We start from the raw sequence: 288,358 nt of genomic DNA, 5'->3' as shown, positions 1-288,358 counted from the left end.
TGTTGTTTGTTTGTTTGTTTGTTTTGCTAGAACAACTTATAAAATTACCTAATGCAGGGGAAATCTCTTTCTTTCTTACAATGCTATGGACCTATTCATGAAACACTGCATCTGTTAAGGAAAGCAAGTTTCTGTACAGACATTTACTTCTAGGTTCTGAAGAAATGTCTGCAGGCTGGTCAAAATGAGAGACAGATTTATGTTCTTGGGAGGATTGTGAGCTCTTCTGTAGATTATAAATTTCTGGAGGTATGGTGTATACATTATTATCTTTGTATTATCAGGTCAAATAAAAATTTGGCACACTAAATACACGTTGGTTAAATTAGCAGATTAAGATTTGTTTCATTTCAACTGTCCTTTTTAGGGACCCTTCTAAGATATTTGAATATCCTTTGCACCCACCCCAAAAAAGACTTTTCCCTACACAAAATTGATGAAGAACCTCTGATAATACAAATTTATTTCAATTCCAAGTTGCAGATTAAGCTCAAGGTGCAAATTTGATTAAACAGAGTTAATATGTAGACATGATATTGATTTAAGCATATTTACATTACGTTTCATAGAAATCTAAAAACAGAAATGAGGATAGGGTTTCAAACCCTCCCTGAGATAAATTGAAAGTTTGCCCTTTTTGTTTAAAAAATTCAGAATAGAGGTAAGTTGTTTTCTTGAAATAAAAAATGTTGAAATTTGGCTGTAGCAAACAAAAACAATCAAATATATCCTTTATGATGACTTCTACTGTCCATTAAACTCTCGTTTTACAGTAGCTGTGTATACACATATATTTATTCATAGTTATGTTATTTACATTCATTTTAAAATGTGAATTTATTTTCTAAATATGTAATGATCACTTTGAATATACAAACATTATTAATAGTTTATGTGTGTATCATTATGCTTGACATTATTTGAAGAAACATAAACAGATATTAATCATCTGTGTTTTTTTTTTTTAAATAATACCATATTAGCCATTTGAGGTTCCAGAAAGATAACGTAAGAATAATTCATCAATGCCAGAATTAACTAAAATTTGACCTATTTCAAGATCTCGTGGGCAGCATTATCTGTTGTATGCTTTGTTTAATTCAATGAATTAACCTATGTTTTTAAGGGAAGTCAATCATGTGTAAATAGAAATTGACTGCTTTGGAAATCAATACATGCTACAGAGCCTCTGACTATAATTCTCAAATGGGATTTGGATATGTTCTTAAGTAGAGGGTGTAGGTATTTAACTTTTATGATGGAACAACTAAACTAACTCTCCATGTTTGCTAGTTCATGTGCATTAGGCTAAGATGGCACTAACTGATGTTAGCATTCTGGAGTCTAGTCTTTCAAATTTAATTTATTTACTAGTTTCACTAAATACCAACTAAGCACCATTTGGTCTGACAACCAAGTGGGAAAAATCTTTTTTTTTTTTTTTTGAAATAATGGAAAAGACTATCTTGGAAAAAAAAGCTGTATAATATCTGTATTTCTAACAGGTGTTGCTCTAAAATATGTTATTTGTAGTGAAATATAATTGGGTCACTTCCAATGATGAAAATTTAGTTTCCTTATCATCCTGGATGCTATGGATCATCTCTTATTCCAAGTGTTGGCTGGATTTGCATGGTGATATCTTCATAATGATTAAAACCAATGGTTCAGTTAATGGGGTTATCAGTATGATTGCACATGCTGCCAAAAATATTTTGGCTCAAAATCAACTGCTACAAGCCATGTCCAATTTATTTTCAAATATATAATATAAAGGAAGAGAATAACTCCTTCACAATGTAGAATTATAAGAACTACATAGTATAGTTATAATGGTACATTCAAACCATTAATGTATAATTGTTATCTAATAAGTATATTATTTTTCAATTTACACATAGCCACCTATGTCTTTTCAAATTAATCAAGGATTAAAGAAAACTATGTGGACATATTTGCTCTTAAATATTATCAGATAAAATAGCATTTACTGCCCAGCCAGTGAGACCCAGTGATTGAGCATTGACCCATGAACCAAGAGGTCACACTTTGATTCCCAGTCAGGGCACTTGCAAGGTTACAGGTTCTATTCTCAGTTGAGAGCATGCAGGAGGAAGCTAATCAATGATGGCATAGCCAGGTGATGTTTCTATTGATGTTTCTATTTCTATTGATGTTTCTATTTCTCTCTCCCTCTCCATCCTCTATCTGAAATAAATAAAAACATATTTAATATACTATATTCATGGGTTGGTAAATTAACATCATTAAAATGTCCATACTACTCAAGGCATTCTACAGATTCAATGCAATCAATATTAAAATACCAACGGTATATCTCACAGTTCTAGAACAAATATTCCAAAAATTTACATGGAATCAAAAAAGACACTGAATAGCTGCAGCAATCTTAAAAAAGAACAAAGTTGGGGGAATTGCAATATCAGATATCAATTTATACTACAAAGCCACCATAGCCAAAACAGCCTGGTACAGGCACAAGAACAGGTATATAGATCAGTGGTACAGAACAGAGACACCAGAAATCGACCCAAGCAATTATACTCAATTAATATTTGATAAGGAGGCAAGAGCATACAGTGGAGTCAAGACAGTCTCTTCAATAGCCCAGGGGCTCTCTATTCTGGAGCCAAGCACCTGGCTGTGCCAGTTGGGATGACCCTCCCTAAGGACAATGCCAAGTGGGGAGTTTGAAAACAAAACAAAAACAAACAAACAAACAAAGAACAGTCTCTTCAATAAATGGTGTTGGGAATATTGGACAGATACATGCAAAAAAAAAAAAAAAAGAAAGAAACTAGACCACCAATTTACACCATGCTCAAGAATAAACTCAAACTGGATAAAAGACTTGAGTGCAAGTCGAGAAACCATAAAAATTCTAGGAGAAGCCATAGACAACAAATTTGCAGACATTTCTCATAGCAATATGTTTACCGATACATCTCCTAGGGCAAAGCAAACTAAGGAGAAAATAAACAAATAGGGTTACATCAAAATTAAAAGCTCTGCACAGGAAAAGAAACCATCAACAAAATAAAAAGGGAGCACACTGTATGGGAGAGCATATTTGGCAATTATACATCTGATAAAGGGTTAACATCCAAAATATATTAGGAACTCATACAACCTAACAAAAGGAAGAGAAACAATCCAATGAAAAAATGGGCAAAGGGCCTAAATAGACACTTCTCCAAAGTGGACATACAGATGGCCAAGAAACATATGAATAAATGATCAAGGTCACTGATCATCAGAGAGATGCAAATTAAAACCACAATGAGGTTTCACCTCACAACTGTCAGAATGGCTACCATCAACAAATGACAAGTGCTGGTGAGGATGTGGAGAAAAGGGAACCCTAGTACACTGCTGGTGGGAATGCAAACTGGTGCAGCCATTATGGAAAACAGTATGGAGTTTCCTCAAAAAATTAAATATGGAACTGCCATTTGACCTGGTGATTCCACTTCTAAGAATATATCCTAAAAAAAACCAAAAACACCAATCAGAAAGAATGCATGCATCCCCATGTTCATAGCAGCACAGTTTACAATACTAATATCTGGAAACAGCCCAAGGGCCCATCAGTAGATACATGGATAAAAAAGCCATGGTAGGCCTAGCTGGCTTGGCTCAGTGGATAGAGCACTGGCCTGAGGACTGAAGGGTCCCAGGTTTGATTCCCGTCAAGGGCACATGCCCATGTTGCGAGCTCTATCCCCAGCAAGGGGCATGCAGGAGGCAGCCAATCAATGATTTTTTCCCATCATTGATATTTATATCTATCCCCTATCCCTTCCTCTCTGAAATTAATAAAAAAATACATTTTTTAAAAAGCTGTGGTACATGTATACCATGGAATACTGTGCAGCAGTATAAAATAGGAATATTTTACCCTTTGTGACAGCATGGAGAAACCTGGAGAGTACCATGCCAAGTGAAATAAGTCAGTCAGTGAAAGACAAGTATCATATGATCTCACATGTGGAATCTAATGAACAAAATAAAGTGATGTACAGACGGATCCAAAGACATGGAAGCATGTAACAGTGTGGAATCTCAGAGGGAAGGCTGGGGAGGTTGGGTGGGTGGGGGATAATCAACCAAAGAGCTTGTATGCATATATGCATAACCCATGGACACAGACAACAGGGTGGTGAAGGTCTTTGGTGAGGGGGTGAGTGCAGGCTGGAGGAGGTCAATGGGAGAAAAAAGGGGGCATATGTAATACTTTCAACAATAAAGATTAAAAAAACATTTTAAAAAATAACATTTACTTAATTTTATTAAAACATTAAGCAGAGAGAAATATTTTCTCATTTAAAAAACTCCTCAAAAGTTAGCATATTCACGGATTTTTTTATTTGTTAGATGTTTTTTAGGAAAATGAGAAAAAGTTTAGCTCTCTTAGGTTTTATCAAGCCTGGAGGAATTGCAAACAGAGTTACAAAGGATTTCCACCAAAAGCATAGGAGGGTACCATTCCTGTTTATGTGATTAATACTAGGGACCAATCAAGAATAAAGATTCTTAAATCTAAGAATAATTGAGACAGAACCTTTTCAGAAAATGTAACATATTTGTTCACTCTGAGCAAATAGATAAGCAAAGTCTCAGGAGATATTGATAATACATTAGTTATCTTAATTTTATCTTAGATCATTAGGTTTAATCAAGCTGGTTGCAAGAAAGGATGCTTTCTTTTTGTGCTTCCTGCTGATCTGCTGAATCCTTGTAATCTTTTTTTATGCCACAACTCAGTTGGAATCCTTGTCTGAAGTCATATTACTCCATGCAGGAAAGGGCTTTTGAGAAAATAGGATAATGTTATTCACATTGAATCTTTGCAACTTTTTCTTTTTTTTTTTTTAAGAGGGAATTATTGATTGTGTCAGCATTTTTCACACTGCATTGCAAAGATTCAGTGTGGAACAACGATTAATTCTATAAAGGAATACAGGCCATAATCTCCTTGCCCCTCATGCTATTAATACTTTAACATTGGGCTGTTTTACCCAGATGTTTTGACATACAAATCACCCCAATTGGTATCTAACAATATAAACTATATTTGTATGCTGCTATCATTTTATTTTATCATTTTTCATTTACAAATCTTATTTGTGAATGGAAAATAGTATTGAAGCTTGTTATCTGATCTCTGGATATAAAGTTAATTGGGAAAATAAAATAAACAGCACCTAAACATGATCTTGTCAAAAGTAGAACTTATTATAGCTTACATGACAGATCATTTTTGTGACTATAAAGCCAGATATAGTAAAAAAGAAAATGAGGTCACATAAAATCTGCATGCCATAGACATTATTGAAGGTTGTAATTTTCAAGATTTTTAAAGTATAGGTCATACTTTGAGTAAATGATCAAGGGAAAACTATTTTTCACATTGAACCTTTTATTTGTAATAGCCTTCATGCAATATAAAATTAATTAATATCTACTTCTATATCTAAAATATACTGCTCAGTGGTGCTAATAATAATCCAAAATTATGTTTTTCAATTAGATGTATGTCTCTACTGTTTTAAAATTTAAAACTCTTTATATTCCAGAATTTGAATCACTGCTTCTTAAAAACTTTACATATTTTCTATTTATGTAGGACATAAATTAATTAGTTTTCACAAATGTTTTTCCTTTTTTATAGTAATGCATAATAATATAACATATCATCAATCTTAGTAATGTTTTATAAATATCCATTTTTACTTAATATCCCAGGTGACATAATAACAAAGCTTAACAGAAATTCCCATTTCTTCTCATGAGATAAGTGAAGTCAAAAATCAACAGAATTTGTAAACATTTCCTAACAGTTTACTTAAAAAGTTTAAGATTTAATGGCTAGTTTGAAAAAGAAGAGTAAATGTGGAGGTGTTAGCATGTGAGCCTTCTTTTAACCAGATAACCATGTGCTTGGTCTTGCAAAATAGAGTAAGAAATTCCAAGGAACACTTTCACTGTTCTATTTCGAATGTGTATGTGCTTGTTAGTACATATGTGAGAAAAATGTTAAGGATTTCAAAAACAGTGAGTGAATCATGAAAAAATAAAAACAAACAAACAAAGTGAGTGAAATCAAGAATATGCTCTTCTTATTAGTGAACTAGAGGCTCAATGCACAAAATTCGTGCAAGAGTAGCCCTTCTTTCCCCCAGCTCTGGCACCAGCTTCCCTCTGGCACCTGGGACCCTGGGCTTCCCTTGCAGCTGGCTTCATCTGGGAGGATGGCTAGTCTAATTAGCATATTACGCTTTTATTATTATAGGTAGAACAGACATGCTTGAGACAGCCAACTAAGTTGGGGTTTTTTTGTTTTTGTTTTTGTTTTAGGAAGTGCAAAGGCTTTATTGGGAAATCACCATTTACTTAATTTTTTTAAATTAATTATTTATTTTAATATGTTTTTATTTTAATTTTAGTACAGATAGTAATGTTTAATTTTACTGAATTAAGTAGCATTTAATTTAATGTGTCTGGTGCTCCAAAGTGAATGAGCTATAGTCAAAATGATAGTGAAAGTGCTGCCATGGACATGCCATTCTGACTGAGAATTCTGCCTATGATGAAACACAGTGTAGCTCATTTAATAACATGCTCAGTACAGAATTGATTATAATTTTTAGCCAGTTCATGGGCAAATTTATTTATTTTTATAATAGGAAAAATCTCTGCTATAACAGCTCAAAAGGAAGAAACTATTTCACAAAACTGTCAGATCTTTTTCAAATATGCTAACAATTATTTCTCCCCAATTTGTTATTGTGAGTCACATAAAATCTTATTATTAGTGATGATATTTCTCACTGCATTCTTACAAGCACCTTAAAAACCTCAAAGTGGACTGTTTTCTTCATACATAATATCATTCTTATCTCCTCCACAACTTCTTTCCATGCATTTTTCTATTTATTATTATTATTATTATTATTATTATTATTTTAATCTATGAATTGACATATGTCTAAAATATGATTCAGAAAACAACAAGTCAAAGAAGACTCTATCAATCCCCCTCGCCCCCCCTCTTCCCACACACACATGAACTGATTACAGGTGCACTGAGCAATTACTCTCCTTGGCATCTAAAATCTAAATGGAAGCTGATGTGGCTAGAGTTTCTATGCTGATCCAGCTAAAGTTCTTGTCTCTCTATCTTAATGCACCATAAACATCATCATTTTGTGTGTGTGCTGTGTAAAAAATAATTGCTATAAATTATTATAATTGCTATAAATACTTAGTCATATAATTTTCATTGGCTTGCATTCATTTCTCTGAAGGTTAAAAAACATTTTTAAAAATTTACTAATCTATATATTTTATCTCCCTAAATAAAATGTAAAGACCACAAAGGAGAGACTGACATTTTACACTTTTGTATATAGGGGAAGACCATAATAAATTCTATACTCATAGTAGTGAAATAAATTTCTATGCCTAATTAATAAAGAAATTAAAGAAAGAAGATTGGGGTCATGGAGGTTAAAACAAGTTTCATATGTTCTTTTTTTATTGTTTAAAGTATTACATAAGTCTCCTTTTTCCCTGATTGACCCCTTCCTCATCACTCCCATCCCCCAGGACAAACCCCCACTGCCCCAGTGTGTCTGTCCACTGATTATGCTAATATGCATGCATACAAGTCCTTTGGTTGATCTCTAAACCCCCTACCCAACACAACACTCCTGCTTTCTCTCTGAGGTTGGACAGTCCGTTCAGTGTTACCTTGTCTCTGGATCTATTTTTGTTCATCAGTTTATTTTGTTCATTAGATTCCACATATGAGTAAGATCATGTGATACTTGTTGTTCTTTGACTGGTTAATTTACCTAAGCATAATACTCTCCAGATCCCTCCATGCTGTCTCAAGGGTAAGAAATCCTTCTTTTTATAGCTGCACTAGAGTCCCGGTGCGCGAAATCATGCACCAGTGGTGTTTCTCGGCCTGGCCTGTGGGATCGGGCAGAAACCTTCTCTCTGACATCCCCGGAGGGGTCCCAGATTGGAAGAGGGCTCAGGCCAGGCCGAGGAACCCCACTGGTCCAGGATTGGGGCCAGGGAGGGACATGGGAGGTTGGCCAACCAGTGCGGGACTGCGGGAGGGCTCCAGGGAGTGTCCAGACCATCTTGTTCAGTCCCGATCTGCCGGAACCCAGCAATAAGCTAACCTATCGGTTGGAGTGTCTTCTCTCTGGTGGTTAGTGCACGTCGGTCTACTGGTCGACTGTCTGCCACCTGGTGGTCAGTGCACGTCGGTCTACTGGTTGACTGTTTGCCACCTGGTGGTCAGTGCACATCATAGTGACTGGTCAACGGGTCGACTATCTGCCCCTCATGGCCAGTGCATGTCATGGCAAGCAGTTGAGCAGCCTTAGCATATCATTAGCATATTACGCTTTGATTGAACGGCTGACCAGATGACTGGACACTTAGCATATTAGGCTTTTATTATATAGGATAGTATTCCATGCTGTAAATATACAACAGTTTTTTGGTTTTTTTTTTAATCTATTCATCTACTGAAGAGCACTTAGGCAATTTCCCAATCTTAGCTATTGTAAATTGTGCTGCTATGAGCATAAGGGTGCATATACTAGTATCTTTTGTGATTGGTGTTTCTGGTTCCTTGGGATATATTCCTAAAAGTGGGATTACTGGGAGAAATGAGAGTTCCATTTTTAACTTTTTGAGGAAACTCCAAACTGCTCTCCACAGTGGCTGTGCCAGTCTGCATTGTCATCAGCAGTGCATGAGGGTTCCTTTTTTCCACATTCTCACCAGCACTTGTCATTTGTTGATTTGTTGATGATAGCCATTCTGACAGGTGTGAGGCGGTACCTCATTGTTGTTTTGATTTGAATTTCTCCAATGATTGCTGACTTTCGGCATGTTTTCATATGTCTCTTGGCCTTCTGTATGTACTCTTTCAAAAAGTGTCTATTTAGGTCCTTTTCCCATTTTTTGATTGGATTGTTTATCTTCCTTCTATTAAGTTGTATGAGTTCCATGTACCTTTTGGAGATTAAACCCTTATCAGTGATGATAACATTGGCAAATATGTTCGCTCATGCAGTGGGCTTTCTTGTTGTCTTGTTGATGGTTTCTTTTGCTATGCAGAAGCTTTTTATTTTGATGTAGTACCATTTGTTTATTTTCTCCTTAGTCTCCATTGCCCTAGGAGCTGTGTCAGTAAAGATATTGCTATGACATATGTCTGCTATTTTGTTGCCTATGGAGTCTTCTAAGATTTTTATGGTTTCCTGTCTTACATTTAAGTCCTTTAGCCATTTTGAGTTTATTTTTGTGTATGGTGTAAGTTGGTGATCTAGTTTTATTTTTTACATGTATCTGACCAATTTTCTCCACACCATTTATTGAAGACTCTCTTGACTCCACTGTATGCTCGTCTCCTTTGTCAAATATTAATTGAGCATAATGGCTTGAGTCTATTTCTGGGTTCTCTGTTCTGTTCCATTGGTCTATACGTCTGTTCTTGTGCCAGTACCAGGCAGTTTTGAGAACCATGGCTTGGAAATATAGCTTGATATCTAGTAATGTGATCTTTCCAACTTTGTTCTTTTTCCTCAGGATCACAGTGGATATTTGAGGTCTTTTTTTATTCCAGATGAATTTTTGGAGAGTTTGTTCTAGATTTTTGAAATATAACATTGGTATTTTAATGGACAGTGCATTGAATTTATAGATTGCTTTGGGTAGTATGGACATTTCAATGTTGTTGATCCTACCAATCCATGAACACAGTATGTTCTTGCATTTGTTTATGTCTTCCTCTATCTCTTTTTTCTATGTCCTGTAGTTTTCTGAGTACAGGTCTTTTACCTCCTTAATTAAGTTTATTCCTAGGTATCTTAATTTTTTTGGTGCAATGGTAAATAGGAATTTCTTTCTTTCCTTCTTTCTTTTTTTTTTTTTTTTTTTAGTTTCCCTTTCTGTGAGTTCATTATTGGTGTATAAAAAAAGCCATAGATTTCTGGGTGTTAATTTTGTATCCTGATAAATTGCCAAATTCATTTATTAAGACAAGTAGTTTTTTTTTTATGGAGTCTTTAGGTTTTTCTATGTACAATATCATGTCATCTGCGAACAAAGAGAGTTTTACTTCTTCTTTTCCAATTTGGATGCCTTTTGTTTCTTCTAGTCTGATCTCTAAGGCTAGCATTTCTAGTACTATGTCAAACAGGAGTGTCTTGTTCCTATTCTTAGGAGAAAAGGTTTTAGGTTTTCCCATTGAGTATGGTATTAGCTGAAGGTTTGTCATATAAGGCTTTTAATATGTTGAAGTATGATCTTTCTTTTCCCATTTTGCTGAGTGTTTTAATCAAGAAAGAGTGTTGGTATTTTTTAAATGTTTTTCCTGCATCGATTGATATGAATATATGATTTTTTGTCTCTCAATTTGTTTATGTGGTGTATCACATTTATTGATGTGCAGATATTGTACCATCCTTGCATTGACAGAATAAATCCCACTTGGTCGTGGTGTATGATCTTCCTAATGTAATGCTGGGTCTGATTTACTATAATTTTGTTGAGGATTTTAGCATCTATGTTTATTAAGGATATTGGCCTGTAGTTCTCTTTTTTTGTGGTGTCTTTATTTGTTTTTGGGATTAGGGTAATGCTGGATTCATAGAAAGAGCTTGGAACTGTCCCTTCGTCTTGAATTTTTTGGAATAGTCTGAGGAGGATAGGTTTTGTTCTTCTTTGAATGCTTGGTAGAATTTCCCTGTAAAGCTGTCTGGATGATGGCTTTTGTTTGCTGAAAGTTTTCTTTTTTTATTACTGCTTCAATTTCTTCCATAGTTATCGGCCAATCAGATTTTTTGATTCTTCTTGATTTAGTTTTGGAAGCTTGCATTTTTCTTCTTTAAGAATATGTCCATTTTGTCTAGGTTGTCCAGTTTGTTGGAATAGAGTTATTCATTGTATTTTTTCATAAACCTTTGTATTTCTGTGGGGTCAGTTGTTACTTCACCTCTCTCATTTCTGATTTTGTTTATTTTGGTCCTCTATCTGTGCTTCTTGGTGAGCCTGGCTAGAGATTCATCAATCTTGTTTATTCTTTCAAAGAACCAGGTATTGATTTTATTGATCTTTTGTATTTTTTTGTCTCTATGTCATTTATTTCTGCTCTGATATTTATTATTTCCTTCCTTCTGCTTATGTTGGGCTTTTCTTGTTTCTCTCGTTCTAATTCTTTAAGTTGTATGGTAAGATAATTCATTATCATTTTTTCTTATTTTTTGAGTTAGTCTTCTAGAGCTATGAACTTCTCTCTCAATACTGCTTTCACTGTGTCCCATAAATTTTGAATTGTGTTTTCATTGTCTTTTGTTGCCAGGATGCTTTTTATTTCTTCTTTGATCTCTTTGGTAACCCAATCTTTGTTTAATAGCATGCTATTTAGCCTCCAAGTGTTTGATTTTTTTCCATTGGTTTTATTGTAGTTCATTTCTTATTTTATGACATTGTGATCTGAGAAGATACTTGATATGATTTTTATCTTCTTGAACTTGAAGAGTCTTTTCTGTGAATCAATATGTAGTCTATCTCTGAAAATGTCCCATATGCACTTGGAAAGAATGTATATTCTATAGCTTTGAGGTGAAATTTTCTGAAGGTGTCAATTCCATCTGATCTAGTGAGTCATTTAGGATTGATGTTTCATTGCTGATTTTTTGTTTAGAGGATTTATCCAGTGGTGTTAGTGGGGTATTAATGTCCTCTACTATGACTGTATTGCTGTCAATCTCTCCCTTGATATCTTCCAGTAGTTTTTTGATGTATTTTGGTGCTCTTGTATTGGATGCATATATGTTTACCAGAGTTATTTCCTCTTGTTGAATTGCTTCCTTTAGTATTATGAAGTGCCTTCTTTATGTCTTGTTATGACCTTCAGTTTGGGGTCTAATTTTTCAGATATAGTATTGCTACCTCTGTTTTTTTTTTTTTTTTTTTCATTTTCATTTGCCAGAAAAAAAATTTCCCATCCCTTCACTATAAGTCTGTGTGAGTCCTTTGTTCTGAGGTAGGTCTCTTGTAGACAGTAGATATATGGATCATGTCTTCTTACCCATTCAGGTATCCTATGTCTTTTGATTGTGGTATTTAATCCATTTATGTTTAAGGTTATTATTTCCCTTCCTATTCCTTATTTTTCCAACAGTCTCTTTTGCATTTCTCGTGTTGCTGACTTGGTGGTAATAAACTCCCATAGGCCTTTTTTGTCTGTAAAGCTCCTGATTTCACTTTCAATTTTGAATGATAGCCTTGCTGCCTATAGTATTCTTGGATTCATACCCTTGCTTTGCATGAATTTGTATATTTCATTCCCTTCCCTTCTTGCCTGATGTGCTTCTGTTCAGAAATCCATTGATAATCTAATGGGAGATCCGTTATAGGTAACTTGTTGCCTCTCCCTGGTAGCCTTTAAGATTCTTACTTTGTCGTTGGTGTTTTCCAATTTAATTATGATGTGTCTTTGTGTCAGTCTTTTCGGGTTCATCTTGTTTGGGACTCTGTGAGCTTCTTGGACTTGTGTGAGTTTTTTGTTTCCAATATCAGGGAAGTTTTCTGTCATTATTTCTTCAAAAAGGTTTCTATTCCTTGCTTAGCTTCCTCTCCTTTTGGCACCCCTATTTTGTGGATGTTGTTTCATTTCATGTTGTCCCAAAGCTTCATTAGGCTCTCCTCCTGCTTTTTAAGTTTTTTTCCAGTTGCTGCTCTGCTTGGGTGTTTATTCCTACCTTGTCTTATAGCTCACTTATATGGTCCTCAGCTTCTTCTAGTCTACTGTTGATGATTTCAATTGTGTTCTTTCTTGCAGCTATGTCATTCTTCATTTCTTCGTTCTTCTTCTTTATTTCCTCTTGATTCTTACACATGTTGTTGAATTTGTCCTCCTTCCTTTTCAGTGCCCTTATAACAATTACTCTGAATTCTTTCTCTGACAAATTACTTGCCTCCATTTCATTCACTTCATTTTCTGGTGATTCTTCCATTTCTTTCATATGGGTGCTCTTTCTTTTCTCCTCCTTTTTGCTCCTCAAAGGATGTCTGGTTATGTGGCTCACTCTCTGCCATGTTGATCAAAAGGCACAAAATACAACTTGAGAAGACATGACATGGGGGAACAAAACACGAATGTATTCATAACACTGATAACCCCAAATAAAGATGACCACCAGAGAAAAGAGAATTAGGGGAGAGAAAAGAGCACAAAATGATATTGAGAAAAGGAAAAAAGGTAAGAGAAAAAAGAAAAAGAAGAATAAATAAGAGTAAACAATATATTTATATGGGGGGAAAATCCACAAAACCAACAAATAAACCAAAAATTTCAAATAACAAATACCCAGAAAAAAAAGGGGGTGGGGCTGAATCTGAAGAGACAGAGCTTATTTCGAGAAGGTAAGGTAAAGGAATTGAATGAATAGGGGAATGGCCATAATTCAGTATAGAAGAGGTAGAAAGAGAATGAGTGTATAAGAAGAAAAGTAAAAAACAAAATACTCAATTTTAATACATATATTTAATTATATATATGTATATATTCCCCTATATATCTATATATTCATCTATTTTTGAAAAAGAAGAATATAATAGAAAGCAAATAAGCTTGAGTTTGATTTTTGTGAATGAAACTAATTAAACTGTTAGTAGAAGAAGAGAGCAAGCAAGGAGAGGAAAAACAAAAGCATAAAATAAAAACAAAACAAACAAACCACAACTACAACAAAACTGGCTAGCGAAGAAAGAAAAAAGAGAAGGGTGCATGGACTTGGAGCAGGGGAGAGGAAATTAGATATATGATTAAGCCAACAGAGACTACTATAATAGTAATGCATCAATAAAGCAGATAAAGAAGATCAATTTTTAACAAGGAGTATAAAGAAATTAGAGAGAAAAATTAAAGCAGGAACAGGAAATTAGAAACAGGATGAAAAAGGGAGAAGTGAGGAAGAAAAGTTTGGCAAAAAGGAAAAAATGAGATAAAATAAAATAATGATAAAAAATAAAAATAGAATGTACAACACTAATCCAAAAAAATAAAATGTTAAAAAATAGTAATTATAAGGAAATAAAATAATGAAAACATAATTTCTTAATTAAAAGTTTAAAAATAAAAAAGTGAGGTAGTGAAGTGTCATGCGCTTCAGTTGAGTTTTAATGTCCCATGGGGGCTGGTTATAGACCCCTCTCTACTGTTCTGTCTGCCATGTCTCAGTTTCCTGTTAGGTAATCAGCACCTAACTATAGTTGAATAAAGGAATCCCAGCGATCCACCACTCCTTAGTGTCAGACTCCGCTGTCTTGGTTTCAGGCAGGTTGGATCAATCTGCCACCTTTGTCTGCCTCCTTTCAGTCATATTTATACAAGCATCTATTTCAGACATGGCCTATAGGTGGCGGTGTTGCTTTATTAGTGTCCAGGACCAAATGGTCCCTCAAATGAGTTCCCGAGAGCTCCCTGTGGGTATTCAGAATCCTTTGTTTCCCTGCCAAGCTCAAGGTTGGGTGTTGCTGTGCTGCTAGGAGGCGCTGGTCTTCAGGAGAAAAATGACTGTTCAGGGTTGGAGGAATCAGACTGTCCCAGAGCTCGATTCCTGGTCACCTCTCCCTGTTTTGCTCCCCAGCTTCCACAAAACCACCTTCCCCTGCACTCCTGCCTCGGTAAGTGTTTGTAATTGAAAGATCCTATGTACTGGGTTTAGGGAGTGAAAGCAAGGAAATTGTAAAGACAGAGCACCGGGCCACTATGTGTCTCTCTCCCCCAGCACTGCTCAGCCAGTAGAGATCTTCAGGCTGCCTTCTGGGTGCAGCCTCCCACAGCTGCGGGCTTAGATCTAGAGTCCCCGGCTGCCAGCAGCCCTGTGGACTCCCTTCCACAGTCTAGTGTTACATGTATCCATGCAGGACGCAGACTTGGTGCAGTGCAGTTTCCTTCACAGGGGTGGGCAAACTTTTTGACTCGAGGGCCACAATGGGTTCTTAAACTGGACCGGAGGGCCGGAACAAAAGCATGGATGGAGTGTTTGTGTGAACTAATACATGTTAACACTGCTGCTGGTGAAGGAGCAGAGGGGAGAGCAAGAGAACTCTCCGCTCTTCCGGCTCCGCGGGCTGGATAGAACAGCCAAACGGGCCCGATCCGGCCAGTTTGCCCACGGCTGCACCATTTGCGTGCATGTCTCTCTCCTGCCCAGGTTCCCGGTCCTACCTTTCTCCAGGCATCCTCTGTCCTTTCCTGTCTCAGATTGTCTTACCAGCTGTGTTTAATTCACCGATTCTGGGTGGATATTATTCGATTCAGTGTTCCTTCTATCTGCTCCGGAGAAAGCGTAGGACACATCTGCCTATTCGGCCGCCATTTGTCTCCCCCTGGACAAACTCCTTAGGAGCCCGCAGCTGGGGAGACTGGAGTCTCAGCTTTCGTGGGTTCGCAGTGGAGGCAGCAGGTCCCTGACTGGTGTGGCTGTAGGGTCCCGGGTAGTGTCCGCGGTCTCCCTGGGTGGAGGTGAGGCTGCGCTCCCAGTCACAGCCGCTCTCCCTTCAAGATGGTGCGGTCTCTGCGGTGGAGCCAGCCACCCCGGGAGAGATTGAAGTGGTAGCAGAGGCTCCCTGGCTAGGGGAACCTGGTCTGCCAACCCCCAACAGTCCCGCAGAATATAACTGTCCCTCACTCACACACACATACACACACACACACACACACACACACACACACACACACGCACAATCCACATGTCCATGCATTGCCCTTCAGGTCCCTCGTTCACTCACACTCTCTTCCTCACTTCTGTCCTGTATGCTGCCATCTTGGATTCTCTCATACGTTCTTTATATTCACAGAAAACATTGAAAAAATTTTAGTTATTTGTATATTTTCTGAACTGGTGTCACCTTGTCACCTGAGGTTAACAGTATGACTTGAAAAATTCTTCAACCCCTGGTGAGGTAGCTCAGTTGGTCGTAGTGTTGGCCCATACACCAGAACATTTCAGGTTTGACTACTGGTCAGGGCAGATACCTAGGTTGTGGGTTTGATCTCCATTTGGTGTCATACAGAAGGCAGCCAACCAATGTTTCTCTTTCACATCGATGTTTCTCTCTCTTCCTCTCTGTCTAAAATTCAATTTAAAATATCCTCTTGTGAGAATTAAAAAATATTAATAACTGAGGGAGAAAAAATATTCTTAAGGTGAAATTTCTATGTGTTTGTGGTTCTTTATTAAGTTGAAATATATAGAGTAATTCTGTTTAAGGTTTTGCAATTGGGTAATTTCCTTATTTGGTATCCTAAAATAGTCATACGTTTGTTTATTCTTCCTCTGATAAATTAAAGAATCAAGCTTTCCAATGTTTCCTTCCTATGCATAACACAAACCAATTTAAATTCTCAATACTGGATTTATTTTCCAATTTACTATTTTTCAATTTGAACATTTCTCTTTTTAAAAAAATGGTGAGCAGTTTAATCATGTAAAAGTCTAACTTCCCAACAACTCTCTTTGATTTGCATTATTTTCATATACTTAATATATTTTCAAAGATGAAAAAGGAGATCAGCAGCAGGAATTGAATTATATCAAGTCTTTTGAAATGTATTTAGCACCTTTGTTGGAAGTCTCAGCAGAGAGGCATATCATTTGATAGGTATATAAACTGGCATTCTTCCCTTCTCAGCCAGAACTGCAAAACAGTTTTTGTCCTGCTGGTGTGGCTGCTTCCTTTATTCAACAAAAGAAAACTATTAACTATATTGGAAAGAATAGTTCGTGTGTGGCCACGAAGGAGTATAAAGAACTTGGAGTTCCATGACTTCAGGAGATTTTGTTTGTGCTATGCAGAATTATAAATATGATGTGAATAGCAATATGCACCTTATACATGTTCTCACAAGCCTGGGAGAAGAATTGGAAATGGGCTGTTAATCCTTGGCAGGGAGTTACGTTTACCAAAGGTGAAACATGACATTGAGAGAGAAAAAAAATTAGAAATTATGCAAAGACCATTAGATCTACATATCTCAACTCTTCTTAGCTATTGGCTACCAAATTAATTGCCTCTTAGTCTGTTAGAATAATAATAAAAAATAAATAAAAAATATATTAAAGAGTTATCCTGTGATGGTAGAAAGAAGCTTGTCTTCTGAATTAATGCTTGGTATTTTATTGATACTTCTGATTTGTTTATGTCTATTTTTATTTTGAAAGAATTTTTTGTATTAACAGTATCTGTATAATAAGCAAATCCAAACATGGCTTTGTATTGCATAGGCGTGTATATTTTAGTCCTTGAAATATTTACTCATTATCAGAGGGTTTTTGGAAACATGGTAAAAGAAGAAATTGCAATAATTGTTTATTTATAAATCAGATTTCTCTTCCTCAGCATTCTCCCACTTCTTCTCCTTCCTTATACACCCCCAATCCTCCATCTTGCTGCATTATTATGTTCTCTCTACACAGCTAGCCATAACTGGGGGAAGTAGAAAATAGAGAACTGAAAGGAAAATAAATGATATTTCACAAAATATAGGTGGGTCAAATTGCATGTTTTAAATGGTGGTAGGATCGTAAATGTGTTGAGTAAGGTTGATAAAATGGGCAAGAAGCTCAAGTAAAGTTAAAAACCATGAGAATTGAATATAGTTTTTCATGAAGTTTACAAAATGGATTTTTAAAATTATGGTATTTAATTGTATATACATTCATAAATTCAATAAATTACTTATTCAGTAAATATTTATTAAGTTCAATTTGTATGCCAGATATTTTCAAGTTACTTGAGATAGAATGATAAAGCAACGATCCTACAGGAAACTAACATTTTAGTGACAGCAACTGCAACTAAACAAATAATAAAATATATATAACTAATGATGATTGCTGCATGTGCTACTTATTTTAAAATTATTATTTTGACCTATCTGAAAATTGAAGTTACAAAAGCACATATTTTAATAAGATATTCTTTGTAATATCACCAATACTGTTAAACTTGGAATGATCTAGGAAACTACACAACACTATCAAGAGAAAGAATACTAATTAAATGAAGAGATAGGCCTTGTTCATACAACAGATTACCATTATTTAAAGATGTAAATTTTCCCTTTATTAATTTATGAGTAAAATATATCACAATTAAAATTTCAAAAAAGATTAAATAAAACTAAACAGGCTGATAGCAACATTTATATGGAAGTATAAATGATCATAAATAGCTAAGACTCTCTTCAAGAAGGAAAAAGGTAAGGAAGACTTATTTGTTATCCAAATTTATAAAAATGTTATAGCAACTAAGATATACTGCTTGAGGATAAGAAAATAAACAAAAGTAACAACAGAGCTCCCATAAACAAACTCAATCACATTGTCCCTTGATTTATGACCAGTTTGGTTCTGCATGATAGTGGGAAATGGAACACCATTTCAATACCTCATTCTATAAAGGAAAAATTAAATGATTTATATTTCACACTGTACATAAAAAATATTATAGGTGGAGTGTAGATCATCCATATAGATTGCATATCTGCCCATTTATTTGATTATTCCTAAAAATCATTTAGAAAATTTTCTATATTTTTATTTAATGCAATCATATTCTAATTTATTTATTTATTTATTTATTTATTTATTTATTTACTTTCTTAATACTAGTTTTACTCATGTTCCTCATGTTCTTTTGGTTTTTGTTTTCAATCTTATCAAGAACTTTTTTTCTCTACCCTATCAGCTCCTTTGTTTATTATTTTGTTAGTTTTATTTTGTTTTGTCTTACCTTGTTTTTTCTCTATAGCTTTTCCCTAGCCTCTGATGACATTAGTCAAGAATGATCTCACTCATTTGTGGAATATAATGAATAACATAAACTGATGAACAAAAACAGTTCCAGAGACAGAGAAACATCAATCAGACCTTCAAACCTCAGAAGGAAGACAGGGGAGGGTGTGGAGGGAGGGGGAGAGATCAACCAAAGGTCTTGTATGCAACCAATGGAGGCAGACACTAGGGGGGTTGAGGGCAGGAGCGGTGGGGATGGGGGGGCAATGGGAGGATAAGGACACATATGTAATACCTTAATCGATAAAAAAAAAAGAATTAAAAAAAAGAATGACCTCATTTTCAGACTGCTTGATGCTTACTACAATGATAAGGCTACCATAATAAAGATACTGAAGTCAAGTGAACATGGCTGCCTCTAACCTTAAAATAGGCAAAAGTTCCAGAGACAAGTTGATTGAAGATTTTGGGGGACCCTTTTATAGACAGAGAAGATCAACAGCAGTCTCTGGTTTAAAAGTAGTAAACCTGTGCCAATACTCTGAATATCTAAAGACAGTGTTATTCCAAAGGGACTAAAATTCTGAGCTACTTATATGTGAAACTAGGTTCTGGCCACAGTCCCAGTTACTGCTGTCATTTTAATTCTGAATCTTGGAAGCAATCTTTCTCTCTCTCTCTCTCTCTCTCTCTCTCTCTCTCTCTCTCTCTCTCTCTCTTTCTTCATGATAGTATCCACATGCCTACACAGTTTATTTATCAACTGTCGTCTATCTTCATAGACTTAAGTTAGGCAATGACCCCAATAGAGAAACAATGTTACTTACTAATCATTTCATGTAAAATTATAGGCTCTGAACTGCTCATAGTGTTCATATGAAAAATCTTAGTATATCAAGTGTACTAAAACTCAGTAGTTTTAGTTGTTCATTAAAAATGCCAAAACTAGTTTCTCCTTTAGTTTAAAATGTCAAATGTTTTCACCCAGGCCAGAAGGTTGGCTAGAGTATTGTCCTGTCCAGTACACCCAAAAGTTATGGATTAGATTCCTGGTCAGGGCATGTGTGAGCAGGGGAGGCAACAAATTGACATCTCTCTTTCTCTCTCCCTCTTGAAATCAATTTAAAAACAAATAAACAAGAACAAAAACTTGAACAGCCTGGGCCAGAGTGGCTCCATTCGTTGAGCGTTCTCCTGTCCACTACAAGGTTGCAAGTTTGATTCTGGGTTAGGGCACATGCCTGAATTTTGGGTTCAATCTCTCTCTTTCTGTTCCCCTTCCTGTTGTATGAACAAGGCCTATCTCTTCATTTAATTAGTATTCTTTCTCTTGATAGTGTTGTGTAGTTTCCTAGATCATTCCAAGTTTAACAGTATTGGTGATATTACAAAGAATATCTTATTAAAATATGTGCTTTTGTAACTTCAATTTTCAGATAGGTCAAAATAATAATTTTAAAATAAGTAGCACATGCAGCAATCATCATTAGTTATATATATTTTATTATTTGTTTAGTTGCAGTTGCTGTCACTAAAATGTTAGTTTCCTGTAGGATCGTTGCTTTATCATTCTATCTCAAGTAACTTGAAAATATCTGGCATACAAATTGAACTTAATAAATATTTACTGAATAAGGTACGTATTTTCTATTGTTGATACTACCTTTGGGTATCTTGAATTTAAATACTAGTATATCAATTATTTCTACAATAAAATTGTGTGTGTGTGTGTGTGTATATATATATTTAAGTATATGGATTCAATGCAAATACTTATTTTGAAAGAGTATTGTCATATAAATTCCTGGTCCCAGTCTCTGAGTTCTTTGGTGGTTTCAGAATTTAGGAGCCAAAGGGAAATGATTTGCTCTTTTTTAAAAAATTTAAATCTTTATTGTTGAAAATATTACATATGACCCCTCCTTCCCCCTCCCTCCACACCCCCCCATCATTGACCCCTTCTAGCCCAGGTGTCTGCCCCACTGCCGGACTTCACCACCCTATTGTCTGTGCTCATGGGTTATGCATACTAGTATATCCATGCAAGTTCTTTAGTGGGTCTCTCTTCCCACCCACCCACCCACCTCTGCCTTCTCTCTGAGATTCCACAGTCTGATCCATGTTTCTATGTCTCTGGATCTATTTTGGTCATCAGTTTACTTTGTTCATTAATTCTACATATAAGTGAGATCATGTGATACTTGTCTTTCTCTGACTGGCTTATTTTCCATAGCATAATACTCTCCAGGTCCCTCCATGCTGTCTCAAAAGTTAAGAGATCCTTCTTTTTTACTACTGCATAGTATTCTATGGTGTAAATGTACCACTGCTTTTTTATCCACTCCTCTATTGATGGACACCTGGGCTGATTCCAGATCGTAGCTATTGTAAATTGTGCTGCTATGAACATAGGGGTGCATATATTCTTTCTGATTGGTGTTTCAGGTTTCTTAGGATATATTTTTAGAAGTGAGATAATTGGTTCCATATTTAATTTTTAAGGAATCTCCATACTCTTTTCCACAGTTACTGCACCAGTCTGCATTCCCACCAGCAGTGTACTAGCCAGCATTTTTCATTTGTTGATTTGTTGATGGTAGCCATTCTGATAGGTGTAAGGTGATATCTCATTGTCTTTTTTAATTTGCATCTCTCTGATGATTAGTGATTTTGATAATTTTTTTTTTTCAAATGCCTCTTGCCAATCTGTATGTCTGCTTTGGAGAAGTGTCTATTTAGCTCCTTTGCCCATTTTTTAAATTAGATTGTTTGTCCTCCTTTTGTTAAGTTGTATGGGTTTCTTATATATTTCAGATATTAGCCCTTTATCAGATAAATCATTGCCAAATATGTTTTCTCATACAGTGGGCTTTGTTCTCATATTGTTGATGGTTTCTTTTACTGTGCAGAAGCCTTTTATTTTGATGTAATCCAGTGGTTTATTTTAGCCTTAGTTTTCTTTGCCTAGACAGTGGTCGGCAAACTCATTAGTCAACAGAGCCAAATATCAACAGTACAACGATTGAAATTTCTTTTGAGAGCCAAATTTTTTAAACTTAAACTATATAGGTAGGTACATTGTTATTATTAACTTAATTAGGGTACTCCTAAGGCTTAGGAAGAGCCACACTCAAGAGGCCAAAAAGCCGTATGTGGCTCGCGAGCCACAGTTTGCTGACCATGGCCTAGGAGATGTATCAGTAAACATACTGATTTGAGAGATATATGTGATTTTTCTGCCTCTGGTTTCTTCTAGAATTTTTATGGTTTCCAGACTTACATTTAAATCTTTTATCCATTTTGAATGTTTCTTGTATATGGTGTAAGTTGGTGTTCTAGTTTCATTTTTTTTTTTTTTTTTGCATATGTCTGTCCAATTTTCCCAATACTATTGAAGAGACTGGCTTGAGTCCATTGTATGTTCCTGCCTCCTTTTTCAAATATTAATTGAGTGTAATGGCTTAGGTCATTTATGGTGTCTCTGTTCTATTTCATTAATCTATATACCTGTTCTTGCACCAATAACAAGCTGTTTTTTTAAAATTAATTAATTAATTAATTAATTAAGGTATTACAGATAGTAGTATATTTGTCTCCTTTTTTTTCCCCATTGACCTCCCCCTGGCCTCCCCTACCCCCTGGCACTTTCCCTCAGGCCCCACTCAGTGTTTTGCATCTGTTGATTGTGCTTATATGCATGCATACAAATCCTTTGGTTGATCTCTTACCCCCAACCCCTCCCCTACATTCCCCCTGTAGTTTTACAGTCTGTTAGATGCTTCTTTGCCTCTATCTATTTTTGTTCAATAGTTTATAATGTTCTTCATATTCCATAAATGAGTGAGATCATGTGGTATTTAGCTTTCACTGCCTGGCTTATTTCACAACAGACTGTTTTGATTATGGTGGCTTTGTAGTATAACTTGATATCTGGTATTGTGATTCCTCCAACTTGGTTCTTCTTTCTCAAGAAGATGTATTCATTTTTTTGAGTTGCGAATATTGTACCAGCTCGCATCCCTGGTATAAATCCTACTTGGTCATGATGTATGATCTTTTTAATGTTTTGATGGATCAAATTTGCTAATATTTTGTTGAGGATTTTAGCATCTATGTTCACCAGGACTATTGGCCTGTAATTCTCTTTCATTGTAGTGTCTTATCTGGTTTTGGAATTAGGATAATACTTGCCTCATAAAAAAAGCTTGGAAGTGCTCCTTTCTCTTGGATTTTTTGGAATAGTTTGAGGAGGATAGTTTTTAATTGTTCTTTGAATATTTGGTAAAACACTCTTGTGAAGCTGTTTGCTGGGAGTTTTTGATTGCTGCTTCTATTCATCAGCTGTTATTGGCCTATTTAGATTGTCTGATTCTTCCTGATTCAGTATTAGGAGCCTGTATTTTTTTTTTTTAAGAATATGTCCATTTCACCCACAATTGTCAAGCTTGTTGTCATGTAATTGTTCATAGTATTTCCTTACAATCCTTTGTATTTCTTTGGTGTCAGTTGTTCCTTCACAGTTTTCATTTCTGTTTTTATTTATTTGGGTTCTCTTTCTTTGTTTCTTCATGAATCTAGCTGATGGTTCATCAATCTTGTTTATCTTTTCAAAGAACCAGCTCTTGGTTTCAATGATTTTTCTCTCTCTCTTTTTTTTTTTTTTTTGGTATCTATGACATTAATTTCTGCTGTCATCTTTATTATTTAATTTCTTTTAATTACTCTGGACATTTTTTATTTTTACTGTTCTAGTTGTTGTTTTTTAAAGTTGTGGGGTTAAATACTTTATTATTGATTTTTCTTGGTTGTTTTTTTTTGAGGTAGGTCTGTAGTGCTATGAAATTCCCTCTCAAGACTGCTTTTGCTGTGTCCCAGAGATTTGGGGTTGCTGTGTGCTCATTTTTATTTACTTCCAGAAAGTTATTTATTTGCTTATTGATCTCATTGGTAACCAATTCATTGTTTAATAACATGCTATTTATTCACTGTGAGTTTTAAAGTTTTGGAGTGTTTTTACTGTAGTTGATTTCTTCTTCCATCCCATTGTGATCTGAGAAGATGCTTGATATGATTTCAATCTTCTTGAACATGTAGAGGCTTGTTTTATGCCCTAACATGTGGTCTGTCTTTGAGAATGATTCCTGTGCACTTGAGAAGAATGTATATTATGCACCTTTAAGGTGAAATGTTCTGTAAATATCACTTAAATCCACCTGATCCAGTGTGTCATTTAAAGTCACTATTACCTTGTTGAGATTTTGTCTGGAATATCTATCTGGTGAAGTTAGTGGGGTATTAAAATCCCATACTATGCCTGTATTGTTGTTGAGCTCTCCCTTAAAGTCCTCTAGAAGTTTTTGTTTGTTTGTTTGTTTGTTTGTTTGTTTGTTTTTTATGTTTAGGTGTTCCTATGTTGGGTACATATATGTTGACCAGTATTATTTTCTCTTGTTGGATCAATCCACTTAGTATTATGCTCTCTTATGATGGCCTTCATTTTGATATCTATTTTGTCAGATATGAGTATTGCTACCCCAGCTTATTTTTTGTACATTTACATGGAAAAATTTTTTCCATCCCTTCACTCTCATCCTGTGTGTCTTTTGTTTTGAGGTGGTTTCTCTTGTAGACAGCATATATTTGGATCATGTTTTTTTGTATCCATTTAGCTACCCTATGACTTTTGATTAGAGCATTTAATCCATTTACATTTAATTTATTACTGATAGGTACTTATTTATTGCTATTTAATTCTTTATGTCTGTATTGTTTCTCTCTATTCTCATTACAGCAGTCCCTTTAGCATTTCTGCAGTGCTGGTTTGGTGGTGACAATATCTTTTAGCCATTTTTTGTTTTGGAAATCCTTATTTTACATCTGTTTTTAATTATTGCCTTACTGGATATAGTAATCTTGATTTCAGATCCTTGCTTTTCATTACCTTGAATACTTCATGCCATTCCTTTCTGGCCTATAGAGTTTCTGATGAGAAATCAGTTGACAGCCTTATGGAAGCTCCTTTGTAGGTATCACATTCCTTTCTCTTGCTGCTTTTTATATTTTGTCTTTAATTTTCAGCATTTTAATTATGATATGTGTGGATATGGGCTTGTTTAGGGTATTCTTGCTTGAGAGTCTCTGTACCTCTTGAACTTGTGTGACTTTTTCCCTTACCAGGTTAAGGAAGTTTTCTTCCATCCTTTCTTCAAACAGGTTCTCTATCCCTTGCTCACTTTCTTCTCTTTCTGGTACACTTCTTATGCAAATATTTTTATGTTTTGTGTTGTCCCAGAGCTCCCTTAAACTGTCCTCCTGTTTTTTTATTTTTATTATTTTTATTATTTTTACTTTTTGGTTCTCTGATTGAGTGATTTTTTTCTACCCTGTCTTCTAATTTACTGATCCTATTATTGGCTTCCCCTAATCTGTTATGTATCACTTCCACTGTTTTCTTTATTAGGGCTATGTCATTTTCATAGTTAGAATATAATTTCTCATGCTGTTGAGCATCTTTGTCATCATTATTCTGAACACTGTCTGATACATTTCTTATCTCCATTTAATCTAGTTCTTCTTCTGGAGAATTCAATTATTCATTCATTTGGGGCTTTTTTTATGTCTCCCCATTTTGGCTGCTTATTTGTGTTTGTGTCTGTGCACTAGAGTGCTTGCTAGACACCTCTCAATCTCTAGTGCAGGACAATGTCAGATACTGTTTGTGACTGGTGTCCTAAGTACTCTGAAGCTATCAGCAATCCACAGCTTGTGGCTCTGTCTGCTGGGGCTGTGTGCCTTTGGAAAGGACCAAGATGTGCACCAGGATCTGTTTTTCCTAGCCCAGGCTCAGGATTGTATCAGGCAAAGACTCAAAACCTCCAGAGATCCAGTTCTGCCTGTGGTCCCATTGACATTCAGAGTGGATTAGCCTCAGACTATCAACCCAGGTTGGTGTGAGAGGTCTTCAACAAGGTGGGGCATCTGCCTTCACCCCAGCAAAAAAACACCTGAATATCAAAGGTCTGCAGCTGGAGAAAGATTTTCTTTGCAACATGATACAATGACTCAGCACAGGAAACCAGGGTGGCTGCCCTTTGGGCTCCAACTCCAGGGTTCCCAATCCTGGCTTCGGTTTATACAACCATAGTCCACTCTGCCCCCCTCCCCCCCGCCCCACCAGAGCCCAAGATGAGTGTCTACACATGACATTTATGCATTGGCCCTTTAAGAGGTGCCTGCATTTCCAGCAGTCTCCCACTTGCCAACAGCAACCCTGCTGCTTTTCACAGCCAGATGTCCCATGGGCACCTTTCTCAGTTCTGGTGCTCTTGGCTGGGGATCCCAGCTTGGGGTTAAGACCCTCAAGTTCTCAGAGGGAATCCCCCACAGCTGAGATATTCCTCTGGAACTTCAGCTGCTGTCTGTGGGACCCCAACCAGCCATTTCATACCTCCACACTTCCAGTCTCTCTGCAGTCTCTACTTTTCGTCCTTGGTTATCAGGTTTCTCTCCACCTAGTCTTCAGTTGATTTTTCAGAGTGTTCTTCTATATTTTACTTGTATTTCCAGTTTGGTTCTAAGAGTGTGTCAGTGTAGCTTCCATTTACTCTGTTGGCATTTTGGAATCTCCTCTCTACAATAGAATTTTTTAGTATTAATTGGCAGGTTACTCCAAGAAATAATAAATAATGATTACAACGCAGCTTCCCAAAATATTATCTGTAGATCTAATTAATACTTTAAAGTGGACTGGGTTATAATATTATTTGAGCAGAAAAATGTGTAATAACAAGCAATATAAAAGTTGAACTATGAATATTATATTTTACTTTCTTTTTAAAAATCAAAATTAAAAGAATAGCCTACTGTTTTTTTAATGATGTTGGTGATAATTTTCAATATTTGAACTCATTAAGTTGTTATAGCTGAGAATCTGATCTGTGCTGATACAGTCATTATCTATTTAGAAATTCTATGTATAGTATGTGCACACTTTCCTTCCTGGAAACATTTGCCAGTTTAAGTAGAGCCTTATTTCATTCTTTATTTTCTAGGACTTCATTACCTATGCCAAGCCTGACATTTTCCAGATTGAAGATACTAAATTTGTCTTTTTGACCATCTGTGTTAATTCTTGTGCTAAAAGCCTCACTTATCACTTTGCCCTTATTAAATCCAACTGTAGATATCATTCAATGCCCTAATAACTCCTTCTCTGCAATCTTTCTTTGACAAAACCAAGTTGTATCAATGCCAAAAGGGACTCTGGCTCAAAGTTTCTAAGATAGATGAGCACATTTTCTAAAGGGGGGACTACTTCAAAAAGGGACTTTTTACTTATCACTTTCAGATTTTCCATTTTTATCTACCATAAGAATTTTTTATTTTGAATTTCCTCTTTTGCATTTCTAATTAAAGTATATAATTATGATCACTTTCAACTTTGCCTCTTTTCCAGTTTATTAGTATTTTCCTCAGAGATATTTTTTAAACATTTTACTTTTTTTTTTTTTTTTTGTATTTCATCTACTTGACTCACACATCCAAAATGCAGGTTGCCTGATTTTTTTTAAAACTATATAAAATTGTTTATATTATTAATTTTTATGAGAAGTGTATTTCACTTGCGCAGTGATTGTATCTTCTTCATGGTAAAATGTCTAGATAATTAACTCTCTGTAAATAATAGTCAATATTATTTTTGCTTTACTACCTCTGATTCTCAGTCCTTAATGCTTCTTGCTGAGCACATTGTTTTATACTGCCTGCTCTGATATGCAAAAGGATAATTTCTATATTACCTTGTACTCCAATAACCAACTCCACAGACTTTATTTCAGGTCAAAATTGCCTTCCTTTTGGTTAAGCACTTTAAAAAACAAAACAAAAAACTGCTTTATTCACCCTAGCTGGTTTGGCTCAGTTGATAGAGAGCGTTGACCTGCAGACTGAAGGGTCCCGGGTTAGATTCCGGTCAGGGGCACATGCCCGGTTGTGGACTCGATCTCCAGTGTGGGGCATGCAGGAGGCAGCTGATCAATTATTCTCTGTCAACATTGATGTTTCTATCTTTCTCTTCCTCTCCCTTCCTCTCTGAAATAATGAAAAAATATATTTTAAAAATACTGTTTTATTCTTGTTTATATATTATGACTTTTATTTTTACTTCTAAGCAAAATTATATATATTTTTAATGTGACTCTTTGGTCAGCACCCCCCCCCCCATCCTTTTATTTAATTAACTAGAGGCCCGATGCATGAAATTCATGCAAAGGGCTCAGCCCTTGCAGCCCTGGCTTTGTCCGTAAGGTTGTTGGGAAGGCTGTCTAGAAGGATGTCTGGAAGGTCATTCCGCTGTCTGGTCTATTTAGCATATTACACTTTTATTATTATAAAGTTTATTTTTGATCAGTTTTAGGTTTACAGATATATTAAATGGAGGGATAGAGAATTTCCATATATCCTCTTACCCTGTCTTGCTTCCCTCTTTTATTAATATCATATATTAGTGTACTACATTTATATTACATTTAAGGAACTGATAGTAATACTTCATATAATAAATGCATATGTTACTCTTGGTGTTGTAAATTCTATTGGTTTTGGCAAATATGGAATGTAATTTATCCACTATTACATTTTTATATAAAATAGTTTCATTGCTTTAAACAGCTTATATTTTACCCATCCACCCCTTCTTCCCTCCCAGGATCCTTGAAAACTACTGATCTTCTGTTTCCATAATTTTGCCTTCTCTAAAGTGGTATATAGTCAGAATCATGTCATTCCATGGCTTTATAACTCATTAAAAAAACAACTGAATGATGAACTACAGTTTATTTAATCCATTTACTAACTGAAGGACATCTTGGTTGCTTCCAGGTTTGGGCAATTATGAATAAAGCTGCTTTAAACATTTATGTGCATATTTTTGTGTGGACATATATTTTCAACATTTTGGGTCAATATCAAGTATGATTGCTGGATCATATGGTAAGAGTGTGTTTAGTTTGTTATTTATTTATTTATTTATTTATTTATTTATTTTTATTGATTTCAGAGAGGAAGGGAGCTGGAGAGAGAAACGTCAATGATGAGAGAAAATCATTGATCAGCTGCTTCCTGCACGCCCCCTACTGGGGATGGAGCTCGCTACCTGGGCATGTACCCTGACCAGAAATTGAACCTGTGATCTCCTGGCTCACAGGTGGATGCTTAACCACTGAGCCATGCCGGCTGGGAAACTGTGTTTAGTTGTATAAGAAACTAACAAACACTTTTCCAAAGTGACTGTATCAAAATTTATTCCCACCAGCATGGAGAGTTCCTGTTGTTCCTCATTCTTGCCAGCGTTTGGTGGTGTCCATGTTGCTGATATTGACCTTTCTAATAGGTGTGAAGGGGTACCCATTCTTGTCATAATTTACATTTCCCTGATGATATATGTTTCCAGGATCTTTTCATATGCATAGTTTCTATCTGTTTATTTTCTTTGATGAGGCATCAGTTAAGGTCTTTGGCCCATTTTTCACCAGGTTGTTTATTTTCTTACTGTTGAGTTTTAAGAGTTCTTTGAATTTTTTAGGATAACAGTTCTTTACAAGCAATGTCTTTTGCATATATTTTCTCCTAGTCTGTAGCTTGTCTTCTCATTCTCTTGACATTGTCTCTTATAAAGCAGAAGTTTTAATTTTAATGAAGTCTATCTTACCAATTGCTTCTCTTGTACATTGTACTCCCATCATATCTAAAAAGTAATTGCCAGAACCAAGGTCATCTAAGTTTTCTCCTTCGTTACTCCTAGGAGTTTTATTTATAGTTTTACATTTTATATTTAGGGATGTGATCAATTTTGAGTTAATTTTTGTGAAGGGTGTACAGTCTGTCTCCAGATTGTCATTTGTGAATAAATCCCTGAGTTTGTCCTAAATATCTTCTGAAATTTTTGTATATATATTTTTATTTTGTACTTAGGTTACATTTTGAGGTATAATTTGTAAGATATGTATGTTATGTATCTAGATAAATATTTTTAATATGGGTGTCCAAACTTCCAAGTTCCATGTATTGAAATAACTATTTGTTCTCCATTGAACCGTGGTTGCTGGAAGCCGGTCCATCCTTGCTGCTTGACACAGTCGCTGCAGGATAGAAACATCTGCACAGCATATGTTTCAAGGGACCTGGCGTATATAGCATACTGTTCTTAATATGTTTGCTCCCCTTAGCGCTGTGTGTTTTAACCAAGGTCACCTCTCCGAGAAAGGTTGTTTCCCCAGGTAGGGATTTTTCCCTGAAGTTAGGGAGGGGATGAAACTCCTTAACTAAGTGCCAGGCGGGTAGATAATCACTTTAACTACAAACAATCATGCGTAAGCTACATAATCTTTACTCCCTGGAATGGAGATAAGAAACGCCCTAACCTTTGTAATAGAAATTGACAGGATTAAAATCAACTGGTATAAATACGGATGTAACAAGACAATAAAAAGCAGAACCTCTCTGGAGATCCAGACCAGAACTTGGCTGGAGATCCTGGCTAGGCTGCTGATCAACTGAACACTGTCTCCGTGTCCTTCCTTCTTCGCCGACTCCGTCTACGCCTTTGGGAACCCCTGGACCTGCTGGGGTTGGACCCCGGCACGTGGTATCTTTATCACTGTAACTTTATAATAAATCTTGAAGTCAAGTAGCATCAGTCCTCCAACTTTGTTAGTTCCCTTCAATATTGTGTTGACAATTTTGGGCATTTTGCCTTTAATATAAACTTTATAACCAATTTGTTGATATTCACAGAATAACTTGCTAAATTCTTGTTTGGGATTGTGTAGAATCTATAGATCAAATTTTAAAAAGTAGAGATTTTTACCAATATTGAGTATTTTAATCCATAAACATGATATATAATCATTTGTTTAATTCCTTTAATCAGAGTTTTATAGATTTTGTATATAGATTCTGACCACATTTCATTAGATATTTACCAAAGTATTTCCTTTTTTAGGAACTATTATAAATTTTATTATTTTAATTTTAAAATCTACTCTTCATTTCTAGTATGTAATAAATTAATTGATCTTTTTTATTTACCTTGTATCCTGCAACTTTGTATAGTTATTTATTATTTAAAAGATTTTTTTCATTTCTTTGCAATTTTCTAGATGCATCTGAAGATAGTTTTATAACTTTATTCCCCTATCTATATACTTTGTTTTTCTTTGTCTTATTGCTCTAGATAGGACTTCCAGTACTATGTTGATTAAAAGTGGTGAGATGTGACATGATTTCCTTTGTCCTGACCCTAGGGGAGAAAGCAACCAGTTTTTAATCATAAAATAGGATGTTAGCTGTAGATTTTATTCTGTACTAAGTTAAAGAAGGTTCTCTTTATTTCTAATTCTCTTTATTTTATTTTATTGTTTAAAGTATCATAAATAGTAGTACATATGTCTCCTTTTTTCCCCCCATTATCCTCCCCCTGTCTCCCCTACTCCCATGCACATGCCCTCCCTACCCCCCGTGTCTTGCATCCATTGGTTATACTTATATGCATACTAGTCCTTTGGTTGATCTCTTACCGCGCCCTTCAGAACTTCCCTACCTTCCCATTTGTAGTTTGACAGTCTGCCCGATGCTTCTTTGCCTCTGTATCTATTTTTGTTCATCAGTTTATATTCCACAAATGACTGAGATCATGTGGTATTTATCTTTCACTGACTGGCTTATTTCACTTAGCATAATGCTCTCCAGTTCTGTCCATTCTGTTGCAAATGGTGAGAATTCCTTCTTTTTTTACAGCAGCATTGTGTAGATGTACCACAGTTTTCTAATCCACTCATCTGCTGGGCATTTAGACTGTTTCCAAATCTTCTGATAATTTTTATCAAGTATTTATGTTACATTTTATCAATTTTTTTTCCTGTACTAATTGGCATGACCAAATGAGTTTTCTAAAGAGGTATGTGGGTTAATTAAAATGATTTTTTAATGTTGAACCAGTCTTGCATATCTGGAATAATCTCACTTGATTATTGTATAAATTTTGTATACATTGTTGGATTTCATTTCATAATAATTTGGTGAGGATTTAGCAAGTATGTTCATGAGTTGTGTTGATCGATATTTTTCTTCCTAGTACTGTCTTTATCTGATTTGAGTATTAGGTTATTTCTAGCCTAATAAGAATATGTGAGGAAGTGTTCCTTCTATGACTATATACTTGCAGGTATTCTAGAAATTTGGTATCACTCAGTCCTTAAGTGTTTGATATAATTTATTAGTAAAACTATCTAGGTCTAGTGCTTTCTCTTTTGAAATTTTATTAATTAGCAATTTAATAATACATATATTTATTAAGATTATTTATTTCTGTGATATATTTTAGAAGTTTTTATCTTTCAAGATATTGGTTATTTTATCTAAATTGTCAAATTTATTAGTATATGGTTGTTTATAGTATTCTTAAATGTCATTTTAAATTCTATTGGATCAGTACTGGTGGTCCCTATTTCATTTTTAATATTAGGAATTTGTGTTTTCTCTCTGCTGTTCTATTACTGTGGCTTGAAGGTTATCAACTTTATTGATCTTTTATAAAAAACAACTGTTGGTTTTATTGATTTTTGCTGTTATTTTTCTATTTTCAATTTTATTGAGTTTTTGCTCTTATTTTTATTATTTCTTTTTCCTCTTCTTTTTTTGGTGATTAAATTACTTTTATTTCTAGTTTCATACGATATTGATTTCAGAGCTCTTCTAACATATGCATTTAATGCTATAAATTTTACTCTAAAAAATGCTTTCACCGTATCCAACATTTTTTATAAATTCCACTTTTATTTTAGCTTAGTCCAAAATGCATTGAACTTCTATTGAGACTTTTTTCTGACCCATTTCTTATTTAGGATATATGGTTTAACCTCCAAATATCTGGGAATTTTCCAGCTATCTTATATCATTATTGATTTTTTATTTTAATTCCATTGTAATCTAAAGAGCATTAGAGTGAGAAACTCCTGGGAACTGTAGTATTAGGGGGAACCTTACACTTTCACAGGTTTCACTTCCAGTGATACTACAAGGCTCTCACGGTGAAAAATCAAGAGATATCTTGTGTTTCTAGGAGGGAAATTTAAAAAAAAAAAAAATGGAATCCATTGATCATGTTGTCTTCCTACAGGCAGCATTTCTTTTGTTTCTTGTGGGAAGTTAGTGCAGGGGCTTGTCGACTTAGTCTGAGCAATTTTGGAACCTATTTGTTTCTCTGCCTAGTTTTTGTTAGGACTGGACTATTTCAAGTTCACTCTTAAGCCTACAGCATACCCCTGTGAGGTTCCACCTGAGAAACTTGGGCAAATCCCAGGTTGCTTCTCTTCCATTAACAATAAACTGGCAAAGTTTTCTTTCACCCTTGAGTCTAAGGAAAGCTTTACTCAGATTTTCAGTTTTATAATAACCTCTAGCTTGGCAAACTTTCAAAGAAAAGAGTGTTTCCAAATTGCTTATTTACTCTCGGAGCTTTCACTCTACAGGACCTTGAGGCCTCAAGTACTTGCTGTTTTTTTAAGCCCTTCTGTATCTTCTAATATATATATATATATATATATATATATATATATATATATATTTGTTTTTATAAAAGATCTAATATATGTTTATATATATATATATATATATATATATATATATATATATATATATATATATAGTGCTTTGTACAACTTTTCTTCTTCATAAAAAGATTGGTTGGAAAAAAATTATTATACCATTCTCAGAAGGGAAAGTTTGAGATGATTCTTAAAAGTTTCCTATAAAATCTTCCCATATAATTTTAACATGCCAAATATCTGAATCACTTGCCTCATCAAGGGATTAGTATAGATCACATATTATTTTTACTCTAAAAATGTTTTAATATTTTCTTAGTCTGCTAAGTCTTCTATAAAAAAATACTATAGACTGGGCAACTTAAACAATAAAGATATATATATATTGTTTTATAGTTCTGAAGGCTGGAAGTCCAAAATCAAGGTGCCAACAAATTTGGTTTTGGGTGAGAAGCTTTTTCCTGGTTTTCTATGGCCACCTTTCCTGTGTGCTCACATGGCCTTTCCTCGGTATTTGGACTTGGAGTCAGAGAGGGAGAACTCTCCTATCTCATTTATTTTTATAAAACACTAAATCAATCATGAGGGTCCTGCACTCATTACCTCATTGAAACTAATTACCTCCTGGGGTCTTCACCTTCAAATCTCATTACTTTGGCCACAGCAATCTTGAGAAAGCAGAACCAAGTGGAGGAATCACAATACCAGGTATCAAGTTATACTACAAAGCAACCATAATCAAAATAGCCTGGTACTGGCACTAGAATAGGCACATAGACCACTGGAACAGAACAGAGAACCCAGAAATTGACCATTATGCTCAATTAATATTTGACAAAGGAGGCAAGAACATACAGTGGAGTCAAGGCAGTCTCTTCAATAAATGGTGTTGGAAAAATTGGACAGGAACATGCAAAAAATGAAACTAGAACACCAACTTATACAAATAACAAACTCAAAATAGGTAAAAAGACTTAAATGTAAGTTGTGAAACCATAAAAATCTTAGAAGAATCCATAGGCAGCAAAATTGCAGACATCTCTCATAGCAATATGTTTACCGATACATCTCCTAGGGCAAAGCAAACTAAGGAGAACATAAACAAGTGGGACTAAATAAAAATAAAAGGCTTCTGCACAGCAAAGGAAACCATCAAAAAAGTGAAAAGAGAGCCCCCAGCTTGGCAGAACATATTTGGCAATGATACATTTGATAAAGGGTTAATATCCAAAATATATAAAAAACACATACAACTTAACAAAAGGAAGACAAGCAATCCAATTGAAAAATGGGATAGGACCTAAATGGACACTTCTCCAAAGTGGACATTCAGAAGGCCAAGAGACATGAAAAAAATTCTTAAAGTCACCAATCATCAAAGAGATGCAAACTAAAATGACTATGAAGTAACATTTCATACCTGTCAGAAGGGCTATCATCAACAAATCAACAAACAAGTGTTAGCAAGGATGTGGAAAAAAAGGGAATCTTAGTACACTGCTGGTGGGAATGCAGACTGGGGTAGCCACTGTGAAAAACAGTATGGAGTTTCCTCAAAAAATTAAAAATGGAATTCCTATTTGACCCAGTAATCCTACTTCTAGGAATATATCCTAAGAAACCCAAAACACCAACCAGAAAGGATATATGCACTACTATGTTCATAGCAGTGCAATTTACAATAGTTAAGATTTGGAAACAGCCCAAGTGCCCATCAGTAGATGAGTGCATAAAAAAGAGTGGTACATTTACACAATGGAATACTATGCAGCTATAAAAAAGAAGGAACTCTTAGCATTTGCCACAGCATGGATGAATCTGGAGAGTATTATGTTAAGCAAAATAAGTGAGCCAGAGAAAGACAAGTATCACATTAACTCACTCATATATGGAATCTAATGAATAAACTAAATTTGTGAACACAATAGATACAGAGACATAGAACCATGAACTGATTAATTTTAGAGGGAAGGTGGGAGTAGGGGAGTGGAGAGGAGAGATTATTCAGGGAATTTATATGCATATATGCATAGCCCATGGACAGAGACAATAGTGTGGTGAAGAGTTGGGAGGGGCAGTTGCAGGGAGAAGGGGGTCATTGGGGAAAAAACACAACAAAAAATAAAATGGACATCTGTAATACTTTCAACATTAAAGATAAATTTTTAAATATACCATTATTTTGGGGGTTAATGTTTTAATATATGAATTTTGGAGGAATCACAAACATTTAGTACATAGCAATGTTTGTTTACTTAATAATTTCTTTACATATTTAACTGAGTGGCCTGGTATAATTTATGTTACAAAATATTCAATGGTTAGCCAGATACAAAGTGTCTTTCATTTCAGATTTAACAATATCATGTGGAAGGTAGACAATTAAAGAAGCACAAACATAATATGGAACATTTACTGTAATAAATGTAAAAGCATGAAAGTATCTAGCAGAAACATTTAATCTTAGTTGAGAAAAAAACAACAAAAAGTCATGATTATAGTTTTCTGAAAAATGAATAAAATTTAGGAGATAAAATGTTGGAATTCCGGTGGAGGAAATTATATTTTAACCTGAGGAAAGATCATATGTAGATAATTTCAGAGGGAAATTTTGTGAAACAAATACAGTCCATCATGGCTAATATATATGATCAGGTTGGAGATGAAAAATTATAAAATAGCATTTTATATATATTTATAAATGTAAATAAATAAATATGTATATAAACATCATATACACACACACACACATATACATTCTATCAGCTACCAGTGACTGGGAGCAAGGACCCATTGAAATCAGATCTTTTTTCTTGATACCATTCTAAATAAATGAATCATCAGGCTCCATGGTTAAATGTTTTAGAACTGCAGCATGAAATACACAATATGATTGTGAAGCATCTTGTAATTCCTGAAAATAATAAAGTACTCCTAAATATAACTGTTTGTATATGTAACTGTTTCAGATGAGAAGACTAGGCCTCAGTTCTTGTTTTCCTTTTTTTTATTTTTATTGATTTTTTACAGAGAGGAAGAGAGAGGGATAGAGAGTTAGAAACATCAGTGAGAGAGAAACATGGATCAGCTGCCTCCTGCACACCCCTCACTGGGGATGTGCCCACAGCTAAGGTACATGCCCTTGACCAGAATCAAACCTGGGACCCTTCAGTCCGCAGGCTGACGCTCTATCACTGAGCCAAACTGGCCAGGGCAGTTCTTGTTTTCTTGAAGGAAACATTTCAATCAAGGGACAAAGTGTAGCAAATCTAGGAAGAATTTATTAACCACAGCAAAAACATACTTAGGACAGTGACGCTAGGAAGGGCACAGAAGCAACAGGAGCCTAGGCTGGGCTGCTTTGGCTCACTGGGAAGTCAGAGAAAAGGGGGCCTTGGAGACAGTTCAGGGGTTAGCTCAGGAGGAGCTGCCGCTGCAGGTTGCTCTCCTGGTTGAAAGTCTCTTGGGGTCCCTTAGAGGTTGCAGGGGTGGGCAAACTTTTTGACTCAAGGGCCACAATGGGTTCTTAAACTGGACCGGAGGGCCGGAACAAAAGCATGGATGGAGTGTTTGTGTGAACTAATATAAATTCAAAGTAAACATCATTACATAAAAGGGTACGGTTTTTATTTTTTTTTTTTAGTTTTATTCATTTCAACGGGCCACATCTGGCCCGCGGGCCGTAGTTTGCCCACGGCTGGTAGGGGATGTGCCTGTGGGGGAAGGAGAGGGGAAGAGAATGGCACAGGAATGCTCCCTGGAGAGAGAGAGCACCCTGGGACTTTCATTTTCAGGGGTTTTAAAGGCTAGGCATTTAGGGGAGGTCTTAGGGGAGAATCAATAGAATATTCATCAGCTTTATGCTAATGTACTAATAGAAGATTTATTCTCTTAATTTGTCTGTCCTTGGAGGTGGTTGGCAAATGGCACTAATTGAATTTCTGTTATCTGTCTCCCTGAGTGGGGTGATTTAAGCTATTTACCCTCTGGTTGGGGAAGAGGAGTTCAAACTATTAAGTGTCCTTGGCTTGGAGAAAATAGGCTTTACTAGGTGGCTGCAAACTGGTGTTTAACTATCTGTCTTGTTTCCCTATTTCTCTTGTCCTGAAATTTTCTGTGCTTCTTACTACGCTATAAGAGAACCACAATAAGGATATGTCAAGGAGACCCAGGAGCCAATTTAAATAGCTCCCAGGGTCAAAAGTAAAAAATAAATAAATTAATTAATTAAATAAATTAAAATAATATTGGATTATAGTCCCAAGTAGAATTTCAATATTCTTGAGTCCATACTTATGTAAATGAATAAACAGAAAATTAAATACAGGAGTACACAAATAATTTACACAGATATTCTGTCCACTAGGAAATTAGGAAGTGGGTCATTCCTCTCCACTTTATAAGTATGGGATACATACAGTGATATCCTTACAAAGAATGGGAAGTGGGAGAAAAAGAATACCTTTATAGTGGAGAAACTTGACAAACACTACCTCTGTATCAGTGATGAGTCATATTAATAGTATCTGGTTTTCTTTCTGAAACCCATAATCCCAATAAAATCTGAAGACTTTAGTTACTAATAATGTATCATTATTGGTCTATTAATTATAAAAACAAAACAAAACAAAACAAAAAAAAAAACGAGAGGCCCAGTACAAATGAGATTCGTGCACTCTGAGGGGTGGGAGGGTCCGACTGATGGCCAACAGTCAGACATCCTTAGCCCTGCCGTGGAAGCTGCTCCCCGCCACCACCGCTGTGCTTTTTTGACCACCAGGGGGCAGCTCCTGCATTGAACGTCTGCCCCCTGGTGGTCAGTGCACGTCATAGCGACAGGTCATTCCCCATTTGGTCAATTTGCATATTAGCTTTTTATTATATAGGATGTAGCATACTATTGTAAGATGTTAGGCATGATAGGTGAATGGATAACCTCTGTACTTTATTACTTTTTTATAAACATAAAACTATTCTAAATTTTGAAGTTTATTAAAAAGTTGTTTGTATTTGACCCTAAGAGAAGTACATTAGTGATTAGAAATTCAGAATTTTAAAATACTTGTTACCAAAACTATATGAGAGATTGTATAAGGAAAACAAAGTAGAAATAAAAATTGTAAATGTTACTTTTATAGTGATGCTATTCATGTTTACTTATTTTCTTGCTCTCCACATCCCCCAGTGAAAATATACCTGTCCTTTTTATCACTAAATTCCTTGGACCAGAATGCTGGCTAAAATATAATATACTAGTATTTGGTGGTGGAGAACTATGACATGAAGGTTTATTCATTCATTTATTTATTCATATTGTAATCAAATATGTTTATTGAATGTCTTATATAGATCAGGCATTATGAACTATTGATTGTTATCAAATTTAGTAATAAGTTTTACTAGAATGAGAGCTACACAGGCAGTAATATGTTGTTTGCTTTTTTTTTTCTGCAAAAAGCTCTATAAATATTTGCTGAATTAATAAATACTTCAAGAGAAAATAATGTTTTTAAAATTATAACATTAATGATATTTTAAAAACACTTTTTTCCCAACTTCTACCAGAGGAAGTAATCAAAGAAAAGAAGAAAGGGATTGCATGCATAATTAATAGAGCCAGCATAAAATGTCTCATAATTTTCTATTTAGAAATTAAAATATTTCTATTGAAAATAAAACATTTGTGAACACTGATTTCTCAAATAGAGAAACAGATGTCTCTATATATTAAGGAGTACCACTTATATTCCACATTTTCTGATGGAAATAGCAGTTTCTTAAAACAGAGAAATTCCTGAAACAAAAACAACAAACCCAGATGCCAATTATACATAAACACACATCCCACAGATACATTAAAAATTAATTTTTTAAAGCCAAATGAATGGGACTGAAAAATATTTATAAAGATAGTAACAACAAAGCTTATTTATGTTCTACTTTAATATATATTAACTAGTGGCCTGGTGAATGAAATTCATGCACATCAAAAGGGGATTCATTAGAGGAAAAATTTTAGTATTACTATTTGCCCTTTCTCTATAATAGAAGTGTCAGGGATGAAAGAAAACTAGTAAAATGTATATGAAAAATCTTTCTCTTGTTAGAGTCTGGGGCACTCTGTGGGACCCAGAGTCAAGTCCCCATACACCCGCGGCACCTCAAAATTGTGGGAGACCCAGACCCACCTGGCCCCACCCCCACTGGGCAAGATCCAGACCCGGCCGGCCCCACCCTTGTCAAGGCCCGCCAAGAGGGGGCCACAACCTCAGGTTCCCTGGTCCAGCGCTGGGTGGGGGGCACAGCCTCAGGGCCCCTGACAAGCCCCAAGGGCGGGGGCTAGCCTGAGGTCCCCTGTCAAGCTCCACCTGGTGGGGGGCGTGGCCTCAGGTCCCATGGCCTGGCGCCAGGGCAGGGGCATGGCCTAAGGCTCTCCGGCCTGGCACTGGGGCAGGCGGTGCAGCCTGAGGTCCCCCAGCCTGATGCCAAGGGGGGTGGGGGGCGCAGTCTGAGGTCCCCTGTCAAGCCCCACCCAGCAGCGGGCGCAGCCTCAGGTCTCTACTGATTGCTCGTTAAGGCTCATTATGGGAACTCAGCCTCCACTGTGGGCACAGCTACCTTGTGTTACGGAATCCCTGCCTCTGTTGTGGGTGCAGCCATATTGACTATTATGGTTTGATGATCAATTTGCATATGTCCCTTTATTAGATAAGATTATAGCACTTTGAAATACAAAGGATTGTTAAAAAATACTATGGACAACTCTACTCCAACAAACTAGACAACCTGGAAGAAATGGACATATTCCTAGAAAAATACAACATTCCAAAACTTAATCAGGAAGAATCTAAAAATCTCAACAGGTCAATAACTATGGAAGAAATTGAAGCAGTCATCAAAAAGCTTCCATCAAACAAAAGCCCAGGACCAGACGGCTTCACAGGGGAGTTTTACCAAACATTCAAGGAAGAACTAAAACCTATCCTCCTCAGACTACTACAGAAAATCCAAGAGGAAGGAACACTTCCAAGCTCATTCTATGAAGCCAGCATCACCCTAATACCAAAACCAGGTAAAGACAACACAATGAAAGAGAATTACAGGCCAATATCCCTCATGAACATAGATGCCAAAATCCTCAACAAAATCTTAGCAAATCGGATCCAGCAGTACATCAGAAAGATCATACACCATGACCAAGTAGGATTTATCCCAGGGATGCAAGGATGGTACAATATCCGCAAATTAATAAACGTGATACATCACATAAACACATTGAAAGAAAAAAACCACATGGTCATATCAATTGATGCAGAAAAGGCGTTTGACAAAATTCAACACCCATTTTTGATAAAAACTCTCAGCAAGGTGGGAATTGAAGGATCATACCTCAACATAATAAAAGCCATATATGACAAACCCACAGCCAACATCATACTCAATGGACAAAAACTAACACCATTTCCCCTAAGAACAGGAACAAGACAGGGATGCCCACTCTCACCACTCCTGTTCGACATAGTACTGGAAGTATTAGTCATTGCAATTAGACAAGAAGAAGAAATAAAAGGCATCCAAATTGGAAAAGAAGAAGTAAAACTGTCCTTATTTGCAGATGACATGATATTATACTTAAAAAACCCTAAAGACTCCATCAAAAAACTATTAGACTTAATAAAAGAATTCGACAATGTAGCGGGATACAAAATTAACGCCAAGAAATCTATGGCATTTCAATACACCAATAGTGAACTCGCAGAAAGAGAGACTAAAAAAGCAATCCCATTTACCATTGCACCAAAAAAAATTAAGCTACCTAGGAATAAACTTAACTAAAGAGGTAAAAGACCTCTACTCAGAAAACTACAGGATGTTGAAAAAAGATATGGAAGAACATACCATGTTCTTGGATTGGTAGAATCAACATCCTTAAAATGTCCATACTGCCCAAAGCAATCTATAAATTCAATGCACTTCCCAGTCAATGAAGGAAAAATACCACATGATCTCACTCATTTCTGGATAATAAAGACCATTATAAACTTATGAACAAAAATAGATACAGAGGCAGAGCTGCCTCAAACAGATTGTCAAACTACAGCAGGAAGGCCGGGGGGGGGGAGGGGGTAAGAGATCAACCGAAGGACTTGTATGCATGCTTATAAGCATAACCAATGGACATAAGACACTGGGGGGTAGGGGAGGCCAGGGGCTTGTCAAGGGCAGGGGAAAAAAAAAAGGAGACATGTAATACTCTTTTTAATATTTAAAGCAATAAAAAAAAAGATTATAGCACTTTAATATTTATGTGATATAATCTTATCTAATAAAAGAGAAACATGCAAATTGACCATACCTCCCCTACACTCACAAGCCATGCTCACAGGCCACTCCCACAAGCTATCAGAGTGACTATATGCAAATTAACCCAACCAAGATGGTGGCCGGCAGCCACAGAGCTGGAGCAAGCAGGAGGCTTCCTTGCCCTGGCGATGGAGGAAGCCAAGCTTCCCACCTGCCCTGGCCAGCTGTGGCCTCCACTCAAGGCAGCAAAGTTGCAATTATAGAAGATAAATAAATCCCAGATACCTACTTCCAGCCAGACTCCACTGGGAGCTTGGGAAGCTGGGGCCTATGGCCAGACTGCAAATAGCCATCAACCCCTCACCCAGGATGGCCACACCCTCATGGGGTGAGGGTCCCTGCTGGGGGGCTTGGCAAGGCTGCAAACAGCCATTAGCCACTCACCCAGGCTGGCCAGGCACCCCAGCAGGGACCCCCACCCTGAAGGGGCTGTGGCCAGCCTGCAAACAGCACTCAGCCCCTCACAGAGGCTGGCCAGGCACCCCAGAAGGACCACCATCCTGATCTGGGACACCCTTCAAGGCAAACCAGCTGGCCCCACCCATGAACCACTCCTCTATCCTATATAATAAAAGGGTAATATGCAAATTGACCCCAACAGCAGAATGACTGGGAATGACTGGTCACTATGACACACATTGACCACCAGGGGGCAGATGCTCAATGCAGGAGCAGCCCCCTGGTGGTCAGTGTGCTCCCACAGGGGGAGCTCTGCTCAGGCACAAGCCAGGCTGACAGCTGCCAATACAGCGGTGGTGGTGGGAGCCTCTCCCGCCTCCTCAGTAGCATTAAGGATGTCCGACTGCAGCTTAGGCCTGCTCTCCGCTGGCAAGTGGACATCCCCTGAAGGCTCCCGGGCTGCCAAAGGGATGTCTGACTGCCAGTTTAGGCCCAATCTGGGGAGCAGGTCTAAGCCAGAAGGTGGACATCCCCTAAGGGGTCCCAGACTGTGAGAGGGCACAGGCTGGGCTGAGGGACACCCCCCCACCCCCGAGTGCACTCACTTTGTGCACTGGGCCTCTAGTTAAAGCTATAATCAGAGAAAAAACTTATAAGGTGATGTATTTTCATTTGATAAACAACACTTAAGAAAAATAAGCTTACTTTATTTAACTTAATAGGGTAGAAAATCAAAATGTATGGAATGACAATGATAATAAAAACTTAGGGGACAGAGAAAAAAAATGACAACAGAATAAAGAACTTTTGACAGATATTGCCTTATAAAATGTAAGGAATAACACTTTAAACACATGAGAATTTTACTACGTTCCCTATTTTAAAAGTATGAAAATTATGTCAGCATTAAAATATACCAATATATTAAAATAATATAAATCATAACATAGAATTATAATGTGAAAATTGGTATAGCTTGACATTTACATATTTCAGATATAAGTGATTATTATGATGTTTAATATCCTCCAAAGAGGGGCCCAGGGACTATCCAAAAAGGACCTAAGCTGTAGTCTGTCCTGCCTCTGAGGGAGGTGACTGGGCTGCAGAACAGGGGAAGGCATGGCTCCTATCCTCCACCATTGCCGCTCAGCCCCCATCATCCTGCCGCCTTGCCGATCAGGGGATGGTGCCACCCCATCACCTTGCCATTGCCACCCGGCCTCCCTCTGTGGGAGGCGACCAGACAGGCTGATCAGGGGATGGTGCTGACCCACACCCCACACTGTCACCCCTCTGCCACCTCTGGTTGCTGTCCCCCCATCACCATTCCCTCCCTTTACCTGCTGGCACATGCCTTGGCTGGCCTGGCACTGCCTGCTCGCTGGCTCCACCCCCTGCTGACTGGTCATTCTGCTATTCAGTCTATTTGCATATTATGCTTTTATTATATAGGATTGCCAGTGTGCATTGTATACACCAGCTGGTCGGTCAGTTGGACAGTCGGACAGACGTTAGCCTTATATGTATATAAGATGATGAAATCACTAAACAATAAATAGCAAAATTAAAATGTAAGATCAATGGTATCAAAAGCAGAAGATAAGATGAAGTCTAAATAATATATGGGTAAGAAAAACAGAAATAATTTATGAACTTGAAGAATGTAGTCACTTGGGAGGTAAAGCTGGTATTATCAAAAACAGCAATGACTGTGTGAAAATTCTAGTTTGGTGTTGAAAACTAATTATGAATACTTTTTATAAAGGAACTCCCACATATAAAGACATCTGTTTGGTTCAGAACTAATGAAGGGATAATATAACTTTAATTGGATGAAATTGTGTAATGTCTAAAGTGATATAAATATTCTGAGAGGCTTATTAGGTATTTAATTCCCGAATCAAGTTAAGCTGCATTATGACTTCTAAGACATGTTAGAGTTGCATTAGTTTACCCTCCTGATAATCCCTGGGCCCCTATCTGGAGGATATTAAACATCACAATAATCACTTATATCTGAAATATGTAATTGTCAAACTATACCAATTTTCACATTATAATTCTAGGTTATGATTTATATTATTTTAATATATTGGGACATTTTAATGCTGATATTTTATTGAAGAATGCACATTTATATTACAAGGTGCTAATGTTATGTAATTCTGTTTGTACATATTTTTTGTTGGTGGCGGGGAGCAGGCCTAAGCTCTCAGTAGGACATCCCTTTAGGACTCCTGGACTGTGAAAGGTTGCAGGCCGGGCTGAGAGACCCCTCCAGTGCACAAATTTTCATGCACCGGGTCTCTAGTTTAAAAATAGATGTTGTCTTGAGCATGTGTGATACATATCAAGCTCTTGCTGGCACCAATCCAATCGGGGCCAGGGAAGGACATGAGAGGTTGGCCAGCCAGGAAGGGACTGAGGGAGGGCTCCAGGGCATGTCTGGCCCATCTCACTCAGTCTCAATTGGCTAGACTCCAGCAGCAAGTTAACCTACCAGTCAGAGCATCTGCCGCCTGGTGGTCGGTGCACATCATAGTGACTGGTTGACCAGTCGACTGTCTGCACCCTGGTGGTCAGTGCACATCATAGCAAGCAGTTGAGTGGCCTTAGCATATCATTAGCATATTACGCTTTGATTGATTGAACAGCTGACCAGATGACCAGGCACTTAGCATATTAGGCTTTTATTCTATAAGATAATGTAAATATATTTTTAAATGTAAAAGAAAAAATTTTTTACTTTATATTTTACTTTATATTTTACTTTTATTTTAATCTACTGTGTTGAGTCTGTGTGTCTACTCTAGGCTACTGAGACCACAGAAAAGCCACATCCTAATTGAAAGGGCTATGTCTAGAAGTAAAGTTCTCACACTAGGAGAAAAGTCAGAATTAAACAGCCCAGACAAAACAAAGCATGCAAGCAAATCTTGATATATAATCAAATTATTTCACAGTTAAAGAAGAATAAAATATATTGACTCCCATGTATTATATTTATTAGATTTATCGGAGAGAGACTTTATCTAATGGGTATATATGTGGATATCTATAATCTATAATATATCTATAATCTATGATCTATAGTTTTACCCAAGCAAATAAAATTATGTGGTTCTAAATATGTCTGTGAAGTTACACAAATTATTTTTTCATTTTGAAAATTAAACATTTCAATTTATATTATAAATAATAAGTGTCAATTATGAACTTGTCTTCTTAACTTAATGCCACTTGTGTATATAACTTTAACGGTAAAAATAAATAGAACAAACATAATATAAATGACTAAATTGGAAACAAATATTTATTTAATGTGACACTAACTGGATAAATTTTAAGGTTTTAAAAATCTTATTGTTAAAAGTGAGAATATTTAATAATCTGGTCATAAAATCTGATTATTATTAATTTGTTTAACAAAATAATTTGATCAAACTTATAGATAATGCAAGTTATTTTATAGGGTTAAGGGTATCTTCTAAGTTATCTTATAAAACAATTTTCATAAGCTAATTAATAATATAATTACACATTTGATTACTAGGGAATTTTTTAAGCCTCAATTAATTTCACTTAGCATGTTCCAGATGGGTAAAATATTTATTTATAAAGAGCACTTTTCCATTTATATTAACCAAGTATATATTATAGAAAAATCTTATATTGCAAAGTAGTTTTTCTTGGTTGCAGACTGAGTCAGTAATTCTTGAAAACAGTATTATAAAAATAAATGGGAATGGTGTGTTGTCTGCTTTCTTTTTCCAGTTTTTGGACAAAGTATAAAAGGGGTTGGGTCATATTTTTACATTTAAGGAGTAATCATTGAATTTATGGTTAAGTATGAGAGTTTCTATCATGGGGAGATACATTAATTCCAGTAAAAGTATTTTGTTATGTTTTTCAGTGCAAAGATAGCAGATGAAATTAACTTGCCATATAGTGGCTGGTTGTTATCCTTGAATAACAGCACCATATGAAGCTTCATTGTGTGCTCTGATGTAGAAATATTGAACATGAGCAGTGGCATCAGTTAAATCAGCCTTTGCGGGAAAAGGCCCATGGTGTTGGGCTAGTGCATAGCCTCCAGTCTTGCAACATGGCTGACGTTTTGATCGTGGGGACCTTGGACAAGCATGGCCATCCTGGTGACCTCTGGAGTGAGCCATGAGAATATGGATGGGGCACAGTCCTGAAGTCAGTCACAATAGACCTATGTGCATGCTTCTTATTAAGATAAATTCCACATTATTGTAAAAAAAAAAAAATGAACCTGTATTGCTGGCAGTATCCCTTCGACAAGCAAGTGTTCAGAACTTTTGACAGATATTGCCTTATAAAATGTAAGGAATAACACTTTTATCTCGAGGCCCTTTGACCATATGAGAATTTTACTACATTCCCTATTTTAAAAGTATGAAAATTATGTCTAAGCCAAAAACAAAACAAAACAAAAAAACTCACAAAGGCACCATGTACACAGGTTCAGTAAGATATCAAAAGGGGAATAGCAGAATGGCTTTATGATTCTTGTCTGGATAAATATGACAGGGTCTTGAAAACTTATTGAAATGTTATAACTAACATTTCTCATGTGTTTCAGGGATTCCTTCTTGGTTTATATTTGCTAGATTAGCTTTTGCTTCCTCCTTGCCTCTGATTACATTAACTCAGATGGTTCCCTCTCATTGTGGTTCAAATGTCCAATATTTAGTTTTTATAATCCCCATGCAGATTAATTTGCAAAATTCCAAAATGACAGACCTCCTCAGTTCCCCAAGCAGAGAAAATCAGGAAGCTGCCACAAGCTTCTAAATGCTGCATGTGAATCCCAATCTTAATTTTCACTGCTATCCACACATTCCAGGATACCAACGCAGTCTACATGGCTCTATGTACTTATATCATCTTTAGAGTAAGATATGGAAAAAATTGTACATAACTAGGAGTAGCTTTTTCTGCTTATGATTCTTTTTGTTTTTTATCTATCTTTGCTTTGTTATTCATTTGAATATTTACTTTATGTTATAATGTCAAACTTTGCAAATTCTTATTAGATTGATTAATTTTTACTTGATTTAATCCAGTTGTTTTCAGTTATATATAATTTATAAATGACATATAATATTGTATTAGTTTAGGGTACACAACATGATGATTTGGTATTTGTATATATTTTGAAATGATATAATCAGGTTTCATAGGTCAACATTTATATAATCTTAACTAGAGGCCCAGTGCATGAGATTCGTGCACTGGGTGGGGGTGTCCCTCAGTCTGTCCTGCTCCCTCTCACAGTCCAGGACCCCTAAGGTGATGTCTGGGGATCAGGCCTAAGCCAGCAGTCAGACATCCCTCTCGCAGTCTGGGACTCTCCCAGTATGGGACCCCTCACTCCTTACCACCTGCGTGCAGTGGAGGCTGGAAAGGCTCCCGCCACCGCTCACCAGCCATGTATCCTGCTTCTGGCTGAGCGGCACTCCGTCTGTGTGAGCGCACTGAACACTGGGGGCAGCTCCTGCATTGAGTGTCTGCCCCCTGGTGGTCAGTGTGCATCATAGCGACTGCTCATTCCACCGTTTGGTTGATTTGCATATTACACTTTTATTATATAAGATGGTAACCTTTCTGTCTTCCAAAATTTATACTGTTTTCCTTACTGCAGTAGAAAAAACTTAAACAACAAAATATTTTTTTAAATAAGGACAATAATCACTGTTAAGACCCTATTTGCAACTGAAGTACATCCAATTCAAGCTATTTTATGTCTTTAAGAAAACAAATAAAATTAACCATCTCTTGACTAAAATTCCAGGGGAAGGACTAACTTTAGCCATGACTAAAACTATAACCTCAGAAGCTGTCCTGAGGAATATATTTTTCTTTCCACATCTCTAAACTTTGTTTTTATTTGCATGCTGCCCTCATTCTTTCCTACAACAAATGAATTGCTTCATGAGGCCCAGAAGGATAGATGTCAGCCACTTCAATTTATAACATCCATTCAACTTCTAATCCCAAAGCCGGGAAAAGTCTGTACTGATAACTCTGGCATAAATGCCCCAGAGAATGTGCTGATTGGCCCCGTTTGGGTTAAGTGTCATTCTTGAATTACTCACTGTGTCCAGGATACTGATGGACTTTTACTGATCAAATCTGGGTCATGCATCCAACACAAAAGACAAGGAAAATAGCACCACATAAACCACATGAAATATGAGAACGCTGGTTCACAAATAGGACTATATTAGGTAGGCTATAAAATATTTCAGTAAAAGGATAAACTATATGTTTTAGTGAATAAACAAAATAACATTGCATTGCTTCCTTACATTATTACCACATAGGATTTGTGGTGGTGGTCATTTTTGGTCATGGGGACTCTTCTTCCAGCAGTGACTCAGAGACCTAGAATCCTTACAATTTTTTAAAAAATATTTTTATTGATTTCAGAGAGGAAAGGAGGAGAGAGAAATAGAAACATCAATGATAAGAGAGAGAATAATTGATTAGCTGTCCCCTGCATGATCCCCACTGTGGATTGAGCCTGCAACCTGGGCATGTACCCTAATCAGGAATTGAACTGTGACCTCTTGATTCATATGTCAACCACTGAGCCACACTAGTCAGGTAATCCTTCCAAATTTTGAATCTGGTATCTTCCACAATGGCTAAACACTTACAGATATTCCAGCTGGAAACCAGTGGAAAAGAGAGAAAGTGAAGAAAAGATAAATTTGGCTTTGGCATGAAAGTGATATATGACTTATGCTTATTTTCACTAGTAATTACTAATTATATGGACATATTATGTATTATATCTTGGAAATGCATTTTAGCTGTGAACCTAAGAAGAGGAGTATAGTGCTGATGACATAACCAGTCTCCTCCATGGAAATTAACCATCAAACTTTATCTGTTCATTACATTACTAAACCATTTATGTTTTTACTTTACTGAAGATTTGCTGTACTTAACTATTAAGCACTATGTTCTACGGTGATTTGAAACAATTATATATAATGGAAAGGAAGTAATCTTTTTGTAACAGTAATTTATTATTATGCAAAGCTCTAAAAATGGTGTAAACATCAAACAAATGTTATACTTGATGTTGTTCAGTTTGGGTATTTTCTGCTACCTTGTCTTCAAAGTCATTCTTTAGATCCTCTGCTTCATTTAATCTGTGTTGATTCAATCTAATATATTTTGCATTTCACTTATTGTATTCTGACTGATTCTTTTTTATGGCTTCTCTATCTTTGTCTAAGTTCTCATCGAGTTCACCTATTTTTGTCCTAAATTTATTGAACATCTTTGTAACCAGTGATTTGAACTCTGTATCTGGTTGATTGATTACCTTGATTTCATTTAGTCCTTTTTCTGCAGTTTTTGTCCTGTTCTTTCATTTGAAACATGTTTCTTTGTCTTCTAATTTTGGCTGCCTCCCTGTGTTTATTTCTCTGTATTAGGTTTGCTATGCTTCCCCATCTTGGCAGAGTAGTCTTATCTAGTAGTTATCTTGTGGGTCAATTGGTACAGTCTCCCTGGTCACCAGAGCCCTGCACTCCAGGATTGTCACTTGTGTGGATTTTGTGTGCTGTCCTATTGCAATTGAGCGCTGATTGCTGTTTGCACATCAATGAGTGGGATTGACCCTCAGTCTGACTGGGTGTAAGGACGGACTATGACTACAGTAGACAAACTGTTGTGTAGGGGCTGACTCCACTAGTGTGATTTACTGTAGTGAGGCTCTCGTGCCTGTTGAATCCACCCTTTGGGTATATCACTAGTGAATCTAATTGGTTGATGCTTTAGTGTGGTCTGAAGCCAGTCACTGGGTGTGTTAGTTCTGGGATGTCTTGGGAGGGGCTCTGGTGCAGGTCAATCACCACCTAACCTCATCGACCTGCGGTTGGTAGCTGCTTGTGCTGGGGCTTGGAGGTACCTAGGAGTGGCTATGCTGCAAACTGAGGCTGGCTACCACTAGTGCTGGTCTGGGGGTCACTTATCAAGAGGAACGGCGCACAATAGACCAGCAGCTGATGATTTGAAATGTGTAGACCTTTGAGAATCTTCAGGGCAGTCTGCAATGGGAATTGAGGATGGCTTCTTGTGAGTAACAGGTGCTGAAAGAGGTTCTGGCCTGTGTATGAGTTGGATGGGGCACATTCTCAGGAAATACCAGAGTAGGGTGAGTTTGATGGAGATTCAGATTTTGTGCCCACTTTCCCCTGCAGTCTGGGCAGAGTAACATCTCAGCAAAGGGACTATGGTTCCTGCTAGCAATTCCGCCTCAGCCAGAGCTATCCCTCTAGCCCTCACCCTGAAGCCAGATAATTCAGTTTCTCCCTCTATGTCTTTGGCCTTTTTTATTTTTATTTTTTATTTATTTCAGAGGGAGTAAGGGAGAGGGAGAGAGATATAGAAACATCAATGAGAGAGAGAATCAGCTGCCTCTTGCATGCCTCCTACTGGGAATCTAGCCCACAACCTGGGCATGTGCCCTGACCAGGAATCAAACTTTGCCCTCCTGGTTCATGAGTTGATGCTCAACCATTGAGCAACACCAGCCTGGTGTCCTTGGCCTTTTTTGATCTGCTATCCCAGCACTGGAGCACAGAATAAGTAAGTCCATCAGTGAGTAATTCTATCTATGGGCCCTTTAAGAGGACCCCCAGAGACTCTAGCTGCCCTCACTCTCACTTGGACTGAATTCCTGCGGATTTTCACAGCCAGATGTGTGGAATCCGTTTCCTGGCACAGGTGCTCTGGGCTCAGAAGCCTTTTGTGGGGCTGGGACCCTTTACTCCCAAGGATCCTTGACAGTGAAGATATCTCTCTCAATTCTTTTTTTTTTTTCAATCTTTGCCCGAGGGTATGTTCTTATTGATTTCAGAAACAGAAGAAGAAAGAGATAGAAACTTTGATGTGAGAGAGAAATATCAATCAGTTGTCTCATGAACGCACTCCAACCTGAGACAGAACCCACAACCTAGGTATGTGCTCTGGCTGGGAATCAAACCCATAACCTTTTGGTGTACATGATGATGCTACAACCAACTTAGCCACCCAGCCAGGGTTCTCTCCCAATTCTTAACCACTACATGTGGGTGTGAGGGTAGGAGCAGACCATTTTGTGTCTCTTCCCCTCCTACTAGTCTTAAAATTGCTTCTTATATCCTTAGGTATAGGAGTTCTGTTTAGTTAGTCTTCAGGTGGTTCTCAAGTGTGGTTGTTCTATAATATAGTTGTTATTTTGATGTGGTCATGGGAGGAGGAGAACAAAATATTTACCAACTCCATCATTTTAATCAGAAATTCTTATTTAAAACCTTTGAAAGAAATTTACACTGACAATAATTTGGTTTTCTTTAAGAACCCTCAGTTACATAGCTCCAGAAAATCAATACATTCTTTGATAAAGGGGTTCAGTTAGACAGACTTGAGACCCTCAGAGCTGGTATATTAATGAATAATACCCTTGTAATGTTTGGGGACTTTGGCTCCAGGCTCCAAGTCTTCCTTTCTACCATAATATTTGCCATGTCAACAACCTATAGATTTCTGTGGGCACAAAATTCCTTGGTCCCCTGTCATATAAAGAAGACAAATGTGCAAGCATATGTAGGGTTTTATTGGTTTGGGGGGAAACTTACAAGCAGAACAATAGCAGAGTGTACTCAGTCCCCAAGCTTTCAGGGAAGGGGATTATGCCAGACTGACTTGGACCATGTATCCTGTGGCTAGAGCTCCTGTAGAGAAGGAGCCTGCCTGGAATACATTGGGGTTTATGGGGATGGTGAGGCAGGGGACAGCTATACCACTAACCGGGAAGCTGCTTGATAAAAGAAATGATCTCAGTAGAAAAAGGGACTCTATTTTTTCCATTGCTTGCTGGTACCTGCTGAGCTAGCTATGTGTTGAGCTACTTAAATGGGACTTAAATGGGACAAGAAATAAGTCTCCAGGATTTCCAATACTTCACTGATCCCCATTCTGAAAATCTGCTTTAAACACAGTAAATATTTACTGCTCATTGGTCAACACAGAGAAAAACACCTGTTTTCCAGCCTCAGTAAGAAACGTTGGGAGGAAACTTGGGCAGGCACCAAGAGAGCAGTGTTAGTAAACTAATAGATGAGATAGGAACTGGAGTCCCATTCCCTCTGCCTAGAACTCTAACCAACCATTTTAGATAAGAATTCTAAATTGTCCCCAATCATTTACCCTAAATCCTTATTGAAAATCTCATCCTCATCAGACAAATCCTTATCAGGTAGCTTCGGTGCCATGCTTTGCTTTCATGTGGCATTGAGAGGTCTATACATATCCCTTAGACACAGTGGCCGCCTTCTCCAGAAAAAGCCCACCTAGAAAACAAGAGAGGGAAATATGCATTCTGGTTTTCCCTGATTTCTCTTGCCACGAAACATGCTGGGCTGTTTTCCAGTCCCACTGTGTACTGGGGGACTCTACTATTGTTCTATGCTTGGTTGGCACCATTCTTCATCTAATATTGCTAAACCACCAGCATTTATTTGCGGTCATTTAGGTCGATTATTAGCTCTTGTTCATTCAGAATTTCTTTTGCTCACTCAGGTGTTTAAGCATCACTGACTTGCTGAATGTGATTAGTAATGACTCTTTGCAGAAGGAGTGGAGAAATCTGTGTATTATCACTTGGAATCAGGCAGCCATGAATCTGTGCTGGACATGGAAGAAAGTGGGTAGGTTTGGTGCTGGGCTGAGCTGGAGGGAACCTAGCAGCACACACATGACCATCAGTGGGGTCCGGAGAGGCTGAGGCAGGACAGGTGAATGGAGAAGTGGTGCTACCAATATGTTTTCTGAAATAAAGGCCTGAGGAGAGAAGTCTTGGACAATTACTGCTCTCACACAACATTCTTCTTTACCCCATCTCTCCAGCGCCTCCTAGCTAGCTATCCAACAGATTGGAGTTTTTTAGTTAAAAAAGAAAGCCAGAAACCTACTGTGAATCTCCCACTAGCTTGTAAGGGTGGAGACCTGCTGCACCAAGACAGGGCACACATTTGCGCATGAGTTTAAGTGCTTGGTGGAAAGGACAGACCCCATGTTGAAGGCAGGCTCAGGGATCCACATATTCTGACAATCCCAAAGACCTGATAAGAAGGGCCAGAAGTGGATGATCCTCTATGCACAGGAAGTCAAGTGTATTGTAATAAAGTGCTTCTTAGTGAGTCAGGGGACAGAGCATCAGAATAAGTTATTTAACTAAATAACCACACCCCTCGATGATGTGTTTTCAAGTTCTCAGGGACTGACTGTATTGGGAAAACAAGGGCCAGAAGCACCTCTGCACCCTTGTTTGACTACACTGCTGCTTGAAGAAGTACTGGCTACCCAGGGATTCCAGCTTCAGCCCTGCTAGTCTTGCCTATGGCTCATGTTATTTGCAAAAAAATACTTAACAGTTTATACCTTAACTAGAGTCCCAGTGCATGAAATTTATGCATGGGTGGGGTCCCTAGGCCTGGCAGGCAATCAGAGGGCCCCCCCTCTGGCACCCACCTTGGCTGGCCTGGGGCCTGCGGGCTGGGGGCAGCTCCTGTGTTGAGCGTCTGTTCCCTGGTGGTCAGTGTGTGTCATAGCGACTGGTCATTCCACCTCGTTGATCTGCTGTTCAGTTGATTTGCATATTAGGCTTTTATTATATAGGACTCCTTACCTCATGGCTAGGGGTGGATATGAATTTATACATTTCAATAGGAGGAACACATGTAATTAATCAACAATGCTGGGCCAACATTTCCAAATACAATTTGTAGGTAGCCTGAGGATGGGGTTCACTTGGAGGTGTTGTCCTTTTTCACTTTCTTCCCCTGTTTCTTCAGTGGAGAAACCTTCCAGTGGAGTCTGATGCATCAACCCTCACTACTGAGCATGAGGCTTCAACCTGCTCCATTTTGTCATCCTCATCAGTGGACTGTTTTTGCTTGGCTTCTGCTCCATGTTTTTCTTGCATATGATGGCACTGAGAGGTCCATATATATCCCTTAGCCAAAGTGGCCACCTTCTCTGGAAACTGCCCACCTCCAGCTCATATCCCGATGAGTATCTATAATGCCAGAGAACTGGAAAAAAAGCTCCTTGAGCTTCCTTCTTTACCTCCCTTTGATGGCATTCTTTGATAAATCACAAAGAGATGGATAATTACAATGAAAACCGTTGCTACTACAATCACAGGTATTGCTATGAGGAGTTTGTTGTGATATCTTGGCATGTCTTTTGTGAGCTCATTTGACTCCTCCTCCTGTTCACCCTGGGCTTCTGTCCTCTCATTTTCCCATTGGTCCCTATCCCACTCTGGCTTGGCAATCTTTACTTCTTGCTGTGCTTGAGAAGCTACATCAGGAGGCTACAACGTGTGCTTGTCAGACATTCAGTGTCGCAATGGCGTGTGACTGTCTTGCCAACATTCTCAATGTTATTGTTAAATTGGCAGAGGCAGCAGGACAAATGACTAAGTAAGATCAGTTTTTTCCAATTCAAGAATCATCGTGAGGATGCTCTCAACTGTTGTAAGTGACACTTGTGTTGTTCCCATGTCTAAATATTTTAATGCTAGAAATTTAAAAAGACATGAATCTTTAACAGTTGACAGAAGATTACAATTGAGAATTAACTTGTGTAAAAACTGCATTCCATGCCAGGCCTGAAGTGTTCCAAAACTCAGTTTTGTGATTAAATTGAAACCAAGATTTAAATACTGGAGGGACGACAGGCCTCCAAATGAATCCTTACATAATTCTCTCAAATAATTTCCATTTAGAATTCATTTCTAAATCAAATGGCATGACTTCCATGTATCTTTACCAGTGTAAGAAACGAAGTTTCCTTGCAAGTTTAAGATAGTGAAGGTGCCACTGTAGGTTTTGGGCTTTGGCACAGGCACTCTGTGGAGCCTCTGCTTTGGGCTCAGACCAATAGACAACAGCATCCAACTATTGCAGGTACAGAGCTCATATATGTTCACTCATTGGAAGAAGTGCCTCAAATGACTTTGATTGCTGGGTTTTGTTAACTCCCAAGTCCAAAGAATGAGATGTGATTTCAGACAAGGTTGGCTACTGAGCCCAAACAGGCTCTGGAAGTGGAAGCGTCACCTGAGGGTAATTTGGAGGAGCTGTAGTCTGCTGCAGGGCTGTAGCATGAGCCTCCTAAGTACATTCAGGAGTGACGGTTAGCTTCAGGTCCAAAGATTGTAATGTGGCTTCAGACAAGTTTGGCTTCTGAGCCTGAACAGGCTCTGGAAGTGAAGTGTCACCTCAGGGTGCTTTGCAGGAGCGGTGGTCTGATGCAGGGCTGTGGCATTAGCCTCTGAAGTGGGAGGAGTTGGAATCTCCTGCTGGGATGAAGGTTTGACCTCTTCAGTGGACTTTGGTGCATGAACCAAGACGTCTTTCTCAGTCTCCTTAGGGGCCTCTGAAGTTACCAAAACCCCCAGACACACAACTTTAACATTGATATTAGGCAACTCTGCATGCGGAGGTTCACCAGAAGTTGGAGGTTAGACTGTCACCTCATGATATATCGCAGGGTGAGCTAAGACATCTGAAGAGGAGTTTGGACCCCTCTGCTAGACTGGAAAATACTGTACACTGACAAGAGGCACATGAGGCAGAACTGAGCTCTTCTGCGGCATTGAAGATGAAATATATTCAGGGTAGGACGGATACTGATCTGGAAATCCTTGATGGGCTAACAAAAGTGTCCATGTCTAAGAGGACACTGTAGACTGAACTTAGGCCCCTTGTTGGGGTAGAAAATGAGCTAAAGCCTCTTGAGTGTTTGGAGAAGGTTCCATTTTATAAGGAGCCTCTGTAGGCAGAGCTGAGGCTTCCTGTTGGAATGATGGAAGTTCAACCTCTTCAGAGATGAAGGGTTTTGCTGATACCAAGGGTAGAGCTCGTTGGGCCCAGGGTTGGATTTCAACAGGTCAGGGTCCAGGGCCAACTCAGGAGGCTGTGCTGCCTGGACCAGCAGTCACAACAACTACCATATGAGCAGGAGACATGCCCGGATGTGCAACCTGGATATGACAGGCTCAGAGAAGTTTGGGTCACAGTGAGCAATTGGGGCAAGCTAGTGGCCCAGGCAAGTTGGGTACCTGCATTACCTGATGAGCAGGAGCAACAAAATTGGCAGCAGTATCACTATTGGCAGCAGTGTCCCAATTGGCAGCAATATTATGCTCAGGCCTCTTAGCAAACAAGTATACCTCCCCACCTCAGGTTCCAACCTTCACTTATGCAACTTTTATTAGTCTTGGGCTGATAATGATGAAAGAAGAGTAAGCCTTCTTCCCAGAATCACAAGGGACAAAGTGGTCCTTTTCCCCTGAATAGAGGACCACTAACCCCCAATTGGGGCTCTCCTCCCTCCTTATAGTGAGGCAGGATTTGTGCTACATATCTGGGTAGGCCTGGACTCCAGCAGCCCAGCAATGGTGGGATGGGGGTATTAAAGGAGGTGGAGCACTGTGGGTGCCCCAGAGCTTCCCAAGGACTACACAGTGCCTAGCATCCCAGGAAATTCAGAAGTGCTAGTCTAGTTCTGGCAATCAGAACTCCTCCTCAAAGCTGAAATATGAAAGACATTGTTCCTCCCCTTGGCCATGCAGCTTACAAGAAAAGTAGTTGATTTCGAGTACTGCTATAGGTGCTGTGGCTCCTGAAGCTGCTTTCCATATCATAACTGGCATCACTATCATCTTACAGATCTTCAGGATATATCAACATCCTCTTCCATCTCTTCTTCCTTGTCATTCTCGCCTCCTTGTCTGTCTTATTCCAACTCCTTGCTCTCCAGCTACTGCTGCCCTGCCATGTCTTAGACACTTTAGCCTGGGCAGCAACTCACCTCAAGGATGGATATATATATATATATAGTTGATCCTTATACAACACATAACACATGGGTTAAGGTCACTAGCCCTTTGCACAGGTGAAAATCCACTTTTGCTTCCCCATGAATACCAAAATCCATGGCTGCTTAAGTTCCTTATATAATATGGCATCCAACAGTGCATACAGTAAGCCTTCCTTATTCAGGGATTCCAAACTGAACTGCAGGTTAAAAACAGTACTGGTATTTATCGAACAAAATTCATGTATAAGTGGACCCATGCAGTTCAAACTCCTATTGTTCAAGAGTCAATTGTATATATAAATTATATATATATATATATATATATATATATATATATATATGGTATATATATATATGTATATGTATATAACATATATCATCTAAATACACATGCATGAGATAATATATATTACATATATAAATATTTTATTATATTTTATGGTGATACAATATAGAAAGTACAGTGGGGCCTTGACTTACGAGTGTCCTGACTAATGGGTTTTTGGAGATGCCAGCTGTCTCTCGCCGATTTTTTGCATTGAGTTGATAGAGTAATTTGAGTTAACGAGCTCCTTAACGAGCTCCTTAATGAGCTCGGTCTCTGAATGAATTAAACTCGTAAGTCAAAGCTTCACTGTATATCAAATCATTACAAAGTGCAAAATGTATTCATCACAGAAAATTTATTTCATGAAGTAAAAAATTTTTAAAAAGGAGTTAAAAATATGAAGATAATGGCAAGTGTTACAATAGAGCCATGTTTCCCCAATCAATTTCCACTTATTATAGGTAAATGCTAATGTTATAAAAATGCTACTAGAGAGTAAGGTTTGAAATAGGGGGGAAAACTTAATATAATAAACTATATACCCTGGCTTAATTTATTTATTGCATTGTCTGTGTATTCTGTTTCTCATATTTTAATCTGGATATAACCAGTGAGATCCTGCTTTCTATTGCCCATCTTCATCTGCAGGTTTTTAAGAGACAATAAAGGATAAAGATAAATAGCATTTATTGTTTAAATTAAATTCTTTATATGTTTCAGTCCCTTTCTTATCCCTATAGACTACCAATGTAATATTTTATCTTAACCAATATAAGCTTTATGGAATTGGAACTTTAATTCAAATTTTCTTCTACATTTTACATATTTTTAGTAAGTTCACTTCAATAGTCGTGATTATTAGTCTATGGTGTTTGACAGTGGGTTGCATGCTCTCTGTAATTTAATGTGATTTGCATGTGTTCTAGGAACAGTAAAACCATTTCAGTATTCAATGGGAAAAGATGTGGCCCTCGGGAGTAATCTTATTAGCATGCATAAAAACTGCACTGAACAAAAGCATGTGTTAATAATAATGGTGTTCCCTGAGATGCATTGGAAATCCTTTCACCAATATATATGCACATTTTTTGGAGAAAAGTCTGAATTTGAAATGCTCTGTGGCACCTCAAGAACTTAGAGAATGACACTCAAGGAGTAGATTAATGCTAACATAAATCTATCTCAAAGATTATTTGTCTTAGTTTAGCATCTCCTCAAAAATGTATACTAATTTGTATGAATATCGAATAGAAAAAAATTACTAGTATTTTTGATCTCTAATATATTTTAGAAAAAGCCAGAAACCAATGCTTTCAATTATTCTTTTATGTTTTAATTTAGTTAATTATGGACACCAAAATTCATGCAGAAAATTCCACAAGTTTATACTTAATTATAGAGCTTAGTGATGTAGACATCACTAAGATGGTGGACACACATTTATTATACTGTTCAGTTTCCTTTGTGAGAAATCCAGAAACTACCTAAGAGTTTCCGATACCCTTAGTGAGTATAAAACCTGAAACAAAACTGGTAGAAGTGAGGAAACACCATTTCACAAAAATCCGCACTCGGCACAGAACCAGGAACAGAATCTCCAGTTACCATCTTCTTTCTTGGGAGTGAAGAAGTTGGATGCATAGCTGGGATCCCAGCTTCTCTGAGTCTTACCCAAGGGAATAGCTTCTATCTTATCTGTATCAGAGAGCTGACAAGACCTAATATATGCTGCTCCCTTGGGAACTACAGAGAACGTGTGGGCAACTAACTTGTGGGCAAATCATCACAGCGCCTTTCCCAGGCTCAGTGCAGAACAAGTGTGGAAAATTATCCCAAACTCCCACCTTTCCTCTGAGGACCAATGGCTAGTTTCCCAGCTTCTTTGGATGCTACCTGAATAGCTGGTAGCTCAGTTGGTTAGAGTACCATCATTATATTCCAAGGTGCAGGTTAGACCCCTGGTCAGGGCCCTTAAAAGAAGCAACCAATAAATGCATAAATAGGTGGAACAACAAATCTCTCTCTCTCTCTCTCTCTCTCTCTCTCTCTCTCTCTCTCTCTCTCTCTCTCTCTCTCTCCCCCTCTCTCTCATCAATCAATAAATTTAAAAAAGAGTGACAAAGGCCTAAGGGAATTATTGGACACTATCAAGTAGATCAATATTCACATTATGAAAGTTCCAAAAGGAGCAGAAGTCCCAGGAAGTTCTCAACAATGAAATAATGTGACAAAAATATCCCTAATTTGGGAATTGAAATGCACAACAAATTCCAGGAAGATCAAAGGACCCAAAGGAAGATAAAATCAAACAAACTTACACTGAGACACATTATAACCAAATTTTCAAGAGTCAAAGATGGAAAATCAATTTGGAAACAGCAGTATAAATGTAATATGAATTGTCACATGCAAGGAAATTCCTAAAAGAATATTGCTGGATTTTTCAGCAGAAACCTTTACAGACCAGGATGGAGTGAGATAGTATACTCATAGTGCTGAAAAAAAAAATTAAACAAACAAATAAAATACATTCCTACCAAGAACATTAGATCCAGGAAAAAATAAATAAAAAATGAAGGAAATATTAAGATTTTTCAGGTCAAACATGAACTGAAGGATTTTTTTTTTTTTTTTTTTTTTTTTTTTTTTTTTTTTTTTTTTTTTTTTTTTTTTTACCATGACCTGCCTTAAAAAAATGCTAAAGGGAATTTTTCAACTTAAAGGAATGGAAGTTCACCAGAAAGATGATAACATAAGAAAAAATAAACTTATTGGTAAAGTTACTGTACTGACAAGTACAGAATATTGTATTATCTTAATGGAGGTAGGTAAATCAATTTTAATTCAAGTAGAAAATGTAAAGGACAAAATATTATGTAAAGCTATAACTAAAATATATTAATGTAACACAATAGAAATAGATGTAAATTGATACAGCAATAATAAAAGAGTTGGAGAGGCTAAATGAGTTGATTTGTGATTGAAGATAAGTTATCAGTTGAAATAGGCCATCATAACTATAACACATTTTATGTAAGCACCATGAAAACTACAAAAAATAATGCCCATAAAAGTTACATAAGGTAGAGAGAGAGAGACAATCTGAAAGAGAAATACAAAGGAAGAAAGCAAGAGTGGAATAAGGGAGAAAAAGGTGAAAGGATTTAGCAGTATAAACTGAAAGTTTTTAAAATAGTCACAAGAATGTAAAGTACAACATAAGGAATATAGTCAATAATATTGTAATAGCTATGAATGGTTTCAGGGAGATACTAAAGTTATCGAGAGGATCACTTTGTAAGTTATATAAATGTCTAACCACTATGCTGTACACCTGAAAGTAATATAATGAATGTCAACTTTAACTGAAAAAAATAAAAAAGAAGCATGAGAAGGAAATTAAATTGCAAAACAGAAAACAATGAGAAAAAAGCTCATAGTAATTATTTCCCATCAATAATTACTTTAAATTTAAATGGATTGAACTTCCCAGCTTAAAGAAAAAGTGGCTGAATGACTAAGACAAAACCAAAGCAAACAAGATCTATGTATACACTATTTTCAGGAGATTTAAAGAATTACCTAGACCAAAATTAAAATGATATAAAAAGATATTTCATGAAAATGTTACCCAACATAAGGCTGGCATAGCTATACTATACCTAGAAATAAATTTAAGCAAGGTGTTAAAGAATTCATATAATGAAAACCACAAAATCTGATGTAAGAAATTAAAGAAAACACAAATAAATGGAAAGATATCCCTGTTCATGGATTAGGAGATATAATATTGTTTAAATGCCTATTTTACTCAAAGCAATCTATAGATTTGATGTATCTCTATAAAATCCTGAATGGTTATTTTACATAAATAGAAGAAAAAAAACTCCCCCGATTGTTAGGTAACCACAAGGGAACTCAAAAGCCAAAATAATATTGGGGGGACATAATAGAAATAAAGCTGGGGTATTACGCTTCCTGATTTTAAACTACGTTACAACACTACATTATTTGAAACAGTGTGGTAGTGGCATAAAGACAGACATATACGACAACTAGAGGCCCGATGCCTGACATTCTCTGATTCACTCATATTCAGAGAATTTCTAGGAAATTCTCCTAGCCCCTCGCAGCCCCTTGCAGCCTCGGCCAGGCCTCGCAGTCCCGGCTTTGTACGGAAGGTCATGTGGATGGTTGTCTGGAAGGATGTCCAGACAGTCATTCTGCTGTTTGGTCTAATTAGCATATTAGCTCTTAATTATATAGAATGGGACAGAATAGAGTCAATAAGTCAACCCATGTATGTACGTGGTCAACTGGCCTTCAATAGGAGTGCTAAAAACATAACAATGGGGAAAAGACATTCTTTGGCACAAATGTTGGTACAATGGATATCCACATGTAAAAGAATGGAATTGGGTCTATTTTATTCCATACACACATGTTTACTCAAAATATCTTAAAATCTTAACTGTAAGACCTGAAACTATAACTGCTAGAAGGAAAATAGGGGAAACATTCAGGACATTGTTCTTGGCAATGATTGTTTCGATATAACATCAAAGCACAGGCAACAAAATCAAAACTAGATAAGGGGGACTACATCAAACTAAAAAGTTTCTGCACAGCAAAGAAAACAATTCATAGAGTTAAAGAGCAACTTACAGAATGTGATAAAATATTTGTAAATCATATATATGATAAGGAATTAATTTCTAAACTATTTAATGAACTGCTACCATTTAGCAGCAACAAACTAACAAAAACAAAACAAACACAAACAAACAAACAAACAAAAAACACCTACAAATAAACCTGATTTAAAAAGAGGCTAAAAATTTGAATAGACATTTCTCAAAAAAAAAAGAAATATATATATATGACTAATAGTTATATGGAAAGATATTCAATGTCACTAATCAGGGTCACACAAATTATAATCACAATGAGATATCACACTACAACTTGGAGGACGACAATTATTTAAACACACACACACACACACACACACACACACACAACAAAGACGTGTTTTGGCAAGGTTGTGGTAAAATTGCAAATTTTATTGCACTGTTGATAAGAATGGAAAATGGGCCAAAGCTGGTTTGGCTAAGTGGATAGAGCATCAGCCTGCAGACTGAAGGGTCCCAGGTTCAATTCCAGTCAAGGGCACATGTCCTGTCTGGGTTACAGGCTCGAACCCCAGTAGAAGGCATGCAGGAGGCAGCCGATCAATGGTTCTCTCTCATCATTGATATTTCTATCTCTCTCTCCCTCTTCCTCTCTAAAATCAATAAAAATATATTTAAAAAGAATGAAAAATGGTGCAGCTATTATAGGAAATGGTATAGAGGTTCCAGAAAAAAAATTAAAAATTGAACTACCATATGATCTAGCAATCTCACTTTTGGGTACTTATCTAAAATAATTGAAATCAATTATTTCAGAGGTGGTGTTATTCCCATGTTCATGCAGCATTATTCACATTAGCCAATGGTGGAAACAACCTAATGTCCATTGTCAAAGGAATTAATAAAAAATGTGTTACATATAATGGAATATTATTCAGCCTTAAAAAGAAGTAAATCCTGCAATGTGTGACAACATGGATAATCCTGGGAAATATTGCTTTATTGAATTAAGCCTGATACAGAAAAACAAATACTTCATGATTCCACTTATATGAGGCATGTGGGATCCCTCTCACAATCCAGGACTGCTGGCTCCCAACCGCTTGCCTGCCTGCCAATCTGATCACCCCCTAACCACTCCCCTGCCAGCCTGATCAATGCCTGTTTCCCTGCCGGCCCGATTGCTCCTAACTGTCCTCCCCTGCCGGCCTGGTCACCACCAACTGCCCTTCCCTGCTGGCCATCTTGTGGTGGACATCTTTTGACCACGTGGGGGCAGCCATCTTGTGCGAGGGTGTGATGGTCAATTTTCATATTATGTCTTTATTATTTACTAGAGGCCCGGTGCACAAAATTTGTGAACTCAGGGGTAGGGGGGGGTGGGAAGGGTGCGTCCCTCAGCCCGGCCTGCGCCCATTTGCAGTCCAGGACCCCTTGGGGGATATCCACCTGTTTACTTAGGCCCACTCCCTGGGGGATCAGGCTTAAGCTTGCAGTCAGACATCCTTCTGGCAGCCAGGGAGCCCTCGGGGGATGTCCGACTAAGGGCTTAGGCCCCCAAGGGTCGGGCCTAAACTGTTAGTTGGACATTCTTAGTGCTGCCACGGAGGTGGGAGAAGCTCCTGCCACCATCACTGCACTGGCCAGCCATGAGCCAGCTTCTGGCTGAGTGGCACTACTCCTCAGTCTGACCTAAACCCTAGAGATTAGTACTTCATTTTACAACTTTTTCTTGGTTTATAGGCAGCAGCAAACTCAGACCACACAGTCGGGTGTGCAAGAAATGTTGCTTTCTTTATTGTTTAGTAACCAAACCTAACTTCAACTTCAGCCCCCATTCTGCCAAGTGAAAACAGAAAAACAAAATATTATTTAACTTAGGTTCCCCACCCCCTTCTCTGGAGTTGTACTTCCATGTCAGACAGTTTATATCTCAGGCAGAGGTGCCAAAGAACCGAGCAGGGTCAAGAACATCTGGACCTCAGTCTTCTGTCTGGGCTGGCCCCCACCCAGCTGCCCTTGACCCTCACCTCAGAGCTCAAGTCCATGCTGATGCCTGGTATATTCTCCTCATTTGGGCCTTGAGGCTTCTTGAGTCCAATTTGCTCTCTCCCTCCCTCCCTGCCAACAAACACTCAGTGTTCCTTCCCTCTAGTTCTCCTTCTCCTCCTCACCCAAGTCCAGGCACGTCTATGTGCAGGGCAGGGGAGGGTGGGAGGCAGGCGTGTCTCTGACCCAGCACACAGGCTTCCAGATCCACTGCTCCCCCAGGAGGTCTTCCACGCTCTGGACCTCGACACCCAGAACCTGCCCCCTCTCAGCTGCAGGTCTTTGCCCGCAGTGGTCAAGTCTGTTTAGAGCAGTGGTTCTCAACCTTGGCTGCACATTAGAATCACCTGGGAATCTTTTCAAAATCCTGATTTCTGGGCCTCATCCTCCGGAAATTCTGTTTCTTTGTTCCTAATGTTGTGGCTCTACCCCATAACAAAGAAACAGAATTTCCAGAGGATGAGGCCCAGAAATCAGGATTTTAAAAAGATTCCCAGGTGATTCTAATGTGCAGCCAAGGTTGAGAACCACTGGTTTAGAGGCTTGAAGTCAAGAAGTGTCTCTTTGTTCTCTGCTTTCTGGAGGCGGTCAGCGTGGAACATTCCTGCCTGGACTGGGGAGGGGTCTCTGTGTGTTAAGAATACCAGGAGGGGGAGCACAGACTCCTCCTAGAGCTCTGAGATGGGAAAGGCAGCACCCCCTCACCTCTAACCCCAGGACGTTTCTTTAGAAGCAGAAGCCTCATCCTGTGCAGGGGCCTGTGCTGGCTGCCTCAGTTTCTCACCGACAACGAATTTGATGAATGTCTTTTCCCCACTGTAGTAGCTGCTTCATTTGTTGGTTCTCTCATTTTTCATTAGCTGCTAAATCGCCCCTGTGGCTGCAAACCTGTTGTGCCTGACTCAGCCAGCGGGGAGCTATGGGAGCTGTGCAGGGACAGGGGAAGTGGGAGGGTGGCCCGGCCTGCAGAGAGGGTCAGTGATGCCTGCCTGGCTGTCTCCGAGGATGTGGCTTAGGTTAGGTCCTGTCCTTTGGCGACTTTAGGAGGGGAGGCCGTGTCCTCCGCTCCCCACTTTGACTCAGGGGTGGAATTTCTCCTTGCTCTCTGGCCTCATAACTCAGTGGATCATAGTGGGATGCGGCAGGCAGGCGGCTTCTGCGGCTGCACATGCTGTGGGCAGGTGGCTTCAGAGGCTGCACACGGGCTCGGGCTGTCGGCTTCTGCTGCCACACACGGGCTTGGGCAGGCAGTTTCTGCGGCTGCACAGGGGCGTGGGCAGGCGGCTTCTGGGGGATCCGGGGTTGCCGCCTGGCCTGCTCCTGGGCCCTCTGCCCTCCAATCACCATGGTGATCTCTTGGCGCAGGCCAGCCGCCAGCCCCTGGAGTTTGGGGTTGCCCCCTGGCCTGCACCCCTGCCCTCCTGCCCTCCATAGTGGGGTGCAGGCCCTCCCGCCCTCCGATCACCATGGCGATCGCTGGGTGCAGGCCAGCTGGCAACCCTGGCCCCCGGGGTGTCCGGGCTTGCAGCCTGGCCTGCACCCCGGCCCTCCTGCCCTCCCGCCCTCCGAACGCCATGGTGATTGCTGGGCACAGGCCAGCCGGCAACCCCAACCGGTTTTGTGATGGTGATCACCAGCTGGAGGCAGCCTTTGCCCACCCCCCAGCTCTTGCCTGCCACCTGGGTTGCCGATCACCATTCTTCAGTCCTTCCCCTTTCGCCTCCTTGCATTGCGGCTACGTATGCAAATTAACTGCCATCTTTGTTGGTGCTTAACCGCCATCTTGGCTGGCAGTTAATTTGCATATCACCCTGATTAGCCAATGGGAAGGGTAGCGGTCGTACACTAATGTACACTAATTACCATGTTTCTCTTTTATTAGATAGGATGATTATAGATAATCTTATTATCCAAGTGGTAAAATAAAGATATCATTTTTAAAACTATACAATGATTATTTAACGTTTGTGTCTCTTTAGTAGAGTTGCAAGGTTTTACTTATATTTTGCTATAGTAATAATGCCTTACATTGACATTAAATTTTGTGGGTTTTGGGTTTAGAGGGAATTTCTATGTAAAGTGCTTCTTTTAATTCTCATAGTAACCCAGTTCATTTTTTTTAAGTTTATAATTGCAGAGCAGGAAACTGATGTTATAAGTGGTTACATGACTTATGCAAGACCACCCAGCTGGTAATTGGCAGATAAAGAATTCGAAGTAAGACCTTTGACTTTCAGTCACATGGTCATTGTATATTTAATATGTCACATTTCATCACAAGGCAAAGACAAATATAAGAGTTCATAAATTTTCAAGACCTTTGTACTATATCTTTTATTTGAATTTGTATAAAACACTGTAATGTTTAATTATTATAACTATGCTTATTGAAACTACAGTGTGTTCCTTCAGAGTGTAGGTACTTTCTATCTACCTTGCTGAATTTATGGAGATAACACTGAATTCTTTCTTTTCCTTTTGCACCCTCATTTAGGTTACCATAAATTCAATATTTGTAATTTTTTAAAGAAATGTCAATTTAAAATAATTGATAGGTCAGCTTATAAACTAGGCAGATCATACATAGATAATTGATTCTTTATTCCTTATCAACTGGAATTAAGACATGGGATAGTAAAGTGATCAAACGCTTATAAAGAAACCAGTTAAAAGCAACACCTAAATGTTAATATTCTAAAAGTAACAATAAATTGTTTTTTAATGAGAATTAGAGAACATTTTGGAATAGCCACATTTTATATGGTCAAGTTGTCTTTGTAAACCAAGTTAAGAGTAAATGTAAAAGAAAAGCATAATCTGAACAATTATTTGGAGCCTCTTTGAAGACAATACATTAACAGATTACTGATTTTCATTAAATTCAGTAATAGTAATCCAAAGAACCACGGTTTTCTTGTATTCATCTAGCCTGGTAAAGGAGGCATCTCATACATTCAACTTTGTATTACTGCAAAAGTTTACTCAGACATGTTATGAAATGATTCAGTAGATGCTTTTTAGGACTTGTTTGCAATACTTTTCAATTATCCTTCTTCCTCTATGTACCTTGAAATATTCAGTTTGTTAATTAGATTCTAGGTGACCAAATCCATAAAAATACTTTCACAGACAGATAATAATAATTGTGGACACTGGGAATGTACACATCTACACTAATAAAAGACAAACATGCAATTGACCATACCTTCGCTACACCTTAAGCCAAGCCCACCAGCCAATCAGAGCGACTACATGCAAATTAACCCAATCAAGATGGCAGCTGGCAGCCACGGAGCTGGAGCAATCAGGAGGCTTGATTGCCCCAATGATGGAGGAAGCCAAGCTTCCCACTTGCCACGGTGGGCTCTGAGCTCCACTTAAAGCAACAAAGTTTCAATTATAGAAGATAAATAAATCCCAGATACCTGCTTTCAGCTGGCTGTGGCCACGGAGCTGGAGAGAGCAGGAGGCTTACCTCCAGCCTGCCCTGGCCAACTCTGAGCTCCTCTCAAGGCTACAAAGTTTCAATTATAGAAGGTAAATAAATCCCGGAATAAAAAAAGAAAAAAAAGAAAAAAAGGAGAGGCTGGAAGCTTCCATCGCCGCGGGGGCTTGGCCAGCCTGAAAATGGCCCTCAGCCCATCACCCAGACTGGCCAGGCCCCCCAGTGGGGATGCCCCACTCAAAAGGGGGTGTGGCCAGCCTAAAAACAGCCATCAGCCCCTCACCCAGGCTGGCCAAATCTCCATGGGGTGAGGGTCCCCACTGGGGCGGGGGCTTGACCAGCCTGCAAACAGCCATCAGCCCCTTACCCAGGCTGATGAGGCATCCCAGTGGGGACCCCCACACTGAAGGGGGTGTGACCAGCTGCAAACCCTCATCAGCCCCTCACCCAGGCTGGCCAGGCACCCCAGCAGGACCCCCACCCTGATCCGGGACACCCTTCAGGGCAAACCAGCTGGCCCCCATCCATACACCAGGCCTCTAGCCTATGTAATGAAAGGGTAATATGAAAATTGACCCTAACAGCAGAATGACTGGGAATGACTGGTCATTATGACACGCACTGACCACCAGGGGGCAGACGCTCAATGCAGGAGCTGCCCCCTGGTTGTCAGTGCACTCCCACAGGGGGAGCTCTGCTCAACCACAAACCAGGCTGATGGCTGCCAGCACAGCGGTGGTGGTGAGAGCCTCTCCCGCCTCCTCAACAGCGGTAAAGATGTCCGACTGCAGCTTAGGCCTGCTCCCCGCTGGCAAGTGGACATCCCCTGAGGGCTGCCGGGCTGCCAGTGGGATGTCTCACTGCCAGATTGGGCCCGATCCCCCAGGGAGTGGGCCTAAGCCAGCAGGTGGACATCCTCTGAGCGGTCCCAGACTGCAAGAGGGCATAGGTCGGGCTGAGGGACCCCCCTGAGTGCACAAATTTTTGTGCACTAGGCCTCTAGTTTTATTATAAGCTAAAATATGCATTTTGTTTTAATGAAATGAATAACTATCTTTTAATGATAGTTAATCATGAGCCAAATGTATACTATGTTTAAACATCATCTTATTAGATCATCAAAACAAATCTATGAGGCCTAATTGTTGAAGTAAAATATTAGCCACAAGAAGGTTTAAAGATGCTTATATCAGTAGACACACAACTATTAATATCTGAAAGACAGAGGATATTTCATTTTTATTATGCTAGGTTATTATTAAAAACTAGAGGCCTGGTGCACAAAAATGCATGCACTTGGGGCGGGGAGTGGGGAGGGGAAGTCTCTCATCCCAGCCTGTGCCTTCTCACAGTCCGGGAGCTCTGCTGGGAGGGATACTTGTGACCCCATACATGCCACAGGCACTTCTCATGTCTTTCTTGTCCTCGTTCTATGTCACACTTTCTACTGTTTAAATAAATTACAGTAAATACTTCCAAATCCCTGATACACTCTATGACCACCTCTGAATAAGTACACTTCTGAATTAGGAGTAAATGGGTTGACTTATATCCCCCCAAATCATGTCCACCTGGGATCTCAGAATGCAACCTGATTTGGAAATAGGGTATTTTCAGGTGTGCTTAGGTTAAAATGAGGTCATACTAGTTTAGGGTGAGCCCTGAATCCAATGACTTATAAAAAAAAGTAGAAATGTAAATATCTTAAAACTATTCTTTTCACATTCTACTAATAGGGTGATCTAATATGGAAGGGAAATTATAAGCAGAAGGTGATTAATGAACATGAGCTGAGTGCATAGGTGCTACAGAGATCAATTGCATATTTGATTGAATGAAGCTATGATAGGCAGCCACATCCATCCCACAAAAGGAAGAGTTTTGAGATTGACAAAAGAACATTGTAAGACTTTGGAAGTTCCCCTTCTATGAAGTAGAACAGGTAATATCAACTTTGGAACTTTTGACTCAGTGGTTTTTTGTTCTGTGCTTGTATATCCGACCAAACCTAGCTTCTAAATGATACATTCTTTTTTTTTTGGAAAGTTAATACATTTAGCAAGTGCAGTTTCATTCTTAGAGGCCCAGAAATATTTTAAGTTACCTTGTAGATCTTCATGCTGATCCATTATGCTGGTGCTAACATTTAGTATAATAGGAAAAACAAAATTCTCCTAATTTCTCATTTTTTGAGGATGCTTCATTACATTCTAAAAGAATGACACTATACCATTTTACAGAAATGTATATTAAAATTAAAATTATATAGAATCAAGATTTAAGTAACCTTAGCTTTTGCATATAACTAGCTCTAGGATCACTATGATTTTAAAATAAAAGTAACAATAATGATAATAGTATTGCTTCTATTTTGTTCAAAGTTCCTGTTTACATTTTCTTTCTACCTAAAGTTTAATGGGCAGTTCAGGCACTGTGCTTACTGATGTATGAAATCCTTAAAGCGGGTCACTTTTTACTTTGGGAAATTTGCTATAATAATAGCCACACTGAGATAGTGTAATTCATTCACTCATATTCAGAGCAACGGAAAAGACTTTCGAGTCAGGAGAATGACAACCTATGACTAACAAACACCGCAATGCGCAGCTTTTCATTTCTGCCCTCAGAGAAGCCTGCACCTTCCTGCCAAATGGCTTTGTGTTCAATACACATTTGCTAGGGTGAGCTGTGTGATAATTAGAGCTATCACTATGGCATTACCACATTAGACTGCTTCTAGTGCCCTTTCCAGTACCCGTAGGGAAAGCCCATCTCCCACTCCTGGTGGAGAGCCGCCATCATTCCCTGCAAGTCAGCACTGCTCATCCTCCTACAGGAAACAATCTGGAAAGTGCTGTCTGAGAGGGGGAAAATTGGATACTTGAATGTAGGGATGCATCCTTCCAGATCAGGAAAGAAAAATAAAACAAAACAAAACAAACCAAAACAGAAAACACGGTCAAAGGAACTTGAAGCAGCTTGGAGCAATTTCTTTTACTCAATTTGGAGGGCATTTGTGAGGAGAAAAGGGAGAAGGGGAGGTTGATTTTAAGTAATTGATGGGAGAAAGTGTAAGAATTGAGGGTTTGAGTGTTTCAGAGTGAGAAAGGTTCAGTACCTGATGATTGAACACCTAAAAATAAATTAGAAAGAATTAGCTCTGAGGGCAGAGAGGAAAGTAAAGGATAACACCACATGACCTGAGTTTAGTTTTGCAGAATTCCCTCATTTGCTACATATTTCCATGGTTAGAGTGTTCTCTCATTTCATTTTGTAATCTGACATATTCCACCTTTACCACCAAACTCCTATCTACACTAATAAAAGAGAAAAATGGTAATTGGTGTACGGCGATACCGTTTTCATTGGCTAATCAGGGCTATATGCAAATTAACTGCCAACTAAGATTGGCAGTTAACTGCCAACAAGATGGCGGCTAATTTGCATATGTAGGCACAATGCAGGGAGGCGAAAGGGAAAGCAGGAAGAAGCCCCCTGCCACTGACAGTGATCGGAAACCCAGGGGGGAGCTAAGAGCTGGGGGGCAGGACAAAGGTGGCCCTGGGGCCGCCTTTGCCCTGCCCCCCAGCCATGATCGGAGAATCAGGTGCCTTTTCCACCCTGGTCAGTGATAGCAGGAAGTAGGGGTGGAGCCAGCGATGGGAGCTGGGCACGGTCGAAGCTGGCAGTCCCAGGAGCTAGGGGTCCCTTGCCTGGGCCTAAAGCGAAGCCCACGATCGCGGCGCCCCCCGCTGCCACTGCGGGTCCCCGCTGCCCGGGCCGGAAGCCTAGGCCAGAGGCGTTAGGCCTGGGCAGGGGTGGAGCCTGCAACCGCGGGGAGCTGGGGGTCCCCTGCCCAGGCCTGACACCTCTGCCGGAGGCCTCAGGCCTGGTCAAGGGGCCGATCTGGTGATTGGTGATCGGAGGGTGATGAGGGTCAACTCCTCTGGCAGAGGCCTCAGGCCTGGACGGGGGCCAGAGCCAGTGATCAGGGGGAGATGGGGGTCCCCTGTTCAAGCCTGACACCTCTGGCGGAGGCGTCAGGCCTGGGCAAGGGGCCGATCAGGTGATCGGAGGGTGATGGGGGTCAACGCCTGAGGGCTCCCAGTATGTGAGAGCGGGCAGGCTGGGCTGAGGGACACTCTCCCCCCACACACACACCCAGTGCACGAATTTCGTGCACCGGGCCCCTAGTCCTATAAATAAAAGGCTAATATGCAAATTGTCCCCTCAGGAGTTCAACAGGGAGACTGGGAGTTCAATCGCTCTCTATGACGTGTGCTGACCACCAGGGGGTAGAACAGAACATTTCGGGCAACGAGCGGAGGCAGTGGCACGCTGAGGGAGTGAGGGAAGGAGGAGGTGGGGAGGCCAGGAGGTTGGGACCCTGATCAGCCCTGATCATGGGCCAGTCCTAGGGACTCTACCCGTGCAAGAATTTTGTGCACTGGGCCTCTAGTCTTAACCCTTTGCAGTCCAACTTTATTTTTGGAATTCAAACAGTCTGGTCCAAATTAATTGATGGGATTGAATGTTGAACTGGTTTGCGGTGTTGACCTCAGCCATGACGTTGTACCTGCTCCTAGCGCCTGTTCTGTCGAGTCAGCCTCCACGTTGGACCTGCTCCTAGTGCTTGGTCTGTCGAGTCAGCCTCCACGTTGGACCTGCTCCTAGCGCCTGGTCTGTCGAGTCAGCCTCCACGTTGGACCTGCTCCTAGCGCCTGGTCTGTCGAGTCAGCCTCGACGTTGGACCAAAAAGGGTTAAAATAAACTCCTCTAGTCCAGCTGGCATGGCTCAGTGGTTGAACATTGACCTATGAACCAGGAGGTCACAGTTTGATTCCCAGTCAGGGCACATGCCAGGGTTTCAGACTTGATCCCCAGTAGGGGGCATGCAGGATGCAGCTGATCAATGATTCTCTCATCATTACATTAATGTTTCTATCTCTCTCTCTCTCCCTCTCCCTTCTTCTCTGAATTCAATAAAACAATATTTTTAAAATAAATAAACTCCCCTCTTCAAAGCAGCAAAATCAGAATGCAGTTGTCAGAGTAACTAAAGTAAGGTGCTCAGGCCTTGATAAATATAAATGTAGTATTAAAGGTGTCATAATATTGTGGAAATAAAATTGTATGGGAATGAGAAGACATCTTGAAATTCAGTATCACCAACTAATAGCTATTCTGAGTCTCAATTTTTATATGCATAAATTAAAGATACTAATACTGGCCCTTCCTGCTTCATAGACGTGCTATAAGATTCAGAAGATCAAGGTAAAAACCTTTTATAGTTCAAAATTAGTATGTAAAGATGAGGTACTATCCTGGTGAGGAAGAGTAAAATGCTATCTGCAACTAAGACAAACCTTTAACAAAGTATATAAAACATACAGATATTGAGTTAACATGGAATGTGTTTTATGTACAACAGACTCAGTTAAACATTTTTGGCTTATTTTCACCTTCATAGTGTAGAGCTCACCTCTGTGTTAAGTCCTGCTGACATTTTCAGTATTTCCCCTAAGAAACAGCAGCATCCTTGCTGAATGGTCGCTGTTCTTTAGGTACAGATGTTGACTCATCTGGAGTGAATGCACTGTGAAAAGGAGAATTGGGATTTTAATTTACTAAGCAGGGAAGCAAATTATGTAATTAGCTGATAAGCAGTTAAGCAGAAATGTAACAGAAGTAATTTTGTAGGGAACACATTGGAATCACACAAGACATACATATTTCTGTGACACAATTTCTGAGGTTAAGAAATCTATACTCTATGTAGACTTACTGAATTATATTTCACAAAAAGTGAAGAATATTGGAACCTGAAGTTTTCTATTGTTTCCTTGAGATTTCATCTTTACTTTTTTATAATCCATTTTTTCCCTTTTAACAAAATAGTTTATCATAAAACTATTAAGATTTGATTAGCCAGGATTTACAGAGAGATGGAAGATCCTTTTATGAGATTTTTACAATACATTCTGTGAGATCTAGTGTAAGTTATAAGAACATCATCTTTTTTTTTTAATCCTCATCAAAGGATATTTTTCCATTGATTTTTAGAGAGAGTGGAACAGAGAGGGAAAGACAGAGGGAATTATCTATGTGAGAGAAGCACATCGATTGGTTGCCTCTTGCATGAGCCCTGACCAGGGCCTTGGCTGGGGAGGAGCCTGCAACCAAGGTACGTGCCCTAGACCAGAATCAAACCTGGACCCTTTGGTCCACAGGCCAAAGCTCTATCCACTAAGCCAAACCAGGTTGGGTGGGATATCATCTTTTGAAGAATGTAGCCCCAGTCCTGGTTATAGGTAACAGGGACCATGTTTGGAAATGCACTTGATAAACCCTAGTGCTTTGAATCATTATATTTAGTACTTTCATAGGCCAGAAGTTTCATGTTAATGTCCAGGGAGATGTAGAGAATTATTATGCCAATGAGATTACATACAATGAAATACTATTGCAAATTAATTCCATGCCATCATTAAAAAAATTAATGTGCCTACTTTTAGAAATGTGAAGCATTTTAATATTCTATTTTGATTATATTTGAAAAACCCAGGGTGAGTTTTCATGTTTCCTTTTAAATGAAGCTAGGACGTTTGCTTTGTTGTTTTTTATATCACTGGCCTGAAATGCTCCATCATTAAGGACTACTTACAGTGTGATAGAGAGTAGTTAGACATTGAAAAGGGGCATCCACTGTAACTCAGAACTCACGGAGGTGATTCCTGGAGAATCACCGAGGGCTCGGAAATACTTCAAGGGACACTCCTGAGCTCATTCTGAGGTTATTTTTATTTAGCCCTACCTTACTCCCAGAGATCAGAAATGATGAGAAATGCAATTGCTTTGGAGCTCAGTGTCACAGAATTCTGACCTCTTAAACTAAGCGCTTGAGTTCTAATGAATGTGTGTGTGTCTCTCTGTGTGCTATTAGCATCATTTAGGACAGGAGATATTTTCTAAATGGATTGCAATAAGTTAGTGCAGGAAGCTCATAATGGCGATTAATTTTGAATTTATACAGCAGATGTTTGCTCAGTGCCAAATAAACCTGTTCAATTTACCCCATGTCTTAATGTACCCTATCTATTATTTACATGTGAGCACATGCACCATGGAGAAAAGAAATAGCAAGGGCATGGCAGGGGTATATCAAGACATCTGGTAAGGTGATTGCTTATAAAATCAAAATCCTTGGCTGCAACTCAAGACTGAAAATAATTTAGAAATAAGACCTCTGTGTTTTCCTTTGTCTTCACTACCTTGCCTCTAAGACTTCATACTGTCAGCTCTCAGGTCATCAGTGCAAGTATAGTATATTTTACAAACAAATACATTAAAAGAATGTGGGGCAATACAATTAATTTTATTTTCTTAGTCCAAATATTTTCATTGTCATTGGCACAAACCAAATACTTGGTAGCATTTGTACTAAAATAAATTCTTCATAAATTTAGAACACAGTACATTTTAAAGAATTTGATGCAAATCTGTGTTCTCTTCTACTTGGATGATAATTATAATTATAGGTGTTAGTTCAGTCAAGCAATAAAATCTAGTGCTACATGTCAGAAACTACAGATGAGTAGTTGGAAATATCACAAATTAATTAATTTTTTATTTTATTATTTCAAATATATTTTTATTGATTTCAGAGGAGAAGGGAGAGGGAGAGAGATAGAAACATCAGTGATGAAAGAAAATCATTGATCAGCTGCCTCCTGCACACCCCCCACTGGGGATCGAGCCCGCAACCCAGGCATGTGTCCTTGACCAGAATTGAACCTTGGACCCTTCAGTCCGCAGGCCGATGGTCTATCCACTGAGCCAAACAGGCTAGGTCATCATAGAGATTAATTTTTTAAACAAATAAACCTTGAGGGAAGAGTAAAGGGTAATAAAAAAATAGTATTTCTTCCACCTAATATAATTGTCCCATAATTCCTTCAAAGACCAAATATCCTTTTTTCATACCAGATTACAACATTTAAACTGGAGTGGAGAATGGGACCATTAAGGCTTGAATATAAAATACTGGGTGAAAAAGGCATTTCTGTTTTAATGCGTATAGAGCTGCCATTACACTTACCCTGCATGTATCCTAGACCTTGGGTATACAGAAAATGGAAAGTTGTATCAACTAAAGATAACCAAAACAGAAAGGAAGAAAAATATAAACCACAAGGCCCTAATTGTTAAAAAAAAATTGACTCAGATTAATGCTGCATTCAAATTGAAGCCTCATCAACCTTCCTTTTAGAATATTGCTGCTTTGAAATATGAATTATCAAAGTAGTTGACCTTAATAGCCAAATTAAAGGGGAAATTGTATATTTTTCATTAAGTTTAGTGTCACTAAATTCTTTAAGTGCATATTTTTCTCACAAAGCATTAGATCCTACAATAGGTTTTTAGGAGACCTTTTATCAGCATGCCTTAACTCCTTAATGTAAAAAGAAGGGTAGACATACATTTTTAATTCATGGACTTGAGCATGCTTTGTTGTTAAAAGAATTAAGATTCTTCCTTACTTTCCCATTTGTTTTGAGCCAACCAGAAAAATGTAATTCAATCAGAAGACGGAATATTACATCATCTTTGAGCAAACTTTTATTAGTTTATCGAGAACAGGAATGGAATGCAATATATCTTAATTTAGTCTAGCCTTTCTAACAGCATGATGATTCCTTAATATATGGTATTTTGAATATTCTAAGTAATAAAATTATATTTCATTGGTGGGGGATTGTGATTAGTTATTTTACTGAAAATTCATTATGCAAACACTTTTGAACTTTTATAGCCAATCCAACAAAGGCCGATTTTGACTGTGACATGAAAATTTGTAAAACATGTTTTAATATAATGTAGGTTATGAAAAGTCTTTTTTTATTTCACCAAAGTGCCTAGCTAAAGGCAGATGTGAAACTAGTAAAAAAGTTAATCAGTTTAGCACTGCTGAGGCATTTCATGTTCTGCACTGGGGTTTTTTATCTCCCGAAATGGAAGGAGCTCAGTGCTTACTTAGTATGGCAGGAGTGACTACAGAAAGGCTTTCCAGGTGCAGTTGATGGAGACCTGTACTGTCAGTGGTATTTCCATAGAAATTTAGAAAATAGGAAGCACCGATATACATATCTTTCTTTATAAAGCAATTGCCATTCTGTTACTTTTCAAAATTTGATTTTGATAATTCTACCTTAACTCTTCATGAGATGAAAGGTTCAAAATAGTTTTTTGCTCTGTTGCTTAATTAGAAAAAGAAAAAAAACTTAGATTTATATAATGAAACATTTAAATATTTTATTTAAAAAATGCCTATATTGATGACTATTGTATTCTGGTTCCATGTCTCAGGACTTTGGAAGTTGTCACTCGATTCCAACAAAATTAAAATGCTGAATAGACTGAAAATCAGCAATTCTTCTGGGATCTGTAGAGTGATGAGGACACACAATAAACCATGGCCCTCAACACTGGGGAGAAATTCAGGCAAATTCAGGGATCCCTGTACTACCAGAGAAAAGACTCATTAGCAGAAAGGGCCTTGGGGCCTAGTGCTGGAGGAGTAGGAAAACAAAATATAATTGATAAATTCCCAGAAGCTCAATGTGAATAACTCTGAAAGTTAAAAACTCCAAGGGGGACTCATCATGGAGAAGAGGGAGGGAGTGCCACTTGCTGAGATTTGCCTCTGAGAGCTCCACTAGGTTCTTGCAGTAAATATATGAGAAAAATCCCGTCAAGCTTCAGGCAGGGGGAAGGGAAAGGGACTATTTTGAAAGACATCAGAGTACTTTGTTTTTCTTAATAAGGCTTGTCTTCATGGGAACCTAGTTATCTGGAGGCTGGAGGCTAATCTGATAGGATATTATCGGAGAACTAGAGGCCCACGGGTAGGGTCTCTAGGCCTGGCCGGAGATCAGGGCCAATCGGGGCATTCCGGCTGCTGGCCAGGGCCTTCCTTCTGGCTGCCAGCTGGGGCCTTCCTTCATTTTGTGCTATCTCCTGGTGGTCAGTGCACATCATAGTGAGCAATCAAACTCCCAATCGAACTCCAGAGGGGACACTTTGCATATTAGCCTTTTATATATATAGATAACATAGGGGAGGGAAATACCCACTCCAACCCAATCTAGCCCTCCTATCCCACCTAAGGGGGAAATATAAAGTGAGAAATGTTTGTGAAGTTCACAGTTCTGAGGCACAGTCCCTATAAGACAGAGATCTAATGATAGGACTACAGAATTCCCTTTTCTCCACACCTTTCCACCACACTTCTAAAGGACAATTCCCAATGATTCCTTTTACCTAGTATATCATGTACCACTAGCAATAAAAAATTACAGGCTTACCAAAATTAAAAAATAAAAATGGGATACAAAGCAAGCAATAGAAGCAAATATGGCAGATATATTAGAATTATCAGACCAGGAACTTAAAAGATCTATGATTACTATAATAGGCTAGGGGCTCTAATAGAGAAAGTAGACAGAATACAAAAAAGGATGGATAGTGTAAAACACACCTTCACAAATTAAAAAAAAAAAAAAAAGAAAAGAAATCCTACAATAGCTCCTTTTAGGCCACAATGGAATTAAATAAAAATTAGTAACAGAAAAATAACTAAAAATTCCTAAAATATGTGAATATTAAATAATATACTTTTAAATAACACATGGGTCAAAGAATAAACCTCAAGAGAAATGGAAAAAGAGTTTGAACTAATTGAAAATGAAAAGATTATTATCAAATTTTGTGCGGCACTGCAAAAGGGCAATTTATGGTATTGAATGCATATATTAGAAAAGAAGAAATATATTAATCAATAATCTGAGTTTTTACCATAGGAAATAAGAAAAAGAGGGGAAAATTAAATAAAAAATAATCAGAAAAAAATAACCAGGATTAGATCAGTAATTACTGTCATTGAAAACAAAAACTCAATAAGTAATTCAATAAAATTAAATTTTGTTGAAAAGTGCTACTAGGTTGATAAGTGTCTAGCTGGACTAATTAAGAATAAAGAGACAAGACACAAATTGTTAATATTAAAAATAAAAAGGGATATATATATATATATCCTATATACATAACAAGGATAATAAAGGAATATTCTGAACAACTCTATGTCTACAAATTTAATGACCTGGATAAAATGGACAAGATATAAGCTTCCAAAACTCACAGAAGAAGAAATGGGGAATTTGAATAGGCCTATGTCTATTAAATAAATTTAAATGTTAATTAATAACTTTCCTTAAAAAGAAAGACCAGGTCCAGATGGGTTCACTAGTGAATTATTTCGAACATTTAAGGAAGAAATGATTCCAGTTGTTTGTAAAATCTCTTCCAGAGGATAGAAACAAAGAGAGCGCTTTCTTATTTGTTCTATAAGGCCAGAATTATTCAAATACCAAAATCATAAAAGGTATTATAAGAAAAGAAAACTGCAGACAATTTCTCTCATAATCATAGTTACAGAAATCCTTAACAAAATATTGGCAAATTGAATCCAACAGTAAAGAGAATTATACACCATGAAATAGTGTGATTCATTCCAGATATACAAGGCAGATTCAACATTTGTAAATGAATTAAGGTAATATGGCATGTTAAAAGGACTATACTAGAAAAATCACATGATCATATCAGTAACTGTAGAAAAAGCATTTGATAAATTCAACACCCATTCACAGCAAAAACTCTTAATCAAGTAGGAATCAAAGGAAACTTTCTCTGAATGATAAAGACTAAAAAACCTATAGGTGATGTCATACTCAATGGTAAGAAACTTGAATCTTTCCCACTAAATCCAGGTAGAAGGCAAAGGTTATCCCTTCTCACCAATACTGTCAACAGTTTTTTCTTTTATTCTATCAAGTAATATTTTATATTAAAATTGGTTAATTTTATTAAATTCATTTTTTACAATAAATTGTTCCCCTTGTATTTTGGAAATGTTAATATTTACACTATTAAGAAAAGGCTTATGTCACAATAGACATGCATACTTAGTGTGGCTTCTGTCATCCTTTGTGCCTATTAAACTGCACAGCCACAGTTAGGAGGGCCGATGGTCTTCCTCAGCGTTCCTATGGAATCTGAATCCCTATTATGAACTCTGAGGAAGACAAGTAGTTGGCCTCCAGTCATTTGTGATGTAAGCAATGGAATTTTAGCATACAATTTACATATTTTGAGGCCCTTTTCCCCATACCTTTCTTGAATGTAGATCAATTCACTTGTTCTTATTTTTTTATCATACTTTATACTGAAGAGTTCATTTTAATCTTACATTCAACTTTTTTATACTTAAACTAGAGGCCCAGTGCCCAAATTCATGTATGGGTGGGGTCAGCCAATTGGGCCGGGCAAGCTGGGGGGAGGGGCTGCAGGTGGTTGGTGGGTTGGCCCCAGCCCCTGGTCAAACTCCCGGTTGAGGGGACAATTTTCATATTAACCTCTTATAATATAGGATACGTTTCTTAAACTGTAAGACAGAATAATGGAGCAAACATTTTGACTTTACTTCTATTTTGTTAAATTATTAAACATTTGTTTATTGTGCACAGATTTTATTTTTAAATAAATTGTGCTCTTAATCTAAAAAAATGAAAATATCTTCACTTCATATTGAGGAGATAGAAGAGGGACAGTTAAATAGGGAAGGGATCACGGGAGAGAATGAAGGCAGGGAAGTCCAAGAATAACAAGATATAGCTTGCTGACTAGTTGCTAAGGCAACCCAGCTGGGCAAAATCCCAGCTGGGCAGGAGTTGCTGGGGCAACCCAACTGGGCAGGGAAGAACCAACACCTCTTCACAGAGAGCTTCCTTTACCCTAGACAGAGAGCTTCCTCTATGTGTAGAGGAAGAGTTTCCATGGAAGAACCAATCAGAAGCCAGCAGGGAACATATATACCCCTAAACAGGGTGCTTAGGTGGAAACCTACTTGGCTCCCCTCCCTACTAGAGGAAGTCTGTGTATCTCTCAAACTTTGCTTTAGCTTTCGCTTTCCCGTGAACTCATTTTTCAATATTGGTAGACAATGAACTCAGACCCTAAAACCACATCCTGATATCAATATCACTAATTTAATAAGCAATTTATGTATATAAAGTAAAACATGAAACATTCCAACAATACTAGTATTCAATATAGACACTTATGTGTGATGAATTCATCTACTGTCATATAAATGAATTAGGGGTATTATCAACTTAACCTTATTTTAAAAGTGCTGCTCTGGCTGGGTGGCTCCGTTGGTTGGAGTGTCATCCCATACACCAAAAGGTTGCAGGTTTGATTTGCCGATCAGGAAACATACCTAGGTTGTTCCCAGTCGGGGCACATGAAGAAGGCATCAATGTTTCTCTGTCTCTTAAAAAAATAATTAAAAACATACTCAGGTAAGGATTAAAAACAACAACAACACAAAAAACAATGCTAAGTAAACATCCTTTCTATATATACAGGGTGTCTCTCTAAAATGTATACACACTTTAATAGCTGAGAGCTCAGTTTTGAAAATTAAATGTATTTTAATAAACACTGCCTTTATAATTATTCAAAGTGAGTGTATACATTTTTGGGACACTCTATATTGTGAACTTCTCTGATTACTTCCTTAGGATAAATTTTTGCAATAAAAATGTTTTTAAAGACTCATAAAGGGATGGATACTACTTAAATATTGAATATATTATATTCAATATATTATATTCAATATATTATTCATTGCCACTTGGAAGGTTGTACCCAATAACCTTATATCAATTATATGTTAGAGTGTTTGTGTTCAGAAGAGCATACCAGTATTACATATTTAAAATAATGTGTACAAAAATGGTTTTATTTTGTATTTATTTGATTGTTAGAAAGAGTCATATTTTTAAATTGCCAGTTACCAGCAAGAATAGTTAAAATGCTAAGAATATTCTTATAATTATGTTTTATCTATGTTGCCAAATATTAGTTTTTATTTTATGATTTATTTTTTCTAGCTTTATTGAGATATCATTGACATTATATAAGTGTAAGATATACAATGTGATGATTTCATACACATGTATATTGTGAAATGCTCACCACAATAACGTTACTTAACATATTCTTTACCCTACATAATTTCCATTTTATTATTGTTGTTATAGAGAATATTAAAACTCTGCTCTCATAGCAACTTTTCAATATACAATGTAGCCATAATGTACATTAGATTGCCTGAACTTATACATACTACAACTGAACGTTTGTATCCTTTGACCAGCATCTATGCATTTTTTTTTCTGTCCTTAAGTCTGTGGTAACCACCAGTCTTCTTTCTGTTTATGATTTCAATGTTTTTAGATACCACATATAAATGAGATTATACAGTATTTGTCTTTCTGTGTCTAGTTTATTTCACTGATTATAATGTCCTCAAGTCCATTCTGTTGTCACAAATAGTAGGAGTTCCATCTTTTTTTCTGGCTGAATAATATTAAAGTTATATATATATATATATATATATATACACATATATACATATATATATATTTGTGTGAGAGAGTGTAGTCATATTTTCTTTATGCATTTCTATCAATGGATATTATTTTCATGTCTTGAGTATTGTGAATTATTCTGCAATTATCTATTCATGTACTTGTTGGGCAATTGTATATCTTCTTTTGAAAAAAAAGGGCTATTCATATCCTCTAAAAAATTTGCTATAAGTGGTATGAGTTTCTTATATATTTTGGACATTAACTCTTTAATATATAATATATACTATATATTATTTATTCTCTATGAATATTTTCTCGCATTCCAGAGGTTCATTTTTCATTTTGTTGATTTCTTTCTTTTTACTGAGGGGGAGCTTTTTAGTTTAAGGTAGTCCTACTTGTTTTTCTTATTGTTGTTTGTGCTTGTGGTGTCATATCCAAAAATAGCATTGCCATAACCAATGTTAAGCTTTTTCTCTATGTTTTTATTTATTTTTTCTATGGGTATTACTGTTTCAGGTCTTACATTTAATTCTCTAATCCATAGCAACTTAAATTTTCTAAGTGGTGCAATATAAAGGAGCAGTTATGTGCTTTTACATACAGTTTGTGCAAAATGATTTATTGACTAGACTATCCTTTCCCCACAGTGTGTTCCTAACACCCTTGTCAATTAGGATTTTTTTTCTATTTCTGTTAAAAATGCCATTGGACATTTTCAGAGATTGCATTGAGTCTGTAAATTGCATGGGGACTATAGACATTTTAATAATATTAATCCTCTCTGGGTAATTTGGCTCAGTGGATAGAGAGTTGGCCCCCAGACTGAAGGGTTGCAGTTGCAGGTTCAATTCTGGTCAAGGGCATGCACCTTGGTTGCAGGATCAATCCCAGGCCCCAGCTGGGGATGCATGCAGGAGGCAATCAATCAATGTGTCCCTCTCACACTGATGTTTCACTCTCTCTGTCTCTCCCCTTCCCTTACAGTCTCTCTAAAAATCAATGAAAAATATCTTCAGGTGCGGATTAACAAAAAGCAAACAAACAAGAATAATAACAATAATTCTTACAATCTATGAACTTGGTGTATTATTCTTATTTGCTTCTTCTTCAATTTCTTTGATCAGTGTCTTATAGTTTTCAGTATACAGATATTTCACCTCCTCAGTTCAATTTATTCCTTATTATTTTACTAAAGGCCCGGTGCACAAAATTGTGCATGGGTAGGCTCCCTTGGCCCAGCTGATTGAGGCCTTCTGGCTGCCCACCAGGGCCTTTATTCTTCCACACCACCCCCTGGTGATCAGCACACGTCATAGCGAGCAATTGGACGCCTGGTCTCCTGGTCAAACTCCTGGTCTTTGGGTCAAATTCCCGAGGAGACACTTTGCATATTAGCCTTTTATATAGAGAGACTAGAGGCCCAGTGCACAAATTTTTGTGCACTCGGGTGGGGAGGATTCCTCAGCCCAACCTATGCCCTCTTGCAGTCTGGGACCCCTCAAAGGATGTCCACCTGCTGGTTTAGGCCCGCTCCCTGGGGGATCAGGCCCAAGCTGTCAGTCAGACATCCCTCTGGCAGCCCGGCAGCCCTTGTGGGATGTCTACTTGCCAGCAGGGAGCAGACCTAAGCTGTAGTCATACATCCTTAGTGTTGCTGAGGAGGCAGGAGAGGCTCCCACCATCACCGCTGTGCTGGCAGCCATCCGCCTGGCTTGTGGCTGATCAGAGCTCCCCCTATGGGAGTGCACTGACCACTAGGGGGAAGCTCCTGCATTGAGCGTCTTCCCCCTGGTGGTCAGTGTGTGTCATAGTGACCAGTCATTCCCAGTCATTCTGCTGTTAGGGTCAATTTGCATATTACCCTTTCATTATATAGAATAGAGGCCTGGTGCACGGGTGGGGGCTGACTGGATTGCCCTGAAGGGTGTCCTGGATCAGGGTGGGGGTCCTGCTGGGCTGCCTGGCCAGCCTGGGTGAGGGGCTGATGGCTGTTTTCAGACTTACCAAGCCCCCTGGTGACCGAAGCTCCCACCCTTTCCTTTTTTTTTTTTATTCGCTCCAGTTCTGTGGCCATGGTGACTGGAAGCAGGTTTTTGGGGTTTATTTACCTTCTGTAATTGAAACTTAGTTGCCTTGAGAGGAGGCAGCAGCCGCTGGGAAGCTTGGCTTCTTCCATCGCTGGGGCAACAAACCTCCTACTTGCTCCAGCTCCGTGGCTGCTGGCCACCATCTTGGTTGGGTTAATTTGCATATAGTCACTCTGATTGGCTGGTGGGCATGGATTGGGGGCATAGCGAAGGTACAGTCAATTTGCATGTTTGTCTATTATTAGGTAAGGCTCTTTTTGATACTATTGGAAATGATTTTCTTTAAGTATTTTTAAAAATATATTTTTATTGATATCAGAGAAGAAGGGAGGGAGAGAGAGAGCTAGAAACATCAATGATGAGAGAGAATCATTTATCAGCTACCTCTTGCACATCCCACACTGGGGATCAAGCCCGCAACCTGGGCATGTGCCTTGATGGGGAATGGAACTGTGACCTCCTGGTTCATAGGTCAAAGCTCAACCACTGAGCCCTGCAGGCCAGGCTGTTTGAATATTTGTTTTATACAGTTCATCACTAGCATATAAAAACAAAACTGATTTTTGCATATTGATTTTATATTCTTCAACTTTACTGATTTTGCTGATCACTTCTAACAGTTGTTTTGGTGGAGTTTTTAGGACTTTTTATGTATAAAATCATGTTATCTGTAATCAGATTATTTAGTTTCTGCCTTTATGATTTGAATGCATTTTATTTCTTTTTCTTGCCTAAGGACTCTATTTAGGACTCCCAATACTATGTTGAATATAAATGGTATGAATAAGAACCTTTGTCTTGTTCCTGATCTTGGAGAAAAAAATTTCAACTTTTCACCATGGAATATGATGCTTACTGTGGGGTTATCATATATTGCCTTTAATATGTTAAGGTAAATCCCTTCCCAACCTAATCTGTTCAGCATTTTTATCAGAAAAGGATGTTGGATGTTGTCAAATTATTTTTCTGCATCTATTTAGGTGGTCACATGGTTCTTATCCTTTGGTCTGTAACCATGATGTATTACATTTATTAATTTGCATATGTTGAGCCATCCTTGCATCTCAGGTTTTATTTCCATTTGATCATAGTAGGTGATCCTTTCAATGTGCTTTTAAATTTGGTTTGCTAGTACTCTGTTGAGGATTTTTGTATCTATTTATCAGGAATATTGACCTTTAGTTTTCTTTTCTTGCAATGTCTTTAACTGGCTTTTGTATGAGGGTAATGCTGGCCTCATAAAATGAGTTCAGGAGTTTTTTTCCTCTTCAATATTTTTGAAGTATTTGAAAAGGATGGGCATTAATTTTTTTTCTACAAGTGTTGGAAAATTCACATGTGAAGCTATCTTGTCTTGAGTTTTCTTTGTTGGGATATAATTTCCATTACTGCTTTAATCTCCTTCCTTGTAATTGGCCTGTCCTTATTTTTATTACTTCATGATTCAGTTTTGTATGTTTGTAGGGATTTTTCCATTTCTTCTACATTGTCCCATTCTTTGGTGTATATTTTTAATAGTAGTTCCTTCGAATCCTTTGTATTTTGGTGATATCAGTTGTAATGTATTTATTTCTTCTCTTTCATTTACAGTTTTATGTATTTGAGTCCTTATTTCTCTTGGTTAATCTAAAGATTTGTCAATTTTGTGTATATTTCCAAAAAACAACTCTTAGTTTTGTTGACCATTTCTAGTTTCTATTTTATTTATCTCATCTCTAATATTTATTATGTTCTTCCTTTTGATAACTTTGGGCTTAGTTTATTCTTTGTCTAATTTATTGAAGTATTGAGTTGTTTATTTGCGGTCTTTACCATTTCATAATTTAGGCATTTATTACTATAACATTTTCTCTTAGAACTGTTTTTGCTGCATCCTATAAATTTTGGCATGTTGTGTTTCCATTTTTATTTGTTTTAAGGTATTTTTTCTTTCCCTTTTGATTTCTTTGACCCATTACTTTCTCAGGAATGTATTGTATAATGATCACATTATGTGCATTTTTCCGTTTTTCTCCTGGTATTGATTTCTAGTTTCAGATCATTATTGTCAGAAAGGGTACGTGATATAATTGCAGTCTTAACTTTTTAAGATTTGTGTTTGGGCCCAACATATGATCTATCCTGGAGAATGTTTTGTGTGCACTTTCGAAGAATGTGCTGCTGCTGGATGGAATGTCCGTTAGGTCTATTTGGTCTATGGTGTTATGTTAAATCTGCTGTTTATTGTTTTCCTGTCTGAATATTATCCAGAAAGTAGAAATCTAAAGTGTCTTACTTTTGTTGCTATATTTTTCTTCCTTCCATTCTGTTCTTACTTGCTTAATATATTTAGGTGCACTGATGGTGAGTGCATATATATTGACAATTTGTATAGCCTCTTGATGATTGACCCCTTTATTATTACTTCTTTATCACTGTGATTTTCACTGAAAATCTATTTTGTCTGATACAAGTATAGTAATTCCTGCTCTCTTTTAGTTACCATTTAAGCGGAATATCTTTTTCCATGCCTTTACTTACAGCTGATGTGTATCTTTAACATCCAAGTGAGTTTCTGGTAGGTAGCATATTGTTGGATCCTGCTTTTAAAAAAAGGTTTTTCAGCAACTCTGTGCTTTGATTGTACATTTTAACCTATTTATTATTATAGCACATTGATAGGTAAAGATATATCATTGCCCTGTTTAAGTTGTTTTTGATTTTTTTTAATTCATTTCTTTGTTTCATCTTCTTTTGCTATCTTATTTTGTGATTCATTGATTTTTTTGTAGTGGAATACTTTTATTATTTTCTCTTGCTCTTTGGATATCTACTGTAGGTTTCTTCTTTGTGGTTGCCATGTGTTTTATATAAAATATCTTATAGTTACAACAGTCTGATTTCTGCTAATTTCAACTTAATTTCAATTGCACATAAAATCTTTACACTTTTTTCCCCCTATATTTTATGTCACGCTTTACATATTTTTCTGCCATGTGTACATAAATAAATTATTTCACCTTTAGTTATTTCTAATATGTTTTATATTTTAACCCTTATACTAGAATAACGATGATTTATGCAGCACTATTACAGTATTAGAATATTCTGAATTTATTATATATTTACCTTTACCAGCGAGTTTTATACTTACATTTGTTTTTTAAATAAATCTTTATTGTTGAAAGTATTACATATGTCCCTTTTCCCGCCCCCCATTGCCCTCTCCCACCCACCTCCCCTCAAGCCTTCACCACCCTATTGTCTGTGTCTATGAGTTATGCATATATGCATATGAGTTTATTGGTTGATCTCTTTCCCCTTCCATCCTCCCCTGTCTTCCCTCTGAGGTTTGACAGTCTGTTCAATGTTTCTATGTCTCGGGTCTTGATCTCACTCATATGTGGAATCTAATAAACAACATAAATTGATGTACATTTGTTTTTATATTGTTACTTAGCACCCCTTCCTTTCAACCTGAAGAAGTCTCTCTAGCATTTCTTGTAAGGCAAGTCTAGTAATAATAAACTCCTTCAACTTTTAGATTTTTTTCTGGAATATTTTTAATTCTTAATAATTTCTTTGTATTTATTAATTTTAATGAATTTATTGAGGTGACACTGGTTAAGAAAATTATACAGGTTTCAAGTGAACAGTTCTACAGCACATCATCTGTACACTGTATTGTGTGTTCACCACACCAAGACAAGTCTACATCCATCACCATTTATCCTCCCTACATCTTCCTCCATATCCTCCCCTCCCCAGTCCCACAGCTTTGATATATACACTGAGTGGCCAGATTATTATGACCACCTGACATTTGTAGGCAAATTAGCTATAATTTCGTGCTGAAGTTGCTAGAGGGCCAGACCATTATAAATAGGGAAGCAGGTTATTTACCACAACAATAGAAGTGATTTTTTTTCTGAACATATGGGTAAACAACGCATTTAACAGCCTTTGAATATGGGAGATATATATATACTAGAGGCCCGGTGCACAAAAATTTGTGCACTCAGGGGGAAAGGGGGGTCCCTCAGCCCTGCCTGTGCCCTCTCGCAGTCGGAGACCCCTCCGGAGATAACGACCTGCTGGCTTAGGCCTGCTCCCGGGTGGCAGAGGGCAGGCCCAATCCCTAGGTGCAGCCCCTGGTCGAGCTCAGAGCAGGGCCCATTGGGGAGTTGGGGCGCCGCCCCTGTCATGCACAGAGCAGGGCGGATTGGGAGGTTGCGATGCCACCCTCAGTCACGCTCAGGGTAGGGCTGATTGAGGGATTGGGGCACTGCCCCCTGTCACACTCAAGGCAGGGTCGATGGGGAGGTTGCGGTGCCACCCCCTGTCATGCACAGAGCAGGGCCAATCAGGGGGTTGAGGCGCTGCCCCCTGTCACGCACAGAGCAAGGCCCATCAGGGGGTTGGGGAGCTCCCCCCTGTCACTCACAGACTAGGGCCGATAGGGGAGTTGGGGCACCGCCCCCGGTCACACACAGAGCAGGGCGGATCAGGGGGTTGGGGTGCCGCACCCTGTCACACTCAGGGCAGGGCCGATCGGGGGAGGTTATGGCTCTACCCCGTCACACACAGAGCAGGGCCCGTAGGGGGGTGGGGGGGTGGGACACCGCCCCCTGTCACAAACAGAGCAGGGCCGATCAGGGGGTTGGGGCACCGCACCCTGTCACACACAGAGCCGCAGGGCGATCAAGGGGTTGGTGAGCTCCCCCCTATCAAGCACAGAGCAGGGCTGATCAGGGGGTTGGGACACCTTCCCCTGTCAGGAACAGAGGAGGGCCGATAGGGAGGTTGTGGCCCCGCCCCCAGTCACACACAGAGCTGCAAGGCGATCAGGGGGTTTGGGCGCTGCCCCCTGTCACGCTGATCCTGGTTCCGGGAGGCCTCGCGGCTCCGCTTATCCCGGTGCTGGGAGGCATATTACCCTTTTACTATATAGGATAGAGGCCTGGTGCACGTGTGGGGGCCGGCTGGTTTGCCCTGAAGGGTGTCTTGGATCAGGGTGGGGGTCCCCACTGCGGTGACTGGGCGAGTGGATGGTGGCTTTTTGCAGCTGGTCACACACCCTTCAGGGTGGGGGTCCCCACTGGAGTACCTGGACAGTCTGGGTGAGGGGCTGCTGGCTGTTTTCAGGCTGGTGGGTCATGGAAGCCCCCAACTGCTCCTTTTTTCTTTTTTTGTTATTCTGGGCCAGCTTTAGTTCTGAGGCTCCAGCTCTTAGGCCTCCACAGCTGAAAGCAGGTATCTGGTTTGTTTCAGTTCTATAATCGAAACAATATATAACTCCAGCTCTGAGATCCCTGCTCACTGAAAGCAGGTTTCTGGGGTTTTGTTTAGCTTCATATTTGTTACAATGTTTCAAACTGCAGGCTCAGAGGCCAGCAAGGCAGGCGGGGAAGTTGGTTTCTTCCGTCACTGAAGCAAGCAAGCCTCATGTTAGTTTCAAGCTTCCTGGCTGCCGGCCGCCATCTTGGCTGGCAGTTAATTTGCATATCACCCTGATTAGCCAGTGGGAAGGGTAGCGGTTGTACGATAATTACCATGTTTCTCTTTTATTAGATAGGATACTGAATGGCCAGATTATTATGACCACCCCATCAGTACTTTGTTGGGCCACCTTTTGCCTTCAATACTGTGGCAATTCTTCTGGAATTGACTCCACATGATGTTGAAAGGTGATGCGAGGAATCTGACACCATGCCTGATGAATAGCACTGTCCAGTTCTGTGTGATTTGATGGTTGCGGAACCAACTGCCTGATGGCTCTTTTAACTTCATCCCACCAATGCTCAATTGGATTGAGATCTGGTGATTGTGGGGGCCACCTAAGCAAGGTAAAGTCTCCCTCATGTTCTTGAAACCACTCCTGCACAATATGAACACCGTGTCATGGCACATTGTCTTGTTGGAAGAAGCTATCTCCATTGGGATACACCATCTACATGATAGGATGAATCTGATCAGCAACGATACTTAGGTATGTTGTGCTATTCAGATGTTGTTCCACACGAATTAAAGGGCCCAAATCATGCCAGGAAAACATGCCCCAAACCATAACTGCCCCCGCCAGCTTGAAGGGTTGTACTCATGCATGTGCAGTGAATGCTTTCATGCTGTTTCTGCCAAATTCTCACTCTGCCATCTGCATGATGCAACTGGAAATGTGATTCATCGGACCACATGACTTTTTTCCAATGCTCAACTGTCCAATCCTTGTGTTCCTGTGCGAATTAGAGACGTTTTATCTTGGTAACTGCAGACAGCAAAGGTGTTCAAACAGGCCTTTGGCTTCCATATCCCATACGATGCAGAGTACGGCTAATTTGCCTACAAATGTCAGGTGGTCATAATAATCTGGCCACACATGTTCAAATATATCCCATGTTCAAAAGCTGTTAAATTGCATTGTTTACCCATATCTTCAGAAAAAAAAATCACTTCTACTGTTGTGGTAAACAACCTGCTTCCCTATTTATAATGGTCTGGCCCTCTAGCAACTTCAGCATGAAATTATAGCTAATTTGCCTACAAATGTCAGGTGGTCATAATAATCTGGCCACTCAAAATGTATATATATATATATATATATATATATATATATATATATATATCCTCACTTGAGGACATGGTTAGAGAAAGGAAGGGAGGGAGGGATGGAGGGAGAGAGAGAGAGAGAGAGAGAGAGAGAGAGAGAGAGAGAGAGAGAGAGAGAGAGACATGAGAGGGAAACATCAATCATTTGCCTTCTTTATGTGCCCCGACTGTGAATCAAACCCGCAACCCAGGAATGTGCACTGACTGGGGATTGATCAGGCAGCCTTGCTGTGCACTGGAAGCCACTCTAACAACTGAGTCACTTCAGCAGAGCTGGCTACGATATTCTTGTTGGACAGTTTATTTCTTTGAGCACTAAATATAACATCCCTCTCTCTCCCGGAATGTAAGGTTTTCGCTGAGACATTTCCCGGTAAGAATATGGAAGCTCCTAAGTGTTTACAAGTTTCTTTTCTTCACTTTAAAAGCTTTGTCTTTGACCTTTGACAATTTGATTTTAATGTATCTCAGGAATATCTTCATTAGGCTAATTTGTTTTCAGTCCTTTGAACATCACATATCTGTGTGTTCATAACCTCTCACTATTGGGAATTTTTAGCTATTATTTTTGTTATATAAACCTTGTGACCCTCTTTATTTTACTGGGGCTTTCATTATGTGTATTATAGTTCACTTGATAGCGTCCTATAGGTTCTGTGTGCTTCACTTTTGAATTCTTTTTATTCCTCTAAATGGCTAATTGCAAATTACTTGAATTTAGGTTCACTGATTTCTTCTTCCACATAATCATGCCAGATGTTGAACTCTCTGCTGAATTCTTCAGTTCTGTCATTGTGTCTTTCAGTTTCAGAACTTCTCTTTGGCTATTTTTGTATGACTATATTTTTTTAGGGTTTGTTGCTAGAATTTATTAGTTTCCTTTCGTGGTATCATGTTTGCCTGATTCTTTGTGTTCTGTGAACCCTGGGTTGATGTCTGAACAGACACTCCTTCTAGTCTTTATAGACTGGTTTCAGCAGTTAAAAACCTCTACCAGGTCCCTGGACTGTTAGTATTATTTCCAGGATCATAGTTGAGCAGGTTAGAGCTGGATCATATAGTTGGTGGCCCACAGTGGATTCTGTAGTTGGGGCCCTGATACCAGGGGCTTGGGTAAGTCTGGATGATTTTTGAGGGGATAGGGCTACTTCCAGAACCATGGCCAGTAGGGCTGGCATTGAGACCAGGATCTGCTTTAGGGTATGCAGATGGTGGGTCTCTTACTAGCTGTGCAGGTGGGTGTGTCTCTTTCCTGGTCTCAGGGAGGGCATGTTAAAGGTCACTAACAGGTCCCTGGATGGATAGGATTTCTTGCTTGACTAACAACTGAAACACTCCAGAAATCATTTTGATTATATCTCCTTTTAAATTTTTTTGACGAATTTCTCCTCTTTTGAAATGTTTTGTTTTACCTTTTATAAGATTCCAGTTTGTTGCTTTTCTGTGATTTGGGAATATGATGAAGAGTGCCTCTCTTCCTTTTGCCTTGAACGAATTAATTTTTTAAATTTTTATTTTATTTCAACTATACTATTATTATTATGCCAATTTTTAAATATTTTAGTTTTTCTAGAGTTCACAATACTCAAATTTGATTAATCACATTTTATTTTTAAATAATTTTATACTATTTTACATGTAGTGGGATAGCCTTAATATAGTATATTCTCAATTCATCCCTCACATATTTTGCAATATTTTCCCTATATTTGAAGTGATTTACTACTATATTTTTAGTGTGTTAATAATCATATGACCTTTAAATCTATAAAAGTATGCCTTTTATATTTACCGTCTTTTTAACTACTTTGGAAAGCTTGATTTCATTGAGTGGATACCAGTTTCTACTTGGTGTCATATTTCTTCTGTTTGGAGAACTTCCTCTAACATTTCTTGTATTTTTCAAAACTGTGCTATATTTTCTTTTTTGTTCATGCATATTGTCTACTTTTTAAAATTAGTTCTTTTAACATATTCATTATAGTTATTTTAAACTCCTCATCTAGGAGTTCAAATATCTAGGGCCCATTTTAAGTCAGCTCTGTTGCTTACTTGATCCTTTCAAATGGGTTTTAGGTAGTGGGTTTTGTGCATGTGCGTGTGTGTGCGTGTGCGTGTGTGTGTGTGTGTGTGTGTGTGTGTGTGTGTGTGTGTGTGTGTGAACACCTTAGTTGAGAGACTGTCTGCATATGTAGGGCAGTAGAGACTGAGGTACCCAGTATTTATGCCTAGAAATTGTTATGTCCCTTCTTCTAGATCTTTATTTTGAAGAGCTTCCTAGTCAGTGGGGGGAGTTTTCATTTGTCCTGTATCCTGGTCTAGACTCAGTCTTAGGCATGTTAGTATCTCTGAGTATCATGGGTCTTTCGCAATGATCTGCCCCTTGTGCAATGTTGGAATGTCACTAATCATCTGGACTCAGGGCAACTGACTGCCTCTGCTTTCTGATATCACTCCACTCCATGTTACCCTTCTCTCAGCAACAAGTGTTTTAATCTGTGTCCAAAAAGAGAAAGGGCTTACAGTTCATTCCCCTCTAGGGGATTAAGAGGGTTTTTTGTTGTTGTTGTTTGTTTGTTTTTGTTTGTTTGTTTTGTTTTCAGGATGAAAGGTGTGAGCCCAGCTCCTGTAATTTCTACACAAGCTGCACTTTCCTCTCCCAGATCTGTGCCACTGAGCGATATTGCCCTCTGTATTTCTTATGAGTATCTAATGGAAGTTCATGAAGTAGAATCTAAGAGTGGTGCAAATTCCCCTTGTGTCTGTGGCTCACTGGGGTCCTAAGCTCTCATGAAAGATAACATTTAGCCTTTAGCAATTAATGAAAATTTAATCTTAATATTTATTTAGTTACATTGCATCACAGTTGTGCTGGTTTTCTCATCTGAGCAAAGACAGGTCTATCTAAGTCTAGTTGAGTATCTCAGAACCTTAACTGTATGATTATTTCAAGGAAAGTTTTTATTTTGATATTATCTGGCTCTTTCTGGTTGTTAAATTTGAAGGAACACTCTTTTTTTTTCTGCTTTCTACATCTTAAGTGTAAGTGAGAAGTAACCTTTTAGATAAATTTTAATGTCCTTAATTGCAGTTTGCAGATGGCATACATTTGTCATTTGAACTTTGGAGTAACATTTGGAAGCGTAAGTGTCTTTTCAGGACACAAGAAATAACTGGCATTTACTTAAGGAAGCAGACATCATAAAATCACTCCCAAGGATAATTTTGGTTTGCCTTTATACAGAACCCCCAAAATGGCCTTCACAGTCTACACAGCTTGCACCTCAGGTAAGCTTAATATCTTCAGAGCCAATGTTCATTTGAACGTTCACCAGTGCCAACATCCAAGAAAAGTTTCAATTGGAAATCATAGCATGTTATAGTAGGAAGCAAAACCAGCATTTCTATTTGAGTCCCACTTCTACCAGTTATTAAGAGGCAGGCCTTCTAACTTTTCTCATGCCCAGAAAATATAGACAATAATGTGTATTTCCAGAGGTATTGAAAATACAACAATTTAACATATGCCCCAGTACCACATAATGTAAAGCCCTATAAAATGTAAAATGGTATTGTTTTTTTCTTTTTAATATATTGTTATTGTTGATAGAATTACATATATCTCCCATTTCTCCCCCTCAAGCACCCTGCTTCCCCTACCACCCCAGGTCTTTACTACCCTATTGCCTGTGTCCATGGGTTATGCATATAAGTATATAGGTTCTTTGGTTTCTCTCTTTTCGTCCCTCCAACCCCATATTGAGGTATGTCAGTCTGTTCCATTGCCTCTATGTTTTGGGTTAAAATGGTATTTTTCTGACATAAGATATTCAGAAAATTTTATTCACAAACCTATTTCACAGGAACAAAAATGTAAAACATGTAAGATAAGAATGTTAGCTGAATCTTTTATTATTAAACAGTTCAAATTATAGCACTAGTTAAGGCCTTGATGTTGAATATTTCATCCACAAAAATATACACAATGGTATTTCTAATCTAATCGTATTTTTAGACATAGAGAAAAATTGACCTATAGAACTGTGGCATCAAAGAGAAACTTTCTAACCTATACCAATATTTCAAAGAGAAGAATTATTTAAAATATACAAAGCTAATTTATCTTGTTTATGCTGGGAATTATTATGTGTATTACAGGTATTTGCAAGCAACATTGGATACCTGGGAGATTCAGTGTTGCAATGTACACAAAGGTGAGACTATGGTTAAAGGAACCACCAAGTGATGATGAACTACCAGAGACCATTAAATAGGGTACTCTTTAACATACCCTGTGTCTGAAGAGGCAAAAATAGGAAGCAATAATCTGTATCTGCTAAGATTGTAAAAGAGCTCCTCATGTCTCACTTGTTTTGAAAATGGTAGTTAATAATGAGAACCCTGTTTATTAAAACTTATAAACTGAATCTTATAAAATCTGTGCTTAATAAGCAATGTGTTTTTAAAAATAATTATGTGGAGTATTGACTGGATTATTCATCTGGGTTTCTAATTTATTCCACTAAAGAGAAAAAATTCCAGGACTGTAGGGTGGGAATAATGATGACTGTATTCACCAGCAGTGGTTGGACTATACTTGATATGGTGGATGCCCCTTAAAAAATCTGGCTGTAAGTGTATAAAGCTAAAAATATAATTTTAGAGTAGAGCTTTCTACAAGCAAGATACAGAATATTATTTTATGAATTACAGAATAGAATGGGTTGACAGGATCATCATTTGAAGTGACTACTTCTTACAGGTAGCAAAAAATATGTCAGCAGTTTGAAGAAATCATAAATTACCAGTTTCTAATACAATTTGAAGTGAATATAAAAAATACTGTAAGGCTTTCATGAAGTATGTACTTTATTTTTTCAATTTTTATTTATTTCAGAGAGGAAGAAAGAGGGAGAGAGATATAGGAACATCAATGATGAGAGAGAATCATTGATTGGCTGCCTCCTGCACACCCCCCACTGGGGATTGAGCCCGCAACCTGGGCATATGTCATGATTGGAAATTGAACTGTGACCCCTTAGTTTATATGTCAACACTCAACCACTTAGCCACACTAGCCAGGCATGAAGTGTATAACTTTAAACAGGAAGGAAAAGAGATAAATACCTTCAATCACAACATTAACTCATTTTAATGCAATAAAGAAGTTTAAGAAATTTTGTTTCACCATTACTCTATTATAACTCAGAATTTCTATTTATATCTTTAAACAAAGGTGACAAAAAGTGAAACTTTTTAAAAAGTAAACTATAAGTGTATCTAATTTTAATGAACTATGTGAATAGGGTTTAATGCCGAGATTACTTGATTATGTCTCTTTATTTATGATAAAGCCTCACAGTGGAGAAACTAAGCCCTCTGATGTTCTATAAGGGACATACTTAAGGTAACTTAGCCTCTGTAATTGTGTTTGAGGTTTTAGGACACCTTTGGTGATCTGTTTCCAAGAATATTTGATGAAATAAATATGATTTAATGTCTCTAAGAATATTCCTGAAATATATCATTTATTTATATCTTCAGAAACACTTAGTTTAAAGTCTACCCATTAGGGAAATATCTATCCTATCTAATAATAGATAAACATGGTACTTGACCGTACCTTCGCCACACCACCCATAGGCTAACCAGTGCGATATGCAAATTAACTGCCAAGAAAGATGGTGGCTAATTTGCATACTCCAGGCAGAGCGGGACAGCGCCAGCCACCAGCCGCCAGGGTAAGCTGGCCCCAGAAGCCCCAGAAACCACCCGATATGGTAGTAACTCTATCAGTAAGCACTCTGAAAGTCAGTGGCATAAATGCACCAATTAAAAGACAGATTATGAGGGTGAATCAAAAACAAAACCCACTTTAAATATAAAGACACATATAGATTAAAAGTAAATGAATTAAGCTGTAGCCTTTTTTCGCTTAGTGGATAGAGCATTAGCCCCTGGACTGAAGGGTCCCAGGTTCGATTCCAGTCAAGGGCATGTACCTCAGTTGCTGGCTTGATCCCCAGTCCCTATCAAAGCATGTGCAGGAGGCAACCAATCAATGTGTCTCTCCCTTTCCCTTCACTCTCTCTAAAATTCAATGGAAAAATATCCTTGGGTGAAGATTAACAAAAACAAAGTAAATGGATTAAGTAACATTAAAGAGATTATAAGAAAAATATATTCAAATTTTGTTAGTTGTATAATGGTTATGTTTAAATTATTAACACCTAAGAAATTGGGTGAAGGGTACATATAATATGCTGTAGTATTTTATAGTTTTTTACAGGTATGAGATTATTTCAAATTAAAATATTTTTTTTTATTTATTAATTTTTTAAATTAAATCTTTATTGTTCAGATTATTACATTTGTTCCTCTTTTTTCCCCCCCATAACTCCCCTCCTCCCAGTTCCCGCCTCACCCTCCGCCCTCACTCCCCACCCACTGTCCTCATCCATAGATGCACGATTTTTGTCCAGTCTCTTCCCACATCTCCCACACCCCTTTCCCCCCCAAGAATAGTCAGTCCATTCCCTTTCTATGTCCCTGATTCTATTATAATCAACAGTTCATTCTGTTCATCAGATTATTTATTCACTTGATTCTTAGATTCACTTGTTGATAGATGCATATTTGTTGTTCATAATTTGTATCTTTACCTTTTTCTTCCTCATCCTCTTCTTAAAGGATACCTTTCAGCATTTCATATAATCCTGGTTTGGTGGTGATGAACTCCTTTAGCTTTTCCTTATCTGTGAAGCTCTTTATCTGACCTTCAATTCTGAATGATAGCTTTGCTGGATAAAGTAATCTTGGTTGTAGGTTCTTGGTATTCATCACTTTGAATATTTCTTGCCACTCCCTTCTGGCCTGCAAAGTTTCTGTTGAGAAATCAGCTGACAGTCGTGTGGGTATTCCCTTGTAGGTAACTGAGTTTCTTTCTCTAGCTGTTTTTAAGATTCTCTCTTTATCTTTTGCTCTTGGCATTTTAATGATGATGTGTCTTGGTGTGGTCCTCTTTGGATTCCTTTTGTTTGGGGTTCTCTGCGCTTATGGACCTGTAAGTCCATGTCTTTCACCAGGTGGGGGAAGTTTTCTGTCATTATTTTTTCAAATAGGTTTTCAATATCTTGCTCTCTCTCATCTTCTGGCACCCCTATAATTCTGATGTTGGTACACTTGAAGCTGTCCCAGAGGCTCCTTACACTATCCTCGCATTTTTGGATTCTTTTTTCATTTTGCTTTTCCGGTTGGGTGTTTTTTGCTTCCTCGCATTTCAAATCATTGACTTGATTCTTGCGCTCCTCTGGTCTGCTGTTGGGAGTCTGTATAATATTCGTTATTTCAGACCGTGTATGCTTAATTTCTAGTTGGTTCCCCAATATAACATCGAGGGTCTCATTAGTTTTCTTGTAGATCTCATTAAGTTTATCGGCAGCTTCTAAACAGTTCTTAAGAGACCTTAAAAGTGTGGTTCTGAACTCTATATCTTCCATTGACAATTTTGTCCTGTTTCTTTGTCTCCGCATTTTGTTATGCTTCCTTGGTGCACCCCCTAGTGGTCTTTGTTCGCAGTCTTATAGTTAAACCTTGATTGTTGTAGTTAATACCAGGGAGGGTTTGACCTCCAGGCCAAGTGTCTATGAGAATCAGCTGTGTCTGCAGTGAGAGAACTTCTGTCCTCTAGGGAGGTGTTAATCTAGCCTTTGCCTGAGGCTATCCGGCAAATGCCTCTGTGCAGGGCTTGGGCAGGGCGGGTTGCACAGGATCAACAGGGTGGGCCGGAGAGAGCAGTTATGGCGGCTCTCAGTCCTGTCCCCAGGGGCTCTGCCTCTCTGAGTCCCAGCACCCGCTGCAAAGCTCGGAGAGAAAGCTGCACTCGCTCTGACCGAAGCCAGACAGTCCCGCTTCTCCCGTTTGAGTCTGGGTCCCTAAAGACTCGGCTGTATCTGGAGCTCAGAGTCTGCGACTCCCTCCCGATTGAAAACGCCAACCGCGCCCTCCGCCGCCAGCCCGCTCCGCGCACTCCGCACCTCAGAATTTGACTTCAGCACTGCGCCTCCTCTGAGTGTCCGTATGCGTTTCTCTTTCCTCCTAGTTGTAGGACTTCCACTCAGCCAGCGTTCCTGTGGTTCTGGGTGATGTCCCTTCCGTTTTTTGGTTTCACTTTTGAAGTAGTTGTTCAAAGCAGCAAACTCCGGCGTTAACCTATGCCGCCATCTTGGTTCTCCCTCAAATTAAAATATTAAAAAATTAAAAATTAATAAAATATTAATTGAAATGTATCTCCATTAACATGAAAAATCTCCTAATTGCTTCTAGCATAATTTATTAAATTGTGCTAAAATTTACAAGGGTTCAATTAAAAATATCTTAATTCTAAATGATATAATAGAAAATATATAATAGTGCAGTTATAAGCACTTATCTGAAAATAAAAATTTAAAGAAGTGAATTTAAAGAAGGGATTAGCCAAAGAAAATATATGCACAACCCATGGACACAGACAACAGTATGGTGATGGACAGAGAGAAGTAGGGGGCAAGAGCTGGGTAGAGGGTGCAAAAGGGGGGAAATAGGGACATCCTATATAATAATAATAAAAGGCTAATATGCAAATTGACTTAACAGCAGAATGGCTGGTTGCTATGATGCACACTGGCCACCAGGGGGCAGACGCTCAATGCAGGAGCTGCCCCCTGGTGGTCAGTGCACTTCCATATAGGGAGTGCCACTCAGCCAGAAGCTGACTCATGGCTGGCCAGCCCAGTGGTGGTGGCAGGAGCCTCTCCCACCTCCATGGCAGCACTAAGAATGTCCAACTAACGGTTTAGACCTGATCCCTTGGAAGCCTAAGCCTTTAGTTGGACATCCTCCAAGGGCTCCCTGGCTGCCAGAAGGATGTCTGATTGTAAACTTAGGCCTGATCCCTTGGGGAGTGGGCCTAAGTCGACAGGTGGACATCCCCCAAGGGGTCTTGGACTGTGACTGGGTGCAGGCCAGTCTGAGGGACACCCCCCCCCCCCCGAGTGCACACATTTTTGTGCACCAGGCCTCTAGTATATATATAAAACCCTAATATGCAAATAGACTTAATGGCAGAACAACCAAACAACTGGTCGCTATGACCACCAGGGGGCGGGCGCGGAACATGATGGGCAATGCTAGCAGGCAGCAGAGTGTGGAACATGGTGGGAGTCGGCCGCACCAGGATAGTGGAGCAGGTGAGTGAGGGCAGCAGACCAAGGCAGGGCGCCGGTCGCTGTCATCAGGGTGAGCCTCTGGTGGTTACTGGAAATTCTTTGTTCCTGCATTCCGTGGTCCTTCCTGGTACTCACACTCACTGCCAGCGCTGGTCTCAATCACTCGGCACCTTCAGCAAGTGTGAGCAGTGGCTGCCAGCCCCATTCCCATTCGCCCCTGAGGGCTTCTCCACCTCCCGCTGCTCCTGAGGGGTAATTGGGGCAGCAGCCACCACTCACACCCACTGAAGGTGCCAGCCTCGCTCACACCCACTGCTGGCACTGGCCCCAATTGTTCCATGCTGTCGGCAGGTGTGAATGGGGCTGGCACTGTCAGGGGGTGGGAGCAGTGGTGGTGGGAGTGAGGCTGCCTACAGACAGGGGACCAGGGGCCATGGCAGGAGGGGCCAGGTGGGGTGTGGAAGATGGGCCAAATCCCATCCCTGTGCCCACCGCAGCCTTATGGCCCACAGTTCCTTTCAAGGTGCACAAATTTATGCACTGGGCTCCTAGTATATACATATTTTAAAAGCTCATTAGCTATAGTACAAGTGAGAAGACATAAAGCAATTGAAATAAATCTTTAGTTCAGTTCACCTATAAGTAGAAAAAAGTTTCAAACATATTATCTATCTACTAGAGGCCCGATACATGAAATTCGTGCAACAGTAGGCCTTCCTTCCCCTGGCTGCCAGCATCAGCTTCCCTCTGGCACCCGGGACCTGGGCTTCCATTGCAGCCCCGGCTTTGTCAGGAAGGTTGTCTGGAAGGACATCCAGAAGGACGTCCAGTCTAATATAGCATATTATGCTTTTATTATTATAGATATCTCTATCTCTATCTCTATCTAATCTATAATCTATCCATATATCTATGTATATTTATATTTATTTCCGAGAAGAAGGGACAGGGAGAGATAGAAACATCAATGTTGAGAGAGAATCATTAATCTTCTGCCTCCTAAACCCCCCTTCCCCCCACTGGGATAGAGTACACAGCCTGGGCATGTGCCCTTGACCGGAACCGGGACCTTTCAGTCAGCAGGCCAACACTCTGTCCACTGAGCCAAACTGGTTAGGGCTCAAGCATATTCTTAAATGCTCCTGGTGTGATAATAATAGCACATTCAATTATATTATCTAATTTTTATTCCTGCATACCTAAGTAGGAACAGGATTTGAATTAATTGTCCATAGATTTCTCTGTTGGCTCTAGAATGGAAATCCTTTACAAATCAGTCCCAAAAGATTCAAAACCACTATTAAAACTTCATAATTATAATTTGCTTGAATATGCCAAAAATAGAAAAATTATAGTTTTTTTCATATAATAAATATTTGCTTATTGAGTTCACTCTCCTCATTCTTTTTTAAAAATATACTTTTATTGACTTCAAAGGGGAAGAGAGAGAGAGAGATAGAAACATCAATGATGTGAGAGAAGAATCACTGATCAGCTGCTTCCTGCACACACCCTACTGGGGACCAAGCCCACAATCCGGGCATGTGCCCTGCCCTGGAATCAAACAGTGTCCTCCTGGTTCATAGGTCAACACTCAACCACTGAGCAACACCTGCCGGGCCACGGGCCTCATTTTTTTTACCTCATGGTTTTTCTCTGAGGAAACTCAAGAGGTGAAAAAAAATTATAATTTCTCCTTTTCATTTTTATTGTAATATGCAAATGTTTTCACTTTTAAAGTTGAATATTTATTTTACAATATTTAAATGTAACATAGACATAGAAAACAAAAAAATATTTCCAGAATATCATAAAATCAATATAAGTAAAATAATTTTGTCTTAATGAGTATTTTAAAACTGTGTGACTTTAAGCCAACTTACCTGGACATGGATAATGAATCTGTCTGGCTATAGGAGTCTTGCTCAGTTACTTTGGTCACAATCAATATGCAACAAATTATTACATAATATAGTTTAATATTATTAATATCAATGTTTTATATATATGAAAACATAATACTTAATATATGTGATCACCGAATAAAGTTCTCTTTATAAAATTAATAATAAGCTACTGCTCTTGTTTCCAAAATGTTCAAAGTTAGATCTGCCATAAAACTACCTCATTGCCGGAACCGGTTTGGCTCAGTGGATAGAGCGTCGGCCTGCGGACTGAGGGGTCCCAGGTTTGATTCCGGTCAGGGGCGTGTACCTGGGTTGCGGGCACATCCCCAGTGGGAGATGTGCAGGAGGCAGCTGATCGATGTTTCTCTCTCATCGATGTTTCTGGCTCTCTATCTCTCTCCCTTCTTCTCTGTGAAAAATCAATAAAACATATTAAAAAAAAAAAAAAACTACCTCATTATTAATACCTAGTTTAAACAAAGAGACTTGATGTAAGAATTCATGTTATTTTTTACATATCATAGAAAGTTTATTTTTTCCAAATCTCCTAATATTAGGAAACTATATAACAGCATAGAAGTCAGTTATAATTTTTTTAAATGTTCTGTGGAAGAAAAACCACCTATAGAGGAAGGGACAGTGAGAGTAACAGCTGAGGACAATCATCTGTGCAATGACACTGGGCCACCTAATGAAAATATGATTACTTATGATAACCCTTAGCTGTTGTCTCTGGGCACATCATTTTACTTCTGAAAAAGAAGAATTGTCCTTCCAAGCTAATAATCCTAAAATACAGGAAAGGTTGATTAATTGGGAAAAAAAAGTAAAATAAACACTGGCTGGCAATAGAACAATAGAAGCAAGTAATTTAATATACTACTCACTACTTGCCTTTACTGTGAAGCATATTTAAGGCGGAATATGGACATACGTTAATCTTTCAATCTCATAAATATAACATTATAAGTCACAAATAGAATTTTATTTTATATATATAAAAGCCTAAGCGACCGGCTGACCAGCAAGTAGCTATGATGCACACAGACCATCAAGGGGCAGATGCTCAACGTAGCAGCAGAAAACACAGGCATGGAAACATGGAACAGACTGATGAATCTCAGAGGGAAAGGGAGTGGGAGGAGGGCGGGAAGAGATTAACCAAAGATCTAATATGCATACCAGAGGCCCAATGAATGAATTCATGCACTGGTGGGGTTCCTCAGCCTGACCTGCGGGGATCAGGCCAAAACCTTCTTTCTGACACCCCCCAAGGGGTCCCAGATTGTGAGAGGGTGAAGGCCAGGCTGAGGGACCCCTCTGGTGCATGAATCCATACTCTGGCCCTCTAATATTCACATAAAATGTTATGAAGAATGAGAGAAATAAAGAAAACCAAATTATTCCTTAAAGAGTCACAAACTAATAAATCAATGTATAATATACATATATTATTTTTTACTAAAATTATCTTATTATTCTTAAAATTTAATGATCTGTGATTCAGAACTTAAAAGACATTTTATTATAAAGCAAGGATAGCACTGTGGAAGAGAAGAATAAAAATCCATGTTTCTAAAAATTCAGGTTATGAAAAGTGAATGTGGATGTGTGAATAAATGGATCAGTGTGGGTGGATGAGTGTGATGCCAGTAAATTGCCTCATGAATGAATATGGAGATATGTGCAAAAGCTAACAATCTGTGACAGAATTTCTGGGATTTATAAACCAATAAAGGTGGGCATAAGTTGATATGAAAATTAAGATAACAGAATGTTAGAAATGAAGGGACATGTTATACCTGGTCCTATCTTTTCCTTCTTAATTTTTATGTCAGAAATGGGATGGTCAACAAACATTCATAACCTCATCATATTTTCCAACATTCATGTGATCAACTGGGGGTCAAGATGTAATAAGTTCTGGCAATGAGTTGTGAACAGAATGATATGTATCAATTTCAGGCCAAAGCAAAAAGATCTGGCAAACCTCTCAGTTATTCTCCCGATGCATAGATCTAGGTGACTAGATGTTTCAGAAGGTGCAGATATAAGGTGAAGCTATGTCAGCCTAGTTTCCTTTGTGACAATGGGAGTAGAACCTCCAGGGAGACTGTGATGGATAAGTAGCATGATGAAGTAAATCTTTGTTGTGCTAAACCACTGTAATTTGATTTTTTTTTTTTACTGAGGCAGAAACTTATTCTATAATTACCAAAATAAAGATGAAGAAATGTTGATAGGGATAAGAAAATAATGATTTTTATATATTTTTTTAGTTAGTAAATTATCAGGTAATTAATTAGAAAAAGTGATCTTTTCAAGAACAACTTCACCTTAATTTTTTCCACAACCAGTAACACTTTATCATGTTTTAAAAATGCAAAGTTTATATATTTAAATTAATATCTTTCCTGTCCACAGATGATTTCCAGTCTACTTTTTGGTTCATGCTTTGGAGTATCTTTATTGGAGTTAAACTGACTCTTTAACAAATTCTTCAAAATGAAAATCTTTATGTTATCAGTTGCCATGACTTTCGCGGCGGGGGTTCAGGATCTAAAGAGGGGCTGATGCACAAATGAAAATGCTATACCAGAAATATGAATTTAGAAGTCATGGGGACCAGGTGGAGACCTCTTTTTTGAAGAGGCACTCCCGAAACTGGGTCCCAGTATGCTTTTTATTCAATCTTAGGTACACATCTTGCCCTCTAGCAATGTATACAGGCATATCAAAGGTACAGTTTGGTAAACAGTAAAAGGATTATCAGGTTGGTTAGAGAATTGCCTTGAACCACCACTATCTCAACAATTGGTGCTTAGCATTAGTCCTGCTAACACCCAAGGCCCATTGGCCTTCTGCATTCCTTGGTGCACTGACAGTATTGGCAAGCGGTGGCTTCCCACAGTCATTCTTTTTTTTTTTTTTTTAAATCCTCACCTGAGGCTATGTTTCACTGATCTTAAAGAGAGGAAAAAGAAGAGAATGAGAGAGAGAGAGAGACAATTGGTTGCCTCCTGCGCACCATAACCTAGGTATGTGCCCTGAAAAGGAATCAAACTCAAAACAATTAATATTCGACAAAGGAGGCAAGAGCATACAATGGAGTCAAGACAGTCTCTTCAATAAATGGTGCTGGGAAAATTGGACAGATACATGCAAAAAGATGAAACTAGACCACCAACTCACACCATACACAAAAATAAAGTCAAAATGGATAAAAGACTTAAACGTAAGACGGGAAACCATAAAAATACTAGAGGAATCCACAGGCAACGAAATCACAAACATATGCCGAAGGAATTTCTTCTCTGATACTGCTCCTAGGGCAATGGAAACTAAAGAGAAAATAAATAAATGGAACTATCTCAAAATAAAAAGCTTTTGCACAGCAAAGGAAACCATCAACAAAACAAGAAAGCCCAGTGAATGGGAGAACATATTTGCCAATGATATCACTGATAAGGGTTTAATCTCCAACATTTATGGGGAACTCGTGCAACTTAAGAAAAGGAAGATAAACAATCCAATCAAAAAATGGGCAATGGACCTAAATAGACACTTTTTGAAAGAGGACATACAGAAGGCCAAAAGACATATGAAAACATGCTCAAAGTCACTAATTATACGAGAGATGCAAATCAAAATGACAATGCGGTATCATCTGACACCTGTCAGAATAGCTATCATCAACAAATCAACAAACAACAAGTGTTGGAGAGGATGTGGAGAAAAAGGAAACTTTCTGCACTGCTGGTGGGAATGCAGACTGGTGCAGCCACTGTGGAGAACAATATGGAGTTTCCTCAAAAAACTAAAAATGGAACTCCCATTTGACCCAGTGATCCCACTTCTAGAAATATATCCCAAGAAACCAGAAACACCAATCAGAAAGGATATATGCACCCCTATGTTTATAGCAGCACAATTCACCATAGCTAAGATTTGGAAACAGCCAAGTACCCATCAGCAGATGAGTAGATTATAAAACTGTGGTACATCTACACAATGGAATACTACGCTGCCGTAAAAAAAGAAGGAATTCTTGCCATTTGATACAGCATGGATGGAACTGGAGAGCATTATGCTAAGTGAAATAAGCCAGTCAGAGAAAGATAAATACCACGTGATCTCACTCATTTGTGGAATATAGAGAACAACATAGACTGATGAACAGGGACAGATCCAAAGACAGAGAAACAGCGATCAGACTAGCAATCCCCAGAGGGAAAGTAGGGGAGGGTGGGGTAAGGGGAAGGGATCAACCAAAGGACTTGTATGCATGCATATAAGCCAAACCAATGGACATGGACAACAGGGGGATGAGAGCATGAGTGGTGGCGGGGGAAGTTGAGGGTTAATGGGGGGATGAGGACACATTTGTAATACCTTAACCAATAAAGAAATTAAACAAACAAACAAACAAAAAATGCTTTTGGTATATGGGATGACATTCCAATAAACTGAGCCACCTAGACAGGGCTGTTGTCAGTCATTTTTATTAAAATAATCTGGGATTCTTTTATTTTTATTTTTTTAGAAAAATATGGGAAAATAAATACTCAGGTCACCTATAGGAAACCAAAAATACTTGGTATTAATAAAAAATAATAACAATTAAAATGAGTCATAATTAACATGCTATTTATACATTTTTAAAATGAATAATTTATAACATGCATGTATTGTTTTCTAGTTGTTACTTCAAAAACATAAGATAACATACTCTTTAGGAAAGATGAGATTATTGAAGATACTCATAATAGCAGCACTAGAATAAAAGGATTTCATAAATATTTGCCTGATTTTCTACTATGCCCCAAACAAATGGCTTTTAAAAATACTAGTTGAAGTGAGGCTAAAGTGTTTAATCATTCTGAAAACCTATTTATTGTGTACATATCTCATAGCATTAGAGATTATTTCTATTATAGCACAAACCAAAACACAATTAAGCACAAATAGTTTCTTCCCTGTGAGAGTTTGAAATCCTTGTTACCCCTTCAGTTTTTGAGACATCTTCCCATGTAGAGGGTGAATTTTGCAGGGCCACTGTGTGAGAAAAATTACTGAGATCCCCTGCAGCCAGCAATTCAAGCGATCGCATATCCTTGCAAAGACAGTGAAAATGAATTCTGTGATAAAAACTGTTCCTGGGGGTTGGAGGTGACAATTGTAGACTACGCAAATGGTTGCTGCTCTCTCTGGAGGTTCAGGGTGGGAGCTATTCAGTGAGAGTTAACTTGCATGTCTAGATTTTGTAATGCAAAGTAATACCTAGATAAATGGGATCTCAAAGTAAAGAATGGATATAATTTCTATGTAAATTGGATATCATTGCATGATCGTCTCTTGTTATTTGGTATGTATAACTAAGAGATTATGTATTCAGCAATAACGGAGGAGGAATGATCAGTAAAGAAAGATGTCCTGCACTTTATCTAAAATTTGTCTATAGATAGAAGTTGAATAGGCAGTCTCATCACACACTAAATTTGATGAATACTAGTACTGCAGAAGCATACTCTGCCACACTCATGAGAAAGTATTTTAAAGGTTAGTTGCATTAAAGGTATCTCAGGATCTTATTTCAAAATATCCCTTAATAATTTCAAGAGGTAACAAAAGCAAAATCAGCAGATAACTCACACACTTAAATTTTTCTTAAAGTTTCTAGTGTGCCTTATGATTGGTGAAATTCAACATATTCATAAGGATTTTTTCATTTGTCTAAAAGCTTTTAGCTTTGGTAGAAATCAATGAGCAATTTAAATTAAAGATAAGTTTAGATGATTCAGAACATTTTGAATGTTTTATTATTTTATTTTATTTATTTATTTTTTTAATCAGCTTACTTGATAGCAAATAAAGATTTAGGTATGTTGTTCTTTTAAAACTTCTGACTCCAGTGTTTTTCTTTTATGTAAGACACTTCCCTCATGTCTTTTGCCAAATTTTGGTTGGCATTGCAAAAATTACTCTATATTGAAATCACATGTGTGCCATTTCTTTCTAAAACGTATTATTAAAAAGCAATGGAAAGAAAAGTATTATGACGTTCACATAAGTATATCCTTTAATATTGAGAAGCACATTTCTTATTTTTTTCTGTATGTGTAACAATTGAAAGATGAAATAACTTCTTATTTTGAGATAGCCAAAATTCATTTTTATAATTTATCTACACTATGCCCAGTGGGCCTAGCTGACAGACATTTGAGAAAATATTGAATAAACACAGATCTCACTCCACTTGCACACAGCATGTTCACTATTTGCCTGAATATTAGAGTACCAGCCAAGTTTTCTTCATTCCCATCCCTAGTTCAATTTATCTCCAGCATGGGAAGGAAGTTTTAAAGAGACAGAATATTATAATAGCACTTCAGTATATTTAATTAAAAATATGTCTTTATTAACTAAATTTAATTTATGACCTCACTATATTCCTTATGTTCACTAAATAGTTCTAAATGTTATTCTGTACTCACTCTCTACTATTTTTAATATCTCTCTTCTGGACTATTGCCAATGACTTCCTCCCCACTATAATTTTGATCATAATACCCTGTCCTCCCTGTCTTAATCCTCCATAATGTTATAAGAAAAATCACTCTGTAAAAAGTAAAAATTAAATCTGACTTTAAGTACTTAAAATCTTTAAATGGTTCCTGTTTTTTTTCCCCCCCATTATATTTTTTATTGACTTCAGAGAGGAAGAGATAGAAACATCAATGATGAGAGAGAATCGTTGATTGACTGCCTCCTGCATGCCCTCTACTGGGGATTGAGCCCAAAACCCTGGCATATGCCCTGACAAGGAATCAAACTGTGACCTCCTGATTCATAGGTCAACATTCAACCCCTGAGCCACACTGGCCTGGCAGTTCCTGTTTTCTTAAAGGTTATGCCAAACTTCTTAGGATGGAATACATGACTCTCTGACATATAATCCCTGTTGATGCTTTCAGCTTCATTGCATATACACTATCTCCTTAATTTTTCCTAGGTAACTCCTTGTGACAACATCTAAGATACCTGGACTTAGGAGCCACAATACAATATTCCCCCACCTTGCACTAACCCAAATTCAGTTACAAACCTACAGAATTTATGGCACAATCTGGTTGAAGGAAGTTTGATTGCACTATCACCTTCCCACCCCTAGAAGATAGCCATGCTCATTCTTCTCATTAAATGAAAAGATTCCATTACTGATATTGCATTATCTCTTGTCTTGCAACTTTGAAACAGAGTACAACATGGAGGTTGCCTAAATTAAATCCTTGTAATTATGACAGGACAGCAAATCTCTTAGTACAAAGATTTTGTGTGGAAAAGAGGATACAGATGGAAGGTGAAGGTCAGATTGTGGTGAATGGTGGTCTTGGCACCAGATCTTCTGGGGAAGTGAAGCATTTAGGATTAAATGTTGGAAATGGAAAAGTGGGACCAAGCAACACCAAATATATTTTTTTTCACAAGGTTTTTGCCAAAGATTCCTAAGGAAATGTCAGTAAAGTTTGGGGCATGAAGGCTGCTGTTTAAATTCATATCTTCTGACAAAAATTTTTCAATGAAAAACAAATCAAATTTTTAGATAAAATGTTGGTCCATGACTAATGAGCTCAGGCTGGATAAGACACCCAAGCAGATAGCTGGTGACTGGGACTCTTCTGGGATAACTACCAAGAATCATTGCTATTTGTGATGATCAGGTATATACCATACACAACAAATGACTGGGAAGAGTTCAGGACCAGAGTTCCAGGTGCAGAAAATTGGAATTGCGCTTCAAATAGAGTAAGAAAAGGATATTTCAGACTAAGAGGTGGAAAGGGCCAGGGAGGTTTTTAAATATTAAGTACCAGAGGCCCGGTGCACATAAATTTGTGCACTGGGGGGTGTGGGTTTCCTCAGCCCGACCTGTGCCCTCTCGCAGTCTGGGACCCCTCAGGGGATGTCCACCCTGCTGGTTTAGGCCTGCTCCCCAGGGGATTGGGCCTAAGGTGGCAGTCAGACATCTGGAAGCCCGGCAGCCCTCGGGGGATGTCCACTTGCCAGGGGAGTAGGCCTAAGCTGCAGTCGGACATCCTTAGTGGTTCTGAGGAGGCAGGGGAGGCTCCCACCACCACCGCTGTACTGGCAGCCATCAGCCTGGCTTGTGGCTGAGCAGAGCCCCCCCTGTGGGAGCACACTGACCACCAGGGGACAACTCCTGCATTGAGCGTCTGCCCCCTGGTGGTCAGTGTGTGTAATACTGACCAGTCATTCCCAGTCGTTCTGCAGTTAGGGTCAATTTGCATATTACCCTTTTATTATATAGGATAGAGTCCTGGTGCACGGGTCGGGGCTGGCTGGTTTGCCCTGAAGGGTGCCCTGGATCAGGGTGGGGGTTCTGCTAGGGTGCCTGGCCAGCCTGGGTCAGGGGCTGAGGGCTGTTTTCAGACTGGCCACACCCCCTTCAAGGTGGGGGTTCCCACTGGGATGCCTGGGCAGCCTGGGTGAGTGGCTGATGGGTGTTTGCTGGCTGGCCATAGCCCCTTCAGGTTAGGGGTCCCTCCTGGGGTGCCTGGGCAGCCTGGGTGAGGGGCTGAAGACTGTTTGCAGGCTGACCACAGCCCCTTCATGTGGGGGCCCTCATTGAGGTGACGGGCCAGCCTGGGTGAGGGGCTGATGGCTGTTTGCAGGCTGGCCACAGCCCCCCAGCCACCCAAGCTCCCAGTGGAGGCTGGCTGGAAGCAGGTATCCGGGATTTATTTTTCTTCTATATTGAAACTTTGTTGCCTTTAGCAGATGCCACAGCCAGCCAGGGCAGATGGGAAGCTTGGCTTCCTCCATTGCTGGGGCAACCAAGCCTCCTGCTTGCTCCAGCTCCATGGCTGCGGCCGACATCTTGGTTGGGTTAATTTGCATATAGTCGCTCTGATTGGCTGGTGGGTGTGGCTTGGGGTGTAGCAGAGGTGCGGTCAATTTGCATGTTTCTTTTTTATTAGATTAGATGTGAGATTGCTTGGGAATTACCTGCTACACATTTGTACTCTCTAAGTGTCTATGTGCTTACTAGGGATCTGGCTATGTAACAAATGCAATGGCCTCTTAAACAAAATATATTGCAAAAATTTTAATAATATGAAAAAAAAATTGTGGTCAAGTCACTGGTAAAGAAAAATCAAGACTAAAATGGAGAATAAAAAGCAGCATAGCTTAGTTTTGTTGGGAAGCATTTACAGTCTAGTATTACTAAATAACCTCAGGCTTGAAAAATGGTCTGAGGGCTCTGAATGTATCACTGCAAATGCAATTAATTTAGAAGGATAGAATGCAACAGAGGTAAGATAAACAGGTTATGAGGATGATAGAAGATGAAATTCAAGTAATGGGTACTGATGGTGAAGAAGGTCAGTCTAGGCAGCTTGATATCTTGGCCATTCCTAAAGCTATGTACCCTGGGGACCCTAGGTCTCCTTCTAAATACCAGAAACTACATGGATATCTCATATTACCTACCTCAGCAAGACCACATATTAATTAATTAATTATTTAATTAATTTTGTAAATAGAGACAATTTATTTATGATGCATTGGCAGACTGAAAACTCCTTTAGAAAACTCTGTTATTGAATAAAAATGTAAGATCTGTCTCAACCTTGCCCTGGAGCTTTCTTCCCCGACCTCCCTCCTCTCTTACTGATACAGTGGGGCCTTGACTTAAGAGTTTAATTCGTGGGTTGGACAAAAAAGGCGGAGGTATAAACGGACATGTCCTGTGCCTTGTCCTGGAGCAGATAAGGGTGAGCAGCTGAAACGGGTAACATGCAGCCTGAATAGGCAGAGGATTTTCAGCTGAGAGACTGTCTGCAGCTAGGAAAGACTGAGAACCCCCAGGAAAAAAAAAAAAGGACGGTTGGAGACTGCGGCTGAAGCCTCTCGTGGTGCGCCAGCTAAGCAGCGGAGACTGCGCCATCTTGGGTGGTTGTTGGCGGCATCCAGAGACCAGCTGCTAACCTGGAAACAAGGGATCGCAAGCAGCGTGACTGCGTGAACTCAGACGAGCACTGCTTCTTCTCACAGAAAGGTTGGAGATCCCCTAAAGCAGAGAGAGAACTACATAACCAAACACCTTGAGAAGAGAAATCATGGTGAAACAAAAAACCAACCCAAATATGAAAGAAAAACAGGCATCATCAGAAAAGGAAGTAAACAAAATGGAGGCAATGGAGGCAAGCAACCTGTCAGAGAAAGAATTCAGAGTAATGGCCATAAGGTGGATGAAAAGAATGGAAGACCAATTCAACAATATGTGTAGGAACCAAGAGGAAATGAAGAAGAACCAAGAGGAAATGAAGAGAAACCAAGAAGAAATGAAAAACGACATCACTGCCATAAATAACTCAATAGAAAGCATCAACAGTAGACTAGAAGAAGCAGAGGACCGCATCAGCGAGCTAGAAGACAAGGTAGAAAAAAATACCCAAACAGAACAGCTTCTAGAAAAAAAAATTAAAAAGCAGGAGGAGAGCCTTAGAGAACTCTGGGACAATGCTAAACGAAACAACATCCGAATAATAGGGGTGCCAGAAGGAGAGGAAACTGAGCAAGGAATAGAAAACCTGTTTGAAAAAATAGTAACAGAAAATTTCCCTGATATAGGGAGGAAAAAACTCACACAAATCCAAGAAGCTCACAGAGTCCCAAACAAAATGAACCCGAAAAGACCGACACCAAGGCACATAATAATTAAATTGGCAAACACCAACGACAAAGCAAGAATCTTAAAAGCAGCCAGAGAGAGACAGAAAGTTACCTACAAAGGATCCCCCATCAGACTAGCGACCGATTTCTCAACAGAAACACATCAGGCAAGAAGGGAATGGAATGAAATATACAAAGTCATGCAAAGGAACGGTCTGAATCCAAGAATACTATACCCAGCGAGGCTATCAATAAAAATTGAGGGTCAAATCAGGAGCTTCACAGACAAAAACGGTCTACAGGAGTTTATTACAACCAAACCAGCAATGCAAGAAATGCTAAAGGGTCTGCTGTAAATAGAAAAAACAGGAAACAAAGAAGGAACGCAACGGTAAAGAACAAAAATGGCGACTAATAAGTTTCTATCAATAATAACTTTAAATGTAAATGGATTAAATTCCCCAGTCAAAAGGCATAGGGTAAATGAGTGGATAAGAAAACATGACCCATATATCTGCTGTCTACAGGAAACCGACCTCAGAAAAAAAGACGCACACAGACTGATGGTGAAGGGATGGAAAAAGGTTTTTCAGGCCAATGGAAGTGAAAAAAAAGCCGGGGTAGCAATACTTATATCTGACAAATTAGATCTCAAAGTGAAGGACATAAAAAGAGATCAAGAAGGCCACTTCATAATACTAAAGGGAGCAGTCCAACAAGAAGAAATAACTCTGGTAAATATATATGCACCCAATATAGGAGCACCCAAATACGTAAGAAATCTTCTGGAGAAGATCAAGGGAGAGATTGACAGCAATACAATCATAGTAGGGGACCTTAACACCCCATTATCTCCACTGGACAAATCCTCTAAACAGAAACTCAGCAAAGAAACATCAATCCTAAATGACTCACTAGATCAGATGGAATTCATTGATATCTTCAGAACATTTCACCCCAAAGCCACAGAATATACATTCTCCTCAGGTGCACATTTGTCATCTTCAAAGATAGACCATATATTGGGTCACAGACAAAGTCTCTTCAAATTCAAGAAAATTGAAATCATATCAAGTATCTTCTCAGACCACAAAGGCATAAAACTGGAAATCAACTACAACAAAAACAATCCAAAAAAATCAAACACATGGAGACTAAATAGCATGCTATTAAACAACGACTGGGTCACCAGTGAGATCAAAGAAGAAATAAAAAACATCATGGCAACAAATGACAATGAAAACACAACAATCCAAAACCTATGGGACACAGCAAAAGCAGTCTTGAGAGGGAAGTTCATAGCTCTACAAGCCTACTGCAAGAAACAAGAAACAATGAGAATAAATGACCTAACTCTACAACTCGAAGAATTAGAAAGGGAGCAACAAAAAAAGCCCACTGTAAGCAGAAGGAAGGAAATAACAAAGATCATAGCGGAGATAAACGACATAGAGACCAAAAAAACAATAAAAAAGATCAACAAAACCAAGAGCTGGTTCTTTGAAAGGATAAACAAGATTGATACACCTCTAGCCAGGCTCACCAAGAAACAAAGAGAGAGGACCCAAATAAACAAAATCAGAAATGAAAGAGGAGAAATAACAACAGACCCCATAGAAATACAAAGAATTGTTAGAAAATACTATGAACAACTCTACTCCAACACACTAGACAACCTGGAGGAAATGGACATATTCCTAGATAAATACAACCTTCCAAAACTTAACCAGGAAGAATCTAAAAATCTCAATAGGCCAATAACTATGGAGGAAATCGAAGCAGTAATCAAAAAGCTTCCAGCAAACAAAAGCCCGGGGCCAGATGGCTTCACAGAGGAGTTTTACCAAACATTCAAGGAAGACCTAAAACCTATCATCCTCAGACTATGTCAAAAGATCCAAGAGGAAGGAACACTTCCCAGCTCATTCTTTGAAGCCAACATCACCCTAATCCCAAAACCAGATAAAGACAATAAAATGAAAGAGAATTACAGACCAATATCCCTCATGAACATAGATGCCAAAATCCTCAACAAAATCCTAGCAAATCGGATCCAGCAGTACATCAAAAAGATCATACACCATGACCAAGTAGGACTTATCCCAGGGATGCAAGGATGGCACAATATCCGCAAATCAATAAACGTGATACATCACATAAACAAATTGAGAGAAAAAAAACACATAGTCATATCAATTGATGCGGAAAAAGCATTTGACAAAATCCAACACCCTTTCTTGATAAAAACTCTCAGCAAGATAGGAATTGATGGATCATACCTCAACATAATAAAAGCCATATATGACAAACCCACAGCCAACATCATAATCAATGGGCAAAAACTAAAACCATTCCCCCTAAAAACAGGAACAAGACAGGGATGCCCCCTCTCACCACTCCTGTTCAACATAGTACTGGAAGTACTAGCCATTGCGATCAGACACGAAGAAGAAATAAAAGGCATCCAGATTGGAAAAGAAGAAGTAAAACTGTCCTTATTTGCAGATGACATGATACTGTACATACAGAACCCTAAAGACTCCATCAAAAAATTATTAGACTTAATAAATGAATTCGGCAATGTAGCAGGATACAAAATTAATGCTAAGAAATCCATGGCATTTCTTTACACCAATAGTGAACTTACAGAAAGTGAAACTACAGAAGCAATCCCATTTACCAATGCACCAAAAAAATTAAAATACCTAGGAATAAACTTAACTAAGGAGGTAAAAGACTTATATGCTGAAAACTACAGGACACTGAAAAAAGAGATAGAGGAAGACATAAACAGATGGAAGAATATACCGTGTTCATGGATTGGTAGAATCAACATCATCAAAATGTCCATACTACCCAAAGCAATTTATAGATTCAATGCAATCCCCATTAAATTACCAACGGCATATTTCACAAATCTAGAACGAACGTTCCAAAAATTCATCTGGAATAAAAAAAGACCCCGAATAGCTGCAGCAATCCTGAGAAAGAACAAAGTAGGTGGGATCTCAATACCAGATATCAAACTGTATTACAAAGCCACTGTTCTTAAAACAGCTTGGTACTGGCACAAGAACAGACATATAGATCAATGGAATAGAATAGAGACCCCAGAAATCGACCCAAACCACTATGCTCAATTAATATTTGACAAAGGAGGTAAGAGCATACAATGGAGTCAAGACAGTCTTTTCAATAAATGGTGTTGGGAAAATTGGACAGATACATGCAAAAGGATGAAACTAGATCACCAACTCACACCATACACAAAAATAAACTCAAAATGGATAAAAGACTTAAACGTAAGACGGGAAACCATAAAAATACTAGAGGAATCCACAGGCAGCGAAATCGCAAACATATGCCGAAGAAATTTCTTCTCTGATAATGCTCCTAGGGCAATGGAAACTAAAGAGAAAATAAACAAATGGGACTACATCAAAATAAAAAGCTTTTGCACAGCAAATGAAACCATCAACAAAACAACAAGAAGACCCACTACATGGGAGAACATATTTGCCAATGATACCACCGATAAGGGTTTAATTTCCAACATTTACAGGGATCTCATGAAACTTAACAAAAGGAAGGTAAACACTCCAATAAAAAAATGGGCAACGGACCTAGATAGACACTTTTCGAAAGAGGACATACAGAAGGCCGAAAGACATATGAAAACCTGCTCAAAGTCACTAATTATATGAGAGATGCAAATCAAAATGACAATGCGTTATCATCTCACACCTGTCAGAATGGCTATCATCAACAAATCAACAAACGACAAGTGCTGGAGAGGATGTGGAGAAAAAGGAACCCTTCTGCACTGCTGGTGGGAATGCAGACTGGTGCAGCCACTGTGGAGAACAGTATGGAGCTACCTCAGAAGACTAAAAATGGAACTCCCATTTAACCCAGTGATCCCACTACTAGGAATATATCCTGAGAGACCAGAAACGCCAATCAGAAAGGATATATGCACCCCTATGTTCATAGCAGCACAATTCACCATAGCTAAGATTTGGAAACAGCCTAAGTGCCCATCAGCAGATGAGTGGATTAGAAAACTGTGGTACATCTACACAATGGAATACTACGCTGCGGTAAAAAAAAAAAGGAACTCTTGCCTTTTGCAACAGCATGGATGGAACTGGAGAGCATTATGCTAAGTGAAATAAGCCAGTCAGAGAGGGATAAGTACCACATGATCTCACTCATTTGTGGATTATAGAGAACAACATAGACTGATGAAAAGGGACAGGCCCAAAGACTGAGAAACAGCGATCAGGCTGTCAATCCCCAGAAGGAAAGTAGGGGAGGGTGGGGGTGGGGGGAAGAGATCAACCGAAGGACTTGTATACATGTTTATAAGCCAAACCAATGGACATGGACAGCAGGGGCATGGGAGCATGAGTTTGTGTGTGGGGGGGAGGTTGGGGGTTAATGGGGGGGATGAGGACACATTTGTAATACCTTAACTAATAATAAAAAAAAAAATTAAAAAAAAGAGTTTAATTCGTTCCGTGACAGAGCTCGTAACTCAAATTACTCGTATGTCAAATCAATTTTCACCATTACAATGAATTGAAATGCCATTAATCCATTCAGGACACCCAGAAAACAAAGTTTTGCAAAATAACTGTAAGTACAAATGCGAGCACAACACTGATGCTTCAACTAACCGCTTAAAGTGAACAAGTGAGACACGTGATGCTGGGCTGATGTTATGGCGTTCACTGTGACATTCGCTGCGCCAACTAGCAGTGGGGTATCTGATGCTGGCTTTTATCCCGAATTTTAGCTTGCAACTCAAAGCAAAAAATCGGCTGAGAGACGGCTCTTATCTTGAAAAATTCATTAGTCGGGACACTTGTAAGTCAAGGCCCCACTGTATTGTCCCAGGTAACCATTTAAATATATATGCGCCAGAGTAGCCCAACCTTCAGATGTTGGCTGGAAAATTGGGAACAGTTTGTCTCTATAAAAAGGGATATCAAGTTAAGCAGCAGACTGAAGGAGGATAGAAGAAAAATTAACAGGAAAGCTGTGAAGTAGGACTAAATACTAGTATGTATTGTGTATGAAACAGGAGTAGGATCTTACAGCATTACTAAGTCACTCACTTTTTTTTTTTTAAGAATACAAAGATAATTGCTCCATTTATAGGGTTTCAAAGTGATTGGCATTTACTCTGCTATTGGAACATGCATTTATACATATTCTCTTCTCCCTCACTACATACCTCAAAATATCACACCCTGACACTCTTGCTTTTTTTATTCTGTATTCATTTTGTAGATGAATCTACCTATTTCCCTGGTTTAAGCAGGTGTATTTCATCCTCATAGTCTAATGCACATATTTGTGGGAAGCATGGCAGGTACACCCATATGTTTATAAATATGCATATGATGGTGGCAAGTCTTCGCCCACGTGGTACACTTCCATCTGCCAGTTATCTTCTTCCTCTTGGTGAGTATTACCTCATTCAGCAGATTACATTAGCACTGGTTTTGGTTTTATCCACATACTAATCCTCTTTTTCTCAGGAAGCTTCCATGTGCTGAGGCTATTTTCTGATTTGTAGAAGAGTACTAAGGATGCCTCTTTTGACCCTTGGCATTACACATGGGCAGGTGTGAAAAAATCAGTACATGTCCCTAAATCATATAGAAGCCTCCTGGAAAATGCTTCCTTCAGCTTCTCCCTCCATTAGGTTTAAATAGCTATAAGATGGCTATACGAATAAGGCATTGAAAGATCTTCTTATCTGTAGGATCCTTCAATGCCTTAATCTGGCTGCATGGAACCCTCGGGCCAATCTGCTTTTTAAAATGACTGTTGTTGGGAGTAATCCTCCACTTCATCAAATAGGTGTGGATATATCAGTAGCAAACACAGCTCAGGCTCAACATCTTAATATTTTAAATTTATTTTTTAAAAATATATATTTTAGCCCTAACCGGTTTGCCTCAGTGGATAGAACATCAGCCTGCGGACTCAAGGGTCCCAGGTTCGATTCCGGTCAAGGGCATGTATCTTGGTTGCGGGCACATCCCCAGTAGGGAGTGTGTAGGAGGCAGCTGATCGATGTTTCTCTTTCATCAATGTTTCTATCTCTCTATCCCTCTCCTTTCCTCTCTGTAAAAAAATCAATAAAATATATTTAAAATATATATACATATATATTTTTTATTGATTTCAGAGAGACGAAGAGAGAGGGAGAGAGAGAGAGAAACATCAATGATGAAAGAGAATCATTGATCTTCTGCCTCCTGCATGCCCCCTACTGAGGATTGAGCCCACAACCTGGGTATGTGCCCTGACTGGGAATTGAACCATGACCTCCTGGTTCATGGGTCAATGCTCAACCACTGAGCCACACTGGGCCAGGCTGGAATCCCCAATGTTTTACAAACAGGCACATGGCACCTTCGTTATCTATGATACAAGTTTAACTAATAATAATAGATATTATCTAAAAGTCATATTAGATATGTATACATATATGTGTGTGTGTGTGTGTGTGTATATATATATATATATATATATATATATATATATGAACTTATTTGTGTATAAATTCTTCTTATTAGAAAGAGAGGGAGAGAGAGAGAGAGAGGAAGAGGAAGAGCTAAGAATATGTAATTTGAATAAATCAAAATCATTACTATTAGAAGAAAATTAAGGTGTGTGATAGTTTTGTTACCTAAACTAATAAAAGTAGAAATTTAATTATAATTTGTAAAATATATGGAATTATGGTTGCATTCGAGCCATTCTGAGTTTCATAGACATGGATTGCCTTACTCATTTTTATGTTGGTTTTATTCAATTTTTATAAAATAGAATGTATCTGTGGGGAAATTTTGGCAAAAAGTCTGAAATTCAATCTAACAAATGAGGTCATGATGTTAATGAAATATTTTATGCAGTAGCTGGCAATTTCAGCATACATTTCTGGTCCATAAGGGTAACTCATCCAAACAATAGATAGAGCTATTCCAAGTATTTTACATCTAAATAGCAATCCAAATAAATCTGTCACATAAAATTGTGCTGTTGAGATACTGGTGAAGCACAATGCTGTTTTAAAATTAGGAGCCTGTTTGTAAAAATGCAACAAGCGGGACACAACACAAACAACAATCTGCTGATACGTTTAAAAAAAATAAAGCATTTTTTATTTATATTAGTTTTCCTGTTTTCCTTTGCTTATGGAGTATTGTACTTGCCACTTGGATAGTATTTTCTGAAAGTTAGACATGAGTAATTCTTATTCACTTTCTGCTTTTAACGCGGTGTGTATTTAAAGGGAGAAACATACTTTGATTAAAAACAAGGAAAAACTTTGAATTCTAGTGGATTTTTCTTTATGTGGAATTGTTTCTACTATTGAATCCTTTCTTTCTCTGAGAAAGGAGTTTTACATTTTACTATGTATATAAATAATAGGATATGGAATAAATTAAAGGGAACAGTCACCAAAAAATTATTCTACACTTCTTAGAGACACACAGATTGTGGGTGTTTAGAGTAGGAAGTTGGTTAGGTGTTAAGGAGAGAGGAGGAAACGAATGGAACGGTCATCCCATGGAGTAACTGGCATCAAAAACATCCAACTGGGCTCCTTTGGCTGGTGTGTCCTTCCGTTGCATGGAAAGGTTGTGGGTTCAATTCCTGTTTAGGGCAAATGCCTGGCTTGTGGGTTTGCTTCCCAGTCAGGGTGCATATGGGAGGCGGCTGATCCGTGTTTCCTTCTCAAATTGATGTTTCTCTTTCTCTCTCAAGAACAAAAGGAAGAGAAGGGAAAGGAAAGCATCCAATTGGACAGGAAAAATGGCTTTTCAGTCACTTTAGAGAGAGAGGGAGAAAATGAGGAGGAATTCCTCTTTCTATTTGCATATGCAGTAGAAGCCAAATGAGGAAGGATAACTATGAAACCTGCCAGGAGGAGCCAAAATGGCAACCATAAAAGGGGGAGAGCCACAGGCCAGAGAAAAGTTGGGAAAAAGAGACTGGATAGGGGAAGAGCACAAACACAGGACCTGGAAAAGCCCAGGAAGAAGTTGGATCATTTGAAAGAAAGCCCGCTCTTTTCCAAAGCCAAGGAAACATACAGAGGACTGGCAATGAACCCGGCACGTAGACTCCTTAGAGGACACCCGTACCGTTCCTTCTCGCAGGCATGTACTTCTGTCTTCTTCTCCCCTGAATTCTAAGGGTCTCCATGAGAAGTGCCAGGGGAGCAGCAAAGGGCAGAGAGTCCTCTGGAGCTTCCTTTCCTGAGTCCATGCAGGCACTGCTCTACAGCCTGCCTTCTCTGTCTCTAGGAGAGAATACTGTCACTTTTTGCTCTAATAACTATTGACACTATACTTAAAATTCCTCCTATGTGAGTGTCCCTGAAATTCTATTCCCACGACACCACTGAGGAACCTATTTTCTCTGGTAACAGGTGGATCTTCACTTATGAACTTCCATGATTTATATTCCTGTTCTTGTTCATGAATGGCCTTATCACAGATCTGACAGTCTATTTTAGAACTGGGAATATTATAGAGAATAGGGATTACTAATTTACATTTCATGTCATCCTCACCCATCACTTCCTCTAACTGCTTTCCAGGACACACACAAGGTCCAAAAAATTTGAGTGAAGTTCCTAAGATCATGTACCCTGCCTGGGCTTAGAGTCCTTCTTACTTAGTTTTCCACATGAACCCCATCCAAACCTTCCCTCTTCTCAAAACAATGAATTTGTGTTCCTTGCATGTGGGACTAGCCATTAGATATAGTTAATAAAATACTTTATATGGAAACAAAGGTGGTATTCTATTGCAAATACAGAAATTCACTTTTTGAGATCCTCTTTTATATCATTGGCATAATATTTTTAATGCCTAATTCTTAATAAGCTTTTATAAAAATGCATTTGGATTACTTTTAATAGGTAATACTCTGATAAATTTTAGTAGCTACCAAACAATGAAGTATCTTATGTTTATCTCTTAGCTATCTTATTTTAAAGATATGGTATATATAATGTTTTAATGTCTGGTATAAAGGAAATAGAGATTTGAGAGAATATTAACTTGATTTGCAAAATTTTCATTGAAGCTCTTTATATTTATATTGTCAATTTTGCCTCTCCTCTGTCTCTGTTCCTTCTTAGCTTTTAAGTATTTTTAAAAATAAGACAGCATTAGTGTTTCTCTTTTTCAGATACACTCAGAATCCCTCCACAGATTCCTATAAAGGCCAACATTGAGAGCTTTAGACAAACAACATGTATTAAATGTTTCATTCCACCTACTTCCTTACCCTCAGGAGGCCCTTTACCTGCTTTTCAGTAGGCTGACCTGATTTCTTTCTGGACCCTCGATATATGGTTCAGTGCTTATTTTCATGGGTGAACTGATTCACATATTTCAATATAATTAACAACAATGAAAAGCAACATTTAACAACAACAACAAAAATTCCCACTAGTGAAACATATCATTGGCATACACATATATTTAATGCAGTTTTACATTTTTTCTAAAATCTAAGCCACCCGTAAACTTGTTTAGTGATGCATTTGCCAAGTTATTATAGCCTGTATGAAGTGATTATTCTTTACTTATTGTATGAAGTGTACCTGTTTCTAATCCATAGAAAGGTCACCTTAGTAAAATAGTTTTGGTAATTTCATACTACTTTAATCATTTCATACTAACTATTATAGTTAAAATGTCAACTTATTATTATTTTTATTCTGGAGCATAGTTAAGCAAGTATGTAAGAAATTTATAGTCTAAATGTCATTTCAACCCTGATAAATTAGAAATAATGTGTTATTAGATGAGCAATATCTACTCTATGTATTGTTCACAGTCATTACTTACAATTTCTAGGCCAGTTGTAAGTTCCTTAAACTTGATACTTGTTTAGGAAGCTACTCTGGGTCAGAAAGAGAGAAGAAAGTAAATAAGGATAACAAGAGAAAGAAGGAAAGAAAGAAGGAGGAGGGGAAAGGGGAAGGAGGAGGAGGAGGAGGAGGAGGAGGAGGAGGAGGAGGAGGAGGAGGAAGGAGAAGGAAAAGGGGAAGGAAAAAAAGAGGGGGAAGAGGAAGAGGAGGAGGGAGAAGGAGAAGAAGGAGAAAAGGTGGGGGAGGAGGCAGGAGGAGGGGGAGGAAGGAAAAAAGGAGGAGAGACTCATTTCCATAAACTGCCAGGTTTCCTTGAATGCAAAATAAAAGTACAGATGTGAATTTATAAGGAATTGCTTCACTTCTTACCTTAAAATTGATCCTGTGATACTTTGTTGACAACCTGGGTGATGAATGATTTTTCACAAAATTGCTTGCCTTGCTGATAGCCTCTAGGTCTTTTAAGTAATCCCTCCAACCAGCCATCCCAGCATCATTCACTTTGCAGCAGAAGTTGTGTTCTATGTATGAATGACGATAATTCTGTCTCAGTAAGATAGGAGAAATTCTCTTTTCACAATTCAAGCTTGGGCTTCAATTTATATTTTGTATTTGCCTTTGGTCAAGTGGCCATTTGAGCCTTTCCACTTTGAAGGGACTACCTTAGGCTGACTAGCATTTCTGTTTAAATGTCCATTTGTAAAATGAGGGTGGCAGATGAGTGGATTAAAAAACTGTGGTACCTCTACACAAAGGAATACTATGCCACTATAAAAAGAAGGAACCTTTACCTTTTGAAACAGCATGGATGGAACTGGAAAGCATTATGTGAAGGGAAATAAGCCAGTCTGAGAAAGATAAATATCACATGATCTATCTCACTCATATGTGGGATATAATGATCAACATAATGTGATGAACAAAATAGATCCAGAGACAAATGGCAGGGAAGGGAGGAGGTTAGAGAGCAACCAAAGGAATTGTATGCATGCATATTAGCATAACCAATGGACACAGACTCTGAGGCTTGCCTGGGGTGGAAATGGCTGAGGGGAGGTGGGGGTGGTCAATTGGGGAAAAAGGAGACATATGTAAAACTTTAGACAATAAAACAAAAAGTAAAAAAAAAATTAAATGAAGGTGGATGTAATGCTATCAATCTCATTGTGTCCTTGTGAAAATAAATTAGTTCATATATGAAAGATGCACTTGCTACATAGCATAGTTATTATATGTTAGCTATTACAACTACAATTTAGCCAGATATTTTGTTCTATTTACTAAGCTGTTTAAAATTCCTATTAAGCCTGGCCAGTGTGGCTCAGAGGTTGAGCGTCAACCTATGAACCAAGAAGTCACAGTTCAATTCCCAGTCAGGGTCCATGCCCAGATTATGGGCTCAATTCTCAGTGTAGGGTGTGCAGAAAGCAGCCAAATCAATGATTCTCTTTCATCACTGATGTTTCTATCTCTCTCTTCCTTTTTCTTCCTCTCTGAAATCAATAATATATAGATAGATATAGATATAGGTATAGGTATAGGTATAGATATAGATATAGATATAGAGATATAGATATATAGATATAGATATATGACCTTAATAATTTATTTATTAATTAAGGTCATGTATATATCTCTACTTCTCCTTTGGAAAAAAATGGTGTTGATTACAGGATGAAGAACTCTTAAACTTTAGTAAAAGGATTTATACTCCTTACTGTCTTTGATTGGACAACCTTAAAAGAGACTACATGTAAATAAAAAATATTATCACAAGTTAGATTCTAATAAGCCATGTATATCCGTCACCTCTATTGAACCACAGATTCAAATTCAAGATTTATTTACAAGAAATAGAACTGAAATAAGAATTGGGATTGCATGTGTGATTTTACATATAGTCCACATGAAGCCAAATAAATTTTCTCACATTTTGTCATTTGGTTCCTTAATTTACTTTTATCCAGGTTAGAGTTCATTGTATTAATTTTCTGTTTTTAACTGATCCTAGTTTAGCAAAACCTAAGTTTTAAAGTGATGTCCTACTTATTTTCTTTTTATTTCATTATGAAGAAGTTAGAAAATTCAGCCTAGACCTTATTCCAAAGGTGAGTCATTAAAACGCTCAATATGACCCAAAAATGTATCATTTGTTTTTATGGTTCATTTTTATAGCCCTTCAAAATATTTGTGATCTCTTCAAACATTTTGGTATTGACAATCTTTTGTATTTTAACTTTTAAGAGAATTACATGTGGTAATTATATGTATAATGATAATAAATTTAAAATATTTACCATTAATTTTAAGGTAGATATACCATTAATTTGTGTTTACACAATTTTTATTTCGTACACATATTCCTCTTTCTTCCTAAATGGCAATTTGCGACATGTTTGTGAGAAAAGAAACTGAAATCGTCAGGTAGAAAATTTCACATTGGACTGCTTTTGAATTCTTTTGTATAATTCTCCTACCATTTTAGATGTTTCCTCTTCTTGGTTTAAAATAATATAGAGCTGAAAGCCTGAGTCAATATGTGAAAAATATTTTAAGTTAAATTATCTTACTGAATATCATTATTGCATTGGTGTTTTTCTTTTTCTGATATAATTTTTAAAAGCATTCCTATCTCTTTTGACTGAAATAGCTAACAAAAACTATTACTGTTTTTATATTTTCCCTGCATTTCTTAATTGGTTCTCTACAGGTTAGTTCTTTTTCCTTATGTACTTTCATGTTGAGCACTTTATTTTTTAGCTCCTTTTTTTTTAAAAAAAACAAAACAAAACTGTCTTTTATGAGGTCATTTGTTTTTGTGTTCTTATAAAACCCAGGACCCATCTCACTTCCATATGTTACATATTTTATTTTAAAAGACACCATGACAACTTTAAGATATTTTTAAATGTATAACTAAAAAATAATGTATCCTATTTATTTAATGTCTTGTATAAAATACTTGCAATAGAGTATTAAGAAAAAACTCTACAGAGTTTGTCTAAATAACACACATAATTCATTTTGCATAGAAAAAAAACAACAAATTTAGATGCAATCAGTAATTATGGGGAAATCACTCAAGAATAATTCTTGACTTAAAAATTATCTTTAGTCTGTTTTCTTTTTGTTTATTATAACTTAGAAAGAAAGCAATTATACACAATTACATGCAATAGAAGCAAAAGTCAATTAAACTCAGGGGATTTATTCCAGTGGTTATTTGTTTTTGCTTTAAATCATCACTCACAACTTTACAGTGAAAAGTTTTACTAGAGAAAATTTAAATTTTATTTGAATTTAAATTAGGGAGATATTATATATGAAATCTATCATTAGCTTTGCAAGAATTAGTTTTAAAATACAGTAATAGAAGACTGATAACATTACTGTCTTTTAAATTGTGTAAGTCAATATAATATAAAGTACATTTAAAAGTTGAGAGTCAAAAATATCAGGTTGTCAAGAACCCATATGCTGAAAAAGAGTAAAATTGCCATAAAAAAGGAGAGTACTCTTTTAAACACAACCATGAATTCTGCTTATAATATTAGAGCATTTTATTTTATGTCATGATATTTTACTTGGCAGCCAGTCATAGATTTAAAATATCTATATTATAATGAATATTAAGTATATTTTTAAATTTGGGAATAAAACATGTAGCACAGTGAATATCCTTCTAAATACTATTTTAAAATTTAGTAGAGTTTTGATTCATCATCATTCTCATGGAGCATTTCACATAAATAAATGGTTATATGTTTTATTATACTCTCAAGATAAATGAGATTCATTTAAATTAGTTGTTGCTGTTTGCATATGCTGCACATTTTCAAAAATATTAGTGTCTGCCATCTCCTAGGGAAGTATTTGTAGTGCGGCTCCTCATCAATGTCTGTTGGGTCAAAAGGGGTAGCATTATTATAACTATTTACCCAGTTCCTCTGCATTCCCCTAATGGTGTGTTAGAGTGCCATTATTAAGCATTTTTGTGGTTATATATATATATATATATATATATACACACACACATACATATATTACACAGTCATTCAAAAGAATTTTGTGGTTACTTTTGATGTCTGACATTATTTGTAAAGGAATACTTTTGAAAAAAATAGTAATTTCTAAATATAGTGAAATGCATTTAGCAGGAGGAAATAAATGGACCATATCTATTTGACTCCGGCATTTTTTCAGTTTATTTGGGTAAGAATATTACCTTAATATGAAACATTATGACAGAACTAACTCTTTATACTACTTTATGCTGCATTTAGTCCTACAGAGCACTGGTGATTGTGGTCAATGTTGGTGGTGACTTTGAATCATCCACAATATACATTTTAATATGTAAAGTTAAGAGGTAGTATAGTCAGGGAAAATTTAATATTGTTTGTATTATCTTTTTTCTCTGACTTATTATTTTATGATTATTATTCTAATTTGATTTATGAAAAATTAATCACTTTATTGGCTGATTCTTAAAAATATAGAAGAATTATCAAATAGTCATGTTGGTGATACTATGTCAAATTTAATGCAACATGTCTTGTAATAAAAACTTATTTATATATAGAGAGAACACAAGATGATGATGTAGGTAAATGCCAGTACTCATTGCCCCCCACAACAGCATCAAAATTACAACTGAAATACAGAACAACCATCATTCAGAAGCTGGCTGAATGGAAGTCCTACAACTAGAGAAGCAAAGGAGAAAGTACATTGAGATTAGTAGGAGAGGCTGAGGCACAGAACAGGCTGGTCCAACGGCCACCCATGACACTTACTTTTCAATTTGGAGGAATATCTCTATTGTAGAGGCCTCTCCTGTGTCAAGCAAGAGGTCCCAGCCCCACACCAGACCCACTTTGCACTGTATAAGCCAGCAAGATTGTGGCTGAGAGACAGGGTGACTGCTGAAGACTCAGGCAGTCCCTCTTAAGGGGCTGATGCACAAACTTACAAGGCCCTACCCCCTCTGAAGTCCAGCACTGGGCAGAGGCATTGGGGGAATCAAGGACATATGGGGAGGAAGTGGATTATCTGGCATCGGGTAAGGAACTTGGGGAGGCTTTCTCCCAGATAGCGGTGCTCCTAGGGGCCATTGTTCTTGTGCTGGGACCTCACCCATCCAAGAGCTGACTGGCAGCCAAATCTGAGTTTCCATCAGCATGGCTCACACTGTTCACTCCAGCCTGATGCCTCCCTGATACCCTGTCACATCCAACTTAGATCCCCCGCCACCCTCCCCCAAGCTGTTTGCAGTGGCTTTTCCATAGAAATGGCCTATCCTGGCTCAGGCTTCTGGCTTCTCTAAAATCTCATAAACAAGTGGCAGCTGGTGCCCCATACCTATCAGTAAGATGCCCAACACCTGGCACTAGCACTAGCCTGCCTTGCCTCACAGCTGGGCCTTGCTGGGCACTTCCAAGCCCAACACAAATAGCAGCCATCTGCAAATTGCTCTGTAGCACCTGCCAGGTGGCCCCAGGCAGCGGATGACTTTGCACATCCCAGGAGACTCCAGCCTCAGTACACCTGGTAGATAGCTTCAGATCATACCAGATTTTAATTCTACACATCCACAAGTGACACACTCGAGGGGCATTCTCAGTGAGCAGCAAAGCCCTACTGAAGCAATTCCTGCTCCATAGGGGCGTCTCCTGCACAGCAGTTCTTCCACTGTAGTTTTAGCTGGTCCTCACAGCCACTTGGCCTGGAGGGCAATTCCGCCCTGTGACACCAATAGCAATCAAGGTTCAATTACAACAAGACTGTGCACACACCCTACAAATGGGTGCACCTAGAGTGCAAAGCTCAAGTGACAAGGGAGGCTGAGCTCCTGGGCCCTAAAGGACACCTACTAAATAAGGCCACTCTACCAATTCCAGGAGACATAGCAGCTCTATGTAATACACAGAAACAAACACAGGGAAGCAGCCAAAATGCGGAGACAAAGAAACATGTCACAAATGAAAGAAGGAATCGCCAGAGAAAGAACTGAATAAAATGCAAGCAAACAAACTACTAGATACAGAATTAAAAACACTGGGTATAAGGCTGCTCAAGGATCTTAATGAGAGTTTCAAGGGACTTAGTGAGCCTTTCAAGGATCTTAGTGAGAATTTCAAAGACATGAAAAGGGACTAGTCAGAAAATAAGCATACACTAACTGAAATAAAGAATAACCTAAAGGGATTCAATAGTACAGTAGAGGATTCCAAGAGTCAAATCAACAATTTGGAATAAGAGAAAGCAAAAGACATCCAATCAGAAGAGCAAAAAAGATAAAAAGAAAATATGAAGGTAGTGTAAGAAGTCTCTGGAACAACTTCAAGCATACCAATATTCACAATGTGGGGATGCCAGAAAGAGAAAAGAGAGAGCAAGGTATTGAAAACCTATTTGAAGAAATAATGACAGATAACTTCCACTAACTGTTGAAAGAAATAGACTTAACAAGTCCAGGAAGTGCAGAGAGTCCCAAACAAAAGGAACCCAAAGAGGCCCACACCAAGACACATCATAATTAAATGCCAAGGGTTAAAGTCAAAGATAGAATCTTAAAAGCAGCAAGTGTACCTGGCCAATGTGGCTCAGTGGTTGAGTGTCAACCCATGAGCAGGGTTCAATTCCTGGTCAGCACACATGCCCAGGTTGCAGGCTTTATCCCCAGTAGGGGCATGCATGTCAATGATTCTCTCTCATCAGTGATGTTTCTATCCCTCTCTCCCTCTCCCTTCCTCTCTGAAGTCAATATATACATATATAAAGGAGCACAAGAAAAGTAGTTAGTTACCTACAAGGGAGCACCCATATGACTGTCAGCTGATTTCTCAAGAGAAACTTTGCAGGCCAGAAGGAAGTCACAATAAATATTCAAAATGATAAATATCAAGGATATACAACCAAGATTACACTACCCAGCAAAGATATCATTTAGAATTGAAGGTCAGATAAAGATCTTCATAGAAAAGAAAAAGCTAAATGAGTTCATCACCACCAAACCAGCTTCTTTCTCTCTCTCTCTCGCCTTCCCCCTCTTTCTCTCTCAAATCAATAAACATATCCTCAGGTGAGGATTGAAATAAAAAATAACCTTAGCTGGTTTGGCTCAGTGGATAGAGAGATGGCCTGCAGACTGAAGGGTCTCAGATTTGATTCCAGTAAAGGGCACATGCTTGAGTTGTGGGCTTGATCCTCAGTGGGGGGTGTGCAGGGGCAGCCAATGGATGATTCTCTCACATCATTGATAAAAAACATATATTTTTAAAAGTGGGCAGAGAATCTGAATAGAAACTTTTTCAGAAGAAGATGTATAAATGGACCATAGATATATGTAAACATGTTCAATATCACTAATCATCAGATAAATGAAAATTAAAACTACAATGAGATATCACTTCACATTTGTTATAATGGCTGTCATCAATAAATCAACAAACAAGTGCTAGCAAGGATGTAATGAAAAAGAAGCCCTTGTGGGAATGCAGATTGGTGCAGCCACTTTGAAAAACAGTAAGGAGTTTCCTCAAAGAATTAAAAATGGAACTGTCTAATGATCCAATGATTGCACTCCTGGGTATATGTCCAAAGAAGCCCCAAATTCTAATTTGAATAAACATGTATTTTAGATATCCCACTTAAAGACAGAATTTTCCTGTTGCTTCGTATAGTTTTTTTTTTTAAATTTTATTAATATTTTACTATGTTCCAATAAATTTCATAGTGTTCTGTATAGCCATTGTCATCTTCATTATTTTTACTTAGTTGACCTCAAGATGAAATATTACTATACTGCAATATATATGATATTAAATTGAATAATATATTATTATTTGAAACAGCCAAACTATGCAGGTATTGTGCCAGCATATCAAATGATAAAGTGAGGCTTAGAGAGAGTTAAGTACATACTCATATTACACAGTGGAGAAGTGGCAGAGCTGTATCTTGAACCCACGTTTCTGGAAAGCCAGTATCTGAACATTTGACATCATCCACTATTGATTCTTTGTATATTTAACTTTCAAATAGTCATTTTACTAAACTTAAGTATTTTATGCATATATTTAAATACACACAATATTTGTTTGTATACATATGTATGTAGATATAATATATAAATGTTATTATCTTACACTTTCCTTACTTATAAATAATTATTTTCTCTTGCCCATCCAACTATCTATGCCATTTATTTTATTCTTCTTTAAATTTCAATGACTACACTTTAAGAAATGTTTAAAAAATAGTGGTGATGATAAATTACCTTATCTAAATTCTCACTATAATAGGAATGTTTTCAATATTTCACTATTAATAATAGTGCCTGTGCTTGAGGACATGTTTGCATGTTTCTATTATGCTGATTACTTTTTATCAGAAATAAATATAAATTTTTTTTCAAATGCTTTCCCTGCATATACAAAGATATTTATATGTTTAGTATATTGTCTACATTTGAAATATCATTGCATTTCTGGGATATATTCTATATAATTATGAAATTTTATTATATTGATCCTTATATGTGATTTCTATTTATAATTCTTGAATCCACTTTTGTGTTAAATTGTTATATGCTATCTATTTATTTTCATGTGCTCTTTATCAGTATTCAGCCACAACTTTCTGGGGATTTAAAAATATGGAAAGATATTCATTGTGTCATGTGGAGTAATGTAAGTGGCAGATGGGTCACCTTTACATTTCTACTTTTTAACTCATATTTTGTGTTATTATTTTCATTAAGTTCCCTTGTGATTAGTTTATTTTGTTGAGATCTTTTTAAAGTTTAACCTTTTCAAGTTGTTTTTATTGTTTTTTCTATTATAATCCATTCATAACATATTTAATCTATTTAATTATTTCTTTTTCTAATTTAGTTCTTCTTCATTCCTTTTTTTTATTCTTTACCCAAGGATAAGTTTTTTATTGATTTTACAGAGAGAGAGTGAGAGAGAGAGAGACATCGATGTGAGAGAGGAACATTGATCAGTTGCCTCCCATATGCACATGACCAGGGATCAAACCCACAACCTGCGTATGTACCCATGACCTTTCATTGTACAGGACGATGTTCCAACCAACTGAACCACACCAGCCAGGGCTCTTATTTATTCTTTAATTAAAATTTTATTTTAATTTATTCAGGTTTAGAAATGAATGTTTCTAAGCCTATGAATCTTCCTCTGAGTACATATTTGTTTTACAGCACTACATTAATTTTCAATGATCTCAGTATTATTATAGTCTAGCAGGGGTGGGCAAACTTTTTGACTCGAGGGCCACAATGGGTTCTTAAACTGGACCGGAGGGCCGGAACAAAAGCATGGATGGAGTGTTTGTGTGAACTAATACATGTTAACACTGCTGCTGGTGAAGGAGCGGAGGGGAGAGCAAGAGAACCCTCCGCTCTTCCGGCTCCGCAGGCCGGATAGAACAGCCGAACGGGCTGGATCCACAGGCCGTAGTTTGCCCACGGCAAGAAATGATGTCCATTGACTTTTTTTGTAAATAAAATTTTATTGGCACACAGGATATTCATTTGTTTATGTATTGTCTCTGACTGCTTTCGTGCTGCAATGACAGTTGTGTCACATACATCACAAAGTCTAAATTATGTAATGTATATCCCTATACAGTATGGTACAAGAAAAATTAGGTGAGCCAGAGTGTGACCTTAGCTACGAACGGCATCAGTCTTATTCTGCTAGCAGACCTGAAACATAGATTGCATGGCAAATTTGGTCCTACACCTTACGCTTTACATCCTGCTTGCATAGAAACTGAACGATTGCCAAAAGTGAGAACATAGAGCCCTCTTATGTCTTTCTTAATCATGCACACAGCCTGGGCATACACCTAAATTTCTAGATTCCTGAAAATATGTTGGAGATTTCAAAAGTCCTCACTTCCTAATTATATGTTCCCAACCTTTCCCCTCAAGATTTTGGTTAGTCTTTGCTTGTCTCAACTGTTATTAATTGCTCTAGGTAGCAGCAACAAATAAGTTTGCTTGTAACTCTTTTTTTTTTTTTTTAATCAAATGTCAATTAAGTAGCACCATTAGCACTTGGAGAGTGTGAGTTAGGTAAGATAAAATCAAACCCCTTGAGGATTTTCTCTATGAAAACACCAGTCAGGTTAAAATAAACAATCACGCTTTCTTGTGTGTAAATTACATCTGTTCTACTGTTTTCCATACTGGTACCTGTATCAGAAATGAGAGCTATTTTCTTCAAGGCCACCACTTTTGCTGGAGAGGGAGATGGACCAACATGTGTGCTAAGATGCACCAAAGCTCACTGTTTTTACTGAGATAGAGATATTTTTTCTTGATTAATCATTAATAGGGTTTTGATTAGTATCAATTTTTATGAAATAATTTTTCTGAAAGTTTTTTAGTTTTGTTTTTCGTTTTTGCTTTTATGGAGAGACAAATTTTGGGTGTTCCTTACTCTATCATTCTCTATGACATCAATACTGTCTTTTACTTTGAGAGAGGTGAATGATTACTAGAGAACCATAAGTTTTGATTTGCTAAAAACTTTGTTTTCTGGTATTTTTAAAGTTAAATTTATTGGGGTGACTCTTGTTAGTAAAATTATGTAGGTTTTAAGTGTACAATGCTATGATACATCATCTGTACATTACATTGTATGCCCACCAGCCAAGTCAAAACTTTTTCCATCACAATATAATTGACCCCCTTTACTATTTATTACTCACCACCCCTTCCCTCTGGCTACTTTAGTCTTAAAGAGGATTGAATGAATTTGATCCAAAAGGCAAGGGAAGTAAATGCAAAACAATAAATGAATGGGACTACATAAAACTAAAAAGCTTCTGAACAGCAAAATAAACTGCTAACAAAACAAAAAGGTAACCCACCAAATGGGAGAAGACATTTGCAAACAACAACTACAAAAAAGGATTAATATCCAAAATATATAAAGAACTCATACAACTAGACACCAAACAAAGGGTCCAATTAAAAAATGTGCAGAGGCCCTGGTTATTTCTTAAGAAACTTTCCTAGCAGACTTATTACTCTAATTCATTGTGCCTAGTATGTATATTAAAGATTAATTTGGAAAATCCTCAAATTAGTTACTTTTAATTCTTACATACAGAATATTTTATTTGAATAGTTTTACTATTATGAAGCTTCGTAATCAGAAATTTAGAGGTTTTATGCTCAACTTTCTAGGTAGTTTGAATATCGCTTTTGATGGTTAATTTTATGTGGTCAACTTGACTATATCATGGAATACCCTGAGATTTCGTAAATATTTATTGGTGTGTCTGTGAGGGTGTTTCTGGCTAAAATTAGCATTTGATTTGGTTGACATGGTAAAACAGTTAACCCTCCCCTATGTGGGTGGGGACCATCCCATCTATTGAGGGTCTAAACCAGGGGTGGGCAAACTTTTTGACTCGAGGGCCACAATGGGTTCTTAAACTGGACCGGAGGGCTGGAACAAAAGCATGGATGGAGCGTTTGTGTGAACTAATATAAATTCAAAGTAAACATCATTACATAAAAGGGTACTGTCTTTTTTTTTTTTTTTTTTAGTTTTATTCATTTCAAACGGGCCGGATCCAGCCCGCGGGCCGTAGTTTGCCCACGGCTGGACTCTAAACAGATCAAAAAGGTGGAGTGAAGAAGAATTTCCCTCTTCCTGCCTGATTGGTTGAACTGGGACATCAATCTTTTCCTCCAGTGAGTATTCCTGATTCTCAGGTCTTAGATTCAGATTGGAAGCTGCGTGATTAGCTCCGCTATTTATCAAGCCTTCTGATTTAGAATAAGCTAGAGTATTGGTATTTGGGGTCTTCAACTTACAGATGGTAGAGCTTGGCCTTCAAATTGAGTGAGCCAATTCCCTATAATAAATAAATAAATTTATATAAAATTTGTTTCTCTAGAGAAACCACATTGTGTGGTTTTTGTGGTAAGAATATGTTACACATTAGATCAATTTAATTTTGCCTTTCAATGTCTAAAGTCAACCAAAAATGTTTTAATATTAGTGATCTCATTTTAGGTTTCCTAAATATACACCCTGAGAAAAGTATTGGTTGCTAGCAGGTTGCCTAGAAGATGATGCCAGAAGGCATTTTAAGGGACAAATGAGACAAGAAAAGGAAAAAAAAGCCAAGGTAGTGTATATATGAATAAGATGCTGGTGTGGCAACTGGTGTTCCATCCTGTTGGGAACCTTCTGGAGAAGTTAGTGGAACATGTCTCAGAGTCATACTGGAATGTAAGGTAATTGGAATGTTTATCCACCAAACCCTCATTATTCATGCTTTAGAATGTGCCTAGTACATTAATTTCCTGGCATTTCTGAGCTGCTTGGTGTTCAGGTAGTGTATATTCTAAAGATCCAACTAGATTCTCAGAGAGAATCACTGGAAATGTTCAGCCTATAAGGGAATAGCCTGTTGTTACTCACTTCTGAGAGAGAACAAGGGGAATGTGTGATGCTAATGACATTTTAAAAGCTTTGATATAATAAGAATAGAAAGATTCAATATTACAAAAAAGAAATTATACAATCTAACTTCTCATTTGAACAACTTTCCCTCAGTGATATCTAAATAGTTATCTACAAATTTGATGTATCAAGGAAATTAAAATTTTAAGAAACCCTGAAAATATAATTAAAGTTAATTTGATTCTACTTATAAAACTGGTTCAGGAGCTTTTTGCTAGTCAATGCTAAAGTTCAGCATGTGGGAAGAATGAATACAATTAAAATGTTATTGACACTTCAATTTAATTACATAACACAAAGGCCTCCATCAGATAACACAGAGCTTTCCAGTGATGTACAAATAATTCTAACATTTCACATTGCTTCACCAATCAAAAGTTGAAGAGACCTCTAATTGCAAAATTTTAAGATAGATATTTTATTTTATAGTTAATGCAAAAATATTTATTTTGACCATTGGAATAAATACGATAATCATCATGCTGTTGATATTTACAATATAAGAATACTAGAGGCCTGTTGCAGGAGGATTCTTGCAAGAATAGGGCTTCGCTCCCATCTCTGCTGCTGCTACCCTGCCTGTCTCTGCCGCTCCTACCCCGCCCATCTCTGCCGCTTCTCTCCCGCCTGTCTCTGCTGCTTCTCTCCTGCCCATCTCTGTTACCTCAGCTCCATTGCTTGGCTTCCTTCTATGGTGTCTTCAGTCTTCACTCCCAGCTGGTATATGCAAATTAGCCATCATCTTGGTTGGCAGTTAATTTGCATATTGTGCTGATTAGCCCATGGGAGGCATAGCAAAGGTATGGTCAATTACCATGTTTGTCTATTATTAGATAGGATGATATATCTTTTAATAAAGTGATTTCATGTAAACGTGATTCCAAGTAACCTGCCTTCAGTACATAAATTATCTCATAAAGATTAATACCTCATTTCTAAAAGTGGATGTATTTTATCCTTCTGTATGCTTGATTCTAATAAGAGTGTTTTTTACACATTTACATCTCAGTAAAAAAATGGCCTTAAATCATACTCTTTCCCTATGGATATCATCTTAATATGTTAAAAACAACTAGAAATTATAACAAAAATATCAGGAGCAAACATGTTCTTCTTCTGGTTTTTGCTTTTTTCAGATTTTCTGCTATGCGACAGAATTGAGACTTCAGGCCAGAATACACAGCAGTTTTCTATACAGTCCCTTATGACTATTCCCTACTATGGAAAATTAGCCATTCCTACATTATGGTGAATAAAGCATTTATTATCTGTTGCAAATGATCTGTCCCTATATAAAGATATGAATTTGAGAGGTGGCTACTAAGTTTATTCAAAGATATCAGAAAATCTCTGATTAAGAGTAATAGTATAGATTTATAATTAATCTATATCTTTAATTCAATGAAATGCCATAAATACACTTTCAATTAACTTTTCTTTTCCTTATCTCACTTTATCCTTTCCTTTCATCCTAACTGTACTTGAAACTTTGCATCCACATTGGAAGTACTGCCTCATAACATCTGCTGACATGTATATCATATAGGTTTACATAGTGAAAGTGCTTGGACATTTGTTATTTCTTACAGACCACTAGAATTATTAATTCATAATGACACCTTGAATGGAGACATTTATATTGCAGATCCATAGTGTTTAGGTTCAATTCAAAATCCATGACTTTTCTGTGTTCCAGATTTAGAACAAACAAAACTGGGCAATAGTCACATGATATATTCAAATCAGGACCACATCTTATTAAACAATATACATTAAAGTTTTGATTATATTGGACAATCTGAATCCAAGGATTTGGGCAGAGTTGACCACACCCTTTAGTTTCTTTGGGATAGTCCCTAATAAAAAAGCAAGATTCAACTATCTGTTATTTATAAGAGATACATTTTAAGCTCCATCCATGTTATTGCAAATGGTAAAAGGTCCTTCCTATTTACTGTGGCATAGTATTCTATTGCATATATGTGTCAAAGTTTTTTAATCCACTCATCTGCTGATAGGCACTTAGAGGCTGTTTCCAAATCTTAGCTATTGTAAATTGTGCTGCTATGAACATAGGGGTGCATATATTCTTTCTGATTGGTGTTTCTGGTTTCTTGGGACATATTCCTAGAAGTGGGATCACTGGGTAAAATGGAAGTTCCATTTTTAGTTTTTTGAGGAAACTCCATAGTGTTCTCCACAGTGGCTACACCAGACTGCATTCTCACCCGCAGTGCATGAGTGTTCATTTTACTCCGCATCCTCACCAGCACTTGTCATTTGTGGATTCATTGATGATAGCCATTCTGACAGGTGTGAGATGGTACCTCATTGTCGTTTTGATTTGCATCTCTCGGGTGATTGGTGACTTTGAGCATGTTTTCATATGTCTCTTGGCCTTCCTTATGTCTTCTTTCTAAAAGTATCTATTTAGATTCGTTGCCCATTTTTTGATTGGGTTATTTGTCTTCCTTTTGTTAAGTTGCATGAGTTCCCTGTAAATGTTGGAGATTAAACCCTTATCGGAGATATCGTTGGCAAGTATGTTCTCCCATGCAGTGGGTTTTCTTATTTTGTTGATGGTTTCTTTGCAATGTAGAAGCTTTTTATTTTGATGTAGACGCATTTGTTTATTTTCTGTATGATTTCCTTTGCTTTAAGAGATATATTGGTAAATATATTGCTATGAGAAATGACTCAGATTTTGCTGCCTATAGTTTCTCCTAGGATTTTTGTGGTTTCACGAATTATATTTAAGTCTTTTGTCCGTTTTGAGTTTTTTCTTGTGTGTGGTGTAAGTTGGTGTTCTAGTTTCATTATTTTTCATGTATCTGTACAATTTTCCAAACATAATTTATTGAAGAGCCTATCTTGACTCCATTGTGTATCCGTGCCTCCTTTGTCAAATATTAATTGGCTTCAGGGGATTTCTGGGTTCTCTGTTCTGTTCTGTTGATCCAGTGCCTATTCTTGTGCCAGTATCAGGGTGTTTTGATTACAGTGGCTTTGTAATATAACTTGATATCTGGTATTGTGATCCCTCCTACTCTGTTCCTATTTCTCAAGATTGCTGCGACTCTTGCGGGTCTTATTTGGTTCTATATAAATGTTTGGGGTATTTGTTCTAGATATGTGAAATATGATGTTGGTATTGTAACGGGGATTGCATTTAATCTGTAGATTGCTTTGGGTAGTATGGACATTTTATGATGTTAATTCTACCAAACCATAAACACGGTATATTCTTGCAGTTGTTTATATCTTCCTCTATCTCTTTTGTTAATGTCCTATAGTTTTCTGAGTACAAGTTTTTTACCTCATTGATTAAGTTTATTCCTAAGTATCTTAATTTTTTTGCTGTTGTTGTAAAGGTAAACAGGATTGTTTGTTTAGTTTCTCTCTCTGAGAATTCATTATAGGTGTATAAAAATGTGATCAATTTCTGGGTGTTAATTTTGTATTCTGCTACATTGCCAAATTAATTTATTAAATCTAGTAGTTTTTTGGTGGAGTCTTTAAGGTTTTATATGTATAATATCATGTCATATGAGATTAATGACAGTTTTACTTCATCCTTTCCAATTAGTATGCCTTTTATTTCTTCTTCTTGCTGGATCACTGCTGCTAGGACTTCCAGTATTAGGTTGAAGACATCCCTGTCTTGTTCCTGTTCTTAGGGAAAATGGTTTTAGTTTTTGCCCATTAGTATTATGTTGGCTGTTGGATATTCATATATTGCCTTTATTATGTTGAGATATGATCCCTCTATTCACACTTTGCTGAGAATTTTTATCAAAAGTGGGTGTTGTATTTGTCAAATGCTTTTTCTGCATCTATTGATAAGATCATGTGATTTTTTGTCCTTCAATTTGTTTATCTAATGTATCACATTTATTGATTTGCAAATATTCTACCAGCCTTGCATCCCTGGAATAAATCTCATTTAGTAATAGTGTATGCTCTTTTTAATATATTGCTGGATCTGATTTACTAATATTTTGTTGAGGTTTTTAACATCTATGTACATCAGGGATATTGGCCTGTTATTCACTTTCTTTGTAATGTTTTTTACCTAGTTTTGGAATTATGATAATGCTAGCCTCATAAAAAGAGCTTGGATATGTGTTCCTTCCTCTTAGATTTTTTGGAATAGTTTGATGATGATAGGTGTTAATTGTTCTTTGAACCTTTGGTAAAATTCTCCTATGAAGCCATTGGCTTCAGGGCTTTTGTTTGCTGGTTGTATTTTGATTATTGGATCTATTTCATCAGGTGTTATTGGCCTATTCAGATTTTTTGATTCTTCCTGATTGAATTTTGGAAGATTGTATTTTTCTAGGAATTTGTCTCTTTCTTCCACATTTCCAACTTGTTGGCATATAGTTGTTCATAGTATTTTTTTTTATATTCCTTTGCATGTCTGTTGTGTCATTGTTCTTTCCCAGCTTTCCTTTCTGGTTTTATTTAATGGGTCTTATCCTCTTGTTTCTTGATGAGACTGGTGAATTGTTCATTAATCTTGTTTATCTTTCCAAAGAACCAGCTCTTAGTTTCATTTATTATTTTTTTGGCCTTATGTCATTTATTTCTGCTCGAATTTTTACTATTTCCTTCTTCTTACTGTAGGTTTTTCTTGTTGCTTTCTTTCTAATTCTTTATGTTGTGGAGTTAAATAGCTTATTATTAATTTTTCTTGTTTTTTTGAGTTATGCCTGTAGTGCTATGAACTTCCCTCTCAGGACTTCTTTTTCCGTGCCCCAGAGATTTTAGGCTGCTGTGCATTTATTTTCATTTATTTCCAGGAAGTTTTTTATTTCTTTCTTGATCCCATCGGGAACCTATCTATTGTTTAATAACAGAGACATCTGCCTTGTCTGGGAGGTAGACAGTTTACACAACTTATTGGAAAACATCTTGCCCTAAGGCCACTTAAGAGATTAAAAATAACAATTAGCCTCCAGGGAGTAGCAACTGCCCAACCCTATTGAAATAAAACTCTTGCCACACCTAAGGACAACTGCCTGGGGAACAATTCAAGTCAGAATCCTATCAGTCTGTAGGCAGAGGTGGTCTCTGGAAGCAATGAGTATTTGCTTGACCTAATTAGTCAGAAACAGCTTTTAACACTGTCCTACACGAGAGATTGAGATGTGTAGAGGCTCTACCTAATACATAGTCACAAACCCAGAGAGAAAGCCAAAATGAGGAGACAAAGAAACAACTCCAAAATGAAAGAACTAGAGAATTCTCCAAAAGAAAAGATAAATGAACCATAGATAAGAAATACATCTGAAACAGAGTTCAGAGTAATGATGGTAAAGTTGCGCAGCAGCATGAAAAAAGATATAGTAACTATAAAAAAAGAACTGTCTGAGATAAAGAGTGACATAACACAAATAAAGAACACATTGGTAGGAATAAACAGCAGATTAGGGGAAACTGAGGATCAAATCTGTGAATTAGAAGACATAGTTGAAAATATCACTCAATCAGAAAAAAAAAAGAAAAACAATTATTAAAAAACAAGAAGACAGCTTAATGGAGCTGTGAGACAATGTCAAACATAGCAATATTAGAATAGCAGGTGTGCCAGAAGAGGCAAAAAGGGAGAAAGGCATAGAGAAGGTGTTTGAAGAAACAATGGCAGAAAACTTCCTTAAACTGGTAAAGAAAAAAGTCACATAAGTTCAGGAGACACTGAGAACCCCAAACAAGAAGAACTCAATCAGGCCCATGCCTAGACACATCATAATTAAAATGTGAAAAATTAAAGACAAAGAGAAAATCTTAAAGGCAGAAAAAGAAAATAAAATTGTTACTTACAAAGCAGTTCCCATAAGGCTGACACCTGGTTTCTCATCAGAAACTCTACAGGCCAGAGGGAATGGCATGAATTACTCAAGATAATGGAAATAAAGTATCTGAGACCAAGATTACTATATCCAGCAAAGCTATCTTTCAGAATAGATGGTCAAATAAAGAGCTTCCAAGACAAATAAAAAAAAAAGGCTAAAGGAGTACATCACAACCAAGCCAGCATTATAAGAAATGTTAAAGGGATTGATGTAATGAGAAGAAGAAACAGAGAGAGAAACCTAGCCATACAGAAATATAATGGCAATAAATAAGTACCTACCAATAATGACATTATTAAATGTAAATGGGCTATATGTTCCAATTAAAAGGAGTAGGGTAGCAGAATGGATACAAAAACATGACCCTACAATATACTGTCTACAAGGACCCACCTCAAAACAAGAAACACACACAGGCTGAGAGTGAAGGGATGGAAAAAAAATTTCCATGCAAAAGGAAAAGAAAAAAGTTGATGTAGAAATACTCATATCTGTCAAAATAGACTTTGAAATGAGGCCAACACAAGAAATAACAAATACCACTACGTAATACTAAAGGGATTGAAACAACAAGAATATATAACCATGGTAAACATATATGCACCCAACATAAAAGCACCTAAATATATAAAAAACTCCTAGAGGACTTTAACAGAGAGATCAACAACAATACAGTCATAGTAGGGGACTTTTACACTGCTCTGACTTCACTGGATAGATCTTCCAGACAAAAATTTAACAAGAAATAGAGACTCTAAAGGACACACAGGATTTAATTGACATTTATAGAACATTGCACCCCAACACAGCAGAATATACATTCTTCTCAAGTGCACATGGATCATTCATAAAGATGATAGACCACATGTCAGGACACAAAACAAGTCTCTACAAGTTCAAAAAGATTGAAATCATATCAAATATCTTCACAGATCATAGTGGAATGAAATTAGAAAAAAACTACAGTACAAACCCCAAAAACATTCAAACACATGGAGGCTAAATAGCATGTTATTAAACAATGAATGTGTAACTGAAAAGATCAAGAAAGAAATAAAAAATAAATAAATTTGTCCTGGAAACAAATGAAAATGAACACACAGCAACCCAAAATATCCAGGACACAGAAAAAGCAGTCCTGAGAGGAAAGTTCATAGCACTACAGGCATAGCTAAAAAAACAAAACAAACAACAACAAAAAAAAAATAAACAAACCAAGAAATATCAGCAATAACTATTTAACCCTAAAACTTAAAGAACTAGGAGAACAAGAAAATCCCAAAGTAAGTAGAAGGAAGGATATAATAAAGATTAGAGCACAAATAAATAACATAGAGACAAATATCAATGAAATCAAGAGCTGGTTCTTTGAAAGGATAAACAAAATTGGTGAACCTCTAGCCACACTCATCAAGAAGCAAAGAGAGAGGACCCAAATAAATAAAATCAGAAACGAAAGTGGAGGAGTAACTGCTGACACCACAGAAATACAAAGGATTGTAAGAAAATACTATGAACAACTATATGCCAAGCTAGGCAATGTGGGTGAAATAGTCAAATTCCTAGAAAAATAAAAACTCCCAAAACTGAATCAGGAAGAATCTATAAACCTGAATAGGCCAATAATAACTGATGGAATAAAAGTAGTAATCAAAAAACTCCCACCAAACAAAAGCCCATGACCAGACGGCTTCATGGGGGAGTTTTACCAAACATCCAGAGAAGAACTAACAGCTATACTCCTCAAACTATTTCAGAAAATCCAAAGGAAAGAACGCTACTAAACTCTTTTGATGAAGTTAGCATTATCCTAATTCCAAAACCAGATAAAGACACTACAAAGAAAGAGAATTATAGGCCAATATCCCTGATGAACATAGGCGCTAAAATCCTCAACAGAATTCTAGCAGATTGCATCCAGCAATATATTGAAAAGATCATACACTATGATCAAGTGGGATTTATTTCAGGGATGCAACACTGGTACAATATTCACAAATCAATAAATGTGATACATCAAATAAACAAATTTAAAGACAAAAATCACATGATCATATCGATAGATGCAGAAAAAGCATTCAACAAAATCCAAAACCCATTTTTGTTACAAACTCTCAGGAAAGTGTGAATAGGGGGATCATGTCTCAACATAATAAAGGCCATATATAAAATACCTACAGCCAACATTATACTCAATGGGCAAAAACTAAAACCATTTTCCCTAAGAACAGGAACAAGACAGGGATGATCATTTTCACCACTCCTGTTCAACATAATACTGGAAATGCTAGCCATAGTGATGAGATAAGAAGAAGAAATAAAAGGAATTCAAATTGGAAAAGAAGAAGTAAAACTGTCATTATTCACAGATGACATGATATTATACATAGAAAACCCCGAAGACTCCATCAAAAAACTACTAGACCTAATAAATGAATTTGGCAATATAGCAGGATACAAAGTTAACACCCATAAATCTATGGCTTTTTTACACACCAATAATGAACTCATAGAGAGAGAAAAGAAAAAAAAATTCCATTTTCCATTGCAACAAAAAATTAAGTTACCTAGGAATAAACTTAACTAAGGAAGTAAAATACCTGTACTTGGAAAACTACAGGATGTTCAAAAGAGAGATAGAGGAAGATATAAACAAATGGAAGAATATAACGTGTTCATTAGTTGGTAGAATCAACATCATTAAAATGTGCATGCTACACCAAGCTATCTAAAGATTCAATGCAATCCCCATTAAAATACCAACTGAATATTTCACAGACCTCGAACAAACTCTCCAAAAATTCATATGGAATATAAAATGATCCTGAATACCTGCAGCAATCCTGAGTAAAGAAGAACAAAGTTGGAGGAATCACAATACCAGATATCAAGCTATACTACAAAGTCATTGTTTTCAAAACTGCCTGGTACTAGCACAAGAAAAAACTTATAGACCAATGAAAAAGAATAGAGAATCCAGAAGTTGACCTAAGCCATTATGCTCAATTAATATTTGACAGAGGAGGCAAGAGCATACAATGGAGTCAAGACAGTCTCTTCAATAAATGGTGTTGGGAAAATTTGTCAGACACATGCAAAAAATGAAACTAGACCACCAACTTACACCATACACAAAAATAAATAAAAATGGATAAAGGACTTAAACATAAGATGGGAAACCATAAAAATCTTAGAAGAATACAGAGGTAGCAAAATATGAGGTATGTTGTAGCATTATGTTTATCAACACATCTCCAAGGGCAATGAAACAAAGGAGAAAATAAACAAATGGGACTTCATCAAAATAAAAAGCTTATGCACAGCAAAAGAAACCATCAACAAAACAACAAGAGAGCACTCTGCATGGGAGAATATATTTGCTAATGCTATCTCAGGTAAGGGTTTAATCTCCAAAATTCATAGGAAACTCATACAACTTAACAAAAGGAAGATAAACAATCCAATCAAAAAATGGGCAAAGGACCTAAATAGACACTTTTCGAAAGAGGACATACAGAAGGCTGAGAGACATATGAAAACATGCTCAAAGTCACTAATCATCTGAGAGATGCAAATCAAAACAATAATGAGGTATCATCTCACGCCTGTCAGAATGGCTATCATCAACAAATCAATGAACGACAAGTGCTGGAGAGGATGCAGAGAAAAAAAGAACCCTCATGCACTGCAGGTGGGAATGCAGACTGATGCAGCCACTGTGGAAAACAGTATGGAGTTTCTTCAAAAAACTAAAAATGGAACTCCCATTTGACCCAGTAATCCCACTCCTGGGAATATATCCCAAGAAACTAGAAACACCAACCAGGAAAGACATATGCGCCCCTATGTTCATTGCAGCACAATTTACAATAGCTAAGATTTGGAAAAAGCCTAATTGCCCATCAGCAGATGAGTGCATTAAAATCTGTGGTACATCTTTACAATGGAATACTACGCTGCTGTAAAAAAGAAGCAACTGTTACCATTGGCAGCAGCATGGATGGACCTGGAAAGCATTATGCCAAATGAAATAAGCCAGTCAGAGAAAGATAAGTATCACATGATCTCATTCATTTGTGGAATATAATGAACAACATAAACTGATGAACCAAAACAAGGCCAGAGGAAAAAATATTTTAGAATATAATAGAAGTAATCCTGTTGTTTACAGATTTTTAATATTTCCTACAACTTTTGTGATATTATACTATGTTAGTACAGTTTTGATAATATTATTATACTAGAGGCGTGGTGCATGAAATTGTGCACTGCAGGGGGGTGTCCCTCAGCTCAGCCTGTACCCTCTCTAATCCAGGACCCCTCGGAGGATATCTGATTGCCAATCCCTGCTGGATCAGGCCTAAAGCAGCAGTCAGACATCCCTCTCGTAATCAGGACCACTGGCTCCAAACCGCTCACCTGCCTGCTTGCCTAATCACCCTTAACAAGTCTGCCTGACTGCCTGATCACCCCTAACCACCTCTGCCTGCCTGCCTGATTCCCCTAACTGCTCCCCTCCAGCCTGAACTCCCCTAACTGCCTCTGCCTTGGCACCTGCCACCGTGGCTTTGTCTGGAAGGATGTCTGGTCTATTGGGTTTAATTAGCATAATACCCTTTTCTTAGTTTGGATTTAAAATATTTTCCTTGAAATATTAACCTTTATTGCATGTAATATTATATTTAAAATAATTTTTCTTGAAATATTATGTTTATTTCATGTAATATCATTATATTTAAAATCTTTTTTCTTGAAATATTAATGCTTATTGCATGTAATATTATTATACTTAAAAATATTTTTTCATGAGATTAAAAAAAAGAAAAAAATGAAGTCAGAACTGCAGTTGTCCTCAAAGAGGCAGACATTGGCAAAGGACCTGAGGAAAAATATTGGGGCTGATTGAAATATTTACCATCTTGATGGAAATATGGATTATCCCATTTGTCAAAAGTCATCATATATACCAGTTTAAAATATAGTTGACATTATTTTAACTAAAATTCTATTATAATTAAAATGTTATGATAAAAGGCCCTTCAGAAAGCAGGTATGAAATATCCCAGTGTTATTGAATTTAATAAAACTTCTAAATTGAGAACATAAAATACCATTGATATACGTTAGTATTACTTCTTATTGAATTATATCTGTTTTTAGTACGTGAACCAAAGTAATTATATTAAAAGTTAGTTTACTAGAGAAACCTATATTCCTAATATGGTATAAAATATGCTAAAAAATAAAACAATCTTTATGTTTACGGCTATAAATTCATATTATGAGTTTAGTGGTATAAAAATATGAGTTTTTTTAATAAATTTTAAGTTTTATACAAAGAAAAAATGAAAGTAAAACAGAAACATACACATTCATCAATGATATGCTATCACAAAGTTTTGATCATGTAGTCAGTTTTCAAATGGCCTAAGACTTTTTATTGGGCTCCTATGGTATCAATTTTCAATAGCTTTCCACTATGAATTAGTTACTCTAAGGCTACAAACACCCCCAATCGGTCAAGTCCAATAGTATTTGGTGGCAGATATTCAGCTGTATTAGCTTAGAGCTGTCACCTATAAATATTTCTGAAACTAAATTTTATTATGTTTACAGGTATTAATAAACTCAATTCCTCCATTTAATCATATTTATCCACAATATTTTGTTCATACTAAAACGCCAACACATTAGTAACTTTAAAGTGTACTTATTTGTACATAAATTGATTATATTTTTGGCATTTGAATTTTTGTCCCACAGACCTTACAACAGGCTCCATAAAATCATTTATACTCTTTTTACAAACCTTGAAGAAATATCTGAAAGTAAATCATCCTTAATGTTTAAGTTACATAGTTTCAGTGGTCTTACAAGAAAAATTAAATAGACCATACAAAATCAAATAAACTAAAACATTTATCATAAGAAAATAATTACCAATATAGAATAGTAAAATTGCACCAATCAATCCAGCTTTGAAATTTTCCTCTTCTTTTAGGAAATTTCAAAATAGATCCACAGGAATTTTACAAGTTAAGGTGCTTCCTTTAGATAGTTTATTGGAAGGCAGAGGCATTTAAATATGTTCAACACCATGCAGGATAATATTTTAGTACAAGTATATTTCAAATATTGCATGGGAAATACTTATACTAAAATATTACTTGTTTACGTGAAGTCCAAATTTCACTGGGCATCTGTATTTTATTGAGAAGGTGAATCAGCAGTTGAATTTTGAAAAAAGTAAGTTAAATTAAAAGTGGTATGGGGCAAGGATTAGGCTACTCATTTTTTAAAATTAAAACATAAAAATTTCACAATGGAACTTGTTCAGAGTAGACAGCAAAATGTAGGGCTTGGAATAGCAAATGATAATAAAGAACAAATCAGATATAGAGTCTGTATGCCAGGGAAGGAAGTTTGAATGTTTTGCTGAAGGTATGTGGTTAAGAAATCAGAGAGACATGTTTGCAGTTAGATCATTACAGTCACAAAGAAATCAAAAGAAATTTAGAGGGTACGATTGGAAATAGTGTGGTCACTTCTGACCCTGGAACATAGAAAAAAAATGATCATGTAACATTAATGATGTGGTGGTTTTTAAGTAAGATAGAAGGGAACAGACTTTCATTTATTACTAGAGGCAAGATGCACGAATTCATGCACAGTTGAGGTCCGGCCTGCCTGGCTCAGATTGGGGCAGATCAGGGCCAGGCCTGTGGGGAGGAGGAGATGGTGGGAGGTAGGCTGGCTGGCCCACCCTCAATTGGGGTGGGAGAGGCTGATCAGGGGCTGGACCAGCCAGGGTGAGGGACCGCGGGAGGTTGGCTAGCCAGCCCCACCTCTGATTGGACGGTTCACTGGCTGCAGTGGGCATCATAGTGACCGGTTGTTCTTGTTCTGGTTGTTAGGGAATTCCAGTTGCTGGATTTATATCTATCTATCTATCTATCTATCTATCTATCTATCTATCTATAGATAGATAGATAGATAGATAGATAGATATATAGATATATAGATATATAGATATATAGATATATAGATATATAGATATATAGATATATAGATATATAGATATATAGATATACACATACATACCCATTTCAGTTAACTGGCTTCACTTGCCAACTAGATTTAGAGCAGGAAAAGTGAGGGGAGAATTAATGATTTCTTCCAGGTTTCTTGTTTGGGAAACACAGAAAGTAATGATGTTGTTTATTGAGCATTTAGATGCAGTATAAAGGTAATTTTGAGAGGGGGATTGTGAGTTCAGATATTGTACAGACACCTCAAATTCACATGTTGAATTTGAGGTGTCTGTACAATATCCAGAAGAACTGTAGAGTATGAGGTGCATATATGGCCCTGGAATTTGCTGAAGACAAACATTTCGGAGCTTTTGGCATAGAAATAGTAGCTGAATTCATGGGAGAAGATATAATGACATAGTAGGTATGTGTAGCATGAAAAGATTTCATTAAATCTATAAGACCATTATTTCACAAACCTCATTTACCACATTTAATGGTTTCAAGTATAAAGAATAAAGGCATTACATGTTTAAAGGAATAATTTCTAGACAAGTACCTTAATATTCTTTTAAACAACCTTAAAAGGTAGAGGTTATGATCCCCATTTTCCAGATGAAGAAATTCAAATTAATCGAGGATAAACAATTTGGTCAAGGTTTTGCAGCTAGTAAGATAGTCGAGGGGCAGCAATATTAACACAAGCCAATATGACTCAAACACTTTGAGTGTTTTGATTACAAACCACACTATTATTAACAATGTTTTCTTTGGAAAAACAATGAATGAACTAAAATCATGCATTACCTAATGCTTGAGTCTAAAAAATTAAATATAATACCTCATTAAAATTTTGAAGGTAATGTTTTATATGGTTATACGTACTAGTACAAAGGTGAACAATAAAACATGCCTATGTTTGGTTAAATGAGTAAAGCACTAAAGACTCAAATTTTTTAAGTTACTAAATTATGTAGTAAATGAATATATCATCATATATAAAAATGATACATATAAATCAAAATTATACTAAAAAACACATATAAAGGAAATAAATCTGTTGATTTCACTAGCTAAAAAGAAAACAACAGAAGAATGTCAAATATGTCAAGATTGCTTTAATCATGCCCACCAATGGAGTCAGATAGTAACACATTATTAAGGTGTCTATGGGTCTTAATTTGCATGGAGACTTCCTAGGTTATTTCCATTTTTCTAATGTAGTGATTGATAGCATTCCTTTTCTTTCCAAAGTATTCCCTATTTATATATTTAAAAGCCTAAACAACTGAACTACCGAACAACCGGTCGACCAGTTGCTATGATGCTCACTAACCACCAGGGGGAGATGCTCAATGCAGAAGCTGCCTCCTGGTGATCAGTGTGCTCCCAAAGCCAACCTCCCGTGACCGGACAACCTCCTGCAGTCCCAGTGGCTGGCCAACCTCCCCAATCAGCCTGATCTCTGGCCAGGCTGAGGGACCACATCCATGCACAAATTTGTACACTGGGCCTCCAGTTAGATGATAAATTGTATGTTCTCTTGACCTATGAGACCTCCCAATATGTCAGAGTTAGGGTGGGGAGACATAATTAGATATTGTCCCACAGAAACATGACTCTCCCTCCACATTTTCCCATCTATCAATATCTATCTATGGATTTCAATAGTGAAGGAATATATATACCAAAAATCTCTGTCTATTCAGGTACTTCTCTATCTATATTTATCATTTGTTATTTCTTCTATCTTGTAACTTATTATTCCAGCATTAGTAACTATGCTAATTTCTGGATCTTCTACACATTATTTCTTTGAATTCTCACAGCATCCATGGGTTTAGTATTATTTTTAATTAAACAATCAGAGAAGTGCCACTCAGAATGGTTTAATCTCTAATGATTGTAAAGATTGTAAGCAGAAAAGTAAGAGTTTAAACCTGGGTTTCCAGTCTATATGGCAGCACCCATGTCATCACAATTAGCTCAAGAAATTTGCTTGCCTTTACCTTGTATCTAATGAGAAAAAAAATCAGAAAAGTGGATGTTTCTATAAACTCTTTACCAAAAAAAAAAAAAAAGTGTAGTCAGAATAAGTATAGAGAAATGTGATACAGAGTCTTGGATGAAATTTAACATGTACGCACCAAAAATATAATCAATGATTAGTAATTCCTCCAGGCTCTATAGGGGTAAATAGACATCCCAGTATGATGCTTCACTGGCGGGTATTGACCCTTGGAGGCATTAAATAAAACTAGGGACCATTTTTGTTTACTTTAGTTATTAAGAGATACTGTCATTTACTGGGTTGGCAAGGAATACAGTCTGGGTTGGCAACCATTCTACATAAGGACAAATTATTCTTTGTTTTATATGTGCTTATAATGTCCTATCATACATTCATAAAGATGAAAATATATATTTATAGTAAATTGAACTTGCCATTTAATTTTCTTTACATATGAACACTTTCTCTCACAGTTTTAAGATAGATTTATTTCAGGAAATGCAAATGCTAGTAGAGTGGAAAGAAATTCTAATTTGTTTTGTTCAGGAATTTAGAATCATCCTCAATTTTGGATACTAGACTACCAACAGCAACTCTCCTAATGGTATTTGCTTTCTCAATACAGGATATTTGTATAAAGCTATATTTGTAGAGGTCAAATTATAGAATATGTATGTGAATACTTCTCCATGTTTTCTAATTTTGTTTTACCTGAAAATTTATATATTGAAATGCATGTTATCCTATCTAATATAAGCCTAATATGCAAATAGACCAAATAGCAGAACGATTGGTGGAACAAACAGTCACTATGATGTGCACTGACCACCAGGGGCAGACGCTCAATGCAGGAGCTACCCCCAGCCCTCAGGCCCCAGGCCAGCCAAGGCGGGTGCCAGCAGGCTCCCCTTATGGCCCCAACAGTCCCCCACAGATTGGCCCTGATTGGTGGTCAGGCCTAGGGACCCTACACATGCATGAATTTCATGTACCAGGCCTTTAGTTTTATTATAAATGAATTTCTTATTATTTCTCTTCATAGTATAACGTCAGTGGTTCACAACCTTCTGGCCCTTTATTTTTTTATTTTTTATTTTTTTTAAATATATTTTATCAATTTTTTACAGAGAGGAAGGTAGAGAGATAGAGAGTTAGAAACATCAATGAGAGAGAAACATCGATCAGCTGCCTCCCGCACATCTCCTACTGGGGATGTGCCCGCAACCCAGGTACATGCCCTTGACCGGAATCGAACCTGGGACCTTTCAGTCCGCAGGCCGACGCTCTATCCAATGAGCCAAACCGGTTTCGGCACCTTCTGGCCCTTTAAATATAGTTCCTCATGTTGTGACCCAACCATAAAATTATTTTTGTTGCTACTTCATAACTGTAATGTTGGTATTGTTATGAATCATACTGTAAATATCTGATATGCAAGATGGTCTTAGGCGACCCCTGTGAAAGGGTCGTTCGACCGCCAAAGTGGTCGCGACCCACAGGTTGAGAACCGCTAGTATAGCTATAGTATTATTGACCTTTTGAAATTATATTTATAGATAGGCTTTATTACCTATGAATTTCATTCCATAGTAATAAAAATGCATTAAATATTATTATGTTTTAATGAAAAGATGTGTTGGGTCTGTGAAAACTACTTCCTCAAAGAAATAGAATAATGTCTCTAGGACACTGGAGAGTTCTAATAGACTTTATAAATTCTGAGGAGTGTATACCATAACCAAGCTTAAAGTAGAAATTAACTTATCATATCATACTTCATTGATAGACTTTTATTTTGTTGAAGGGGCTTTGAACAACCTGGTTATTACTATTCACCCTCTGAATATTCAAGGAGCTAGGTGCTGCATCATGCAAATCCCTTCTTCAGGACTGAAGAACTCATCCATACTATTGAAATCTTTCTTGTCTGACAAGCCTCTTCAGCAATTGGAGTTTACTCTTCTTACAGACATGCCCTCTGCTTTGGGTGTCTATTTTAGTTGTCTTCTATATACAGAGTACATAGCTTCGGCTCCTTTCCTCCAAGTTAGGATCACTTTGAAGAACCACCCCAGTTCTGGCACTCCCTGTAGGGTCCACTGATGTCTTGTTTTTGTACTACAAATCATAATCTCTGCTCAGTCTTGTTATGCTCTCACATATATTGTTTCCTAGGAGCATTAAACTCCAGACCAGCCTAAGCTTTCTGGGGAAGGTAACCTGTGACACTCAGACTCTGTGTGTATTCGCATGTTTGAAGAAAGGATTGCAGGTATATGAAGAAAGGATTAAAGGTAGATAGATGATAGATCATTTTCAAATGGATCTAAATAATCATATCATTCAATCACTTCATATTGAAGATGAGGAAATTGCTCTCTTTTTTTGCTACTCATCCAAAATGCTATGGCTAATGAGTGGCAGAAGTCCAAATGTTCAAGCATCCAAATCACCAAACAAGGACTTTCTGCCACCACATAGTATAACTGAGAACACAGGTTCCACTGCCTGCCACAATGAAAACCAAATTCATGAGATAAGTGGTGGTGCAAAAGGAAAGAGTTTTATTCAGGTGCTGCAACCTGTGAGAATGGCGGACTCCTATCTCAAAGACTACTTTTCTTTTCTGCTCAGGTCCACAGTTCTTATATGGCTAGGGAGGGTAAGGCTTCTTTTCCTATCCAATTATGTTGCTAGCTTTTGATACCCTCAGGTCCAGTTCATTCATCTTTCTAGCTTTTGGCACATTCAAGTCTTGTCCATTCATCTTTCTAGCTTTTTGCCTGCTCAGTGTAGGACAGTGATGGCGAACCTATGACATGTGTGTCAGAGGTGACACGCAAACTCATTTTTTTTGGTTGATTTTTCTTTGTTAAATGGCATTTAAATATATAAAATAAATATCAAAAATATAAATCTTTGTTTTACTATGGTTGCAAATACCAAAAAATTTCTATATGTGACACGGCACCGGAGTTAAGTTAGGGTTTTTCAAAATGCTAACACGCCGAGCTCAAAAGGTTTGCCATCACTGGTGTAGGACCTTCCCCTGCACCATCTTGCTCAGTGTAAGAATCTCCCCCACTATTTACTGTTGATGGTAATGATAGGGCTGTGGAATTTAAACTTATAATAATCCTTTACTCTTTTGATTAAGTACCTTTACTGTTTCTCAGCTTTAGCCACCACTCTATTTTCTTAGCATCCACTATATACTATGTTAATGTGCTGACCTTTTTAATAATCTGTTGAATAAAATCTGTTGCATTTCATTGGAGTTGCTATCTTTTTTTGCTTAATAATTTATTAAATATTATTTTATGATTATAAATATTACCAATATTTGAGCAATAAATATTGATACCTTTATTAATATATACACATCTAATTTTTTAAATATTTAGATACATCTAATTGTTTTAATATTTAGGGACAGTTTTATTGCAAAACAATGGACATGTTAAAAATAAAACATGCCTAGGTTCACTTTCATCTTCCTTTCCATAAAAGTGATTTACCTCATCATAAACACACATTATCATTGATGCTATATGATATACATTAGTATTGTAAAATATACTTCATAAACTTTTACAACTCCACTATTCCAATTACATCTGGCTACGTCTCATTTTAGTTTAGTATTTGTTTTCCAAGTCTCTAGGCATTTTCGCATGGGCTCTTTTTTACTTTATGTCTGTTTTTTATCTATCTTTTGCATCTGATTTTTTTATTTCCAGTGTCTTCAGACAAGCGATCACTGGAGAGCTATACTTCACTTTTTCATTACTAAACGGAAGTGGAAAAATTAAAAGTATCACCACCACCACAACAACAAAGGGTGAATAAATTAAATGGTATTTTTTTCATGCCCTATGATATAATGAAGCAGTCCACTTCTGTGATTATGTAGGTTTTCCAAAATCATCTACTTATAGCAGTACATAAGTATTGCTCTTCATTTATATCACTTACCATGCAGCCAACACCACATACATGCATATTTTAAAAAGCATCAGGCAGGCGTTAGGTAATGCTTGTTTTCCTGCATGTAGAATTTCCAGTAAAGTATCTAGCTAGAAAAAGAGATTAGTTATTAAAATTCATTAATGTAACCATTCAGCATGAGCAGATATTGAAACAGCAAATCCATCTAATTTATAGACTGTCTGGCAAAGGCATGTGTTATATATGGGTTTATGATTATACACTGGGATATTATTCAGCTGTTATAAAGAAGGAAATCCTGCCAATTGTGACAACTTGGATGAAATTTGAGGGCGTTATGCTAAGTGAAATAAGTCACACAGATAAAGGTAAATTCTGTATGTCACAAATATGTGGACTCTGGAGAAGTCAAACTCATAAAAGAAAGAGTAGAGTGGTAGTTTTCAAGATCTGGGGGTGAAAGAAAGAGGGGATGTTGGTTAGAAGGTACAGACTTCCATCATTTAAGATGAATAAGTTCATTAGATGATAGCTAATAATACTTTATTATATGCTTATAAGTTGCTAACAATTATGAGATGATGGAGGTGTTAACTAACATTAGTAGTATAATCATTTTACAACATATAAGTGCATTACATCAACATGTTATACACTTTAAACTTATACAACTTCACATTAAGTTATATCTTAATAAAGCTGGAAAAAGAGGGAAAAAAATGTGCTTAAAAGGCAACCATGATAAATTTCTAAATTGGCCCAAATCAAAGAATATGAATTTTTTTTTTTTTTTGAGAAAGGCAATTTTATTATTGTAAGAAAATGTACCAACAGATGGTTGAGGGAAGGAGCACACAAGCCATGTCCTCAGTGTCAGTCTGAGATGCAGCCAGGCTTGACCAGGGTTTGGGAGAGCCTTGTAAGAGAACCAGGTAGGCTCAGCGGTAGGACTTTGTTCTGTTAGCACAGGGCCCGTCCCCAGCTGAAGCCAGACTTGGAGACAGGACAATGAGTGGCCCTGATCTTCTCCACCTGAGCAGTTGGGGAGTGGCTGGTGACAGAAGATCATCTGAGTGTGATTCTCAAATTCACAGATGCCTCTGTCCCACTTGCCCCCCTAAACATGAAAATGGTCTTGCAACTGACAAGTCCCTCAGAACAAATAAAGTAATAATAATCCAACAAACTCAAATATTTTAATTTATACAACTTTAGTCTCTCTTATATAACCTCAATATATATCCCTAGCATATTTTCAAATTGGATCTCATATTCCTTCTTTTCCAACCATCACCTGGTCTCAATATACTGTACTTTCATACATGGATAATTTGCTTTTTGTCACTAATGTATTTCCTATGTGATCCATTGACAAAATGCTGTTAGACAAATCATGCATACCACTGTACAATTTTATATGTACTTTGTTCATACTTCTTCAATATTTTTCATTGTGTATTTTATAATTTTTCTAGGCATTCTAATTTTAGAAGAATCTGGTCTTAAATATTTTTACCAATATAAATTCTAGTTTTATATTATAATATTATTTTTGGTAAAGTAATCAATTTAAACTAGGTTAAATTAAAAAGGGAATTTTATTGGCACATTACACTAAATCATAGAGGGATATCTAGTTTAGTTACAATTTGATGTAATAGTCAATCAACAGCCAAATTTGTATCATTTGCCATTTCTGTTGGTTTAGTATACCAGTACCAAAATTACTGCCAGCAGCTACTAGCATTACTTGCTTTGTTGTTGGTATTTCTTTCAGGGAAAACAGAATTGCATCCAAGCAGTCTCAGAATATTTTCAGGCATTCACTTTATTGAATCAACTTATATCATATACTCACTCATGAACAAATCTCCACCATAGCCAAAGACAAGCTATCCTTATGATCTTACTGCAATCCTGGTGATATTGGTTGCTATAATCAGAAATAGAATAAATTTCATTTAAATCTCATGGCTGAGAATTGGGCAGAAATAATTTTCCAAAGAAATTGAAGATTTTTATCAGGTAAGAATGCTGGCAAAGTAAACAACAGATATGCATTGTTTCCTATATTAACCCGTTACCACCCCTACCAATATTATCTACTCATTGCCTCTTGAGGATTCCATAAGTATTTCCATCCATTTGTTTTATTCATTCTTGTTTGTCCATATTAATATTTTAAAATCACTCTTTATACATAGTTCAACTTCAGGATTAAAAAAGACAATTATTGTTGACACTATGATTTTCTAGTTCATGGTTATCATGCTACCTTCTGGATGGTTGCAATTATTTGATAATTATATTGAGTATATTCTATTTTCCCACTCTCTCCATTATTTAACTTATGATGTGTAAGTAGCCAGTCCCTTAAAATTAAAATTTTAAGACCTAACAACAGGGAACCTGAATTAATTGTTTTGACATTTTTCAAAATATCTAACCTTGTAAAACCCAATGCAAATTTATACCCAGAAAAGACACTAATTTGTCTTATGAGTTCAAGTTATTTCAGAGGCCAAAGGAGATATAATAAAGAAAGTTAAACTTGTTGAAATTATTCAATTTTAAGGCCCATCAGTATTATATTTTATACAGCACATGAAAAAAATTAATAGACTATTACTTTAAATAAAAATCTTCTCTGTTGGTATTATTACAAAGTTATTTTATTTAGATTAACAGTTCCCTAAATAACCAAAGCAATACTGAGATAGAAGAACAAAGTAGAAGGCATCACACTTCCTAATTTCAAACTATATCATAAAGTTGTTGCTATCAAAATAATATGGTACAGTCATAAAAATTGACACATAGACCATTGGAACAGAATCAATCCTAGAAATAAACCCTCACATTTAAAGTCAACTAATATTTGACAAGATATCTAAAAATACTCAATAGGGAAAGGATAGTCTCTTTAATACAGGAAAAGTGGTAGGAAAAGTTGATAAACACATGAAGAAATTTGAAATTGGACCTCTATGTGATGCTACTCACAAAAATTAACTCTTAATGATTATTGAGTAGATTTCCAAAAGTAAGCATAATTTTTTAATTGGCCATTGGAAAATTTATAAATTGTTAATATGTTTGTTATATAGAATAATTTACAATATAAAATATAATATAGTAATTTATCAGAAAATAATAGACTTAAGTATATCCTTCCTAAATTTGTACCATAAAGTTATAATATTATATTATTGTAGTTTTGTCATTACTGAAAATTATAGATTGGAATAGTAGAGGGAGGACAAATGATGACAAAAATAAAATTTTTACAGAATTAATAAAAACAAATTTTAATATAAGGTTAATTAAAAGTTAAGAGTGCATTTATTTTCTTGACGATTTCTGCAGCAGCAACAGGCATTCCCTGGAAAATCTTCCTGCCCACATTTTAGGACCTCCTCACCTGAGACATCTGCCACTATTGGAGCTCGCCAATTATTTGTAAACAGTTCCCAAGACGGGGGGCAGGGTGTGGGGGGTGGGGCTGTGCATTTAGTAATATGCCTGCAGAACTCCTGGGTAAGAGGTGCATTAATAATTGTTTCCAGAGATCCAAGATGGCAGCATAGGACGGCAGGCTAGAAGGCTGCAAGACAGTGTATGAGTGAGAGAGTGAAAGGAGAGTGTGTGGATGTGTAGTGAGTGTCTGTATTTGTGAGTGAGAGACACCTGTATTCCACAGACTGTTGGGGACTGGCAGACCAGACTCCCCTGGCCGGGCAGCCTCTACTACTGCTGTACTCTTTCTCAGTGCAGCTAGCTCTGTCTCAGAGACTATGCCATCTTGAAAGGGCAAGCAGCTATGATCAGAAGTCCAGCCTTACCTTCAACCAGGGAGACCTCAGATACCTAATAGGACTTTACAACTACAACACCCAGGGACCAGCTGCCTCAGGTGTGAGCCCATGAACACCAAGATTCCAGACTCCCCAGCTGTAGGCACCTAAAAAGTTTGTCCAGGGGGAGACAAAGCGGCACAAATATGTGAGTGGGTCATGCACCTTCTCACAGAGCAGATAGAAAGAACAGTTGAATTGAATAACATCCATCTGGAACTGGTGAATTAAAACAGCTGGTGAGGTAATAGATGGATGGAAATGTCAGAGATGGCCTAGAGAGAGCTCTGCCTCCTCAAATTTATCTGGGTGTTTGCTGTTTGGGTGCTTCTTGTTTGCATTTTTTGGATTATTTGTTGTTTGCATTCCTCTCTGGGTGTTGTTTGCATTTTTTGGATTAGTTATTAATTTTTTGGAGTTTTCTCCCCATATACATATATTTTCCCCCTGCTTTTTTCTTCTCTTTCTTTTCTCTCTTACATTTTTTTCCTTTTATCAATATCGTTTTTGCACTTTTTCCTCTCCCCTAATTCTCTGTTCTCTGGTGGTCACCTTTATTTGGGATTATTGGTATCATGAATACATTTGTGTTTGGTGTCCTGTGCGTTATGCCTTGTCGTGTTGTATTTTGTGCCTTTAAGTCAATGCAGGAGAGAGAGTTACATAACCAGACACCCTGAGAGGAGCAAAAATGTGGAGACAAAGAAACAGCCGCCACAGGAAAGAAAAGGAAGAATCACTAGAAAAAGGAAGTAAATTAAATGGAGGAAAGCAGTATGTCAGAGAAAGAATTCAGTGCAATGGTCATAAGAATGATGAAAAGGATGGAAGACAAATTCAACAATATGTGTAAGAACTAAGAGGAAGTGAAGAAGACCCAGAATAAATGAAAAATGACATCACTGTAATAAAGAACACAGTAGAATGCATCAACAGAAGACTAGAAGAAGTGGAGAACCACATTGGTGAGCTAGAAGATAAGGTAGGAAGAAATACCTAAGCAGAGCAAATACCTGGAAAAAATACCTAAGCAGAGCAAATACCTGGAAAAAACAAAACAAAACAAAACATACTTAAAAACTAGGAGGGGAGCCTAAGGGAACTTTGGGACAACATGAAACAAAACAACATCTGCATAATAGGGGTGCAGAGAAAAAGAGGAAACTGAGCAAGGGACAGAAAACCTGTTTGAAGAAATAATGATAAAAAAAACTTCCTTGATATTGGGAAGAAGAAAAAACTCACACAAGTCCCAGAAGCTCACAGAGTCCCAAATTAGATGAACCCAAAAAGTCTGAAACCAAGAGACATTATAATTAAATTGGCAAACACCAATGACAAAGTAAGAATCTTAAAGGCTTCCAGAGACAGACAGAAAGTTACCTACAAGGGATCTCCCATCAGACTATTGACTGATTTCTGAAGAGAAACACATCAGGCAAGAAGGGAATGGAATGAAATATAGAAAGACATGCAAAGCAAGATTCTGAATCCAAAAATACTGTACTCAGTAAGGCTATCAATCAAAGTTTAGGGTGAAATCAGGAGTTTCACAGATAAAAAAGGACTATGGGAGTTTATTACCACCAAATCAGCAATACAAGAAATGCTAAAGGTCTTCTGTGAAAAGAAGAATAAGAAGGGAAGAAGAAACACAGGTATAAAGAATAAAAATGGCAACAAACAAGTATCTATCAATAATAACTTTAAATGTAAATGGATTAAATTCCCCAATCAAAAGACATAGGGTAGCTGAGTGGATAAAAAAACATGACCCATATATCTGCTGTCTATAGGAGACCAACATCAGAACAAAGGACTCACACAGACTCATAGTGAAGGGATGGAAAAAGGTTTTACAGACAAATGGAAATGAAACAAAAAGCTGGGGTAGCAATACATATATCTGACAAATTAGACATCAAAGTGAAGGCCATCACAAGAGATAAGGAAGGCCACTTCATAATACTAAAGGGAGCAATTAAAAAAGAAGATATAACTCTGGTAAACATATATGCACCCATACAGGAGCACCCAAATGCATAAAAATAAAAATTCTGGAGGATATCAAGGGAGAGATTTACAGCAACACAGTCATACTAGGGGACTTTAATACCCCACTAACACCACTGGATAAATCTTCTAAACAAAGAATCAGCAAAGAAACATCATTCCTAAATGACTCACTAGATCAGATGGAATTAATTGACATCTTCAGAACTTTTCACCCCAAAGCCACAGAATATACATTTTTCTCAAGTGCACTTTGGCCACTTTTATAAAATATATTTTATTGATTTTTTTAAAGAGAGGAAAGGGGAGGGATAGATAGTTAGAAACATTGATGAGAGAGAAACGTCGATCAGCTGCCTCCTGCACACTCCCTACTGGGGATGTGCCCACAACCAAGGTATGTGCCCTTGACTGGAATCGAACCTGGGACCTTTGAGTTCGTAGGCTGACGCTCTATCCACGGAGCCAAACTGGTCAGGGCCACTTTGGTCATTTTTAAAGATTGACCACAGACTGGGACACAGGCAAAGTCTCTTCAAATTCAAGAAGATAGAAATCATATCAAGAATCATCTCAGATCACAATGGCATAAAATTAGAAATCAACCACAATAAAAACAATGGAAAAAAATGAAACACTTGGAGGCTAAATAGCATGCTAATAAACAATTATTGGGTTACCACAGAGATCAAAGAAATAAAAAGCATCTTGGCAACAAATGACAATTAAAACACAAAAATCCAAAATCTATGGGACACAGTGAAAGCAGTCTTGAGAGGGAAGTTCATAGCTCTACAGGACTACCTAAAAAAAACAACCAAGAAAAAATGGTAATAAATGATCTAACCAAACAACTAAAAGAGTTAGAATGAGAACAACAAGAAAAGCCCAGCATAAGCAGAAGGGAGGAAATAATAAAGATCAGAGCAGACATAAAAGACATAGAGACCAAAAACAAACAAACAAACAAAAAATCAATACAAAAGATCAACAAAACTAAGACCTAGTTCTTTGAAAGTACAGACAAGATTGATGAACCTCTAGCAGGCTCACCAAGAAGTAAAGAGAGAGGACCCAAATAAAATCGGAAATGAAAGAGGTGAAGTAACAACTGATCCCACAGAAATACAAAGGATTATGAAAAAATACTATGAACAACTTTATTCTAACAAAATGGAAAACCTAGACAAAATGGACATATTCTAAGAACAATATAAGCTTCCAAGACTCAATCAGGAAGAATAAAACAAAACAAAAAAACCTGAATGGGCTTATAACTACTGGAGAAATTGAAGCAGTGATCAAAATTATTCCAGCAAACAAAAGCCTTCATCTAGATCACTTTACAGGGGAGTTCTACCATGCATTCAAGGAAGAATTAAAACCTATTCTTCTCAGACTATTCCAAAAATTCTAGAGGAAGGCACACTTTCAAGCTCTTTCTATGAAGCCAGCATTACTGTAATCCCCAAACCAGATAAAGACACCACAAAAAAAGAGAACTACAGGCCAATATCCCTCATGAACATAGATGCTAAAATCCTCAACAAATTTCTAGCAAATCAGATCCAGCATTACATTAGAAAGAACATATACCGTGAACAAGTGGGATTTATTCTTGGGATGCAAGGATGATACAATATCCGCAAATCAATAAATGTGATACATCACATAAATAAATTGAGAGACAAAAATCACCTAATCATATCAATCAATGCAGAAAAAGCATTTGACAAAATCTAACACCCTATCTTGATAAAAACTCTCAGCAAAGTGGGAATAGAGGGATCATACCACAACATAATAAAAGCCTTATATGAAAAATCTACATAAAACATCATACTCAATGTGCAAGCACTAAACTCATTTCCCTTATGAACAGGAACAAGACAGGGATGCCTACTTTCACTATTCCTGTTTGATATAGTACTGGAAGTGCTAGCCATAGCAATCAGACAAGAAGAAGAAATAAAAGGTATCCAAATTGGAAAGGAAGAAGTAAAACTGTCCTTATTTTCAGATGACATGATACTATACATAGAAAACCCCAAAGACTCCATCAAAGAAACTACTAAACATAATAAATGAATTCAGCAATGTTAGCAGGATACAAAATTAAAACACAGAAATCTATGGCCTTTTTATAAACCAATAATGAACTCACAGAAAGAAAAATGAAAAAACAATACCATTTACCATTGCACCAAAAAAATTAAGATACCTAGGAGTAAACTTAACTAAGGAGGTAAAAGACCTGTACTCAGAAAACTATAGGACATTGACAAAGAGATAGAGGAAGAAATAAACAAATGGAAAAACATACCATGTGCATGGATTGGTAGAATTAACATCATTAAAATGTCTATAATACCCAAAGCAATCTGAAATTCAATGCACTGTCCATTAAAATACCAATGGCATTTTTCAAAGATCTAGAACAAACTCTCCAAAAATCATCTGGAATAAAAATAATACCCCAAATATCCACAGCAATCCTGAGAAAGAAGAACAAAATTTGAGGGATCACAATACCAGATATCAAGTTATATTACCAAACCACAGTTCTCAAAAATGTCTTTTGCTGGCACAAGAACAGACATATAGACCACTGGAACAGAACAGAGAACCCAGAAATAAACGCAATCCATTATGCTCAATTAATATTTGATAAGGGAGGCAAGAGCATACAATGGAGTCAAGATAGTCCCTTCAATAAATGGTGTTGGGAAAATTGGTCAGATCCATGCAAAAAAAATGAAACTAGATCACCAACTTACACCATACACAAAAACAACTCAAAAGGGCTAAAGGACTTAAATGTAAGATGGGAAACCATAAAAATCCTACAAGACTCCATAGGCAGCAAAATAGCAAACATATGTTGTAGCAATATCTTTACTGACACAGCTCCTTGGGCAATGGAGACTAAGGAGAAAATAAACAAATGGGACTACATCAAAATAAATAGCTTCTGCATAACAAAAGAAACCATCAATGAAACAAGAAAGCACACTGCATGGGAGAACATATTTGTCAATGCTATTTCAGATAAGAGTTTTAATCTCTAAAACATACAGAGAACTCATACAACTTAACAAAAAGAAGATAAATAATCCAATCAAAAAATGATCAAAGGATGTAAATAGACACTTTTCAAAAGAGGACATACAGAAGGCCTAGAGACATATAAAAACATGCTCAAAGTCACTAATCATCCAAGAGATGCAAATCAAAACAACAATGATATATCATCTCACACCTGTCAGAATGGCTATCATCAACAAATCAACAAACGGCAAGTGCTGGAGAGGATGCAGAGAAAAAGGAACCCCTCCTGCACTGTTGGTGGGAATGCAGACTGGTGCAGCCACTGTGGAAGACAGTATTGAGTTTCCTCAAAAAGCTAAAAATAGAACTCACATTTGGCCCAGTAATCCTACTTCTAGGACTGTATCCCAAGAAACCAGAAACACCAATCAGAAAGGATGTATGCACCCCTACGTTCATAGCAGCACAATTTACAATAACTAAGATTTGGAAACAACCTAAGTGTTTCCTAAGCAAAATGTGCAAATACTTTATGAAGTTTATTGAATCATACTTTCTAGAATTCCAAATGTATGCACCCCATCAGGAGTTGAGTGGATGAAAAAACTGTAGAACATCTGCACAATGGAATACTACACCACTATAAAAAAAGGAACTTTTGCCATTTGCAACAGCATGGGTGCAACTGGAGAGCATTGTTCTAAGCAAAATAAGCCAGTCGGAGAAAGATAAATATCACATGGTCTCACTCATATGTGGGATATAATGATCAATATAATTTGATGAACAAGAATAGATCCAGAGACAAATGGCAGGGTTATAGAGCAACCAAAAGACTTGTATGCATGCATATTTTTTTTTTAATTTACTGTCCTAGAATGGCTAATAATGAGAACTGGTGCCAGAGGCAGCCAAATCTAGAACCACCGCATTCGACAATATCAGAAGTCTGGCTGCATCTGACTCCCCTTTCTAAGACTTAAGTAAATTTCATAAAATGTCCTGAATTCCAAGAAGATCAATAATATTTACTAGATACCTACAATGTTTCAATTACCAAAGTTTACACTGTGAAGAACATAGTTTTTCAAAAGACATAGGTGTCTGCTACCTCTGAGTGCTCTTTTTTTTTTAATCCTCACCAGAGGATATGTTTTAACACATTTTAGGGGGAGCGTAAGGGAGAGATAGATAGATAGAAAGATATATAGATATAGATAGATAGATGATAGATAGATAGATAGATAGATAGATAGATAGATAGATAGATAGATAGATGTATAAGCCCTGACTGGACATTGAACCCACAACCTGGGTATGTGCTCTGATCTGGATTCAAACCAGCAACCTTTCAGTGTATGGGATGATGCTTCAACCAACTGATCCATACAGGCCAGGGCCTAAGTGCTGCTCATATATTTCTCTTTTGTAGGCTCTATCTATCTATCTATCTATCTATCTATCTATCTATCTATCTATCTATCATCTATCTATCTATCAGCATCTATCTATCATCTATCTATCTATCTATCTATCTATCTATCTATCTATCTATCTATCTATCTATCTATCTATCTGTCTGTTTGTCTGTCTATCTATCTATCTAGTCATATAGAAAAATACATTTATTTTATGGTGTGTTAGATTCATTTCCTTAAAAGTTTTTAATTTTTATCTCTTCCTAGAGCTACATATTTTGTTATATAAGTTTGCAAGGCTCTAACATATTGATTCTGATCTTGGTCACAACATTTGGAATTCTAGAAAGTATGATTCAATAAACTTGATAAAGTATTTGCACATTTTTGCTTGTGTTTTTTTTTCTCTGCTGTCACCATGACAAGAATATATTACCAACGATATGCTAAGGATGAAATCCACTAATTATTGTCAAGTTTTATTCAACATCTCACCTGAGGTGTGCTGTATTAGTCAATATTGGCAAATGCTATTAATAACAGCAGACCCCCATATCCAACCACCCTAGATCCATGATCAACAGGTGCTATTATTTTATTCCACTGAGACTTTTTTTCTTGTAGAGAATTATTATGTCAATAAATATTTAATAGAAATGGCATGGAATTATAGTCTAAGTTTTGTGGAAATATTGTGAAAATTTAGGTTCTTATGAGGACTGAATCATAAAATATATATTATAATCCTCCACTTAACAATATTTCAATAGTTGTTTATCATTTTCTTAATTGTTACAAAATTTGCAAAGAATCTATTTAATTCAAAATACTGTGAGAGAAGACAAATCAGATAGAAAATAGTTAACCCAATTATAAAGAGCTTTGGTTGCATCAAATAAACATCAACACAAACACACATGTGCCCATAAACCCAGGACACAGACACATATATGTCACCAAATTTCCAGTTTTTAAGGACACATTTTCCTTAGCTATTAAATAGACTGTCACAAGCCTTTATTCTATACAATATGAGCACACATTATCTCCATATTTTAAGAATTCTTGAGATAAAAAAATAGGGATGAATGAATAAAATTTCTGATTCATCCATTCAGCCACCTGCTCCAATGATGCCAATAATTACTAGCAATTTGGTTTTAGTAATCCTTCTCTGAAGTGGTCATCTTCTTCTGCTTACTTCCTTTTTCATGGTCTGGATATATCTCTTTCTTTTACCCCTCCATATGTCTCTTTATGTATGAAGTGTATTGATTTTTCTGGGTGAAGAGTATAATTACAACACAAGTAATACAACTTAAAATTCTTCCCATCCTAGAAACATACCTGTATGTCCAAATCACATCGATTTTCCCTTTGCCCTTTTGTCATCTTATCTGATTCATTTTCTAATCTCCCTTTATCCTCATAAATTTCTTCATGTACCAGGTATGTCACCCTTTAAACACAACATACTCAAATCTGTAGCTATTTTGAACAATTTCCAAATGTAGTTATCGTTAGCTTCTTTATAGAAAAAAGATATTTTTTTTCTTTCTTATTCTCTTTTCTTTTAGATTTTTCTTAGAGGAAGTAAGATAGGTTTGGTGTGTATTTCAATTCACTTTTCACTACTCCATCAGAGTGTTTATAGAAAAGTAACCATAACAAAAAAGTTCCTGTTATTTCTACTTAAAAGTATAAGTAATTAATCAAACAATTTATTTAGCTGATATATCTATATATATTAAAGCTTAAGCGACCAGCCGACTGTCCGGTAGCTATGATGTTCAATAACCACTGGAAGCATATGCTCAACACATAGGCATGGAAACATAGAACAGGCTGATGAATCTCAGAGGGAAGAGGGGAGGTTGGGAAGAGATTAACCAAAGATCTTATATGCATACTAGAGGCCCAGTGCATAGATTCGTGCATCAGTCGGACCCCTCGGCGGGGCCTGTGGGGATTGGGACAAAACTGGATTTCTGACATCCCCCAAGGGGTCCCAGATTGCAAGAGGGTGCAGGCCAGGAGGAGGGCCTCTAGTCTATATATATAAAAGCCTAAGCCCTAACCGGTTTGACTCAGTGGATAGATCATCGGCCTGCAGACTGAAAGGTCCAAGGTTCGATTCTGATCAAGGGCATGTACCCTTGGTTGCGGGCACATCCCAGTAGGAAGTGTATAGGAGGCAGCTGATCGATGTTTCTCTCTCATCGATGTTTCTAACTCTCTATCTCTCTCCCTTACTCTCTGTAAAAAATCAATAAAATATTAAAAAAAAAAAGCCTAAGCAACTGGCCAACTGGCCAGTAGCTCTGATGTGTAATGACCACCAGGGGGCAGACACTCAACGCAGGAGCTGCTGAGCGATAGCAACTTTGCAGAGTGCCCTCTTGCACTCCAGGACCCCTTGGAGGATGTCGGGCTGCCAGTTTCAGCCTGATCCCCGCAGGCCAGGCCTAGGGACCCCACTTTCCAGAGGGACCCTGCTCACTCTGCAGATGCCCTCGAACCCTGGCACTGCCCCAGTTGTGATCAACCGGGGCAGGGATGGCAGGAGGTTGGCTCCAGGGCATGTCTGGCCCGCCTCACCCAGTCCAGCCCTGCTGGCCAACTTCTAATTAATTTCCTTTCAATGTGCAGGAATCCATACACCAGGTATCTAGTCTAGTATTATATATATTATGCACAAATATATATATATGCACAAATAAGAAATTTACACTATGTGTATATATATATATTATTTATAAAATGTTATAGCTATTTAATGTATTTATTATATCAACTTTTCTAGTACATAGTTTTTAAAGTATTGGCTAAATATTTAAAAAATATTATTAGCAAAAATTGTTTAGTTGCAATGGTTACATTGTGCTTTGGTTGTCCATATCACTCTGTATAAAATAATTCTATTTTTTTTTAAATATATTTTATTGATTTTTTACAGAGAGGAAGGGAGAGAGATAGAGAGTTGTAAACATCGATGAGAGAGAAACATCGATCAGCTGACTCCTGCACATCTCCTACTGGGGATGTGCCTGCAACCCAGGTACATGCCCTTGACCGGAATCGAACCTAGGACCCTTCAGTCCGCAGGCCGACGCTCTATCCACCGAGCCAAACCGGTTTCGGCAAAATAATTCTATTTTTTAATGTACTTTATTTTATTATTTATTCTATTTTTAAATTTATCTTTATTGTTGAAAGGCCCCTTTGATTTTTTTTGTTTGTTTTTTCCCCATTAACCCTCTACCCTGCACCCACCAAATTGTCTCTGTGTCCATGGACTATGCATATATGCATATGTTTGTTTTTTTCCCCCCATTAACATCTTCCACCTTCCATTCATAAAACTATTGTCTGTGTCCATGGGCTATGCATATATGCATATAAGTTCCCCCTATTAATCTCTCCCTCCCCACCTCCCCAATGTGCCTTCCCTCTAAAAGTAGTCAGTCTGTTCCATGCTTCTATGTCTCTGAATCTATTTTGTTCATCAGTTTATTTTGTTCATTAGATTCCACATCTGAGTGAAATCATGCGATGCTTATCTTTCTCTGGCTGGCTTATTTCACTTAGCATAATACCCTCTAGGTCCAACCATGCTTTTACAAATGGTAAGAGTTCCTTATTTTTTTACAGCCACATTTTATTCCACTGTGTTAATGTACCACTGCTTTTTATCCACTCATCTACTAATGGACACTTGGGCTGTTTCCAAATCTTAGCTATGGCAAATTGCACTGTTATGAACATAACAGGGTGCATATATTCTTTCTGATTGGTGTTTTGGTTTTCTTAGGATACATACCTAGAAGGAGGATCTCTGGGTCAAATGGCAGTTCCATATTTAATTTTTTGAGGAAAGTCCGTACTATTTTTCACAGTGGATGCACCAGTCTGCATTCCGAACCGGCAGTGTACTAGGGTTCTCTTTTCTCAACATCCTGCCAATACTTGTCATTTGTTGAATTTTTATGATAGCAATTCTGACAGGTGTCAGGTAAGTACCTCATTGTTGTTTTAATTTGTATCTCTGAATGTACTTTAAATTTCAAATACAAGATTGTGCCACATCTATGACTTTCATCTTTACACTTCATATGAAGAAATGCACTTACATGGAACCAGGTGAGTGATTGCTCTATCATTAGAGTTAGGCTAAGATTTTAATATAAAAATTGATAAATAAGAAGAATTAGAGAACATAGCTCGAATTAGAATACACGAAGAACATATGAGATTATATCTAAGCCTAGGGTTGATTTTCAGTTGCTGATAAAAGGTAAAATCTATTATAATGAACATTTGTTATTTTATTTCTTGCTGTCCTTCCTTTGACTCAGCCTTTTAATTTTGAGAACCCCCAATCTAAAGTTATTGGGATGATGGTATCTCTTCCCAATAGAAAAGCAAAAAGCAATATACTTGCAATCTTTTCTCAGAGTTATCTCTATATGTCAATTATCCTGCTCTATATTACAATTTATTACAGAGTGACAGTGACTAGCTCATCTTGCCATATTATTGCATGTGTCTAGGTGAGACAGTTGATGATGAGGCTTCTTGTACTTGAAGAATAAAAAGCAAGAAAGGTAATTTGGGAGTGAGTGGATGGGCTTTGCAAAAGTATTCTATATTCTGAGTATTAGATTAAGCTTCTTTTGTAGAAGAACACTGAATAACCACATGAAGGAAAAAGACACACTACACTGTCTTAGTCCATTCAGGCTGCTATAACAAAGTAGCAGTGGGTAGCTTATAAACAACAGAAATTTATTTCACACAGTTCTAGAGGCTGAAAGTCCAAGATCGGGTGCCAGTAAGCTGGGTTCTGGTAAAGGTCTTCTTTCAGATTGGCCAGACAACTAATTGCTGTGTCCTCATACTATGGAAGGGCTAGGATATCTGTTGGCTCTCTTTAATAAAAGCACTATCCCATTCATGAGCTCTCCCCAAAACCTCTTGACCTGAATACTTCCCAAAGTTCCTACCTCCTAAGCCATCACATTGGGCATTAGGATTTCAACATGTGAATTATGTTGGCACACAAACATTCAGACCACAGGATCCAGAAATCTCTTTCATTAGAAAAACACAATTATGCTAAGTGAAATAAGCCAGTCAGAGAAAGGTAAATATCACATGATCTCACTCATTTATGGAATATAATGGACAACATAAACTGATGAACAAAAACAGATCCAAAGAAGCATCAATCAGACCATAAACCTCAGAGGGAAGTTAGACTGGGGGGATAAGGAGGAGAGATCAACCAAAGGACTTGTATGCATGCATATAAGCCTAACCAATGGACACAGACAACAGGGGGTGAAGGCATGAGTGAGAGGGGGTCAGGGAAGGTCATGGGGGGATAGGGACACATATGCAATACCTTAATCAATAAAGAAATTAAAAAAATAAATAAATAAGGGAAAAAAATAAATGAGAAAGTCCGAAAAAAGAAAAGAAAAAAGAAACACACAATCCTGCTCCAAAGAAGGCTTGGTTCCAGAGAGCAGAGATTTTATTCTATACATTAATATTTTTGGCTTCATCAGCTCTGCTCTGGCTATTGCCATGACTGAGAGTCCAACATGCCAGCATTGGCATTCATGTCCCCTTGGTATATGACCATTTCTTTTAGTAACAAACCAGCCACCTAGTTGTCTGCTGTATTTCACAAGGAGAGAATAACTTTGATTTTTTTTATTCTGCCTTACTTCTGCTTGTGCTACTGCTGTGGGTTCTTTTGGTATCTTCTTTACTTTTATGTTATCTAAGTTAACGTTGTTTTTTGGAGTCTCAACTATGCTGTCAGCTGAGGGACAGCAGACTTTGAATTTGGGGGACTCTCTATAAAATGGGTTGCATTTGGTGAATATATTTTACCCTCAGGCAGAGCATGTAGGCCCTGGATCCAAAGGATAGAAGAGCAACTCTTCTTATTATAAATGGGAATACATTTCACAGTTTTATGAATCTTGAATCTATAAATTAGATGTTAGGAAATTAGGAAACAATGGTTTTATGCACCTTCCACAATAATGATTCTGTAGGATTTTTAGTTACAGCCATCTCACTATTTCATATTTCTCATACCACTAACTAAATGAGGAAATAAAATAATACAGCTGCAATATTATCTAAGAAAGTTTTTCTTAAGTTTCAAGGGGATTTGGGACAGTGGCTGTCAGTGCAGTCAGAGAAGAGCAGGAGGGGACCAGAGGGTGCTCAGGAGTGGGAGAATGTTATCTCAGTGCCCTGTCCTATGATCACAACACAAGGAGTATTATACTAGTAGCTATTTTGTATAGTTAGGATAAGTGAGAATATAGGTTCTTCAGGAATGATAATTTGCAGTAAAATATCTTTAAAATTATGATACGCTCCAAATCATAATCTAGTACAAAGCAAATAAAACATATGCATATAATATCTTTTCACACTGATAAATCATGGCTTATTACAAAGGAGTTCAGTGACAAATAGGAAGGAAGACAGATTTTCAAAATACTAAGTAAAGACTCAAGTCAGAGCTGTGAATGGCAATGCCTTCTCCAAATAAGGCAGTGACAGGGGAAAAAGCTTTTTTTGTTTAAGAGATGGTACACTTACTCCTCTTCCTACGGCAGGGTAAGAACCAACTGATTGCTGAAAGTTAATTCCAGCTCCATGATTGTCAAACTCTAGTTATTAATATATTCTCTTCATTTTTTTTAAGGTAAATGTCATTCTGTTTTCCCTTTCTCTTTGTTTTCAACAAACTTTGATGCAGAGGTCCTCAAACTACGGCCCTCGGCCACATGTGGCCGCTGAAAACATTTATCGGGCCCGCCGGGTGTTTTTGCCACCGCTGCCTGTCCTGCTTAGCAGCTGACTCTTCCGGGGGCCCACAGTGCGCATGTGTGGAATGTCTGAGGGACAGGGAACTGGCCCCCTGTTTAAAAAGTTTGAGGACCTCTGGTAAAGTGACAACATTCCTTCTAAACAAATTTTTATCCCAAATATTAAAGTGATATTATAGGACACAAATTATGTGCCCTACATAGACATGTGATATCTGACTGAAAGAGGCACCAAATTCCTTTGAAAAGAACCAATTTAGGAAGTATATTTCATAAACCATGATGCTACATTCTGTATATTAGGTATTGATCAATACTTTTTTCCTCAGGAATGTGAATTTGCTTCTTTTTGATCTACTTAAGGAGTCTTAAATTGTTGGTCTCATGCTTACCATTTTAGGAGAAATTTCCTTATTAAAGGACAAGTCATTCCTAGATTTGTTCAAATTCTTCAAATGCTTTCACACAGTGGTTTTACTTTTAAAAACTACTTAAAAAGAGAGAGAAAAAAATTGAAAGAACCGAAGAGGTTTAAACACATTTCTATATCATTAGGACTATGAAACACTTTTTTAAAAAGTGAGGAGTACTCCAGGAGCATGCCTGTTTAGGTTTATTATGAGTTTCATAACTATCTGTAAGAGTTGCACAAGTAAATAAGAATATTTCTGAAAGGAATGGCAGTACTTCACTAACAGTTGTTCCCAAGGAGAAAGCAAGTCTTCACGCCTCCGCTGGTCATGGGTGAACTCTGCTGTTAATGGTCTGTGAATAGCATCATGGAGACTCTCCTGGGGACAGGCCTACTTGCTAATAATTTCTGCCATGCAAATATGCTCATTGACCTACAATGGGATGAAAGTGCAGCCTTCTGGAGCTGTTTGCAGCAATTAAACTCAGTGCCCAGGGTGGATAATTTTCACATCAGAACAGGGAGAGTGACTTACTTCGTGCTCCGCCTTTGCCTCAGGTCCTGTAGTTCTCGCTGTCTTCCTCCTGAAACTCCTTGTCAAAGGACTTCTTCCAGTGAGAGTTTCCAGCAGTCAACGTGTCTACATTGTCACACATATGAAATTAGGCCCTTCAGAGCGTAATAATGGGAATGAGGTAACCTTCCTGTACATTAATGCCTGTATCTTTGATGCGTAGGTGGAAACGACAGCCTAATAGAGCTACATACCGGCTGTAAATTGGAAGAGAGCCAAGGAAAAAGTCAGACAACCTTTTTTCCTCTAGCCACGTGAATTTAGTATTATTTCTCATGAAGTATGCTGACTTACAGTTCATTGTTCATTATAATTATGTAAATGGTTTTGAAAGTTTGATAATGTGATAACACACTCCTCAAACCTCAACCCCCAATTGAACAACGAATAAAGAACAACGTGACCACTCCTACCACTAAAGGTAAAAAAAAAAAAAAAAAAAAAAAAAAAAAGTAGGATGAAAGGGTATATGTTTACTGATTCTTGTTTTGTTTCTTTTCTTCTGAGCAATCAGAAGCGACTGCACAAAATGCCCATATTCCCATGTTCTAACTATATTTTAAATGCCAGAAATTGAACCTTTTTTTACCAGTGTTTTTAATAATGTGGATCAATTCATATTTTTATAATAGAAAACTAATAAAAGCATTAGCTTCATTGTTTTTAAAAAATCACTCTACTAGAAATCTTTGGGAAAACAAAGTTTAATTAACTGGTAGAGATCTCAACACATTTTACTTTCTGTGTATCTGTTGCTGTTATTGTTGTTTAGTCTGTGAAATGGTATATGTAAATAAGAAACATTAAAATTTGCTAGAAAATGAATTAATAATTAATTCATTTATTAACTATTTGCAATGGTTAAAAATCCAGTAAAAATCCATAACATAGGAAAAGTAACCAGTCCTTTAAAAACTTAGGTAGCCAAGTTTTAGGCTTGGATTTTGGTTAAATTTTTAAAATTTTCTCTAAGAAAAGCTAAACCACATCTCCAGAAGTTCTGTGTCAAACAGCTGTTCTTAATTATCAGCAATTCATATTGGCATTTGAGGGGATGAAGTTCAATTCTTCTCAATAAACTGCAAAAAAAAAATAATAATTGTGTACATTTACACAGTGGAATACTATGGGGCTGTAGAAAAGAAGGATATCCTACTTTTTGCAACAGCATGGACTGGCATGGAGACTATTATGTTAAGTTAAGTAAGTCAGAGAAAGACAAATACCATATGATCTCATTTATATGTGGAATCTAATGAACAAAATAAACTGATGAACAAAATAGAAATAGAGGCATGGACCTAGACTGACAGCTGTCAGAGGGGAGGGAGTTGTGGGGGACTGGATGAAAGAAGGTGAAGAGAGGAAGGATAAATTATACAGAAAGTAAACAAATAAGAATAGAGAGAAATAGGAAAGTTAAATGAGAGACATTTTTGAACAGAAGAAAACTGAGAGGAGGTATAACAAATATTTGCTAAAACATAATATATTCTGGGAAATTCAAATCTATCATGGCTAACTACACTTTGCTTACATTTTGGAAGACTTGAGGGGATTTTTAACTTTCTCAATAAATCACCAATCATAAGATGGGAAGAAATAAAACGATTTGCATTTATGTGATGAACTTAATATCTAATGTATTTTTTTAATTATGAGTAATAGTAGAAATCATCTAGTTGTTTAATGATAAAACTATAGGAAGTAAAGCCATAGGCAAGCTGTTTCTACAGTGAAGAGCTATATAAACTTACAGCAACAAACAAGCAGCAAATAGCCCACTCTTGGGCTGATGAAAAGTTGAAGTTGTCTTCCAAATAGAGCCATCAATAATTTACAGGAACAATAATTCATGATTTGTTTGAAAGCTTAAAATACAACTGAACAGTAGGCTACTCCAAAGCACTGGTGTTGGTTACCCCTCAGCAATCGGGGAAAAGCACTAAGAGCATGTCATGAAATATGGTTACCGGTTAGCACGGAAAAACACATTCACTCTTCCCTCTAAATCCTTCTCTCAAAATTGTTTTAGAGAGAGTAAGAGCTGTTATTTATCATTTGTTCCTGAAATGAAGTCTTTTCTTTCTGAAACCTACTAAAAATAAATGACTTAATGAGAATTTACATTTATTGAACTCATGTACTCTTGTATATGAGCATGTCAATACTCTAACAACCGGCTTCTTTTCCTGTGTCCCAGTGAGTTTATCTGTATGATTTTACATCACAAAACACCATGGGGGTGGACTGGAAAATGTCTAGTTAACATTCTCTCCCTTCTTTACCCTGCTCCATTTCTTGGGAGACTGACAATTACGGATTGCATCAATTGGTTGCCTTGTCTTCTGGCTTAGAGAATGATTTGACCAAAAAGCAGAAATGGCAGGAGATTAAAGGCAGAAGGAAAACAGGGACATACTGTTTATTTCCTTCTAATCTTACAGTCTGTGGTTCTCAGGATCCAATATGCTCTTTAGCTCTGGCCCCTATCAAGTAGTCTTCCTTCCCATACACCGGTGTTCACTGTGCTCCAGGGCCACACCTTTCTCTCTGCTCCCTCAGGGTTAAAGAGGAAGCAATTCTCTACAATTGGTAGAGCTTATGTACCTCAACCTCCCAGTTCATATTGTATTAAAACCTCCTATTAATTTGTTTTCAAATAGTCAGCTTCCATATCCTTCCATGATGTAATGACATCGTATGCCAAATATCTATTCTAGCCTTGTGAACTAAGTGTCATGTATGGCTTAACAAACTGAGTTTGAAAAGCAATTCAGAAAACAATAACCAATCTTACATTCCATAGCATCATTAGAAAATAAAATAAAAATGATATTATAAGTTTAAAAAAATATGTAACTACATACCATAGTTTTCTACCTAATAAAAACTGTAAGATTATAAAAGTAATTATCTGCATCCCAGATGTGGCTAGGTAAGTTCAAATAAACATTTTAATACCACTAAAAATGTACAAGAGTACATGGTTTCAAGAAGTATCACTTCCTTCTAAAATCAATTTTCTTTTGGTTCTTTTTAACTTGTGATACTCACCTACCAACTAAGAATATGTGAACATTTAGCTGATCTCTCTTTACTTGGCAAATATGTCAGGGAATATTGAGAGTTAGATCTTCCTCTCTATCTCCCTCCCTCAATCCTTCATTTGCTCTTCTTCCTTCTTTTCTGTCTCCGTTAAGTATTCAATGAAATGCCTTAACAAGTACTGGGAGGATCTAGGCTCAGATCAACATCAGTAGAAATCAATGTTCCAATACTGTGGCTAATGTGTCAGGGAATTTCTCATTTTGCTTCCCTCTGTACTGCACAACAACCCCAAGGCTGCCCGGCTCATACTTCTTGTGGGCTGGAGATATAAGAGCTATATACTAACCAAATGAATAAATAAATAATGAAAAGCAGTAGGACGTCTGGAATGATGTCCGGAAGGTTGTTCCAGCTGTCCAGTCTAATTAGCATATTACACTTTTATTATTATAGAGGATATATATATATAGCTCATGTACACAGACAATAGTGTGGTGAAGGTCTGGGGTGGGGAGAGGGCTGAGTAGAGGGGGGCAAAGGGAGAGATGGGGGACATCTGTAATACTGTCAACAATAAAATACAAATTAAAAACAAGTAAAACACAAAACAAAACAAACAAAAAAATCAAACAGTCATAGTAATTGATTATGTAAGATACATTTACATTATTGTCAGGAACAATACAATGATTCCCATTTTCACCAATGTTTTTAAATACTGTTTAAAAATATACTAGCCAAAATGATTACATTAAGAAAAAAGTACAAAATATATAATATAATGGGACTAAGGAGGGAAATATTGTCATTTAGATAATAATTGGCTCAAATAATTTTGTCCTTTAAAAGTCCAAAGGAATCAGCTGAAAAATTCTGAAAATAGCAAGAGAAATCAGAAATATGAATGAGGTTCAAAAATCAATGACTTAGGCATGTATGGTCAATGACCAATGTGAAAATAGAATGGAATGTTTTGCTCGTAGTAGCACTGGACAGAGTAAGTCAGACCAGTTTCTCCATTGACAATAACTACTAAAACTTAAAGAAAAACAGAAGGTATGTGATTAAAGGCAGCAGAGAACTAAAATAGTTGTGAAGAATTATGGGCCTAGGTTAAGGAAAAGGAACTTTGGTGAGATAAGCTAAGCATTTGGGGCTGCTTGGAGGACTTTTATCTATCTATATATCTATCTATCTACCTACCTACCTACCTACCTACCCATCTATTTATTTTAGCAATCTGGTGAAGTGTTAAACTTCTCTGACAACAATATTTTTAAAAGCATAGAATAAAATATAGACTATTAAACGAAATTGTCACAGTAAAATATTGGTTTAAATGATTTTTTAAAAATTATGTTTGTTATTAACACATTTGATAAGAATATAACGTCAAAACAAAAGCTGTCTTTATTTAAAAAAATGATACATTACAACTAAGTTAAGACTAGCAGAATAAATAAAAATAAATCAAAACAACAACAATAAAACACCCATGAGGATGGAAGAGCTTATCCTATCAAATAAAAGAGAAACATGGTAATTAGCTATACCTCTGCTACCCTTCCCATTGGCTAATCGGGGAGATATGCAAATTAACTGCCAGCCAAGATGGTGGCCAGCAGCCAGGCAGCTTGAAGCGAACATGAGGCTTTCTTGCTTCGGTGACGGAGGAAGCTAACGTTCCCTGCCTGCCTTGCCGGCCTCTGAGCTTGCAGTTTAAGAAACATTGTTAAAAATATAGAAGCTAAAGAAAATGCCAGAAACCTGCTTTCAGCCAGCCAGGATCTCAGCGCTGGAGTTGAAACAGTGTTTCAATTATAGAACCCAAACAAACCAGATACCTGTTTTCAGCAGCCAAGGCCTAAGAGCTGGAGCCAAGCCTCAGAGCTATAGCTGGCCCAGAATAAAAAAAAAAGAAAAAAAGGAGGGGTTGGGAGCTTCAGTAACCCACCAGCCTGAAAACAGCCCTCAGCTCCTCACCCAGACTGGCCAGGCACCCCAGTGTTGACCCCCACCCTGAAGGGGGTGTGGCCAGTTGCAAACAGCCATCAGCACCTCACCCAGACTGGCCAGGCACCCAAGCGGGACCCCCACCCTCATCCAGGACACCCTTCAGGGCAAACCAGCCGGCCTCCACCCGTGCACCATGCCTCAATCCTATATAGTAAAAGGGTAATATGCCTCCCAGCACCGGGATCAGCGGAGCCAAGAGGCCTCCTGGCACCAGGATCAGCGTGACAGGGGGCAGTGCCCAACCCCCCTGATTGCCCTGCGGCTCTGTGTGTGACAGGGGGCAGGGCCACAACCTCCCTATCCGCCCTGCTCTGTTCTTGACAGGGAAGGCACCCCAACCCTCTGATCAGCCCTGCTCTGTGCCTGATAGGGGGGAGCTCCCCAACACCCTGATCACCCTGAGGCTCTGTGTGTGACAGGGTGCGGTGCCCCGACTTCCTGATTGGCCCTGCTCTGTGTGTGACAGGGTTTGGTGCCGCAACCTCCCCATCGACCCTGCCTTGAGTGTGACAGGGGGTGATGCCCCAAACCCCCAATCGGCCCTACCCTGAGCGTGACTGAGGGTGGCATCGCAACCTCCCGATCCACCCTGCTCTGTGCATGACAGGGGGCGGCACCCCAACTCCCCAATGGGCCCTGCTCTGAACCCGACCAGGGGCTGCACCTTGGGATTGAGCCTTCCCTCTGCCACCTGGGAGCAGGCCTAAGCCAGCAGGTCATTATCTCCTGAGGGGTCCCAGACTGTGAGAGGGCACTGGCCGGGCTGAGGGACCCCCCATTCCCCTGAGTGCACAAATTTTTGTGCACCGGGCCTCTAGTCCTATCTAATAATAGAGAAACATGGTAATTAACCATAACTTCACTACCCTTCCCATTGGCTAATCAGCAAGATATGCAAATTAACTTCCAGCCAAGATGGGGGCCGGCAGCCAGGCAGCTGAACATGAACATGAGGCTTGCTTACTCCAGTGATGGAGGAAGTCAACATTCCGTGCCTGCCGCAGCTCAGGTCTGAGCTCTGGATGAAACAATGTTGGAGTTATAGAACCTAAACAAACCCCAGAAACCTGCTTTCAGCCACCGCGGCCTCAGAGCTTAGAGCGGCCATTGATGGCAACAGAGTTTCAATTATAAAATCTAAAGAAACCCAGGTACCTGCTTTCAGCCAGCAACGGCCTCAGAGCTGGAGCCTGCTCTCAGCTCCAGTGACAGCTATAGAAGGTAAATTAATCCCAGAATAAAAAAAGAAAAAAGGAGAGGCTGGGAGATTCAGTCGCCCACCAACCAGACTGAAAACAGCCCTCAGCCCCTCACCCAGACTGGCCAGACACCCCAGTGGGGACCCCCACCCTGATCCAAGACACCCTTCAGGGCAAACCAGCAGGCCTCCACCCATGCACCAGGCCTCTATCCTATATAGTAAAAGGGTAACATGAAAACTGACCCTAACAGCAGAAGGACTGGGAATGACTGGTCACTATGACACACATTGACCACCAGGGGGCAGATGCTCAATGCAGGAGCTGCCCTCTGGTGGTCAGCACGCTCTCACATGGGAAGAGCTCTGCTCAGCCACAAGCCAGGCTGATGGCTGCCAGTACAGGGGTGGTGGTGGGACCCTCTCCTGCCTCCTTGGCAGCACTAAGGATGTCTGACTACAGTTTAGGCCTGCTCCCCGCTGGCAAGTGGGCATCCCCTGAGGGCTGCCAGGCTGCCAGAGGGATGTCTGATTGCCATTTTAGGCCCAATCCCCTGGGGAGTGGGCCTAAGCCAGCAGGTGGTCATCCCCTGAGGGGTCCCAGACTGGGAGAGGGCACAGGCCGGGCTGAGGGACCCTCAATCCCCCCCACCGAGTGCACAAATTTTTGTGCACCAGGCCTCTAGTATACTATAAAACATTTCCTGATGATAAAATGGCAGATCGACATTGAAATCTAAATCTCTAAGCTCTTAGTAACTTAACCCAAAAATACATAAAGGATAAAAACAATACAATTAAAGAAAAATGAAATAAATCCACAATTATAGTGGAACATTTCTCAATAAGTTATATGAAAAACACAGCAAGAAAAAGATTAAAAAGTAATTATTTTAAATGAGAAAAGTATTTGAGCAGTAACTTCAAAATTGACTATATACAATGACCAAATAAAATAAAAAAGCATGTTCCTTAGTATAAGAGAAATGCAAAAATAATACCCTATACAATATGATTTTATACCCATCAAAATGGATCTAAATGGATCTAAAAACTGAGCAATCCAAAATGGTAGTAAAGTTATGAAATAGTAGTTTTCTTTGCTGCCTGAGGTAGTATGAACTACTGCAACTACACTGGGAAACTTGCAGAGTTTACTAAGTATTAAAGTGTAGGTGCCCCGTGAACCAGAATTTCACTTCTAGGTATGAACCAAACAGAAATGTGTGCACCTGTACACTCAGACACATGTAGACACCTTTTCAAAGCATCGTTATTTGCCATGGTTCCACACTGAAAACAATCAAAATGTACATCAACAGAATGGGTAAAATTATAAATTAAGCACAATTAGTAAGAGTGAAACTTACATATGAAATATTACATACAAATAGCCAAACACAAAAGGTTATGAATGCATGTTTCTATATATACGAAAATTCAAAACAGGAAAAGTAATCTAGGGTATTACAAGTCAGAATAGTGGGTACTTGGAGAAAAGATAATACAATAGATGAACCTTTTCTCACATGTTTAATTTCTATTCATATATCATTACATGTGAAATGCTTTAACATGACAACTGGTCTTTGGCAACAGAGTCATTATATATTGACAACTTAAATTATATTTTAGTGTTCACATCAAGTTACAGAAACACATTTTATTCCTTGGGGCATCTTAAGGTGACCTTCTACCTTCACTATGTACACACAGTTATCAAGCACCTACTGTGTATAATGCCCAGGTCTATCACTGACAATGATTATTTTTCCATTGAACTATTTTCAGAGGCTATTTAAAATGTTTATTTGTGCTTATGTTGTGTGCTACAATATTTTTATTGACTAACTTAACTATGGGTTGTTGGCTCTTCTGCCTTCATTGATTATCTAGCAGTCTTGAACAAAGATAAATGATCGAACAAGAAAGGCAAAATGGACAAACATGAAGAAAGCTATTTCAAGGAAAAGCCTACATGTCTTATGTCAGCATTACTCTCCAGGTCTAGTCTGGACAGTGTCTGTGAAGCCTGTGTGAGCACAGTTGTCAGCATGTGCTGATTCAGTTGTGTTCCTGATTATAAGAATAAAAGCATGCAGTTGAGAAAGGTTATGCCCTAGAGATTCCTTTAAAAGATTGACTATTCCTTGCCCTAGTTTTTGAGACTTCAAACTGAACTTGAAACTTCAGTAATAGCAAATGTACAAATGTAAAATTTTGGAACAGATACAATCATTGTGATCTTGCTAAGTGCAATTCACTTTATCAGTGGTGGTAAAAGAAAATTTCATCTGAATATGATCAATAGAGAAAGAGTTTATAAACCACTACAAGACCCATGTAAGACATTATTTTATCTAAAATGTTATCTCAATGTAAAAGTTCTCCAGGATTAAATGCCTAGCATGATTATGAATTAAATTCAATGAATAATCATTCTTAATTTTGCCATTTTAATGTATAATAACCTTATATAGTATCTTAAAACTGTAGTGTGTTATGATTTCATAATTGTTTTTTGAAGTTATAATATATTGTTTTTTTGAAGGATGAAAAATTAAAAATACATCCAATTTATGTTCATTGATACTCTCATTTGCTTATCCCACAGCTATTTAATGGATTCCTACTGTGTGACAGAGAAAGCTAACGTTATACATTAGCAATGATGTTATAGCAAATATTTAATAAATAATTATTAGAATTTTTGCTTAGACTTATTAATGAGATATATTAATATGCTATTTTGATACCTATATGAGGTAGTTCATTCTTTGAATGTCTAAAGATCACAAAATAGCTAACGCATAACACTGTGACATTTTCTATTATATTGATATGTTTTGTATGTCTATATTAGCAATGTTTAATATGGCACACTGGTGTGCCAGACCATTTTTAAAACATATAATAACTGACTATTTAGTCAGGAAAACTGACCCCTTTTCCTTTATATTGCCAAATAAAAAAGTGACCACAACCAAACAACAATAGCTGTCCCATGTGAAGGAATTAAAATTATACCTATTTTTTTTCATATTTGCAAAAAATATATATTTTTTGGTGTGTCAAAGAATTTTAGTAATTTCTGTATACCATGAGATAAAAAGGTTGAAAATTGCTGGTCTGTTTAAAATATATGTTTCAGCCATTTAGAAAGCCTTTAATTCTCATAAAAAATCAAGAATTGATTATAACTAACTGAAAATAACTTTCAGTTCTTAATTTAATAAAATTATTAAATCAGCAATATTATATTGACACACAGAAATAAAGGAGTTAGTACTACTGCAAAAAAGGACTGGAGAGATTTAGAATTCTTATTATATTGATTGAAATTATGTAAGCAGTTTGAGCTTCCCAAAGCATAATGGAATAAAGGAGGGGAAAAAGGCAAAAGGAAAGATTGAATCTACATTACAAACATATGTAGAAAAAAAAAAGAAATGAAAGAAATCCTTCAGCTTATAATCTACATTTGTCAAAAGGACATAATGTGTGACATTACATAGATTTTCCTCCTCTGCTTGTTAGTAAAATGTGTTTTCTCTTCTGTTCCAAGAATTAAATAAAATATACAGTATCGAGGAAAAGAAAGTAGATGAGTCATGTGTTAAGGACCATTTTCTCTGTTTTGTAACTGTAATTTATTATTATGTCAAATTGAATCCAATTGTTCCCTAACATATATTAGCTAACAGATATTACATTTAAATTTATATCACTCAGAAAAGTTTACAGTTTTCTGGATATAGTTTTGTGGGTAATTGTATTATTATCTAGCTTAGACTATTATTAATTTGCTTATGTACCTCTGATATACACTATTATCTTTTATTCAGGCCTAATGTATCTTTTAAATTTAACAAAACTATTACATTCACTTCTGAGATTACTTCTTCTTGACTCCCCTCCAGAAGCTATTTACTGTTTTACAAATTTTATTTTTGCTACGCATTTTTAATATGCATGGGCTTTTGAGCCAGGTTTTCTGAACTTGAAATCTGGCTCTGCCCTCTATTAGCTGGGTGACTTATGACAAGTTTCTTTTTTTAAAATTTAATTTTTAAATAAATCTTTACTGTTGAAAGTATTACTTATGTCCCCTTTTTCCACCATTGATCCCTTCTAGCCTTCACGCACCCACCCTCTCCCAAGACCTTCACCACCCTATTGTCTGTGTCCATGGGTTATGAATATATGCATATAAGTTCTTTGGTTGATCTCTTCCCGCCCACCCATCCTCCACCACCTTCCCTCTGAGATTACGACCTGAGTTCTATGCATCTATGTCTCTGGATCTATTTTGTTCATCAGTTTTCTTTGTTCATTAGATTCCACAAAAGAGTGAGATCGTGTGATACTTGTCTTTCTCTGACTGGCTTATTTCGCTTAACATAATACTATCCAGATCCCTCCATGTGACTTAAAGGGTAAGAGGTCCTTCTTGTTTACTGCTGCACAGTATTTCATGTTGTAAATGTACCACAGCTTTTTTATTCTCTTTTACTGATGGGCACTTGGGCTGTTTCCAGATCTTAGGTATTGTAAATTGTGCTGCTATGAACATGCGGTGCATATATGCTTTCTGATTTGTGTTTTGGGCTTCTTAGGATATATTCCTAGTAGTAGGATCACTGGGTCAAATGGCCGTTCCATATTTAATTTTTTTTTTTAAGAAACTCAACACTGTTTTCCACAGAGGCTGCACCAGTCTGCATTCCAACCAGCAGTGTACAGGGTTCCCTCTCCTCCACATCCTCATCAGCACTTGACATTTGTTGATTTGTTGATGGTAGCCATGCTGATACTTATGAAATGGTACTTCATTGTCATTTTGATGGGCACTTTTTCTGGTGATCAGTGACTTGGAACATTTTTTCATATGTCTCTTGTCCATCTGTATGTTCTCTTTGGAGAAGTTTCTATTTAGGTCCTTCACCCATTTTTTAATTAGATAGTGTGTCTTCCTGTTAAGTTGTATGAGTTCCCTTTATTTTGGATATTAACCCTTTATCAAATGTATCATTGCCAAATAGATTAACCCACGCAGTAGGCTCAATTTTTATTTTGTTGATGGTTGCCTTTGCTGTGCAGAAGCTTTTGATGTGGTCCAATTTGTTTATTTCCTCTTTAGTTTCCATTGCCCTAGGAGATGTATCCACAAACATATTGTTACTAGAGATGTCTGTTTCTGCTGCCTATGGTTTCTTCTAGGATTTTGAGGGTTTCACAACTTACATTTAAATCTTTTGTTCATTTTCAGTTTATTCTTGTGTATGGTGTAAATTGGTGGTCTACTTTCATTTTTTTTTTTTTGCATGTATCTGTCCAATTTTTCCAATACCATTTATTGAAGAGATTGTTTGGCTTCATTATATGTTCTTGCCTCCTTTGTCAAATATTAATTGAGCATAATGGCTTCAGTAGATTTCTGGGATCACTGTTCTGTTACATTGATCTAATGCCTGTTCTTGTGCTAGTACCAGGCTGTTTTGATTACAGTAGCTTTGTAGTATAACTTTATATCTGGCACTGTGATCCCCAACTTTGTTCTTTACTGAGATTGCTGCAGCTGTGTCAGGATCTTTCTAATTCCATATAAATGCTTGGAGCATTTGTTCTAGATTTGTGAAATATGTTGTTATTTTAATAGGGATTATATTGAATCTGTAGATGGCTTTGGGTAGTATGGACATTTTAATGGTGTTAATTCTATGAATCCATGAACACAGTATATTCTTACACTTGTTTATACCTTCCTCTATTTCTTTTGTCAATGTCCTGTAGTTTTCTAAGTACAAGTAGTTTACCACCTTGGCTAAGTTGATTCCTAAGTATGTTAATTGTTTGTTGTAATGGTAAATGGGATTGATTGTTTGGTTTCTCTTTCTGAGAATTTATTATTGGTGTTTAAAAATGCCATCAATTTCTGGATGTTAATTTTGTATCTGCTACATTACCAAATTCCTTTATTAAATGTACTCATTTTTTGGTGAAGCCTATAATGTTTGCTATGTACAATATTAGGTCATCTGAGAATAATGAGAGTTTTACTTCATCTTTTCCAATTTGGATGCCTTTTATATCTTCATCTTGCCTGATTGTTGTGGCTAGTTGACATCCTTGTCTTGTTCCTGTTTTTAGGGGAAATGGTTTTAATTTTTTCACATTGAGAATGATGTTGGCTGTAGGTTCTGTTGAGATGTGCTCTCTCTATTCCCACTTTGCTGAGAGTTTTTATGAAAAAAGGGTGTTAGATTTTGTTGAATGCTATTTTTGTGTCTATTGATATGATCATGTGATTTTTATGTTTCAATTTGCTTATGTGATGTATCACATTTATTGATTTATAAATATTGTACCAGTCTTGCATCTCAGAAATAAATCTCACTTGGTCATGGTATATGATTTTGAAATATATTTCTCGACCTGATTTGCTAATATTTTGTTGAGGATCTTAGCATCTATGTTCATCAGGAATATTGACCTGTAATTCTTTTCTTTGTAGTGTCTTTATCTGGTTTTGGAATTAAGATTATGCCTGGAAGTTTTCCTTCCTCTTGAATTTTTTTTTAAATAGTTTGAGGAAGTTAGGTTTTAGTTCTTCTTTGAATGTTTGGTAAAATTCCCCTTTGAAGTCATCTGGACCAGAGTTTTTGTTTGCTGGGAGTTTTTTATTATTATTATTATTACTGCTTCTATTTCATTAGATGGTATTGGCCTATTCAGATTTTCTAACTTCCTGATTCAGTTTTGGGAGATTTTATTTCTTAAAGCATTTGTCCACTTCCTCCACATTGTCTAGCTTTTTGGCATGTAGTTGATCATAGTATTTTTTTACATTCCTTTGTATTTCTATGGTGTCAGTTGTTACTTCGCATTTTTTGTTTCTGCTTTTATTTATTTGGATCCTCTTTGTTTCTTGATGAGTGTGGCTAAAGGTTCATCAATTTTGTTTATATTTTAAAGAACCAGCTCTTAGTTTCATTGATTATTTGTATTGTTTTTTTTTTAGTCTGTCATTTATTTCTGCTCTAATCTTTATTATTCCCTTTCTTCAACTTACTTTGCACTTTTCTTGTTCTCTTTCTAATTCCTTAAGTTGTAGGATTAAATAGTTTATTATTAGTTTTTCTTGTTTTTTGGGGGTAGGCTGTAGTGCTATAAACTTCTCTCCCAGGATTGCTTTTTCTGTGTCCTAGAGATTTTGGGTTGCTGTGTGCTCATTTTCATTTGTTTCCAGGAAGTTTTTGATTTCTTTCTTGATCTCATTGGGAATCCATTCATTGTTTAATAATGTGCTATTTAGCCTCCACATGTTGGAAGTTTTCTAAGTGTTTGAACAGTATTTCATTTCTAATTTCATTCCACTGTGGTCTGCAAAGATCTTGATATGATTTTAATCTTCTTGAACTTGTAGAGGCTTGTTTTGTGTCTTAACACATTGCAGACAGATCACAAGAATTCTCGCTTCATATTACACAGTGTTTTACAAAGCATCGTACTTTAAAAAGATATTAGCTTGTAAGAACATGTAATAAACAACTTCAAAATGCAATGGGTATTTAATTTTAAAGCATGCCTTTAACATTTATATAAAATGTTTTTTGTACTCATTCAATAGAAACTTATGTGGCCACTGGGTAAAGCTTGCAATAAAACTACTGATCTGCAATGTGTTAACATGTGGTCTATCTTTGAAAATGACCCATGTGCACTTGAGAAGAATGTGTATTTGCAGCTTTGGTGTGAAATCTTCTATAAATGTCAATTAAATCCATCTGATCTAGTGTGTTATTTAGAGTCACTCTTTCCTTTTTAATTTTTTTTTTTTCTGGAAAATCTATCCAGTGAAGTCAGCAGGGTGTTAAAGTCTCCTACTGTATCTGTATTGTTGTCAATCTCTCCCTTAAGTCCTCCAGAAGTTATTTTATATGTTTAGGTACTCCTATATTGGGTGCATATATGTTTACCAGGGTTATATCCTCTTGTTGGATCAATATATTTAGTATTATGTAGTGACATTTGTCTTTTGTGATGGCCTTTATTTTGAAGTCTATTTTTTCGGATATGAGTACTACTACCCCGGCTGTTTGTTTGTTTGTTTCCATGTGCATGGAAAATTTTTGCCTTCTCTTTACTCTCATCCTGTGTGAATCTTTTGTCCTGAGGTGGGTCTCTTGTAGGCAGCATATATTTGGCTCGTGCTTTTGTATCCATTCAGCTAACCTATGTCTTTTGATTGGCACATTTAATCCATTTACTTTTAAAGTTATTTTTGATAGGTACTTATTTATTGCCATTTTAATTCTGTATGCCCATGTTTCTCTCTCTATCTCTTCTTTTCATTATAGTTGTCCCTTTAGCATTTCTTGCAGTGCTGGTTTGGTGGTTGTAAACTCTTTTAGTCATTCGTTTTTTGGTCTGGGAAGCTCTTTATTTCACCATCTATTTTTGAATGATAGCCTTGATAGATATAGTAATCTTGGTTTCAGATCCTTGCTTTTCATTGCTTTGAATATTTCATGACATTCTCTTTTGGCCTCTGGTGTTTCTGATGAGATATCAGCTGACAGCATTTAGGAGCTCTTTTGTAGGTAATAAGTTGCTTTTCTCTTGCTGACTTTAATATTCACTCTTTGTCTTTAATTTTTGTTTTTTTCATTGTGATATTCTGGAAGTGGGCCTGTTTTAATTCTTCTTGCTTGGGACGCTCTATGGCTCCTGAATCTGTGTGAGTTTTTCCTTAATCAGGTTAGGGTAGCGTTCTGCCATTATTTCTTTAAACAGGTTCTCTATCTCTTCCTCACTTTCTTCTCCTTCTGGTATACTTATTATGCAAATATTATCATGTGTCTTATTGTCCCACAGTTCCCTTAAGCTGTCCTCCTGTTTTTCAATTGTTTTCTCTTTTTGGTTCTCTGATTGAGTGATTTTTTTTCTACACTGTTTTCTAATTCACTGATCTAATTCTGGGCTTCCCCTAATCTGCTGTGTATTCCTTTTAATATCCGTGCAGTCTTTATTTCCAACTGTTGTTGTTTTTTTTTATGGTTACTATATCTTTTCTCATGTTGTTTAGCATCTTTACCATCATTATTCTGACCTCTATATCAGATAAATTTCTTATGTCCATTTTGTTTGGTTCTTCTTCTGGATAATTCTCTTGTTCCTTCATTTGTAGTTTGTTTATTTGTCTCCCCAATTTTGCCTGCCTGTTTGGATTTGTGTCTATATATTAGGTAGATTTGATATGACTCCCAATGTGTAGTGTAGGACAATGTCAGATTGCTGTTTCTGATTGGCCCTGAGTACCCTGTTTGGAGTCATCAGCAATCCACTGTTTGTGGCTCCCTCTGGTGAGGCTGGGTGCTTTTAGAAAGGACCAAGATCTACACCAGGGTCAGCTTTTCCTAGCCCCAGGCCCAAAAGGAGATCAGGCAAAGACTCAAAGCCTCCAGAGATCCCCTCTGCCTGAAGTCCCATTGACACTCAATTTTTACTTTCCTCAGGCTATCAACCAGAGGGTGGGGCAAGAGTTTTTCCAACATGGTGGGGCAACTGCCTTTCCCTCAGCCAAAACCACCTGGATAGCAAAGGTCCCTGGGAGAAAGGTTTCCTCTGCAGTATAAGGGAATGACCCAGCAGAGGGAGCCAGTGTGGCTGCCCTCTGAGCCCCTACCGCAGAGCCTGCAACCTTGGACTCTCCTCACACAGAGTACACTTACTCTGCCCTCCCTCTGCCAGAGCCCAAGTTAAGTGGCTGCACATTCTATTTTGTGTGCTGGCCCTTTAAGAGGGTGCCTACATTTCCAGCCATCTCTGGCTGGCAGACAGCAACTCTGCTGCTTTTCACAGGCAGAGGTTCTGTGAGTGCCTTTCTCAGTTCTTGTTCTCTGTGCTGTGGAGCCCAGCTTGGGGTTTATGTGCCAGAGTTCTCAGTGGGATCTCCCCATAGCTGAGATATCTCTTTGGACCTTCAGCTGCTGTCTGTAATAGCCCAGCTAGCCCTTTAGAATCTCCACACTTTCTACTCATCTCTATACGGTCTCCAATTTCCATCCTTGATTATCAGGGTTCTCTTTAACTAGTCTTCATTTGACTTTTCAGGGTGGTTTTTCTGTATTTTAGTTGTGTTTCCTGGTTGGTCCCGGGAGAATGTCAGTGTAGTTTCCACTTACTCCACCACCATTTTTAATCTTTTTCTGCTGTTGGTGAGTATTTCAATAAACACTATTGCTGCCAGTCAGTGGAAAGTGAGAAGTCTATTCATCTTTCAGACCTTCCGCCATTCAATCTCGGGGAGGTGTGCCCTTGGGGCCCCCTGCCCTCTCCTGACCTGTTGTGGTAAGGCAGGAATGAGGGTGCAAAGAATACAGAGCAAGCAGCTCGTCCTCCTGGGGCTCAGTGGCCTCTTTCAGGAGACAGGACTCCAGAGCCATGGGGACGAGAATGCAGCTGTGCTCACTATGGGCACAGGCAAAGGTCTGGTCCTGACAAGTGTCTTAAACTCTCTGTGACCGTGTAGTGTTACCTATACCTGGAGATAATGGTCATACCAATGTAATGGAATCAGTGTGACACAAAATATATCTAAAGTCCCTTTGAACAGTGCTAGGCATAGTGTATACACAATAAATATTAGTTTTTAAGTTCCATAAATTTCCTTTATACTTGACACTTTATTTGATAAAAAGTAATACTATTCAAATTTCTTCTTTTATTTATTAATTTTATGGCAACATTCTTCTAATAGGAAATTTCTCATTAGTAAAAGTGAGAAATTCAAGAACTTATTTTTTAATCCATTTTGAACCCAAATTTGTAAAGGTGCATTATCTGAGTGGAATCCAGAAATATTAAGGATATTTTTTGGGGAAATTTTGCATTTGAGGAATTGCAGCATGATTTGACTTGTTTTTTCATCATACTGCATTTGATGTCTATAATTCATTAAATGATTTTCCACTGAATTAAAAAATGTGAAATATTATAATCTCAAATTAACAATGGTAAGATTTTTTAAAAGGAAGTGTTTAATAGGTACCCTACTGAAATACAGCACTGAGAAAAGGGAACAATAGATCACTTCAGAGGGGAGTGAGGTGGTGGGAACTGGAAGGGATTAACCAAAGAACATACATGCATATATGCATAGCCCATGGACACAGATCATAATGTAGTGAAGGTCTCTAGGGCCGTGGTCAGCAAACTGCGACTCCTGAGCCACATGCGGCTTTTTGGCCCCTTGAGTGTGGCTCTTCCACAAAATACCACCTGCGGGCTCATGTACAGTGCGATTGAAACTTCATGGCCCATGCACAGAAGTCAGTTTTCGGCCTGGGCGAGTCTATCTTGGAGAAGTATTTGGCTCTGTTGACTAATGAGTTTGCCGACCACTGTAAGCCCTAGGGCAGTGATGGCGAACCTATGGCTCATTTTTTTGGTTGATTTTTCTTTGTTAAATGGCATTTAAATATATAAAATAAATATCAAAAATATAAGTCTTTGTTTTACTATGATTGCAAATATCAAAAAAAAATTATATGTGACATGGCACCAGAGTTAAGTTAGGGTTTTTCAATATGCTGACAAGCCGAGCTCAAAAGGTTCGCCATCACTGGCCTAGGAGATGGGTGGGAACTGAGTGGAGAGTGGCAAGGGGGGAAATGTATGGAGGACATCCGTAATAGTGTCAACAATTTTAAAAAAAGGTTATTTAAGCTGTCAAAACCCACTCTGTCAAATAAAAGTCATTTATTTGAGCTTTTATCCTTTCCAGTATAGCATGTTTACATAATTTTGTGGTGCTACATACACTGAGTGGCCAGATTATTATGACCACCTGACATTTGTAGACAAATTAGCTATAATTTGCACTGAAGTTGCCAGAGGGCCAGACCATTATGAATTGGGAAGCAGGTTGTTTACCATGACAGTGTAAGTGATTTTTTTCTGAAGATATGGGTAAACAACGTGATTTAACAGCCTTTGAATGTGGGATATATATTATATTTAAGTACTACTCCTCCAAAAAAAGTAGAACAAAAAAGTTCATGGGGAAGAATTTTACGATGCTCTTTTTTAAAATATATGTTTTTATTGATTCCAGAGAGGAAGGAGAGGGAGATAGAGATAGAAATATCAATGATGAGAGAAAATCATTAATTGGCTACCTCCTGCACTTCGATCCACTACTGGGCATCAAGCCCGCAACCTGGGCATATGCCCTTGACCATAATCACGCCCAGAACCCTTCAGCCCTCATGCCGATGCTCTATCCACTGAACCAAACAGGCTATGGCAAGATGCTCTATATTTATTTTAAGTAATTTTTTAATAGCTATTTATTTATTTTTTGTTAATCCTCACCCAAGAATATTTTTTCAATTGGTATTTAGAGAGAGTGGAAGGGAAGGAAGGAGGAGGAGGAAGAGGAAGAGAGAGAGAGAGAGAGAGAGAGAGAGAGAGAGAGAGAGAGAGAGAGAGAGAAAGGTGAGAGACACATTTATTGGTTCCCTCCCTGCCTCCCCCGCACACCCTGACTTGGTCCAGGTATCCAACCTGCAACCCAAGTCTGTGATGTTTGTTTTTTTAAAAATATATTTTATTGATTTTTTGCAGAGAGGAAGAGAGAGGGATAGAGAGTTAGAAACATCGATGAGAGAAAAGCATCAATCAGCTGCCTTCTGCACACTCCCTACTGGGGATGTGCCCACAACCAAGGTATATGCCCTTGAACGGAATCAAACCTGGGACCCTTAAGTCTACAGGCTGACACTCTATCCACTGAGCCAAACCAGTTAGGGCCAGGTCTGTGATGTTGATAGGGAATCAAACCTGTGATCCTTCCATGCCCAGGCTGACGCTCTTACCACTGAGTACACTGGAGAGGGCTATATATTTTTTATTGTTAGAAATCATTTTATAATAAACATTTTAATTTCAATTATTCATACATTTTAAGAAGTACATTATTGTACAAATACGAAATCTTCATGGAAATTTCAAAGCAAATTTAATTAGTTGAATTATTTTATAAATTTTACTTTACACATGGACATATAAGTTACCTGATCACTTTTTAATATTTGACATTATGCTAATGACAAATACTTCCATAATATTCTAAAAGATACAAAATAATATGATGATTTTTCTTCCTAACTACTCTCATTATTTTAGGAAGACAAATAAAAGTTTATCATTTATAGGAGATAAAAAATCAACTGCTAAATTTTTAACAAATTTTTCCAATGATGACTATTTCAATGATTTGCTACTTCTCAAAATAAGGTATCATTTTTTTCTATAAGTTATGAATTTGTATCACATCCTTTTGAAAAGGTATCTCGAGAGTCTATAGCTGTAAGTTTCCCAGATATTTTCATTTCATTTATTACCATTTTTCCAGGCTATTTAATATATAAATTGATTTTATTCCTTATGGATTATTACTTCAATTTTTCTTTGATTGACAGAGATACAAAGAGAAGATCAAGTAGATTTGATTTCCATAACAGTGAGTGTTCATATATACCTCACTTTATAAGACACATCAGCAGAAGTTCACTTTAAAATTTTCCTTATACATTATGATAATCTAACATATCTATACTAAAAATAGCATAGTATACTAATTAGACTAAATGACCTTCTAGACATTATTCCAGACATTTTTCTGGACAAAGCCGCAGTGGTGGTTGGGGAGGCCAAGGCAGAGGTGGTTAGAGGCAGTCAGGCCAGTAGGGGAGCAGTTAGGGGGCGATCAGGCCAGCTAGGGAGCAGTTAGGGGGCAAAATCACAATAATGCCTCAATATACCCCTGTGAAGCATTGATTTAATGGATGAATGATAGGATGCGGAAACCATTCATTTATTTAATAAATACATGCACTGTCCCCATCACACTTACATTACTCTAGGCCCTGTGAACAGGGTGGCATATAAGAGCAAGAATGATCTGCTAGAACTTCTGTCGGCGGGTTTCTCCCTTACTCCAAACCTTGTGTACTTCTGACTATCCTTGTTCTCTTAAAGCTCAAGGTTCAGTGAGTTGTCCTAGGTAAACCTTGAACACACACAGACACACACACACACACACACACACACACACACTCACACTGATTCAAATGCTCAGTTATATTGATAGAAATTTGTCACTTTTTTCTTTTCCTTTTTTTTTTTTTTAGTTAATTGCTCAGATAAACTAAGATAACTGAAGTAAAAAAATAGAAAACGTTTTATCTTGGCCTAAAATTTAAGTGCCACTTAGTACTTTTGAGTAATTCAAAGGTAGTTAACTTTCAGCCAGTTAATACTCCCACTGTATTGTTGCATTGATATTCAAAAAAGATTTAGCTTCTTCATTACATTAGCAGTTTCGGTTTTAAAGTAAAGATAACATATATGTAGCATTTGGAAAAAATCACATTCATTTGCTCCAATTACTTTAAATGCCAAAAGCTCTGTGCTTAGATGAGCAATACCTGCCTCCTCAATTAGGATAGAACTTGACAGAAGTAGAATAAAAGCTTTAATGTTAATTTGTTGGCAGGAGAATGGAGGTAGCGTTATTGAAAAACCCCAAAAACTTCAGTTTCAATTATTCAAGTTTTGAATTTGAATTGAAAAATACACTGGAGCATATATGTAAATTTTAGATAGAGGAGAGGAGAGGCAGAGAGAGATAGAAACATCAATAATGAGATTCATTGATTGGTATACTCCTACACGGCCCCTACTGGGCATAAAGCCTGCAACCTGGGCACGTGCCCTGACTGGGAATTGAACTGTGACCTCCTGGTTCATGAGTCAATGCTCAACCTCTGAGCCACACTATATGGGCAAGAATATAATTTTTCAATGAGAAATATAGTAGCATAAACATAATTTTAGCATTCTTCCATCTCAAATAATTATTTAACATGTAAAGCAAGAAAGCAAAGTAACATGGTCCCCAGGTTCAGAGACAAACATATTTAAAGAGAGAGAGAGAGAGAGAGAGAGAGAGAGAGAGAGAGAGAGAGAGAGAGAGAAGTAAAGTAGGATAAATGATCACTGTGGTAGACTTCAACACAATCTTACAACATATTTCTGGATTTCAAGCCTCCTGAAATACTTTGACATCAGATTCTTCCATTACATTATGAAAAATGTAGGTATGCCTTGGTCGATGTGGCTTAGTTGGTTGAGCATTATTCCATGCATCAAAAACGTCACTGGCTTGATTCTCAGTCAGGGAATATACCCAGGTTGCATGTTTGACTCAACTGACCAATGTTTCTCACAGGGATGGGGGCTCTCGCGCGCTGCTCTCTCGCTCGCTTCTCGCTCGCTTCGCCCTCTCTCTCTGTCTGTCTGTCCTTCTTCTTCTTCGCTGCTTCTTCTTCCTTCTTCTTCTTCTTCTGCTTCTTCTTCCTGCTTCTTCTTCCTTCTCTCCGCCTCCTCCCCTCCTCCGCCTCCTCCTCCTCCTCTCTCCTCCTCCTCCTCCTCCTCCTCCTTCTTCTTCTTCTTCTTCTTCTTCTTCTTCTTTTCTTCTTCTTCTTCTCTCTCTCTCTCTCCCCCCTCTGTATCTTTCTCTCTCTTTCAAAAAAAAATCAATGAAGACATTTTTAAAAAGGAAAATGTGGGTGCAACTTTAATGAAAGTCAAACTTTGCACTACCAGATTTTAAAATGATTATATTGTTCAAAATTTACCCTGAGTAGTCATAATAATGAAAGTGATTGAGAAGCATTTTATCTGAAAATAGAATGAAAATGGGAATGGCTATTGAAGAATACTCCAAGCCCTCTGAATTCACTGAGGAACTAGTCTTTTATAATTGTGTATTATAATTAAAACCAGGTGTTTTTATTTTTTAAATAAGGATCAGAAGACAATCACCATCAGCTTCCTTGAAGAGGCATTCAAATACACATGTATACTTGTAGAAGGTGGGACATAAACAAATGTGAACAATGGTTGGAAGGGAGTGTTTACTTGTAAGTTTTGAATAAATTTTTCTCTATAATCTTTAGGTATTCATATAGAGTTCAAAATTTAGAACATATTTCAAATAATCTAATAGGTCTCCTTTTATAAGGACTTGAAACTTACTTTTGCATGTAGCAATACTTTATTTATTTTTATTATGTTGGGTGTTTTTTTTATTTTTCAATTACAGTTTACATTAAGTATTATTCTGTAACTAGTGGCCCGGTGAATGAAATTCATGCACATTAAAAGGGGATTAAGTAGAGGAAACATTTTAATATTGCTAGTTGCCCTTTCTCTATAGTAGAAGTGTCAGAAATGAAAGAAAATTAGTAAAATGTATATGAAAATCTTCCTCCTGTCAATGTCAAAATCACGCGAGACCCAGACCCAGCTGGCCCCACCCTCATTGGACTAGATCCAGACCTGGCCGGTTGCACCCTTGTCAAGCCCCGCCAGGCAAGAGGCACAGCCTCAGGTCCCATGGCCCGGCATCAGGTGGAGGGCTCAGGCTGAGGTCTCCTGTCAACCCCTGTCAGGCGGGGGGTGCAGCCTGAGGTCCCCGGCTCAGCGCCGGGGTGGGGGCATGACTTGAGGTCCCCCGTCAAGCCCCACCAGGTGGGGGGCGTGGCCTGAGGTCCCCTGGCCTGGCTCCGGGGATGCAGCCTCAGGTCCCCCATCAAGCCCCACTGGGCAGGGAGTGCAGCCTCAGGTCTCCCAGCACTGGGGTTGGGGGCATGGTCTGAGGTCCCCTGGCCCGGAGTGGCAGGAGCAGCCTGAGGTCCCCCGTCAAGCCCTGCTGGGCACTGGGTGCAGCCTGAGGTCCCCTGGCCTGGTGCTGGGGCAGGAGGGCACAGCTTGAGGTCCCCTGTCAGCCGCACGGGGGGTTGGGGAGGGAGTGGCCCAACCTCAGGTCCCTGCTGATTGCTTGTTAAGGCTTGTTATGGGAACTTGGCCTCTGCTGTGGGTGCAGCCATCTTGTGTTATGAAAGCCCTGTTTCCCCTGTGGGCGCAGCCATCTTGGGCTACGGAAACCCTCTGCCCCCACTGTGGGCACTGCCATTTTGTGATGGAGTGATGGTCAATTTGCATATTTCCTCTTTATTATATAGGACTAGAAGCCCAGTGCATGAAATTCGTGTATGGGAGGGGGTGTCCCCTCAGCCCAGCCTTCACTCTCTCAAATCCGTGATGCCTTGGTTAGGCCTAAACCGGCAGTCGGACATCCCTCTCACAGTCCTGGACTGCTGGCTCCTCATCACTCATCTGCCTGCCTGTCTAGTCACCCCAAACTGCACCCCGCCACCGGCCTGATCACCCCTTACTGCCCCCCCCTGCCAGCCTGGTCACCCCCAACTTCCCCCCTCTGCCAGCCTGGTCACTCTTACTGACCCCCCTGCTGGCCTGGTCAACCCACACAGCCTGCTTTTTCAGTTATTCGGTCACCCCTCACTAACCCCCCTGCCAGCCTGGTCATAGGCAGCCATCTTGTGAGGGCATGAGAGTTAATTTGCATATTACCTCTTTATTATATAAGATAGTTTCATAGTTACCACTTTGTGGAGGGAAATCATGTACTTTACAGAGTGGTTCCCCAGCTTTGAAAGCCATCATTGTTCCAGGAAAACAAAACAAAACTAAAATATTTATACAGGCATATCTTTTTACTTTGCTGATTTTGTGGTGTTTTTTTGTTTGTTTGTTTTTGTTTTCTAAATTGAAGATTTCTGACAACCCTGCATAGACCAAGTCTGTCAGTGCCATTTTTCTAACAGCATTTGCTCACTTTGTGTATGGGTATGACATTTTGGGTATTTCAATCTGTTTCATTATTATTATACTAGAGGCCCGCTGCACAAAATCCGTGCACGGGGAGGAGGGACTCAGCCTGACCTGCACCCTCTTGCAATATGGGACCCCTCAGGGGATGTCCAACTGCCAGTTTAGTGGGATCAGGCCTAAACTGATCGCCCCTAACCACTCTTCCTGCCTGCCTGTTCACCCCTAACCACTCTGCCTGCCTGCCTGATTGCCCCTAACTGCCACTTCCTTGGCCCTTGCTATGGCAGCTTCGTCCGGAAGGACATCTAGAATGATGTCCGGAAGTTTGTTTGGCTATCTGGTCTAATTAGCATATTATGCTTCCATTATTATAGATTTGTTATGGTAATCTTTTATGTTACTACTGTAATTGTTTTGGGTTGCTATCATCTGAGTGCATATAAGATGGTGAACTTTGGATTTACATTTTTCATGTGATTCTTTGGGAAGAACCCTGATTTTGCTTTTTCAAAGTAAATTCAGAGGATGAGTATTTCTTACATTAGCCCTGCCCATCCCAGTATCTGTATGCATTATTGCAAAAGACAGACATAATTTGCACTGTGGGGTGAGGTCCTCATCTTCAGAAAGTATTAATTTCCTGTAACTTTGTCAGATGTGATACAGGCTGGCTCTCTCACTCCTCTACCTGTTTTTTTATTTCATTTTTTCCTCAAGACTTGCACCCGATTTCATTGTTTTGGGTAAATCTTATGCTTGCTTTGGAATCTGGAGGTTTTAGATTTCTTTTTGTTGTTATTTTTAAAGTTGATTTCTCAGGATTTTGGGTTTTTCCCCTTTTTGGTTGTTTTTCTTGTTTTTTTTCTGTAGCTTTTTTGTATTTTCTAGTCAAATAATTAACCAAGATTCGGAACTAAGCAACCATGTTTCCATCAGAAGTTTTTTAAATAATTGGAACACATATCAATACTTTAAAAAGTAAGTAGATGTATGACCTTTTTATCTGGTGTGAACTTAAAGTTTGCAAATAACATTCTTCAAAGCAAAAATATGTATTATCTTAAATTGTTTTATTTTATCAGAAACTGTAATAAAAATTATTTTAAAAATAGTTGATACCTGATTTTAAAATAAACAACCACAAGTGAAGGAGTATAATTGAGGCAATACATGCCACTCTGTTTTTATGCACCATGGTTGTAAAGTTCTGAAGAGAGATGTATAATTTAAAATTAAGAAATATATTCTAATATGTATGAGCATGAGGTGAAGCTAAAGACCCATATGATCATTTTTTAGGAACCATGTATTATTGCTTTTATTTCAAAGTATAATAGAGAAAAGTTTATTGTTTTGTTTGCAAGATTTGCTTTTTTAGAAAATATGTTAGGTCTGTCCTTGCAAAGCATGAAGAATACTGACCTTTAGCGATTCCACTATACATTAAGTTTGTTTTTAAGTTTCTGGTATTTTATTTTCTATCTCAACTTTGAGAGCAAATGGATATTCCCTGTTCATGCACAACCAGAGTTGCAATCATAGGTGAAATATTTACTTGTTTACTAACTCATTTACTTATTAATTTAAATCTTTTGGCAATGGTATGAAATGGTCACTAGGCATTCCTGTTCAATTAGTTGTTTTTATGACACAATGCAGAAATTCTTGGGTAATAATGCTGCATAATAAACCTTTGGGTGATATAAAGATACACATATACTAGAGTACTGAACACATGTGTCAAATTGAGTTCTTCTATGGCAGAGTTTGAGCTTTGCTTTTAGTTTAGTATAGTCAAGCATCTCATTCTTTGTTTGTTTGTATTTATTTATTTGTTTTTTTGTTTGTTTGTTTGTTTTTGTTAATCCTAACCTGAGGATATTTTTTCCATTGATTTTTAGATAGAGTGGAAGGAAGGGAAAGAATGGGAGAGAGAGAAACATCAATGTGAGAGAGGCACATGTATTGTTGCCTCCTGCACATGCTGAGACAGGGGCAGTGGATGGAACCTGCAAGGTGTCCTTGATCGAGAATCAAGCCCATGACCCTTTAGGGCACTTGCCAATGCTCTAACCACTGAGAACACCAGCCAGGGCTTGCTTTGTTTTGTTTTGTTATTAGCAATTGTAACTAAATAGCTGAAAGCAGGATATGAAAGCTACTGAGAACTGGATTTGGATTGGGCTCAGTTGTAAATGTGCACTATAAAGATTACGGAAAAAATAAATTTTTGATGCATAACCACTAAACAGTTTAACACATTTGATAGTGTTGTTAACTATTGTGACTGCGTGGAAAGATCAGTTTGCTGAGCAATGGTGAGTTGTTAAATCAGAGGCAGCCTCAAGGGCTAGTTAGAAACAGTGGGAGTAAACAGTGTTCATAATTTCCCACTGCAGGAAGCAGTGTCTGGACATCAAAGTGTGATGATATTTGGTTTAGAAAGGATAGCATTCCATGATGGCAATAACAATGATAATAGTGACAGACAAATCTAAAACCTTGGACTTCAGAACTAAGTAAATTGATAGAATGATAAAAATCATGGAATGTTGGTAGAGCAAAAAAAATTGGGTCTTGGGGAGCACAAGTTATACGTAGCTGTGCTCTCTCCCTGAAGTGAAGCCTCTGTTTTTTTTTTTTACTTTTTGTGAGGTTTGGGTGTTTTATTGTTCTAGATTGTTCCATAAAGGAAAGTAACAACAGCAGCAGAGCCAAGATGATTCTTAGCAACAGTAGTGTGTATATATGTGTGTGTGCCTGTGCTTTTGTTACATAGTTTGTTTTTATTACAGCACACATTAACATATTAAGAAAAAAAATTAAAGGGCTGAGCTTAGGGAGGGTTTTGCCCAGTATGCCAAACGGAATCCGTTCAGTACCCTAGTAATAGTAGTGAGTGAATGAGGGTATGTCACAAAAGAAGAACTTAGATATCAGAAAGCCTCAATATGCCCTAAGAGAATGCTCTCAAAACCTATTATCCCCCTCTGGAAAAATGCATTATGTTTATTTCCTTGTAATGTAAATAAATAAGCTCCAGGGAAAGAAACAGCTCTCTTTCAAGCCTGTTTGTTTATACAAAAATCTTTGAAACAATAGTCTGGAGGATACTAGGTGTCAATGCTGAGATGCACAGAGAGGTGAGAGAGCCATGCAGATGGTCTCTCAAAACAAAGTGATGTTCCAACCTCTTATTTCCACTAATCTGGTTTAGATATTGCTTTTCTGTCTATACCTCATGCCTCCAATAAGGAGTATAAGGAGTAGATTTACCAACTCACTCTAAGGTTGACGAATAAAAACACCAGTTACCCAGTTAAACTTGAATCTCAGATGAACATTTTTTTTTGTTTTTTTTTTTTGTTTGTTTAGTTTAGGTATGTCCCATGCAATATAAAAAGCAATACAACCTGGTCGACATGGCTCAGTTGTTGAGCGTCAACCTATGAACCAGGAATTCTCAGTTGGATTCCCAGTTAGAGCACATGCCTGAATTGCAGGCTCAATACCCAGTGTGGGACCTACAGGGGGCAGCCAAACAATGATTCTCTCTTATCATTGACTAAAGGACTGGTGCACAAAAATTTGTGCACTCAGTGGGGTCCCTCAGCCCAGCCTGTGCCCTCTCCCAGTCTGGGACCCCTCAGGGGATGACCACCTGCTGGCTTAGGCCTGCTCCCTGGAGGATTGGGCTTAAGCTGGCAGTCAGACATCCCTCTGGCAGCCCGGGAGCCCTTGGGGGATGTCAACTTGCCAGCGGGGAGCAGGCCTAAGCTGCAGTCGGACATCCTTAGCACTGCTGAGAGGCAGGAGAGGCTCCCACCACCACCGCTGTACTGGCAGCCGTCAGCCTGGCTTGTGGCTGAGCAGAGCTCCCCCTGTGGAAGCACACTGACCACCAAGGGGCAGCTTCTGCATTGAGCATCTGCCCCCTGGTGGTCAGTGTGTGTCATAGTGACCAGTCATTCCCAGTCTTTCTGCTGTTAGGGTCAATTTGCATATTACCCTTTTATTATATAGGAGCACCTGGCCAGCCTGGGTGAGGGACTGATGGCTGTTTGCAGGCTGGCCACAGCCCCTTCAGGGTAAGGGTCCCCACTGGGGCACCTAGCCAGCCTGGGTGAGGGGCTGATGGCTATTTGCAGGCTGGCCAGAGCCCATACAGGGTATGAGTTCCCCCTGGGGTGCCTGGCCAGCCTGGGTGAGGGGCTGAGGGCCGTTTTCAGGCTGGCCACACCCCCTCCAGGGTAGGGGGGGTCCTGATGGGGTGCCTGGCCAGTCTGGGTGACTGGCTGCTGGCAGTTTGCAGGCTGGCCAAGCTCCCCAGTGGGGACCCTCACCCCATGAAGGTGTGGCCAGCCTGGGTGAGTGGCTGATGGCTGTTTGCAGGCTGGCCACAGCCCTTTCATGTTCCCCCTGGGGTGCTTGGCCATCCTGGGTGAGGGGCTGAGGGCCATTTGTAGGCTGGCCACACCCCCTTCAGGGTGCGGGGGCTCCTGCTGGGGTGCCTGGCCAGTCAGGGTGAGGAGCTGAGGACCGTTTTCAGGCTGGTTAAGCCCCCAGCCACCCAAGCTGTCAGTGGAGGCTGGTTGGAAGCAGGTATCTGGGCTTTATTTGTCTTCTATAATTGAAACTTTGTTGCCAATGAGGTGAGGCCACAGCCGGCTCAGGGCCGGAGGGAAGCTTGGCTTTCTCCATCACCCAGGCAACCAAGCCTCCTGCTTGCTCCAGCCCCATTGCTGTCGGCAGCCATCTTGGTTGGATTAATTTGCATATAGTCTCTCTGATTGGCTGGTGGGCATGGCTTAGGGCATTGCGAAGGTACAGTCAATTAGCATCTTTATCTTTTATTAATGTAGATGTTTATATCTCTCTCTCCCTCTCCCTTTCTCTCTGAAATCAATATATATATATATATATATATATATATATATATATATATATATATGCAATATAAATACATTTCTTGCTTATCTAAAATTCAAATATAACTGGGAATTATGCATTTTATTTGCTATATCTGACAACCCAAATTCCCCATGAAAAAAACCGAAACCTATGCTTTGGTGCTCTTAATTTGAAATTTTTCTTCCAAGGACCTGATAGGACATCTAGTTATTATATATTTGTAATTTTGAATCACTTCTCTTAAAGAAGGCTTCCCAAATCAGTTAAGCTTTGAGCAATTGAAAACCTGTATATTCTCCTGGGCCTAATAGTACCATTGAATTACCCATAGTAATAAGAAAGTTTACTCTCTGGTAGATAAAATAAAGTATCATCTGTGTCTGAATTGCAGATTAAAACATTTTTTGATTCTTATGCATATGTGTAATTTTTTTTATTTTATAAATATTTTTTGTTCTATTTACAAATTCAATTTCAACTTTTAAAATTTCACTTTCCAAAATTCATGCCAATGTATGTGTTGATAGGGCTAACCCAAAACTGTGAAACTTTTTCCAAAGCATCCAGAACAGAAACTTTCTTCAGAACTTTACCATTGGGATCTGGGCCTGTTTCCTTGGTGAGCAAATGGGAGGGAGTATAATAATAACTACCCATCTTATATGGATTATTCCAATTCTTCAGAAATCCACTCTTTGAGTATACTTCTAACACCAACTCAAGTTTTTCAGCCCACCTAGCATTATTCATTATCATATCACCTTTGTATAAATCACTACAAGATGCCAAAGCATTGCTTATTAACTTTAGATTGTTTTCTTATACCAAAATATAAGCATACATCTTTTCTCCCTTGTCCATTGCCTTATTTGCATCACATAATACAGTACCTAGAATATAGTAGGCTATCAAATATGTATTGAGAGATTGAGTGAATTGAATATATTCAAGTACTATTTTGTGTTAGGTACAATGTCTGGGACTACAATGTTAATAAAATTGCACTCATGAAGTTTAACAAGTCAAAGAGATATTTAGAACATTTAAAAAATGCATATAACATTTGTGAACATTTTAAATATAAATGCATAGAACTTTGTGAACACAATGTTTTCAAATATCAGGAAAACAATACTATGTCTAGCTTCATAGGCTAAACATATAAAATATTTGGGATTTTTTTGAGGGCTACATAGTCTATCTGGATGATGTTTAAATTATTCCTCTATTTATAAGTTATATATTGTTCCCACCTAATGCAGCTTAACAAAACTGTTACTAATTATTTCAAAGTATGGGTCAACTTATCTGAATTTTCTTTGAATTCTTTAACCTTAAACATCATAGTCATGAGGTGTAGCTATTATTGTTAACTAGAGTCCTGGTGCACAAATTCGTGCATGGGCGGGGTCCCTAGACCTGGACGGCGATTGGGCCAATCAGGACCATGAGAGGTTGGCTGCCAGCTGATAGGGGCCAGACAGCCGAGGGGAAGGGCTGCAGGAGATTGGCTGGCTGGTGGAAGGGGGGAAGGAGTGAGGGAGGTTCCGATCGAGGTGATTGGGGCCTGCTGACCTGGGGGAGGGGCTGCAGGAGGTTGGCTGGCCCTGATCATGGCCATTAGGCTGGCTGGCCAAGGGGAGGAGCTGTGGGAGGTTAGGCAGCCGGGGGGGTGGGGGGAGACCATGAGAGGTTTGCTGGCCATGGGAGGTTGGTTCTGGGAGTGTACTGACCACCAGGGAGCAGTTTCTGCATTGAATATCTGCCCCCTGGTGGTCAGTGCATGTCATAGCGACTGGTTACTATTCATTCTGGTTGTTCCGGTTGTTTGGTCATTCGGTTGTCTGGTTGCTTAGGCTTTTATATATATAGATAGCAATAATAATAATAATGATTATATTTTTTATGTTTGACTCAAATCATTAACCCACCTAGAGTACATTTCTTTTCCACATTTGCCTGTTAAAAATTTTACAGTTTTCAAGACCCAGTACAAATGTGTCCAACTTGTTGAAACTTCCTCTAATTTCTCATTCTAGGAGTTATCTCTCACTCTTTTGAACACTTTTAGAATGTTTCTAAAGTTTATTTGATAGTGCTCATCTTATTATATATTGTATTTTTTTCTGATTTGTTTTCAAAGATTTCAAACCTACAGAAAATTAGAGTGGTATAATAATCACCAAATACCCTTCACCAAATTTGTTAATTATTTGTAGTTTGCTTTATTTGTCTCTATACATATTTTCTATTATTTTTGTGCTAAGTATCTGAAAGTAAATTAAAAGTGGCATGGCATTTCTCCCATAAATACAGCTGCATGTGTGGTATGGAATAAGAGGGTTCTCCTATATCATAGTTGGGGAACATTTTTTCTGCCAAGGGTCATTTGGATATTTATAACATCATTCGCCATACAAAATTATCAATTTAAAAATTAGCCTGCTATATTTGGTCAAGCATTTAATTAACTCACCCCTAATGACTTGGCAGGGCTGGACCAAATGATTTAGCAGGCCTTATATGGCCCTCGGGCCATACTTTCTCCACCCCTGTCCTATATAATCACAATGCCATTATCGTATGTACATTATATTAACTAAAATAAGATGTTTACTTAAAATTGACTAATTATAATAATAACTAGAGGCCTGGTGCATGAATTCGTGCACTGGTGGGGTCCCTTGGCCTGGCCTGCACCCTCTCGCAATCCAGACCCCTTGGGTGAGGTCAGATAGCCTGTTTTGGCCCAATCTCCACAGGCCCTCCAGACAGGAGGGAGTCTGATCTTATGTGTTGAGGGTCTGTCCCTGGTGGTCAGTGCCCATCATAGCAACTGGTCATTCAGTCATTCGATTGTTTGGTCACTTAGGCTTTTTTAAAAAATATATTTTATTGATTTTTTACAGAGAGGAAGAGAGAGGGGAAGAGAGTTAGAAACATCGATGAGAGAAAAGCATCAATCAGCTGCCTTCTGCACACCCCCTACTGGGGATGTGCCTGCAACCAAGATACATGCCCTTGACCAGAATCAAACCTGGGACTCTTCAGTCCCCAGGCCGACGGTCTATTCAGTTAGCCAAATCGGCTAGGGCTGGTCATTTAGGCATATATATATATATATATATATATATATATATATATATATATCCTTTAATCTGTCCTCCCCTCTTCCTCAGGATTTAATCTAGATTTATACACAGATTATATTAGCAGTGTTAGTTAGGAAGATGTTAATGCTGGTAATGTATTAGTGTCACAATTAGCAATATTTCCCCTGGAAGTGATTATTATTATTATTATTATTTTTTAGAGGCAGGTATTAGTCAAAGCATATGTATATGTTTTAGTGGGGCATTGATAGGAATGGGGTGATGGTTATTATAAGGTTGTGAATTTACATGTGTTTTGTTGTTGTTAATGGCTTGGAAACCTTTTAAAAGCAGTGGACACATTTAGATTGTGGAAGTTGAAATTCAAGGCATAATATAAACATAAAAATATTTCCACAGGAATATTTAAAGACATTATATCCTATAGGCTTAACTAGGCTGAAAATTAGCCTCAGGAATTAATTGTAAGGTTATAGGAGGTATAGAGGATCCTGAATGATTAGTATTTACAGGTATCTTAAGTTAATTCAGCTCCCTGATAGGAAAATACTAAGGCTCTGATATTGTATGAAATGAAGTTGTCATAATTATGAACCTAGATTCATGAGTCCATAATTTTCCTCTATGTTGATAGAAGCAGCTTCAACACCATTGAAAGAGAAAAGCCTCTCATGCCTCCATACCTCCTTTGTCTAGAAATCCTGTAAGGGCTCACACATGGATGCTTGCTTGCCTCAAGATTTTCCTCTGCTTATGTTCATTGCCTCTAGAGCACTAACTAAGGTCAAATCATAGCATGAAATATATTGCAATTCCATATCTGGAAGAGATAGTACATCTACCCAGAAATTGCATAATCTTCCCAGTATGTCCCTGGCAGGACCTGAGTGAACATACACGGGAGTTGATCTCGGAGGTATGTATGAGGTACTGTAGAATATATGGTAAGTACACGGCTGGTTAAGAGAGATGTCATTGACTCCTTTGTGATTCAGGAATTTATGTACTGACATGGACCTTATGCTGGTTCTGATATGCTATTGAGAATTCCAGTTAAAGCCTGATTGTTGGATGAGGACTTAAGGTAAAGACGATGGAGATGTAAGAACTGCCTTAGCAGTGAATCAAAGAAGGAGCTAGAAGGCTAAAAGTGTCATCCTGATATGCAAAGGTTGCAGGTTCAATCCCAGTCAAGGCACAAACAAGAAGCAAACAATGAATACATAAATAAGTGGAACAATAAATCTACGTTTCTCTCTTTCCATTTCTCTCTCTATATATACTCAAATCTCTCTACAAATATATATATATACTAGAGGCCCGGTGCAAAAAAGTTTGTGCACTCAGGGGGGAGGAGGGGTCCCTCAGCCTGGCCTGTGCCCTCCCGCAGTCTGGGACCCCTCGGGAGATAACGACCTGCTGGCTTAGGTCTGCTCCCGGGTGGCAGAGGGCAGGCCCAATCTCTAGGTGCTGCCCGTGGTCGGGCTCAGAGCAGGGCTGATTGGGGAGTTGGGGCACCGCCCCCTGTCATGCACAGAGTAGGGTGGATCTGGACGTTGCAATGCCACCCTCAGTCACGCTCAGGGTAGGGCCAATTGGGGGGTTGGGGCACCACCCCCGGTCACACTTAAGGCAGGGTCAATGGGGAGGTTGCAGCGCCACCCCCTGTCACACACAGAGCAGGGCCAATCAGGGGGGTTGGGGCTCCTTAGCCTGTCACACACAGGGCAGGGTTGATCGGGGGTTGGGTAGCTCCCCCCTGTCACTCACAGAGTAGGGCCGATAGGGGAGTTGGGGCACCGCCCCCTGTCAAACACAGAGCAGGGCAGATCGGGAGTTGGGGCGCCGCAACCTGTCACACTCAGGGCAGGGCCGATGGGGAGGTTATGGCTCTACCCTGTCACACACAGAGCAGGGCCCATGGGGGGCAGTTGGGGCACTGCCCTCTATCACCCACAGAGCAGGGCCGATCAGGGGGTTGGGGCGCCGCACCCTGTCACACACAGAGCCGCAGGGCAATGAGGGGGTTGGGGAGCTCCCCCCTATCAGGCACAGAGCAGGGCTGATCAGGGGGTTGGGGTGCCTTCCCCTGTCAAGAACAGAGCAGGGCGGATAGGGAGATTGTGGCCCTGCCCCCTGTCACACACAGAGCCACAGGGCGATCAGGGGGTTTGGGCTCTGCCCCCTGTCATGCTGATCCTTGTGCTGGGAAGCCTCTTGGCTCTGCTGATCCCGGTGCTGGGAGGCATATTACCCTTTTACTATATAGGATAGAGGCCTGGTGCACGGGTGGGGGTCGGCTGATTTGCCCTGAAGGGTGTCCTGGATCAGGGTAGGGGTCCCCACTGGGTTGCCTGGCCAGTCTGGGTGAGGGGCTGAGGGCTGTTTTCAGGCTGGGGGGTGACTGAAGCTCCCAACCACTCCTTTTTTTTTCTTTTTTCTTTTTATTCTTGGCCAGCTTTAGCTCTGAGGCTTGGCTCCAGCTCTTAGGCCTCGGCTGCTGAAAGCAGGTATCTGATTTGTTTGGGTTCTACAATCGAAACACTGTTTCAACTCCAGCTCTGAGATCCCGGCTGGCTGAAAGCAGGTTTCTGGGGTTTCGTTCAGCTTCTATATTTGTAACAATGTTCAAAATGCAAGCTCAGAGTCCGGCAGTGGCAGGCGGGGAACGTTGGAGTCCTCCGTCACTGAAGCAAGCAAGCCTCATGTTCGCTTCAAGCTGCCTGGCTGCCGGCCGCCATCCTGGCTGGCAGTTAATTTGCATATCACCCTGATTAGCCAATGGGAAGAGTAGCGGATGTATGGCTAATTACCATGTTTCTCTTTTATTAGATAGGATGTGCCTAAGTGACCATCACAACTGAACGGACAACTGAACAGGCTGTATGGGGTGACCAGGCCGGCAGTAGCTAGTGAGGGACAACCAAACGACAGAACAGCAGGCTGCGTGGGGCAACCAGACTGGCAGGGCGTTAGTGAGGGACGATCAAATGACTGAACAGCAGGCTGCGTGCAGCAACCAGGCTGGCAGGGGGTTAGTGAGGAACAACCAAATGACTGAGCAGCAGGCTACAAAGATAGCAGTGCCCACAACCATTAAGGAGGAAATATGCTAATTTACTGCCATGCCTTCAAAGATGGCAGTGCCCACAGCCACAAGATGGCCAGCAGTGGAGGGCAGTTGGGGGCAACCAGGCCTGCAGGGGAGGGTAGTTAGGGGTTACCAGGCCATCAGGGCAGGCCAGTTAAGGCTACCAGGCTGGCAGGGGAGGGCAGTTGGGGGCGATTGGGCCAGCAGGGAAGCAGTTAGGTGTTGATCAGACTGGCAGGGGAGTGGTTAGGGGGTGATCAGGTTGGCAGGGGAGTGGTTAGGGGGTGATCAAGTTGGCAGGCAGAAGCAGTTAGGGGTAATTAGGCAGGCAGGCAGGTGAGCGGTTGGGAACCAGCAGTCCCGGATTGTGAGAGGAATGTCCGACTGCCAGTTTAACAGGGATGGGGACTAAACCGGCAGTCAGACATCCCCCGAAAAGTCCAAGATTGGAGAGGGTGCAGGCTGAGCTGAGGGAACCCCCACCCCCACCCCCAGTGCACAAATTTCATGCACTGGGCCTCTAGTTTAAAATATAAATAAAAGAATTAAAGTTCTGTCCACTGAGAAGGTTGCCTTCAGGAATTCCTAGAGAGGAGCTATAATACTGCAGCTGTCCACTTTGAGTGGTGCCTTCATAACATGCAGAATCACTTATAAATCAGGCCCATCTTCTCTTCCTTTGTCAACTGCTCACAAGGAACACTCCATGAAGCCATACATGCATGCTGAGAGAGAGAAGGCAGTGTAGCAGGAATGGGAACCATGGGCATTTAGGCCACTTTTTCATGTGATTACTTACTCTTCAGGGTCTGTCCAAGTGTCAAGTAATACTCCCTCCACGTTCTGCGTGGAGTAGGGTTCGGTATCTGAAAGAGGAGCCACACAACAAATGAGAGGAAAAGACACGAGATAATTTGGAATATTGGGGGACCAGGCAGGCAAGTCCAACTCAAGGGGAAGGACTTCCTCCCGTGCACAGGCCTCACCATGCTTTTATTGATCTGGGATGCACCCATAGCATAGCACTTAGGCAGGTGACCCCCTGCAACAGGCAGACTAGCCCATCAGCAAGGATTTACATAATAATAAATGGGGGAGTAGTTTCAGCCACCACTGTCTGGACAAACAGAGGTGACGCCTAGCTCCAACTTTCGCTAGGGCTTCAAAGGCACCCAGCCTTTGGGGGTTCTCTATCTATGTTTATCAGATAGTGAAGGCAATAAACAGTTTCCCACATCCAAGCCCAATTATATACATATTACTTCCATTTTATGATAGAATATTTCTGTGATTGCCCAACTTTATGGCTTGGTAGGTTAGATAACACCATGTTCATGATAGACAGCTTAGGTTACATGGTAACTAGGTGCCTCATTGCTTAACTTTCAGTGTCTACTAAGGCCCAACATCAGGCCAAGAGCTGTTTCTCAACAGGAAACTACTTTTCTGTGGATAAAGTCAGGCCTTGCTCCAAACTCCTAAAGGCCTGTATTGTAATTTATCTATAGGGGCTTCCAAAGGTTCCAAACCATATCCTTATCTGCCACTGATCCTTTAGGCACTATTGGATATTCTGGATCATATGGCCCAGCAGTCTTTCTCTTATTCTGAGCCTATTTATGCCATTCCTCCCAATTCATACATTGAAGTCCTAATCCACAATGTGCTGAAATTTAATTTCTGTTGTTTATGGTATCTTATTTGCAAACTGAACTGACTAAGGCAGGGACCCACTCAAAATAGCAGCTTTTTGGGTCATTCAGTAAAGGGGCCAGAGTGAAGAATACTAGTATGTTGTTTCCAAAATCCAAAAATACCAACTGGGTATTGTGCCTCTTTCTTAGTTGCAGAGGGGGCCATATGCAACAACTGATCCTTTACCCTAGTAGGGGTATCTCAACACCTGGAAAACATTAGTCATGACACTTCCCTACCCTAAACATCAACCGTCACCTGTAAAATGTATGCCTGATTTATTGCATTTATTTTATTCTGGCACATTGAGGTGTCTCTATGTAAATAACTCAAGACTTTTCTCCAAATTCCTAGCTAATACTTAAATTAAACAATTGTTTATTCTCTACTCCTCAGCTCGTATGATTCAATTTTCCTTCTTATAAATATAGTGACATCAAAAGGAACAATATCAGTTACTATCACGCTTATGTATGTCAGGTATACATAAATTGCAACACCTCCCATTCTACCAAGGAAGTCAATTATTACTGAGAACATTGTCTAAAAATCTTATATGGAGTGCCTTATTGGTGCACAGTGGCAGCAGATCTGGGTGGTAAAATAAACTTAAGAATTTAAGTGTTATCCAAAACCCAGAAAGGTCTAAAAGAGCAACATTTTGCTCTTCTTATATGTTTTCCTGTGTGTGTGTGATTTCCCTAACACATCTTTAGGATAAGAAAGAGGATTGACTTTTTGGTAATAAAGTAGAAACTCTAAAGCTGAACTTCCTGCCTGAGTTTAAAAATCTGGTTTCTTATTTACTACCTCTATAACGCTGGGCAAGTTATAAATATCATTACGCCTCAATTTGCTTTTCAGTAAAAAGGGTCATCATTAGGTATCAAAACTGTTGTTATGGGGATTAAGTAAGATGCTGTTGGAAACTTAGAATAGTGCCTGTCACAAACTAACACCTCAGTAGATATGAGCTCTTCATTATTATTATTAGTGCAAAGGGAAGGTGTACCTTTTTTCTTGAGCATTTAAAATTGCCTGTGAATGCATAATTCACAAAGCTGAATCTTTGAAACATGATATTCTATACTTGCTTTTGAAGAGGTTTTGAGAATCAGATGAGACAATATAAGAAAGGGCATTGTGAACTGCTGTATTATATATGCTTTTATTGTATTATTATCATTATCACACAAGAATATAGATAGAATGGCTTAACATTTCTTAGGCAGTGCATTTTTTACTTCTTGAATGCCTTGGGCATTCATTTGAGACTGATCTCTCCTCATAAAAGTCTTTAGGAGAAAGGGAAAAATGCAGTGCAAGTGTTCTTGATCACTTGGGTTCTCAGAGAGCTCTCCAAGGAATGTGGAGATAAAAACTGAAACTTTCATAGGTTCTGCTGTACCCTTGTTCTACTTCTACTATAAAATGCCTACATGTATATCTTAAATATTAGCTTAAATGTATGCAGTGAGTAATAATTCAAGCTTTTGATACTTTCATGCCAAATATTCATGAGGCATGTATTTTGGAAGACAGGGATGCACAGCTTAACTCTCAGCCATGTTTTCAGGATTGTTGACTGGGAGTTAAAAGGTTTTGTTTTGGACACATTGATGTTTGATAAATCATTTATCATATTGGGTTACTCAGCTGAATTAATAACATTAAAATCATAATTAAAATGGTTGCTGAAATTGAAATACTTTAAAACATTTCATTGTAAACACTTTCTGTTAACAAGCTGCTAAATATTAAGCAAATAAGACACCTGTTTTCTTATGTAAAAAAAGAGTAATAAATAGTTGTTAATTTATGACGTTTACACAAAATTATGATTTTCACCAAAATTAAGACAAACAGAAGAGAAATATCTTTCATTGTTTAAAGCTAAATAACTTTTTGTAAAATATTTGTTTTTTAATTATTCAGTGATACCCAAAGTATTATTTTATCTTTTTAGCATTGTGAAAGCATCTGTCTCCTCCTCATGTCCATACACGTATCCAGTTATTTGCAAGAATCATCAGTGATGATCCATTATAAGATCAGCCCATACTGTTCTTAAAAGGGTGAGAGAAAATGTACCCATAGAACTAAAATGATTTAATATTAAGGTTCTGCTTTAAATTTGATCTACATATTTCTTCCAACTATCCTGTAATTTCGTTTCCTGTCAAATATCTGCTCCCCTTACCAAATGAAATACCTTCTATCTTTGCTAAATCTCCTGTATATGTTTGGCGGTGGGTGGGGAAATGACATATACTATGCTCATTTCATCTTATTTGGTTCTTTAGTTATTTTATTTTGAAAAAGGTAAATGCATATTTAGCTTCTGATCCTTCCTTCCCTGGCTTCTATGGAAATAGCTGCAAGTTCTGGCAGCTGATGAACACAGGCTCCAACCCCAGTTCTGCAACTTACAAGCTGTGTGCCATTTGGCAAGTCCTTTAAAATGTCTGGACCTTAATTTATACCTTTATTAAGTGATTATACCAACTTGAAAATGCCCAGAATTGCTGTGAGGACTGCATTGGATACTGTACATTAATCTGAGTACAGTACTTTCCCCTTACCCACAGGGGTACATGCCGAGATCCCCAGTGGATGCCTAAAACCATGGAGAGTGCTGAACCCAACATAGATACTGTGTGTTTTTTTTTTTTCCTGTAAGTACATACCTGTGATAAAGATGAATATATAAATTAGGCAATTTCACAGATAGAAGCTGGATTCTTACTGTAGAACTTAGCAACCTCAGCATACTAGTTTTTTTTTTTCTTTTCTTATTAAGTAAAGAAGTTTCAGCTAAACACACACACACACACACACACACTTTACAGCTTCTGTTTGGCATATCTGAACTGCCAGCACCACTACTTTTGAACTCTTTAAAGCCATTATTAAAATGAGGGCTCTTTTTTTAAAAAAGTATTTATTGATGAAAATATTACATATGTCCACCTTTTTCCCCATTGACCCCCCTCCAGCCTGCCCCATGCTCCCCACCAGGCCTTCATCACCCTATTGTCTATTTCCATGGGTTATGCATATATGTATATGCATAGTAGTATATGCAAAGTCTTAGGTTGATTACCTCCCACCCTCCCACCCTCCGCTGCCTTCCCTCGGAGATTCCCCACTCTGTTCCATGCTTCCATGTCTCTGGATTCACTCACTTCATCAGTTTATTTTATTAATTAGATTCCACATATGAGTGAGATCATATGATACTTGCCTTTCTCTGACTGATTTATTTAACTTAGCATGATACTCTTTAGGTCCCTGCATACTGTCTCAAAGAGTAAGGGATAAAATGATGGTTCTTGAACACAAGTGCTGTGATACCATGACAGTTTGATAACTGAGGTGGCTACTAAATGACTAATGGGAGAGGAGTATGTACAGCATCGAGACACTGGAAAAAATGATGATTTAAGTCTGGGCAGGACAGAGCCAGTCAGCACAAGATTTTATCATGCTACTCAGCACAGCACATAATTGAAAACTTATGAATTGTTAATTTCTAGAATTCCCAGTTAATATTTTTGGATTATGGTTAACCATGGGTAACTAAAACCAAGGAAAGGGAAATTGCAACTAAGGAGGGAGTATGCATACGCTAGAGCAGTGGTTCTCAACCTTCCTAATGCCACGACCCTTTAATACAGTTCCTTATGTTGTGGTGACCCCAACCATAAAATTATTTTCATTGCTACTTTATAACTGTACTTTTACAACTGTTATGAATTATAATGTAAATATCTGATATGCAGGATGTATTTTCATTGTTACAAATTGAACATAATTAAAGCATAGTGATTAATCACAAAAACAATATGTAATTATATATGTGTTTTCTGATGGTCTTAGGCGACCCCTGTGAAAGGGTCATTCGACCCCCAAAGGGGTTGTGACCCACAGGTTGAGAACCTCTGCCCTAGAGGATACTTCACAAATAGTAAGACAAAAGGAGGAAGGTACCTTTTCTTCAAGTCCAGAATTTTTTGGTAAATTCTCTTAAATAATATAATTCACCTTCCTGAATTGTCAACTGGGTGCAATAAAATGTTTTAAAAGTTCTCCAAGGAGCCAAAGGTATCTCCAGGTACCACAAAAGTGTGTGGATATGTGGAAAGAATAAGTGGAATAATAGGTTATTCTAATTTTAGCTAGAATAGCTCTACTTTTATTTATTAGGCTCTAGTGTTAGTGTTCTTTTTAAAAGATAATTATAGGGCTAAAATATTTCAGAAAGGCACTATTGGAAAGACAAGAAAATGTTATACTATGAGTTGAAAATCTTGGTTTCCTGCTCCACACCTACTTTGTGACTTCTAAGCCAGATTACCCCTGATGAAACAATTTTTAAATCTTTAAACACTCAGGTATACCTCACATATATTTACATGCAAACTTTCATATAATAATTAGCTTAATAACACGGAAATATTTGGGGCAATGACATAAACTTTAAGCACCACTTTATAGTATTATTTTTGAAAATGTTTGTATATATGCACAGAGTGGGATAAAAGTAGGTTTATAGTTGTTTGTATGGAAAATAATACATAATTAATAATAATTCAAAAATAAACTCTGTTTCACATACAACTGTAAAGGTACTTTTACCCTACCCTGTATAGGACTTAAAATTTGACTGGTGAGCTACCTAATATTTCTAATATGTGATTACTCATTGAAGCGTATTTGCAGACAAACAGAAATGTCAATACATACATATTTTTTGCATAGGAATACTTACCTCACATATAAACTGAAAAATGCATATAGAGGATGATTATTGTAATGAAAGGTAATATAGTGAGACAATTTGATAAAGTAATACGTCATATATGTTGTTTTAATTAAAAAATGTTACGTACTTACATGTTCACATGATACTAGCATTCTTAAATAAACTTTATTGACTATATATAAAAATTTAAAAAGTTAAAAAATTATGAATATACATAAAAATAAATTAAATCATTTGGATACTAAAAATATCCAGTTGCCCCTTATACATTTTACATGAACCTTGAAAGGGTGTGAAATTTGAAACACTCTGTAATGTACTCAGTTTTAAAATCCTTCTTTAAATCACTTTATGTCAATTTTAAACTAAAATTAATTTAAAACTGTAGGAAGATATAAAGTTACCATAGTAACTCAAACTTTAAAACTGAAATCTTTTGCAAGCAAGACTTTTATTTCTATAGAAAAAAAAGAAAACATTTTCTAAAGTTAAATGATACTTATTTCATTACCACTAATTCTCATAGTAGGAAATAGGTGGAAATAGAAGTGCCTAATCTTTTGTTCATTGTATGCCACGATTTCAACTGATGGCAAATGAGTGACACCCTGTCCTACCAAAACAACTAACCTTGGATGATGCCTGGATAAAAGGTTTTAGCTTCAAATTGATTCTTCTAATTTAGAGTTCGCTAAATATGTGAATGTGCCATGCTTGATCTTTAAAGGGAAGGAAAACAAATTGTGTTGGGTGCCACCAATACAAAATCCTTCAATGAATTCTTAATTTCTTCATGTGTCTGTGCCTATTCCTGAAAATGACTCATCCTCTTACTTTTTCTTCTTGTCCTCATCTTCCTTCTTTTTCTTAACAGTGTAAGACACTTCAAGTCTCTAAGCAATCACATTTCCTATAGCTGTAGTTATCTGCCACTCCTATGGGCATAATACTAGTAGTAATATTAGTAGTCAGCACTAATATTAATTTGAAATGACACATGTTTAGAGTGTTTCCTTCTGACTTCCTTTTTTCCCCTCTAACAACTTCTTCTATCAAGGATGGATCTTACTTAGCAAAGTTAATCAAGTGTTGCAATGATCTCTCTCTGTTAGCGGTGACTATCAATTACCATTTAGTTGGTACTTTAAGATCTCTCAAAATGTCTTTTAGAGAAAACTTTCTGGACTTTTGAAAGTATATTCAGGCACCACCCATGAGACTTGAAGGTATCCATGTCTAAACCCTTTATTATAAAGACACAAATAATGATTAGTGTTTATAAAATGTTTGTTTTGTTTTGGTGTTTGCAAACTGCTTTATCAATTATCTCACTCACCCCCTCAAAACCACATTTTATTTGAAGAAAGCATCTCAGAAATTTGTTCAAAACCATTAGAATTGTTTCAGTGGAAAAAAAAAATCTTTGTAACTTCACAAACTCTCTTGGTGCCTTACAGGTAAGCATGATGTACTGATAGCCCTGGTCCTGAAGTCCTCATGTTCTGGAAGAGAGCAGTAGGGATTCATTACATATTCTGAGTGCTGTTGCAACTGAAACATTCCTATGAAAGCTCATTTTTCTTTGCTTATATTTTCTCTAAAAAAGACACATGACATTTTTCTCTCCAAAAGGTCTCAGTATAGTAGATATCCAAGGTAAATCCACAGAGTATAGCATAGTAAATGGATAGCTAGATAACTATTGGTATATATAAATTATTATTTATGTACATTTTTAATTGAGAAATGTATGATTATGTAAGAATTAAAATGCCAAACAAGAAATAACAGGGGAATTAGAAATAATTGGATAAGTGAAAATCAATATAATATATACAAAAAGTGAGAAATTGCTAAAATAGTGATTAGAGGGGTGTTTATACCTGCAAACATTTATATTAAAAAATGAGAAATACCTCAAATTATCATCATCCTCTTAGACTGAAGAGACTGGTAAAAGAAGAACAAATTGAAAGTAAAGCATATAGAAGGGAGGGCATAATAAAGATAAGAAAGGAGTTAAATAAAATAAATAATTAACCGTAGTCAGTGTTCTCAATGGTTAGAGCATAGGTCCATGGACTGAAGGGTCACAGGTTCAATTCCTGTCAAGGGCACATACCTCAGTTGCAAACTTGATCCCCAGCCTCTGAGTCAGGGGGTGTGTGGGAAACAACCAATTGATGTGTCTTTCTCATGTCAATGTTTCTCTATCTTTCCCCCTTTTTTCCACTCTCTCTAGAAATCAATGGAAAAATATCCTTGGGTAAAGTTTAACAATAACAACAAAAAAGAATAACCTAACATAGTAATTATTTAAAGCAATAGAAAAATCAACTAAACCAACCATCGTGTTTTAAAAAGATCAAACAATTTGACAAAAATTTAGCTTGATTCACCAATAAAAATAAAAGAGTATACTAGATTATTGTAATCATGAATGGAAGAGGTGACACTATTACAAATATTACAGTAACTTTAAAAAATATAACAGGGCGAAAGTGCGCGCGAGAGCCTTCGGGAGCGCACACTCTCTGGGCTGCCAGGAGGGCCGGGCATGTGCTGCAGGCGTTTTGACAGGAAGCACAGGGTGGGTCAGACAATGATAATGTCCATCAACTGAGCCAATAAAGCTGCACTGGTCTTAAATCGCAAAAAAAAAAAAAAAAATTATAACAGAATAACATGAACAGTTAAATGACAAAAAGTCAGCGTGACTGGGGAGGCTGAGCCACTGGGCCCTATAGGGCCCCTACCACACAAGGCCACTCTATCAACTCAAGAAGATTTAGCAGCTACCCAATATATAGAAACAAACACAGGGAAGCAGCCAAAATGTGGAGACAAAGAAACAAGTCACAAATGAAAGAAATGGATGAAAGCAAAATACTGGATATAGAGTTCAAAACCACAGTTATAAAGCTACTCAAGAATCTTTTAGAAACCTCCAAGAAATTTAGTGAGACCCTCAAGGATATGAAAAAGGACCAATCAGAAATTAAGCATACACTGACTGAAATAAAGAATAATATACAGAGATCCAACAGCAGACTAGAGGATCCCAAGAATCAAGTCAACGATTTGAAATACGAAGAAGCAAAAAACACCCAACCAGAAAAGAAAAAAGTAAAAAGAATCCAAAAATATGAAGATAGTGTAAGGAGCCTCTGGGACAACTTCAAACGTCCCAACATCTGAATTATGGGGGTGCCAGCAGAAGAGAGAGCAGGACATTGAAAATCCATTTGAAGAAATAATGACAGAAAACTTCCCCTACCTGGTGAAAGAAATAGACTTACAAGTCCAGGAAGCACAGTGAACCCCAAAGAAGAGGAATCCAAAGAGGACCACACCAAGACACATCATAATTAAAATGCCAAGGGCAAAAGACAAAGAGAGAATATTAAAAGCAGCAAGAGAAAAACAGTTAGTTACCGACAAAGAAGTACCCAAAGAACTTCCAGCTGATTTCTCAACAGAAACTATGCAGGCCAGAGGGAGTGGCAAGAAATATTCAAAGTGATGAATGCCAAGAACCTATAACCAAGATTACTCTACCCAGCAAAGCTATCATTTAGAATTGAAGGTCAGATAAAGAGCTTCACAGACAAGAAAAAGCTAAAGGAGTTCATCACCACAAAACCAGTATTATATGAAATGCTGAAGAGTATTCTCTAAGAAGAGGAAGAAGAAGAAAAAGGTAAAGATAAAAATTATGAACAACAAAGTGACAACAAATACATAGCTATCAAAAAGTGAACCTAAAAATAAAATGAATAAAAAACCTGAAGAACAGAACAGACTGATGAATGTAATAGAATCAGGGGCATGGAAAGGGAGCAGACTGACAATTCTTGGGGGGAAGGGCTTGTGAGGATGCAGGAAGATACTGGACAAAATACTTATTCCTATGGATGAGGTCATTTGGGGGGGGGGGGGCCTTGAGTGGAGTGCGAACTGGGTGGAGGGGAGCTATGGCGGGGGGTGGGGGAGAGGAACATCTGTAATAATCTGAACAATAAAGATTTAAAAAAATTAAAAAGCTGCTGTATATATTTTAAACTATTAGCACTGATGTACCCATGGTGTCAATTACATTTTCTCCCCTCCCCCCCGCCCTTTCTCTCTTGAAATCCACTTTCTACATTTTTTTTACTTTCGCAAAGAGATTATTGCTCAATTTCAGTTTCTTTAGAGGATGTATTTTTGTTTGTTTGTTGTTTTTTTAGTGGAGTCTTTGTTGAAAAATCTCATGATACTTTAAATACAGCCATGGAATTAGAGCAAGTAGATGACTGCCATATATGTCAATCTTCAATTAAACCTCAACTGTAAGTTTCATTTTGTATTCTCAACCACAGTTGGCCCAAACCTCTGTGAGAACAAATTCTCTCTTAAATTCTGCATGGTAGATTTTATCCCTCCTTACTTAAGCCCTTCACATATGCATCAGAAAGTATTTTTGGTTTAAAAAACCAAGTATTTTTTAAACACTTTTCTGCCTTATGGAATTCCTACAGAAAACGGGAGCCTTCCTTTCATCTATCAGTATTTTTGCATCATTTTTAAGTCTTCAAAAATGTATTATAATCTTTCCTCCATTGATATCCCTCATTGTATCTTTTTTATTTGTATGAGTTTAAACATTACTGAACTTTCAAAAGTGAATTTGGGATTTTGGGAAATCATGGAAACCACTATGTTTGACCTTTCCATAATAATTTACAGATTTATTGATATTTTTCATTATAAAAGAGGTGAACTATTATGATGATGTAATCAAATATTTTTTGAAATGGTTACTTTATGAGACTGAGTATTCTTATATTATTCTGACTAAAATATGAATTGTCTTAGTGTATAGCTGATAGTTTTTCTTACAAGAAATAAATTAAGTTGGGGTAGAGAATTGCATTTAAGCTCATTTTTAGATAATAATCAATTGATATAACTAAACCAGATATTTAGAAACATCTATAAAGAAAAATTGGCATGACATGGCCTTCATAAGCACCTTAAAAGTGATATTGTAACAAGAAAATTATCATACTCAGGTTAACCTTTATTTTCATAATCACAATTGCCTATAAGTAAAGCATTTCAAAGGAGATGAACCAAGTATTTTTTAAACACTTTTCTGCCTTATGGAATTCCTACAGAAAACGGGAGCCTTTAAGACAGAACAATGAAGACACTGTCAATTGTGCAAAAGAAGAGGATCGGTGTCTAGTATGTGAAGGTTAGTTAGCATCATAAATGTGCTCAATAAATACTAAATAACAAAGATTTTTACTAACAGAATCAGCAGTTAGACCAGATTTTCTCCTGAGAAATGTTCAGAATTATTCTGTCCAGCATAGGCCTCCAAGCCATCTGGGACTTGGTTACTGGTAACAAAATCTTTTGAGGAGCCTCTAGCAAATTCCACAATGAAATATAAATGAATCTGAAAGGTAGCCTATCATTTACTTTGAAATGAATGCACATTTTACATATAGTAGGCATTCATGCTTTTGTATCATATCTGGTGGCACCTTATAAAACTATATTACTAATAAACAAAATAATTACTTTGACCCCTCAGTCTGTAGTGTTGGTATTATAACATTAAAAAAGGCTTTGTGTGTAGAAGGAGTAATTGTATATTTGCTAGAAATCTGAAAATTGTGATACAATTGATATACTATAATTCACTATCAAACAATATATTAATTTTTATAAGAAAATTGAAGCTATAGGAACACTCAAGAGTTTTGTTTTGTTTTAAAACTAAACACCCATTTAATTTTATTGAACTGAGATTTTTTCCAATTTTATATATCATAGACTCCCTTATAGAAACCCCTATAATGGGATCTCACATATCACACTATGAGCAACAATAAAGAAATGAGGCCCCCTTTTAAATAATGCATTTCTGTATTGTAAAATATATATATAAAATTTTCTATTAGTAACATTTAGTAAATTCACAGTATTGTTCAAGCATTACCATTATCTAGTTCTAGAACATTTCATTCCAAAAGGAAACCTCCTCCCCATTAAGCAGTCATTCCCCATTCCTTCCTCCAGGGGAAACTACTAATATGTCTCTCTATGGACTTGCCTATTCTGGGTATTTCATACAAATGGAGTTATGCAACATGTGGTTTTTGTTGTTCTGTTTTTAAATAAATATTGCCTCAGTTCAAGTCCTCTGAGTGGCAGAAACCAAGATTAGATTAGAAGTGCAGTGCAATAAGTTCATCAGAGGGAACTCCCTCCAGGGGCAGGGAGCAGGGACAGGAGACAAGGAGAGCCAACCACCTGAGATGCAATTCTGAACATTGTGCAGAAGAGAAGGAACAAAGGAGGGATGCAGAGACAAGAGTCCAGACCACAGTACAGTTAGTAGAAAAGTTTAGTTAGGCTTCTGGGGAGCCCTTAAACCAAAGTTACACACCAGAAGTGTCCTGCTTCTGGATGGGTTGTCCTACCTTATCACTTCTTAATAATGTCAATTGAAAAGGAGCACCAATGGATATAGTTAATATTTCATGAAAGCTGAAAAACATTCTGGTTAAATTACTTCCCTGTATTTATCCTAAATATTTAAATATGATTGACTTACAACTTTGATTTTGACCACAAAAAAAGCAATATAGAAAATTTCTCTCCAAATCTACCCTTTCCACAACCAGGAATAACATGTCTGCCTTGTATTTATATTAATTGAAACTAAAAGGATAAGCAATGTATCTTTTACATCAGATCTCACTATTATTTTCCTTTCTTAATATATGATAAATTATAAAATCATGAGGAAGGTGAATATTTCAATCAAAATATCTCTATCAACAAAAGGGTTAGGCTAAGGTAATGGCACTTGCTGAGGATATCATATTTTCTTCAAAAATAAGAAACCTGTAGGTGTACTCCTTAAAATTTGTGCTTCAACATTTTATTGTCTAAAATATTCAGAAGATATAATTTTTCTTTGTGTTTAAAACTGTCACAACCTTTTATAAACAGAATGAGGGGATAGCTACTATTCATTCTATAATAAAAAGTACACCACCTGAATGTGTGCTGCCATGTGGCTTTCTATACATTTTGGTATTTGACAACATTAAGTAAATTATTATTTTTCTGTTACTGATATTGTTGTTTGTTTGCCCTAAAAATGCAGTCTTGCATTAGCACCTTTTCTCTTATATTTAATCATTTCTAAAATGCACATTTATTCACACTTTAATATATGTAAAATCAGAATGTATTTTGATTGGATGATATCTTGAATTTAACAAAATAAAATAATATTTTTGTGAAGAAAACAGTAAAGAGATTTTCTTAGAATAAGAGACACTTTTCTTTTTTCATACTAATTCTGTTTTCTAAGATCCCAGTAAAGAATTAACCACGTAGATAGCTCCTCAGGTGAATTTAGCATCATTTCTTAAGGTATCACAAATGTTATTTTACTTTAGGTTCCTTCATATTTTTCCCAATAGGGTAGGTAAGGTCCAAGCTTCTAAAGTACTTTCAGTCCTTTAACTGCAAAATATTTGAAAATGTAATACTTTAAAGAATATATATTTTCCAAAAGGAAAAAAAATCAATTATACTCTATTTTTCTTTTAACAAAAATTGACCATGTGTAATAAACATTGTCATTTTAAATATCATTATCCTGTATGATCATAAAAATATTATTTTAAAATTTTATCTTTATAAAATTCTGCCTTATACATACTAAAACCATTTTGTATTGGGACTAATTTTTTCAAAGTCATTTTGACTGAATTTGACTCAATTTGACTATCAGATCTATCAAGTAAGTGCCATAAATGGGACTGAAAGTGAGTGGGTTTGACATACATATCAAATCTCCATAATGGGAAGCGGAATGTGCGCTGTCTGCTCTAAGAGAAGCTTCTCCATCAAATGTGTCCTTACCTAACTCGCACCCTCCAACTTCAATGCTTGGCTGGACTTTTTTTTAAAGAAGTCACTAAAATTTTGAAAACTATGAAGGCTCATGTTTCCATTACATGGTATTTTATGTAACTAATGACAAAATCTGAAGATGATGTATTGTCAGTGATACAAATATTAAAAATTTATTAAATCAAGTTATCTTCATTCTGTTACTCATAAAAGACACCAAAAAGCACCTAGAGCCCTAACTGGTTTGGCTCAGTGGATAGAGTATCGGCCTGCGGACTGAAGGGTCCCAGGTTCCATTCAGGTCAAAGGCATGTACCTTGGTTAGGGCACATCCCCAGTAGGGGGTGTGTAGGAGGCAGCTGATTGATGTTTCTCTCTCATTGATGTTTCTAACTCTCTATTCCCCTCCCTTCTTCTCTGTAAAAAATCAATAAAATATATTTTTTAATAAAAGCACCTACAGAGAAAGATGTAAAAATTAAAAAGAAAATATTTAATTCTAGATTATCACATTTTTAGAGGATTCTAAGTTGATAATACAGGCCACCCCAAGAAACATACTATACACATTTTCCCTCAATTTATTTATGTTGAGGTACACTTGACATATAACATCATATTAGTTTTAAGTGTACAACATAATGATTTGATATTTATTTATATTGTGAAATGATCACCATAATGTCTAGTTAATATCTATCATCATACATAGTGATAGTTTTATGCCTTGTTTTTTTTTTTTTTTTTTTAATCCTCACCTGAGGATATTTGGATATTTTTTCATTGACTTTTAGAGAGCGTGGGAGAGAGAGAAAGACAGAGAGAAATATCTACGTGAGAGAAACACATTGATTGGTTGCCTCCTTCATGGACCGGACCAGGGCACGGGCCAGGGAGGAGCTTGCAATGGAGGTAAGTGCCCTTGACCGGAATGGAACCTGGGACCCTTCAGTCTGCTGGCCAATGCTCTATCCACTGAGCCAAAACCGCAAGGGGCAGATTTGTTTTCTTAAAATGTGATCAGTTAAGGTCTACTCTCCTAGCAACTTTCCAATATGCAATATCGTATTAAGTATAGTTGTTATGCTTTTTCTTTCTTTTCTTTTTTTTTTAATTCCCATAACATATTTATTCCCATGACTGGAAGTTGGTACCTTTTGACATATTTTATCTACTTTGCCCATCTCCCCTCCCCCAGCCTCTGGAACCCACCAGTTTATTCTTTGTATCTTCTGTGAGCTTGTTTTTTAGTTTTGTTTTTTATATTACATATATTAATGAGAAAGATCATAAGTTATTTTTCTTTTTCTTTCTGACTTATTTCATTCATCAAAATGCCCTCAAGGTCCATCCATATTTTTACTACTGGCAAGATTTCATTTCTTTTTATGGCAGAATAATATTCCATTGAAAATATGCTACATTTTCTTTATTAATTCATCCATCAGTGGACATATAGTTTGCTTTTATATCTTAGCTATTGCAGTAAAGCTGCCACAAACAAAAGGATGTATATATCTTTATAAGTAAGTGTTTTGTTTTGTATTTTGTGGTTTTTTTTCCAGATAAAACCCAGAAGTAGAATTGCTAGACCATATGATAGTTCTATTTTTAAATTTTTGAGAAATACCCATACTGTTTTCAGTAGTCAGTGAACCAATTTACGTTCTCACAATAGAAGTTCCCTTTTCTCCACAGCCTCATTAACACTTACTCTTTGTTGTCATTTTTTTATAATAGTCCCTCTGACAGGTGTGACAGGATATCTCACTGTGGTTTTAATTCACATTTACCTTTTGATTAGGAATGCCAAACACCTTTTCATGAACCTGTTAGCCATCTGTATGTCTACTTTGGAAAAAAAAAAATGTCTCTTCAGATCCACTGCCCATTTTTTAATTAGATTTTTTTTTTTTTTTTTGCCATTGAGTAGTGTGAATTCTTTATATATTTTGGATATTAAATATATAAATATTTTTTATATTTTCAGATATTTCTCTCATTTAGTAGACTGAGTATTTTGCTAATGGTTTCATTGCTGTGCAAAAGCTTTATAGTCTGATGTAGTCCCACTTGTTTATTTTTTATTTTGTTATCTTTGCTTCTGGTGTCAGCTGAAAAAATTAATTGCCAAGACTGATGTCAAGGAACTTACCACTTATGTTTTCTTCTTGGAGTTTTATGGTTTCAGGTCTTACATTAAAGTCTTTAATCTATTTTGAGTTAATTTTTTTTTAATCTTGTCTTAGCTAGTGATACAGTTTTATTCTTTTCCATGTGACTGTTCAGTTTCCTAGCACCATTTACTGAAGAGACTGTCTTTCTCCCATTGTATATTTTGGCTCCTTTGTAATAAATTAATTCACCATATATGAGTGGTTTATTTTGAGGCGCTCTATTCTGTTCCAACAATCTATGTGTCTGTTTTTATGCCAATGCCAAGTTTGATAAAAGAGAATGTGATGCCTCTAACTTTGTAATTCTTTCTCAAGATTGCTTTGGCTACTTGGTTTTGTATTTGTGTATATATGGTTTCATACAAATTTTACATAGTTTGTTCTATTTCCTTTTTGTGTGTCTTCTTCAATATTTTTCATCAATGTGTCAATGTACAGGTCTTTCATATTCTTGGTTAAATGTATCCCTAGGTATTTTATTCTATTCCATGCAATTGTAAATGTTAATTTCTCCTTTTCATTGTTCATCATCAGTATATTAAAACTTGATGGATTTCTGTATATTGATTTTGTATCTGCCACTTTATTAAATTTATTTACAAGTTCTAAGGATTTTTTGTTGGAATTGTTAGGGTTTTCCATATACAATTTCATGCCATCTGGAAATAGTGACAGTTTTATTTTACTGTTTTGGTGTTGTTTTTTTCCTTTTTGCCTTATTGTTCTAGCCAAATATTCAAATACTACCTTGAATAAAGTACTGAGAGTGGCCATCTTTGTCTTGTTCCTAATTTTAGAGAAAAAAGTTCATATTTTCAACATTAAGTATGTTGCTATCTGTGTGGGCTTTTTATATATGGCCTTTATTATGTTGAAAGAAATTCCTTCTACACCAATTAGGTTGACAATTTTTATCGTTTTTACCATAAGTGGATGTTGGGCTTTGTTAAATGATTTTTCTGCATCTATTGACATGATCATAATGATTTTTATCATTTTTTGTTAATTTTATATATCACATGCATTTGTAGATATTTAACCATTTTTTTATTTCTGGAATAAATCCCATTTGATCTTGCTGTGACCCTTTTTAATGTATTGTTAAATTTGCTGATGATGAAAATTGTTGATGATTTTTGCATCTGTGTTTATCAGGGTTATTGGCCTATAATTTAATTTTTTTGTGGCATTCTTTTCTAGTTTTGGTTACAGATTAACACTGGCCTCATAAAATGAGTTTGGAAGTATTTCCTCCTCTTCTAATTTTTGGAAGAGTTTGAGAAAGATTAGTATTAATTGTCCTTTAATATTTTATATAATTTACCAGTGAAGCCATCTGTTTCTGGATTTTTGTTTGTTGAGAGGTTTTTAATTATTGATTCAGTCTTCTTACCAGCATGCAGTCTATTCAGATTTTCTATTTATTCAGAATTCAGTATTGGAAGGCTGTATGCCTAGGAATTTATTCTTTTCTTCTATTTTGTCCAATTTATTGACATGTAATTGTTGATAGTTATCTCTTATGATTCTTTGTGTTCCTGTGGTATCAGTTTCAGTTTTCTCTTTTACATCTAATTTGGTGAGTCCGGCTAAAGATTTACCAGTTTGGTTTATATTTTCCAAAAACCAGTTCTTGATTTTATTATCTTTTCTGTCTTTTTAGTCTCTATGTCATTAATTTCCCCAGCACTTTGATTATATTTTGCCTCTTCGTCAGGCCTTCAAAGTCTCTCCTAGGAAAATCTGTTGATATTATATGAGGTTCCCTTGTATGTAATAAGTTGATTTTCTTTTCCAGCACTTAATATTCTTTTATTTTCTTTAACTTTTGACATCTTAATTACAATGTGCTTTGTTGTGGGATGCTTTGGGTTACTCTTTTAAAAAACATTCTGTTTCCTGTGTGTGCATGCCTGTTTCTTTCCTCAGATTAAGAAAGTTTTTAACCATTCTTTATTCAAATAAGTTTTTTGTATCCCCTTTCTCATTCTGAAATCTCTATAATACAAATGTTAGTCTATGTGATGTTGTCTGCTAAGTCTCTTAAGATATCTTTACTTTTTTTTTTTTTTTTTTGTTACTCTGATTGGATGGGTTCCTCTGTCCTGTCTTGAGGGTCACTATTTTTTTTTTTCTTTTCATTTGCTTCATTTAGTCAGATGTTGGACCCTTTTTACATGTTTTTCAGTTTAGTTATTGTATGTTGTGTCTCTATCACTTTTGTTTGGAACTTTTTTTTAAATATTTCCTATCTCTTTACTGATTTTCTTTCTGTGTTCATTCTATTTCCAACAGTGGGAATTCTCAGACAATTACTTTAAACTCTTTATAAGGTAAATTACTTGTCTTTGTTTCATCAAGATTTTTTTCTTAATGTTTTATTTTGTTCATTTATTTGGAATACATTTCTTTGTTTCTTCAATTTGCTTAAATCTGTGTTGATTTTTATGCATTAGATGAAGCAGCTATCTTTCCTTGAAGGGTTGGTCTTATGTAGGAGATGAAGCTTATCATTCAACCCTCCTCTAGTCCTTAGATGTCTTTCAAACCCTGGTGATTGTCCAAGCAGCTTATATTATTTTTATTAGCTTCTTGTAGTTGAGGGTGTGCCAAGACCAGTCATTGTTCCAAAGTGGAGTATCAGTCAGCACCTAAATACAGGCTGATTGTAAGGCAGACAATCAGCAGCTTCTAAAGTATGCAAATGTTTTTAAAACTAGGAAATTAGTCTCTTTCATATGTCTGCATGTTTTTACAAAGGGCTGCTGCTGCACGAGACAATGGGGTGAGTTAAATCTTTTTGCAGGCCCTTTAGGAGCCATTCCTCAGTTCACCACAGCCTCAAGGGTCTTGAGGGTGCAAGCCTTACTGGTCTTCAAAGACAGATATTTTGGAGGCTTATCTCTTAGGTGCTGTTCTTAATACTTGTTTGTTTAATGTGGATAAACCCTTCAATCCTTAGGGAGAAGCTCTTGGTTGTGAGTTTTTACCTGATTGTGGGTCACTATAAGCAGGATAGGATTTATGATGAAATTGTATGTCAGCCTTTTCTACCTGGTTCAATGTGGTTTCTCTCCCATTTTCCTGATGTAAAGGGGTCACCTTGTCAGTTTTCAGTTCTTTATCAGAAAATAGTGTTCCATATATAGCTATCGATTTGGTGTGTCTATGGAAGAGGTGAGTTAAGGATCTTTCTAAGTTGTCATCATGAATGAAATTATAAATAAATTTCTTTAATGGATAATATTAAATGCTGATACTTTTCCTGTGTCTGACAGTTGTATGGGCACTACTTAGTAAGTTACTAACTGCTTTTCTCTTGCTGCTTTTAAGAGTCTCTCTTTGTCTTTAACCATTGGAATTTTAATTATGATGTGTCTTGGTGTGGAGCTCTTTGAGATAATCTATTCTCTAATAATAAAAGCATAATATGCTAATTAGACTGGACAGCCAAATGACTTTCCAGACATCATTCCGGATGTCCTTCTAGACAAAGCTGCAATGGCAGGAGCCAAGGCAGAGGCAGGGGCGATCAGGCAGGCAGGCAGGTGAGTGGATAGGGGCGATCAGGCAGTCAGGCAGTGTGGTTAGGGGCATCAGGCAGGGCAAGCAGAAGGATTAGGGGCAATCAGGCATGCAGGCAGAGGTGATTAGGGACAATCAGGCAGGCAGGCAGAGGGGTTAGGGGTGATAAGGCAAGCAGGCAGATGAGCAATTAGGAGCCAGCAGTCCTGGATTGTGAGAGGGATATCCAACTGCCAGTTTAGGCCCAATCCTAGGAATCCGGCCTAAACTGGCAGTCGCACATCCCCCAAGGTGTCCCGGATTGTAAGAGAGTGCAGGTCCAGTTACCACAAATTTTGTGTACCGGGCCTCTAGTGTTTTATAAAACAATTTATTTTAAAGTGCAAATTCATATATTTATATTAGTAAATGAAGGGATTTATAATAAAACATGTACACATTTAGTATAATCCAGATCCCAAATGCATTTATTGAAATATATAATAAATTCAAAGCTTATTTGGCTGTTAAGTTACATATTCTCTGAAATTTTCAACAAAATTCCTCAGAAAATAGAAAGTGATCAAACAAAATAAAAATAGGAACTGTTTCTTAAATATTTCAGTATGGTATGCATGCCCAAATACACAAGTGACACATGATTTTTAATCGGAAATGATAGGTAAAAGTTGGCATTGCCAGGAGCAAAATCCATTTGAAAGCTATAGTCATGCTGTGTGAAAGAAAAAAAAGCCAAATTTAGATATGAAGCTGTTAGCAAAACCTTATCTTTCACTAGGGCACTTCAACTCTGCTATTTTTGACTAAATTTATCGACAAAATAAATAAATTAGTAATTTATAATAAGTTTCAAATAATTTTTTGGAATAAAATATAAATGTAATGGTTCAAAAGACAACAAATAAACCTCTGAAGTTTTTACAATATATAGGACTCAATATACCTTGACCATTTGCAAAGAGACAGAGTTAAAAAGAGTGGGTCCCGGGGAGGGGGAGATGTAGATAAGAGTTTACTAGAGAGAGGAAAGAAAAAGAGAGGAAGAGAGGGAGAAAGAACATTTGGTAAACACTAATTATATTTCTGAACATTGGGTTTGAAAAGATAAATTATGTTAGTAAAGAGATGATTAGAAATTGTCTGCTTCTTCCACCACAATCCTCCTTTATCATCTTGCGAACTATAAAAAGTAACTTAACATTATATTAGATTAGAATTAAGATACTTTTATTGACAGGTGCAATGGAAAACAAACAACTAAATAAAAATCAATAAACTGTAAAAACAAAGTTGGTGAAAACTAGACTTATTTGAGGATGTAAAAGTAATTTTTAATGAGGCAGAATTATTGAAAATACCAACTGCTCATTGAAAGTTGTAACTGTGATATAGAAAGTGACTTCTAACCTAAATTTATACTTACAATTATAAATTCATAACCTCATAATCAAACACAAATCTATAGCTTATAGTCATTCAGTATGTATGCAATATAAATTATTTTGTTTTTTACTGCTATTACAACGTTTATATTATAGATCGGAAGATCTCAAAGGTCAAAGTTAAAATCCTTTTACCCTTGGAAGCATTATAGAGGAATCTGGATATTATTATGCTAATTGAAAAAAGCCAGTCTGAGAAAGGCAATTATCACATGATCTCACATATAGGTGGAATCTAATGAACAAAATAAACTGACAACAAAATAGATCCAGAGACATGGAAGCACAGACAGACTGATGGATATCAGAGGAAAGAGAAGAGAGGAGGGCAGGAAGATTAACCAAAGAAATTATATGTATACTAGAGGCCTGGTGAATGCACTGGGGATTGGGGAGGATCCCTCAGCCCGGTTTGTGTCCTCTTGCAGTCTGGGATCCCTCAGGGGATGTCTGCCTGCCGGCTTAGGTCCACTCCCCACTTCTGGCTAAGCCATGCTCCCCCTGTGGGAGCACACTGGCCACCAGGGGGCAGCTCCTGCCTTGAGTGTCTGCCCTCTGGTGTCAGTGGGCGTCATAGCAACCCGTGATTCCGCCATTCAGTTGATTTACATATTGACCTTTTTTTATATAGGGTAAGCATTACTGATGGACACAGAAAATAGTGCAGTAGGCCTGGGTGGAGGTTTCGGGGGGAGCGACTGAGCAGAGTGGAAGGGGTCAATCAGGGAAAAGGGGGGATATCTGTAATAGTACTTTCAACAATTAAGGAACATTTAAAAAACCTTTTAAATGTTCATGTAATACCTAATATTATAAATAATCAGATTTATCAATGCCTTAACATCCCAATAAATTATTATAGAAAATAACAGAAAACTGTTATGGATCAAAATTAAGTATTAAGAATTCTTGAGGACATATATTTCTATACAAAACAGAATAATTTAACTTAATAAAATGGAGGGATGAGTAGAGGTGGATGAGGTCTATAGTGTAAGCTGATTCTCAACTTTTGTAGAGAGACTCAATTGATGATGTCTATAACTAAAACACATAACAGTGGATGATATAATTTAGGAGTCTTCATATAACTTTCAAAGATACCTTACCAGAAGTTGTTGAAAATATTTTCCTACATAGTGGATCTAAGGATATGGAGGAGTGGATGTGAAGTTTGTTGTATTTCACTAAAAGCATTTTAATACTCTTTAGTTTTAGCAACTAATCCATTTCTTTGTTGAAAAAATATAACCTAAAAAATAAACAATTAAACAGGCAGAGCACTAAAGCACAGAAGATATTACTAGAACATTTCTGGGAGATATAGAAAAAAATATATACTTTATGTACCTATGAACTAAAATCTAATGAAACTTTAGGTAGGAAACTTTAAATTATCTAATTAAATATATTAAAATATATGAGTAGATATTATATTTTGAGTACAGTACACAGCACTAATGACGGGAATATGAAGTTTGCCAGAGAAAATAGAATATAGGTATGGGGAACAGTACATTTAAAGGCTGTTGTACCCTAGCCAGTTTGGCTCAGAGGATAGAGCATGGCTGGGGACTGAATGGTGCTGGATTTAATTCCGTCAAAGTCATGTACTTTGGTTGCAGGTTCCCCCACCTTGGTTGGGGTTCATGTATATGGATGTTTTTCTCTCCCTCTCCCATCCCACTCATTCTAAAAATCAATGGAAAAATATCCGTGGGTGAGGATTGACAACAAAAACAACCAAAATAAATAAATAAACAAACAAACACATAAAGGCTGTTGTAAGTTGTGAGATATCATAATGTATGAAGTAACTTTTGGGGTTATTAATTTGGGTGGAGTAAGAAGTTAGTTAAGACTGGCTGGTGTCTGGCCCCTGGGAGCAGGGGGCAGGGAGGGCCCTGCAGGCCCCCAGGGCAAAAAAGGGATCAGCGTTCTTCTGACTGAAGCCCTGGTTCATCATTGATGGAGATGGAGCCAGAGAAAGTCAACGTGCAGAGGGGCCGAGCACAGATGCGATTCCTCCCACTGCGGTGCTGCCAGGGGATGAGGATACCACTCTGGGCCACCCAACTCGGTCGCGCCCAGTCCCGCAGCCTGCCTGCCACGCCGCCCTGGCGAGCACCAAGGAGGTCAGGGGGATGCGCTCTCTGTGCGCCGTGCCCAGTGACCACTTTCAGACCCAAGGCCTGTGTGCTGCAGAACCCCCAGACCATTGTGCACACCCAGGACCTGCCAGCCCACGGCTGACGTGGAGCAAGTCTCCAAAGAACGACCTCGCCATCAAGAAGACCCAGGAGGCCAGCATGCTGCAGCCTTCAAGGCCCTCTGCGTGTACCTGATGGAGGAGAACAACTCCATCGTGTATGTGGAGAAGGTTCTAGAAGGCCCTGCCATCGTAGGAGACGACAGTTTTGGCCGGTGAATAAGTTCTGCCCCTTCAGAGAAGACTTGACGACCTTTCCGACCAGACCGATTTCATCATCTGCCTCGGGTCACGGACCCTGCCCTGTGCCTGCCTCCTCTTGCAGCTGAGTGCCCACACCCAGCGCAGCGTGCCTCAGGTCTTGGCGTTGTACCTGGGCTCCCCAGGCTTCCTGACCGCCTTCAACTTCCAGAACTTTCCGACCCAAGTTACTCAGGCGATACAGGGAAATGCAGCTATTGTTCTTCGGAGCTGGCTGAAGGTCAAGGTCGTGAAGGAGCTCAGAGGGAAGAAGACTGCCATGACTAATGGGGTCAGTGAGAATGAGTTCCCAGACTCCGACTGGGACACGGAGGCCAGGAAGCAGGTCACACAGTCACATGTTCAAGCAGGTCTTGAACAAAATGGTGATTGACAGAGGCCCCTCCTCTTACCTGTCCAACGTGGATGTCTACCTGGACGGATACTTCATCATCACAGTGCAGGGTGATGGCATGATCGTCTCCATCCCCCGACCGGCAGCATACAAGGTGGCAGCGCGGGTCTCCATGATCCAACCCATGTCGGCCATCATGATCATGCGCATCTGTCCCCACTCACTGCCATTCCGGCCCATCCTGGTCCCTTCAGGAGTAGAGCTCAAGATCGCTTTGTCACCGGAACATCGTGTGGGTGTCCTGCAATGGACGGAAGAGGCAGGAGATCCGCCATGGAGACAGCATCAGCAGCACCACCTAGTGCGGTATACCCGCTCCCCTCCATCTGCGTGCGAGCCCCTGTGAGTGACTGGACCGAGACCCTGGCCCAGAGTCTGCACTGGAACGTGCACAAGCAGCAGGCTCACTTGGCGGATCAGGAGGGGGAGGAGGGCTAGCGGCCTGCTGCACTCTGTGGCCCAAGGTCACATGCCCTGTAGGCATCAGGTGTGACATCACTTCTGTCTGTAGCCAGAGGAGCCCCAGAGTCTGCCTTTGTCAACAAGATCAACCGTTTTTAACATTTTAAATCTGACCTTTTTTGCATTTCTGAAGATGCCAAGTAAGCAACAGTCAGGGCCAGTCCCTGGGCAGGGGAGCCCAGCTGCATGGGCTCTTCCTGCTCCTTGTCAAGAAACTTCCACAGATCCGTCTATCACATTGAGAGGCATCAGCATGGATGGATCTATCCTTTGGTGTTGAAATGAAGTCTCACAGCTGAGTCCTCCTTTGGGGGGAAAGAATTAGTTAAATAAGGGGAGAGAAGGTAAAGAGGAAAAATTAGATGAGGCCTGATTATTAAGACTATTTTGTGACATAATAAGAAATTTAAGCTATTTTTCTGGTAAGAATAATCATCTAATGTATTTAACTTGAAGGAATATGTGATCAGATTTAAATTATAAAATATAACTGTCAGTGCTGCATGTCAATGAAATTAATACAATCAGTGTTGCTGGCTGTGCAATATGGCATACTGTTTACAACAAACTTTTTGGTTGTTTTAATAAGTAGAAAGAATAGACTCTAAATAAGTATAAAAAGTATCATATAATAAATACATAAACCAGTACCATAGTCCTTTGTAGTCATTATAGAGTATTATGTTCTGTACATAATTGTATGTGTTATATTATGCAATATGAAGTTATGATGGCTACAACATCACAAGGTTATAAGAATTCTTCAGCTCCATTATAATCTTATGGGACAATCAGAATATTTATTTGTTTGTTTACTTAATCCTCATCCTAGGATATTTTTTCTTTTGAATTTTAGAGAGAGTAGAAGAGAAGGAGGGAGTGGGAGGAGAGAAAGAGAGAGAGAAGCACATCAATGAGTTGCATCCTGCACATGCCCTGACTGAGCTGGGAACTAACCTACAACCCAGGTATGTGCCCTGGACCAGAAATTGAACCTTCAACCCTTCAGTATGTGGGACAATGCTATATATACCACTGAGTGACACCAGCCAGGGCTAGACAGACAAATTTTTAAAAATAAAAGCAGATTATGAAAATGTTTGATTAACTTGAGGGGTTAACATAATGATGGTAAAGTGAATAATAATAATTTGGGACTCCCTCAGTGAAGAGATTTCCCAAATCATAAAGAATTCCTGCTAGAAAACCAAAATGCATGCTTAGGTAAACGCCTGTACTCGCCGCCTCCCACAACTACATCAAAATTACAACTAAATACAGAACAACCATCATTCAGAACCACCTGAAATCTGGTTGAATGTAAGTTCTACAACTACAGAAGTAAAGAAGAAAGAATACTGATACTAGTAGTAGGGGCCGAGGCACAGAACAGGTTGATCCAACACCCATGTGTGGTGTTTTTTTAATCAGGAGGAAAATCTCGGCTGTGGAGAACTCCAATGAGGAGCAAGGGGTCCCAGCCCCATAACAGATCCCCAGCCCAGGGTTCCAGAGTTGGGAAGAGAAGTCCCCATAATTTTGGGCTGTAAAAACCAGGGGAGATTGTGGCTGAGTGATAAGGAGACTGCTGAAGACCCAGGCAGGTCCTCTTAGGGGGCCAACAAACAAACTCACATGGCCTCACTCCTTCTGAGTGCCAGTGCTGGAGCAGCAGCTAGGGGGGATCCAGGAACATATGGGGAGAAACTGAATTGTCTGGTTTTGGAGCAAGAACTAAGGGGTAGCTTTCTCCCAGACAGGGGTGCTCACAAGAGTAATTGTTCCTATACTGGGACCTCTGCCATTCCAGAGCTGACTGGAAACCATATCTAAGTTTCCATCAGCATGACTCACTCACACTGTTCTCTACATCCTGATGATTCCCTGAGACCCTACCCCATCCAATTTGCAGCCCCACCCAAGCTGTTTGCAGTGGATTTTCTGTATGAATGGCCTGTCCTGGCTCAGGCTTCAGACTTTCCTAAAATCTCTAAAACAAGCAGCAGCTGGCATTAGTGTGCCCAACACCTGGCACTAGCAGCAGCCTACCTTACTTGAGAACGTGGCCTCACCTTGGCAATTCCAAGTCCAGCAGAAGTAGCATTCATCTTCAGATCATTCTGTAGCTCCTGCCTAGTGGCCCCAGACAATGGCTGACTTTTCACCTCCCTGGAGCCCCCAGAGCCAGTGCACCTGGTGGACAGCTTCAGACCAAATGAGAATACAACTCTACACATCCACAGGTAACACACTCAAGGGCAGACTCAGTGAGCACCAAACCTCCACTGAAGCAAGTTCTGCTCCATAGGGGTGTCTCCTGCACAGTAGCTCTTCCACTGTAGTCACAGATGGTCCTCACAGCCAATTGACCTGGAAGTCAATTCCTCCCTATGATGCCAACAGCAATCAAGGCTCAACTACAAGACTGCATATGGCCCACACAGGGGCGCACCTAGAGTTCCCAGCTCAGGTGACTGGAGAAGCAGGGCACCTACTACATAAGGCCACTCCACCAAGTCCAGGAGACATAACAGCTCTACCTAATACATAGAAACAAACACAGGGATCAGCCAAAATCTGGAGACAAAGAAACAGGTTACAAATATAAGAACAGAAGAAATTTCCAGAAAAAGAACTAAATGAAATGGAATCAAGCAAACTACTAGATAAAGAGTTCAAAACAATGATTATAAGGTTGCTCAAGGATATTAATGAGAGCTTCAAGGGACTTAGTGAGACTTTTAAAGACCTTAGTAAGAATTTCAAGGGACCAGTTAAAAATTAAGCATACACTAACTGAAAAAAAATAATAATTTACAAGAATTCAACAGTAGAGTAGAGGATTCTAAGAAGCAATCAACGATTTGGAATATAAAGAAACAAAAAAATACCCAATCAGAAAATCAAAAAGAAAAAATAATCTAAAAGTATAAGGATAGTGTAAGGAGCCTCTGGGACAACTTCAAACGTCCCAACATCCGAATTATGGGGGTGCCAGCAGAAGAGAGAGCAAGATATTGAAAATCCATTTGAAGAAATAATGACAGAAAACTTCCCCTACGTGGGAAAGAAATAGACTTACAAGTCCTGGAAGTGAAGAGAGTCCCAAACAAGAGAAACCCGAAAAGACCCACACTAAGACACATCATAATTAAAAAGCCAAGGGTAAAAGACAAAGAGAGAATATTAAAAGCAGCAAGAGAAAAGCAGTTAGTTACCTACAAGGGAGTTCCCAAAGAACTGCCAGCTGATTTCTCAACAGAAACTTTGCAGGCCAGCAGGGAGTGGCAAGAAATATTCCAAGTGATGAATAGCAAAGACCTACAACTAAGATGATTCTACCCAACAAAGCTATCATTTAGAATTGAAGGTCAGATAAATAGCTTCATAGACAAGAAAAAGCTAAAGAAGTCCATCACCACAAAATGAGTATTACATGAAATTTAGAAGTGCATTCTTTAATAATAGGAAGGAAAAAAGAAGAAGAAGAAGAAGAAGAAGAAGAAGAAGAAGAAGAAGAAGAAGAAGAAGAAGAAGAAGAAGAAGAAGAAGAAGGAGAAGGAGAAGAAGGAGAAGGAGAAGGAGAAGGAGAAGGAGAAGGAGAAGGAGAAGGAGAAGGAGAAGGAGAAGGAGAAGGAGAAGGAGAAGGAGAAGGAGAAGGAGAAAGAAGAAGAAGAAGAAGAAGAAGAAGAAGAAGAAGAAGAAGAAGAAGAAGAAGAAGAAGAAGAAGAAAGAAGAAGAAGAAGAGAAATAAAGTGGAAATACATATATATATCTATCAATAATTGAATCCAAAAATCAAAATAAATGAGCAAAAAATCTAATGAACAAAATAAACTGATGAACAAACTAGAACCAGGGGCATGGAAACATGGAACAGACTGATGAATATCAGAAAGAAGGAGGAAGGGGGAGGGCAGGAAGAGATTAACCAAAGAACTTATACACATATACATATATACATTATCCTATGGACACAGACAATAAATAGGTAGTGAAGGCCTGGGGTGGGGCGGGAACCAGGAGAAGGTGGCAATTGGGGGGACAATAAAGGGAACATCTGTTATATTCTCAAACAATAACAATTTAAAAAATTCCTTAGCAAGCAAGTAAGTATAAACCCACATAAGTATGTTCTCTTAAAATGAACAATGATGTTATAATGGAGAATAGAAATTGTATTAGAATATAATTTGGACATAAATTTGTTTTTAATTTAAATTTTGTTTATTAAATCTAGTTCAGCTCAACTATGTGCCAGGGAGAAATTTGTGGTAGTTGCATACAGCTTAATTTTCTCCTCATAAAGACACTGTAAATATTAGTATTTTCACTTAATAGGAAAGGTGAGCTTAAGTCAGACAAAGAGATAAAACATATTGCCTAAGGTTACATACCTAGGAACTTGAGGAATCAAATTTTTTTAACATTACAGTTTATTTTCTCTTTAGATCATGGTGACTCAAAATGAGTTTGATGCTCTAGTAAAGACATCGTTTTATTTAAGATTTATAAATCACATGACAAAACCTCATGAAGCAAATATGTTTTCAGGTATCTATATCATTTGTATTTCATCTTACAACATTTCACTGTCATTTTAACCTAGAGGTGAAAGATAATTTATGAAATTAGCCATGTGTTAACACTTTATACAGGAAATTAAATATGTTATCTCTGACAGTTTGCTTTTTTATGATCATGTTATTGGTGAATGTTATTGGAAAAAGGTATACTCTAGTTATATCACTTTGTTGCTGATCTTTCCTCATTGATAATAGGATGAGTAAATGTTATAAGATTTATATAAATTTTGCGGGGCCTACATTTGTTATTTATAGTATCTTCGGAAACAGAATATGTCAAAATATATTTTTCTTCCTTCTTGAGAAGAAGCATTCTTATCTTAAGCCAAGTTCTATATAGAATTCCTTTATCATGTTTTGGGGCCATATAGAACTTTGATTTATTATTATAATACTAGAGGCCCGATGCACAAAATTTATGCAAAAGTAGGCCTTCCTTCCCCTGGCTGCCAGCACCAGCTTCCCTCTGGCATTCGGGACCCTTCCCTCCAGCTGCTGGCAGGCACCCGGGACCCGGGCTTCCCTCACAGCCCCAGCTTCGTCCAGAAGGACATTTGGAAGGGCATCTGGTCTAATTAGCATGTTAGGCTTTTATTTTTATAAATAGAAAATATATTTGTTAATTAATTTAGATACTCTTCCTCAAATACTTGGGTTTTCTTGATGTAGATTAAAACAGACCCATAGCCAATTACTTGGCTATTATAGTGATATTAAATTGCCACATTTATTATTATTAAGTTGTTGTTCTGTGACAGGAACTATGATAACTGCCAAAAATATAAAGATAAATCATTTATGTCTCTGTCCTAAAGTAAGAGCTCACAATCTAGTGTGGGTTGGCGGAAGTATAGAATAATATACAACAAAGTTTTGAATCAAGTGTTCTGGAAGCTCCAAGGCTAGAAAAGCTAAATTCCTGGAAATTTTAGAAAAAACAGAGAGAATGCTTTAAGTCTGGACTTGAAGAAAGAGAAGGTATTGCCTTGTCATTCCATGGAGAAGATGTCATAGTCACAGATAAAGTGATTTGAAAGACCAAAGATATTTTTGGTGAAGAATTTAAAACTTGATGTGGTTCTAATATAAAGTGTTGGTTTTTTTTAAAGTTTGAGATATACATTAGACCATGTTATTGCCAGCCAGTTAGATAACTTATTAAGAAAAAAGAGGAAAAGAAAGAATACAAGGGAAAAACACTGATGATGATTTTAAGGAAAACAACAACAACTATATGAACATATTCTAATTTTTAAAGTTAAATAACAAACATTATTTTATACTATTTGATTGACATGAATGGATATACTTTAAATATCTAGAAAGGTATTTTCAGGATTTTTTATGAGTTACATATATAAATATAACAACATACATTTTATTATCCTTAAGATTTCAAAAGAGGCATACATTTTATTATCCTTAAGATTTCTTATAAATGGAAATAAAACAATGTGAAATAACCTTTCTTGGCCTTTATGTTAAAAATTTTCTGGAACTTTTATGCTAATATTAGTATTTAATTAATATTACTATATAAAATAATATCCATTTTATGGATATATAAAACTATTCAGATAAATGATAATTTCACTAATATAAATTCTTTGTATTTTTCTTATTTTTATTCTTAATGACTATTAACCATAAATCATACTGAGAAACATAAAAGATAGAATGTTAGAATATGAAATTCACAGATCATCACAAGTCTGCATATTTAAAATATATGCATGAATAGTATGATTAAAATGTATGTGATAACTCTAATTACATAAAAATATATAATGTGAAATTGTTTAAATCCAAAAAGTCAAATATAAATTTAATTAGAATATTATAATGACTTTTAGATAGTGCCAAGTTTCATGAAAAGTAATGCTCCACATTAAATCCAAGTCAATTATAAATATCACAAATGACAGTCAAAGCATAAATGTTTTATTGCATATTAATTGTAATATGTATTCTTTATATAAAAAACACATAATTTGACTTCTAAGACCTATAAGATAGAATAAGTTATAAGTAACCCACATACTGCAAAGCACATGCAAATACCATATAACAAATATTAAGAAAAATATAACAAATGGAACAAAACAGAGCACCCAGAAATTAACCCAAGCCATTATACCCAATTAATATTTGACAAAGGAGGAAAGAGCATATAATAGAATCAAGACAGTCTCTTCAATAACTGGTTTTAGAGAATTTGGACAGATACATGCAAAACAAAAATGAAACTAGACCACCAACTTACACCATACACAAGAATAAACTCAAAATGGATAAAAGACTTAAATGTAAGTTGTAAAACCATAAAAATCCTAGAAGAAACCATATGCAGCAAAATCTCAGACATCTCTTATAGCAATATGTTTATAGATACATCTCCTAAGGCAAATGAAACTAAGGAGAACATAAACAAATGGGACTACATCAAAATAAAAAGGTTCTGCACAGCAAAAGAAACCATCAACAAAACAAAGAGAGCCCACTATATGGAGAACATATTTGGCAATGACACATTTGATAAAGGGTTGATATCCAAAATATATAATGAACTCACACAACTTAACAAAAGGTAGATAAACAACCCAATTTAAAAAAATGGTCAAAGGACCTAAATAGACACTTCTCCAAAGAGAACATACAGATGGTCAAGAGACATATGAAAAAATGTTCCAAGTCATTAATCATCTGAGAGGTGCAAGTCCAAACAACAATGAGGTACCATCTCACACCTGTCAGAATGGCTACCACCAACAAATCAACAAATGACAAGTGTTGGAGAGGATGTGGGAAAAAGGGAATCAGCACACTGCTGGTGGGAATGCAGACTGGTATGCTAAAAGTTTCCTCAAAAAATTAAATATGGAACTGACATTTGACTCAGTGACCTCACTTCTAGTACTATATCTTAAGAAACCCAAAGCACCAACCAGAAAGAATGTATGCACCTCTATGTTCATAGAAGCACAATTTACAATACCTAAGATCTAGAAATAGCCCAAGTTCCCATCAGTAGATGAGTGGATAAAACAGCTGTGGTACATTTATATTATGGAATACTATGCAGCAGTAACCATTAAGAATATCTCACCCTTTGAGACAGCATGGAGGGACCTAGAGAAAACAACGCTAAGTGAAATAAGTCAGTCAGAGAAAGACAAGTATCACATGATCAGACTCATATGTGGAACTAAGTAACAAAATAAACAGAAGAATAGAGTGGATCTAGAGACATGGAAGCATGGAACAGAATGCAGAATCTGAGAGGGAAAGCAGGGGACGGTGGGTGAGAGGGAAGTAATCAACCAAAGGTCTTGTATGCATATAAACATAACTCATATACACAGACAGTAAGGTGCTGAAGACCTAGGGTGCGTGTGTGTATAGGGGACTGGAGAGGGTCAATGGGGGAAAAAGGGGAACATCTATACTAATAAATGGGTAATATGCTAATTAGACTAGGATACCTTCTGGACGTCCTTCTAGACAAAGCCATTGTGACGGGGCCGAGGCAGAGGTGGTTAGGGGTGATCAGGCTGGCGGGGGGGGGGGGGCAGTTGGGGGTGATATGGCTGGCAAGAGGGGGCAGTTGGGGGAAATCAGGCTGCCAATGGGGGGCAGTTGAGGGCGATAAGACTGGTGGGGGGGCAGTTGGGGGTGAGTAGGCCAGCAGGCAGAGTGGTTAGGGCGATCAAGCAGGCAGGTGAGTGGTTAGGAGTCAGCTGTCCTGGATTGTGAGAGGGATGTCCCAGATTGGAGAGGGTGCAGGCAGGGCTGAGAGACAACCCCCGCCCCCGTGCATAAATTTTGTGCACCGGACCACTAGTATGTAATACTTTCAATAAATAATTATTAACATATATAAATTAATTTCCCTTTAAACAGCATGAATTTTAATACATAATAATTGGTTGTAAACAATTAGAAGTACAGAAGGGGGCAAAGGTAAGTTTATAGTTGTTTGTATGGAAAATAGTGCAATAATTAATAAATAATAATACAATAATTAACTCTGTTTCACAACTGTAAACCTACTTTCCCCCTACCCTGTATAAAGATTAGCAGATCTCCCAAAGCTGTTTAACTGCTATTATTTTTATAACATAGTAATGTTTGTAAATCTTATATATAGAAGAAAAATTGCACACTCATATAAGTATATATGAGAATAATTTTTCAATTTTAATTTATAACTTATTTTCAATTTGCATATAATATCTAATTTTTAGATATTTATTTCTTTAACACAGACTTCGGTTTTACTATTTCAAACACATTTCTAATAGCTTTACAATCATTGCTCATTTTAATCTCATGTTAGTCCATTTGCACTGCTATAACAAAATACTGTAGACCAGATTGTATATACACAACAGAAATTTATTTCTCATGGTTCTAGAGCCTGGAAGTTTGAGATCAAGACATCGGCAGCTACAGTGTCTGGTGAATTTGGTTCCGTGCCTGCTTCCTGGTTCATAAACAATCTTCTTGCTCTGTCTTCACATGGTGGAAGGAATAAGGGAGCTCTCTGGAGTCTCTTTTATAAGGGCACTAATTTCATTCAGGAAGGCTCACCCTAAGGACTTAATTACTTTTCAAAGGCTCCACCTAAAATACCATTACATTGGGGATTAGGTTTCAACTTATGAATTTTTCGGGCACAAATATTCAGTCTGCTGCACCTGGTAAAAATACTGTGAGCTAGTTCTCATTATTATCTGTATTTAAAGATGAAGAGTACAGACAGGAGAAAATAGCTCAATCAAGTAACTATGCAACAAACTCAGGATTTAAGACCAGACAGTCTCAATCCAGATCAAGGAGAATCTTCATCCTGTTCTTATACATATTCTAATATACATTAAATCATTGTATTCACATGTCATAATAGATCAATAATGCACATCCTCTAGCTGTGTATGCTAGCCAGCTACAGTTAAATCATTTGCTATTTAAATTTCTTTATCCTCCTATTTCTCTCCATTTTTTTTTTAACCCTGTCCTGGCCCCCAACACTAACAAAACAGTTTACATTGTACATCGAGAAAATAACAACATCAAAGTTTAAATTCAATAGACTCAATGTAGCTGCTGTAAAATACGTGATTTTTTTTAAATGAATTCAAAGGAATAGGAAACACAGAGTGAGAGAAGTGTATCAATATATAGTGCATACTACAGTGTATTAATACAGTACAAAATGCTAATAAGCTTTTATGAAATATTTCCAGTTATAAAAACTTTAACTTAATCTCTGAATAAGCTTTTCACAATATTTTCTATTATTTTAATATTTCAAATAGGATTCTGGATGGTCCTAGGCCCTTGTTCATAAAAAAAACTTTAAGAATAAAATGTCCATGGAAAAGTAGAAAACTCGCTTCTGGTTTGCCATTTGTTTCTGGATAGTGTCAGGGCTATTTATTAACACCAGCAACATCATTCTCTTTGGTCACCTGTAATCTTCTAACTTATCTTTAATTTTTATCTTACTTTCAAGATTCAAATCTTTTTCTTGGTACCTTTCTTATTCTTCTTTGCCTGGATCATATAACTAGATTCACCTTGCCCCACAAATATCAGTATCAGAATCTGCTTTCTTTGAACAAATCTGCCTCCTCAAAGAATTCTCCCATATTGTTTTCAGGAGGAAAATGCTAGCCAGCTAGAGTCCTGGGAACCACAGGGGCAGTGAGTCCTTGTGTTTCAGATGTACTTTCCTCCTGTACTCACTTGAGCCTTGTGTCACCATACTGGATGGGCCCTATCTGTTAGGTTGTATAGTTTCTAATTACTCCTTTTATAATTAACTAGAGGCCCGGTGCATAAAAACTTGTGCACTCAGGGGGGGGAGGGGGGGTCCCTCAGCCCAGCCTGTGCTCTCTCGCAGTCTGGGACCCCTAGGGAGATAACGCCCTGCTGGCTTAGGCCTGCTCCCGGGTGGCAGAGGGCAGGCCCAATCCCTAGGTGCAGCCCCTGGTCGGGCTCAGAGCAGGGCCCATTGGGGAGTTGGGGCGCCGCCCCCTGTCATGCACAGAGCAGGGTGGATTAGGAGGTTGTGATGCCACCCTCAGTCACGCTCAGGGTAGGGCCGATTAGGGGATTGGGGCACCGTCCCCTGTCACACTCAAGGCAGGGTCGATGGGGAAGTTGTTGTGCCATGCCCTGTCACGCACAGAGCAGGGCCAATCAGGGGGTTGGGGAGCGCCCCCCTGTCACACACATAGCAGGGCCCATCATGGGGGTTGGAGCTCCCTACCCTGTCATGCACAGAGCAGGGCCCATCAGGGGGTTGAGGAGCTCCCCCCCTGTCACTCACATAGTAGGGCCAATAGGGTAGTTGGGGCACTGCACCCTGTCAAGAACAGAGCAGGGCAGATAGGGAGGTTGTGGCCCCGCTCTCTGTCACACACAGAGCTGCAGGGCGATCAGGGGGTTTGGGCGCTACCCCCTGTCACGCTGATCCCGTTGCCGGGAGGCCTTGCGGCTCCCTGATCCCGGTGCTGGGAGGCATATTACCCTTTTACTATATAGGATAGAGGCCTGGTGCACAGGTGGGGGCTGGCTGGTTTGCCCTGAAGGGTGTCCTGGATCAGGGTGGGGGTCCCCACTGGGGTGCCTGGCCAGCCTGGGTGAGGGGATGATGGCTGTTTGCAGCTGGTCACACACCCTTCAGGGTGGGGGTCCCCACTGGGGTGCCTGGCCAGTCTGGGTGAGGGGCTGAGGGCTGTTTTCAGGCTGGCGGGTGACTGAAGCTCCCAACAGCTCCTTTCTTTCTTTTTTCTTTTTTATTCTGGGCCAGCTTTAGCTCTGGCTCCAGCTCTGAGCTCTCTGCTGCTGAAAGCAGGTATCTGGTTTGTTTGGGGTCTATAATCGAAACACTGTATCAACTCCAGCTCTGAGATCCTGGCCAACTGAAAGCGGGTTTCTGGGGTTTTGTTTAGCTTCTATATTTGTTACAATGTTTCAAACTGCAAGCTCAGAGGCCGGCAAGGTAGGCGGAGAACGTTGCAAGCCTCCGTCACTGAAGCAAGCAAGCCTCATATTCACTTCAAGCTGCCTGGCTGCCAGCCGCCATCTTGGCTGGCAGTTAATTTGCATATCGCCCTGATTAGCCAATAGGAAGGGTAGCGGATGTATGGCTAATTACCATGTTTCTCTTTTATTAGATAGGATTGTTCTATCTAGCTGATGTCACATAACAAAGTTAGTTCATACAATATGTTTAATTATGTTTTAAATATGAAGAATACAATTCTTTTTTCTCATGGTGTCTTAACTCTGAAATAAACTCTCCCCCTTCACCACTCCCCCCCGCCACCCTCTGCCCAACTATCCTTTATTTTCTGCTTGATGGTAACTGAGATCTTGAATCTTCAGGTAACTTTTCAGTAGTAGTTGTGGATGCATTGTTTTCATTTTTTGCTAAGAATCACTACATCAAATGTTCCTTTTGCTCATCAGGCAGAGCAGCTCATGCATAATTTGTAAGACAGCAAACTTTCTTTAACTCTTCTGTACTTAAGTAAATTGGGCCTAGGCTGTTCTTTGAGAAGCCCGAGCAAATGGCTTGACGTTTTGCAAATTTATTTTTAAACTTCCATAACTTCTCTAAAAGAAAGCCAATGCAGATAATATTTACCTTTTTATTTTGTTCAGTGAAAAAACAAAGTTTTAAGTTTCTAATTTTAGAAAATGCATAAGGATAATCGTTGAGCCTGTCATATTTCACCCCTTAAAATATGTCTCTCTATAGTTCCCCCTGATAGGTAGCCCTAGAAGCCCATCAACATTTGCATGTAAATTCTCCGCCCTTATAGCCCAACTGGAGATAATTGCACCAGTAGTAGATATCAGAGGTAAGGATACCATAAGGCTTGCCACGTCACTGAAGGACAGTGTGAAAATGTCTATTTCCAGCTTAGTGCATAAGTCTCAATTCTCAGAGCACTGTATTAGGAAATGACAGAAACATGGAATTATAAAATAATGAATGAACAGATTGAAAACATAAATTATATCATATTAACCAAAATTTCAAGTGACATAATGATTTAGAAAATACCATGGGATACATATGGTATATGGACTAGATGTGAGGGGGAAATATTTCAGAGAGGAAAACTCACTAGAAGCAGTGGTCAAAAACTGGTTGAATTTCCTTAATGAAGTACATGCCTCCTAATGCGCTGTTTTCTGTTTTCATGTCCCCAAGATAGACCACAAGATGACTGAAGGTTCAGCTCCTTGTTGTGTCTCACTGAATTGTTTTCGGACTAACCCAGCTCACTCACACATATGCATTTGCCTCAAATATCCTGAATGAGTGTCTGGCCCTTTGAATTCACTAGGAAAGCTTAAACAAAAACTCATCAATTATGAACTTCAGTAGGGCCAGCCAGAAAATACATTCACACTCGCTCCCACACACATAAACACAAAAACACACAGCACCTTATGATAAGTATATCTAATAGGTTACACATATTCCTTTTCCTAATATTACATTTTAAAATGTTCTGCCTGATGAGCAATTTAAAGCCAAACATAATTTAACTTGATGTCATAAGTCAATGAAACTCTGTTAAATTGCATGCATAATATTATTCTTTTTTTGGTTTATAAACTTTGTTTAATGGCAATATCATTAAATATGGCAGAGTGGCTATATTTTTTAATACTACAAATTTATTTTATCTACTAGAAATGAAATATTATTTGAAATATCTTAAAAATGTTTCCTCTCTGGTTAAATTGCACTTATTACAAAAGTACCAAATTTTATAATTCAGGATGATCTCCCAGAAAAGGCCATTGGGTTCCCCATGAGGCAGACTAATTTGAAAAACAGCAGCTTCAGAAAGACAGACACCGAATTTCTCTTTGACCCCTGAGCCAGGCACTGAACCCTGCCTGTGGCTATAGTAGAGCATTTATGGAGAAAGGACTAGGAGAAAGCATTGCTGCATATTTCAGAATTTAGTTTGTTCTTATTAGATAAAATTTCTCTACTCCCCAAACACCAGCTGTCATATTCTCTAAAACTATAAATTCTATATGAAGAAATCACTTTTATTTACATGTGAAATTCTTATGAAGTGTGTATGTATGTATGTATATCAGCTGTGCCTCAAATGATCAGCTATTTTATAGGGTTAAAAAAAATCACTGGCTTAAAATTAGAGAAGTGTAGGGGAAAAAAGGATATGCATTTTTAAAGTAGATTGATTTACACTGAGATTGTAATTTGACAGAAAAACCTTAAACACTAAGGGAAACTATTTTCTCTTTGGGCAACTTCATAGGCCAATGCTTATCATCTATTTTCCCTGTTAAACAATTGTACAGGGTCTATAAATATATATATATATTTTCCCTCACTAGTGTTAATATGTTTTATTTTTATGAAATATTGAGATATTTTCTTCATGTCAGCTTTTATTTTATTTTTATCTTTCCCTAGAACATTTTGTAAAAGTGTAAGTTAAACTAAAAGGATAAACTTAAAGGAATAACTTGTAGCTTAATTTTAAAAATTCATGTGGTTTCATATATCTTTCACTTCAAATTATGTCTTAAGATTGACCTTGCTATATAAATTAATTTATGGAAGAAGATAAAATATAACTTAAAAAAAGAAATAAGATTTTGAGTTTCACTAGAAAAATTTCAAGTAGTCTATTACACAAATTTATCAAAATGTCTAATTTAAAGTGATTTAAAGTGCAGCATTTTAAAAGCTATGATAAATTTTAAGTTTCTGACTTCGTTGACTGACATAGAATAAAATGAAATAGGAATGTTAATAACTAAATTACTTAGCTTAAAGATTTTATACAATTACAGTAAAATACTTTAAAATTTAAAATTGTCTTAATTGACTATTTTACATGGATCAAAAATGTTATTAGTTTTAATAGCTTAAAATATATTCCTCACTTTATTTATATAACATAGTCCTTGACATTTAAATTTAAAATTGCCAGATGGTGCTTGAACGTTTCAATCACTGTTGAAACTATATGATAAATTATCATGTAACTGAGGCTACCACTATCAGTAGCAGCAAAGCAGGATCTTTGTTCTTGAGTTTAGCCAAGAAAAAAATTCAGAGCCAAGAATTCTAGTGCAAGAAGTTTATTTAGAAAGTCATAGAGGCAGAAGAAGTGAGACAACTGGGCTGTGTGGACTCAGGAAACAAGTTACAGAGACAAAAGAAGGACCCATGAACCTTAGGGGGGAAAAGCGAGGATAAAAGCAAGGGCCTGAGGATAAAAGAGGGGAAAGTCATGAGCTTGCTCTAGGGAGAGAGTGTGTGCTCTGGGCTTTTCATCTTAAGATTTTTTATGTGTGCTCTAAAGGCAGAAATTTTAGGGAAGGTCTCAGGGGATGATATCCATAAAATATTCATCAGCTTTCCAGGTGTGTCCATTTAGGGTCATGGTCTCTACTGATCCGTTAGTCCTAGGGGATGGGGTTATTAGTTACTGCATCTGGTCCTAATGTCAGCCATGGTGTCACTTTATCTGGTTTTGCTGCTTTTCTGGACATGAAGCTGAAACACAACTGAGGTCTCGATGTTGTCTCTAGTTGGACCAAAACTCTGTGTCTGTGGTCAACAGACAAGCAGAACCTCACTGTCCTGAGGGTTAATGCTTAAGGGAGTGGCCGTGCAAAGGCTTGTATGGATGTTGTATCAGGGTATTCTCTGGCTACTTCTTCGTCCTCTAAGTGGCCTGTACCACATGACTAGCAATATGAAGCAATGGGCGTCTAAGCTGCATGACCTAGCCACATGCTAGGGGAGGAAAGGCCACCTTAGGGGTAAGGTCCTAGCCTATAATACTTGTTTTCCCAGTTTTGCCCGCTGCTAGGCACCCGCCACTTTCCACCCTGTGACCTGGCCGATTATCCCTGCTCTGCTCATGGCTAACTGCCTCCTCTACTTTCCCTCTTGAGGATTCTTGGCTTTGAATTCTCAAAGGGAAGGGGGTGTAGGGTCTTTTCTGTAGCTGCTTCCTGTTAAAAAAGCAAGTGATTCTTGCTTTCCATCAGAGGGATGATGAGGCCTACGCAGGTTGCAATGGTGTATAGATTTGGTAAAAAGCAGTATTCCCACAATACTAGTAGGGCTTGTAATGTGGTGGAGTCAAATTGTGTTATAAATCTTAATATTATTGGGGGAAAAGGTAGAATGACAAGAATTATGACAAACGGTCTGAGGATAGGAAGCTTTCAGGTAAGGATAGTGGGAAGGAGGAGGGTACCCAGGCTAGTTGGCCTGGATTTCCGATGTTGTTTACCTCGACTGATAATAATACCTCTGGTGATGTCATGGACGCTCAGGTACATTCTGTGTGGTTTATACAGCATCGGTCACTAAGATAGTTCAAGTATGAGCTGTTGTGGCAATATCTCAAGTTTGTGTCAAGTCCTTTGGCTGAAATTTGTGAGTGCAAAACTAAGAAAAAGTTTTAGTTCTCAATAATTCCAAGTCAAAGAATGGGAGAGAAATGAAACATTAGTTTGAAGGGTTGTAGCCAAATATTTAAAGAATACTAGAAAAATTCAGGATCCAGTTCAGTTTATCCGTAAAAGTTAAAGCTTTAAAGACAATTAACTGAAATAGAGTTTAATACCTACAACTGTGCATTATAGATTTTACTAAAACAAATTTGCTCCTCCTAAAACCATTCTCATTTTTATAAGAAAGACAAATTAATATTAATTTATTTACTCCATTAAGTCGTGTTTTAATTTGGCCTGATTATTTGCATAAACACACAAAAATAGTAATTGTATATATATATGCTCTTTTAAATTTGCTTTACTGGAATCTCATAGGAATTTCTAGATTGAGTTTCAATTAGCCTCTAAGGGAAAATAAACCACACAATTACAATCAGGCTTTGCCTGTAATACCTGTAGTTTTGGGTGAATTTTTTAGGTTATTGAGGTCCCCCCAAATATTGTAAGGTTCTTTCTTTGCCACCTCCCAGGAAAGCAGCCTTCATTCCTCATGTGAAAAGACTGCCATAAACCATGTAATAAGCAAGGTAACAGTCTGTTTTTCCAAGGGAATTTTTTTTCGGCTTCAAAGCCAATTTTCACTTCTTAAAGCTTTCTGATGACATCCAAATTGTAGGCATGTCTCTTTCAAACATGACATTCCTGTGAAAGTCTTGGTTAATTAAACTAGTTTTCAATTGTGTCCCATTATAAAAGGTAATATTCATATTGTGTTCATGCAAACAAATATATTGCCATGAAAATAATACTCACTTAATAAGAGTTTCCAAGTTCTAGAGAGATTTAGTAGGGAGAAAAATATAAATATTTAATATTGCTTCTAATGGTATAACTTACCAAATTGCTTTAAAAAAAAAAAAGTTTACTTATTGCCAGGAGCCGGTCCATCCTTGCTGTTTCAAAGGACCTGGCATATATGGCATACTGTTCTTAATATGTTTGCTCACCTTCTTGGCACTATGTGTTTTAACCAAGGTCTCCTCTCTGAGAAAGGTTGTTTCCCCAGGTAGGGATTTTCCCCTGAAGTTAGGGAGGGAATAAAACCCCTCAACTAAGTGCCAGGCGGTTAATTAATCACTTTAACTACGAACAATCATGCTTAAGCTACATAATCTTTACTCCCTGGAATGGAGATAAGAAACTCCCTAACCTTTGAAATAGAGATTGATAGGATTGAATCAACTGGTATAAATACAGATGTAATAAGACAGCAAGAGACAGAACTTAGAATACAGAGCTTAGAATACAGAACCAGGAGAGACAGAACCTAGGCACAGAACCTACACAGAACGTTCTCTAGAGACAGAAGAACTTCGCTGGAGAGAACATGGCAAAAGATCCTGGACAGAAACTGGCCTCAGAACCTAGCGAGAGAACATGGCAAAAGATCCTGGACTGAACCTGACTACAGAAATTGGCAAGAGAACCTGACTAGAACCTGGTGATCCTGGACTGAACCTGACTACAGAAATTGGCAAGAGAACCTGACTAGAACCTGGTGACTGAACCTGGCTGGAGAACCTGGACAGAACCTGGCTGGAGAACCTAGCGAGGGAACATGGCTGGAGAACCTGGAGAACCTAGCTGGAGAACATGGACACAGAACCTGACTGGAGATCCTAAGCAGAACCTCTCTGGAGATACTAACCAGAACCTCACTGGAGATCCTGACCAGAACGTGGCTAGAGAACCTTGCTATGATGATCATCTGAACGCCCTCTCCGTGTCATTCCTTCTTCACTAACTCCGTCCACACCTTTGGGGACCCCTGGACCTGCTGGGGTTGGACCCTGGCAACTTATACCTGAAAAGATAAAGTAAAATTCTTGTCCTTTTCACAGAGTGAATAAGAACCTAATTCCAACTCTATATTAGCTTACTTTTTATGTTTAAATTCATATACTTAATTAAATTTATTATTCAGGCTAACCATATATTTTCTTCTCAAGATTTCTCTTCACAAACCTTCTACAACCTTTCTGTCCCTTCAAAATGTATTCCATATCTTATAACTTCTATTACCAAAACCATACAGTTCTTTTCCACTTAATTAGAATTTTGAACTCTTAGAAACCTCAATTTTTAGTGAGTAAACAATAAGCAATTAGCATTCTTTAGATTGATAAATACATTTCTTAACTTCTATAAACAGACTCCCTCACTGTCAAACAAACACACACTTTCAGGAGACATACTTCTAATCAAGTATGGAATATGTCACAACACACATGAACATACAGACAAACAGACACAAAGATCTTTTTAGCCATGAGACAGGTACCAGAAAGCAAAACTCACTAATTTAGAAAGAACCAGCTAAAAAAATAAATAAATTGGTCTGCTCAAATGGCTACTTTTTGTTTGTTTGCTTTTTTAAATAAGAATTAATTACCACCTAGAAACTTGAATTTTAAAAAATAGCCTAGCCCAGATAAAAGTTCTTGAAAAAGTGGAGGTATTTATACCTCAAAGGTAAAGGGAGAAAATTATAAAAACTCCTCCTAAAAGGACTTTTGTTTCATAAAAACAATTATTTTTAAGCCTTTGAAATGAATAGTGGATGTTTGGGGGAAGTAAAAAGAATTGGTGGGATCTGAATTGTTTATGAAACCACATCTCTGACCCTGTAAAGACTTTATTTATAAAACAAGGATAGTCATTTTTAGTACCTTAAGAATTGGGTTGCCACCTAAATGTTGGCAAAGAACTGAAAAATCCATTTACCCCTTTTGGGGATGTTTCTTTTACACCTGGGTACATTTTTCTTTCAGGCTCTGAAGAGGAGGAGAGGTTATCAGGTGGCAACTGTGAGTGTGCTATAGAAATTACAGAGGGATCTAGTTTACAGGAGTACAGAGCTTAGGGTCATCCCTCAGAGCCATAAAAGCTTGGATGATGGAACCTCCATCCATTTCCCTTGGGAGAACAAAATAGATCTAGCTGTAAGATAGTATTAAAATTGATGATGCCATTAATTGGCTAAACTTCTCCATTGCCCAATTTATACTGGGGCCAGGTGGTGTTACAAAACAAGATTAGCCTTGTGTTTGTTTGTTTTTGAGGGACTCAGAGTTATTTTTTTTCCCAATTGGTGACTATGCACCCCAAAAGGAGTATCTTGAAGTAGAATGGCCTACTCTCCCATCTATGAAGAGACAGATATGGAACAAGTCAAGAGTTAGAGGCATACCTTCAAGTTTCTGGGCTGTTTTGGGCCATCCTAAGGTACAGTAGGGTGGGTACCTTGTAGTCTGGGAGCTACTGAGGGTGTAGAGTGCTCACCACATACTCTGAGGGAAGCCTTAACAATCGTCACATTAGTGGCTAGGCACTGTGACAATGCACTTACTCTGCTCAGACAGGTGGACTCTACATGAAAATTAAATATGGTCCATTTCCCCAAGCACGGGGTCCCTGCTGGGTGACTTTTGGCCTAGCCAGCCTACTGGAGATGCCCCTTTGTGTCTATCCATACAATGGGTGCTTAGTACCCCTGTCTCCTTAGGTGGAAAACTCATCCTATAACTCTGGTCTTTAGTGGACTGGTAACATGTTGCCCTGCCTTTCATGTTCCAAGAAACCTTGGTCCTTTAAGAGTCCTAGTAGGAAGAAAGGAAAGCAGCCTGTAGAAGGAAGGGTGAGGGGAGGGGGATCCCTTTTAGGCTGTCCCTGAGGCTCTCATGGAATTTAATAATGAAGAAAAAATGGTTAGAGAAGTGTAGAAGAGTTGAGTATGTGGTCCCTGTCCTAGTTTCATGGGTCTTAAGTAGTACCCATAAAAGGTTTTAAAAGACAAGGAACCAAGAGGGATCAGAGAAGATCCTGGTGGCCTGTGTTTATCAGCTGGGCTGGTCAGACAGAGACAGCACTCCAGGCCCTGAGGGAAAATCCTGTCAACCTTCTGTAAGAAGATCATACATTGCCAAATACCCCTGGGTATGGGAGGGCACAGACATTGCAGGAAAAATTAACAAACGGCAGTCAGTCTCAAGATTAGTTTCCCCTTATGGAGGTTCCTTTAAAATCATTATTTTCCCAATTGGTTACCTTAAAACAGGGAAGTCCAGAATTCCAAGAAAAACTCACCCAAATTTACAGAATGCAAAGTGAGGAGAAGGTGGGGAACAAAGCTCAGTGTGCTTCTTTGGAATCCTGCCACACTAGGGGATGCGACATTCTGAGTCCAGCACTATCAGGCTCAGTTGACAATGTGTAGAATGTAATAACATTGCCAACCAAATTCTCTATTCGGATTGATACAAATCAAAGTTTAATTATAGAATTATTACCTTTATTTAACATAACACAGGTATACATATATATTCCTAGTACATATATGCCACCAAAAGTTAAAGCCATTATACCAGAAATATTTTGTATCAGCCTTGATAAGGTCATGAAATAAAACAAACAAACAAGCCCTGACCAGTTTGGCTCAGTGGATAGAGCATCGACTTTCAAGTATATAGGAAATAAGGTTCCCTAATCTTTAATACAAATGCATGTAAATTAAAATTATGCTATTTCCTTTAGAGGAAAAGGTGTAAAGGATATTTATCATTTATTATGCCCAGAAATATTCTTTTCTGCATTACTGCCAATAAATGTTTTAGTGTGACATACTAAAGCTTAGTATGGCAGAGAGTACAATATGTAATAAAGAGCCTCTATCTTTTAAAGGATAGCAGAATATACCACTCTCATATAATGTGCTGCTTCTGCATAAGACTATTTTGAGTTGAAAGCAAAATAAAAAAAAAGCTCTCTGCTCTCACCCATTGCCTATGTCTAGGGCATAATTTTGTAAAAGTGGCACCCCTCCCCACTCTACCAGGAAGAACAGAAGTTAATCACTGGAGACAACTCTGGATAACTCTAGCTCAGAGATGTCACCACAGGAATCTACATAACAAACCTTGTTAAAACTGGCCATTATCAACCATAATATATTTCCCTAATATATTTGCCTTCTGACAATTTCTTGACCCTTATGAGCAAAGATCTTTTACTTTGTCTTTTCCCTTCTCTAAAACTGTATTTTTCTTTTTGTAAAGGGTATATAAGCCCAAGTTCTAATCACCCATTTGAATTACTCATCTGTGAGCCTCCCATGTGTATGTATGATGTGCATGTTAATAAGCTTGTTTGTTTTCTCTTGTTAGTCTGACTTTTATTAGCTAATTTACAGGACCTCAGTTGGAGAACCCAAAGAAACAGAGAAAAAAATATTTTTCCTCTCCAACACTGTAAAGGAAAGTTGTATATTCCATATACCATATAAAATAATCTACACTACTAAAAGAGAAACATGCAAATTGGCGTCACTCCCCTATGCCCACCAGCCAATCAAATGAGTATGCAAATTAACCCAAAAAGGTGGCAGTTAATTTGCATATGCAGGCATGGAGCGAAAACTGAAGACAACGTAGAAGGAAGCCAAGTGCTGCAGAAGGGAGCGAAGCTGCGGAGAAGCAAGTGGGGCAGCAGAGGTGGGAGAGAAGCAAGCAGGGCGGCTGAGGCAGGAGCAAAGCCTGTCTCGGCGGGGTTCGCTCCCTTCTCTGCTTCACTCTGGCCACAGGAAGCCCTATTCTTGCAGGAATATTCCTGCAATGGGCCTCTAGTATATAAGTAATATTAAATACTAGAGGCCCAATGCATGAATTCGTGCAAGGGGCTCAGCCCCCACCACCGCAGCAGCTGCTTCAACCCCCTCCTGCCATGGCTTTTGTCTGGATAGATCTGTGGGGATTGGGCTGAAACCAGCAGTCTGACATCCCCCGAAGTGTGCTGGATTGCAAGAGGGCACAGGCCAGGCCAAGGGACCCCACCAGTGCACAATTCCATGCAGCAGGCTTCTAGTGACATTATAAAAAAATATGAAACCAAATACGTGAGGCATTTAATAAAATATTTTAACAAAAGCTTGACTTTGTATTAGACATTATGATGATTTTATAAATGATATTTTGCTTTATATATTGAAAGAGTTATGTTTACAAACTGAGTTTTACAAACTGAATTATTTCAATGTTAATAACATAATATCAATTATATTTCCCTTTGAAGTTATGCTAATCATTATATTAACAAAATTAATAATGTTGCTAGTGACATTTGAAGGCAAGAATCATCAATATTCATTTTGTCATAGTTGAATATCTCTAAATTAGAAGGAATTGTGGAGAAAATATTTTTGTAACAGAATAATTGTAGATTCAACAATAATGGAATTGGTAAAGGACCTTGTCATAATTTTCCTGAAGTGTTTCATATTACAATACCCTAATAATGACAGAAACTTAGGAACCAAACTATTTCTAAAGTCACAAATACCAAATCTAGAATCTCAGGTTTTGAGTTAACTACATTTGATTGTCTTCCTCTGTAATTTAAATAAATATACAGTATTATATGCAGAATGAAGAATCCAAAGGACATAAAACTTTATATTGGAAGTTTGAATTTTTGGACAGTAGATTTTCATGCATTAAAGCAAACCTGGTAAAACCACTCTTCACTACTCACTGCAATTACCTTTTATATATTTAACATGTGACATAGGTTCTTGTTGGCTTATATACTAAGTAAATATAAAATACAGAATTTGTACATCTGTGATAATTTAAAAGCAGATGCTTTAATTGAGAAGTTTGTTTTTTTTTAATTCAGCTTTTTTATGTGTTAAAAGTAGTAACAATAAAATTTGACATTTTAAACTCTTGGGAAAATATTTACATATATATTGATGGAGTGCTAAAGATCAACTTTTAAATTTAAGTAAAATATTTTAAAGTCACAATGCTCATTTTCTTATGTATTTAAAAGTTCTTATTCCCTTTTATAAGAGCTATATCTCTATCACAGGACACAACAAATTAATTGATTGCCAATTTCCCTATGAATCGGACACAATGATAAATGATTGATATGACCTTCACTTAGTTTAAGTTTACCACATCTTTTTTTAAATTATTCTTTTTTTAATTAAATCTTTATTGTTCAGATTATTACATTTGTTCCTCTTTTTCCTCCCATAACTCCCCTCCACCCAGTTCCCACCCCACCCTCCGCCCTCATTCCCCATCCACTGTCCTCATCCATAGGTGCACGATTTTTGTTCAGTCTCTTCCCACATCTCCCACACCCCTTTCCCCCACAAGAATAGTTAGTCCATTCCCTTTCTATGCCACTGATTCTATTATAATCACCAGTTCATTCTGTTCATCAGATTATTTATTCACTTGATTTTTAGATTCACTTGTTGATAGATGTGTATTTGTTGTTCATAATTTGTATCATTACCTTTTTCTTCTTCTTCTTCCTCTTCTTAAAGGATACCTTTCAGCATTTCATATAATCCTGGTTTGGTGGTGATGAACTCCTTTAGCTTTTCCTTATCTGTGAAGCTCTTCATCTGACCTTCAATTCTGAATGATAGCTTTGCTGGATAAAGTAATCTTGGTTGTAGGTTCTTGGCATTCATCACTTTGAATATTTCTTGCCACTCCCTTCTGGCCTGCAAAGTTCCTGTTGAGAAATCAGCTGACAGTCGTATGGGTGCTCCCTTGTCTTGATGATCTGATTTTACCCAACTAATTGCTCTAATATTTATTTTATTTAAAATAAAATAAGTTAATAAACATATTAAAATAAGCATTATTATTTTGGAGTGTCTTCTACATATTTATCTTTTTGTAAATGTTGGTACTGATTTTAGAGAGAAACAGTTGAGAGGGATAGAGAGATAGAAACATGGATGAGAGAGAAACATCATTGATTGACTGCTTCCTGCACATCTCCTACTGGGAATGGAGCCCGAAACCTAAGCATGGGCCCTGACCAGGATCGAACAGGCAATCTCCTGGTTCATGGGTTGATGCTCAACCACTGAGGCACAACAGCTGGGCTATATTTATATTTTATGTTCTTTGTAGTTTATGTTCATTATAGATAGATTTTGAACTGTCTTCTCATATGAGTTTAATATTTAGTTTATTTCCAAGTCTAGAATTATATTAAACACTTATTTTTAAGAAAAAAAAATAATCTGTTCATTTAACTCTTTACATATTCATGTTTTAAATACATATGTATATATGTATGTGTATATATACATACATATATAAAACTTAGCTTTAATTTCAAATACATCAATTCGTATATCACTTAAGATCAGATATCTATTGCATGTTTGTTTTATAAAATATTGGATAAATTAGTGCGTTTCACTTTCATTAGTAGACCTTGAGACCAAATTCATCAGAGAAATAAGAAATGTCCACACATATATCAGATGGTAATGAGGCTTATATAAATGCTAATATATTTAAAACACATTTCATGTAGCTTTCTTTTAAGAAGAAATTAATATAAATCTCATATTAATCTTCTTGATTTTATTTTTTGTTTGATTGTTTGTTTTAGTTCCTCTTTAAAATTCCCACTGTTTTTATTATAACTATGGTCATGATTCATACAAATTAATGTTTCTCTTTTATTGGTTTATCCTGATATTTTAAATTCTCAATCTAAAAAAAGGATATGCATTGATTTCATATAGTGATCAAGTTTTGAGTGGAATCTAAATATGGGTATAGTTACTTTAAAATAAACTTGAAGTTCTTTATCTTAATATCTTATCCTTACTCTTTAATACAAAGAAAGATATAATGGCATTAAACACTTTCATTATCTAAAAAGAAAAATTAAATTGAGCATTGATATCTTCTAATGCTAACATTTCTTCTTTAAAATAATTACCTTAAATTGCTCATGCTGCCCTGGCCAGTGTGGCTCAGTTGGTTGAGCATTGTCCCATGCACCAGGAGGTTACTGGTTTGATTCCTGATTAGGGCACATGCCAGAGTTGCGGGGTAGATTCCCAGTGGGGTACATGAAGGAGGCAGCTGATCAATGTTTCTCTCTCATTATTGATGTTTCTCTCTCTCTCTCCCTCTCCCTTCCTTTCTCTCTCTCAAATCAATAAAAATAAAATAAATATATATTTTAAAATTGCTCATGCTGACTTTCTTAAATTTGTCTTCCAGGATAATAAATCATTGTCTTTGATTTTCTGTTCATGATCATGGTGAGCTTGATGAAGACCTGGGGCAAATTATGAAGGTTTTCATTTTGTATCATCAATAACCACATATGAATTTATGTTAGTTAGACAAATACTTTCTCTTTCACAAAATAAAAAGTAAAAATCTTCTTCTGTAGATTGTTCTGTGATAATAAAAGGAAATAATAAGGAAATAGCCATTTGAAATTATGAGTTTTGGATGCAGAATTTGACAAAGCATTATGTATTTGCAGAAGTACACACAGACGACTCAGGCTCTACGTTTTAAGAATTGGTGAGCGAGGAAGCCAGAAAATCAAGCAGATGTCACAATCCTGTAGTAGATGCTAAGAAATTTGAACTTTGTCCTGTGAGTAATGGGGCCGATTAAAGGCTTTTAAGCAAGGGAATACTTTGGTCAGATTTGTATTTATGAAAGATCATTCTGGCAGCAGTGAGGAGAATGGATCGGTTGTGGGCATGACTGGAGGCAGGAAAATTTGTTAAGAAACCTTTGCAAAGAGACCACTGACACAACACTGGGGATACAGGGCCACCATTCTAGCTCAGCCACTAATTTTCGGTAAGTCACTGGGCCTCTCTGGAGCTTTCAGATGCCTAAGCTAAACAAGACAACTGGATTACTTGGTTACTCAGGACCTTCCTGCTCTGATGGTGTAATGTTCTAAAAGCTTCCACAGTGTGTGCCATCCATTATGAGATAAAGGCCCTGCTTACTTAGTGGGCATTCCTGTCTTTTAAAGATGACTGCTATTATTATAAGCATAAATATCACAAGCAGAACACAGTTTTTAGTTTAGAAACTCAAATGTTATAATAAATGAGTGATATACAAAAGTATCAAAGTACTAATTTGTTAGTAATTCCATTTTGAGGCCCTAGTTTGTCTTTATATTATTAAAATATGAGGAACAAAGTATTTCTTCATTTTTAAAACAAGGCAGTGATTTTTACTTATCATTTAGCCCTTGTAATTCTTAAAACATTATGTATTCATAGAGCGTACTGACAGGATAGTTGTAATGCTCCTATTTATAAAAATATCAGGAAGTTCCTGGCCAGTGTGGCTAAGTGGTTGAGCTTGGATCTATGAAACAGGAGGTCACAGTTTGATTCCTGGTCAGGGCATATGCCCAGGTTGTGGGCTTGATCACAGCTGATCAATAATTCTCTCTCATCATTGATGTTTCTATCTTTCTCTCTACAATTAATACAAATATATTTAAAAATTACTAGGAAACATGTTTTAGTTATAGATGATAATAATAAGTTTTCAAACACATCTCTGAGCTGTTATTTTTTTTTTAAGCAATTCACATTTTGAATTATATAGACATATTTATTTTAACTTATTTCTCTTAAGTATGAAGTTTCCATGTTGGAAGAGATTGATTTATATGTTTTAAACTCAGGGTAATAGGACCTTGGACACTAGAGTTTGGCTTTAAAATAGTTGTCATTATCCTCATTAATAATTCATAGAAATAAATATTCTTCACTCCTTGCTCATAGGTAGAAGCTTGCTTATTGCTTGTCTAATCTAATAAAAGACAAACATACAAATTGACTGTACCTTCGCTATGCCTAAGCCATGCCCACCAGCCAATCAGAGTGACTATATGCAAATTAACCCAACCAAGATGGCAGCAGGCAGCCACAGAGCTGAAGCGAGCAGGAGGCTTGGTTGCTCCAGTGATGGAGAAAGCCAAACTTTCTGGCCAGCTTTGAGCTCCACTGAAGGCAACAAAGTTTCCATTATAGAAGGTAAATAAATCCCAGAATTAAAAAAAAAGAAAAGAAAAAAAAGAGAGGCTGGGAGCTTCCATCGCCAGGGGCCTTGACCAGCCTGAAAACGGCCCTCAGCCCCTCACCCAGACTGGCCAGGCACCCCAGTTGGGACCCCCCACCCTAAAGGGTGTGTGGCCAGCCTGAAAACATCCATCAGCCCCTCACCCAGTCTGGCCAGGCACCCCAGTGGGGACCCCCACCCTAAAGAGGGTGTGACCAGCCTGCAAACAGCCATCAACCCCTCACCCAGGCTGACCAGGCACCCCAGCGGGACCCCCACCCTGATCCGGGAAACCCTTCAGGGCAAACCAGCCGGACCCAACCCATGCACCAGGCCTCTATCCTTTATAATAAAAAGGTAATATGCAAACTGACCATAACAGCAGAAAGATTGGGAATGACTGATCACTATGACACACACTGACCACCAGGGGGCAGACGCTCAATGCAGAAGCTACCCCCTGGTGCTCAGTGCGTTCCCACAGAGGGAGCTCTGCTCAGCCACAAGCCAGGCTGACAGCTGCCAGTACAGCGGTGGTGGGAGGAGCCTCTCCCACCTCCTCAGCACCGCTAAGGATGTCCGACTTCAGCTTAGGCCTGGTCCCAGCAGGCAAGTGGAGATCCCCCGAGGGCTCCCGGGCTGCCAGAGGGATGTCTGAATGCCAGCTTAGGCCCAATTCCCCAAGGAGCAGGCCTAAACCAGCAGGTGGTCATCCCCCAAGGGGTCCCAGAGTGCGAGATGGCACAGGACAGGCTGAGGGACCCCCCCCCAAGTGCACAAATTTTTGTGCACTAGGCCTCAAGTTCAATATAAATGACTGTAGGTACAATATTTCTGTTGAAAAATATCCACAGTTGCCTTAAATCACTTTCCATGAAAGTTGCCTGAATTTTCATGCTATTTATAAACTACTTGTTTTATTTTTAACTGCAAGATTAAAAATAGCAGAATTTGATTTTTTTTCTATACTTTGATAGTCTTTGATATTTTTGACCTGGAAAATTCTGAAAGCAATTGCTTAAAAATTTGATTCTTTTTTATTTTTGAGAAATGTACATAATCTTTTTTATAATATAGCATATATTTTCAAGGGCATATGTATTTTTTAAGGAATCATATCTCCCTCAGGCATCTTCTCTGGGTATTGGGGCATGTCAGGCTCTTTAAATTTATTTGTTCTAGTTTTTATTTACTTCCTGTCTCAGTTTTCTATGGGAACTGCTGGTAAGGTTGGTTTTGAAAATTTTGGGTTTCATGAATTCTTTTAGATCTTCTTATTTTTCCTTGTAATATATGGTCAGGATTAATATCACAATAAATTAAATGCCACAAATTAAAGTATTGTAAAATAAGTCATGTTTTATATTTTTTACATATCTAGTACAATAGCATATTAAAATTATATTGACTATAACAATAGCTGTCTCAGACTTTGAGACTAGTTAGAGAAAAATATTGTGAATTGAACACAGCCTTAGAAACCACAATTTAGCCACCACTCTGGTATTAATCATCTGGAGAATCTTGAGGGAATCTATTTCCATCCCTGATATTCTGTGTGCTTGGCTTCGAAATGTGTAAATTGGATTAAAATTTTATTTTCCAATCCATTTTTAAATATTTAACTCTGATTACTTATATTCTTTCAGAAAATTACATTGGTAATTGCATCAGTAAATATATTTTAATTCAAATAAAGCATCTTTAAATTTCTTACATAAAACAATTACTTTCCTATGATGTGTCTCTGAAAAAATCCTCAACTATAGAGATAGCCAAGTAACTATCTCATATACTGTTTCAAGTACTGCCTTCTCCAATACTCCTGACATTATTTTAGTTCAAGTCTTTACATTTCTCCCGAAATCTTTTTCAACTTCCTCTTAGCTCTTCTCCTGTATCCAGACATGCTTCCTTCCAATCCCATATGCTGGCAATCATCTTTCTAAAAATAACTGTTTGCCAATAAAAATAATGAAATAACTTATTTTTACCCTAAAGATTAAAGTCCCAGCTCATTAGCATGTGACATAAGGTCCTGTTTACTCCTGTAGTCAGATTTCCACCTTTGCCCTCATGCCTAAATTCTTATATAGTTCTATAGATATGTTACTACCCATCCTCTTAAACTTATCTTAAAGTTTAACACTTCTGAAAAGAACACACACAATTATGAATCTTCTCTTCATTCCCCCCAAATGTCTATTTATGTCTTTTACATGCTTTTAAGGTACACGTATATACCTTAATCAATATCCCCCTTAAAGTAGGGCAAGAGAGGCCTCTGATCCTCACCAGCACATTAGAAGATCCACAGTTCATAAACACATAGAAAAAATTAATTTAATAAAGTACACTTGGGCACACCTGTCACTCTGGATCCAATGCTCAAGGGTGACATAGGGTGACCATAACCCTAAATGTCTGCTCTTGTGAGTAATGCCTTCCTGGACCTGAGGTAATGCTTCACCACATCACTTGCACATGTCCTTGAAATAATGGATGCCTGAACACTGAGAACATTTATGGATTGTGCTGCTGCCTATACTACAGAATGCACTGTGACAGAGCGTGGAGACAATTTGAGGGGCAGAAGCATTTAGTTAAGAGAAAAGACAAATTAATTAACTTGTCAAATACTTTCTCTAGGCATGAATGCAATAGATTCCTGCGTAACCAAGTATAATTTCCCAGTAGCGCTGAGTGACCTTTTATTCTTTCTTCACTTTTGTTTCAATTTGTGGTTCCAGAGATACTCAAAAATTACATGGTATTCAGAACAGTTTCACATGGTGACTGAAGAACATATTGAAATATTAAACAATCTCTCTTATGCATGTGCACATGTATATGTAGGTCTAGATGAAATGTGTGTATAGCATGATATTAATTCTTTTTTTTTATTGCTTAAAGTATTACAAACGGTATTACATATGTGTCCTTTTTTTCCCCCCGCCCTTGACAGTCCCCTAGCCTCCCCTATCCCCCAGTGTCTTATGCTCATTGGTTATGCTTATATGCATGCATGCAAGTCCTTTGGTTGATCTCTTACGCCCAACCCTCCTGCCCCCCAACCCTCCCCGGCCTTCCCGCTGCAGTTTGACAATCTGTTTGAGGCAGCTCTGCCTCTGTATCTATCAATAATAAGATAAAAATTGCCCATTTGAATTTTGAATAGTTTTATTTTTCATAAAAATTTAATAATCAATTACTTTTTCAAAAAATTAAATTACTAACTTGATTATGTCATTTTGAATTTAAAGTGTTGATTTTGCTTTAGTAAATAACTATTTCTATTTGAAAATACATAGTTTTGAGAAAATAAAATGTTTGAAATTTTCACTTTAAGCTTTTGAAGAACATATACAAACTGTACATTTTGGTACAATACCTTTTATTCTGAGAACCTTACTATCCTATGTAATAAAAGACTAATATGTAAATTGACTGATCAGCGGAATGACCGGTGGAATGACCGGTCTATATGATATGCACTGATCACCAGGGGGCAGATGCTCAATGCAGGAGCTGTCCCTAGCCCACAGGCCCCAGGCCAGCCAAGGCAGGTGCCAATAGGGCCCCCTGATCGCCCCACTGGTCACCTCGCAGAGGGAGGTGACCAGTGGCAGTAGCAGCAGGGAGCGGTGCTGGTTGGCAAGTGGGCAGTGGCAGGCGGTAGAGCCAGCAAGCGGGCAGCGCCAGCCAGCCAAGGCGGGTGCCAGCAGGGGCCTCCCTGATCACCCCGCCTGTCACCCCACAGATCAGCCCTGATCGCCGGCCAGGCCTAAGGACCCTACCCATGCATGCATTTCATGCACCAGGTCTCTAGTCAATAATAAGGTTTTTGAAAATCCTTATTGTACCAAGAAAAAGAGGTTTTGTTACCATGATGACAAAAATAAATTTTATGAAATACTTATGTAGTAATTTATTAATTATCCTTAAATTATCATTCATTTAAATATTGCTACACCATCAATTATGCAATCAAACCTGAAATATAAATAGTAAATTAAATGTTCTCTGTTATTTTGCTGTTACTGTAATATAAATACCAGACTTTTTTATGTAATTTCTCTATCTCATTTGTTTGTGTTAAAGTGTAATCATGACAGTCGGAGGAGAGAGCATATTTTAACAATTTGTTTTATGTATTTCTTAAGCATAATTTGTCTCCTTATTCTTGACCCCATTAATGTTAGGAAAAAATACCTTCATATTATGTTAAGATAATGTGTTCCCTTCTTTTCTATGGCTATTTCATAGTCCCTGTCCTTGGTCAGGATAAGAATGCAACATTCTAATAAAATAAATTATTCTAGGCACTGACCAGCCCCAGTTCAAATCATGCTTACATGGAAACCTTTAATCTCATATAAGTGGTTATTATCCACAACCCTACAGTCCAAGCTCAGGTTTAATAACAATTTCTATAGAAATATCTCAAGATTTCCTTTGCCTTGCTGAATCTCAGCTTCCAGTTTAAATGTTGCTGTGTTCTAAGGCACTTTCTTCTTCTTTTTTTTTAATATGTTTTTATTGACTTCATAGAGAGGAAGAGAGAGTGATAGAAACATCAATGATGAGAGAATCATCAATCAGCTGTCCTCCCCATGCTTCCCACTGAGGGTCAAGCCCACAATCCAGTCATGTGCCGCAACCAGTAATTGAACCATGACCTCCCAGTTCATAGGTTGATGGTCAACCTTACCTAGCCACACTGGCTGGGTTCCTCTTTCTTCTTTAACTCTGGACCTGAGACACTCTATTGACCAAAGTTTACTCCTTGGCATCTTTGATGGTACAGGGTTATTTAAATAGTTTCTCTGTAGACAATGACCTATTTAACGGAAGTGGTTGCTTCTAATTTATCTTTTTATCCCTAATATTTAGCTTAGTGCTTGGCATACAGTGAGCACTCAGTACAGCGTTGTTCAATGAATAAATGAATGGACAGGTGAATGAAATTGAGGTGATGCTAAGTCTATTCTTTCAGGCCATGTTTCTTACAGGTTTTACTTTTCAGTTTTTAAGTGTGAAATATATATATAAATGTTTGTTGAGAGATTAATAGGCAGACTGTTTCAGACACTTAAAATGCTCTTCTATAATAAATGAATGAAAGGATTAGGCATTGTAAAAAAGGTGGAGTTTTGACAGGGAGTGAAGAGTTTAAAAAGGGACATTATTTTTTTAAAATACTTGAAGAATTTTCATACAAAGTATTTCTTTACTATGTGAGTATTCCTATGCAAAAATTTTCTTGGGTAATAATAACTAACAATTATATATTTGTCCTCAGCCCCAGGCATTGGTCTAAGTCAGAGGTTCTCAACCTGTGGGTCGCGACCCCTTCAGGGGTCGAACGACCCTTTCACAGGGGTCAACTAAGACCATCAGAAAACACATATATAATTATATATTGTTTTTGTGATTAATCACTATGCTTTAATTATGTTCAATTTGTAACAATGAAAATACATCCTGCATATCAGATATTTGCATTATGATTCATAACAGTAGCAAAATTACAGTTATGAAATAGCAACGAAAATAATTTTATGGTTGGGGGTCACCACAACATGAGGAGCTGTATTAAAGGGTCGCGGCATTATGAAGGTTGAGAACCACTGTTCTAAGCAGTTTAAAAATTCAAATTCATCATTATAACAACGTTTAAGGTAGTTACTTTCATTATTTGCATTTTACAGAGGAGGATATTGAGCAACAAAGTAGCTTTTGACCACTATGCACTCTGACTGCCTTCTGTGTTTTTCTTTCTCTCTCTATTTTTTCCTAATAGGTATAAATATTATACTGCTGGTCATAGAGTGAAGAGAAAGGTGTTAGACAATAAATAAGAATCAAAAGAGAAGGTTTTAGGAAGGTGGGGAAGAAAATATTTATCTCTGTCCAGAACTTGCTTTTTCATATCTCGCTTTGGAGGAGCTGAGATTCCCCAGTATGGGTTGTTTGGTTGAAAGGACCTTGTATGACACCATTACATGTAGGCTCATCAAGAAAAAAATTAATATAAGGTGAGCAGCATCAGAATGCTATTTTAGTTAAAAATAAGATTATCTAATTGTATGTATACTAGTTGTGTTATCCCTGAGATTTTAAATTTTTCTTTGAATATTTTACCTTTTTCTCATCTGTAATAAATGATGTTAATGAACAGATTGTGCATCCAAAATGGTCCATAGTACTAAGTGTGACACAGATAATTAAGGATATATTTCTACAAGAAAGGTAAGTCTCTGGACAAGAGGAGTGGCTTGATACTACTTAGAAGTGCTCTATAGCGTAAATCATAAACAAAGGAAGGTGTCTACTTTTCTTATACATTGTTATATAAAAGAGATGTAATATTAAAAGAATTTTATTTTTAACCTATATAGTTTTACAGGATAAAATATTCACAAATTTATTTAACTTCTTAATTATGAGCAATGCCTACTTAATAGCATAAGGCCTCTAAACCTTTTGGAATTTATTCTAAGAGAAATGAAAAAATATTAAAAAATATTAAACACGTGATGACAGGTAAGATTTACACAGCAAATGGCTTCTTTTTTTCTATAATGGCAACATTGGATGTGGAAAGTACAACTAGGAAACTTTTACTGGAGGCACATAATGAGTGATGTTGTGTTAGACTAGAATAGTTTAATAGGCATGCAGAAGAGTGGATTAACTTATCTACATTTAGGAAGAAGCATTAGAATTTTATGATTAATTTGGTATTGCTTGTGAGAAAGAATGAAGAGTAAGGACAATACCTATATTTCTTATTTGGGAAATTATGAGTGAAAATGACAAATATGTTGTTTATAATTTTTGTGGAATAGTTGTCATATGAAAATACTAGAGGTCCGGTGCACGAATTAGTGCATGGGTGGGTCCCTAGGCCTGGCCGGTGATCAGGGCCTATCAGGGCCATTTTGCCCAGTCCTGATTGGGTCCAGGCCAATCAGGGCTGGGCCCAATCAGGACCTGCAGGATGGGGGAAGGGACAAGGGGAAGGACTGCAGGAGATTGGCCAGCTGGAGTGAGGGACCACAGCAGGTTGGCCCGTTGCCTGGCTAGAGGGACCAGGGGAGGTTGTTCAGCCATGAGAGGTTGGATGTGGGAGCAGACTAACCACGAAAGGGCAGATCCTGCATTGAGAATATACCCCCTGGTGGTCAGTGCGTGTCATAGCAACTGGTCAACTGGTCTTTACGGTTGTTCTGGTTGTTTGGTCCTAATGGTTGCTTAGGCTTTTATATGTATACTAGAGGCCCGGTGCACAAAAATTTGTGCACTCAGTGGCGGAAGGGGGGGTCCCTCAGCCTGGCCTGTGCCCTCTTGCAGTCTGGGACCCCTCAGGAGATAACGACCTGCTGGCTTAGGCCTGCTCCCTGGTGGCAGAGGGCAGGCCTAATCCCTAGGTGCAGCCCCCGGTCGGGCTCAGAGCAGGGCTGATTGGGGGGGTTGGGGCACCGCCCCCTGTCACACTCAAGGCAGGGTTGATGGGGAGGTTGTGGCGCCACCCCCTGTCATGCACATAGCAGGGCCAATCAGGGGGTTGGGGAGCTCCCCCCTGTCACACACAGAGCAGGGCCGATCAGGGGGTTGGGGAGCTCCCCCCTGTCACGCACAGAGCCGCAGGGCAATCAGGAGGTTGGGGAGCTACCCCCTGTCAGGAACAAAGCAGGGCCGATAGGGAGGTTGTGGCCCTGCCCCCTGTCACAAACAGAGCCACAGGACGATCAGGGGGTTTGGGCACTGCCTCCTGTCATGCTGATCCCGGTGCCAGGAGACCTCACAGCTCCGCTGATCCCGGTGCTGGGAGGCATATTACCCTTTTACTATATAGAATAGAGGTCTGGTGCATGGGTGGGGGCTGGCTGGTTTGCCCTGAAGGGTGTCCCGGATCAGGGTGGGGGTCCCCACTGGGGTGCCTGGCCAGCCTGGATGAGGGGATGATGGCTGTTTGCAGCTGGTCACACACCCTTCAGGGTGGGGGTCCCCGCTGGGGTGCCTGGCCAGTCTGGGTGAGGGGCTGAGGGCTGTTTTCAGGCTGGGACTGAAGCTCCCAACTGCTCCTTTTTTCTTTTCTTTTTTCTTTTTTTATTCTGAGCCAGCTTTAGCTCTGAGGCTCCAGCTCTTAGGCCTCTGCTCCTGAAAGCAGGTATCTGGTTTGTTTAGGTTCTACAATCAAAACTCAGTATCAACTCCAGGTCTGAGATCCTGGATAGCTGAAAGCTGGTTTCTGGGGTTTTGTTTAGCTTCTATTTTTGTAACTATGTTTCAAACTGCCAGCTCAGAGGCCTGCAGCGGCAGACGGGGAACATTGGAGTCCTCCGTCACTGCAAGCCTCATGTTAGTTTCAAGCTGCCTGGCTGCCGGCCGCCATCTTGGGTGGCAGTTAATTTGCATATCTCACTGATTAGCCAATGGGAAGGGTAGCGGTCGTATGCCAATTATCATGTTTCTCTTTTATTAGATAGGATATAGATACCTAGAGTTGGATAGTCAAGCATATGGATGGTCCTTCACCTAGTAAATGAGAATCTAGTAATGAATTTCTTAAGCCAACTGGTTGTCTCTGAGATTACATTGGGATCCATTTCTAATGTTGCATCTACTCAGTAGTTGTTTCAGTTTTATTGAGAAAGGTACGTGCTATAGAATATTATCCTGCCTTGATGGTCAGGGAAGATTTCCAGAGAAAGAAACCTTAGACTAAAATATGTCATTAAATTTAATGTGTGTGTGTGTGTGTGTGTGTGTGTGTGTGTGGTGGGGGGAAAGATAAAATATCTGGGATAAGAAATGGCATATGAAAATGAGAAGAAACAAAAATAGCTATTGGAAATAGAAAGAAATACATTGTGACTATAGTTCAAAAATGAAAAAAAAATTCAATAGCATGATAAATGACAGGTAAGTTAGGCAGAAGTCACATGACATAAGACTTTGTGGACCATATTAGTAGCCAGTGAGCTATGTCATCTGGATAAATGGCTTTATTTTACATTTTAAGATTTAGCTACTATGTGAATATATATTGATACCATGAAGGTTTGGGGAGGCAATGTGGATATCCAAAACTCCTTTCATCTCTGTAGAAGATTGATATCATTTGGATTAAGATACTTGCATAGACCTAAATGGAGGTGGATAGAATGAAAGACATTTAATATGCAGGATTTATAGATATTTAAAGTGTATTAGACATGGAGATAGTTAAGATGATCTTTTAGAATTCTAACTTAAACTTGCATATTGTCTCTTAGGGGAAAAGAAAAATTGAGAAGTTGCAATGTTTTAGACTGGAAGGAAAAAAAAATAAAAAGGTAGACACAGGGAGAGAACCAAGATGGCAGTGTACGTAAATGCCTGTATTCATGGCCTCCCACAATCACATCAAAATTACACCTAAAATATAGAACAACTATCACTTAGAACTGCCTGAAAGCTGGATGAATGTCAGTCCTACTAATAGAGAAGTAAGGGGAAAAAGCACATTGAGACTAGCAGGATGGGCAGAGGCACAGAACGAGCTGGTCCAACACCCAAGTGTGGCATGTTTTTAATTGGGAGGGATATCTTGGCTTTAGAGGCATCCCATGAGAAGCAAGTTGTCCCCGTCCCACACCAGAACCCTATCCCAGGTTCAAGAGCTGGGAAGAGAATTCCCAGTAATTTCAGGTTATAAAAACTATCAGGGATTTTGGCTGAGTGACACAGAGGCTGCTGGAGACTCAGGCAGTCCCTTTGAAAGGGTCAGTACATGAACTTACCCAGTGGTTCTCAACCTTCTGGCCCTTTAAATACAGTTCCTCTTGTTGTGACCCAACCATAAAATTATTTTCGTTGCTACTTCATAATTGTAATGTTGCTACTGTTATGAATCATAATGTAAATATCTGATATGCAGGATGGTCTTAGGCGACCCCTGTGAAAGGGTTGTTCGACCGCCAAAGGGGTTGCAACCCACAGGTTGAGAACTGCTGATACACAGTCCCACTCCCTCTGAGCTCCAGTGCTGGGCGATGGCATTGGGGGAACCAGGGATATATAGGGAGAAACTCAACTGTCTGGAATTGGGGCAGAAACTCGGGCAGCTTTCTCCCAAATGGATCATTATTCCTGTGCTGGTACCTCCCCCAACACAGAGCTGATTGGTAGCCATATGTGAGTTTCCACCAGCATGACTCACAATGTTCTCTCCAGCAGGGTAATTCCTTAAGACCCTGCCCCATCCATTTCGTAGCCCCACCCAAGCTGTTTGCAGTGGCTTTTCCATATTAATGGCCTGTCCTGACTCAGGCTTCAGGCTTTTCTAAAATCTCTTAAACAAGCTGCAATTGGTTCAGGGAGCCCTATACCTATCAAAAAGAGGCTCAAGATCCAAAACTAGCATCAGTCTGCCTTGCTTCCCAGTTTGGCTTTGCCTTGTAAATTCCCAGGCCAACACAAGTATCCTCCATCTTCAGATCATTCTGTAACTCCTGCCTGGTATCCCCAGACAGTGGCTGACTGCACCTCCCATGAGGCCCCAGAGCAGTGCACCTGGTAGACAGCTTCAGACAATACCAGATTATAACTCTACACATCCACAAGTGATATACTCAAGGGGAAGATTTAGTGAGCACCAAAGCCCCACTGAAGCAAGTCCTGCTCCATAGGGTTATCTCCTGTAAATATCTCTTCTATTATAGTTGAAGATGGTCTCAGACAATTGCCATGGATGTCAATTCTTCCAAGTGAGGCAATCAAGGCTCAGCTACAACAAGACTATGAACACAGCCCACACAGGGATGCACCTAGAGTTCCCAGTTCAGGTGACTGGGGAGTCTGAGCAACTGTGCCCTATAGGACACCTACTGCACAAGGCCAATCTACCAATTCCAGGAGATATAGCAGCTCTACCTAATACATAGAAACAAACACAGGGAATCAGCCAAAATGTGGAGACAAAGAAACAGGTCACAAATGAAAGAACAAAAGAAATATCCAGAAAAAGAACTATATGAAATGGAAGCAAGCAAACTACTAAATACAGAGTTCAAAGTACTGGTTATAAGGTTGCTCAAGGATCTTAATGAGAGCTTCAAGGGACTCAGTGAGACTCTTAAGGATCTTAGTAAGAATTTTAAAGACATGAAAAAGGACCAGTCAGACCCTAGCTGATTTGGCTCAGTAGATAGAGCTATGGTCCTGGGGACTGAGGGGTCCCTGGTTCGATTCTGGAAAAGGGCACATACCTGGGTTGTGGGTTCAATCCCTGGTGGGGGCATGCAGGAGATAGCCAATCAATGATTCTCTCTCATCATTGATGTTTCTATCTCTCTCCCTCTCCCTTCCTCCCCAAAGTCAATAAAAATATATTTGAAAAAAAAAGAAAAAGGACCAGTCAGACATTAAGCATACACTATCTAAAATAAGGAATAATTTACAGGGATTCAGCAGTAGAGTAGAGGATTCCTAGAAGCAATCAACAGTTTGGAATATGAGGAAGCAAAAAACACCCAATCAGAAGATCAAAAATAAAGAAAAAATAATCCAAAAATATGAAGAAAAAGGACCAGTCAGACATTAAGCATACACTATCTAAAATAAGGAATAATTTACAGGGATTCAGCAGTAGAGTAGAGGATCCCTAGAAGCAATCAACAGTTTGGAATATGAGGAAGCAAAAAACACCCAATCAGAAGATCAAAAATAAAGAAAAAATAATCCAAAAATATGAAGATAGTGTAAGAAGCCACTGGAACAACTTTAAGCATGCCAATATTTGCATTATGGGAGTACCAGAAGGAGCAGAGAGAGGACAAAATATTGAAAACCTATTTGAAAAAAATAGTGACAGAAAACTTCCCCTACCTGGTGAAAGGAATAGACTTATAGGGAGTCCCAAACAATAGAAGATCAAAGAGCTCCACACCAAGACACATCATAATTAAAATTCCAAGGGTTAAAGACAAAGAGAGACTCTTAAAAGCAGTAAGAGAAAAGCAGTTAGTAACTTACTAAGTAGTGCCCATACAACTGTCAGCTGATTTCTCAACAGAAACTTCCCAGGCAAGAAGGGAGTGGCAGGAAATATTCAAAGTGATGAATAGTGAGGACCTACAACCAAGATTACTCTACCCAGCAAAGCTATCATTTAGAATTAAAGATAAGATAAAGAGCTCACAGACAAGAAAAAGCAAAAGGAGTTCATCACCACCAAACCAGTATTACATGAAATGTTGAAGGGTATGCTTTAAAAACAAAAAGAAGAAGAAAAAGAAGGAAAAGAAGAAAGAAGAAGAAGAAGAAGAAGAAGAAGAAGAAGAAGAAGAAGAAGAAGACAAATGAACAATAAAATGGCAATAAATATATATCTATCAACAACTGAATCTAAAAATCTAAATAAATGAACAAGGAATCTAATGAACAAAATAAACTGATGACTAAAATAGAACCAGTGGCATGGAAACATGGTACAGGCTGAGGAATCTCAGAGGGAAGGTGAGGAGGAGGGAAGACATTAACCAAAGATCTTATATGCACACTAGAGGCCCAGTGCCCAACATTGTGCACGGCGGGGCGGGGGGAGGGGGGGCAGGGAGTGTTCCTCACCCCAGCCTGTGCTCTCTTTCAGTCTGGTATCCTTCAGGGGATGTCCGCCTACCAGCTTAGGCCCACTTCCTGCTTCTGGCTGAGCAGTGCTCCCCCTGTGGGAGCGCACTGACCACCAGGGGGCAGCTCCGGCATTGAGCGTCTGATCCCTGGATGTCAGTGCACATCATAGCGACCAGTTGTTCCACCGTTTGGGCAATTTGCATATTAGCCTTTTATTATATAGGATTAGAGGCCTGGTGCACGAAATTGGTACACTGGGGGGAGGTTGTCCCTCAGCCCAGCCTGCACCCTCTCCAATCTGGGACCCCTAGAGGGATGTCTGACTGCCTGTTTAGTCCCCAAACCACAGGGATCGGGTCTAAATAAGCAGTTGGACGTCCCTCTCACAATCCGGACTGCTGACTCACCAGCTTACCTGCCTGCCTGATTGCCCCTAACCACTCCCCTGCCAGCCTGATTGATGCCTAACTTCTCCCCTGCTGACCGCTCACCCCCAACTGCCTTCCCCTGCAGGCCTGGTTCCCTCCAACTGCCCTCCCCTGCAGGCCATCTTGTGGCCACATGGGGGTGGCCATCTTGTGTGTTGGAGAGAATGTCAATTTGCATATTACCTCTTTATTAGATAGAATATGCATTACCTATGGACACAGCAATAGGGTGGTGAAGGCCTGGGGTGGGGTGGAAACTGGGTGGAGGGGAAGTGAGGATTAAAAAGACTACATTTGTAATACTTGCAATAATCAATATTTTTTTAAAAAAAGAATACACACAGGGCATACTAAATTAATGAAATTTCAGGTCAAAAATTTGATTATATAACTTTATATAAACAATACATGGATATGTTGATTAGTTAGAAAAAGGGAGTGATGAAGCAAAGGGCATTTTTAATCTGGAAGTACCATTGAAGTCATATATAATAGTTTGACTGGAGCTCTTTATCAATCATGGTATCACAGTCCAGAAGTTTCTGATTAGAGGTGTAGAAGTTTGAGTTAGCAATCTCAGAGCTATGATATTTTCAGATGACTTTGTTCATGATTTATCACTGACCCTCAGTGGAAAATGGACAAAGATAAGTAAAATGTAAAAGAATGTATAAGTGAGAGGAACTTTAGGACAGAATCCTGAGCAATTATAATTAAAAAAACTGGTAGCTGACAAGGGACCAGAGTAAAACTAAAATAGGAGATGCCAGGTAATTTAGACAATACAAACAAAACTAATACATATGTGTGTGTGTGTGTGTGTGTGTGTGTGTGTGTGTGTGTACATATATATATATATGTGTTAGTTTTGATATATATTAAAACTTGAGAGAGAGAGAGAGAGAGAGAGAGAGAGAGAGAGAGAGAGAGGTAAAGAAACGTTAGTTAGGTAGCTATATTGCCCTGAAAGACAAAAGTAAAGAGATTTTCACAAAGAAAAAAAAAAAGGACAAAATACAACTTGTATTTATGACATTGGTTTATAATTAATGAGATGGCTATGAGGCAAAAATGTAGATAATGTGTATGAATAATAGAATCAGATTCTCTCATTTGTTAATAATATAAATACTATTATTTCACTAGGAAATAGGAATATAACAATAAATACTATACCTGACATTAAGAAGCTTTAAATCTAAGGTATTATCACCAGGTCTTGTTTATTAGTGCAATTGAAAGTTATTTTCAAAAACAGATTCTGAAGATAATGTTTTCACTTTACATTTCTACTTAATATTAATATTTCTACTTAATATTAATATCTTTACTTATATTTTACTCCAGATATTAGTGTAAGATATTTAATACAGTACTCTTTCAATATGATCATGCTACTTACTGTGACATAATCCTAAACCTTAACTTCTTTTCTGCAAATATACTTATTTAAATATTGATCTCCATCTAAAATAAAGATTCATTATTGAATAATTAAACATGACTTTGAAAGACATGGAATAGTATTTTGGAATCTAGTAATATTTGTATAGTCTCTTTTAGTAAAAAAAATAATAAATGCTTCTTGTTTCCACAGCAAAATGTGTTTACCAATGTTATACAAGATATAAAATATAATCAGAATTGTAAGTAAAGTGTAAATGTTTTGTTTACTTAAAAAATAGAACATTTCCTTCAGTCTAACTTTTTCATCAAAATATAGTTTTTGTTTTTTATTTTATTATGCATTCTTCTCTATTTTATATTGCAAGTATTTATTAGTATAAATTTTGTGTTTTCAGAGATGGGTAAGATCAATAAAAGGCAAAGGAAGAAATAAAGTCACCTAAGAAGAAGCCAAAGACAGTACTTAGTACTGTGGAGCATCCTAAGGGAATTGGGAAATAAGACTACTCCAGTTCTAAAAATAATCTAAAACTTTCATAGTATGACAGTGTGCCAAGGAAAAGAAAAAAACATCTAAAAATTCAGTTCATGTTACAATCTTTTTTGTTTGCTAATCTTTTGAACATTCAACCCATTAAAGGAGACTGTCACTTTCATTTAAACAACACTTAATAACAACTGTCTGATAAAAATTCCACATATCATACAGCCTGGAGTAAAAGTAACTGCTCATGTCCTCATCAAGAGTGAAACTGTCAAAGAAGTACATAATCTCACTGAATGAGACAATGCATTTACCAGCCCAGAGTCTTTATTTGGTTTTCACAAGCTTCTTTTTTTTTTTAAATATATTTTATTGATTTTTTACAGAGAGGAAGGGAGAGAGATAGAGAGTTAGAAACATCGATGAGAGAGAAACATCGATTAGCTGCCTCCTGCACATCTCCTACTGGGGATATGCCCGCAATCCCGGTACATGCCCTTGACCAGAATCAAACCTGGGACCTTTCAGTCCGCAGGCCGACGCTCTATCCACTGAGCCAAACCGGTTTCGGCCACAAGCTTCTTAATGCAAATATTTTCACAATTTTATTTGAAACAATGGCAGGAAAAAAATTGAAAATAAGTTGAAATATTTTGCTTTGGCTTGTGAAAAGCTGTGGATGTCACCAATAATTATATTTATTGCCTAATCAGCATGCTAAAGATTTTTCTTTCATCCTTTTTTGGTTTTTTTTGTTTGTTTGTTTGAAGGCATGTTTTCTTTGGGATTAGCTGAAAGAATCTGAGACAACATTCATTAAGGATAGGAAACAGAGATAAAAATATATGACTTTAGGTGGGTAACATTTTTAAGATATATTTTTTATTAAATAATGCAGTCTTGACTAATGATACAAACCATGCTGTCCTTCACTTCAAATTCTAAAAGCTATTCTGATATTCCTATAGCCATCATTAACTTCTTGGTAGCCTCTTTGAGCAAAAACAAATGAACACACAACAAAAAAATATGAAACAATTTTAATATTTAACATAATTTTATTATAGTTCTTTCTCTTTACTAATCATTCATTTCATTACCAACAAAAAAAATCCTTCTTTACTCTTTGTTGTCTTTGGATTTTAGAAGAGTTGCCTTATCCTATCTAATAAAGAGGGAATATGCTAATTGACCCTCACATCATTGCAAGATGGCAGCACCCACAGCCAATAAGGAGGGAATATGCTAATTGACTGCCATGGCCTCAAAGATGGCAGTGGTCACTTCCAATAAGGAGAGAATATGCTAATTGACTGCCCTGACCTCAAAGATGGCAGCACCCACAGCCAATAAGAAGGGAACATGCTAATTGACTGCCATGCCCTCAAAGATGGTGGTGCCCACAGCCACAAGATGGCAGCGCCCAGTCCTCTCAGCCCTGCTGGGGCGCCTGTCTCCAGAGTCCCCCAGTCCCCTCAACCCCCCAACCACTCGGAGCTGGCCTGAGGCTCAGGTAATCAGGGCTGGCCAAGGCTTGTGCTGCCAGCAGTGGCAGCAGCAGAGGTGTGATGTGGGCATCGCCTTCCCCTGATCAACAGGTCACCTACCACCCCTGAGGGCTCCCGGACTGCGAAAGGGGGCAGGCTGGGCTGAGGGACTCCCCCCCTCCAGTGCATGAATTTTCATGCACCAGGCCTCTAGTTGTTTTTTGTTTTTCCTTGAACATATTATTAGTTTTCTTCTCATATATATACTATCACAACATATTATTAAGGCAAAATATAAATTTTAACAAAGAAATATATTTTAGCCATTTATCACATAATTAATAGTTGTTTATGTACAATGTGGACCGACCTCTGCATTCTTTGTGATCATTTGAAATAGGAAAATCTTAGACCTGCTCATAATGGCAATAAACCATTATTGAGGACAATCATAATAGAAGCATTGCAGTCATAAGAAAACTCACTAAGAGCATAAAGTCATTGTAAATTTAATCTTTTTAATTAGTACCTGTTTAAGATACTGTTATTGATTGGGATTACTGGCTGGGACTTCAGATCCTTTCATCAGTGCAGAAAAGATTTTAAGGTCAATAAAAATTAAAATAAAGCAAAGTGGGGTTTATTGAACATAATCCAAGTGAGGAGTCAGCCAGTTGACAGAGACAATGACTCCGAATATATGGTTTATTTATTTATTTTTAAAATATATTTTTATTTATTTTGAGAGGGAAGGAGAGGGAGAGAGAGATAAAAACATCGATGATGAGAGAGAATCATCAATCAGCTATCTCCTGCCAGTCCCCTACTGGGAATAAAGCCTGCAACAGTGCCCTGACTGGGAATAAAACTGTGACATCCTGGTCCACAGGTCGATGCTCAACCACTGAGCCATGCCAGACAGGCAGTTATATTATTTAAATGAGAAATTTTCTGGGTGGAAACTTTCATGGATGATTGACAGAAAAGTGTTATATAGCTATATTTCTTCTGTGCATGCCCTTACCTAGCCTATATAATAAAGAGCTAATATGCAAGTGGTGGACACTCCATCACACTGTCACGGTGTAATGGCTCAGACACTCAACACCGGGGAGAGAGGAATGGGGACCAGCCAGACTGGCCTGGGAGAGGGACAAGCTGCCAACCTCATGGTCCCCATGGTCTCAGGCACCAGCTGCTACACCTGTGGCCCAGGAAAGAGACAAGCCACCCACCCCATGGTCTTGGGTGCCTACAGCTGCAGCCCAGCAAAGCCACCTGCCCACAGTTCCCTGCAGCTGTGGCCAGCCCAGGCAAAGCCAGCCTGGGTTCTGGGTACCTGTGGCCAGCCAGAGGGAGGGAATCCCGGGTCCCAGGTTCCTGCAACCAGCCTGGATAAGGGAATCCTGGGTCCCGTGTGCAGGGCAAGGCAGAGGTGGTTAGGGGTGATAATGCCAGCAGAGGAGCAGTTAGGGGTGATCAGGCAGGCAGGCAGAGATGGTTAGGGGCAATCAGACAGGCAGAGGTGGTTAGGGGCGATCAGGCAGGCAGACAGGTGAGCAGTTAGGACTCAGCGGTCCCAAATTGCAAGAGACAGTTGGAAGGGGTCCCAGATTGGAAAGGGTGCAGGCCGGGCTGAGGGACTTCCACCCCATGCACGAATTTCATGCACCAGGCCTCTAGTAATGCATAAAGGAGGAGGTCAAAACTGAAATGCAAATTTTATTGTAATTAGTCCAGGGCCCTAGTAAGATCACATTAAGGTCATGCCATTTTCCTCTGATCTTGTGCCAAGAACTGGTTGGTTCCGAACCTGACCTTGGGTGGTTGCTGGTTGCTGGGCCGCCCATAGAGAGGCAGTCTGAAGGCAATTTTGGTCCCACCCCTGTTCAGGACCCCAGGAAAGGCCCCACCCCAGCTGCTCATGTCTAACTTATCTAACAATATCAACCCATTACAGATATGTCATTATTAAAAAAATTCGAGATGTAAAATTTCAAAAGGATAGAAAAGAATAATTCCCTCTATAAAATGTTCTCCTTTTATCAGATGCATTTGTAGTGTCATCAACAAAACATCTTTCTATTTGTAAATCATCCAAAAATATATAATATATAATATAAACATATCAAATGTATATATCTACATATACTGTTTGTGTGTGTGTATATATATATATATACACACATAGCATATATATGTATACATATATGTATATATATGCTATTTGTATATATATATATTTCAAGAAAATACATGCTAATAAAGCAAGGTTCACCTTAAATAAAAGTATTTACAAAGTTAATGTTTATCCTCTTACTAGAGGCCCAGTGCCTTCTCGAAATCCAGGACCCCTCGGGGGATGTTAGAGAGCTGCTTTTGGCCTGATCCCTGCAGGCAAAGCCGAGGGACCACACCTATGCATAATCGGGGCTGGGGAGGGACCTTAGGAGGGCTCTAGGGCAAGTCCAGCCCATCTCATCCAGTCCTAATGGGCCAGACCCCAGCAGCAAGCTAACCTACTGGTTGGAGCATCTTCCCCCTGGTGGTCAGTGTGCATCATAGTGACTGGTCAAATGGGTGAGCAGTCAGACACTTAGAATATTAAGCTTTTATTATATAGGATACAACTATGAAGATAAAAAACCTTCAAAAAATTAATAGTCAAAATATATCAAACACATAATATCACACAACTTGCTAGTGTTTTGCATACACATTAGTTTATATAGTGGTTTTCAGAGTGTGGTTTCTAGATCAGCAGCATCTGACTGAGAACTTGTTAGAAATGAAAAATATCACTGGGAACTCAGGGTGATTATGACACAAGTTAAATATTGAGAACCACTAAGCTAATATAATTCTCACACCCCTTGTTTAATGCATGGACTTTTATTATCATCATTTTACAGAAAACGATAAGTCTTGACTAGATTATTTATCTTGCCCAGAATGACAAATCAAATAAATGTGTGTTAGCCTCCAAACCCAGACATTTTGTTTGACTCCACCTCTGTGCCTTACCATGCTACACCATTGAACTGTAAATAAGAAAGGTCTTAGTTCCTTTTAAGCAGGAATTAACAGAAGCATGAGAATTACTTCTAAGGACCACAGAGTCAGGTCTCCCAAGTATGAAATTTGGTTCTTTTTGTCTTGTTTTTCTCTGTTTTTGTCTCCCCACACCCAATATTGCTATAAGTTTTAAATTACAGTTTGTATCTAAAACAATTGTCTCTTAAGTATTAATTGTATTTTATCTATGAAAATTTGTCTCATATAGCCAGGCCAGCAAGGCTCAGTGGTTGAGCATCGACCTATGAACCAGGAGGTCACGAATTGATTCCCAGTAGGGGGCACATGCCCAGGTTGCTGGCTGGATCCTCAGTAGGGAGAGTGCAGGAGGCAGCCAATCAATAATTCTCTCTCATCAATGATGTTTCTATTTATCTTTCCCTCTCCCCTCCTCTCTGAAATCAATACAGAAAAGAAAAGAAAAAGAAAATTATTCTTATAAATTTTTCAGGGAATATTTAGAGAGTCATTAGTCTATACACAACTTTTTATTGATTCCCTTGACTTTCTGCTTATTGTTCTTAACCTATATAGCTAAAATTCACCATCTTCATAAAACCTACCTCAGTTTTAAAATTCAATTAAAATACAGCTCATTCTATCTTTAGGTACTTTAAATAATAAATATTAAAAATACCCATAAGCATGTAATTTGGTATGTGTCTGGCATTATATTTGGGAATTATACATCTGGTTACATTGTATAAAGAACAATGTAAAGCCTATAGTACTTTAAAAATATTTTTTTTTTCTTATGCCTTCAAACTGCCTGAAATTCCACTGCATTTGTAGTGTTTCCTTAATGTTTATATCACAAACTACCATTCCAAACTATCAATGCTATAACTGTTAGAATCATTTTATCAAATATATTTTCACATTAACAAGTGAATGAGAATCAGAAACACCTATGGATAATCTAGTTTGAGTTTCATTTTGATTTAGTGAAAAATAGTTAGGGCCATGGCCAGTGCACTTCAAAAACGGAAGTAGTCTATGGATTCCACCACGCTTTGATTCTTAGTCAACTAAGTGCAACTTGAAGATCCTGCGTGGTGAAAGTGCAGATTGAATTGGAAGAGGAGCAGAGGAAACATACTTGGGAGAACTACTTGGTTACGTCAGAAAAAAATCTACAGAAAGTTTTTTGCTTTCATCTTTGTTTTTTATCTGAAACAATTATTGGAGGTATTAAGAAATAGCACACCACACTTATCTACCTAACTTAATGTAATTTGAAAAGTAGCCAAAACAGTCACATAAATTGATATTAAAAATGCTATCTTTATTTTCTATAAAAGTATTTTTGGAGAACATAGCTTTACTATTCAACAAAAGTTCAGTGACTTAACAAATATAGTTTACTTCCCATTCATGAAGATTGCATGACCATGTCCTAGGTTGGTTGTAACTAGGTTATAGAGTTGGTCTGAAATGGCTCAGCCAGTTTTAGCAACTGGCTTCCAAGGAAAATCCCAACTCATTCGAAGTGGAAAAGCATGGAGCAACATACGAGGAAGGGTCTAGAGACCAGGTCAGACTTGAAGAGTGTACACATCCCTTATGCACACATCTTGTTAGATAGAACCTATGGTCAGGCCTTGGGATGAGGTAGAGATGAGCACATGTAGTTCAGTGATGAGTTCTGGAAGAAGAGAGCAGATTGCAATAGTTAGCAGCCTCAATGTGTTCTCCATTAATCACCAAATACCTCAGGGCAGCCTATGTCTCACAAAGAGCACATATCCTATGTCCCCTTAATGTAGACAACCCAAAGTCCACCTAGTTGCTGCATTGAGCTCAAAGTCCAGGACCTCTTGGTGATAAGCAGTTCTGCCAACCAGGTCTTATGGGCTCCCTGTGACACAGTGACCTTATGAAAGAAAAGGCTAGTTCCAGTGCTGCTCTCTTCCTGCCAAATGCATAATATGTTAATGTGAGCCAAGGGAAAATTGAACACAATAAAAATGTCTTTCAAAAAGGAAAGACTAGAAAATCACAGTGTCTCTTTAATAGCACTTATTGATGATACTCTTGTGGATATGTGTAGTCAAGATACCTTGATCTGATAGTTATGAAAGTTCCTTGAATAGACCAAAGTTCTAATCTCTGGGAAAAACTTTCTTGACCTTATTTTTTATGGCTCCAGATTTGTCCTCTGTAAAATTCTTTCTTGCCCAATATACTCAGTTGAATCCATCTGAAGTGAGAGTTTTAGTTGATACTCTAAGTGAGGGATTACAGCTTTAAAAGCTGGCTTCCTCCTGGTGCAAGTTTGCCAGACTGTGGCTTATTTTATAGATTGCTCAGTCACAAACTCTTTCAGTGCAGTTTGTGGTCAGTTTGCAATATAATTTCTTTGAAAACTTATAAGGCTTCTCATTCTTTTGCTTCCATTTATTCCCATGTGTCAGTAACCACACAATAACCAAATTATTTTTCTGCTCATGTCTATGACACTGGATTTATTTATTTCTTCCTGTGTCCATGCCTTTCTGTTCATTTATTCCATTATCTTGAGAGCACTTGAAACAACAGGTTTCAGTGGGACAGCAACCCTCACATCCCTATCCTTGTTAAAGGACTGTCACCTTAGCAACTATAGTTTATGTTCCTTTATTTACTAAAGGGCTATGTTCTGTGTAAAAATGCTTAATGACTCTCATTGCTTAAAGTGAGTTTTATCTTTATCTCATCTCTTCACAGTTCAAAAGCAGTTTGGTTATTTTAAGCAATGGGTAGTGTTGCAACTTTTAGCAAATAAAAATTCAGGATGCTCAGTTAAATTTGAATTTGAGATAAGCAATGAATATCTTTTATCATGTCTCATGCAATAATTGGTACATTGTCATACTAAAACAATATTTGCTACTTTTCTGAAATTCAAATTTAAAAGAGAGTTTGGTATCTTTGAGGCTCTTAATCTTTGGATCATTACTATTTTTACGAGAGGCCTGGTGCATGAACTCATGCACTGGGGTGGGGGGGTGTCCCTCAGTCCAGCCTGCACCCTCTCCAATCTGGGACACCTTGGGGGATGTCCAACTGCCGGTTAAGGCCCGATCCCTTAACCGGCAGTTGTACATCCCTCTCACAATCCAGGACTTCTGGCTCCCAACCAACCACCTGCCTGCCAGCCTGATTACCCCCTAACCACTCCCCTGACAGCCTGATCGATGCCTAACTTCTCCCCAGCTGGCCCAATTGCCCCCAACTGCCCTCCCCTGCCAGCCATCTTGTGGCTGTGGGCGCCACCATCTTTGAGGGGGTGGCAATTAGCATACTCCCTTCTTATTGGCTATGGGCACTGTCATCTTTGAGGGCAGGGCAGTCAGCTAGCATATTCCCTCCTTATTGGCTGTGGGTGCCTCCATCTTTGAGGGTGGGTCAGTCAATTAGCATATTCCCTCCTTATTGGCTGTGGGTGCCGCCATCTTTGTGATGGAGTGAGGGTCAACTAACATATTCCCTCTTTATTAGATAGGATTTTTTCCAACATCTCCGTATTAATCAATCTTACCTATGTTATTGTAATATTTACATTATTATACTATTTTTCTGCAAGTGACAAGGAAACGCCAACACATGCTAATACTTTTGCTTTTTTCCATAGTTTTGGCTAGATATGCAGGGTTGGTAAGCATGCAATCTGCCTTCCAAATTAGAACAGGCAATAATTTTGCCTTAGGCTAGTAAGGGTCTTCAGCTTTTCACTCTGCTAGATCTGATATGTCTACCCTGCAGTCTCCATTAGCTGGTTACTCAGCCAATTCTACATATACATATAGTTATTTGTTATAGGAGAATTCTACTATAATGTACTGGTTTTCTCTGATTAAGGTAGACTAGACACTTTAGAAAGACACAAATAATTTAGTTATTTGAAAATAACATAACAATCTAGTGGAAAGGGGGCTTTCCTCCATTTCACAATGAAGGCCAGAATCAGAATTTCCCAGGTATAGAACTTTCAACTTATTTTCTTAGTCTTTGGATTTTCCATAGTTTAATTGAATCACTTTACTCTATGAACCCAAGAAGATGGCATTATAATAAGGCCCATATTGCTTTTTGAATGTTTATTAATAAAATATGTTCACCTGTAGGTGAAGTCTCAGTTGTTATTGTTTCCGGGATCAGCTTTGGTTAGTGCTTTTGTCATTATTTCAGAGACAATTTATGACTCTATTGTGGAGACTTTTAGTTTCCTTTATTTTTGTAATTAAAAATTTTTAATGTTGACATAATTGCAGGTGTCTCCCTCTCCCCTCCCCCTGCTGTCCCCCACCTCCACCACCTTTCCCTCCTCCTCCCTTGGCTTTTACAAAACTATTGTCCATATCCATGGGGTATGCGTATATGATTTTTAGCTAATCCCTTCACCTTCTTTATCCAATCACCCCCACTCCTTTCCCATTGAGGACTGGCCAGTCTGTTCCCTATATTCATGCTTCTGGTTCCATTTTGTTCATCACTTTATTTTGTTCATTAGATTCCATACAGTATTGAAATCATCTGATATTTATCTTTCTCTGACTGGCTTGTTTTGCTTAGCATAATATTTTTCAGGTCTATCCATGCTATTGCAAATGGTAAAAGTGTCTTCTTTTTTATAGCCATGTAGTATTCTATTGTGTAATGTACCACAGTTTTTTATCCACTAATCTGCTGATGGACACTGGGCTGTTTCCAAATCTTAGCTACTATACAGTGTGCTGCTATGAACATAGGGGTGCATATATTCTTTCTGATTGGTGTGTCAGGATTCAAGAGTACATTGCCTGTATTTGAGACTAGACCAGCCATTTGAATTCAGACAAAATTCCTAAGAGAATTTTCTCTCTTGACCCCAATTTAAATTCAGAGCAATAAAAAAATAAAATCTATGCTCCACGTCGATCCTACACATTTAGGAGTTGAAAGCCTTAGGCTGAAGACTTGCTTGAGGCTGTGAATTCTAGATGAGGCTTCACTGGGCCTAAAAGGTTCTCTTTCTCAGTTGAATGTCCTCCAGATGTGTTTGTACCCTACACTATGCATCTCCCATATGCTGATTTGGGATGGTACTTTCCAACACCTGAGCTCAAAACCATGAAGACTAGCCACAAGAGAAGTCTCAATCATTTTGATTACTCCACTCTTAATTATTTGTCAAAATGTAAAGTCAACTCACCAAATGCTGAGGCGCACTATCAATAAAGAACTTTCTTGATTCATCCCTCCTCCCCATTTCTGCCCCTTCCCCAGGCCTTCACCACACTATTGCCTGTGTCCATAGGTTATGCATATATGCATTCTTTGGTTAATATCTTCCCACCTCTCCCCCGCTTCCCTCTGAGAATCATCAGTTTGTTGCATGCTTCCATGTCTCTGGATCTATTTCATTTGTCAGTTTCTTTTGTTCATTAGATTCCACATATAAGTGAGATCCTGTGACTGGCTTAGCATAATATTCTCCAGATCCCTCCATGCTGTCTCAATGGGTAAGAAATTCTTTCTACAGCTGCATAGTATTCCATTGTGTATATGTACCACAGCTTTTTTACCCACTCATCTGCTGATGAGCATTTGGGCTGTTTCCAGATCTTAGCTATTGTAAATGATGCTGCAGTGAACATAGGGGTGCATATTTTCTTTCTGACTGGTGTTTCAGGCTTCTTCGGACATACTCCTAGAACTAGGATGACAGGGTAAAATGACAGTTCCATTTTTAATTTTTAAAGTTAACTAAAAAAACAAAAACAGTGTCCATCTGTCTGCTGTCTACAAGATACTTCCTTTAGATATAAGAACACAAAAAAGTTGAAAGTAGGAGGATAAAAAAAAAGACATCCCATGCAAATAGTAACCAAAACAGAGTTGGGGTGGTTATATTTCTTGAGAAAATAGACTTGAAATAAAAAAGATAATAAGAAAAAAAAAAGAAAAGAACATTCTTGCCCCAGTGGAGTGGCTCAGTTGGTTGGCGTGTCATCCCTTACACTGAATGGTGGCCAGTTTGATGATTTGATTCCAAGTCAGGGTTCATACCTAGGTCGTGGGGTCAATCCCCAGTCAAGGTATACCTATAGGAGCCAACCTATCAATGCTTCTCTCTAAAATTGATGTCTCTCTCCCTCTGTCTTGCTCTCTCTCTCTCTCTCTCTCTCTCTCTCTCTCTCTCAGGAGCTGGGTGAAAAAATTGAAGGAGTTAAGAAGTACAAACTTGCAGTTACAAATTTGCCACAAGGATGAGAAGAAAAGTGTAAGGAATATAGTAAAAAAAAAAAAAATTGTAGCCAGAACTGGTTTGGCTCAGTGGATAGAGCGTCGGCCTGCGGACTCAAGGGTCCAGGGTTCGATTCTGGTCAAGGGCATGTACCTTGGTTGCGGGCACGTCCCCAGTGGGGGGTGTGCTGGAGGCAGCTTATCGATGTTTCTGGCTCTCTATCCTTCTCCCTTCCTCTCTTAAAAAATCAATAAAATATATTTTTTAAAAATTGTAATAACTATATGATGTGAAGTGGGTACTAGAATTATCAAGGGGATTATTTTGAAAATTATATAAATGTCTAGCCACTGTGTTGTACACCTAAAACTAATCTAAAACAATATTAAAAGTCAACTGTAACTGAAAAAATTAAAAAGTAAATAATTAGAAATATAAATCTTGCTTATTCAAAGGAGGAAAAGCTATTTTCATATATTTGCTTGTGGAAGCTTTATTATTTTACTTTTGACATTTAGATATATAATTCCTCTGAAATTAAATTTTGAATGTGGGAGGAAAATTTGTGTTTAGAGATCACTTTTTCCCCATATGTATATATACAACTATATATAATTTTATATACTGTATACAACCATATATATATATATATACACACACACACACACACACACATATATATATATATATATATATATATATATATATATATATGTGAATGAGCCAGAATTCCTTCTTAAAGAGTCTCCTTTCTCCAGTACTCTGCAACTTTGCCCTAGATAAAATGTCATTTATGTGCTGCTCTATCTGTCCATTGCTTTTGCTTTTATCAGGGTGTATAATTTTTCATTCTTGCCTCAGAACCACATTGTTCTAATTTCTGTAATTTTATAGAAGGTCTTTATATACAGTATGATAAATACTCCCATGTTATTCATCTTTTTCAATAATCTCTTTGTTCTTAGACTATTGTATCTTCATATGTTTTTAGATTAATAAATAAAATTCAGAGTCACTGTTTCCCCCTATTTCCCATTGACACATCATTATTTTCAGATACCCACATAATATACTACACATATTTTTGTAGTTAAAACTGTCAAAAATCTTCATTTGATAATAAATACCTCAAATTACACAATACAGTGTTATTTTACAGTCATTCATTTAATTGCACATATTCTCAAAGACTAATTGGTCTTGCATAGATTTTAGAATACGATGAAAATTAACAAAATTATTTCCTAGAATTATAAGCATATGCTCCAAAGTATTCATGCAAAACTTGAGGATTCAGGAACTTATTTGAAACCCATCTGATAACCTCTGTTTGAAGCAACCAATTTGTCCTTCAGCAAGTGACTGGATAAATAAACTGTAGTACCTGCAGACAATGTGTTATTATTAAGAGGTAAAAAGAAATGAGCTATAAAGCCATGAAATAACACGGAGGAACATGAAATGAATATTACTAACTGAAAGAAGCCAGTTCAGAAAGGTTAAATACTGTTTTATTCCAACTATCTAACACTGTGGAAAAGGCATGTCTTTCTGGAGACAGTAACAACATCAGTGGTTGCTAAGGGTTCCAGGATCGGACGGCATGAAAAGATGGAGCATGCAGGATATTTAAGGCAGTGGCAATGACCTGTGTGATACCATAATAATGAATACTTGTCATGCTACTTTTGTTCTAACCCATGGAATGTACAGCACCAAGAATGAACCTTATGTCAATATGTTCTTAAAGGATTATAATATGGCAATGTAGGCTCACCAATTATAACAAATGTATTAGTATGGTAGGGGATATAGGTAATGGAGGAAGCTATGCATGTGTGCAGGTAGGTGGTGCATGGGAAATCCCTGTACCTTCCCCTCAATTTTGCTCTGAATCTTAAATGACTCTAAAAAATGAAGTAATAATAAAATAGAGACTTTAATATTTATTGTTATGTGCCTCAGTTTCTTTAATAACTTTTGTTTTGTTTATATACTTTTATCAACTAGGTATGAAATAATCCTTATTAAGTTCTTGCTCATTTTTATAGCTGTAAACATTACATTTCAAATAGCCTGCAATTCAAGCCTTGATTATAGGAGGGCTACCATATAATTTTGATAAATGCACAACAATAGAAAGACCATATTGTAAGATATGATAGAAAAACTGTTGTGTGTCATCTTTCCCCTGCAATTGAAGGGTCCCTGGCTGGAATGTGCAAGAAGCTTCTCATCTTTGACAGTTTCTATTGAACACTCACTGACAGCACAATACTGTCATGCTGCTGGGCATCATATTAGGTGGCAATGTTCCAGTAAAAATCCAAAATTCTTTGTAGTGTGATTTTTTAAGTCAGAGGCACAATTAGTTTTCTTAAGCTTTTCTGTTGACCTTAAAAAAATATCTTTTTAATAATCTAAAGGTAGTAAAACTCAATACATATTATTTTGCTATTAGTATTAAAATTGTAATCAAGGCTTCATTTTAATTAAACTTCTTAGGAAATATAAATGCCAATTGTTTCTGACAGTAAAATAATTTCATACATATCTAAATCATTATTCTATTAAATGAATATAAATAAGGATAGTCACCGTTTTTTCAATAATAACATAATATATAATTTATATATATATATGATCACTCATATCAAATATATTGACATCTAATGACAGTTTTCTTATTGATATAAATATTTAAAACAATCCCATTTAAAATATTTAGGTAAGGGTGCAAAATGCTTGGAGACTATAGGAGATTCCAGAGATTGGGTAAAAAATTGTATATATAAAGACAAATGCATCTGACCATATATTTATTATGTTAAGAATACTTAATATGAAATGTACCCTCTTAAATTTTTCAGTGGACAGCACAGTATTGTTAACTATAGGCAGAATGTTGGACAGTAGATGTCTAGAATTTATTCATCTCCCATATTGAAATTTTATACAGCTGAATTCCCCAGTTTTCCCTTTCTTCAGCCCCTGGTTAACACTCTATATTTGGGTTCTATGAATTTAGCTGTTTTGATACCTCATATAAGTGGATTAATAGTATTTGTTCTTCTGTCACTGGCTTATTTCACTTTGTACAATGTCATTCATGTTCACCCAGGGCCATATTTATTTTTTTTTCTTTTTTGTATATTATATAATTTCTATTAATTTAACTGTTTTCAATATAAAAGCAATTTATCTGTAAATTCAAAACTAGAAAACAAAAAACTAAAACAAGATGTATACATAGCTTTCTGAAGGAAAACTTGCTATCGTGCCTAATGGTCTGTCCCAGAGGCAGCCACCATTCAGAGTTGATGTGTATCATTCCAGACAGTTTATAAACACACATTTCTGTATATGTTTTCATTATTTTGAAAGTTCTGTTTCATTTAATAATTTTTGCTTATGTCGCAGAAAATATTGCACCACATTTTTAGAGTAATATTTGTGTTTATACTTAGAAATTTTTATTTTTAAATACATACCTTATTTGTATTTTAATTTTTTCCAGGGCAGTTTTTTTTATGTTTACAATCTTTTTTTTTTCTTTTTTTACAAAGAGTAAAAATTGGATACAATTGTAAGCCTCTTCAACATTAAAAAGA

At 37.8% G+C, this 288,358-nt stretch overlaps 2 pseudogenes; one reads left to right on the top strand and one right to left on the bottom strand.

Moving 5' to 3' along the window:
* Positions 1 to 54,151: 54,151 nt before the first annotated feature.
* On the bottom strand, positions 54,152 to 69,730 carry LOC118675667 (annotated as a pseudogene).
* A 30,198-nt stretch (positions 69,731 to 99,928) lies between these two features.
* LOC118675666 lies at positions 99,929 to 232,009 on the top strand (annotated as a pseudogene).
* Positions 232,010 to 288,358: the final 56,349 nt, after the last annotated feature.

Source organism: Myotis myotis, unplaced genomic scaffold, assembly GCF_014108235.1.
Source record: "Myotis myotis isolate mMyoMyo1 unplaced genomic scaffold, mMyoMyo1.p scaffold_m19_p_2, whole genome shotgun sequence".
Lineage (NCBI taxonomy): Eukaryota > Metazoa > Chordata > Mammalia > Chiroptera > Vespertilionidae > Myotis > Myotis myotis.
The sequence above is the reverse complement of the archived record's forward strand: the minus strand, read 5'-3'. Positions and strand labels throughout refer to the sequence as shown.